This window comes from Drosophila pseudoobscura, chromosome X, assembly GCF_009870125.1.
Source record: "Drosophila pseudoobscura strain MV-25-SWS-2005 chromosome X, UCI_Dpse_MV25, whole genome shotgun sequence".
Taxonomy (NCBI): domain Eukaryota; kingdom Metazoa; phylum Arthropoda; class Insecta; order Diptera; family Drosophilidae; genus Drosophila; species Drosophila pseudoobscura.
The window spans coordinates 54,970,411-55,229,045 of NC_046683.1; the positions used below are offsets into that span (position 1 = coordinate 54,970,411).

At 46.6% G+C, this 258,635-nt stretch overlaps 15 protein-coding genes across 28 annotated transcripts in view; 8 read left to right on the top strand and 7 right to left on the bottom strand.

Annotated features, from left to right (window-relative positions):
• MsR2 (Myosuppressin receptor 2) overlaps positions 1-3,256 on the top strand; it is a 22,141-nt gene extending 18,885 nt beyond the window's left edge. The window contains 3 exon segments of the mRNA XM_001354010.4: positions 1-391; positions 834-1,936; positions 2,010-3,256. The exon segment at positions 1-391 is cut by the window's left edge and continues 26 nt beyond it. Of these exon segments, the coding sequence (XP_001354046.2) occupies positions 330-391; positions 834-1,936; positions 2,010-2,758 (1,914 nt within the window). The 5' untranslated portion in view covers positions 1-329 and the 3' untranslated portion in view covers positions 2,759-3,256.
• A 49,094-nt stretch (positions 3,257-52,350) lies between these two features.
• On the top strand, positions 52,351-64,435 carry MsR1 (Myosuppressin receptor 1). Its single transcript, XM_033384222.1, has 3 exons — positions 52,351-52,707; positions 61,387-62,534; positions 62,611-64,435. The coding sequence occupies exons 1-3, from the start codon at positions 52,640-52,642 to the stop codon at positions 62,874-62,876; spliced, it is 1,482 nt and encodes a 493-aa protein (XP_033240113.1). The 5' UTR covers positions 52,351-52,639; the 3' UTR covers positions 62,877-64,435.
• Positions 57,624-58,499, top strand: LOC6900862 (rab-like protein 3). Its single transcript, XM_002135183.3, has 2 exons — positions 57,624-57,758; positions 57,817-58,499. The coding sequence occupies exons 1-2, from the start codon at positions 57,683-57,685 to the stop codon at positions 58,410-58,412; spliced, it is 672 nt and encodes a 223-aa protein (XP_002135219.2). The 5' UTR covers positions 57,624-57,682; the 3' UTR covers positions 58,413-58,499.
• A 7,980-nt stretch (positions 64,436-72,415) lies between the features above and the next one.
• On the bottom strand, positions 72,416-73,839 carry LOC6900864 (choline-phosphate cytidylyltransferase A-like). Its single transcript, XM_002135185.3, has 3 exons — positions 73,548-73,839; positions 73,156-73,479; positions 72,416-73,094 (listed from the first exon to the last, which is right to left on the bottom strand). The coding sequence occupies exons 1-3, from the start codon at positions 73,725-73,727 to the stop codon at positions 72,429-72,431; spliced, it is 1,170 nt and encodes a 389-aa protein (XP_002135221.2). The 5' UTR covers positions 73,728-73,839; the 3' UTR covers positions 72,416-72,428.
• Positions 73,840-93,430: 19,591 nt separating this feature from the next.
• LOC4813545 (E3 ubiquitin-protein ligase MARCH6) lies at positions 93,431-97,459 on the bottom strand. The gene is made up of 2 exons (XM_001354012.4): positions 95,441-97,459; positions 93,431-95,381 (listed from the first exon to the last, which is right to left on the bottom strand). Exons 1-2 carry the CDS (start codon positions 97,091-97,093, stop codon positions 93,888-93,890), a joined length of 3,147 nt encoding a protein of 1,048 aa, XP_001354048.3. The 5' UTR covers positions 97,094-97,459; the 3' UTR covers positions 93,431-93,887.
• A 163-nt stretch (positions 97,460-97,622) lies between these two features.
• On the top strand, positions 97,623-98,491 carry LOC4812770 (thioredoxin, mitochondrial). The gene is made up of 2 exons (XM_001354013.4): positions 97,623-98,057; positions 98,129-98,491. The coding sequence occupies exons 1-2, from the start codon at positions 97,876-97,878 to the stop codon at positions 98,376-98,378; spliced, it is 432 nt and encodes a 143-aa protein (XP_001354049.2). The 5' UTR covers positions 97,623-97,875; the 3' UTR covers positions 98,379-98,491.
• mRpL23 (mitochondrial ribosomal protein L23) lies at positions 98,437-99,076 on the bottom strand. The gene is made up of 2 exons (XM_001354014.4): positions 98,746-99,076; positions 98,437-98,677 (listed from the first exon to the last, which is right to left on the bottom strand). Exons 1-2 carry the CDS (start codon positions 99,037-99,039, stop codon positions 98,519-98,521), a joined length of 453 nt encoding a protein of 150 aa, XP_001354050.1. The 5' UTR covers positions 99,040-99,076; the 3' UTR covers positions 98,437-98,518.
• A 51-nt stretch (positions 99,077-99,127) lies between these two features.
• Positions 99,128-101,902, top strand: LOC4813826 (nucleolar MIF4G domain-containing protein 1 homolog). The gene is made up of 2 exons (XM_001354015.4): positions 99,128-100,106; positions 100,163-101,902. The coding sequence occupies exons 1-2, from the start codon at positions 99,233-99,235 to the stop codon at positions 101,848-101,850; spliced, it is 2,562 nt and encodes an 853-aa protein (XP_001354051.3). The 5' UTR covers positions 99,128-99,232; the 3' UTR covers positions 101,851-101,902.
• On the bottom strand, positions 101,845-102,922 carry LOC6900866 (uncharacterized protein C7orf50). Its single transcript, XM_002135187.3, has 2 exons — positions 102,636-102,922; positions 101,845-102,579 (listed from the first exon to the last, which is right to left on the bottom strand). The coding sequence occupies exons 1-2, from the start codon at positions 102,790-102,792 to the stop codon at positions 101,918-101,920; spliced, it is 819 nt and encodes a 272-aa protein (XP_002135223.3). The 5' UTR covers positions 102,793-102,922; the 3' UTR covers positions 101,845-101,917.
• A 1,701-nt stretch (positions 102,923-104,623) lies between these two features.
• On the top strand, positions 104,624-241,066 carry Svil (Supervillin). 11 transcript variants are annotated; one of them, XM_033385219.1, is made up of 19 exons: positions 104,624-104,719; positions 137,097-141,231; positions 176,530-178,342; positions 182,077-182,555; positions 186,628-187,149; positions 187,405-187,862; positions 187,932-188,031; positions 188,571-190,254; positions 196,010-196,668; positions 197,685-197,792; positions 202,290-202,788; positions 225,105-225,459; positions 225,527-225,676; positions 236,736-236,877; positions 236,938-237,469; positions 237,544-237,701; positions 237,779-239,800; positions 239,861-240,108; positions 240,169-241,066. In XM_033385219.1, exons 2-19 carry the CDS (start codon positions 137,286-137,288, stop codon positions 240,406-240,408), a joined length of 14,115 nt encoding a protein of 4,704 aa, XP_033241110.1. In that variant the 5' UTR covers positions 104,624-104,719; positions 137,097-137,285; the 3' UTR covers positions 240,409-241,066. The 11 variants fall into 11 exon arrangements, with proteins under 11 accessions (XP_033241110.1, XP_033241113.1, XP_033241112.1 ...); XM_033385217.1 differs by lacking the exon at positions 104,624-104,719 and adding an exon at positions 117,022-117,999; XM_033385218.1 differs by lacking the exon at positions 104,624-104,719 and adding an exon at positions 134,253-134,385.
• On the top strand, positions 119,168-119,956 carry Mzt1 (Mitotic spindle organizing protein 1). Its single transcript, XM_002135188.3, has one exon. The coding sequence runs from the start codon at positions 119,248-119,250 to the stop codon at positions 119,938-119,940; it is 693 nt and encodes a 230-aa protein (XP_002135224.2). The 5' UTR covers positions 119,168-119,247; the 3' UTR covers positions 119,941-119,956.
• Positions 119,932-121,642, bottom strand: LOC4813633 (uncharacterized). Of its 3 annotated transcripts, XM_001354017.3 has the most exons (4): positions 121,063-121,204; positions 120,586-120,744; positions 120,235-120,532; positions 119,932-120,164 (listed from the first exon to the last, which is right to left on the bottom strand). In XM_001354017.3, exons 2-4 carry the CDS (start codon positions 120,642-120,644, stop codon positions 120,078-120,080), a joined length of 444 nt encoding a protein of 147 aa, XP_001354053.2. In that variant the 5' UTR covers positions 120,645-120,744; positions 121,063-121,204; the 3' UTR covers positions 119,932-120,077. The 3 variants fall into 3 exon arrangements, with proteins under 3 accessions (XP_001354053.2, XP_033241120.1, XP_033241119.1); XM_033385229.1 differs by lacking the exon at positions 121,063-121,204 and having other exon boundaries at positions 119,937-120,164; positions 120,235-120,507; positions 120,586-120,724; XM_033385228.1 differs by lacking the exons at positions 119,932-120,164; positions 120,235-120,532 and having other exon boundaries at positions 121,063-121,642.
• LOC4812900 (uncharacterized) lies at positions 214,258-215,230 on the bottom strand. Its single transcript, XM_001354020.4, has 2 exons — positions 214,757-215,230; positions 214,258-214,692 (listed from the first exon to the last, which is right to left on the bottom strand). Exons 1-2 carry the CDS (start codon positions 215,171-215,173, stop codon positions 214,333-214,335), a joined length of 777 nt encoding a protein of 258 aa, XP_001354056.2. The 5' UTR covers positions 215,174-215,230; the 3' UTR covers positions 214,258-214,332.
• Positions 215,854-217,949, bottom strand: Cyp4d20 (Cytochrome P450 4d20). The gene is made up of 5 exons (XM_001354021.4): positions 217,683-217,949; positions 217,241-217,627; positions 217,090-217,159; positions 216,827-217,023; positions 215,854-216,750 (listed from the first exon to the last, which is right to left on the bottom strand). Exons 1-5 carry the CDS (start codon positions 217,846-217,848, stop codon positions 216,035-216,037), a joined length of 1,536 nt encoding a protein of 511 aa, XP_001354057.3. The 5' UTR covers positions 217,849-217,949; the 3' UTR covers positions 215,854-216,034.
• Positions 230,069-234,169, top strand: LOC4813909 (uncharacterized). 2 transcript variants are annotated; one of them, XM_015187948.2, is made up of 2 exons: positions 230,069-230,161; positions 232,387-234,169. In XM_015187948.2, exon 2 carries the CDS (start codon positions 232,562-232,564, stop codon positions 233,555-233,557), a length of 996 nt encoding a protein of 331 aa, XP_015043434.2. In that variant the 5' UTR covers positions 230,069-230,161; positions 232,387-232,561; the 3' UTR covers positions 233,558-234,169. The 2 variants fall into 2 exon arrangements, with proteins under 2 accessions (XP_015043434.2, XP_001354058.3); XM_001354022.4 differs by lacking the exon at positions 230,069-230,161 and adding an exon at positions 231,855-232,200.
• Positions 241,067-258,635: the final 17,569 nt, after the last annotated feature.

The window sequence follows — 258,635 nt, forward strand, 5'->3', positions numbered from 1 at the left end:
CTGCTTGAATATTAAATATCAGAAATATTGGGAATATTGAGAGTTTCCAAAAAATACAAAAACAGTAATTTTAATGAGACGCCAAAGCCGCTGGCTGCCGCCTGTCAACAGCTGAACGGCGAGGGAGCGAACAGCAGGGGGGGGTAGGAGGCGCCGCCTCTCTGGCCCAAAAAAAGAGGCGCACGCAGCACTCGACCCTCGGTTGGCGGTCGAGTCAATCAACAGAGGACCGCTCCAGCCACCAGCCACCAGCCACCAGCTCCTGGTCTCATCATTCACTGGACAACAACATCATCATCGACATCGCCATCGCCTTCATCGCCCTCATCATGGTCACGAACATGTCGCAGCCGCATTATTGCGGCACTGCCATCGATGATTTCCACACAAAGTAAGTGCGAAGTCAGTGCGCTTTTGCTTTTCCAGGGGCAAAAGGGCAGGCGGAAGCACCAGGGATGGGGCCAAGGCCACGAGTGATATAGGGGCGATGCTGCTGATGTCTGGCTCTGGGGATGTCTGCATATTAATTACTCTTTGATGCCCTGTACTCTGGGCAGCAGAGAGGAAGCTTCTTTCCGTCAGGAGAAACTCGGCTTATGTGGGGAAATGTTCGTGTCGCCAGACATGGGATTCGCCCTCCCATTAGAGGGTATCTTCCAGCCCATATGTAGGCCCTTGCAATCGCAAATGCAATTTGCATAATGATTTGACGTGGCCACGGGAATCGCCTGTAATACAATCACGTGTGTAATGGCCCCTGGAAAAAGGTGTGGGAATCGCTTCTCTAATCCGAATGTGCCCTCTCCTCTCCTCCCCCGCTCTGCTCGTTTCAGCTACAAGTATTTCCATGGCTACTTCTCGCTGATTGTCTGCCTGCTGGGAACGATAGCCAACACGCTGAACATCATTGTTTTGACCCGCCGCGAGATGCGCTCCCCGACGAACGCCATACTCACGGGCCTGGCGGTGGCCGATCTGGCGGTGATGCTCGAGTACATACCCTACACGATCCACGACTACATCCTGAGCGCCCGCCTGCCGCGGGAGCGGCAGCTCAGCTACGAGTGGGCCTGCTTCATCAAGTTCCACTCGGTGTTCCCCCAGGTGCTGCACACGATCTCCATTTGGCTGACGGTCACCCTCGCGGTGTGGCGCTACATAGCCGTCAGCTATCCGCAGAGGAATCGCATCTGGTGCGGCATGCGGACGACGCTGATAACCATTGCCACGGCCTATGTGGTGTGCGTGCTGGTGGTGTCGCCGTGGCTGTACCTCGTCACGGCCATTGCGAAGTTCCTGGAGACGCTCGACGCGAGCGGCAAGACGGTCCACTCGGTGCCACTGAGCCAGTACATTCTGGACTACAATCGCGAGGAGGACACCGTCACGATGCAGGTGATGTCCAGCACGACGCCGGAGATCTCTTGGATGCAGCACAGGGGCTACAGCAACGCCTCGCTCACCACAGTGGTGCCGCTGACGACGACCACAACGGCAGCGGGGGACCTGCCCGGGGTGCGCAACGTCACCGTGTTCAAGCTCTACCACAGCGCCCTCGCGCTGCACGACCGCCAGCTGAGGAACGCCACGTTCCTCATCTACAGCGTGCTCATCAAGCTGATACCCTGCTTCGCCCTGACGGTGCTCTCCGTGCGGCTCATTGGCGCCCTGCTGGAGGCCAAGCGGCGGCGCAAGGTGCTCGCCTGCCACGCGGCCAGCGACATGCAGCCGATCGTCAACGGCAAGGTCGTCACGCCCACGCCCACGCCCAAGAGCTGCAAGCTGCTCGAGAAGGAGAAGCAGACGGATCGCACCACGCGCATGCTGCTGGCGGTGCTGCTGCTCTTCCTGATCACGGAATTCCCCCAGGGTATCATGGGTCTGCTGAACGCCCTCCTGGGGGACGCCTTCTTTCTGCAGTGCTACCTGAAGTTGAGTGAGTGTTTGGTCCCTTGTCCCTTGGGGTTCCCTTGGGGCTCCCTTGGCTCTTCTAATCCCTGCCTTTCCAGGTGACCTGATGGACATTCTGGCCCTGATCAACTCCAGCATCAACTTCATTCTGTACTGCTCGATGAGCCGGCAGTTCCGCACCACCTTCACCCTGCTGTTCCGGCCCCGCTGGCTGGAGCGATGGCTGCCCCTGTCGCAGCACGACGCCGATGGCCGCCACGGCGGGCAGCGGGAGGGGGGCGGCAGGCAGCGACTGCTCCACACGGACGCCGTGAGCAAGAGCATGGCCATCGATCTGGTGGGTCTCACGACGCAGGTGACAAATGTGTAGCACGAGAGCAGCGGCCGCGCCAACACTGCATCGGCCACAGCACCAGGGGGTGGGGGTGCGGGTGGGGGTGGGGGATGTGGTGTGGCTGCAGCCAATGACATCAGTATGGTGGAGATGTTGAACAGGGAACAGCCCCAGCCCCAGGCCCCGCCTCCGCCCAAGGGGACTGCCGCCCGCCGGAGACAACGCCGTGGCAGTGGCAAGTGCATTTGGCCCTCGACCGAGTGGCTGCGCAAGCTGAGAGCCAACCGCACGCTCTCGGCGGCCGCGGGGAGCAGCGAGGAGCAGCTGGATCCGCAGCCGCAGCCGCAGCGGCGCAGCAGTGTCCTGTTGATGGTCCTGCTGCACAGCTCGTCCACCGACGAAATGAAGGCCAAGGCGGTGCTCGTCAACGAGGAGCAGCCGCCGCGCGACGACCAGCCACAAATCCATCCGCAGGACGACGTCGAGGATGCCATCGATGCTCTGTGGCTGTAAGCCACCCCCTCCCCCCCACCACCCCTTCCCTTAGATTAAGTAATACCTAATTAATAACTAATATTTAGATAAAGACCAACAAAAATACAAAAAAATGGTTTTCTATTGCTGCTTTCAAGCCCCACCGCCACCCGCCCCTCCCCCCCCGGCAGTGCAGTTGCGGATCGAGAGCCCCTTTCCGCATCGGCCTGGCCTTTCGGGGGGGTGGGAGGGTGGGTTTTGGGGAGCCGAGCAGCATACCAAACGCATTTTGTGGCGCCACTTGATGAGGTGATACTTACGATTAAGAGTGACCTTTAACACCATACCCCCCCTACCCCTCCCCCCACCCCCCTCTAAATACAGTTGTCTAAGTGCAAAGCGCATCATTTAGTTGTAGTTTAACTATGGAAGGATTGGAATGATTTCTAGGCATCTAAGATCTAACAAATTCAACAAAAAATACATACATCTTTTCTTGTGGAAAATAAAGTCTAAGAAGAGGAAAACTCCCTCAAAGTTCTGTTTATTTTGGCCTTGGAGGATTCCGGCTGCCAAATTCTGCCCTCAATTTAATTTCATTTCCCCTTTAAGCTGTTCCTCTCCTGTGATTGACACTCGAACATCAGGCAGACACTCGTTCGCCGTTCGCGCATCTTTTGGCCCGCATTCCGCTGCCATTCTGTAGCCATTCTGTTGCCATTCTGTTGCCATTCTGCTGGCACTCTGCTGGCATTAAGGCCAAAATGAAATAAACGAGTAACAAACGACAAATGACAGTAAAAAGTGAATGAAAAACAAATGGCAGCAGTGTTTGGAGACCGTTGATTAATTGTAAGTTTAATCAAATGGTGGGGGCGGACAGGGCAGGGCAATGTGTATTTGTCAAAGTGAAGTGGACTGATCGATAAACGAATAAAAGATACCCAGCAGAAGGCCAGCACAAGGACAGCACAAAAAGGAAGGGATCGAGCATTAGATACCGCATAAAAGATACTATCCCTAAGAGCAATTGGGAATGCATCCATCGGGGAAACCTCTATTCTTCGTTTTATTTCATATTTCCCACAGAAAAGGCAGAAAAAGGTCCTGCTCTTAGACTCCATTATAGAGGAACTTTTGCTAGAATCCTTTCAGATATATTGCTGGGAATTAAAAGGTAAGGAATCTTCCTTTTCTTTCCCGACTCAAAGCGTAGTTCTATGTCCTTAGCCCCAGATGCGAAATAGGGAGATCTTTCAGGGTTCAGGATTAAACTAAGGTATGCCACAGGTACAGGAATGCGATGCCTATTACACGGGGAGTATGCCAGGCATCCAGCATGCCTAGTAGTACCATGGCATCCATAACTCCTTCGACAAAAGGTTAGACTATATCGAGTCAAAGTGGTGTCAAAGTTCTCGCCTGAATCTTTGCTTTTCTACAGACAAGCACAGAGGAACCTGGCCATAAGGAGCGTCTTTCAAATACAAGTTTTCCATTTCTATCCATCTCCCCATAATCCATTTTTCCTTAGCGCATATAGGGTACTCGAAAAGCACAAACAGATGACCCAATTTGTAGCCTGCTAATGGCCAGCACTTCAGCATTCGTTCAATGGCCGACAGATACTTAAAATATGATGTATCTTCATGGCTTCTAATGCAAAAACAAAAGATACTTGCCCCAAAAAAGATGCCTCAATCGATTAACAAAGAAGGAGGGACGTGGCAGGAGGACGTGGAAGGAGGCGCCGTCTGCTCTTCGGAAATTAGAAAATTCAAAGTGTTTCATCACTCACTGCGGAGGGAGGGAGGGAGTGTCACTCGCCCCCCAAAACGCGGGGGGTGGGGGGGTACTGTCATAAATTTTTGATAAAGGACCTCCACCAGGCCGTGGGCGTGGACGAGGGCGTGGACGAGGGCGTGCGCGTGGGCGTGGACGCGGGCGCAGATGGGCATTAAATTTCCCCTCCAAGACATTGCCTTGCATAATTATCACTTTCTTTTTGGCGGAAATTACAATTTGAGGCCAGCATTAATTTATAGATTTTCCAAAAATGCACATTTTCCGATTCATTTAATGCCAAATAAATTTCTCTTAAATTAATTTGCTAAAAAAAAGGGGGAAAAGGAAAACAAAAAAGAAAAGCCAAAGAAGAAAATGTGTAAAAAAAGGCCCCCCTCCCACACCCCATTTACCCAAATGCGAAAATTAATAGAGTGTTTAAGGGGTGAAAATTAAGACTAAATTAGTGGAAATTATGGATTTATCAGCTCTTAAAAATAAATCAAATGCAGTTTGAAATGGGATTGAAATATTTGCTAATTACGTATTCATTTTATAATGACTCAATGCCAAAGCCAATTATGCTAGCCAAATGGCAATTATGGGGCTTTAATGGAGCTAATATATTTAATGTGTATTTTTTTGTAAATTTTAAATGGATTTTAATGAAGGAAAGCACTGACGGGACACCCTTTTTTCCAATGAAAATTACAGATGTTCAATGAATACATGATTATTGCTTGAATTTATGAATGAACTTCCAGCAAATTCCAGCAAATTTTTGGGTTGAAAATTCGTAAAAAAAGAATAAACTTTCAGCTTTTCAAAGTTGAAAATCTCTTTAAAAAGGCTTCAAGCAGACACCCTACTGAAGAGGTGGAAATGTCGCTGATGTCCTATGAGTGGCAATACAAGCGAAAAGCTAATGCTAAAAGCTAAAAGCAGCTAAAGAAAAGTCCGATTAAAGTCCAGCAAACGGGGGGAAACCCGAGGAATGGAAAATGCGGGGAAAACCCTTCCAAAAGCAGAGTAAAAACCCCACAGGAAATGGCAGTTGTATTTCGCGAGCCAAACCCAATCAAGAATGAATCAATTGCCAATGAAACTATCTGTTTCCCAGCTTCCCTAAAACCCCAACTAATTATTCAAGAGGGGGAAAACAACTCAAGTGAAAAACCCCCCCAATCGTTGATTCGTTTGCCCTTTTTTTTGCAGTTAAAATATGGAAAATATTACCCTCACTGCAGAGCATATTTTGTGTTTCCTTCTGTTTCCGCTAAATCATCATCAGTTAATTATAAAATCCACCAACGCCGGGGGCCCGGAGCATTTTCCCCCAAAATGCAATTGTTACAAATTTCATTGAGTTAAGCGCCACATCAAGGCCGCCGCCGAGCACGAGACCTAGAACTTGGTGGCGGCAAAGGGGGGGCCATGGAGAGTGGCTGGACCTTGGCTCTGAAAATTTTCGACTGTTTAACGAGTGGCGCCACAGCTGGCCGGGCACTGGCAGCAAAGGCCAAAATAGAAATTAGCATAATTGCTGGGTCCGAGCGGGAGGAGAAAATTCAAATGAAGGGGAGGCACCACGCCCCCCTCTAATTACCCTGTAATTTATGCCTGCCCCCCTCGCGTCGCTCGATGTGTGAACATTTTTGCAGAGCAATTTCATGTCAAAACTTTTGATTGATTTACGCCACGCTCTGGCACTCCTCCCCCCGCCTCCACACTCTCCAATCAGGCGGAGAATAGCCTGTCAATCAATGAATTTTCCACTGGCTCTCGCATGGAATTTCCCATTGTCTCATTGATGGTTCATTAATAAGGGGGAAAAAACTTGAATTTGATTACGAAAATTCGTCCGAAGGCATAAAAGTTTCTTTTCTTCAAACAGAAATCTCATCCCAGGTCTTTTTCTCCACATTTCCATCGTTTATTCCCGCCGTCATGTGGGAATTTTCCAAAGCGTTTGTCATCTAGGAAATTTCCTTGACGATCCGTAGATTTTTCCCCCCCTCCCCTTCGAATATTTATGTGTTATCGTTAGCCAAAATCCATTGACAGCTGCGGCTCTTGACGACCTCACACGCCACATGCTCGCCTTGTTTATAGGCCAATGTCTTTCCTGGGGGGGAAAACATATTTCAAAAGGAGTTTGGCGCATATTCTGGGCCATAAATTGCAGAGCTTTCAATGAAAACTAACGGAAATCCATGGAAATCCGGGACTATGATTGATAGACGGCATGCCCTTCGATGGAGCAGATTCCCAGAATGTTGGAACATTCAAAGTGTCTGCAAAGGTCTCTAATTAGGGGGGAAAATTCTCACTTTTGCAATGAAATTGGAACCAAAAAAGTCCCTAGTTTCGATGGAAATTTGCTACTGAAAACTGTCCTGCTTTGGGTGGATAATTTCCACTGAAAGCTGTCCTGCTTTGGCTGGATAATTTCCCCTGAAAACTGTCCTGCTTTGGGTGGATATTTTCCACTGAAAACTGGCCTGCTTTGGCTGGATAATTTCCACTGAAAAGTGTCCTCCTTTGGCTGGATAATTTCCACTGAAAACTGGCCTGCTTTGGCTGGATAATTTCCACTGAAAACTGGCCTGCTTTGGCTCGACTTTGGACAATTTTGACGCCACCTGAACAGAGGCAAACTTCAGAGAAATCTTTGCCTGTGAAAGCAGAACCTCGTCCGCTTTCATCTTGATTCGCACGAAGATTCCCTCAAGACTTGTCCCTGGACGTGGCGCATATTCAGGGCAGTAATGCGAAACCTGAATCCACCTGAAGGAAACCCTAAGCCTCCCCCTCCACCTCCTCCTCCTGCCAAATCCACCAACAATTTACCAATTTATCAAATGCGCAACAAAAATACAAAACCCAAATCGCAATAGATTGTCGCCTGCCCCACGTTCGTGCCACACAATGAAAAACAGAAACAAAAACAATGTCAAGTCATTTGTCAACAGAACAGAAAAGTGATAAATGTTTTAATTATGGGCCGCCTTGCCCCCCCCGCCCCCTGCCAGCCAAGAAAATATTAAATTGCGCGACATTTCTCGTTGTCAAGGTGCTGGCTTCCACCAAAGCCAAAGGTTGCCCGAAGGTCTGAAGGTCTAAAGGTCTGCAGGTCTGAGGGTCCAAAGGGCTTGAGCTTGAGCTTTCTACGTGGCCATCAAAATCTAGGGATAATTTGCCCCTTAAATCCCTTTTTTCAAAGTGGTTTCTCTTCAGATGATTGCCGGGGCCAAAGATCTGCCACTTCTTGGGATTCCCTTTGGCGGCGCCTCTGCCTTCCGCAACACGTGGCGTATACGCAATGGCGGAGGTTTAAATTATTCACCAAAGACAGATCCATCGACGCCCATGCTGATTTATGCTCTGATGCTTTCTGCATTTTACTTTTCGGTGGGTGGGGAGGGGGAGCGGGGTGGGGGCCTATGGAAATTGTGAAATATTTATTTGTGCAAAAATTAGGGCCAACAAAATCAGGGTCAAAGGCGAAAAGGCAGGGCGCCCGAGATGCACGTGCCATCATTCGTAATTGATTGATTGATTGATTGATTGGCAAGCAAACGGAAGGCAACAGCTGACAAGAAGAGCAAACAGCAAGTACGAGTGGCAAGTGGCAAGCATTGGGGAAATCTTTCGTTTGTTTCCAGTTCGTTGGCCTGCAATGTTCTCGAAGCCAATAATCCCTGTTTAAGCCCTGAATGCCATTGTGGCTTAAAGCCTTCTCTCTGTCCAGTGACCCCAAAAAAACCGTCGGCCAGCGAAAACTTTCGAGTTTTGCCCGAAAGTTTCAGCCGCCGCTTAATTGCTTTTCAATAGCAAAAAAGAATAGTAGGAACCGATGGTTGGGGCATGCGGCATGGGGCATGGGGCATGGTATATCCTTTGCCAGCACGCAATGTGCCCCAAAACCTCATTAAAGGTCTATGCTGCCGTGTTGCAACAACTCTTTTTGCCCCTCTTTTTGGCCGTTGCGTGTTGTGTTGTCATTTCGGATGTGGGGCGGTGCGGGGCGGGGCGGGGCGTGACCACCAGCCGTCGTTCAACAATTGTGAAGGAGTAAGCGACCCTTCGACTACGACTACGACTACAAATATTGCGAAAATGGTTACAACTTTTCGCCCCCCCGCCCCACCCCCCCTTTTGCCCCCTTTGCCCGCTTTGTGTGCTTGTGTTGTTGCTGCAGCAATTGGCTCAAAGGTGTCTACAGGTAGGAAAAGCAAAGGGAAAACTACCAACCAAAACCAGGAAAAAGAGCTACTTCTGTGCCCTGGAAAGCGAAGGGTACGACTAGATGTGTACCCTATAAACATACATATACGAAAATGAAGAGTGTTTGTAAGAAGGGAGACAAAGGCGTCTATCAGTCGATCAATGGGTGCATATCTAGGGTATCTAATGCTTCGGTTGCACCCACAGACGGAACCCTTTTCCTTGTTCTCCTTTTGTTCCATGTTTTGTTTTAGCAATTTCCGAAACTCATTAAAAAATCGCTTCGACTGGAATTGTTGTCACTCATACGCCCCGTGCCCCCGTGCCTCCGTGCCCCATGCACCCATGAAACTATGAACAGTGCATGTACTTTTCCGAGTAACTGTGTGTGGGGGAAGGTATGATGTTAACAGAGTTGTGGCTCTGTTATTTTGTACGACATTTATGCGGTGGCGCTGCGGGTCGCGGTGCCGTTCGTTGCAATTGTTTGTCTCCTTGAACCAATTCTTTTTTCCCCCCACAACAAACAACAAACAACAACGGGCAGCAGGCAGCAGGCAGCAGGTGGCAGGTGGCAGGTGGCAGGCGGAAAGGCTCACCAAAGCCACCAAACGAGCCGCATTGAAACGCAGCTCCACGGCTCCACAACGGCCCATCGACCCCATTGTGTCAAACAGTTTGTGAGGCTCCAATGCTCCACTAACCCCACGCACACTCGCACTCCGAAAATTGAGTCTCCCCCCCCCCTCCCCCTCTCTCACTCTCTCTTTTTGAACAGAAATCCCTGTTAACTCGATTGAGTAGCCCCCCCCCACTCGGTCTCTCTTCAGCAGCAGCTGTTTATGGGAGGAAGGGGCTCCACGTGCCACTCCCACTACCGCCCCTCTCGGCGTGTCGCTCTCTGTTTCTGGCAAGCGAAATGACAGGCCCAAATAAATTTACATGTTTTAACTACAATTTTGTGTATAATTTTCAACTTGTTTCGAATACACACACAGAAAACTGTTGCAGAATTTCAAATAACCAAAAACGGAACGACAGAAACCTTCCCAGAAATGGGTACAGTCCTTCCCATAGCCACCACACGGCCATATTCCCAGTCCCACTCCCATTCCCACTCCCATATTGACTCTCATTCCCCCCGATGTATTTTGCATGCAAATTAAGACAACAGAACGACAGCGACAGTTCGAGTGAAAGGAGAGCAGCATCTGTGGCACCAGGCAGGCAGGCAGGCATTCTGCCTGTCGTCGACTGACATTTTAATAGAATTAACTGCTCCACAAACGAAGTGAGTCGAGTCCTGGCCTCGGGACAGCAGCTCGCCTTATTGCTTTAGATGGGCGTGTCATTCGATTTGATGGCTACAACTCCTGTGTGTTGGCTTTTAAGGCCTAAAGGATTCACAGGACTAGCTGCAAAAAGTGTGACATTTAATTGTGTTTTGTGTGAAATGCAGCGCGTGTCCAGGCAGGTGCCGGGCCCCAACAATGGCCACACGTTGACAGGCGAAGCGGAAAAAGGATAAAGGACCATTAGAGCTGCCGCCTGGCATTGACTCTCGGCATTATGGACTGTGTAATGGAATGGACTGTCGGGCGACAGACCACAGACAAGCGGGGGCATTGCTCTGCCTCTGCCTCTGCCCCCATATCATTTATAACAAATAATTTATATTTCTTTTGGCAATTTTTCGCTTGCTCGAGCCATAAAATTCGTGTATTTTTTATGTAAATATTTTGCAGCCGCAGTCCGTTGCCCGTAAACTGGTGCCACAGATGCCGACAAAAGACATTCAAAAATTAGAAATGATATACATATACAAGCCCGGCAATAAATATTTGAATAACATGCATTGATTCTCAAGGAAAATAAAAGAATCTTGTGGGCCCCACAGGCAACGACTTGGCGATGCTCTAAGAGAAAGATGATCGAAGGGAACAAAGAAAGACCTGAAAATATGCTCTTGGTGGAAAGACTATGCATGGTAGATGATTTTGTGTGAAAAACCCAAGGAATATAATTACATTTATAGAAATTGCATTGTTTTATTCATTTGTTTTGCATTCAATTTTAAAGATTCCTAAATCTCCCTCCCAAAATTTCACTTGGTTTTAATCAATAAACAACGAATAAACCAATAATCTTCAATTGTGTTTTAGGGAAAACACACACGCACACACATAGGACATTGTGTGCCCCCCCCTTCCTTAGCAAATCCAATTCTGAGATTATCGCGCTTGGAAATCGGCGCAATGTTGCATAAACAGCTTATAGCCGCACTGCCACCAGTGTTGGGGCAACACCAAAAAAAGCACTTGGGAAATCTACATACAACGCACATATAGAGGTGGAGGAGGAGGAGGAGGAGGATGAGAAGGTTCTGTAACCACAAGATATCTCCTACCCCCCCTTCCGTTGCCACCCCCCCGCCCAAAAGTACCATCCATTCCATTCATTCGCGACATGTGAGGCACACAAAATGCGAATGTTTATATGCGGCTCGTGTTTTGGTTTCTCGCTCTCTACCCGCTCCCCCGCTCCACCGCTCCCCCCGCTCCACCGCTCCACCCCTTTTCCCTCGTGTGTTTTTGGGGAAAATCGCCTTAAAACCCGCAGAAAATGGGCGGGGCCTGAGGCGGCGGGGGTGTGGGGGGGTTTGGATGTGTGTTGAGTGTGTAAATATTATTTTAAATTGATAGCAATTGAATGAGCAATAACGTAATAGGGAGTAAATGTTGATAACAGAAACAAGGGACCAACGAGGAGGATGCCGGGGTGGCAGGGTTCCAGGCTGCCAGCCTTTGTTTTTTCTAAAGTGAGAGAAAAAGGTGGGAGATAACCTACAGGAAGAAAGGTAAAACAAACAGGAAGAAGAGGAAACCCTTCAGGAAAGAAAGAAAATTAAATGATAAATTGGAATAAATCGATGGAAAAGGGTTTAAAAGGTATTAGAAACACGTTTCTGGTCAAGCTTGAGAAGAGTTTAAAACTGATTTCGAGGAGGATGGGATTCGAAAAGTGTTCAGAAAGTTATAGTCGAAAGATATGAAGGCTAGCCGTTACTCTTCCCTAAGAAACATTCATTCCATTTCCATTGGGTGTTAATTTTATATGCCATAAATGCCACCCATGACTCCTTCTGCACTCCACCTACACTCCATCATCTGCCTACATCAATATTTTCTCTCAAATATTGGCAAAATACTCATCTGTAGAGTTCATTCGTACTCATAGGAGAGATGTCAGGGGATGGTCTTCAGGGGACACTCTTCAGGGTATAGTCTTCATAGGACGCTCTTCATAGCACGCCCTTCAGGGGACGCTCTTCAGGGTACAGTCTTCAGGGGACCGTCTCCAGGGGTGAGGCAATTGATCAAATTGAGTCTTAAGTTAATTCTCCCCAAAGATATGGCCGTTTTCTTCTCAAAAGATCCCCTTTGGTTGAACAAAGAATTCTCCCACCCAAAAAGAAAAAAGAGTTCCAACAATCGTCCTCGTGGCCGTCCGTCGTGCCATCGGAATATATGACCCGTACTTTTCATCCATTTTCCTTCGACTGCGGACAATCGTCCACTTAATGACCCTGAAATTGATGCGAATTAGTTTTTTCTCTCTTAAGAGTAGAATTTATACATTTTTTTTTTCTCTCTTTTTTTCTGGACTTTTTCTTCTCAGCTTGTTGTTGTTGGTTTTTGTTGATCTGTGCCGCAGTTTGAATGCTCCGTTGCCTTTGTGACAAATGACGCAAAAGGTTTTTGGGGATTTTCCCTGCCTGCCTCTCCCTCCCCCCCAAGGAGGGAGGCAGTGGCCAAGAGCCCTTCTCTCATTTGACTTTGGGATTTAATTAAATTAAAAACTCAATCTGTCTGGGTTCCGCGATTCGTGGGACCAGTTGTCAGGTTATTAGTTGCTATGCGCTACCCCCATCGGGGCTTGGGGATTGGGGACTGGAGACTGGAGAGATGGCTGCTTCTAATTATCCTTCGTAATGAAAAACACATTGAACTTCTACAAGTGTTTTCCCCTGTTTGTATCTCCCTCTCTCTGCCCCTCTGGGTGCTGATGAACTTTGAGGAAAAAGTGTTTTCGATCCTAAATATATTCCCCAATTAGCCGACTCCTTCTTTGGGCATAAATCAAGTGTTTGAATGTATTCACACGCTCGTTTCGGGCATTAATCACACGTGTGTTTGAATGCATATTCGTGGCATCTTTAAGAGGTATTCATGGGGGCTCTTGAGGTGACAAATGTGCAAGCTTGGCGCTGCTTAAGTGCCTTGGACAGGCCCTAAACCTGTTACCAATCTTCATATCCCTTCGCTCGTTAAGAAACTCAGGGACTATGGGTTTTTCACCGATGCTTTTTGGTTTTCTTTGGTTTCTTTTGTTCCCATAAGCAAACGAATGGAAACTCCTTGGAATAGCAGGCAGTGTACCTCCATATCTCCCTCAGAGAAAACTCTAACCCGCCATCGCCTTGAGTCGCCTTCCAGCTAAGATCTGTTTGGGGGCACGAAAAGGTATCGTGCAACAGCCTGGCTAATATCTAGCCCCTGGGTGGGTGCAGCAGGGCGGGGAGACCCGTTCCGCTTTGTTCGCTTAAGTGCAGATTAATCAGTGTTAATGGCGCTCTCTCCCTCTCCCCCTCTGCTCCCCTCTGGCATATTAAATCCAAAGAACAAACAACAAAAGAACAACAATTAATGCAAACAATGCGAATGCGTAGAAGAAAAGCGAGAAAAGCGAACGAGAAACGAAAATTGCTTCAGAGAGCATCAGCACAAAAGGCAAGTTTTATTCATAAGCAGGCATTAATATTCATACGCACACACATGCTCCACGATTCACGATTCACGATTCACGAGTATATGAATGCACACTCATGGATACGCATACGAAATCGCCGGCATTGATGCGGAAAATTACAATTTTCATCTGCAGAAAAACGTTGCTTCATTGTTTTTGCACTAAAAAGCATTTGGGGAGCGTGCGGTCAGTGGAAAGTCGAGGAAAGAAAGGCTTGGGATACCCGTGTGCATCTCTCCAAGGTTCAGTGAATATTTCTTGGGACTAGTGCTGGAACCACTCCCCTCCACTCCCCTCCACTCTCGGTATTCCTGGCATCTTTCTCAGTGCTTTCGCCGAAATTGAATTCAAATTAATTGCGAGTACACTCGCAGGCAGCCCGTGAATACAGCCCGTGTTTACCCACAGCCGCCGTGGCAACGGCTCATCATCGACGCCGCAGCGGTGGTCGGTCATAATCCGCGGAAGCTGCAAGGGTTATGCAAATGTTGCAACCGCTGAACCGTCGCTCGGGTGCGTGGCCCGTAATTAATGTTGCAACCGCCGCAACAAATTGATTTAAAAGTTGGTTGCCCACTGGCAACCGTTGTGCCCGGATTTTCAGCATATTTTTTGTCCATTTTCCGCGCGCACACAAGCTCCAGTCTATGTGTTTTTTTTTTTCTTTATGCGAAAACAAACCCCCAACTAGAGAGGATTTTCGAATAAAAGATTACGTGTATTGGGGAAATGTGTACGCGGGATTCGGCCGGAATGTGCCCCACAGCAGATCGAGCATACCCCTTGGGGGCGCGTGGAGCATTCGCATGGTATTCGTCCGCTCCGCTAATGGTCGATGCACATGCGGCATGGTCACGGCATTCGCTGGAAAACAGATCTATGGTTGCAAAAAAGTTGTTGCACGCGCCACGCCGCTTACGGCGCTGCGGCCTGGCCACCCTGTCTAAAATAATGCCACCGCCACAGGCGCACGCATCGCGGCACTGATTGCGGGAGGAGCGGAGCAGATGTGGAAATAGTTGCAGCATTCGCACACCATCACCGTAGATGGCCCAGAGGCGGGCGGACACCTGCCATCCAGTGGTGGGGCGGGGGGGTGTCCCCGCAGGCGGAAATGAAAGTTTTTCGCTTCTGCGGTCAGGTGCCAGGACAAAGGTCGTTGCGGGACCCAAAAACTTTCCTTGGGCTGCCCCCCGCGCCGCTACAAATCGACGGCAATCGGAAGCCCAGGACCAGAATCAAATCTGAATACGCGTAGAGATGGAATAGATGCAGCAGATGGGCCCTGGGCCCGAGTTAAAGCCTTTATCCTTGGCTTAGATTTGGTTAAGCCCTAACCAGAGATGATGGCATCCAGGAATGGGGTAGTTTATGAAATACGATGACAACAGAGCCCCAAGGACATAATGTTATGGCATTTTCCGACAAGATTGCGTACCATTTACACTCTTCACGTTGTTTGGAGCAATCTTTTTTAATGGGTTTTTCCGGAACAAGTACCCGGTACTTGTGCTGCCACTACATTGGGACGCTGGGGACGCTGGGGACGCTGGGGACGCTGGGCCTACGCTAACATCGCAAAACGGGGCCGTAAAAACTGGCAACTGCCACGCCCTCGCTAGCGCCATAAACTTGCGTGTAAACAAAACGATTATAAAAAGCCACGACGCCCGGCTTTAAGGAGGAGCATAAGCCTAAAAATATAAAATTCAATACCGGGAGATCTCTTCGCGGGCAACAAATGAAAATTTAATGAGAAGTGAAGCCGGATGAAAACTCCATGCAATTCGGCATCCAATCAGCCATCACGGAGGGCCGAAAAAGCAGGCTGGCAAAATATTTACACGAGCATCATCCAGAACTTTTTTCAATCAACAGAATAAAAGTCAGTGGACCTCTCTCCCCCCCACCCCCTCCACGAAAGGGATCCAGTCCGGCAAAAACGGTCTCCGTTGAGTGGCAAGTATTTAACCGAGCTTTTGGTTTAATGGATTTCCTGCTTTTTCCCATAAAAACTATAACTATTTACTCTCTCGCTCTCTCTCTTTCTCTCTCTCTCTCTCTGTCTCTGTCGTGTGAGCAGCACCAAGGACAAAACAATATGCGGAGCAATCAACTGCCATGCAAAAAGCTTAGCTTTTTATTGTTTATTGTGTCAGTGTGTTTGTATACCCTTTGCAGAGGGTAGCAAGGCTTTGAGGGGAGCTTATGGTTCGGACTGCGAAGAAGGAAGGATCTGCGATCCTTTCAAGTATTTATTGAAGAGTCGATCTATTTTATTTCATTATTCTTAGTGCAACTTTGCATAGTTTTTACAGCAAGGAGTACAAAAGTCGAAGTATAAGAGTGGGAGTATAAGAGTGGAAGTATAAGAGTGAAAGTAAAAGAGTGGGAGTATAAGAGTGAAAGTAAAAGAGTGGGAGTATAAGAGTGGCAGAGTATAGCAATGGGAGTATACGAGTGGGATCATAAGAGTGGGAGTATAAGAGTGGAAGTAAAAGAGTGGGAGTATAGGAGTTTGCGTATAAGACTATAAATATTTACAGGGAGTATACGAGTACAAATATAAGACTAGCAGTACAAAATCGGAGCATAAATGTATAGGCATAAGATAAGGAGAATAAGAGTAGGATTATAAGAGTCAGAGTATAAGAGTCGGAGCATAATAGTATAAGTATACGAGGAGTATAAGACCATAACTATACAACTAGCAGTACAAGAACGGAGTATAAAAGTAGTATAAAAGAGTATAAGAGTAATGGTATAAAAGTAGGCGTACAAGAGTAGGAGTATACGAGTAGCAGTACATGAGTCCAAGTATAAGAGTGGGAGTTTGCGAATCGAGTTGTAAGTTAAGGATGCACTTGTCGGAGTATAAGTCAGACTATAATTGGGAGTATTCGACGGGAACTTATACGAATTATACGATATACGTCGTATATTTATTAATTCGGCGTTAAAGTGTAAGTAGGCATAGGCCGTGGTATAAGTGAAAGCACATTTGTATAAGAAGAAGACGGTATAAGAGGGCAGTACATGTCGGAGTATAGGTAAGGGTATATCTAAGGGTATAAGTCCTCGAATAAACGTGAGTATAGGATGGATTATAAGACGGAGTATACTTGACATTACAGGTTGAAGTATGAGTCGATTAGTTTATGTACAAGTTGAAGTATAAGTACTAGTTCTAAGAAAGCCTTCAGGTCTTAAGGTATTTCCAAGAAAGTTAAAAGTGTGCAACAGTGCGTATTAATAATAATACAAATAAGGGTATCCCAGTCTTCGAAATGCCCGTTCCACTCCCGTTCTATGATAGCCCTTTGTTTACCGTTCGGCTCTTGTTCCACTGCCACATGTGGCACTCTCTCCTCTCACTTTATCAATCATAACTTTCCCGATGAGAATGCTTGAAATTTCGGACAACAATATGCACAACTTTCCGACGGTTAATTAAAGTTTTTCCATCAATCTGGCTGATTGTTTCCAAGAGGTTCTTCTCGTACACTTTTCCAGAGTTTTCTCTGTATTCTCGCTTCTCAGTATTGTATTTTTAAATGTCAGAAAACATCAGAGTTCGGTTCATTGTCTTGTGCCTTTTGAAGCAGGTTTTTGGGGATTTTTCAAGCGAATGATGGTGACCTTTCGACATGCTTCACTCTGATGGGCGGGGAGGGATCTCCTTTTTGGCAATGTCTGTATCCTGAGGCACCACAAATTTCATTTGCTTTAATTGACGAGAGTTTCCCCACAATTAATAAAGGACTAACACTGTTCATTGGCTTTTTGGGATGGAATTTAAGGCCGAGAGGACCCCTTGGAGAGGTCAAATTATCTGCCATTTAAGCGTAAATTATTCCGCATTACGACGTATCATATGTCCATACAAGTGATGTGTAGGAGGCAGGAGGGCAGGAGGGCAGCAGGCAGCAGGCAAATCGAGACACTAATTGGCCAGAATAATGTCCACATTCGTTCGCCTGAAGCTGGGCAAAATGTCGAAGGATTATGGCAGTGTGGGCGGGGTCGGTTGCCTCATTATGCAAATTGCAGGCGAATGAATGCAACAAATACGAGTGTGCCCTCTGTAATGCTCGCTCGTACTCTGATTAAAGATATTACGATGTTATTTATAGCAAATTGCATGTGGAATGTTGTTTCAGTTTCTCCGTAAAGTGATTCTCTAGAAATGATTATAATTAGCACAGCTGGTGGGGGCTGCTGGGACTCTTGTGTGCCACAAGGGGGTATTTTATTCCCTCAAAACCAGTATAATTAGTCATTTTTCTGTGCTTGCTCTAGTCTATGATTTAAGTGAAAATATTTCATGCTTGCGATAGTGGAAAATGTGAAAAATGATTTATGGAAGGACAAAAAAAAACAGGAGGAAAGGCTCCCTGCTGAATGAAAGGTCAGTTTTGCGGAAACTACGGCCAGGGTTTTCCGAAACTACAGGAAAGGCAAGGGTTTCCTTTCCTCTAAATGAGCCCCAAAAAATATACATTTATCTTAATTTAGAGACCAAAAAAAAGGTTCATTCGTTGAATGCTTTGATGATTTTTGTTATTTTTCCAGCCTGTTTTCCCAAAGATAAAACATATAATACTCACAAAGGAATGCACGAGTATTCCCTCGAACGAGACAGACCAGAGACGGACGGATGGATGGACGAAAGGATGGATGGATGGATGGATGGACGGATGGACATTCCATAAATTTGACAGTTGGCCATTAATTTTGTGGTTATTTTTTTTGTATATTTATTTTTGTGTGGGGGTCTTATACTGTGATTACCTTTTGGGGAGGTTTTAATGAGAAAGCTGGCCCAGCTTTTGTCAAATATTACAATCATTCGCTGAAAAAATGACATTTTAATGCAAATATTTGGTCGAAACATTCAAGTGAAGGATTTTTGCTGGCTTTTCTTGGCCTCTTTCGTGCTTTGTCATGACTTTTCCGGCATTTTTAGGCATCATTTTTGGGGGATTTATGAGAGCGTAAAGCGATGCTGTGAAAGAAAAAAAGAAAAAGCTTGTCATTTGTCATTTCTGTTCAATGGCTTGCATGATGTTTATCCTTTATCCCTTCTGCAGCAGTCTCCCCTGCATTACCGGGGATTTACGGGCAGCATTTGCATATATATTTACTTTCTCTTTGTGTTCTCCGAAGTCCTTGAACTGCACTCTGGAGTGCGGAGTGTGCTAAGTCCTGCTTTTAGCTTCGCTTCGGATTGCATTTCAATTTAAATCTCAAAACCAGAACGAAACCAGACAGAAAGACAGGGACTTTGACTTGACTAAAGCATAGATTTTTTCCAACAATTGGATCTCCATTTCCTGTTCTATGATTGGTTGAAGCTCTCTCTCTGCGGCTGAGTTCTTTCCTTGAGGCCGGGGGGGGGAAAAAAAAAGGCTGAAAGAATCTCAAAAGAAGTGCCACTCTCGCATCGAACTTTGATGCTTCGTTGCCTTCAGATTCGGTTTGAAGAGTGCTTTCTGCTGCTTTCATTGAATGATGTACCGCCTGTCAGTCTGTCTTCCATTTTCCATCTTCCATCTTCCATCTACCATCTACAGGTGGAAATTTATCAATTTTCCGGCCCCAGACCAGACATGTGTTTACGGTGTCGGTCCCCCCCCGTCCACCGTCCCCTTAAAACCCCCTTCGTTGCTCCAAAAAGCTGTGGAAAACTTTTAAATCACTTAATGGCCTTGGGAAAACTTTCCACAAAACCCACACACCAGCACGCTTGCTTGGCTGTTGATTCCATTGCGGGGGAAAACTTTCGTTCATTTTTGTTGCGTTTTTTTTGGGTCCTGTAATTAGTTGAGAGTTATGGGGGTTTTCAACGATTGACGACAGATTAAGGACCATTCGACTCTTTCATTTTTCCATTGAGGAGGATTTCTATTCACGTTCCATCAATCGATTGAAGCGGACACATGGGAGGGTCCCAATCCCTGGGAAAACCAGGGAAAACTTGCATCAATTATTGCAAATCTCTTCCCAAAGAAGTTACTGTCCAAAAAAGCTTCTTCCTAAAAGAAAATCCTTTATAATTCGTTAAAGTTTTTCCAAGCAAAGAAAACACAAGGGTTTCCCTTCCGCATTCACTTCAAAAGGAGTCGAAAAGGTCTTCTCTCGGGGAAGCTGGTTAACCCATCAAATCCTCGAAACTATGTAGGGTTTCTCCTGCAGACGAGGGGCCAACGAAAGGAGGGAAGGCCACAGGCAACAGGCAGCAGGAGGCAGGAGGCAGGAGGCAGGAGGCAGAACGCCGACATGTTAGCACGCACTCAAGATGCGGCCATAAATATGAGCTATCCGCCTCTTTGGAATGTATTGATGTGCATATTAAATATTTACAACAGCTCGGGAAAAGTGCGGGGGAAACTGCTGCGGAAAGCAAGGAAATCGTACAGCTGCCATATGGCTCCTCCAACAATCACAATCAAATCAGGAGCCGGCAGAAGGACCCCAAGAAGCAGAAGCAGAAGCAGAGGAGAAATTCAACGGGCCACTGAATGGAATGACAAATGTTATGAGCCTCTCAATTACGAGTACGAGGACGATACCTTCTACACATTAATAAGTTAACGCGCGGACGAATGACGGGGGCGACAGTAAATATATCTGTATATACTTATAGAACCCATATAGGAGTGCGTGTGTATCCGCAGGATAAGGAAGAAGGAGCGGACTTAATGCCAAATTAAAATGTTTACGTGACTTCATTACATATTTGCCTCAGTTTTGCCCCCAGCGCCCAACGAAATTCCTTGAAGCGAAGAGGAGGTGTCTGCTCCAGCCCAATATCCACAGAAATTGGCCAAAGGGATGTCTGGCTGCATCCCAACTCCCACAAACAATTGGCCTGTGAAGAGAGGGCTTCTACAGGGCCTCTGATACCCTGTACTCCGAAAGGACAGCCAGACAGGCGTTTCCCCTATTGAAGGGTATCTTCGAGTCGACTATGGGAGCTGTGGGACTCTCGTTGGGGGATTTACCACTCGACTGAGTCCTTGACTTGCTGCCGACTTTCTGGGTTAATTACTTCGCTGGAACTGCCTTCCCACGAATCCAAGACAGGATTATGGACGAGTTCTAATAAGAGATGGCTAAAATGGGGCCCAAATAAGACACTTCTGGATGCGAGAGCAAAGTTCATTAGCAGCAAAGCGCAGGAGCATCTGGTGCTGCTCAAGCGAGTTAATGCACTCGAAAATGCTGAACAGAGCCAGAAGCACACTCAAGGCCAGCTGCAATGCCAAGACCCTTGATTCGGCATAAATATCATTATAAATTGCCACAGAATTTGCCTGTTCGATTCGGCATTTGTGGCCTAGTATTTCGATTAAAATCTTAGGCGGGCAGAGAGAGAGAGAGAGAGAGGGGCAGCCGCACGTGGGTGCCGTTTCTCAAACATTAATCATACGCCATGTGTGCCATTGACAGAGCAACATAAACAAGAGAAACCACAGAGAGAAAAGGTAGACTTTCAAGGAAAGGCAATCCCCTCCTTCCCCCTTTTCAATCGCTTCCTTGAGGGCGTGTACACGCCCAGAAATCAAAGACAAGAGGCTTCACTCATTAATAAACATTAGAGGAAAGGCAAGCCAAGGCACGTCACGGCACGGATGTTTCCCAGAGGGAAAACTCAATGAGAAAAGCTCATTAATTTATGGCCACAAATCCTGTCAAACTGTGTGTCGCTGTCGCTGCTGCAAGCCTTTCCCTTCATCAGTAGATTTTTGTTTATAAAATATTTAAACCAAAAAGAACGCCGCACAAATCCCCATATATTGTTGCTTTCGGAAGTGTCGCATCCGCATCCGCATTCCGAATGAGCCTGGAAATGCCATAAAAAGGGATCATCATCAGCCATTCAAGGAGTCAAGGCAGCTTTCGGGGCCGGAGCCAGTCAATTGGCTTATGATTTATGTTAACCATTAGAGCGGTCGAGGAGCGGTTCATTCGAGCCCAAAGCCGAGGCTGCAGGCGCTCTTCCCGCCTCCTCCTCTCTGGTGACCCGTGTCGCAGCTGTCGAGGTGAGTGCTTCAATTTGTGGCAAGAAAATTTCAAGTACAAAACGCGGAATGGGTGTGAAGATGGAGAAGATTTTTCAGGGCAGGGAAAGCACTCGCAGGGGGTCAGGAGTCTCCACATTAAATGGGGAAAGTCCTGGCCAAGTTCAACACTTTTCCTGGCCAAAGGTGAAGGTTTTCCCGCACTTGAAACGGTATTGGGGCTACAAATAATTGCACTTTATTTGCGGCCATCTGGAAAAATCTGGAAAATCGCCTTAAGAGCGGCAGCCCTTTTCCGGCCGTATCAGTTTCCTCAATTATATTCCTTGCAATTCCACGAAAAAACCCTGCTGCCTGGCAGCAACTTTTCCGCCATTCCCTGGCAATTTTCTTAGTTTTCCTTGCGTATCCGCTGCCACTTTTTGTTTGCGCCTTAAGCTTGTCATTATTTGCGTGTGCCATAAGATTTGATTGCAACGGAGAAAAATGGGTAACAGATAAAGAGAGAGAGAGAGACCCCTCCCCGCCCCCTCTCCCGCAAAGAAAACCCCCAAGGCAGAAATATATGCAAATTAAGAGGGAGAGAAAGAATTTTCTTTCAGCTGAAAAGTTTCTTTCGTGGGAAAAAGTATGCAATCGAAAAGTTGAGTATTATACAAATTGCGGCAGAAAGTATGCCTTGGAGGAAAGTATTTCCCCCCAAGGGGGGGGTACTGGTGAGGGGGGTGGGGAGACAAGTAGACGCTGATGCGTATGATTAATGTTTCCACTGGATGCAAAGGAGATACACATGTCACGCTCCAGGACACTCCAAGGCAAGAGCTGGGAAAATTAACCCTTTTCCATATCGTATAATTAACTTTTTGCTTGAACCGCAAGCCGCAGTTTCCCGGAGTTTCCGGCCAGCAGCAGCAGGTGTCAAATTTCACGCCGGAAGATACGCGATACGGCGCCACCTGTAGATCGAAAACAAAGGAATCCATCGCTGGAAACTGAGACGGCCTTAAAGTGAAGTTCAAGCTGAAATCTAGGGCCCGCCAATCGATCGAAAATGAATTCGAAATTAATTTCCATTTATGGCGCATTTTTCCCATCGCCGGATGTCGTTCTCTCTCCCTCTCTCTCTCCCTCTCTTCGCACTTGACGCGCACTTCCGAGTGTGCCTCCGGCGTTGCTATCATCAAAGAGATACAAAGATATTGCTAGCTTATTGTTTACAGCACACACACACACCCACCCAGAGAGAGAGAGAGAGAGGGAGAGAGAGAGAGGAGGTCTTTCCTCCCAGCAAAATGTTTGTAAGAAATAGAAATTTAATTTCGATTGTTTGACCCACGGGAAAACCCCTGAAAAGCGCCAGTTCTGTGGAACTCTTCGAAGAAAGAAGTAGAAGTAGAAACTAATGGTTCTCAACGCTTCTGACGGGTTTGGGGCGCGTGACTTTGGGGAAAAGTTGCCGTAACTAACTTTCGTTTGGCTTTCCAGGAAGATTCTTTCATTTAATAAAAGATATGTATGAAAAAAGCATTGTGTGAAATTCCATTTAAATTCCAGTTGAAATCCTATTAGATCTTCATTTTCTTTCAAATGAAAATGAATGACATTTCCCCAGTTGCAACGGTTCCGAGGATGGGGCGGATGGATTGTTACAATCAGACTTTATTTAAGGCTTATTTATGCGATTTATTTATAATTCAGTGACAGAGAATGGAGCACTGCTGCTGCTTGTGGCACATCATACACGTCGTATGCGTATTGTGTGCTGACATTTTCAGAAGCTTAAATATTGGTTAGTGGCGGGGCGGGGCGTGACGGGGCGCGGTGTGGTGGGGCGTGGCGTGTGGAACTGATTTGAAATGCATACGAATATAATTCAAGGACTTGTGGCCTTGAAGTGACAGAAATTGCATTCATTTTGATTATGGCATTATGATAAATCTTTCTCTGAGGAATAGATGGACTTTTGCACTCTCAGAGGACTCTCAGGTAACCAATGAGACCTGCTAAATCATTTTTCGAACATTAAAAGCCTCCTTCTGTGCATTTGCTTGTAGTTTTTGGGGGCGAATGTCCCACGGAATTACGCATACGCCCCAGTGGCCGCCCCATGATTAAATTACGAGCCATTTAAATTATTCATCAGCTGCTGCTGGTGTTTTTAATTAATACGCGCAACGCCTAGACGTCGTCCGACTCTAGGCGACTAAAAGACAAATTACTGGCCCAAACCCAGCCGCACAGCAGGTGGAAAAGCAGCTGGAAAAGCAGCTGGATAAAGGTGGAAAATTGAAGAAAAACACTCGGGCTCTAAGGCCATGGCTCTATGGGTTTTTCAGCTCTTGAAAAATGGGACAGCGCGGCTGTGGCTGTGGCTGTGACTGTGGCTGTGGCTGCGGCTGTGGCTTTGCCAACCATTACGCAGATTTCTCCAAGGAAAAAATAACTGACCCCGCAACCAAATTGCTGCGAATGCGAATGCGAGTGCGGATGCGGATGTGGGTCACCGCGTGAGAGGAGCGACAATCATCGGGGTGAAAGTCACTTTGCCTGAAGCACCAGGAGATTGCTTTTTGAAAAGGATCCCATTCGATTCATTTGCAAAGCTCGAATAGAACTGGATATTTATTCACCTTTTAGCCCCCTTGAAAGTCCTTAAAGTCGGCCACCTTATTGATTCGATTACCACGTGAGACATTTGTGCCGCCGCTCTGCCGCTCTGCCCCCATCCCCCGCGCCTCCACGGCCACAGATTGATTTCGATGGACAAACGACCCCTCGGGGTCATCGACACGTAAAGGACTTCATCCTCTTTCCTGTGGGGCAGCCCCCCCCCCTCCCCATCTGCGGACAGGCCGCAAAACTATAGTCGTATCTACGTTTCTCCATTGAAATTAATCAACTGAACAATTCCGTTTTATTGTTACCATGTTCCGTGACCCCATTTACACATCCGCCGCAGTGCCACACACAAAAAATAAAAATAAACAAAAAAAAAAAACCACACAAGTAGGAAACTTGCAAATGACACAAAATTTCACTTAGTGGAGGGGAAAGCGCAGGCAAAACGCAAGGAAACATGACAAACAAAGCAGCAGCTGTTGTGGGGCGGGGAGGGGGTAGAGGGGGGCGTAAAATGAGGTCTAGTTAATGAGCTTTTGTTTGAGGGTCCACTCGGTAGGTAGCTGGGAAGGGGGGCGGGGGGGAGGGGGGTTCCAAAAGACACTCAAGTTTGGGTTGCTGGAGAGAACTCTCGTCTTTAAGGCGAAGTATGTTGATTTTTTTTTGAGAAAAACAACAGCCCAGAGACCTGGAGATGAAAAGGGTACTCTTAGGGATATTCGGTATTGCTTTCCCAAGAGAAAAGCTGAGGAAAAGCTGAGCTGTGAGCGAAAGCCAAGGAGTGTCCAAGCTGGAAAACTGAAAGCTGGAAATACATTTATAAACATAATAAATAAATAAATAAAGGATTGTCTATTGCCATCCAAATTTCCTCCTTTTCGTAGCATCTTCTCTCCTCTGCAGTTCATTTTTTCTTTACGGATAAAAGACACTTTTTCTAGGGGTAAAAGATCATATTTGAAGCCTCCATTTTACTGATATTTTAGTGGATTTTCTGGGTAGATTGCTTGGTTACAAAGAAAGATAGAGAAACGTTTTGGGGGCCTGCAGTAAGGGGCCATTTTCGGCAAAGTCTCTGTAGAAAGTCCCTAAGGCAGAACCTACACTTTTCTCAGCAATCAGAGACATCTTTGTCTTGCCCCAAAATACAGACTCCACGCTCACTAATACCAGGGCAGTGGCACTCCTTCTGCAGAACGCATGAGAGATCTCTTCTCTCGCTCTCTGATAAATATGGGATTGCTCTGTGGCCAATAAATCGAGTAAACCTTCCCTTTCCTACAGATATATTCCTTATAGAGAATATCCCATTTGTAGTGGTGTTCAGTTTGTATGTTTTAGGGTAGCAAACAAGTCGTGTCCGCCTCCACTTTCCCTCTTACTTCACGCACTCGAGGCGCCTTCTTCTTTTTGGTGCCGCCTCCACCAAACTTGTTGACATTGCGGAGGGTCTTAGTTTTCACACAACTGGCCAAAAACTGGCCCCAACTGGCATGGCACTGGCGCTCAGTCGTCTCCCTCTCCCGCTCCCTCTCCCACTCCTTTGTGGTGGGCACCACTTCCGTTTCCTGTTTGCTGCCGCCGCCGCTGCTGCTGTCCATCTTGCGGCACTCGTGCATAAATTAGTTGCCTCTGCCGCGACTGCCACGGCGACTGCTGCTCATCTAATAAATTTAAATCCTTAAAATCCTCCTCCGCAGCGCGGAAAATCGGGGAAAAGCGGGAAAAGCGGCAAATGGCGGGTCAGCAGCACGTTGCGGCCATCAACTGTAAAAATATGTACCTTCCTTTTCCCTGCGTTACTCGTATTCTTTTTTATCATTTTTAATTTTCGTAAAATGAGTGTGTGAGTGCGGTGTCCCCCCCCCCCCCCTCCCTAGGCTCCCAGTGTGACAACATCCTGGGTCCTGCCTTCCGCCTCCTGGCTTTTCTGTTTGTTTTACTTTGGAAGATTTTCCATAATTTTATGGCCCTGCCGGGAGCACACACACACACACGCACAAGAGTTTTTCCGGGGAAAACGCCAACGCCAACGCTTTCGCATACAAATGCAAATCGAAATGTAACGAAATGGCCAATGGACTTATTGCCGCCACTGTCTTACTGTTGTTTGTAAATTATTTGTGGCTTCGCCTGTCGGATATTGCCACACAAACGAGATCCGATCGAGGGGAGGGGGCATGCCCCATGCCCATGCCCGACAATTCCATTTCATACGATTTATATGGCATTTGTTTACAGGAAACGCCGACTGTGGGGCCACCCCCCAGGAGCGGTTGAGCAGCCGAAGAGGTGTTAAGGTCATGGAATATCCGAAAAAATACTTACATTTTTTTTTGCATTTACTTACGAATAAATCACACGAAATGGGGGGAGAATCGGGGAATAAAGGCAAATCAAAGTTGTGCGAGGAGTACACCTTTTTGCCCTGCTCAAACCACTGTCAAAATCCCTCTCGAGTACGCTCCTGGGACCCCGGGACCCTGGAGCCCTGCGACCCTGCGGCCCTGGGACCACGGGGACCCTGGCCCCTCCCTTCGTTCGTTAGATTTCATTCTGTGGAACATCATTTGTGCTGACACATTTTCTCTCGATTTCTTTTTACAGAAATCGCTGCTCCCAAGCGGAAAAAGCGGAAATGTTTTGGCATTCAATTGACGTTCTGTTTGTATACAAAATAATGCACTTCTCTGCCATCCCCCTCCCCCCCCCTCTTCCACTCCGCGCTCTGCAAATCTCTGTATCTTTGCCCGCAAATCGTGGGCCTAATGACAGCTTGAAAACACACACAAAAATTCGTATAAATGGACCACAAAAACGAAGGAGGGAAAGGACTATTATGGCAGGGTGGCTCTCTCATTTTTCATTTCTCAATCGTTTCTTTTAATGTGCACTTGCCACGGTCCAAGAAAGTGCATGCCACGGCATCATTAGACAGACACTGTTCCCTTTTTGGGCGGTATATAGGGGGCAATATATATGGAAGAAAAGTTCCTTAAGAATCGGGTCATTCGATGCTCCTGTTTGTGGCCGTATATTCGTATATTGATTGGCGTTTTGGGGGTGTGTATGCGGCGAGGCTGTCAGCACAATGCCCACACATTCGGCGGGGTAAGGGGTAGGGGGGTAGCCAATGAAATGAAACAGCCTAATAAATATTTATTCGAGAAATTGCACAGGGAATGAGCTAAACTTCAAACGTACCCTGTACTTGAAGATGGGAAATCAATGCAAGAGAGGGGGAAATACCCTAAATAAACGATGAAAATACATGTGTAAATCCTTTCAAGCGATAGTACATCTATGTATACTCACGTACCACTGCCAAAGCAAGCAAAAGGTTGCAATTCTCAAGAATATAACTTGTTCAATAATTTCCAGATTTTATTTACTAGGAAGTAAGTCCCCCAGTCCCCACCACGCCTCACTTGCTTAATCCCGATGGACCGCAATTTATTAGGAATTTACGTCGATCCAAAACAAACTTGAATCTCAATAAAGCCAAATGCAACGATTCCTAAATTCCCCTAGATATATTCCAATAAGTCCCAGCAAGTATTCGGTGTTTGAAAAGCCCCTAGAAGTGTTTAGCTGATGTAGGCCCCATAAAGTGCATAGATCTCCACCCAGTGTACCCTTTAATGCCTTCACATATATTCCGACAATAGCCTTTTGTTTAGCCCAATCGAGTATTGAGATGTCCATGTGCCCTGTACTATATACATAGGCATTACCCTTATGCGTTATATATAGGTGTGTGTATAGATCCTACACGCCCACATGCGCCTACCGTAGGCCCCATCAAGTCCTGAGCAAATGCTCGTTTGGTATTTGGCATTTATTTTCGTTTCGTGCATTTTGCTCCTAAATTCTAGACGACCCATAAAGTATTGCAAATTCCATAGCCCCCCTCCTCACCCCCCCAGCCATATAGCATTTTGATTTCTCAGATAGTAAAACCGTCCGTACCGTAGCCCTCAATGCATTTTCATTCTTGCATATCCCTTCCCTCTTTCTCTCTCTCTCTCTCTCTCTCTCTCCCTCTCTCCACTTCGCTGACTTTCAATATTTTCGCATACGCTTTGGTTTGGTTTTTGCTTTGCCAACAAAATTCTGGTTTTTCAATTTTTTTCTTTGTTCTCTTTTTATTTGTTTTTATTATTTATTACTGCAGATATTTCCACCAAAAAATATGCGCTGATAAATTGTTTCATTTAATTGAAAAACGAGGGGCCACGCTGTGAGTCGCTGCTAGGGCCGCGACGCTACATTTATAGCCGATAGTCAGTCGGTATGGCTTCCCTCCGCCAGAGGGCGAACACATTGCACGACGATGAGAGTGTGAGAGAGAGAGAGAAAGAATTTAACCAATGCAATTTCATTTGTTCTTTCTGGCTTTAAAAATAATAATCAGATCTGATCCAGATTCGGCAATCTCAATACGGATTTTTTTATATCTTCAACATTTTGTAGGCCACAGATTTTCCTTCTATATGGGGGCGGTTCGATTGGAAATTATAGGTTTTGATTGGTTTTGATAGGAAATCCGTTTGCTCTAGCTCTCATAGTCCCTGAGACATGGCTCTATCGACTCGGCTAATGCTGCGGTTCAAAAATATATACACCTTATGGAGTCGGAAACGCTTCGTTCTGGGTGTTGCACACATCATCCATTGTATGCCACCAATAAAATAGTATTTTTTGGAGCAACGGGCATAAAAATGCCGACCATTGTAATGGATTTCGTTGTTTAACAACTTTTTATGGCAAAACTCGCAAATTGGCGGGAGCTTTCAGCTGATTTTTAATTAGTTAGAACTAGTTGTATCGTGGAAGGGGTATTTTACTGTGCTTTCACAGCAGTTTCATTTGAATTTAAATGTTTCGTTGCAATTCGTTTTGGATTTCATTGTATTGTATTTGCCACGATTTTAGCATAAAGAATGGACAGAATATCTAATCGGAAAATGCATATTTCACAGTAATGTATTACTTTTCCAACTTGATTCACCCCCCCACCCCTCCCATTTGACTTCATTTTGGATAACAGAATTTTCAACCGATTTTCCTCCTTTTCCACTAATTATGCAGTTTTCTGCAGTCTCGCTCGCCCTCAACTTTTCCGACTGTCACTTTGCCTCTAGCCGGAATAGCCGGAAAAACGTAGCCACATTATGAAATATTTTCTGCATATTTTCAGTGGCCATTGCTTCGTCTCGTTGCGGGCTTTCCGCAAGGCGGAAACACTAACGAGAAAAGTCTGGTGGTTGAATTTTTGGCAGCTATGCCAACACTTGCCTGCTTCCGTGCACATCCTTGGGCCGGGCCGAGCCGTCCGGGTCCTTGGACTGGATCCAGCACTACTGCAGCATCATCATCAGAATCATTTAAGGCTGATTAATCGTAATTGTTGTGGCCTTGCAGTGTGGCAGGCGTTGCCTAATTGCTGGAGGCGCAAGCTCCTTGGTAGGCACTGTACGAACATTCTAAATTCAATTTACGAAAAGAAGGCTGACCTTGAGCCAGCACCAGTGGGGAGGACCGCCTGTGGGGGCCGACAGACAACGTCTTAAAGGATTAAACGCAAGTGGAAAAGGCGCCAAGGGAAGCGAGGCAAAACTGATTTCTATTCGCCCAATGGAACATGGCAGGCGACACTTTCGCCGCCCGTCTCTCGCCTCCCCAGCACCCGCACTGTGGCACTCTGTGACATTTTTTGTTCGCCTCATTTGCATAAAGGGAACACAGGCCATAAATTCATGCCGCAGACGGTTCGTTCGGACGCGTCTGAGACGACGACGACGACGCCGCCACCGCCGCCGCTTCTTCTTCTTTGGCGCCTTAAAAACATCTTAGTTCGGTGTTTCGCTTGGGCCTGACAAATGGCCAGCGATTTGAGGGCTAGGTGTGCGAGTAAGTGGCATTAAAGGTTCGAAATTGGTCTCCAGAGATGGTCTGCCCGCAGATTCACTATAGATTAAAGGCTATAGCTCTGTATACTGTCACGATTTGAGGCATGGAAGGTTGGAGTATTTTGTCAGCTTTAGTTTTTGCACATTTTAAACTACTAATTAGAAGATGAGCCACGTATGTGAGGCCACAACTAGCCAAGGGATTCCTCGAGAAAATACCAGACCAATACTTGGAAAAATTCCAGAAAAATACTAGAATACTACCAGGAACACACTAGAAAAACCACAGAAAATACTAGAATGAATACCACATAATAAAATAAAAAGATCAGAATATAATAATACCAGAATAAACTTGAAATACCAGAAAAATACCAGAATATTTTAGAAAATACCAGACAAATAATAGAAAACTACCAGCAACACACTACAAAAATACCAGAAAATACTATAATGATAAAAGAATAATACGAGAAAAATAGATACCAGAAGATACTAAACAAAGATTAAAAAAGAATACTACCAGAATAAACGTGAAAATACCAGAAAAATACGAAAAAATACTGCAGAAAATACCAGAAAAAGAATAATACAAGAAAAATACCAAAAATACTGTAAAAAGATCAGAAGGGAATAATGACAGAATGAACTTGAAAATACCACAAAGCTACCAGAAAATTGTAGAAAATACCAGAAAAGTACTAGAAAAACATCCGAAAAATACTACTACTGCTAGACGTGCGTTCTATATGTACAGGAGTAATACCATCATCCCCACATCCAAGAGTAGAATAAGATTCAAAAAAGGTTCTTCGCCCACCCACATTTCCTTCGCTTTTAACCCTCAAGACTCGCTTTTCTTGAGCAAAAACTATTGTACGAGTATGTCTAATCCGCGAAGTACGGCTCTCCCTGGTAATATTCCACTGATTTGTAGTTTGGTTCAAGGTTTTGCCCACAGCGAAACCCTTCCACTATTCATTAGCTTAATCGTGTTTTAATCCCTGAATTACAGCTCTTAAAGAAATGATTTATTTGTTGTCTAACCTTCGGCGAGAGTACAGTAACAGTTCCACATAAGCTGCCACGTGTTCTTTGGTGCATAAATTAGCTTAAGCCATTACCCTTGCCACCAGTTCGGGTTTCAGCTGGTTGTTCAGGGACCAGAGACCAGAGACCAGGGACCTCTTTGCCAAGCGTGTGTTTTTCTACGACTCCTCCTCTCATTGAATCATTCATTACCATTCATTCATGCATTCACAGGCGACTGACTGCCTAAAAGCGCCATCTGTTGTCGCCACTCGCAGTGACCTTAACCTCGGGGAAAAAGAACAGAAAACAGAAGCGAAAGCAGGCTAAAACGAAGAAGAAATACCGTAGCAAAACATCAAACACAACAAAACGGAGCAACAGCTGGATGGACTGTGCGAACAGCTGATGGTCTGCACAAACAGCTGATTGGCTGTACAAACAGCTGTTCCACCGCCTGACGCCTGCGCATAGCAGGGGGCGCCTTAAGAGAGCCCGAATGCCCTTTTAAGAGAACTCCTTTGCAGACTCCTATTGTATTTGTTTGTCTTTCATTGCGTTTGCCTGTGGATTGCGTTGGTAAATACGTTCCACAGCTGGCCAGCAGTAGGCAGCGGCGGCAGTAACGGCTCCAAAAGTCCAAGCGACGACCAATGGCGCTTGCCTCCACAGTCCTTGTTTGTCTTTACTTGCGTTTGCTTGTGGAACGTGTTGGCAGATGCGTTCCACACGCAGTCCAGGCGGCAGCGGCAGCGGCAGCGGCAGTAACGGTTCCAAAAGTTACGCGCCTAAAAAGAACCGACAGCGTCGTCGCGACGACTATTGGCGCCCGCTGCCGTTCGCATTCACAGTCTTCTATGCCCCTCGGTGGCGTTCGCATCGGTGTCGCTCGCTTCGCTCTTGGACCAATCTGAAACCGATCCGAAAGGGACTGCAACCGACGACTGTGTGGTGGTATTTTTTTGTTCAATCCGTCGGTCAGTTGTGTTTTGCATTCCAAACGCTGCGGCTGTCGATCGGTGTCGGAATTTTTTTTCCCCCAGCATCCGAATCAAAAGTGCAGTGAAACCCAACAAACAAATAGGTTTTTGAAACCACAAATTGAACACCAAATTAGAACCATAAATCAATTGAAAACTAAATACTTTGAACCGATGTTTGCAATAAATTTTGAATAATTCCAACGATAAATAGAAGCGCCGCATTCCGCCGCATTCTTCCAAATTTTTGCGGAATTCGGTGTGTTGCAGTAAGTGTCCAAATCTTTTGAATTATTTGTGGGGGGCAATAAATAACACTCTTAACCTTTGACCGCATATCCGTATCTCCACTGCAGTGCCACAGCCACAGCCAGGGCCAGGGCCAGAGGGCATTCGTTTGAAGAAGGCTTACGGCCAGTCATCTGCCATCATCCTTAAAGTGAATAAAATGTCATAGATCTCACAAGTAAATCCGCTTTTCGTATTTCCTTCCAAATCTCATCGGATTTTAAGCGCCAAATCGCCGCTTTTCCAGGAAAATTTATCTAGATAAATTCCTGCATCAGTAGATTGCTTTTCTGTATTTTCTGTATTTTCGGTATTTTCTTGGGCACAAATTAATGGAGTGCTGAAAGTGTTTGAAAATGTTCCACTTTAGGTGCATGAAAACGGAAGAAAAGTCACCGAACAAAGCCCTCTTGTAAAGGGTCATCTATTTTTAAGGATTTCATGCCCACGCGTCCACGCTCTCTGTCACGGACAGGCAGCCCTTCAAGTGCTCTTTTGGCCGTCCTTTTGGCCGTCCCCATTGTCCCTCAAAACGCAAGTGATTTCTCTATCGAAAGATAAAGAAAGCGCCACCCACCAAAAGTTGAGTTTCCTTTTGGACATGAAACAATGCAAACAATCGCACAAAAATGGCACTAGGAAAATACTACCACAAGACTTCAGGAGAGGGCCATAGGCTATGGGCTATGGGCTATGGGCTTTTGGGCTTTGGGCAATGGGCACTTGGCACGTGAAAAGAGACAAAATTAAAAGAAAACAAAAAAGGAAAAGCCAACAAGCTTAACAAGTCGAAAGATACATTTCTATAGATGTGTAAGGCTGTTATTTTCAAGGATCTTTTATGGGAATATAATTTAAGTACATTAAAAGAAGGGATGTACCCTGGTGCCTGTTGCCAAAGGATACACCTATGAAAGTGATTCCAAAATATGAGTGGGTACATTTCCAATCAATCTCGATGCTGAATGTAACACGAGAACGTGGAAAAACACCGCTTTCGAATGTGGGCGAAAGAAAAATTGTATTTTCCTGGGGATTAAAATGCGGGACGTCAGAGAACGGATCCATGTATCCGTGCAACCAGCCGCACGCCAAAAACTGAGTCATCTATCAATTTATTAGTGAGGGGAAAACGTGAAAAACTTAATTAAAAAGAGTAGGAAATCCCTTATCACTTCCCTTTCAATATGGGTTTTTCGGGGGGCCCATCTACTCCGTGAGATTGTGGATTTCGGTAGAAAGTTTTGGAGGAACTTTAATGACGTTCCATCGACATCAAAGTTTCATTTTTCAATTTTTGTCTTGACTTTCGAGCTTTGGCTTTTGCCGTTGGCTTGCCGGAGCCGGCGGTTCCCTTAATGGCACAAAGATTTTAATCAAAAATCAGTTAAAACTTTTCCCCGAAAACTTCGATGTGGAAACTGTTTCTTGGGCAGCGGAAAACTTGCTGTCATCTGCCAGGAATTTTGCCATCTATAAATTATAAATTACGACGGGTTGGAAAATGGGCGATGAAAACTGATTTGCATAGCGTGTGTGTGTGTGGGGAGGATGCCTATGAGGATGCCTGGATGCCTATGCGTATGCGTAATAATGATCGAAATCAACTCTCGACGATTCGCCTTATTGACTTGGATATTACTTTATTTGTGTTGTTTGGCACAGGCAAATTTCCCGACTACGATTTCCACTTTCACTTCGATTTTCCTTCCATTTTCATTCAATTTCCTGCCAATTGGCGGGGGGGGGGGGGGGAGGGGGCGCGTGTGTGGGAAATACTGTTTTTGCTTTGTTTTATGCACGCACAAAATATTTCCTCTGTTTTTTTTTGGTGGTGGTGTTTCTCGTGTTTGCTTTTCGTAATTTGAGTTGATTTGTGATAAGCGTGTGGGCTGCTGCTCCTCCATTCGATTGTTTTTTTTCCCCCGATCCCCGATCCCCATCCCCAGCCCCATCCCTGCCCAGCCTGTCCCCTACTTGTGGGTGTGTGTGCCCTTCAGGCGCCTAGTTCTAGGCAATGGCTTTCGTTTTTTATGCTCCCTTTCGTCGAGATTGCGGCAAGGGTCGTCTGCGGCGGGTACTTGTGCCTCTGATTTGTATGAAAATGATATCCCAACAATATTCCCCCTGCACGTGATGCCAATTATGTAAAAATTACTTTATGCTTTTCCTTTTCCTTTTTTTCTGCGTTTGCAGAGCGGGTGGTGGGGGGTGGGGGGGAGAAAGCATTTATGAATGCGAGAGCAATTGAGGCATTCAACGGGGAGCACATGAATCGAATTCAAGACTCAAATTCTGGCAGCTTTAATTTAAGGTTTAAGCTTATGTTCCACCAAAGGTTTTCCACCAATTTTTTTTGTACTGGATAGAGGGAAAAATACCAAAATAATACTGATAAAGTATGAATAAAATAATAAAAATTACATCAACAAAAATACAATAAATACAAAAAAAAAATATACAAAATTAATTAATGAAAATATTTTTTTAAATACAAAATATACTTAAAAAAATAATTCAAATCTCTTTTTAAGCACTTAAAAATTCGAGTAAAATATAATATAAATATATAATTTTTTTCCTGGTGGAAAGAAGCAATAATTACTTCACCGCACCGATCCATCAGAGAAGGGCTTTCCTAAACATTCCTGCATGTATCTGACGATTCCTTCGCTGGAAACCCCGACGCCCTATCAGAGCTGACCCTTCAAAAAACATATTCAATATTTAATATTGTGAAAAACATCTAAGCCGCACAAAAAATTGCGCTTCTCACTTTCGCATTCAGCGTTTCTGTTTTTTTTTTTTTGTTGCCCCATGGAAAAACTGTGCAACTGCAACTGCGATTGCGACTGCGACTGCGACTGGCACCGCCACTGCCACTTTCCCTCTTTGCCACTGCTCTGTCGCCCGCACAATTGCCGCAAGCGATGGACCAACGACCACTGGAAAAAAGCATAGAAAAGTTGACTCTTGTTTCCCGTCCCCCCCCCCCCCCCCCTCGGAAAAAAACCAGCAGAAAACGAGGGAAAAGTTTGCGGAAATCGCAAACAAAACGCGAAGCACAAAAAAATTGTCACACAAAAATGCCAACACTTGAGGCGCTTTACAGGGGCATCAAAAGCTGAAAGAAGTAGATACCAAAGAGCGGTGGATGCGCGATAATAAATTCGGAGAGAAAAGAAGCAGCGGAAGAATCTGAATCTGAATCAGGGGAGACGACTCTTGCATAATTTATGAGGGGAAGAACTCAAAAGTCCCCAAAAGAGAAATGCAAATAAACGATGGCAAAACTGTGATTATGATTTGCAACATTTGGCTGGCTGCCACTGCCACTGCCACTGCCACTGCCACTGCGACGCTTGTGGGATGCCACGTTCCACGCTCGACGTCCCAGTGCCACAGCGATGCCGTTTGCCACGTTCTTTCGGCTGCCACTAATTGTTAAATGCTGTAAAAAGCAGAGCCAAAAAAGAGCGTTGACGGCAAAGACGAATGACGGCAAGGACATGGCCATGGCACCTTAATGAAGGCATCGCCCGGCGAGGAGCTATGAATGCATAGCGGCGACTGCGGGTGCGACTGCGGCGGAGGCTGCCGCAACATTTGGCAACAGCAAATGGCCATTAAGTGCCCTTTGGAATGTGTCCAATGAATTTAACAGTAGATCCGCAACTATTTTTGTCAGCCTCATCACAGTTTTATGAGTCCTTCTCTGTCGCTGTCTCTCGGGGGGAATGGCATCACCAGGTGCTTCTTTAGATGGATAAAACGCCCAGCTCATGCCAGAGGCATTCCAGGGATAATTGCGGCTCCACCTTGAAGGGCATTCCGTTCAACCACATGGGGCATTCCGTTTATTTTTAAAGCCCTCTCTCGCTCTCTCTTGGAGGCATCCTTGAGTACCATCTACTCCTCCGATGGCGGATGGCGGATGGTGGATGGGAATGGTGTCAAGTGTCGCTGTAATAGTGGAACATTATGACAGGGTTAAAGGGTTGGTCCCGTCCCTCCGCCCTCAAGTTTCGCAACAACTGCCGACATCTGTCGCATGGCAACCACTTCCTAAACGAGGCTTAAACTGCTTTTGGATAACCATAAATGTCACTCCAGCAACAGCACCAGCAGCAGCACCAGCATCGGCGTTGGTGACCACAACCTGGCGACCGGGCACGTCTTCAGAGAGACAGATAGAGAGATATAGAGAGAGGGGGATGATACGGGGAGTGTGGTGGAAGGGAAAAGACATGAAAAGGGAATCCATTTAAAATTACATTTCAATGTGTTATCCTTCGGCTGCTCGCAAACGAGAGGAGGCCATGACGGAGGCACGTAATAGACAACATTCTGAGTGCACACAGGCGGATCCTGCCCCCACTGTCCGCCTGTCCGCCCGCCTCTGTCATTTATTTATTGCCTCCGCCAATTGCAGCAATCAAAATCGAAAGCAACTGTAAAGGAAAAGTTCTCGCTTTTCCGGCACACACACACACACACACATGGGTACGTATGCGGGTGCGTGTCTTTGGGGGCCCAAGAAGTTGAGGCAAGCAAATCATTGGGGGCCCATAGACATCCATGGCTCATTGAATGGGCTTTCAAGTGGCAGCGGCAGCGGCAGGGCAGACATTTTTTAATAGCACGAATAACGCGTTCGTATCAGAGCAACTGCCAGACACTTTGGCATAATTGGGTCATAAACTTATAGAAACTAGTTCAAGGATCGATCCGACGATGGCTGATGACCTTTTCCCCCACCCCCAGCACTCCTCCCCCCCACCCCTCCTCCGCTGCGATAAAGTGCATTCAGAATTGCTTGACGCATAATTTCAGATATCTTTGCAGGCGAAAAAGATATCCCTAGATTTATGGGTCTTTCGTCAGCAAATTTGTCGATAAAATAAAGATAGTTTTCCCAAGTGTCTTGTGGGCAAAGGAGAAGTCGAAGGAGTCTGAGGATATTCGAAGAAGAAGTGTTCAACATTCAGGAATCCATTAGACGAGGGTCGCTGCAGAAAGGAGCCAAGCCTTTAGAGGCCTCTCATGTAAGGCTCTACGCTTAAATGTCCTGCACAGAAACTGAGATAGTTTTCATATTATATTCCCCATAAATTCCGTAATACTTTCATTACTCCACTTCCCCCTTCCCCTTCTCAAGTTCTCTCAGGTACGACTTTGACCTTCTTTTCATTACGTTTCCCCAAATAACAATAAACCACTTTAACGATTGCTTTGCCATTAATTTTACTGCCAGAAGGAACAAACTTTGGCTCTAATTGGGGGAGACCCAAACCACTCGTCCACTAAAGGTAATTGGAGCCCCCCTCTCCTCCTCCTCCTCCTCCCCTCCGCCCCCCCTTCGGCTAATTGTGTTTTAATGGGCATATCGTTGCGATATCGTCGGATATATAATTAGCAAACAAAATTATCCAATTTATGAGCACTCATACTCTCAGTTTCACTTTCACTTTCACTTTGGCAAACAGTTTTCTTGTTTCATGTTATTCTGCTGCTGCTGTTGTTTGTTTGTTTGTTTGTTTGTCTTTCGGGCGGCAAAGAATTATGAAAGTTTGTCACGTTTATCGGGCGAATGGGCTGTAAATACTATTAGAGAAATTATGTATGTCCTTCCATAGATAACGAAACGATACAGGGTGTCTGGCGGCCTATGGCAGGGCAAAGGCAGCGCCTAATCACCAGAGGGTTTTCCTCCAAACGTTTTTCACTCGCGAAAAAACTCAATGGGAGTCCTAAACAATCGGTTTCAGTTCTGTCAACATATTCTCATGTGCTACAAAGACAAAATAAAAGATAAAAGAAGCTGTTTGTAGTATTTTTTTTTATTGGTATTTTTGTAGTATTTTCATGCAATGCTCTTTTCTATTTGTTTTTCTTTTTTGTTCATTTTGTTTAGTATTTTTTGGTATTTTTCAGTATTTTTAAGGTATTTTTCAGTATTTTTTTGGTATATTTATATATTTTAATATTTTTCTATTTTCTTGTTGTAAGTTTTTCTTATAGTATTTTAAGTATTTTCCTTCAGTAAGTTTTTTTGTGATAAAATAAAGTATTTAATGATCGGTGAGTTCCGTGTGAATACCAAAGCGTATTAGTGACATTCTCGAACATAAAAAACTGATGTAAGTGAAGGGTTACCCGGCGCTCTCCTTCATCTGGTTTTCCATAGAGTTCGCCCAAGTTTTTCCTGAACCGACTGCACGGACAATTTCCGCCCTGAGCTCTGTGACAATTGGTGAGAAAATTCCTATTCGAATTCTGGGAACTTCCTTGCACGTCTCTCGCACAAACTAACAGGCAAATGTCTCCGCTTCTGTCAAGAAATCTCCCTTCCTGCCGTAAGTGCGAAAACATGTTTCAATCTGTCTCCGGCGTGGCCAAGAGCCAAGAGCCAAGAGCACAACTTTAAGCCTTTTGCTGCATAACAATTTGTACAGGCTAATGGACACCCTGTGCGTGGAGCGAGGGTGGGGCTACACTATACGCACATAAAATAGGTATTCCCTCACTCACCCACCCACTCCCTTCCTCCCTTCCTCCTCACTCACTCACTCACATAATTCAATTAGCCTTCTTCTTCGTTCTTAATTACAACGAGAAAAACAGGGGGCAGGGGGGCAGGGGGGAAAGCACTGGGGGGTGGGCGTGGGAGGTGTAGCGACTGTGGTCACACGCCCCAACATTGCAGTTCATTGTAATTTTCTGTGGCTGTAGCTAAAATGCGTAAAATAATTAAAACAACATAAATAATGTCATTACACACACACCCGCACACACACACACACACCCGCACACACACACACACACACACACACACACACACACACACACACACACACACATGAAATGAGGAGAAGAAGAACGAGATTTAGGGCGGGTAGAGGGTGGTGCCAAAATTGACCACCCATTGTCCTTGTCTTTCGTTGGGGGGCGGCGGTCTAAGTAGATTTCAAATTATTCCATTAGTGTTGATGACATTTGTCGAGAGAGGCACAGAGCTGTTGACTCGGCCGAGTCCGTGTCCGAGCCCCCGCAAGAGCCGCCCCCATCTTCCAGCCCGCATTGCTCTGCCCCTGCCCCTACCCCTGCCCCAGCCCCTGCCACAGCCCCTGCCCCTTCGCCCTGATGATGATATGTGATGTGCTAATGCCTTCGTCTGTCTGCCTGTCTGTCCGTCTAGGAAAATTAGCCAAAAGAACTTAATTAACCAGAGGGTCCCTGTCCCCTGTCCCTTGCCCCTGTCCCCTGTCTCCTGTCCCCTGTCCCTTTCTCTGGCCCTCTGCTGTCGCCGGACTATGTCCGATTCTGGCTGGGAAATATCATTCAATTTGTCAACACTTTATCGCCCCAACGACCGGCGACATTCGATCCGATTCCCTCAGTCATCATCTCATCATCATCATCATCGTCGTCATCAAGGACCTACAACTGGGATTCCATCTCTTGCCTAACTAAAAATTAAATGCAAATTGCATGCACGAGGGCGTCAGACTATGTGATTTATGCGGGCCGTTTCTACTATCCTAGGAATACATAATACATATACATAAGCAAACAGAACAGAGCAGAACAGAACAGAACTCCCCCCAAATGATGTCCCATCAATCAGAGAGAGAAGCGACCGACCAACCGAATCGACCATCGGTGTGTGAGGAAAAAACAAAGACCTGCTGCCGTAACGGAGATGAAGTGTGAGGTGGCGCAGGGGTACCTATGACGAGGAGAAGGTGCCATAAGATGCCATGAGAGTAGCTGGCGCCAATCTTTAATGCTGGGGAGGTGGGATGGAGCTGGAGATGGGGATGGGGATGGGGATGGTAGATTAATGACAGAAGATTCTGTTAGTGACACTGTCATAATGACGAGCATTACGGTACCCTGTTTGAAAAGAGCACAATAAATATGATACTTGATGGTAGAGGGGGGGGAGCAGCAATGCATTGCGGAAGGAATAGAAAACCAATTATGGGGTGCAAATGGGGGGCACATAGAAAACAAAGCACATTCAGGTAACATGCGAATGAAAGTGCTTCAAAAAGACAGGACTTGACGACAGAGGCTCGAAGCACACAATACTGGGTGGTGCATCTCGGTGCGGAGATATATGTGCGGTATTTAGTCCGAGAAATGGAATACTTGTTGGGAAGTCTCTGCTGCAGACCTACATAACCCTGTTTGGGAGGTATTCTTTGCCTTTAAATGAAAATTAAACGCATATGGGAGTTACCATGATGGACGGAAGAATCGTATCCATTGCAAGTGGTAAAGAGGCCAAAAGAAGACGAATTCCCAAAACGATTTTTTGACCTGCAATTGGTGATAAGTGGCCCGATTTTGGGCCACTATTTGTTTTCCAGATTTTTGCTTAAAATCAAGGCAGTCACACGGCACAAAAATAAAAGTAGTTTGCGCGGTGATCAATTCAAAATCCCATTTCAACGAAAGTTAAGGCAATATGTTGATGAGAATATCTGATCTGTAAATGTTGTGCATTGATGGTTAGAATTTAAGGCGAATAAGGTTGGTGGTTTTCTTTTTCGTTTAAATTAAACCTCTGGTGATAATAGTTCATAAATATACCGTTAACGAATCGATATGGTGCAATATTTCTAGGACTCTTGTAGGAATATGTGGGAGAAGCTTTTTGGAAGAACTTTTATAATGAATAATAAGATGATAATAAATGACTAAAAAATACCAAAAAATACCAAAGAAAATACAAAAAATAGCAAAGAAAATACCAAAAAAAATACCAAAGAAAATACCAAATAAAATACCAAAAATACCAAAGAAAATAAAAAAATAACAAAGAAAATACCAAAAAATACCGAAAAAACTAATTATTTATTAATTTATAATTAACTAACTGTTAAAGGTAAATAGAATCATCTGTAAATTTTGTAAAAATTTAAGTTTTCATCAGTTTGGAAAATTATATCGGGACAAAAGAATTTAGAAATTTGTTTTCATTATTTATTTAAATATTTATTTTTTATTATATTTATTTTATATTCTTTTTTATTATACTTATATTTATTTATTTACTGGGTCTCGCTGGACATTTCGGTGCCACAAAATTCGTTCGCTGCAATTCGTTAAAGAGTTTTTTTATGCCACAAAAAAGGTGGACGTACATTTCCAGGGTATCACCACTTCAGCATCAATCTACGGACTCTTTTGGCTATCCATTTTATGGGGATTTATACTGGCATATTTTATACATTTTGTCACAATTTGTTTCTCTCTTTTCGCGCATGAAAAGTCACAAAAAGATAAGCAGCTTTCCCCTCAATTGATTAAAGCTGACGAACGCCGCCGCTCGGTAATGTTTTAAAGCGCTTAGCGATACCGATGCCCTGATACTCCCCCCACGGTCCCCCACGGTCCCCTGCTCCCCTGGCTGCCTTCCTGCCTTGCTGAATAAATAGAGCTCTCCCTTCACGGGCCCCTCTGTTGCCAGCTCTGGGATAAAGATAATAAATTAACTATGGCCAACACGTAGGGACATAAACTTCCAACTGCTTTTCACGTCTGCACAGGGGTCCGGGTGCGGGTCCGGTGGCGGTCCCTCCCCCGCACTTTGTGCGATGAAAATTTTGTCAAGTGGTCAGCAGAAAGTGTCCTTCCCGAAACAACGGCAACGACAACGACCAACGACAAGAAACCCAACCGAGTGAGTGCTCATACAAAATTAACATTCTAAAACAGCATGGCCCCCCCGCACCACCCACCCCACCCCACCCCTGGGAAATAGCAACGAAGTGGGGGCCCCGGCCTCATACACTCGCTTGACCTTCGTTTCTGGCATTCATTCAAGACTGAAACTGAAACTGAAACCGAAACCGAGGCTTGAGACCGCCTTCTGCTTGAGCTATTTACAGCTGACTTGGCAGTATGCCTTCCCCCCCCCCTCGCAACCCCCCAACCCCCCCACCCTCCGACTTCCACCCTTCCTTCATTCTTCTCGCTTTTATTCCCAGCAAGTAGCCGCAGGCTTTTAATTTTTTTACAGCTGCCTCAAAACGAGGAGCAAAAAAGTGCCTATAAAATGGCTATAAGGGGGGATGGGGGATGGGGGGATGGGGGCACTGTCTGGGCTCTTGCCATTATTCATATTTTGACAGTCCGGAAGGGGGGTGGGGAGTGCCCACGCGGCGGCGTATGCGTTTTATTTGCTTTCATGATGAACTTTCCTGCATATTTTACGTGGGATGCCGGGATGCTGGGATCCCGCTTGCTCTCCGCTTGGAAAACGAGCAGCTAATGCGCGTGAAAATACTCTCGACAGGCTGTTCGACTCGGTTCTGTTTGTTCGAGTTGTTTGCTTGATCTTTTTCTGTTTGCCTGGAAAGAGTTGGCCCTGGAGCCGGCAGTGGAGTCGCAGGGGCCCTCTGTTGACGCTGGCCGCCTGGGGACAGAGCCCGCCCTTCTCTTCCCTCCTCCCGGGGCCACGCAAATACGAGTACTGCCACAATTAAAAGATGGACTGGGAAAAGTCGTCGCTTATCATAATCCTTGAGCGATAATAATGTCGTGCCAAATGGAAACATTCCATGCATAAAAGGCAGAAATCAGATTTTTCAATGACAAACCTTTTTCGTGGGTTGCGGAAAATCTGAAAAAAATTAAAGAAAATATTTGATTTAGTTTTTGTTTGTTGTTTTGTGGTTAGAAATAATTAAGAAATTTATACTTAAAAAAAAAGTTGGCAAAATAAAAAATAAAAGGGAACGCACTCATATTTAAATAAAATATTCGGGTTTTAAATACAAAAATATTAAAATTAAATGGAATTCACTTTGATTTAAACATAATATGTATTTAAAAGTATTTTTAAACGAAACAGAAAACAATTTAAAATAAATAAAAAAAAATTAAATTCCGGGAAATGTATTTGATGTAAATCTAGGTATTTTTTAAACATGAAATAAATTTATTTTATACCTGAAAAATATATCAATTCAAATATTTTCACTTTTTTTTAAATTTCCACCCAAATTCAAGACCCTACGATTATCAGTGCTTTTTTTCTGGGTGTACCACATTTTTTTACATTTTAAAGTCAAAGAAACTGATTCTTTAGTTGAAGGCTGGAAATCATATTTAAAATGAATTTCTCGCTGGAATTTCATGGCCCAAAATCATCATCGTATCGTGGAGGCCATCAAGAGGTGACAGAGTTGAGTGGCAGAAACGATTTCCATACAGAAATTCAATTCAGAATTCAATCGGCAAACTTTTATTTGAGATTTGTGTTTCTGTTTTCTGTTTCTGTTTCTGTTGACCCTTTTTCGGCTTGAACTCTGCGATACCTAGGCCGCAGCCTCTGGCGTCTGTCTGCTGTGTGTGACACTCGAATGTCGCCTGTGGGCCCCCCCCCCCCCCCTCGGGGACGAAAGTAGGCGCCACCCTTGTGGCAAGCAGGGAGCCCCTGCCACCTGCGGCAGAGTGTAGTTCGAGGCAAAAACACAAACAGAAAACGAGCCGCAAGAAACATCTGGGCAAAAGTTACAGAAGACACAAATTTGCATCTCACAAATGGGAAGGGGGGACATGTGTTTGTGTCCTGAAATTCGATAAGGCCACGCCCACACAGGCAGGCCCACACAGGCAGGCGTTGCATAATTCAGGGGGCATGCCACATCCACATCAACATCGTTTTGGACAGTGGCACAATGAAATGAACCCGGAGTCTAAGGCCAAGCATTGATTTATGCAGAAAGTGTCATAAATTTGAATATAAATAAACAAAAGGGTGTCCCCATAAATAAATATGCGAGCCGTAGGCCTCTTCCTTTGAGGCCTACACCTGATAGATGGCCAAAACACCCCTCTCTCCCGCTCCTGGCCCACCTGTAGGACACATCTCTGAGGTGTAGACCTCTCTTTGGGGCCCCTACCCTTCTCTCCCACTTCTCTGTGGGGGGGCCGTTTAAAATGTTTATTTAATGGCGACATTTTCTGGTTAATTTTCGTGAAATTTATGTACGCATCCCGCCCGAAAGGGTTGCCACGTGTTGCAAATGTTGCACATAAATTAAGTCTCGAGAGCGCGGCATTAAGTTCGTGTCTTCTTTCTTTTGGGGAGGAGGTGGGGAGTAGGTGGGTCCGAGACGGTCTGTAATCTTCCCTTTTCTAGTTCTGATTTCCTCCCGAGTAATGTGTGCCCCTCACGCAGGGTCCAAGGCCAGGGGCTGCCATTGAATTATGATTGCAGTCAGCCTTGGGACATGGCCGGGGCTTTAAGATTGGCCTTCACGAGAGCCTGCCTCCGCTCCGCTCCTCCGAGGATAATCTTATTTGCCTTTTGGTCGGAGGCCAATTACTGGCTAGAACAGTCGGACATGTCATTGGACATGTTTTCCATTTCGTGTTTGTCCATTTTTGCGTGCTCTTTGCCGAATGAAATTAACACAGCATCAAACTTAGAGGCAGTGCCTCCCCCTCCACCTCCAGAGGGAGTACACACACGAGGATATGCGAATGGATGGTATCCATGACCACAGAGGAGGCAGCCACAGCGGGCGGTTACCCATGGGCATATCCATGGCAAAAACATGAACAGCGGGACATCTGCTGTCTGTCCCTGCCTCTGCCCCTGCCCCTGCCTCTGCCCCTGCCCCTGCCCCTGCCTCTGCCTATGCCGCAGTGATCTCCCTGCAAATATTGAGATACACAGTAAATACGTACATTCCTGCCTCAAGGGGGGGGGGGGGGGGGGGGGGGGGGGAGGAGGATGGTGTGTCAGGAAAATGCAATCAAATTACTTTGATGTTTCCATTAATGTCGTTTACTTTAACGCTGAACGAAGGAATCACTGAATAAATGAAGGAATCAAGAGACGTATGAAGGGGGGCATGAGGGGGGGGGCCTGAGGCGGGGGGAGGATAAAGGGAAGAACGAAGAAACGAATGAAGCGAATGATAATGGAAGCGAATCATCAAGGAATCATCTGTTTGTGCAGTTCTCTTGGCTGCTTGGCGGCGACCACCCTCCCCCCCCCCCCCCCCCCCCCCCTCCTCACTCTCTCCTCCTCAGCCATTTGTTGTTGCAAATCAGGGACGCACACAATGTCCTGCCTGGCATTTTTATTGGTAGAGAGAGAGAGAGAGAGAGCGGCCCACGGCCCACGGCCCCAAAGGCAATTCATTTGAGTTATTATCCTGGATATATCGATGGCCAGCCGCATCCGCACAGCACGCCTCCAAGGACCTCGCTCTCTCTCTCTCTCTCTCTCTGGCTTTCCGTCTGTCTTTTAATGTGCCTCCCCCCACCCAGTAAGGGAGGAGCAACCCCCTCCCCATCCCCTGTGTAAAGTGTCATTTCCGTTTTCGGTTTTATGACATTTCCTGTCATGTCCTGCCATTATTTTTGCGTTATATTTCGTTACAATTTTCCATTGTTTTCCTCTGTGCAGCTGCAAGAAAAACGCATTTCCTCAAGCTTTTTCCGCTCGAAGCACGAAAAAGATTTTCTCACCCGAAAATTATCTCTCGAAAAAGGGTTTTTCACGAAAAATGGCAAACATTTGCTAAACGTTGCTTGAATTTTCTCCCGTTATAATAACCATTTTCACCATTTTCCTTGGAAGAGCATGTGCTAATGGTATATGCAAAAACAAAAAAAAAACACAAAAAGAAAAACGAGAGACATTTTGCTGTTTGCCTTAGGATTTCCATTTTCCCATTTTCCCCATTTCCCCCCCACCCCCACTGCCAGCGAAAAATTTACTTAACTTTCGAGAATTGGGATAAAATTCTTATAATTACTCTTCTTCCTCCTCCTCCTCCTCCTCCTCTTCTTCTTCGTGATATTTACACGAATTTCCATTGGATTTTTTCCCAACTGTTTTTTTCACAGTTTTCCACGCGACCCTGAACCTCTTTACGCCTCGCTGGGGGGCTGTGGGGGGGCCTGTGGGGCCTGCTGCTTTTGCCCCAGTGATTATGTTTAATGACAGACGATGACGAGACTCTTGGAGGCTTCTGGGGCTTCTACTGCTTCGGCCTCTTGCCCTTCTGGGCGTTCGGCTTCCCACCCTCTACAGGCTATTAATCCATTCAATAATCACCTCTACTCGTTTTGCTCCATTCAAAGACCCCCTGGCACCCGCTCAGCGGCACTTAAATGAGGGCGGAAACAAGATGTTCTGAATAGGAGGCCAAAAAACAGGTATAGAGCCCCCCCTCCCCTCTTCTAGAGGGCTGTACCCTATCTATGGAGGATTGCTGGCCAGGAAGACGGCCAACAGTGGCTTCTCTTGGCCTTCGTGGGACGGGGGCTGGAAAGCCGCGTCAACGACTTCATTTCTGGGGCCCAATTTCCCTGGGTGCGCCGAAAGGTGTCTATTTTGTGGGGATAAGCATATCGCAGGGATATACATGTATCCTGCCCCCAAATTAGGAATCGAGCTGTGGATATCATCAATTACCGAAAAACCAGTAGCAGCACAAATTGCTGGGACAATCAAAATGTCTATTCGTTCGGTTTTCTGGCTTTTTGCCACTCAATTAACAGAAGCATTGTTTTGTGTGCCACAACAACTTGCTGCAGCACTTGCCACAACGTGAGAGGGGTGTCTGGGGCAGCCACAAAGTTTTGGGCGGCCGGTGGGGAGCGGGCAGCGAGGAGTGGCCCCAAAATATGCATCACAATCTGCATTCATGGGCTATCTGGTAGTTTGTATCTTTGAGGTTCGTTTTTGGTTGCACATCCTGGGTCCTTCGGCCCGTGCAGCGCCGAGCATGAACTCATGTGTAATTGCATTGATAAGTGACAACTTTTGTGTGGGTCTGTGGTCTGGCCGGAGCCACGTCGAACAATGGAATTAATTGCAGGCGAAACGAAGGATATTCCAGGGATACATTTAATTCGACTGGAAATTTTCCCACATTCCCCTCCACATATATGTCCTGCCTTAAAACTCGACTCTTTTGTGCCTTAAATTAGAGTCTGTTTTGCCTACGAATCTCTCGCATCTCTCGCATCTCTCGTGTCTCCCTTGTGTATCCTCCCTTTGTGTGTTTCCATTTCCATTTGCGGCGTGGGCCTTGCCTTGCTTTTCCTGGCAAATACTTGTAGGAATACAACATGATATATTTAAATTCCAACCAGACAGAAAGACAGACAGCGCAGACAGACAGCGCAGACATTAGGCGACAGACTAGAAGTCGAGAGGAGAAGGAGAGGAGGGCCTTGGCAGAGTCGACTAAGAGGTACCCCCCAGGCACTTGTCCCTGAGAGAATCAATGGAGAGTGGAGTGCCAGACCGATCCGATTATGGCTCCCCAAAGGGGGCACGCTCCATTGAAGATCAGTGCAGCGGGGAAGGAGCTACCAAAAGGTTTCATTTTGGATCCATTTCTGGGCTTTCTTCCTGCTTTTTGTGCACACAATTCAAAGATATCGCAGGCATTAATGGCCCATCGGGGCATACCCTTCTGCCCACCATAAATACCTCTTAAAAAAGAGATATTTCAGCATATTTTTGTGCGAATTTCGAAACACAAAAATGTATTTTGTTCTTAGAAATGGGTTTTCTTTTTTGTTTTGTTTGGGGAAAAGGGGGATGGGGGTACAAGGGGGGACGGAGGGCGGTACAGGCGAAAGCAATTTGCCAAAAGCAACAATGACAACTGGCTGACATTTGAATTATGCTTACACATCGGATGGGCGGATGGGCGGAAGGGCGGATGGGCGTACGCGTCGCGAATGCGTATCCCAAGGTCGCCGGGGGGGGAGGAGGCCGCACCGGTGCGTATGAGTAATGTATTGTCACACAACAGGTAGGAGAGAGACACATTTCGTAGCGATGAGCGATATTCTCCGTGACAAGGCAAGTCCTAGCCCCCCCACCCCCTCTGCCCCCCCTCTGTCTTGCCGTCTAATTACAGCGAACAAAACTGATTTCCCCCCAAAGCCCCCACCCAAAAAAAAGGAAACAAAGAGCGGAAGAAGGAGTAGTAGAAAAAAAAGAAAAAGCAAACTTTCGACAGGAAATTTGCTGGGAAGTCAAAGAAGGACTTCTGCTCTCTGCTGACATCCTGGCACAAATATTTGTGCAAGATTCATGTACGAGCATGTATTCACGTGTCTACATGTGTGTTGTTTGCAGGGGGCGCCCCCTGGCCAGCCCCCCACCCCCCCACCAGCCCGCTCGCTTGCCCTTCATTACGGTCATGACTGGCAGGTTTTCGCTCCCTCTCTCTCTCGTGTGTGCGTCTACTCGTTGTATGTTTAAGTGGCATCAGCATCAAGTCATCGTCGTGACAAAATGTGACCCATTCAAAGATTCGGTGGAGGGTCTGGCCTAATGCATTTTCTTGGCCTTGGCCTTGGCCCCTGCCCGATGATGCCCCACACACACCGCACGTTGCAAGCACTGATAATGAGGCTGCCCGCTGCCTGCTGCCTGGTAATCTTTTTGTTATTCCTGCCGAAGGGTTGCCACCCTTTAAATTGCACTGCTTTAAGCCACTCTCGCAGATTGATGGCAACGCAGAAGCAAACGCTTTCCACTTGGCTAACGAAAACACTTTATTTTGCAAAAATTTGATCAACATTTGGTCTTGCCACAGCCGGAGTCCCAGCCCCAGCCCCATGGACCACAACGCCACATCTTGCCAGCTGTCCGTCTTCGCAGTGCGGGAGAGAGGGAAGAGATACTTTCCCACAGCTTTCAGGGCAGTGGGGTTCGAGGGAGGCCATGCACTGAGAGAAACGGCGGCAAAGGGCAGCATCTGGCAGGCCGCGATGGCTAAAGAAGGCATCGACAGGGCATAAAACAAACAGAAATTGTGAATAAATAAACAGGGTAGAGGGGGGGGCAGGGTAAGGGCAGGGAAGGGTAACAAACCGAAGACCATTCAATCAATAATCAATATAGTAAATAAATATTGTTTTGAAAGACCTGCAAATAGAAGGAAGAAACGGGAAACGGGAGAAGCGCCCTTCGTGCCTGGAGGCGACACACACACACACACACACATATATAAATCTCTCTTTGAGGAATCAGAGGCAGTGCCTCGTTTTTCATTTGCTCCGCCCAGTGTCCCAGTGTCCCAGGTCCCTGGGGGTTGGGGGGGGTGGAGGGGGGGCGGGATGCTGCCCCACGTTCCACGCAGTAACCGCCGATGGCTGGCCGTTGGCTGGCCATTGGTTCCCTTCGTTCCTTTGTCGCATCTGCCTTCGCGCTGAGTGGTCGCCACCTCGTTCCCCCCGTTTATCGGTGGCGCCGTGTGCCCTGCCCCTGCCCCCCGGCCTGCTCATACAATATGGCCGTGACATCAACAGCGAGAGGGATGTGGCCCCCAGCCCCTTGCTTTATGCGGAAATCAGTTTTGATTTCACTCTCTCTTTGGCCGCTTTTCCACCTGTGTTGGGCATCGCCTGGCGCGGCCCCTGGTGGGGGCCGGAAAATGTTATTCAAGTCTGTGCCTTTCGATTAGAAGGCTTTTCATGCGCAAAATTAAGTTCTTGGGTCGCAGGACCCGCCTGTTCGATTGCTGTTACTAAGGGCCTGCCCCTCTGTCGCTCTCTGCCCCTCCCCCTCCCTTGCTTGAGCTGTCATCAGAGATTGAAGCCACAAACTGTGGCACTGGGATAATATTTCGTTTGGTGGCATTGTTGTGCGAAAATTGTATAGCATACATTTGCGGGCGAAACGTCAAGCTGTCACTCAATTCATTTCATTCATTCATTCATTGATTCATTAATCATTGCATTTGTCATCTGTTCTCTGGGGAGAAAGAAAGGGCGAGAGTAAGGGAGAAAGAGAGAGAGAGAGAGAGAGAGAGATAGATAGATATTAAACAATTAAAACGTAAATGATATCCGATTTCCCGTTGATTTCCCCAAACGAGTGGCAATCGCATTCGCATTCGTATCCGCATCCGCATTCGGTGTATCTTTGTATCTGTATCTTTGTGTGCGTGTGTGTGTGTGCGTGTGAATTGTTCTTTTATGAAATATGACAGCGATATGTATGGCGGCAATTAATGGATATAATCGAATTATGGTTGAACGGGCCCCGACAGCAGCAGGATTTTAATTAATATTTTGCCATTGCTTCTAGTATTTCTCGCTCAGCGAGAGGGAGAGGGGGGAGGGGGAGGGGGGGGAGAGTCCCTTCCATCCATTAGAAAAAACCCTGCTCCATCAATCAATTAATTTCGGTATTTTCTTGGCAACAAAATGCATTTGAAATAATCATAAATTTCCCCTCAATTGAGGCCTGCATTCGAGCATATCCTGTATATCCCTGCGGATTTCTCAACTAATTTCCATATTAAATGTAAATTGAATTTTCCCCCGTTTAGTCCCCCCCCCCCTCGCTGGCTTTGCGAAATTTCATTTAATTTGGCAAAAAACGGCCCCAGAAGCCGCACCGCCCCGCACCGCCAGAAGATACTAATTTTAAACGTTTGCCTCATTTACATCCCAAAAAACGGAGCAAGAAACGAAGGCGAAAACGAAAACGAAGGCAAATTTGCAAATCAAATTACGTTCAAGGGTATCCGCGCGACACTTCCTTCGACAGGCACACACACACACATTAGCTGGAGGCGCCTCTCGCTCTCTATAGCCATCTCTGTCTATCGCTTGGGTGGAAGTGTCTTGCCACATCGTATGCATATTTAAGCAGTGTGTTGGCTTTGCGGTCTTTGCGCCTCACGGAACGTGTTAATTGCAGCCACATTCAGTGTCTCCAGCGGCTGCTGCTCTCGACTCCCGCCTCGTGCCCCCTGCCCCCTGCCCCCTGCCTTCCGTGCCATCTGCCACTTGCAGCCTCTCTAACAAATGCAATTAAAATCTTCGAGCAAAGAAGAAATTGTTGCAGCCACAGCGGGACGGACAGAGAGGCCAGCGCGAAACGGGTGTGGAATGCCAGTTAGAGAATTAGAGAAAGAGGCAAAGAGGCAAAGAGGCAACACATGACAGATAACATATTGCAACACGCGGGCGAGCAGAGCTCCTGCGACCACAAGAGCGAGAGAAATATGGGATGGACAAAGCGAAAGATACAACAAAGCCCAGAGAAGAGAACAAAAAAAAACACAGAGGAAAGAAAAGCGGAGAGCATTTATCTACGTTCTGTGCTTGGGTCACGCTTCCCGGCATCCCGGCATCCCAGCTCCAGAGCCACAAAAACGAATCTAATTTGCAGCAAAGGCCACAAAGGCACTAAAAATACCCCGCAGATACATTTCAGAAACCATTCTGCATCCAGGGCTGCGAGTCCTGCGGCTCCTGCGACTCCTGCGAGTGATGTCCGTCTGCCCCCCCCCCCCCTTGGCCACCGCCAGATAATTCAGTTTATCCATCAGCGTCATGTTCGGGTGGCGTGTGGCGTGTGGCAGGATGCGGTATCTCGGACTCCCACGATGGTCTTTGTTTTTCGGTGAATTATTCAAGAAAATCTCCAATTTGCAGCAAATTTTCTTCGTCTGCGATGGGCAAGCGAAGGGCTTGTGCCATAATTCTATTGTTATTTCGCGGCTCTTCGACTCTTAATCCGTTTTGCAGGGCACCAAAGCAGCCCAAAACTCCCCATTAGTACGAGTGCCCGCCACTCCCCCCCACCACGTTGCAGCTAATTAAGTTGCAACAGCGGCAGCAGCAGCAGGCGCTAAAATTCGAGTGGAGCGCAAGGAAAGATGGAAAAAAGGGATGCCCTGTGGCAGGATGCGGATGCGGATGTGAATGAGTGGGCTCCGCTAATCGGCTTAGGGGCATCCAGCTGCTGCTGCTGCCGGCGGCGGCGGCACGCCCCATCACGTTGCATCGTTGGGGCGCAGCACATTTAATCATTTTTAAGTGGAATGCGAGGCGGGGGCCCTCCACTTGGCAACAAATTACAACTCGCATTAATTATACGACGTGTTGCACGGAATATCTAATTGTATAATTGTCTCTCTCCCCCTCTCTCTCCCTCTCTCTCTCACTCTCTTTGCAGGACACTCGCTGTGAATAGTTTTCGCCATTAATTAATGATTAATGCAACATTTTCTATGCATCGTCCACGTTTGGTGCTCCTGCTGCCGCTGTCCTTGGCAGCCAACCCAAGGCCCAGCATGCCACATGCCACAGCCACGAATGCATTGAGTGACAGCCAGAAATCATCACAATAGACATACAACAAAAGCAACAACAACAGCAGCAGCAGCAACAGCAACAACAGCAACAGCAATTCCAGCTAAATCTGAGGCAACAACAACTGCAACGGGCACCATGGCGAGTGGCAACAATGAAACAGCGCCGCTCTACTGCGGCAGCGGCATGGATAATTTTCACACAAGGTAAGCGACGACAGCGACGACAGCGACGACAGCGACGACAACGAGGTCCTGCATGGCAGCCACTGTTGCCCCCGGGGGCAATGTCAAAGTCACTGCCAGAAGGGGCATGCACCCCAGCAGCACACACACACCCCCACAAGGGGGCAGTATGGGACGGCAATGGAAAGGCTGCGGAATACCCTTTCGTAACCATTTCCCGTGAAATTTGTACCCACTCGTGTGTTGAGCGCAACTTTAATTCCGTTTCGGCTTCAAGGTCCTTGGACTGCGCTCAGAAATTAAAGCTGAGAATTTTGAATGAAAAGAAGGGGAAATGTTGAAGTTTTGGCCGAGGGCTGGAGTGGAAATTCATTGAAATTCATAGAAACTCGAAGACTATCTGCAGGGCAGAGCTGTTTCATAGCAAAAGAAGAGCCAGGGCATGGCAAAGGGAGACGCAAGAGCTTCCAGAAGACTCTGAAGAAGGTGGACCCCAAGAAGGGGGAGATCTTAGAAGAAGGAGATCCTAGAAGGAGGAGATCCTAGAAGAGGGAGATCATAGAGGAAGGAGACCCTAGAAGAAGAAGATCCTAGAAGAGAGAGATCGTAGAAGAAGGAGGTCTTAGAAGAAGGAGATCCTAGAGGAAGGAGATCCTAGAAAAACGAGATAGTAGAAGAAGGAGATCCTAGAAGGGGGAGATCTTAGCAGAAGGAGATACCAGAATGGTTAGATCCTAGAAGGAGGAGATCATAGATGAAGGAGATCCTGGAAGAAGGAGATCCTAGAAGAAAGAGATTCTAGAAGGAGCTCTTAGAAGAAGGAGATCCAGGAGGAAGGAGAGTGAGGGTGAAATTAAGAGCCCAGAAGGATATCATAGAAGATGAATATCCTAGAAGAAGGAGACTGAGATAAAGGAGATCATAGAGGAAGGAGATCTTAGAAAAAGGCGATCCTAAAGGAAGGAGATCCCAGAAAACGGAGATCCCAGAAGTAGGAGATCCCAGAAGGGGTAGATCATAGTGGAAGGAGACCCTAGAAGAAGAATAACCTAGAAGAAGAATAACCTAGAGGAAGGAGATCCAGGAGGAAGGAGAGTGAGGCTGAGATAAAGGAGATCCCAGAAAACGGAGATCCCAGAAGTAGGAGATCTCCGAAGAGTGAGATCCTAGTAGAAAGAGCGTCAGAAGAGGAAAAAGCAGCCTCTTATCAGATAGATTCGAAAGCAAAAGAGTCAAACGAAGAAGTTGCTCCGAGAGGAATGAGGAAAACCATCTCAAAGACACTAAGTAGAACCCAAGAAAGTCCCTCTCGGTCGCTCTTGGTTGTTGCTGCCACGCAAATCTCGTCGCCGAAGTCCCCTTTCCAGAACCCTCCGGCGCGACCATCAATCATCTTCTCCCAAGGGTGCAGGCGCCACCCACCACCGCCGCCGCCGCCCACTTTGGCGGCACGATGACAACAATGTGGAACAAATCGTTCAGAAATCGATTAGCAATCGAGAGGGGTAGGGAGGGGGGAGGTGGCACGGAGGAAGCGCTTCAATTTTGATTTGGACATGTAATTTTGTTTTTGTTGTTGTTGTTGTTGTTGGACGATTAACCGAAAAGGCAACAAAACACAAAGCAGATTTGTCAAGGGGCAAGGTCAAGGGCAACAACAACAGGAATTTAATGAACGAGAAATCAATTTAATTGACAAGCAATTTCCTTCAAGTAATTTCGAAATGTCCAAAATGTCCAAAATGTCCACTCGAATGTCTGTTGCATCCATAAAAAAAGGAAATTTGGCAATGGAATTTATGGCACTGCCGCAGAAGGTCGTAAAAGGGAGGGGCGGGGAGGGGCGAGGGGGCAACAGAGGCAAAAAACTTCATTAAGGATTCGGCGGGTGGCAAAGCTGGCCTGGATAACTCTACAAATCCATGAATCCCGTGAATCCTTGGAGCTAATAAATCCCCCCCCCCTCCCCCCTCTGGTCATTTATTCATTCATTCACTTTTTCGGGGGGCGGGGTGGGAATGTTGCACCGTTGTGCCTGCCGCCTCCTGCAATGCCTTTAGTTTTAATTAGAGATCCAATGTCTGTGCCCCGCAATGTTAATGGCCACAAAGTGGCTTGCCACAGCATTCCCCCGCCCCCCATTGAATGGGGTTTCTATATAATTAAGGGATGCCAGCAAAGGGGGGGTGGTGGGGGGGGTTGATGTCGTATTTCTCTCTGCGGTTCTGGCAGCAACAATTAGATGTGTATCCAACACTTGGTCGACGACGAGAACGAGAACGAGGACGTGGGATTTACTCTGTTCGTGTCAAAGACGTGCCAAATTGCCAGCGACAGATCCCCTGGTGGACGGGGGGGTGCCACTTGACGCTGTCACGCCGCCCCAGACCCAGACCCAGACAGACCTGCCACACAGCCTCCTGCGAGTCAAGCGCCACTCAAACGGCACAAACGGCACGAAGTCAAAGTCAAAGTCAAAGGAGTCCCGAATGTCAGAGGGGTCAGGTGCAACCCGTTCTCCATCGAATCGATGGCTGACGTGATGTGATGGCTTGCGGAGGAGCCATCAAAGGCCATGAAGGCCTCTCTGCCGCACAACAAACGAGAGCAGAAAAAACCGCAAGAAAACACGCACAAAACGAGCAATTAACATAAATAATAAAGAACAGTCGATGGCGGCAGACGAGACGACCCTTTGTTGCAGAAAAGAAAGAAACCCCAAAAAAAAAAACCCCCGAAAAATGTGAAAAATGTGAAATTTGTTTCATTTTCCAAATGCTTCTCGCTGGCTTTCGCCCACCCCCAGACGCACTCCCATGGATACACACCACTACACACGCGTGTGTGCACACATACTGGCTTATGGAACACATCCCACGCGCCTCCAGAAGCGCCTCCTCGCGCTGTGCCGGGATCCACTGGATCCACTGGAACAGGGCCTGCCAAACACACACATTTCCATGGGCTTTTGTCCAGAAGATATTCTCGAAATGGCAAAATTGATTGAAGGCTCAGTAATTCCATCGAATGGCATAGAAATGCATTAACTTTGCTGTGAAAACCAATTAAAATGAGCAAACATTAAGAAGCCCTGCAGGGATTCGAGGACGGGGCACTGCTGGGAGGTCCTGCAGTGGCATAGCACCCACATGTGCAAATAGTTGGGTGTCGCACTGGATACAGGGCCCTTCTTCAAAGCCCCCTGCAGCCCCCGTGGTCCAGCGCTCGGCTGTGGCTAAAAAGCTGGCAAGATGGCGCTGAAAAGTGCTCAGCAGCAAGTCCACATTTGGTGGAAATATATGGAAATATGCACTCCATAAAATGGGAGCCCAGTCAACAATTTACAAGGTTAATTCCCTTCCCAATGGCACCGCATTGGGATCATTCCCTGCCTGCAATGCGAGTCCCAACCGAGATGAAACTTTCTCCGAAATGTCGGTTGGAAAGGCAGAGCCCAAATAGGGCTACACTACTTCTGCTTTGAGCTGGACAGTGGCAGAACTATTTACAAACAAACAACTATTACTTTCAGTTCGTTTCACTAGAGAGCTTTTCCCAGAACACTATTTACATAATCCTCCTCCAACCACAGATACTTTTCTATATCTAATCGTATCTCATCAACCAGATGCTTATCTGTTTTCATTCCCCATCTTAGAGTCGGTCTATACTTACATATAAAGGGCTCTTAAGTCTGCGATTCGGTTTAAAGGTTTAGGCCAAAGTCATCGGGCATAGGGCAAGCCATCAAAATCTTTGGGAAGTGCATACTCGTACAGCTAGCAGCTCTATTTTTCGATACTTCGGTATATTCAATCCGCAAACTAATCTAATCTCCGCCTAATCCACGGAGCCAACTATTTTTGATCGGGTTTACGACCAGAGCCCGCCAGTTCCAGTTCTTTCGAGGCATCAAACCATAGGTACATATATTCCAACTTCCAAATTAACATCCTAGAGGCAGCTGTTTCATTCGCGAATCTAAGCATTTATGCACTGCTATATCGGAAAAGTCTATGGCATCCATCACAATTCAAGTGCAGTGTTGGTAAACGCGTTTGAAGCATGATGCTGGCTATCGCAACGCTTCAAATATAATCGGTTCACAACCTATCGATAATGGCCTCAACAGCTGTTTGAAAAATCCAAACGTTAAGAGCGGAATATAACCACAAAACTTTTCCCAGTTCTCTATTTGGAGTATAAAGAAAAACTCCAGAATCCTACCCGAGGCAGAAAAAAAAGCTCGCATGGAGAACTACCATTTAGGCTGGTAATGGAGATGACTGGAAGGGGCAGTGCCTGGGGGAGTGGACGGGTTAGACGTCGATAAACTGCACAGAAAGTACAGTACACTCGTAGTCACATCGAATGGGAGCGAATAGCTTCCCTAAAACCGTTTTATTCGCTCTTTTTCTTCTGCTTCGATATGTGGGCTATCGATAGAGGCCAGAAGCAATGTATAAAATGGAGCGTGAAGCATGAATCTATGCTTAAACGGCACTACCCCATCAAATCCATCACTGAGCAGGTTGTGCCATGTTTGGGTTCATTATTATTACCATCAAACATCAAATAATGCCGACAGAACTCGGAACTTTCGCCCATCGGTTCAGGCTTTGGTTCATAATTTCTTTGGTCTGTGATTCCACTTTTTTGTACTCCTTTTTCATTATGAGCCTGGTTTTTGTGTTCATGAGATCGTCTATGCTGGTAATGCCGTTCAGTCTTTGTGTGCCAGTGTGCCCATATGTTCCCCGATTAACAATACTTAAATATATCGAATAGTAATAGTCGTGCCTGTCACAGGGCTCTTTTTTTCCATCGAATTGGAATTAAATCGGGAAAATTGTGCAATTAAAGTAGGCCCATAATATACGTTTAGTTTGTTGGCAGTACAGATCCCCAGTTTACTGCAAAACTCTCGACAGTTCGGAGCTAAAAAAAAATTTAAAAAAAAAATAATTTTAAAAAACAAAACTAAAACTCGAGAAAAATGAAATATTTTCAACAGGACTTGCAACGGCCGAAGAACTTGGCCACATTTCGCATTCTGATACTGGGCGATCCAGGTGAGACTCTATGGGCGGTTACCGACTCCTTAATACACGTGGAAAAACGTCCCTGCAGGTGTGGGAAAGACTTGCTTGAGCAACTTGCTGGCCAACAGCCCGATGACGCCCACACGCTCCTCCCGGACCGTGTCCGACAGCGAGTGGACCGTGCAGGTGCGTCTGCACGACTACAACCCCATCTGGGGCACGGAGGGGCCAGAGGAGCTCGAGGAGCCGCCAGACGCCTCTGGTGCGGTGCACTTCGTCGAGTTCTACGATATGAACAGAGCGGCGAACGAGTGTCGCGGCGCCAGAAAGCACTTGTACAGGAAGATGGACGGCATCGTGTTGGTCTACAACTTGCAGGACATGGAGACGCAGGACAACCTGCACGACTGGATGTACGGGCCCCTGGTGGAGATAAGCCAGCAGCGCAAGCACAAGCGATTGCTGAGCAGCCACCATGTGCCCATTCTGGTCGTGGGCACCATGCTCGATCGGCTGGCCGAGGGCCCGCCCAATCGCCGCGGCGGCATCGCCCACCAACTGGGGGCCGAGGAGGTACTGATCAATTGCCTGGACCCACACGCCTTGGCCAAAGGCACCCGCAATCTCGCCAAAGTGTCGCACTTCCTGAACAGCTCCGTCGACTGGATGCGCGAGCCCGAATGAATATTTTACACATCGCATATCCTACATCCTACATCCTACATCCTATATCTGTGTTCATTGGCCATAATATAGATGTTTAGTTGATTATATATGGGGGATATTTCTGGTTGTGGGCTCAGGACCTTCATCGATGGGCCCGCGACTCGGTAAATGTGGAAAATGTTTAATTTTCCAAATGGGTCTCACGCTTTCACTCCTTTTGCTCTGTGCGTACGAGGGGGAGCGGGGGGTATTCCCTGAGCAATAAAACAATAAAATACATTTTCCACCATCCTCGTCGCCGTTTGACGTGTGTGTCCGCCGTTGGGAGGCTGTTGCAAGTGTCAGAGGAGCCGGCCCGAAGGTTGCAAGGTGACACAAAAGGCCTACGTGAGTCATGGGCGACATTGAAACAACTTTTGACAGCCACCAAAATGCACGGCATACGGGTTACGGGGCACGGGGCACGTGGGGCACAAACCCTCGTCTCGTTTCGTTTTGTGTCGTGTTGGGTTTTTTTTATGGCGGGGGGGGGGGGGGGGGGGGGGGGGGGGCGGGGGGGGGCACACAACTCTTTGGGAATTTACAACTCCATTCATCAAATTCACAAGAAAACTTCTGACGTTGCAAGAAGCACAAAACATTCCCGTGTTTTTGCCAATAGCTTCTGCTTCTCCTCCTGCCAGGACTCTCCCTCTCTCCCCCCCTCTCTGTACCTCTAAGAATGTGTCTTGGCCTCGTCTAATTTATTGCCTTTGATAATCCATGTTGATGAATGGCGGGCGAGGGCAACGACAATGGCGACAACAGCAAATGAAGTCCTGGAATCCTGCCTGGGGGTTGGGGATGGCCAGGACTAAAAGTTATTGGCCCAAGGAATCAAGCAAAGTCAGGGCAAGGCCTTAGAGGGCTGGTCGAGGCTTTGGATACACTTTTTCGAGCAGAAAATACTCGAAAAAATAGATCTAAAATGGGAAAAATGGGAAAAGAGAGTGTCGTAGGCATTGAAGCCACGAATGGAATGGAAATTCCCAACAAGCAGCAAACATAAACATAGATTCTCATAGTTTGGGGCCCTGTCGCTGCCCAAACAATGGAGGAGGCCGCTTCTGTTCTCCCCTCTTTAGTTTATTGAGTCCCCCACCCCACCCAGAGCTGGCGGGGCACCTGGCCATGGGACCTGCAGTTTGGGTAGTTTTTCGATTTTACAATGGAATGGAAGTTTTTCTGGTTTGAATTTCTCCATAAACCTGTCTGTCACTCGTTTTGGGGGGACTTGGAGACTTGGGGACTTTCGTTTAGCTTTTCTGGTTTTCTCTGGAATTAAGAGTGAAAGGAGGGGAAAGCAATAAACAATTTTACCAATGTCCTGACAGGAGACACGGAGAGCACAGGAGACCCAAGACACACAAGAGACACGGGACAGGGGACACGGGGCACGGGACGCACCTGCAGCAGCCAGGACACACCTGTCACTCACTCACTCAGTCTCGGAGAGTGTGACTGCCGCCACATTGGGGGGGGGGCGGTGGCAAGTTTATTAAACATTTTTGCGGCTCATGCCCCAAAGTTAAATGCAGAATCGCAGGAGGCTGCCGCTGCCGCTGCCCTGCGCTCTGCTGTAACATGTGGCAGGGCTTTGGCCTTGGATTTTCATAATAAATTTGATGCTAAGTCTAATTTGTGCATGCAACAGAGGCGGCAGCAGCAGAAGTCGTGCTGGAAGATGCAACACAGCCAGCCATACGGCCACGGGGCTGCGGGGGCGGGAGCGGGGGCGGGCTTGTGGCAACAGCAGCCGGAAAGCACACAAAAAACAAAGGAAAACGTACGAGCTTGGATTTGGCTGTGGCTCTGCAGGGCCAAAGGGCAAAGGCCCAAAATTAAAGCGTCGACAGCACCTGCATTTAAGCATTCAAATATTTTTAGCAAGAAATATCAATATTTTGTGAAGCAATTTTCGGTATTATTAGAGTTTATCAGTATTTTTTGGCAGTGGTATTTTTTTTTAATTTGCTTTTTTTTATTTAAATATTTTCTATATTATTATTTGGAATTTTCTGAGTATTTTCCATAAATTTTTCCATTGTTCTTTAATTTGTGGTATTTTTCTGTAATTTTTTTTGCTAGCTCTAAGTCTGGGATTTTCTTAAATTTTGCCTAGAATTTGTAGTAGTATTTTAAAGTATTTTTGAGTATTTTTTTAAGTTTTTTCCATTTTTACAATTTTATTTGTAGTATTTTTTAGCAGTAGTATTTAAAACAAAATTTTGTATAATTAAATTATTTCAATATAATTATTTGGAATTTTTTTGGGTATTTTAAAAAAAAATTTCCATTATTTTTTAATTTGCGGCATTTTTTTAGCTCTCGGTATGGTATTTTCTTATATTTTGCCTAGAATTTATAGTAGTATTTTTGAGTATATTTTTTAGTATTAATACTTAAATGGGTGCTTCAGTATTTTTTGTTTTGCCTAACGTCTATTAGGGCCATTTCTGTGCACTTTTTGACGCTCACACATTCTTTGGGTAGCCCGAAAAACTTTTGAGCCGCAGCTTGGGGCTGCCTGGTGTTTGTCCCCCTCTGCCGGTATGCCACTTGCTCCCCCACTGTTTTCTCGCCGGGTTTTTTGTGGCCTCAGAGAGGACGAGAGACGACAAACTAAACAAAGGCTGGCAGGCAGGCAGGCAGGCTGGCAGGCAGCAAAGCCAGTAAAATGTTTATCCCCAACGTAGGCGGATAGCCGCCTACAGCCGTCTCCATTGTGGGAGTACGAATAAGCCAGAGCCTTGGGGTTCAGCCACTTTATTGCCTGTCCACTGCCGGGCCTCCTCCTGACGCTCTCCCATGGCTGCCTTCTGCTACGGAAATGAGGGATTTTTTGGATGGTTTTATTGCTGGGATCTGAGGCCAAAAGTTGGGGCTAACTGGAGCATAATAACTCGAATATAATTTGGATTACACGTTCCCCCTACTTTCCCTTTCTTTGCAGCTACAAGAACATGCACGGCTATGTCTCCCTGGTGGTCTGCATCCTGGGAACGATAGCGAACACTCTCAACATCATTGTGCTCACCCGCAAGGAGATGCGCTCCCCGACGAACGCCATACTCACGGGCCTGGCGGTGGCCGATCTGGCGGTGATGCTCGAGTACATACCCTACACGATCCACGACTACATCCTGACCGACAGCCTGCCGCGGGAGCAGAAGCTGAGCTACGGCTGGGCCTGCTTCATCAACTTCCACTCGATCTTTGCCCAGGTGCTGCACACGATCTCCATTTGGCTGACGGTCACGCTGGCGGTGTGGCGCTACATAGCCGTGGGCTATCCGCAGAAGAATCGCGTGTGGTGCGGCATGCGGACGACCATCATCACGATCTTCACGGCGTACGTGGTGTGTGTTCTGGTCGTCTCCCCGTCGCTGTACCTCATCACGGCCATAACCGAGTGGATGGACCAGTTGGACGCGATGGGAAAGGTCATCAACTCGATACCCATGACGCAGTACGTAATCGACTATCGGAACGAGATCGGAATGAGCGTCAAGGTGGCAGCACTGAATGCCACTCCGCAGAGCCTGAATCTGAACGAAACCTTGTGGATGAATGTCACGGGCACCACCGAGACACCTGCCCCCCCTGTGGCACCTCCTGCGCCTGCCCCTGCCCCTGCCCCCGCTCCTTTGGTGGCACGAAACGTCACCGTCTACCGGCTCTACCACAGCGATCTGGCCCTGCACAATGCCTCCCTGCAGAACGCCACCTTCCTGATCTACAGCGTGGTCATCAAGCTGATACCCTGCATTGCCCTGACGATTCTCTCAGTGCGCTTGATCCTGGCCCTCTTGGAGGCCAAGCAGCGCCGGAAGAAGCTCACCAGCAAGCCCCCCACCCCCGCCGTGGCGGCGGCCAGCAATGGAAACGGCACCGGCAAGCCGCTGGTGAACGGAAAGCCCTCGGAGCGGCCGCGCAAGAACAGCAAGCTCCTCGAGAAGGAGAAGCAGACGGATCGCACCACCCGCATGCTGCTGGCGGTGCTGCTGCTCTTTCTGATCACGGAATTTCCCCAGGGTATCATGGGTCTGCTGAACGCCCTCCTGGGGGACGCCTTCTTTCTGCAGTGCTACCTGAGATTGAGTGAGTTCTTCGCCCCGACGACGGGGGCTCCTTCGCTAATAAATATTTCCGTTTGATTTGCCCACCTTTTTTCCAGGCGACTTGATGGACATTTTGGCCCTAATAAACTCCAGCATCAACTTCATTCTCTACTGCTCGATGAGCAAGCAATTTCGTACGACATTTACCCTGCTTTTCCGCCCGAAATTCCTCGACAATTGGCTGCCAGTGGCCCAGGACGAGGTGGCCGCCACACGGGCGGAGCGTTCGGCTGTGGCTCCGGCGCTGCAGCAGCGGCAGATTGTGACTGCTGGCGGTGCCACCACCACCACCACGAGCACCACTCAAGTGACGAATCTGTAGCATAGAAATCCCAGCAGAATGTTGGGGCGTCTCTTGAGCCTGCTGAAGCGGAGGCGGGACGCGGCCGAGGGGGGTTCGCGCGCAGACAGGGAAGCGCCAGCCGGCAGAGGATCCCTGGGCGGCTCCGAGGCAGAGGCCATGGCCCTGCAGTTCCACGCAATTGTCGTGGTGGTGGACAAGGCCAGCGGCGCCACGGATCATCACTTGTGCCCCGCTGACGAGGCGCCAGCCATGGCGTAGTGGATCGCTGGATAAAATTGAAAATTGAGGCCCGCAAACTAGATCAAATCTAGAGGATGGTTTTTCCTAGCTACATATTTCTGTAAAATATATAAGATTTCTCTCTAGTTTTCCTCTAAAAAGAAAAAATCCCCCATTTGTTAGGCAATAAGTGAGAGAAAAAAAAAGCTAAACACAAGGCATTTGCATACTTTTTTTTGCAGGAGGAACCCTTGAAGTCCTTGAAGTCCTTCAGACCCATGACAGAACTCGAATAAAATGCAGAACAAATCAATCATACGCACACGCATCGCTGGCGACTCAAGTGTTTTGGCCCATAAATCACATTAGGAATCGCAGGGCTTTGCTGCAATTTTCATCAACAACAACAACAACAACAGAAAAAAACCCCAGGAAAAAGAGTATGCAAAATGCAATATGTGTGTGCGTGTGCTCTACAGAACTACGAATTTTACGAATTTGTTTGGCAACGATTTCGTTCGGAATGAAAACGGAATAAATGTCTGATATATTTCATAGATACGCATACGGATATAGGGCATAAATCTGCACGAGTGTGTGCGTGTGTGTGTGTGTGTGTGTGTTGGTGTGTGTTGGTGTGAGGCAATTTTCGTGGGGAAAACCATTGGATGGCAGAGTCACTAATTTTAAGAGAAAGAATCCCTTATTTTGGAAGCAGAGGCTGTGAAACGTTTAACAAAAATAGGTTTCCTTTTATCCTGGAGGACAAACAGGGTTTCCTTTAATGGGTACATTTTTTTTCGTCACATTTTTGTAGGATATTTTGTGGATTTAATGTAATTTTTTTTTGTTTTTTTTGTGTCCGCCGCTGCAGCACTTTTTGCCCCAAATTAAAGGCATTAAAGGGGAGTCCCGTCGCCCATCAAATGACACGCATAATATGATGATTGATGATTGAAGTATTTGTGCAGCAAACTGAGCCCCTGACAAATATTTCGAATCATTGAATACATAAATAAATCAAAGAACCACAAAAGAGAATTACATTACAAAAAATATAAAGAACGAAATAAAATAAAAATAAATAAAATATAGACATTTAATGATGGGAAAAAGAGAGAGGCAGAGGGAGAGACAGAAGAGAGAGGGAGAGGGAGAGGGAGAGCGCGTGCCATATAATTAGCACTAAAATTCGTATAAATATAGAAAAAAATTAAATTACATTTATAATGTTGCCACAGTGTTTGCTAAAAGTAAGCATACATATTGAATAAATATTGATATTAATTTGTTGTTTGTTAAATGTATATTTAAGTGTGATTTAACCTACTCAAAAAACACACAAACCAAAAAAAAAAACAACAAAAAAAATACCCCCAAAATAAATTAAGTTTTTTTTTTACATATAAGAAAAATAGCAGCAGCAGAAGCAGAAAAAGCTACCAGTCATAAATGAAATGCGGAAAGGTTTTAGTGTTTAGACAGGCGAACAAAAACCAAATATTAAATATAATTAAATTAAACAGCAACGGCAAAAATGTGTGTTTTATTTCTGGGGAGAAGCCAAGGGAAGGGCTGCTCTGATCTGCTCTGCTCTGCTCGGCGAATAATTTGGGCAAAGTTTTTCCAATTATTTTTCATTTAAGCAGCAGAATGTAAAGACCAATAGAGAGCACAACTTTATGGCAGAGCGAACGTATCTCAACAAAAAAGTTTAATTTGCATTAGCCCTACAAAAAAAAAAAAAACAACAAAATATGGAAGGAAAAACCGCAGCAGGGAAAAGTTTAGAGTGAGAGAGCAGGAGAGGGGGAGAGGGGGAGGGGGAGGGAGAGCGGTATGTAATGGAATTCAAAACAATAAGCATGAGAAATGGGCCACAAACAAAGTTACGGCTCAAACAACAAACTCCTTCTCGAAACATGAAGGAGGCGTCTCGCAAAAGTCAGGGGGCACTGGCCAGTGGGCAGTGGGCAGCAGGACGGGGAGCAGCAGTGGGGAGAGACGGAGAGCCGCAAAGGGAAAGTTCTCTCTGTGTGTGCCGCAACTTTTCCTGCAGTTCTTCTTCGAGGAATCGTAGTTTCGGGGAAAATAGAAACGATTACCCCGTTCTCTCGACGGCACTGTGACAGGAGAACTCGAGGACTCTATCCCTGATAAGCCATGGGGGGGGGGGTCTCAAAAGGGCACTTGGGAACACTCCATTTGGCAGCTGGGATTTGGAACAACACTTTTCCTGGTACCTGGTGCCCCTGCCTGGGCACAGATTCCTCTTTTCGAGTCTCCAGCGAGCAATATTCACTCCATCGAATTTTAATCCCAATCATTTCTTATACCTCGTTTCCCCCTTTTCCCGCTTGATAATCATCTGGCTCTCTCGCTCATTGGCTTTCTCTTCTCACGATTTTCGAGGGTCTCATTGAATTATTAACCCGTGCAAAGGGAAGGTTACTTGCCCCCTTTTAATCTCCTAATTAACTCAATTGACGCCTGCCTTTGGGTTTACCTTCAAGTGGAGTTCGAGGGCCATTGTCCTCCCCCCCCCCCTTTCCACCTCCCCTCCACCCCCCCACAAGGATATTTGTAATTAATGCTCTCGCGTTTTGACAGCTACAATTGCATTCTTCCACTGCCCCTGCCCCCGCCCCTGCCCCCTGCCCCCTGCCCCTGCCACGTCCATTCGACTGTTAATTTTATCCGTTGCTCAATTAAATATGAGTTCCCCCCGGCAAAACTTTTGGCCTTTGAATAACCAAAAATCTCTGGCTCTTTCTCTTTCGAAAGGCCATAAAAAGCAGCAGCGGGGAGCCACGGAGGCAGGAGGCGGGAGGTGGGAGGCCTGTAGACAGAAGGCTCGCTCTCATAAACACATTTTATCGAAAGCAGTTAAGGCGCACAAAAAAAAAAGAGGCTAAAACTTTGGCAATTATTGGAACGTGCTGCGACTTCGGAACGGAACGGCATGGAACGAAGGATTCCGGCGAGATGCGGAGGCCCAAAAGTAGAAGCCATATGGTCTTTGGACTGTGAGATGTCCTTTACCCTAGAACTGGCTCCAAAAATAACTGAACTAGAAGTCTATAGCTTTCAAATTGTGGATTCCATACCTTTTACAAAAATTTTGGTTAGATCTTTGCTTCAAGAACATTTAATGGTAATGTGAGGACAACCCTGGCCCTTACAGGGTATCAAAGTCAGCCAATATGCCAGGATTCATGGAGAAAACGAAAGTGCCAGCTGCTGTCTCTCGCAAAATGTCTTTTATTCCACTTTCTTCACAGATCAACAGAGGTTTCTATGAGGTATGCGGCTAGGCCTTTCCTTTGGGCCTATAGTGCCTTTTTCCATAGAGTATTTTCCATCAACTGCAGTCCAGATGGGATTCCCCTTTTCATTCTCTTTCAACAGACAATCCCCCGATATCTGCATCTAAATTAGCCCCAAAACACACTATAAATCATTCATTAAAGTCAATATACTCGACTCGTAATTATGATTCGCTTTTCGCTCTACGCCTTCTTGGAATGTGGGCGAGGGGCGCCTCCTTGGCTCTCCTTGGCTTCTGCTTCCTGGTGGCCGCTTCAAAACTTTTCATTTGAAATTGATTGAAAAACTTTACACACACAGATACAGAGAGAGAGAGAGAGAGAAGGAGAGAGAGAGAGAGAAACTGCTGTTCTGATGTGCTCTTCAAAGGGTTGATGATGGCGAGGAGACCTTCAACGCGCTGGAAAAACTCTCCACTGATGCGAGGCATGCGGGAGGGAGACAGGAGGCGCCTCTGCCTCTGCCTCTGCCACTGCCTCTACCTCTGGCTCCCCGTGAAACGAGATTAATCTTCCTACGAACTCGAAGCCTGTGCCTAGCTCCTGGCAGGACCAGAGGCTCGTGCGTTGGCAACCGAATGCCATGGCAATGCGTGCGGGACCCTCTCGCTTTTCCCCCTTTTTTCGTTCCCTTTTTTCCGTTTTTTTTTACCAGAACGCGGTGCAAGCAGAGGCGCTTAAATGTCGGGGATTCTAGGGGAGCTCTTGTCCTGCCATTTGCATAATGGATTTGTCTACAATTAGCCACGGCAGCTGTGCCACTGCCACACTGACATGACTTCCACAGCTCGGTGTCCAGAGCTCTGTAACCGGACCCTGGAGGATGCCTGCAGCAGCAGCCGTATTTCATTCCGTGCCACATATCTCATATGCGTCCAGGGAAAAGCCCTTCAGCACTAATACCTGCTGCTGCCGTTGCTGCTTTTTCCCATGCAAACTAATTGCAGGACAAGGGATGGCAGGGGACGGCAGGGGATGGCAGGGGACGGCAGGGGATGGCAGGGGATGGCAGGTGAGGGCTTTAAAATGCTGTTCGCTACAAAAGTCAACCACTTAACCGGCGAACAAATCCCATTCCTCATCGCGGAGCAGCATCAGAGCATCAGGGCATCTAATGAGCCTCTCATTAACGTAATTACGTGATTTTGCTGGCTCTGGCAGTGGCAGCGGCAGCGGCAATAACTGTGGCAAGAATCCATCCGCTCTGCCAGTGGCACTGTGCGTGTGCGCTTCATTTGCTTCACTTGCCTCATTGCCACATCAAAAGGATAATCGCTCTGTGTGCGCGAGAAGCGCTAAGCAGATTGTTTGCTTCGTTTGCCTGTTTGCTGAGTGGGAAACTAATACTCAAAATGTTCAAATACTCAAACTTACATCCGCGTCACTTCAAAAGTTCAATTTCAGGAGGAAAAGACACACAAGTGCCACGAAGATACACCTTTGCATGGAGATACATCTCCACTCTCTACACTCTTTGAATTTTGATAAGGCAAATGGTTGCCGATACTCTTTGAAAAAGGATTTTTCACACGTTCACACACTTCTGGTGACATCTAGGAGGTTTGTAGCCAGATTCAACCTACATATATTGCTTCTTATTTTCGAGGAATAATCATTCTGGGATTCTGGGACTGTCAATTGCTGGAAAATGGCCTAAACATTATTCGTTTTTCAAGGGTGAATGTTGCTAATTCGCTATAAAAGCTTTCGTAAAGTGAACGCAAACAAGTAAACGGATGATAGGCTTAAAAAACTGCAAAAATACTAGAAAATACTAAGAAAAATACCAAAAGGCTTTAAATACTGCAGAGCACTAGAAAATACTACGAAAAATACTAGATCATACCAGGAAAATACCAGAAAAATACTAGAATGTTTATTACCAGGCTTAAAATACTACATATGCATGTATATTCTAGAAAATACCAAGACATATACTAGAAAATACTGCGAATATACTAACAAAAATACCAGAAGGCTTAATACCAGAATTAAAATACTAGAAAAATACTAGAACATACTAAGAAAAATACCACGGGGTTTAATTTCAGGCTTAAAATACTACAAAAAGAATAGAAAATACTAAGAAAAATACTGGAAAATACCATGAAAAGTACTAGAAAATACCACGAAAATTGTTAGAACTTACTATGAAAATATTAGAAAAATACCAGAAAATAAAATTACAAAATTTAACCATCAGAACATATTAGAAAGTACCAGAACATTTCCGGTAAAAGTCTGTAAAATCTATAAAATACTAAAAACTAGTGGAATAAAACAAGCAAAATCTAAAAATACTAGAACAAAGCTCTACTATAATTACAATTAATAATTAATTAAACAAAATTACGAAAACAAGAAATGGTTAAAGCACAAAAATAACAGAAAATACTAGAAAAAATCAATTACTGGACAAGTATCAGAAAACGACTATAATAACATTTTACGACACACTGGAACTTTTGGAATCTATTCTGCACGAGAAAGAAACTACCTTGTAGACCGAGACGAGTATTTTCCTTCCTCATTCTTTGATTTTGGAATTTAGCCCCCAAAAATTCAATTTAAAACTTAAAAAACTGCGACTTTGGGCACTTTCACTCCACATCTGAAGCACTGATATCCACAAAAATGTAAGATTTAGATAGAAAATGGTACGACCTTTCGCTTGGACTTCGATTTTGGATTCGTATCGCTAGAGTGGAAGCACCAGAAGATTTAACCACCGAAAGTTAAAGCTTTATGCAATTTTAAACGCCTTTCAAAAAATCTATTTTGTACAGTTTATTCCCACTTTTGGGCATTAGTTCTTCAGTGGCTTTAATTCCCATTTTAGAGTACATTAAAACGAGCTCGTTTTGACATTTTGTGATTATAAATGTTGCAAGATTGTACGTAATCCTGGGCACTAAACACCAACTAACTTACTAATCATCTTCATGGATTGTGTGTATATTTGAGGGCCAGATTAATCGGCACTCAAGTAGACTCGTATTTAGGTGCCGCACAAACTGCTTTCTGCCTCTACCTCTGCCTCTGCCACTGCCGCTGCTGCTGCCACACGTGGCTGTGGTGGCTCCGATTCAGTTGCAATTAAAGTTAATGGCAGGACATTCGAGCAGGGACTGAGAAACCTGAGGACCAGCCTAATGTCCTGTCTAAATAATTCAGGAATAAACCAGCTTAATGTTTCGGTCTGACGTTCTGGTCAGTCGCACGTTCGGCTCGAACGTTCTGTTCCAAATTGAAAATTACATACATTGGGATATTCAATCTTTGTCAAATTACGGCCAGAGTGGCAGTGGCAACAGTCTGTGGCAGTGGCAACATCTGTCCTAAAAGCCAGGCTTACATATAATTGGTTTTTACCACCATCAGCAGCAGCGGCAGAACGATTTTTCACTGTAAATGTTGCTCCTGCTACTGCTCCTGGTCCTGCTCCTTCTCCTGGTCCTGCTGCTCCTCCTGTTCCTCCCGCTCCTCGTCCCACTGCTGCTGCGCTTTTCATGTTACTGTCAATTGTCGGGCAACTGAGATTTCCTTTCGGTCAACAGATTTGTGCTCCTCTCTCTCTGTCTCTGGCTCCTCTCTCTGTCTCTGGCTCCCCCTCTGTCTCTGTCTCTGGCTTTAATGTCGCGCTCCAATGGCTTAAACGGAGTGAGTCCTGGCCCTGTCGCTGTCCCTGCTCCCCAATGCATTAGTTTTGGCCACGAAATGTTCTCCGCCGCTTTGAAGTACATCTTTTGGGGGGTTTTTTTTTCCTGCCTTTTTGCTCGCTGGAATTATGAATGTTTTTTTGTTTTTGTTTTTGGTGATTTGGGATTTGGGATTTGGTATTGCGATTGGGATTTTTTGGCGTAGAAAATAACTTGAAAGTGATGTCAAGTGTGGGCCACCAGAGGGGCTCTTGGGGGGCTTGCATTAGCCAATACTTGTCCTTTTTTCTTCCGGGAAGGGTATTTCATACATTCTTGATGATTTTGTGCAGCTTTAAGGCACCGTTATGCCCCACTAATCCTCCCCCGACGCGAATGGGGGGTGCGAACCCGGGGGGGGAGGGGAAATTGTGTTTGATGTAAATAATTAACAAGCCGTAAGTCGGGGGGCCACGAGCCAAAATTGTTTCCGGCAGTAGAAATGGCACAAAAAAAAACCAAAAATGGCCATTAACTTTCGGTAATTGACTGAAGGTTAACGTTGTTGTGCCCCTGCCAAAAAAAAAGCACATAAATTAGTCAACAAATTCACTGCAAGCGGCATTTCTCATGGAATTTCCTCCTCGAAGGGGCAAAAACTATGGAAACACTTTGGCCCCAAGCTCTCAGCCCCCAAGCATTTGCTTTTGGCCAAGTTAAACCTTTGCCTGAGTTTTCTGATGAAGCAGCAGCTTTTTGAATAATACATTTTCATGCTTGAAATTTGTTCGCAGCGGCGGAGGCAGAAGAGTCTGGGCTTTAAATAATAAATTAATGCAATTTTCCAACAATTAGCAGATGCCATGAATTTTGTGCGAGTTAATATTTGATTCAGAGCATTGGGGGGTGGAGGGGGGGGGGGGGGGCAGTTCTGCAATTAAATTTCAATAAATTCACTTTTTCAATGGAAAATATATTCGAGTTTTGCCGAAATAATTCCCGCAGGCCAAGCCACAAACGTAAGCCGATATATATCGGTCTTCAGTTGTGGCCTGATATTCGATAGGCCACAAAAAGGAGCAAAGGAGTAAAGGAGTAAAGCGAGCGCAATCAAGCGAAAGATACAATTGATTAAGTCGCACAAAAACAAAAGAACCAAAAAAAAACCCCGAAAGAAAATGTCAAAGGTACAAGGAAAATTGAAAGAAAAGCCACTGGCCACTGGCCACTGGCCACTGGCCGCCACAAAAGGAGACGATTTTCAAGTGGATTCTCAAGTTGATTGCATTATGGTTATGGCCATTCTCTTGGCCATTGAAGCTGCTTTATGGCCAAAGAACATAAATAGTTTTCTTTTCGTTGATTCCTACATTTTGTGGCACAATGAAAGCTGGTTTTTGTGCTCCACTTTGCTGCCTCTGGGGTGGGGGCGCTTCAAAGTCTGTTTCTGGCAGTAGAGGATGTTGTCCCTTCTCCCCCCGAGAGTCCTGCAACACGGCGTATGTGTAACAATTAATTAGCGGACATCCTTGTGTCCCCTGGGCATCCCTTAGCCCATCCTTGCCAGTCCTTTGTTCTGGTAAAAACCCGAAACCCGAGACCAGAAGAGCTTCCGAATTTTCACTTAACTCTAAAGTGCCATTAGAGTGGATTTTCCAGCACCCAGAAGGACTCTTTTCGGTGGCAACATCTTGGTGGTATTGCATGTATCGCGTGCCGCTTGCCGCGCGAGGAAGCAGGCAATTTGCCAAAATATGAATGAAATTTTCATAAAACAAAAGAGAGGAAGCATTTTTTTGGGCGCAAAGGCAACATGCAAATTTCGTAGCTGCTGGCAAGATGACAATTTGTTGGGTTCCGTCGCAGAGAAAGGAACAGGGCGGAGCAGTGGCAAGGATTGATAGGTGACGGATCTTTCCGCCCATCTCAATCACTATGGAGAAAGGAAGAAGCCGGCGAATTGATGGCCTAATCATCGTCTTGCATTCAAGAAAAAAAGAGTCCTTAAAGGCGGAACATCCCAGGGTAGATTCCCCAGATAGTATTTGATGGGCTCCCGGGTGGAGGTTCCATTTCGTTGTCGCACAATTTCCACAGGGCACTCGCCGTTCGACTTTCCTTGGAGCCAATTTTCGTTCAATTTCTTTTATATTTTGCCTTTGCGGCAGCGCCAACGTCAACGATGGCCTTGGGATTGCGACCAACCGCTGTTCGCCTTAAAGTGTCCTGGGATTTGGCGGAAAGAACCAGCCGATTGCTGCGATCCTTGGACAAACCTTTAATAATTCCATGTGGCGTCTGTTTGTGTGTGTCTTTTGGGTGGCATCCAGAGGAAAATTCAACAATTAACACAAACAAAAACAAAACACCATCGCGGCCTGAGATCCTCAGCAGACGCCAGTCCCCACATCGGGGGAGCTGCTGGAACGGCTCAGATTGGGGGCCACGGTGTCGTGCCAGCGTGCTGTCTCCAGGCCGCTGTCGCTCTCGGCCACAACGTGGGCGACCTCTCCCAGGGCGTCCTCGTACTCGTCTTCGGAATCGGAAATGTCGATGGCGCCGGCCTCGAGCGATGCCGCCGAGCCCCAGATACTCATTAGCTTGCCCTTGGACTCGCGCCAGATCGAGCAGAGGCGCTCGCGGCCGAAGGCCTGCAGGAAGGCTTCGATGAGGTCGCGCGACTTGGCCTCCCAGCGGGCGAGGAGGCCGCACCGGACCATGTTGCCGCGATCCTTCAGCTCGTCCATCTTGTTCTGGAAGCGGAACTTCTTCTCGGACAGAAAGGACACGTTCAGCTCCTTGGCGGTGTAGCCGCGCGCCAGGTTGCGGCGCACAAACAGGTCGTAGTCCTTGACGATGCGTGCCACAATGTCCGAGGTGGAGACACCCGGCGTGCGTTCGGTGGCCACAAACATGCCGCGCGCCTTCAGATGGGCGTAGATGTCGTCGACGCCCCCTGCCCCGCCATAGGGTATGTCGTCGTGGGCCACAAAGTCGATCTTGTGCTCATTCAGGAACTCATCGGTGAGGGTCCAGGGGGCATTGGCCACAATCTGTGGTCGAACGGTGGTCGCAATGAATCCCTTTCGGGGGGAGGGGGGCATGGCCACTCACCTCGTCCACGTAGCGGCAATGGCGCACCGCCTCGTAGCGCTCGAAGCCGTTCATCACGGTGCGGCCCTTCATCTTGAGCGTCAGTTCGTTGTTGCAGACGCCCACAATCAGATAGACGTTCGGAAAGATGTTCTTCGCCTGCAGGAGCTGCCGGGCATGGCCCTGGTGGAACAGATCGTAGATCCCGTCCGCATAGACGCGCACGCGACGCGTCGCCTGCCCCGAGCGGGCCATCTCGTAGCTGATGCGCTGCGTGTAGTCGCAGGCCACCAGCTCCTCCAGGGCCTTCGCATCGGTGGCGAAGGGGCAGGGCTGGCAAAAGGGCTGCGGGCGGCGGGCGGCGTCAGGGGTCATGGCAAAAGGTTACCTCGGTGTCTGGTCTCCACGCTTACGTATTTATCCAGGTTCACGTCGTACAGCGACATGGCCGGGTATTGGGTCTCAAAGGCCACCGCCGGCTCCGGGTCCTTAGTGTCCGGATCATCCATTTGGAATCCCTCAAAGGAGGGCGTTGAGCGCCCCGATCCCGATCCCGAGAGCAGCGAAGCGTTCGGTTCGATTATTTGATCCATTTTACTTTAGAATATTGAAAATAAATTTTTAGAAAATATATATATATAAATTTCAGAGAGCTACAGCTAAAACTGAACTGCTCGTCACGCTATCCAGTCGGTGACTGAATAATAGGCACTAGATACACACGCACACACGCACACACACGCGCACAAAATTCTAGGCACACTGGGACCGATCCAGGGGGGCCCCAAGGATCTGCCATTTCTCAAGATACTCTCCCGCCCCAGCCCTCTCTCTGGCTCGTTTCGAGTGGGGGGGGGGGGGGGGGGGGGGCAGCACCTGAAAACAGCTAATGGCCTGTAAGCGATTCTCGCAAATACTGCCAGATGGGAAATCACATCGAAGGCAAGCCCTAGCCAAAAGGCTCTGCTGTACGACACCTTTTTTGGAGCAGCAGCAAGGCAGGCGACTCCCCAGTGAATCTTTAGCCGGGGGGGAAAGTATTTCAAAAGGCTAAGAAAACAACAACAACAACAGAGTCCTTTCATGTGGTGTCCAATGCGAATGGCAAATATTTAGATACCGCCAGCAGCCGCCTAATGGAACACTCCACAGTCGAAGGGGGGAGGCAGGAAGGGGGACGGGGCTTGGAACGGAACTCCCTCCCTCCCCCCTTGGGTCCGTCTCGCACAAAAACAACAACACAGGAGAACATTTAATGGAACATTTGCATAACAACTTCCGCTTTCCTCCCGTTGTGCCCCCCTTTGCCCCCTTTTTGCCTACCCCTTTTGCCTCCCCCTTTTGTCCTCCCCTTTGCCTCCCCCTTTTATCCCCCCTTTTTCGACTATTTCTAGCTTTTTCTGCCGTTTTATCATTGTTCCCCTGGATTCCCCCATTCCCTCTGCTCGCCGCCCATTATTCTTCCTGTTTTTCTTTACCGTTACCTGTTAGAGCCTCCCCCCTTCCCACCCTCGTGCCTGTGTGTGTGTGTGTGTGTTGTTTCCGCCTGCTGTCTGCGGATGCACACACATTCGAAATGTAATTTGCACTAGAAAACTGAATCAATGATGAGCGGCGGGGCAGTAGCCACCAGGAGGGGGGGGGGGTCTGTTTTCGCTCTCCGAAAAACATCCTCAAATTTGTAAAACGTACACAGGTTGCTATTTATATTTCTCATGATTGAAAATGCGTTTCTTTTTTGTTTTTGTTGTTTTTTATTCTCCACGAAGTTTTTGGGGCACTTTCGGCCTTAAAGCAGCCGTCGCATCGTATCTGGCAGACAAAATGAAAGTTTAAGGGGGCTAAAAAAAGCGCAGCAGCAGAGCACTTTACAAACAAGGCTTTTGTGGCATTTGGGGCACGCATTTCATTGGTGGGGCTCAAAATCAAAAGCATATACATATCCATGATTCGTAGCGACTCGGGCCACACTTTTTGTGTGATGGCCACATTTTTGATCATGGAAAATCCACCCAGGGATGCCCCAAATTCCGCCAATATTTCCCTCTCACATCGATTGATATTTTGGGGCATCACAGCTGATTTTTTACCTGTTTTCCATACGCTTTAGTTCTAAAATTTCAACAAATCTGATCTTAAAAATCCACAATCAAATATGGTAGAAATATCAATGTTTTCTTTTTATAAATATTAAAATTAAATTAAATTAAAATTAAAAAAATTAAGTGCAGCGGCATATCACAGAAAATCAATGTTTTCTTTTAATAAATATTAAAATTAAATTAAAATTAAATGCATAGACATATCACAGAAAATACGAAACATTTAATTGGGCTCCGAATAAAGCCAGGAATACATGGAGCACCCCTCGTGGCAATGCGGAATACACACACCCCCAATGGTGTGGGGGGAGGGGGAGCGGGAGGGTGGATGTTTTTGGGTGTACATTTCTGCACTTAATTTGTTAGCTTTGGCGCTAAGTCGGTTAATTTATTTGTACATTTTTTGGTAGTACTCTCCAATTTCCATTTCCATTTCCAGTGGGGGGAAAATGCCAGCCAATGTTTGCTGTTGGCTTTAAATTCGAATTCAGTCTACCATTTGCAGCAGGTGCGGGGGGAACCAAGGGAATTTAATGAGTTTTAGGGGGTTTTTTCTTCGGGGGGATAGAATAAAGAATGATTTTGGATCATAGGAAATCCCTAGAAAGGTTCCCAGGAAGGTTTTACTTTGCCAAAGACAAGTCCTGCGAGGAAAACGACTCTAAGAGACTCCAGGAAGCACAAAGCCCTACTCTATCCACCTTCTCGAATAACAAGCATAAGATTTCCATCTTAAGCTCATTTTGGGCTCCCGAATACGCTCAAATTACCCCAAAAGCAGATACGCCCCAACGGGGGGGGAGGGCGGTGGGCGAGGGGGCATAATTCTGCATAAATTCGCATCGATTGGATGCGATTTGTAGTCGTGTCCGAAATTGGACTGCGGGGCGCCATAAACAATGATTGCATTCTCGGATTTAAACAATCTGCGGAGGGCAGGGCAGGGCAGGGCAGGGCAGGGCAGGGCGGGGCGGGGCAGGGCTTGGCGCCAACTTATTAACATAAACCACTCCGGCACTCTGTGGCGCCGCCACTCGGCAGATAATCGCAGGACACGGGCGAGGAGTACACAAAACAAATCGAGAAACATCGAAGAAGGAAAACAAATAAATGCCGCTGTGCCCCAGTGCCACCGGCAGGTGCCACACGAACAAGCAAGGAAGGAAGGAAGGAAGTGGTGGAGGCAGCCATAAGAATGGCAAAAAGCTTACTGCCGGCAGTTGGTCACGAGATTTACGGCTGGACATGCAAAGACCCAAGCTGCTCTCCCCCCCCCCCCCCCCCCTCCTCCTGCGTGTCGACGGATGCAACGATTTGTTGCCTGCCTTGCAATTTGCTCCTCGAATGTCGTTCTGCCACTTTCTCCACTTTCTTCACGGCAGCACTTTCCACCGAAAGTTGAGAACAAAAGGAAAAGTAAATTAAAATCGTTGCAACGCGCCGGCAATCCGGCCAGTACTTGCCCTTTGGTTGGGTGTCGCTTTTCCCCCCCTCCCGCACTCTTCTACGGCCCGTAGAATGTGACGGAGCAGTCGTCCGGCTCTTCGGGGCCAACTCAATTGTCAAGACGTCAAGGGGTCTCATCGCACTGGGCCTTAATTAAATCTGTCGCGTGGCATTCACCTTTTCTCCTCTTTCACCTCTTTTTCGGAATGGGGGGGGGGGGGGAAACTATCTTTAGACAGAAGTTGTGTTAATATCAATTAACTTTTACCGGCAGGACATCGCTCTCTCTCTCTCTCTCTCTCTGTCTCTCTCTCCGGAGTGATTATAATTACAATTTAATCCGCTAATTGGCCAAAACATTGCGTCCGCCAACTGCAAGCTGCGGAAGATGCGGAAAACTCTGCGTAAATCCGGCTAAAGCGCCAAAACTTTGGCTTCCAAGTTGTGGATGCCAAGAACTTGGCTTAAAGCTGCTTAGATGGCGGTGTCCTTAAAATCAATTGAAAATTAATTATCCAGCTATGGAGAAAAATCTGAAGCCTGGCGGCATATTTTCCATCAATTATGTGGGAAAATCAAAGGAAAATGCTTTAGTGGAAAGTCAATATAATAATCTTGGGGGCATTTCAATCGTTCAATCACGAGCACAATCTTAAGTGTCATCTTACTTACTGGCACGCTTACAAATTAATTACGACCATCTGTCAGATTGTATTACGCTTTCATCCCCCCCTGATCCACGCCCCCTTTGGCCACGCCCAGGGCCAGGCTTTGTTGTATTTAAAGTGCCATTAATTTACATAAAATTCACATAAAGTGCATTTGCAGGGAGCTGTCCGAGAGAGAGGGAGGGACAGAGAGAGAGAGGGGATTAACATTCGGAGACATTCGAAGACTCTTCATTGAATCATTCATTAAGTATTCAAAATTAAGCCAAAAAATTCCATTTCGGACAGGCATGGATGGGGAAAATGGGGAAAACTATGCACAGGGGAAAATCCGAATATTTGCTCAACTAAAACCAGAGACAGAGAGGGAGAGACAGAGAGAGAGAGAGGGCGACATTTGTTGTCTCTTACTTTCTCGTGCGGCCATCAAATGCGAATCAAAAGTGTAAATAGCCTCAACGTTTTTCCCCCAATTAATTTACCATTTTCCAATTTCCATTTGCCATTAGCCATTTGGCAAGGAAATGGGACCCAAATCGATCGCCATCTAGGGGTTATCCTTGGGGATCCTTCCACTGGCAAATGAGCGACGATAATCACTCGAGTCGAGTCGACTCCTTTCGTTGTTTACCAATTAATTGTAGAATATGCTAATTGCTAATAAAAGTCCGGCTCTCTAGGCGCTGTTTTTCCATTCATTTTCCATGCTATTTGCACAGGACCAAGGACCAAGGGCCAAACAGGGATTTGCTGGCCATTAAAATCCAAATTAAATGCTTTGATTTTCATCGGTCAGTGGCCATAAATTTAATGACTTGCCTTCTGGCCTCAGATTTACGTTATTTATGAGCCTTGGCTGGGCTCTAAATCCGATTCTGATTTCTAGGGGGGGGCTGTGGGGGCAGGGGGTTTCTCTTAATTAGATTATTTGCTGAGGGGGGAGTGCTAGCATTTTATGACACATTTAATGAACAGCCAGCAGGCCAGCAAGCCAGCAGTCCATCTGATCGATGGACATTCCTTGCCCCCACCACAATCCCCCCTCCACCCCCAAAAAACACCAATCATTGCGCACCCAAAACGAATCAATTAGAGTCCTAGAACCGCAGTGCATCCACCAGCCACGAGACTAACAAAATTATGGCCGCCTGTTGGTGGTCTCCGATGATGAAGAAAATCATGCGGCATGTTGTCGGGCTGCATGTGGCAAGACCCCCCCCAAAATGTTGCCAATAATCAGATAAGCGGAGACCCCCCACCCCCCTAAATGCTGGCGGGAAATGGAGAGCCAGGCAGGAAAAACCAGAGGGAAATGTGGGACAGGCCAACGATTAGACAGAAGAAAACTAAACACAACACAAACATGAAATGGGAAATGGGAAATGGGAAATACATATTTATCGCAATTTAGCTGTAGAAATTTATGTATTTTTTATCGGAAACAATATCCAATGTTGGCCATTTATTTATAGACAAGCCCCTGCCGAGGAAAACTTTCCGTATTCCATCATCATCATAGATAAACATATTCTAGGGCAACCAATTCGTAATTTTCCTCAGTTTTTTTCCCCCTTATGGCAAACATTTTTATTAGCATGTTTGTTTGCATTTTCATTTAACAATTTTGGCTTTTGTTTTGGCTTTGTTTTCGCTGCTGTCATCGATCATTTTAAGTGGGGTTTTTGGCCAACATTTGCCATTAATTAGGCAAAAGTTTTGCCGGAATCCCTTTGCCTTTGGGCACAAAAAAATACCAAAAAAAAAATACAAAAAACTGTACTGTCGAAATAACAAATGAGACAAGCGGCTAGACAAGCGACAAGAAACGTGGGCTGTCTCTAATGATGATGATGGCCCCTCCGTCCGTCTCTCCTCTGCTCTGCTCCGCTCTGCTCTGCCCTTGAAAAAACCAACAGAACGGAGCAGAGCAGAGCAGAGCAGAGAACTAAGCCAAAACAAATGCCGCGACACAAAAAAGTGTCGCCAAATATTTATTTTGCCAAGAAAGAAAAAGAAAAGCAACTGAAAAAAGGGTCGCAGGTCCCGTCTCGTGCTTTAAGACCAAATTTTGGGGGACAGAGTACATTAGAGGATCCCCACAACAACAACAAAAACACTGCATTCGGAGTTCATTTTTGAGAAATGCAATTTTCTACATTTTAAATGCAAAAAGAAAATAAAAATGAAGAGAAAAGTTTTAAAAAAAAAGTTCATTGATTTATCCTGTTTCAGGCTACTTTTTCATCTAACCCTCTAACTTTTTACAGTGTATTTAATTCACCAATTCCTTAATTAATATTCATATAAATTGCACTGATTTTTCGTAGTATTTCCACAGATAGATTTTTCCCAACAAAACACGGATTTTAATCACTATTCATTTAATTGAAGCTGAAAATGCATTTAAAATGCACTCAAAATTCTACTTAATTTAATTTAATTTGTGGGGTAATTCTTGCATAGTTTATGTATATTTTGTATCCAAAAAATTAAAAAACAAAACGCTTCTGATCTAATTATGATTTTAATTCCCATTTCAGTCAATGCCAGAGAGCTTCTGCAACAAAAGACCTGTTTGCCATTTAATAAACTATAAATCAACATTTAATCAGGCAACACATGTCATTTAACGAGGCCTTTGTTTGGGCTACAGACGGCTTTTAATAGTTAATATTTTATGCATCCATTTATGCGATCCATTTCGGGGCAAAGTCTCGTCGTAATCTCTGAAATACTCTCATCTGAGATGGGTCCCACCTCCTTGGAGCTCCCATTGGGGGCTGGAGGAGATGATAAACGTTTAATTACATATTAAATGACGCCCCAAATAGAGCCGCGTAGCACTTCCTCTGCCGCCTTTGGTGTGTTGCAGCCACAGTTGTTGCAAATTTAATTACAAAAGTAAATGTTTGAAAGATGTGCCGTGCCGTGCCTTGCCGTGCCGTTGCCGTGCTGTGTGGCAGCATCATTAACTTTTCCACTGAGTAAATGACTATCTGCTGCCTCTCTCTCTGTCGGCCCTACTTTGGCCCACAATAGTCCTCTCGCTCTCTCACAATAGTCCCTTCTCTTTCGCTTAATTGTACTGCTCTTTCCCGCTTGGTTGTGCCGTCTCTTTGGCCATGCACTCGACTGCATTTTCCCGGAGGCAAAATCGTCAAAATGCCACAGATCCACACATGCGGTGGAGGGTGGAGGGTGGCGGCCCTGCAAAAGCAGCTCAGGCGCCACTCAACGTTTCAGGACTCCCCCCCCCCCCCTGCCACTCCCACACTCTCGGAAAGGGGCGGAGTCCAGTGGCAAACCCTTTTGGGCCATATCCTTCATTCATGTATATTATTTTTCAATTAATATATATGACCAGGAGACATATTACTCTCTCTCTCTCTCTCTCTCTCTCTCTCGAGGGGGATGGCCATCTTCTTATGCTTTTCAATTTGTATTTTAAATATCAATTATGCAAATACCGCACATTTGCCTTATTTTCCCATTTTCATAATCCATAATAAAGATACGAAAAAGATATATGCATGTATTAAAGATGTACATATCTATGTATTGTGTAGATACATGCATGTATTTGTAGTTAAATATGTAGATATAGCCACAAACTACTTGGGACAACAATTTGCATTTTTGCAAACACTTGTTGAAGCCGACTTTCCATTGTTCTCTGGCCAAAAGGGAGTATGACGTCAACGGGCAGGCATATGTTATAGGGTGGGGGGCTCAGGGGAGGGGGCTCTCCCCGGGGGATTAACATCTTCTATCCACAAAAGTTTCTCTGGCTCGCTAAACTTTTTCTCTACATCGAAAAGTGCCTTTTTTTTATCTCATAAATCAATTAGAAAGAAAAAGGAATCCTGTTTGAAAATGTATACATCGTATCGTATATCGTATATCGTCGTGTATCGTATGGGAAGGAAAATCTGTTACCATTTTGCTTGATTTTTAGGCAAATTTATTGCTGAAAAGGGACAAGTTTTTTTTGGCAATTTTCGCATCGAAGGTAAAGCCAATTTTCGGTAAATTTTCTTGGCAACTCCTTCGTGGCGCTTTTCCTGGTTACGGCAGGGACACTTTTCATTAGCTAATGTCAGAGGAAAAAGCAATTAAGCGAGTGATACGCCACCAACACCCAACCCCGAGAACTAGTAATCCCAACAATAATCATAATTCCACACAATTTGCCTTCCATTTGGTATCCATTTAGACTCCGAAGGATGGGAGGCTGGGAGGATGGGAGGCTGGGAGGATGGGGGGCTGGGAGGTTGGAGCCGCCGCCTTGGAGGCGCGTGAAATCAAGTAAATTATTGCTTTTGAACCCACGAGCCCGCGAAATACATTCAAAATAAGCCCCCACTAAACCATTTAGCTGGAGATTCAGATTCATCGACGGCGGTGGCATCTGCGAGGCTTATTTCCCCAGCAGCTGCCACACCTTTCACATTCCAGTCGTCCTGGCGAGGACTTCAAAGGCTCCATCTAAGGCGCCTCTGCCTTGGCATTTAATAATGAGGAGTTCCAGGCGCGGGTCCTAAGCATTCGAGAAGAAGTCCAACATCCTACACAATCGCATAAATATGCTCCCCGCCCCATGCCACGATTCCTAAGTACATATATTATGTACAATGGCGAAACACAGACATAATGTGGGCGTGGGATACACAAGGGCGTCATACTGTCGAAAAGTATTGCCCCCGAAGCTCGTCTCGTCTCGTCTCGTCCCGTCTCTTGTTTTCTTGGCTTTCCCCAGCTTTTCCGCAGCTGTTGACATTTGACTGCGTTTCGGGTTACAGCATCTGTGAGGCGATGGTCCCAGTGTTTTTGGGGTCAGAGTGATTTGAAACCCCTTGTGTGTCCTTTTGCCCTCTCCCTTAGGGCCTCTTCAGAGGCACCTCTTTCCCAATTCCTCTGCATCTTAGACCCTCTTTCGGCTCTGCCTCTTCAGCCCCTTTTGGTCCACTCTCTGGACGTGTTTTTGCTAATGAAGCAACAGCATGCGGCAGCAACGAGGAGCTACGACCAACAAGGGTCAAGGCAACAAGTTCTCATCCAAAAACTAGACAAACACGAACGAATGAAGCCCCAGAGAGCATTCGATAACCCATAAACCAAGATTATACACCGATGTGTAGAATGTAGCATGCAGTGTAGAGTATTGGGTAGATATGTACGACATACACTCATACACTTCATCGACTTTTGCGGAAATTGTCAGAGTTTTTTTTAGCAGGCTCCTGTTTTCACTTGCTTTTGCGTTTCGGAAGGTCTTTTGCGAAAGCGAAAACCAGAGCCCCAGACCAGAGGATTCGTATCTACATGTGAAATGCATATTTACTTACATATACATATACATGTACTCTACATGGCTACCACACCAGGCGAAAGTACGCATCTCTGGGCCATATTTCGCCCAAAATCGGTACAAATTCATTGCAAATAAATTTAGTTTTTTATTGCCAAATTGTGGCACATTTAACACGTTTTTTTGGGCATAGCCCTCGAAAGCGTAACTCCTTTTTCAAGCATCAAAATTGAGTTGAATGAAAAATTTTCCAGGAGGCACAGCGCAGAGATCGTGTGAGGCGTTTAATTGCCCTGGAGACCGACTGTTCAACCATTTTCGTGCCACATTCGGCCCCTTGCAGATACGCTGCAGTGCAGAGCGTGCTGAGCCGCGCCGGGGGCTCGCTTCTGGGGCGGCCAGCTTCTCTTCCCGGAGGTTGTGGTAGTCCTTGCTGGCTGGTTCTCCGGCTCCGGCTCTGTCAGCATAGAAATTGGAGACGGTGGCGTTGGAGTCTCCGGGCCTTATCAGGCTTGAGATGTGGATGCTGCCGGGGCACCCCGAAAGTGCCTGATCCGCCTCGCGGCACTGGGCATCGACTTGGGTCCCGTCTGGACAGCACACGAATCGCAGGCCAACACAAATGGTAGATGCGTCTCCTCTGCCTGTTCTTGGCCTCTTGGCCATCTCGGCCATTGTGGCACACAGGCCCAGCTACCGCTCCGGTTACGGCGGCTATGAGGCCCGTGCATTGGCATGCCTGGGAGCCAAGCGTTATGGTCCCCCCGACAAGCTCTATGCCGCCGCCCTGCCACAACGCTCTTTCGTGGCCGAAATCGATCCAGGTGGGATCCAACCTCTAAATAAAATGCCCTTCTCTCGATTGCAGTCTTCAAGAAGAGCCACTATGGTGGAGCCTATGGCCAGAAGGGGGTGTCGGCGCTCAACTGAGAATCCCACGATCCCAGCAGATCGAAACTCTCCATAAATAGTGATTGCTTAAACATGAAACTGTTTTACAGCTCGCTGTCCAGGTGGGGGCGGGCCTCCTCAAGCTCGCCCCCAGTTGGACTCCCATCTGTCAGGGATCCATCACGGGGATCACCTTTTCATTGCTCTGGCAATGGACCTCTGCCATGGTGCCTCTCTGTGTGCCCTTTGCTCTGTTGAGTTCATTTCCAATTAACCGCGCTGCCACTTGCGGCTGCTAGTTGCCACTTGCTGTCGTTGTTGTTGTTGTTGTTGACGTTGCCACTGGTGTCAGAGGGGTGGAGGAGGGGAGGGTTGTGTGCCCTGTGTCGTGGTAGGGACGACACTTGTGCGAATTAAAAAGAAACAGAACAGAACACAACGAAAAAAGAATGAATGAAATGTGTGGGAATTGTTTGCAGCGGGAGACACATTTCACACATTTGTGGCACGTGGCACGTGGCAAGCGGCAAGTGGCTAGACCGAAAGCTGATTTAGATTTATGTTGAATGCTGAGTGTGTGCGGCGGGCAAATCGTGGAGAAAATGGAGATAGAGTTTCCCCTGGGCTTACGCTTCGAATGAATAATGAATGCGTGATTCAGATTGAAAGGTGAATGAATACAAATTAATGAGGGGCCAGCAAAGGGAGGGATCCTCGCCTTCTTCTTGGGCCCTCATGCATGTGTATCCTCTGTATCCTCTGTATCCTTTGGAAATTCTTATAATCTGCATATTTCCACAGCATTTTATATGCATGAGAAAAGCCCCGCATAAAAATGTGGCTGTCGGGATGGCGAGATGGCAGGCTGGCAGGCTGGCAGCATCTCCATTGTATGGAGAAATCACTGTATTATCTGTCTGTAACAACAATTTTTCTACGAGCAGATTTGTCATGCATCAAATATTGTTTTGTCCATTTTCCATTTTCCATTTCCCATATGGCACGCGTCGTCCTCCTCTTTTCTCTGGCTATTCTCTGGCTATTTTGTGGCTTTATTAAAAAGTTTACAATGCAACACATTTCTTTGCTTTCCCCATGCTGCATGCCACATATCATGGCTACATTTTTGATGGCTTTCCCCTTACTTTTGGCCTACTTGCACGGCTGGGAGAGAGAGAGAGAGAGAGGGAGTACTCTTTGCATTTTGGGTAAAGTTTATCCCTAGAGAGTCCCGTCAGGGATTGCTTTTGTTCCACATATCATATGCATGGGCTGGGAAGGGGGAAGGGTCAACAGATGTTGCCAAAAGTTCTGAGCCCCAGATGGACAAATGGAATTCCAAAGATAAAGATATAATGTACATTTGTAGATACCCATAGAGCCCATAGAGAACATAGAGAACAAATCATCAAAAACTCTCCAATCCAACTGATTTATTAAATCGCATGCAAATGATTAAACGACCAAAATCTCTCCCTTGGAGCCCGAGTGTAGGAGGGAGACAAAGTTCTCGAATTGTACACATGTGTCACGTGGCAAGCAGTTCGTCAATTCAAAGTGTTGCGACTTGTCGAAACTTCAGTTTGTGGTTCTGTCATTAGTTGCAAAATGTTGCCATGGCTCTGACTTTCCCTTCGCTGTCTCCCACCAAAGACCACCCACCACCCACCTCCTTATTGTGGCCTAGTTGTAAGCCTAAGTGTTTCCCCATAAATGACATTCACAAACCGAGCCAAAGAACTTTTCGTGCTAGATGAAAAGTTTTCCTCCAACTGGAAAGCAATTTTCCTTCTGTTAAAGCAGAACTTAATTAGCAGAACATTTCCAATAAAACAAACGAAAATTAATACAGCTATAACGGAATAAATGCTAAAAATACCTTACATTCCTTTCCTGGCAAATCCAGAGAGGCCGCTGCTGCTGATATTCTCTCTCTTGCTCCTATTTACGCTCTTTATACAGTTCTAGCGGTAGATTTTTTCTCGAATTCGATCTCACTTTAACACTTTCACTCACTTTTGGCACTGCACACTCACTTTCACAGCAGAAAAAAGCAAAAAACTCAACAAAAAAATACTCAAGCGTAGCGACTCGCCCTGATGCCGTTATTTTGCATCGTCTTCTTTCCGCTCAAATTCCCATAGCTGGAAACGTGCGCTGGAAGCAGCGCTAAAACTGCGACGCAATTGCCTTTTTTCTGGCCTTTTTTCAAGTGGAAAGAAACATTGAAATTAATTGTTTTCACACTTGCAGTGATCTTTTCTAATTGTTCCTAATTCCTTGGCTCTCCACACACATGGAACAGGGATTTTTCCATTAGATTTAATCACTTTTGCGGCTTTTCACAACATTTTTCACCACTTTTCCAGCAGATTTTCTTTGTAAACCTTTTCTACACTTATCACACGGGTTTTTACATATTTTTCCGCACTTTTTCCACTATTTTTCCGCAATTTTAGCTTCACGTTGCAAAAAAAAATGCGTCTGCGACGAGCGCTCTTCCCGCAGCATTCGGTCAATTCAAGGTGAACGCACTCTCTGAGAAAATTCGAGAGCGGCTTTGATTTTATGTGTGGTGTTTGCTGTTGCTTTGAAGGGCAGAGGGAGAGAGCGCATAGATGACCTCATCAGCATAGAAGAGTTGTGTAGATTATTCTTATTGCTGATCCTCTCTTCCTCTTGCATGTGGTGTGAGTGCAGGGGCAATGCCCTAAAAGGGAGACGAAAACTTAAGAGCGCAACACCTTCACTGAGAGCGGCTATGCTTTTGCAATGTGTGTGCTGTGGTGTGTGTGCTGTTGCTTTGCCTTATGCTCTAGGAGCGTAGAGGGAGTGAGCGCGTAGATGACATCATCAGCAGAGAAGAGGTAGATTTGCAGAGTTCTTATCTTTGATCCTCTCTTCCTACTGCATTGCGAGTGCAATGACCTAAAGCGTAGGCGAAAACTTAAGAGCGCAGGTAAGCATGCATGTAAGAGCGGCTTGCTTTTTGTTGCTGCTGCCTTGGAATATGGATAGCCTGCCCTCCCTGCTCTGTTGGGGAGGGGGGCGAGTTAAGAAGTGTGTGGGAGAGGATCCGCATAGGTGAGAGATTCCCGTTTTGCCCTGCCACACCATTCTCTTGGGCAATCGCTTCCCTGCCCCCTTTTGCACATTACACAAATGTCTGTACACGTATCCTTCCTAATCTGTTGTGGGCGTTGCTTAATTTTCTAAGTCTCTTCATGTGATAGATATATGTATGTATGTATGCATGTACAATGTACGCGCTCTTAGTCACCGTGCCATTTGTAATTAATCTAATCCTATTATCCTTTTGATTTCACGGGCACCCAGCTGTGCACATTAACCCCAGCCTTAGCCCCAGCCCCAGCCCCAGCCCCACCTCCAGCCCCAACCCCTGCCCCCAGCAGCAGCCCCTGCTGTAATGATGATGATTATGATCAAATTTGAATCTAATGAAATGTAAACGAAAGCAAATCAACGGGAAACGGGCACACCGGAGCACGCCGAAGCGGGGAATACCCTGCCCGAAAATCAGTTCCAGCGAGAAGGAAGCACTGAACGAACGACTCGACTGACAATTAATCAATGTCCAAACATATTAAACGAAGTAGTACTCCTTCCACGAGTGTCCTCTTAGTGGCAATGGGGGACGGAGGACTCACTCAAGTGGAGATCTAATGACAGGAGGATGTTGAAGGATGTGAGGGGAATGTCAATCATACGCCATGTGTGCCACATCAACAACAGGGTCTGCCCGAAGGCTTTACTTGCTCTCTCTGCCTCTCCCTCTCTCTCCCTATCTTCTCGCTCTTCTAAAGAGAAAGTCAGTATGTTGCTAGAAAAGCCTAATCACAAAGAAAGAACTCAAAAGTTTTCCACCCCACCACCCACACACCCACACACAGACAGACAGGGAGAGATTTTCCTTTCAAAGTCAAAGCCTGTCTGGTGTCTGTTGTCGCTGCAATTGTCGCTGGCGACAAATAGCAAAAGTTCCCCGAAGGTTTGTTAACTTAAATTGTTTTGTGGTTTTTTGACAAGGCCAAGACTTACACTCACACACCCACCCACCCACACACACAAGACTATGGAAATGTTAGCCAAATTAAACACTTAGGGGAAGTGCTGTACAAATAATGAAATGAAAATCATATAATTTGCATTATGTCAAAGCTGAAAGTGGCCCAAAACGTTTCGACCCGCCAGAGCGCGTGCTCAAGTAGTACCAAGAAATGGAAAACTTTTGGCCGCGTGTTGGAGTGACCAGCCCCATGGTCGAGCGGTGGTGGGGTGGCACGGGGATAGTGCAGAAATTTCAACCATTTATATACTTTGTTGAAAGTTCATTGAACGAAAATGTTAAATGAAAATCATTCGAAACGGAAGATCGAATGCCCAGAATGCCCAAAGGGAATGCCCGATGATGTTGAATGCAGAAATTCCGATGGAAAAGCAGACTTCATTAAGCTGCCTGGGGAAAATAGTTTTAATTGGATTTCCAACTATGTGAATATGCATTTTGCAATCGGTCAGTCGGTCATAACAGCCTCTCTTTGGGTCCTGCTGGCCCCTCTCCTGCTCTGTCCTGTCCTGTCCTGCCCTGTTGCTCAGCACCCGACAAGGCACCACAGAATGCAATTTGATGGCTCCATTAGACATCTGTAGAACCACCTTATGTTACAGCAAAAATTGATGACTTTTTCTTGAGGGACCTAAGCGGATTTCCAGCTGAAACTTGGTCCTCCCATCAGGTTTCCTTTTGCCCCAAACAGGACATCGATTTCTTTGGGGAAACTCATTCGAAATTCCACTCTGTTTTCCCACAATATTTAATTCAATTTGGGAAATATATTTGTTGTTGATTTATGTTTTAAATTTCAATTAGAAATTCTCTTGGCGACATGTGCCCGACTTTAATTAGGATTCGCATTATAATAAATGTTAACAAATCCTTGGGGACCCTGGGGGTAACATTAAACAATCCTGCGGACTGGATACTGGAGACTGGAGTTGTTTTTGCGCATTAAGCAAAGGATAAACAGAGCCGGGAGGGGGCTTCTGTCCTTCCTCCATGACGTCGCCGAACTCCTGTCAACATCCAAAAGCATTCTTTATGCTTCTCATTGCAAACATTTTCCCGTCCCACTTTGTTGTTGTGAAAATTAACAACTTCATATGTCAGCAGTGATATCTTCATGCCCCATGCCACACACACACGCACCCACACCCACCCACACACCTCGCATAAAAAGTGTATCCCCGTTGTCGCAGCTTTATCATTCGTGCCACACACGAGCATGGGGGGAGGGGACTGGGCGGGGGGGGACTGGGGGACACGGCTTTAAGCGAAGCTCATTTGCATGAATTGCCTTCGCTGGTGCTGAAGCTCTTATCAAGCGGCAACCAACACTCCATAAATTGTCTAAAATTAGCCATAAACAAAAGCAAACTGAAAAACAGCTTTGTTGCAACAATCTCTCAAGTGTGTGGCAACCTGCCGGCAGCCCTTGACACCCTCTCTTAAGCTCGTTATGCTCTATTATAGTGATACACCAGGGGGGGCTCCATGGTAACCGCCATCATCCGCATCCGCATCCCCTGCTTCGGTGGTGGGACTGGGGGAGGTGGCAGGGGGGGCAGGGGAAACAGCTAGAGCAACATAGAAAATATGTCTGTTGTTGTTCCTGTGGAGTGGAATGGAATGGAATGGAGTGGAGTGGCCTTTTGATTTCCGTTGCCATAATTTATTATTATCCCAACGCAAAATAAAATAATTTGTATAAAAGCCATTGCCCAGGGAGATGGGAAGAAAGGAAACCAAAACTGGGCGAGTCCTAAAAACAAAAACCTCAGAAAAATAAGGGGGAAAATATACAACAAATAGGTGCAAAACGGATCTGAGCTGGGGTCCCACGGCGATCTGTGGATGCTCTTTGGCAGTAGAAGAATTCGAGGATCAGGCCAAGGGACTCAAGAGCTGGTCGAGGCTTTCCTTTTGGGCCCTATTTGCAAGTGCTTTCCCCCCCTTTACCACCCTTTTACCCGCACTAATGTACCCCTCATTTGTGCAGGGAATTCCTTTTACAAACCCCAGCGTAAAAACAAAAAAACTTCCGCAGCCCCAAAGAGGATCCCCATTGTATTTATTTCTCTTTTGGGGGGTTTTTTTTTTTGTTAACCTCTTGGGCGAGTTTCCTGTGCTGGGGGTTTGTTTTTCCCGTCAGCCACAAGAACAACAACAATGGACAGTGTTCGCACACTTTAAAGACCGGCAGTGGGCGCGCTTCCGTGCCAGCCCGTGCCAGCCCGTGCCCTCCCCGGCTGGGGTTAAAGTTGGAAGTTCGAGGAGCTGTTACTTTTTTTATGGCCCACTGTGCCGCTGACGGGGCGCCTGATTGAGCGTAAAGTTGTTAAACTTGAGGAGTGCTAAGTGCCCTCGGCCCACCGTCTGGGCCCTGTCCACCCCCCCACGATTATGGCCAATAAAGCACGCATGTCGGCGCCAGAGCTCCTCCGGCAGGAGCGACTGTGCTTAAAAAATTAAATACGCCTCGGCCGGGCTCTCGGGCCGGGCCCTCCTCTCGACTTCATATCCTTTTCAGAGGTGTGTTCCCCGGACAATGTCCGGCTGGGATGGTCACAGTGGGGCACGGTGGGGCACGGTGGGTGGCTGCTCTGCTGCACAGTGGGTGGTATAAATTTATTAGTTTCTGGCTTCTGGCTGCTGGCTGCTGGCTGCCTGGAAAAGGGACCAACAAGATGCGAGAGATTAACCTCAACTTACGAGCCACTTGTTCCGGGCTCTTGGGAAATGCTCCCCATAATCGGTGTCCGGAGAGGCTGAGGCGCAGGAGGGGGAGATCAGTGGGCTCTTTAAAAACAGAGAAATTGGTTTATTGACCTGACAGAAAGTTGGTTGGTTTCTATGGAATTTCCTTGTGACTGGACAATTAACTCTTTCTCGTGACTTTAGCGGAATCTTATAGTTTGAGGAGTCTAGGATAAGGTGACGTCGTGCGCTGTGTGGAGGACCATCCACTCTCTCTCTCTCGGCGCTCACAGAGAGACAAGCGCTAGAAAGGGATAGCACACGCTTGACGCTATTCACGTTTGACAGACGCACAGGATGGTCCTCGAAAGAGAGCAGTTGTGGTGACGCCTAAACTCATCCTGAGCGAGCCCAATTAGTTGCTGCGTCTCCTGCGTGGACTGTGCCACATATATAATGCATTTGTTTTATGGACCAACAAAATATAATTGCTGCCCCGTCTGCCCGTACCCAGGGCTGTTTTCCAATCAAAAGAAGCGGCATATGCGTATGTGCAATATGTAAATTGGTTTGCAAAATCGTGGTTTGTTTTGTGCAATAAACACCGCCACAGCCACCGCCACTCCACTAATACACTACCAACAAAACGGAGCAAATGGACATAAAGAGGGGAAATGATGGCGATTTTGGAAGCCGCGGCTGAGATACCCTTTCGAACCCTTCCGAGGACTTTTCCCACCGATTAATGGAGAATTATGTGTCACACCTCTCGCACAAGTAATACTACCCTTTCGAGAGGGTATAATTAATGTAAAATGCAGTCAAATTATATTCAAATGCGAAAATGCGACGAGAAGCAGCGCCGCAACACAATTGCGGCGGCAAATAAGTGTCATTGGTGTTGCTGTGGCAATTTCTTTCTTTTTTTTTCGGCTGGCGACTGGAGAGTCAGGGACCCAGTGGCGCCTCTGGAAGCCGCACAACACGCACACACACACACACACACATAGCGAATAGTCAGGCTGGCGTCTGGAATATAAGCACACTTTTTATGCAAAACGAATCAAAATCCAATTATAAACCAAAAGCATGCGTTTGTCCGGGCGTGGGCTTCAAAAAAAGGGGATAGAGAGTGTGGCATTAGCAAAGGGGGACGGACTGCAGTAGCCTCTCCAAACCAGACACACACACACACACACACACACACACAGAAGCCCACAAAAACCGCAGCAGAGACGATGCGACGAGCAGCGCAGCAGCAGAGACAGCGGGCACCAGCAGACGAAAAGAGATAGCAACAGCGACGACGCTTGCAAAGATGGAGGCAGCGAGCAGCCCCCAAAATATAATTATGTAGAAGGCCAGCAGGCAAGCGAATTACTAATTTTATGGCAATATTGTCTTTAGAAAATATATTTTATCTTAATTTATACTTATAGCTGATCTCCTGGCGATCGTCCTTCCCAACACCAACGTCACAGTGGCCAAGAAAGGCCATATCCCCCTTGTTGTTGGGCAGAGATCCGCCTTCCAGCCCCACGCACAGCATCGCAATTTATCCAAAGCCGGACACAGCGCGGTCCTGGTCATATTACAGTGCCCATGATAGTCGGAAGCTCGCCCTCTTCGATAGCTTCATCTAAACTGGTCCTCGCCAAAGCAGGCAATGTCTGGCTTCACAATTTTCCCTCAATCCTTCGGCAAAGATCGCCGTCTTCATCCAGGCCATTTCGTACTCCTTTTTGCATTTAATGCAATGGTTGGTAGGGAAACTGCCGTGCGACCAACAAGATAACGAAAATGTGCGTGTGAGCATGTCCCGATGGCGAGGCACGAGATGAACGAAATCAACATCTGGAACGGAGACAGGCGCGCCTGAACGGACAACACTAACTACATCCTCTTCGTTCCTTCGTCTTACAATCGAGTAAGAGAAAGTAAGAGTAATAGAAAGAGATATGGAATACGAGCCATTCGTCCGCAAGTGCTAATTGGTGCCCTCAAATTCAAACTTGAGTCATATGGTATGGCATTAGTATTGGTAGTATTATTTATAGATCAGATAATGCAAGTAACTAATATTAAATTACTTAAAGCGGCCCGCAAGTCTTACAATACAGATCCATGACAGACCTCGCATTTAGAGCTCGAATGTAATGTTCATTTTTCAGCTAGGAGAAAACTATTCCTTTAAGTTGGAGTAAATGTGATAATCCTACAACCACTTATAGTAGTCTATTAAAAATTGCTATATTTAATTAGCTACATGAATCCGTGGCCGCAAAAATCCGACATGCTTATTCGTAGCCCCTTTGAAATATCAATCCATATGTATGCACCTCCTTCCACTAGAGGAAATTCTCCCGATGATCATGACCAAATTCTTATTGGTGGACCATTAACAAAGATTTGGCCATGGCCCGCGAGTTAGAGCCCAAACTGGAACCCCAAAGGCCAACCAGGGGAATAAATATAAAATAATAGCTAATATATAATTAAATATTACCTAACAGAAAATAAGGAATAAGAAAGAACACCAATTAACATTTAGTTGCTTTTTTTTTGGCTGGTACTAATTTGGTGCTCTAATTGGAATCCTTTTCCTGAAGGAGTGAATTTTGTCAGACAATTTCAGTGGCGTTTGGAAACGCCTTTGTGGCAATAAAAGAAAGAGATCATTAAAATGCCAGAATGGAAATCAAATTAATTATACTCGTTTTTTTCCTTTGTTGAGGCTTATGAAGATTATGTGGGTCCTGTTTCAGCCATGGCTTGGGTCTTCCTTTGTTTCCCCTTTTCGCAATTGCTCCTCTAAGACTTTTTCGCTTTCTCTTTGGTCTTTTCAAGTGGGGCTCCCTTTTTGGCTCCCTATTTTTCTGCTAATTTTCTTTAATTGTTAAACCCTTTTTTTTGGGGGGATTGTAGACGTTTTTTGTGAAGTTTAAAGTTAAATTTATTAATTAATTTTAAATCATTTATATTTATTATGTATACATATATAATTTTTACAAGTTCGTAAAGCTAGCTCGAAAAGGTTTTTAAATGTTTTAAATGTATGTTTCGTTAATCGTTTCCTAATTTGCATCTATTTTGAATTTGGTTTTGGTTTCGATTCTCGAAAGGGGAAATTTCGCATGTCCTTTAGACGATTCTCAAGAGGGATTCTCAAGAGGGCCTTCGATCTAATATATGGGCCATTACTCTACATTATGTTTTGGGGGTTATCTACTTATTTTGAAGTGCAGTAGATGCATAGGTGTTGTTTGTTTTCTCTTATATTCCTAGGTACAACTTAAACTCTAGAATCTAGACACGGTCAGTGGGGGGAGCGGGGGTCATCTCGAGTTCAACAATTGTAGCTAAAACATAAAAACTAACCACAACAGAAGCTTAACTTAACCAAGAACATATGTATGCGTGTGGGGGCGGGGGGGGGGCCGTAGAGCAAGGGGCGCTAAGCAGGAAGAAACAAAAAAATTGTATATTTCACTTGAAGATTTGTCCGTCAGCTTCCGTCTTCGACAAAGATATACACGACGATAGGCACAGGCAGAGGAGCAGCATTAGAGGAGCTCTTCGTTGGCGTCTGGCCGCAGGGGGGGCCGTGGCGGTAGCTCTCGGCGTCGCCTCACACGTGCAAGGAGGTCCGCATGATCCGGCTCCTCGTCGATGGCGCCGTAAAGATCGGCATACTCCTCGGGCACCATTGCCATATCGACGCCCAGCTCCTTCTCCTTGTCCCTGCGCTCCTTCAGCTCGCGTGCCTTCTGCTCCTCCTCCTGCTGCTGCTGTTGCTGCTTCTTGCGGTTCTCATAGTTGACCAGACGCTGCCCCACCAAGTACTTGTCCACCTTGATCGAGAGATAGAGCTTCTTCAGCTGCTTGATCTGGAAGAGAACGAAACAGATGGTGCCCACCGCGGCGAAGCTGACGGGATACACCAGCCGATAGATGCACTGCCGCGTGTAGCGATCCACAAAGAAGACGGGCAGCACCATCCTGGCCATCACATAGGGTATGGCCAGGGCCAGGCCAAAGGTCGTCACCACCGGCCCGGCCAAGTCCCGCATCACGAACTTCAGGTCGAAATCTCGCAGTCCATCCGTGTAGGCACGCTCCAGGGCACGCCGCAGATGCCACTCGGGCCCCATGAGGGTCAAGGCAATGGCTATCTTTGTGTAGAGCATGCCCAGCGCCCAGTCCTGCCACAAGAAGTGTATGGGTGTCTTGCGTAGGGGCACGCGCAGCGGTATCACCACCACCAGCTCCAGGAGCAGGCCGAAAAGCAGCGGCACAAGCACAAAGATGCCCACCAGCGTGATCACGGGCAGGGCGTACTGCAGGGTGACGGTGGCCCAGTGCTTCAGCTTGTTGACAATCGCCGTGCGACCTTGGGGCAGGAGGGTCGCGACCACAGCCACTCCGCGGAGCACAATCCAGCAAAGATAGCCCCCAATCTCGGCGGTGTACAGCTCGTGGGCACGCAACAGTCGCTCATTCTTCCTTGCCGCCTCGGGATCTACGGCTGGCAGGGGTCCTCCTTCCGCCGCGGCAGCAGCAGCAACTCCTTTCTCGGCCTGCTGTCCCGTCCAGAGCACCATCAGGCGGCGACCAATGTACACGGGCACCGTCAGCGTCAGTATGGCGGCACCCACAATCGACAGGCACATCAGGGTCATAAGCGCGCACAGGCGGAAGGCGAAGAGAGTGGGCTTCTCGTACGGCTGGAAGCCCATGGGCGCATCCCGCTGCATGATCGCCTGATGGGCGGCGGCCAGATTTCGCGGTAGATGTATGGGAAACGGATCCACAGGGGGCGGCGGCGGCGGTGGCGGTGGAGCCTGCGGCGCCACATCTGGATTGGGATTTTCAACGGCTCCGTCCACGCCCACGCCCTCGCCCTCGCCTTCGGCGGCGGCTGCCGGCTCGGGCTCTGGAGCGGGCAATAGGTAGCTGCGTATTCCCAGAAGCCAGGACACGGCCGTGCACCAGATGCGGAGCACACCCTTCAGCCAGATGCGAGTTTGGGTTTGCTCAAAGAACCCAGGCAAGACAATCTATGGGAAGGATCGCAGAGGATTAACGGGCATTCCAGGAAGGCTGAGCAGCGACTCACCTGCAGGAGCAACAGCTGCAGACTCAAATCGTTCACCTCCGCATCTCCGCTCAGGGCATAGGGCAAGAAATTGGGCCAGGCCACCTGCAGTATGCGTATGGGCAGCCACAGCATCAGGAGCACCGCGAAGCCAAAGATCATGGCCGAGGCCACCAGTCGCCGGATGTGCCGCACAATAGGCACATGGATCATCTCCTGAATGGGACTGAAGTCGGGGTCGTTGACGTTGCGAAAGATCCATAGCACGCCCGGACGCAGCACCTCTCGCAGCAGAGAGATGAACGCGGCAAAGTAGTAGACATAGACCATGCCAAACATCCAGTGAATGAAGAGGGAGGTGCCCGGGGCCGCCTTGAAGCTCGCCTTGCGATCCTTCAGACTGGCATCGAGCAGGGGCAGCGAGCAGATGTCCAGCCACCAGCCGCAGACGAGCGGCAGCACGCCAATCTCCACCACAGAGAGGAGCGAGACCTTCACCACAATGTAGCAGAGGCCGATGAACCAGCAGACGCGACGCATTTGGAAGGTGTGGGCGAGAAATTGCAGCACAACGAGCGTCAGTCCGATGCAGCAGTAGCCAAAGAGAGTCGTTATCAGGCCGTGGAAGTGCAGCAGAGGCTTCTCCGGCTGCAGCAGGTCCATGGAGCTCAGGATGAAGTTGCCCACGCAATACGGGCAGAAGGCAAACGTAAAGATGAACATCGTGTTGAGGGAAGTGATCCAGAAGACATGCTCCAGAAAGACCAGCGAACCGTCCAGTCCCAGGAGCCGCTCCCAGGTCAGCTCCTCGGCGGCGCGATCCCACTCCATGGGGTTCCAGTTCTGTTCATCGGCCTCTGCTTCTGCTGGGTTCCCAGCGGCAACTGGAGCTGGATTTCTCGGATCTCCGCCTGCTCCCTGGACATCGCCTTCGTTGTCGGCCGGGGCCGGTGCTGCATTGTCCATGGGGGGCACATCCTGTGGGGCCTCGCCATTGTTGTTGTCATCTTGGGCGGCAGCCTCAACGGCAGCCACAGCGGCAGCGAAAGCATCTGCCTCATCGGCCGGAGGGGCGGCCGCAGGCCCTGGAGCGGCAGCAGCCGCAGCTGGCTGGGCGGCCGCAGGGGCATCGTCGCGCTCCAGCCAATCGGGTCCGCCGCCATGAAGGATCTGCTCCCTCAGCCAGACGAGGCCAATGAAGGAGAGCAGCGTACAGGTGACCACAAAGCATCCGCGAAAGGCATCCGAAGGCAGATTATCCATGGAGAAGATGTCGAACGGCAGCGAGAGGATCATGTCAAAGGAGTTGGCCCGAAAGAGATAGCGATAGGTGCGGTAGGCGGAGAGTGGGACCAGTCCGAACCAGGCGAGGCCCACCAGCGAGTAGTGGAGCCAGCAGCGGGCGGCCTCCAGCACCGCGGACATGAGACCCACGAGCACGTCCTTCACGGGCAGCACGCGCGGCATATCCGGGGCGTAGATGGGCTGAAAGCTGAAGCGGTGGCCGCACAGCTCGCAGTACTCCTTGTGCGAATAGCGCATCCACTGCATCAGGCAGTCCTGGTGGATGTACTTGATGCTGCCCGTGCAGATGCACGGATAGAAGAGCGGGCGGTCCTGCTGCGCCTCGCAGCGGCACACGCGACAAATGTCGCCCTGCGACAGATCGTCCATCGCGTATCCTAGTTGTCTAGTCTACTATTCCCGCCGACAAGTGCCAACGGCCATTTGCGCAGCGCAGTTTAGCGAGGGGGTCGCTCGCTAATTGGGGTTTCCACTCGACGACGACTGCAACGACGACGACGACGACGACGGCGACGGCGACTACGTGTGCGTTGTCGCAGATAATTGTTGTAGCTACTAGCTATAGTTTCTCCTGATATTGGCGGTGGTCACCTGACCCACGAGAGTTTTTAGAGCTGAAGTAATTTCTGAATTTGGTCGAAAACGCAGTGGTTGTCTGATATTACGACAAACAAAAATATTTCACTAAAAAATATAGCTGCCACTGAACGGGTGTGTGCACACTTTCGAATTTGAGGAAAATCACAAAACTAGAGATGTTCGAAAAGTCACGTCAAACGGTGTCACGAAAAAAGCCAACTCTGACCCTGCAATAACCCAAGAATTGGAAAATATTTTAGAAGCAAAACAGGCTGGGAATCTCTGGCATAGATAGAAATAGTAAACAAAAACTCAATACTCCTTCAGTTCAAATTTAGTGAAATTAAATTCAAATTTGTTCGCATAACATGATTACACCGTGACCTTGAAGTAACAACTTGGCTCACCTCTAGTGCTGCAGTGTTCACACACCCGCCGAAAACGAACGCGACTCTGTGGCAACGCCACACAAATCAGCTGGCAGCACCTTCGACATTTGTTTTTGTCATTTGTCAGGCCACAATTTTGCAATCAATTCTCGTAACATAACATTTCTTTCGCTCAAATACAAAATGCAGCGCCAATTGCTAAACACCCTGGGACGCGGCACGCGTCAACTCATCCGTGGACAGCAGATGCGTCCGCTGTCAGTGTCGGCGCAGCGTCGGGAGATCTTCAAAGTGCAGAGCGCCGAGGATTTCGACAAAAAGGTGAAGAACAGCCAGACACCCGTGATTGTGGACTTTTTCGCAACGTGAGTGTGGTATTCCATTCCGTACAAGGAAAACTCATACTAAATCTCTTTACCTCCCCGCCCTCCACCAGTTGGTGCAATCCCTGCAAGCTGCTGACGCCGCGCATTGAGAATATTGTGGGCGAAAATGCAGGCTCGATTAAATTGGCCAAAGTTGACATCGATGAGCATAGCGAGCTGGCCCTCGACTACGACGTGGGGGCCGTGCCCGTTCTTGTGGTCTTGCAGAATGGCAAGGAGATCAAGCGCATGGTTGGACTCCAGGACGAGGACAAGATCCGCGCCTGGGTCGCTGCCGCTGTCAAGGAATCCAAGAACTAGTCGAAGCATAGAAGATGTCGACATAATGGAGCTAAGCTTTAAGTTACTTCAAAACTTCTTTGGACTTTCGAAATAAATGTTTAATAGGCCGTTGCAACAACAAATATCTTAAATCCTATGCCTTAAACGTATGTTATGTTCTAAATGGAGTACCAGCCGGGCGTGCCGGGACGCTTCTTATTGCGATCCAGGAACTTGCGGAAGCCATTCTTGGACTCGTCCATGGACTTCTCCTCCTTCTCTTTAATCTCGGCCTTCTTTTCGAACAGCTCGGGAAAGTTGAATTCCTCCGTTTTGGGCTGCAAGGAGGGAAAACATTAGCTAGCACCCCCCATTGAGATGCGATGATGCCGCATGTTGCACTTACCAGCGTTACATAAGCGTATTTCACATCGTCTTTCTTTGTGACATAGCCATAGGTCTGGTCCCGCCTCGTCTCGCCCAGGGCGATGCGTGTGCGCACATCTATCACTGGGAGCTTGTAGATCTTCTCCAGGTAGCTGCGCACATCGTGGATCGTCATTTCCGTGGACACCGAAAACGTGACCACATTGGGCGGCTGCGCCTCCTCCGGCCGCACCAGTTTCATCCAGAAGTTGGGCAGGAATACCCGCAGCTGGGGATTGCCGCGTTGATAGATGGGATACCAGCGCGATGACATGGCTTGAATGTTGATGTTTGTTTTTATTCAATAAAATGCAAATTAAAATAAAATTGAATTCCCCTTAAATGCACTAAATAATGCCAAAAAGCGTGCAGGTGAATACACGTGCTACACAACACTGATTCGTCAAAACAGCTGATTGTTTAAATGTGATTCTGAGGGAGTCCCATCAGGCCATCATCTCCATAAAATGGTTAAAATCAGGAAAAAGGAGCCCATGAAGAAGCGTCTCACCCGCAAGGAGCAGCGCAAACAGAAACAGGAGGTGAAGAAAACCCACAAGAGGCTCTACCATGCGGGGAAAACAAACGGTACACAGCGCGTGGTCGCTGCGGAAGCGGCCGCGCAGTCGTCAAAGGGTGGCCGAGATAAGAAGAAGAAGAAGAGAAGAAGCGCGAAAGTGAATCCCGAGGAGATTCCAGTGGAACAGCTGCTGTCTGGGGAAGTGGACGCGGATGATGACGAATCCATTGCCTCGGACTTCAGCGATGCCGAAGTAGATGCCCTCCTTCCCGCCAGCAGAAAGGTGGAGACCTATGAACCGCTGGGAAAGAAGCCGAAGGTGCAGCGCGGCGCCATCCAGCGCCAGGATGAGATGGAGGTGCGCAGACGTGAGCTGCGACAGCAGAAGGAGCTGCAGGGCAAGGCCCGCAAGCAGCGGGTGAAGCAGCTAAAGGTCGACAACGAGGAGGAGGACCGGGAGATCGCCAAGTTGGAGAAGAAGCTGAAGCTCAACAAAAGCAAGGACAAGAATCGTTTGGTCCGCAAGATGTTCAACGATGGCTTGGATTACCTGCTGGACTTTTGCCTGGACGATGATGAGGAGAAGCAAAAGTGGGAGGAAAAGCAGGAGAGGAAGCGCCAGATGAAAGAGCAGCAGGAGAGGGAAGAGGCGGGCATGTGGAGTGACGAGGATGAAGGCGAAGATGAGGAAACGAAGCTGCCAGAAGGCGACGGCGACAGTGAATCGGAAGGAGCAGAGGAGAGCGAAACGGAGGATTCCGAAGAGGAGTACAGCGAAGAAGACGATGAAGACCAGCAGGAGGATGAGCAGCCGTCCAAATGTGAGTATCTCCAAGTGGGTCCCACCTCCATTAATCTCACATCTCCCTCCCTACAGTCAAGGAAGACATCTATGGCCGAAAACGCGACGCCGAGGGCAACATACTGCCCGATCCCATCGAACAGGAGGCCACAGCCGCCGGCCAGAAGTACATACCGCCGCATCAGCGTGCCCTAATGGCAGCAGCCAGTGCCGGCACAAACGAAAAGCAGGCCGAGATCCTGGCACGCCTCCTCAAACAATGCAAGGGTCTGCTAAATCGTTTGTCCGAGGCCAATCTCCACAAGATTGCCGTCGGCATTGAGGCCCTCTACATGAAGAACTCCCGCTACAACATGAACGAGACGCTCACAAGGCTGCTGCAAGAGGCGTTGCTGGGACCGACACGCACCCAGGAGCGCATGGTCCAAGAGCATATGGTGCTGCTGGCGTATCTGCACGCGCAAATCGGCAGCGAGATTGGCGCACACTTTCTGCAGACCTTTGTGGAGCTCTTTGACGGCCATCTGAAGGATGGGCATCTCGCCAGCCTGGCAGTGGAGGACAAGCAGCTGAACAACGTTGTGCTGCTCCTCTGTTACATGTACATCTTCAAGATCTACGAACTGAGTCTCCTGATGGAGCTGATCGGTCGCCTGGCCGACAACCTCTGCGAGAAGACAGTCGAATGTCTGCTGCTGATCTTCCAGTCGATAGGGTTCCGCCTGCGCAAGGACGATCCGTTGGCCTTCAAGACCATGATGCAGAATGTTCAGTCAAAGATTGCCGCCGCACCGCTCGAACTCAAGGAGAATCCCCGCCTGCGCTTCATGGTGGACATACTGAATGCCGTGAAGAACAACAACATGAACAAGCTGCCCCAATACGATCCCGAGCTGGCGGAGAATCTGCGCAAGCGGCTCAAGGCCATGCTGAAGAACGATCGCTATGTTGTGACCCTCAACATCGCGCTGGCGGATCTGCTGCGCGCCGACAAGGTGGGCAAATGGTGGATTGTGGGCTCTGCCTGGACGGGGAACCTCAACGAAATGGGCACGGCATCCAAACAGAAGGCGAACCAGTCGGGATCCTCTGCGGGATTTGCCGATCAACTGCTGGAGCTGGCCAAAAAGCAGCAAATGAACACAGCCGAGCGAAGGAATATCTTCTGCATCATCATGAGTGCCGCCGACTACGTGGATGCCTTCGAGAAGATCCTCCACTTGTCGCTAAAGGATCAGCGCGCGGTGGCCTATGTGATCATACATTGCGCCCTCAACGAGCGCCGGGCGAATCCCTACTATGCGCATTTGGCCCTCAAATTCTGTCAGTACAATCGAAAGTACCAGCTGGCCTTTCAATTTGCCACCTGGGATCGCATCAACGACATTGAATCGCTGTCGAAGGCGCAGATCCGCAATCTTGCCAGCTTTCTGCAGCAGTTGATACTCTCCGCGGGGCTGCAGCTGTCTGTGCTCAAAGTGGTTGACTTTATGCAGCTGGAGAGGCTTAGTTTCTTCTTCATGCGCGAGATCATGGTGAAGCTGCTGCTCGCCAGCGACGAGCGAGAGCTGCAGCAGTCGTTCGAGCGCATTGCCAAGAACTCCAAGCTGCAGCAGTTCAAGCAGAGCATTCGTCTGTTCATGCAGCACTTTCTGCTGCAGGAGGAGCAGCTGTCGAAGCTCAAGCTGAAGGAGGAGCAGCAGGAGCTGCTGCAGCAGCGCGTGGATCAGATGGACAAGCTCTTGGCCTACGTGGACTTGTAATTTACAAAATAGAAAGAGTTTTATTTATTAAATTCTAGAGAAAAAACACTAACAATAGTCGTAACACTCAATCGAAGCTCTGGAGTAGGTCACGGGCTCGCTGATAGCGTGTAGATTCTATCAGTTTCTGGCGCTCCGCCTCATCCTCAAGCTTCTCTCCCTCTTTGTCCAGCTTTTCGATGACCTCATCAGCCAGTTTGCTGATTTTTGCGCGAGCTGCCCCTTGGGAACTGGCCAGATACTCCAGGGCTATGTCCCAGATCTCTGCAGCAAGCTTCTCCTCATCGAAGGCCGTCTGCTGTATGGATATCTGGCGTAGCTTCACGAACTTCCACTCCGCCCGGGAGTTCTTCCACTGCAGCAGGTACTCCTCATTGCGCTTGGCCTCTTTGTTGGAGTTCTGATCCTTTTGGGCCTCGAGACGCTGCTGATGCTTCTGTTTCTTCTTCTGGCGCACGGTGACAATGGCTTTGGTGTTCTCCGGCTTGGAGGCCTCCTGCAGTTGTGCATCTGTGGGCAGGCTCTCCTCGTTTTCCTCATCATCGTCCCCATCGTCCTTGCTGCGTTTCGCTTTGAGGGCAGCCGCCTCCTCACGCTGCTTGCGTTTGGCTACCTTCCGGGGACTAATCTCTGGGTTATCCTCCACCTCTTCGGGGGCCACGGCTACTGGGGTCTGTTTAATGCGCTTTTGCTTGGCCAAGGCGTCATTTTCCTTTTGCCTACGCTTGCCTGAATGGATTTGTAAGATAAATGGATATTCTTTAGCACAGCAAGCTCCCACTTACCTGCTCTCTGCGCTTGCTCCTCCATTTCGGGCTCCACAATCAAACTTTTGGTGGCCACCTCGTCGTCGCTGCTGTTATTCGAGGCAGCAGCTGCTTTCTCGTGCTTGCGCTTTTTGCCCTTGGGCTTCGGTTTGGTCTCCACCTCAGAACGGGCCATTTTTGGCTGGTATTTGATGCGTTCTTGGCTGAGAAATTCAAATTAATTCTCACGTTTTAACCAAAATGCGTTCGTTCTAGGGCTGCAAGACCATCGACATTTTGCAACTCTGCCAACCGCAGCGTTTTCCCACTCTAGAGTCTAGACATGCCAGTCATATGTTTGCCCTGCAAATTTCACAACACTAACGCTGTCCAAACAAAATATTCCAAAATAATATCCGGTTTTCCTAAGTTTTATTGGTTTAATTAAATAAATACTGATCCGAAATCGATTCAATATACTATCCTCTGTACTGTTGTGCCTATGCAGAGCCACCGTTGCTGATTTTACGCGGTGTGCGGCAAAATTGAACCCGAAACCAAACGAAATTCCCATTGGAACAATTTGCGGCGCGAAAATTTATTAACCCGCGTGCCATAAGTGTGTGTGTGTGTGTGATAGTTGTTAATAATTAAAATGATGTGATTAAGTGCTTAGTTTAGCGTTTAATAGGTGCTCAGGTACAGGGCTCAATCAATCAGCCATTTATAGGTAAGTTTTTGCTTTAAGTTTTGCTGGCGGCACAAATGTACGACTTTTGCGGCAACAACAAAACGTGGTTTTAGGGCCCCCTGCGCCTTCTGTCAACCGGTAAATGCAGTGTTTGTGTGTGTGTAAAGTGCGTGTGTAAAAAGTGCATTTGTGTGGGGATGGAAGGAAGCTTTGGAAATGGAAGGCAATTTTGGAGTTGGATAACTTTGGACAAGGAAATGGAAGGATATTTGAATGGAAAGTATTCTATCCAAACAGCTGTTGATGCCCGACACAGATTTCCCAGCTGTCGAATGTCAAGGTGAGTGGAGTGTGCGCCGCACCGTTATAAGTTAATTTTCAATGCTTTTTCCCGCCCTCACGCACACAATATTCACTTTCATTCCGAGGGACGCCGGCGCGCCATGCACCCACTACTGCCGCTCACTCTTTCGATTCTATAAACATTTTCATCTGCTTTGAGTCGGTTTTTTCTGTTGGCAAAAATAGCATTTTCCCTCACGCCTTTCCCCCCCACCGCCCGAGTGTTTTTGTCTCTGTTCTGAGTGGAAAAGCTCTCTTATTCTTTGGCTATTTGGTTGTGATTCCGTTACGGATTGGTCTTCTGTTCAGTTTTGCTTTAGTTGTCTTCCCGTGCGCCTCGCAATCTACCGTCTACCGTACACCGTCCTCCCGCCGTCATCCGGGGCGTTCTCGGCATTCCCGTTTTCCTACGCGCCCGTGGTCTTTTTTGGTGGATTTTTCAAATATTTTGTGGCGTTTTTTTTGTTGTTTTTTTTTGTTGGGAAAATTGCATTTAAAGAAGGCGATTTTGAAACGGATTCAAAAGGTTTTATCTCGAGGAAACCGTCGGTGTGTCTGTCTGGTGTGCGCATTTCGTATCGCTAATTGGATTTGTCTACGGAAACGCGCCAACAGCGGGCGGGACCTGTCACAACACAACAAAAATCGACTCCCAACTCTGCGATAACTTCAGCCGGCGACGGCTTGTGAGAGGAGGACTCCCCCCTCCCCCGCCGCCCAGTACTCCGCGAGTGCCCCCGTTGTTTGTCGTGGGACGGAGTGCTGTGTTGTGTTTTGTGCCGCAGTAATCAATAGTTGCTGTTGTTTCGCGCGTTTTACTTTCTAACATACTTTGGGCCCTATCCCAACCCTCCCCCTGTCAACCGTCCGCACCTTAACCTCGCCGCCCCCCCTGTCCCGCTGTCCCCCTGTAACCCCCTCCTTGCGCGTCGTCGTGTGTGTTTCTGTGACAACGTGAGCGGCCTAAACAAAAGCCACAAAGAAAGGTAGAAATCGCAACAGAAGAGCGACTAACTTTCAGTTCTGGAATGATAAAAGCAGCTCCACATCCACATCTACATATAAATGCCCAACAGTACGCGCCATAAGTGTAAGTACAGTACAGCAGCTGTCTATGTAAACATCCGTTTATGTTACATCAGTATAGGAGAAGATCCACCGAGGAGAGGTGTGGCTGAATCATTCAGTTTTCGTATTCCAATTTGTATCTGTATCTATTCCATTTGCTTAGAATCTTTTACGTATTTTTGTATCTATTTGGCAGCCGGATCTATCTATCCATGTGCGTGCGTATGTGTGTGTCTGTGTACTTTTCCAATAGTTTTCCTCTCTATCTCTAAAATTGGATCATCTTGTCGGCAATTAAGGCCTCCCACCAAAAATAAGTCCAACTAAAATCATTTGTTGGCTTCAAATCTGACTGAAGGAATGCCTTAAATCATTTCGGTTGAAAGTTTTTATGCTACCGATGAAAACGTGCAAACGTAGGGGGGTGGTATATCATTTTGAGAACTCTGAAAGTGTCAAAAAAGAGTTATTTTTGATGGAATTCTGTCATAAATGTCGTTTTCTAGGTGAAACTAGGAGAGACCAGAGATTTCTTGGTTTCTATCTCCGATATTCCTCCGCGATAATCCTCCAACTTCTACCAGATATTTTTCCACTCAATATCCACCAGATCCACGCACATCTCCAACCAATTCCTGCCTTATATTCTGACCTATAGACCATTTCTCATACCTTTTCTTTCTGGTTTTTTGTCTCTCTTTTTGCCGCACTCATAAAATGTATCTTTTGAGCACAAATGTCAAATATTGCTTTTTAAGGGTCACCGGCTAAATATTCTTGGGCTCTCTGCCTATTTATTTTTCAATGTTGCATGCCACATAAAAACTTGGCCAAAAGCTTTTTGCTTTTGTTTGCCAAAAGCCGCCCTTTGGCACTGCATTTCTTTTGAGTGTTTTTTGCCACCCCCCCCCCTGGGTTTCCATTGAGTGTAGACTCAATCTGCAAGGAAGGCATAGCCCTAACCCACACTTTAAATATAGCAATCCATTCAGTAAAACGCATTTTTCTTCTCCGTATCTTTTCCAGACAATTTCTAATGGCTTTTTGATTTATACCCAAGAGAAAAACAAATAAAAAACATTGGGTTTATTTTGATTTTTGGCCGGTTCTAGAGGCAGATCTTTATTTCCATTCGAATTGACGTCAAATTGTTTATGCAGGCCACAGGGCCGACATTTAGTTGATGGCCGACTGGTTTATATATTCCCTATAGACGCACAGATACACGGATACACAGATACACCGATACACAGGCCATGTATCTGTGGCTACTGTTCGAAAGATATTGTAATTTCTATATAGGGAAATCAAGTGCCGCCGATATCATTCGGCATTCAAGTCAGGTTTCAACATCGAACTTTGCCAAATACCGCGACTCGAGGGCGTCACAGATTTGCGCGTTCCAAACGCCATTGAAATATTAATGCATTCGTACGTTTTTTGTTTCTCTCTCCGTACACATTATATAGCCATATTCCATATATTTTTTAGCTTAAATGGCGTCGCGCCGACACGCGCACTTCCGTCAACCCGAAAATATGTATTTATTCTCAGCGAAAATCCCCAAAAATAACAATCGAAAGAATACAATTTGTTCTTTTGGCGACATGGGAGAGCAAGTGTTAAAAAGTGACAGATTGGGAGGGCCGGGAGGAAAACACGTACGAGTACACTCGATAGCTACTATATACAGACATATGTATATATGCATAATATCAGGGTCTTTTTACGATATGTCTCGTAATTTTTGTCTCATTAAAATATGAAAAATTGTTTGGTCAAGATGGGGAAACAATTCAGACTGCTATAACGACACTTTCACAGAGATTAATGGCCCATTGCATTATTTCTGTTAAAATTCTTATAAACATTTGGGGTATATCAACGTTGAGAGGGTTAATGATCTTTGGGACACATTATTGGGTAGGGTTTTTCTTTTAAAACAAAGAAAGGATGCAAAAATTCACTATTCTAGGCTTACAAATTATTCCCAAATCATAATGTTCTTAGGACTAATATTTGTTCAAGCTTTTTGGAGGATATTTCATATCTTAAGGCCTTAAAATGATCCAGAAACCACTATAGTTATTTGTCCAAAGTTTTAATGGGAAAATTCTTTGATTTTGTTTATGAAATTACCTAGAATCGTAATAACCATAACAGCTCATAAAACCGTATCTTTTCCATATATTTCTAGACGATATATTCCCTTTTTTTAGGCCTTAAAGTTATCGATAAATAAAATTGTTCTTTTAAATAATTTTGGCTCTTTTTTTAGCCCTTCAAACCCTCTCGCGAAACCCTTTAAAAAAGTTCCCAATAATTCATCGTTTTTTGAATCTTTAATCCTTTCAGATTCCCCAAATCCCCAAGTTCTTCTCTGAAATTTTCAACAATTTCTTAAGTCATTTTTCCAAACAGTTTTATATTTTCTTTAACTCAAAATAATGATTATATATATTTCAAAAAATGTGAGTCTCTAAATAAATTTTTGCGTGGAACGTAACGTAGAGTCCCAGCTAGACATTAATTAATATTAAGCAGACATATGTGCGGATGCATATACATAGAAAAAAAGATACAACAAATATTTAAATACACTTGAAAAACAACTAAAGGAAAAACATATTTTAAACGAAAGAAAAGCAGAAATAGTTCAAATATCTGACGACATCAGAAGAGGGACAGTGCAAAATATTGCAAAAAATCAAATGAAAATACTTTTTCGGGGTTGACCCTGAAATGCGTGTGGGATTCGGTTCGAAAATGTTTGGAACTAGGTCAATACGAAAAGGGGGGCATGTGCGTTGACTCCGTTTCGGTTTCTGTTTCTGTTTCTTGCCGACAATGAGGTCAATATTCAAGACAGGCTAACCAACAATCCAATCCAATCCAATCCAACCCACCCGCCAGGCCGCCGCTGTCATGGCAACGAACTTGAGCGGGGCGTGGGGCGGGGTGCGGGGGGTGGAGCCTCCTTCATTTCTGATACACAATTCAATTAAAAAAAACAATTGCCAGGGACAACGATAAGCAGGCGGCCGCGTGTCAATGCGTTTTCCATTGCGTACGCACGCGTTTATCCCAGAGTTTTCCCTTAGAGAAACGCTTTTCTTGCGCTGCGGCTTCGCTGCGTGAAAGTGAAAGTCCGTGTGTGTGTGTGTGTGTGTGTGCGTCCAATTTAATGTACAATTTTCCTACATTTTCTGTGTTCATTAATCTTTTTCTTTCTTTGCATTTCTTTTTTTTTCGCATTTCTTTGCGATAATGTTTTGATTGTCTTTTGCCTGCATGTCCGGCGATCAATCGTTGATTGATTCGATTTGCCTGCCCGGCCAACAGAAATGTGTTTCTGCGGTTGCCACAAATTGAAATTACGCTAATTATCGTTTCACGTATGAAATTTGATTAAAAAAATTTTAATTTTTAGTCGCTGGAAACACGAAAATGTTTTTTGAAATACAAATCACTTTTTCCATGCTTCCATTTCGATGATCTGTGTCTTTTGGAGAAAAGCCTAATGATCTTGCCTTTCCGCGGCTGCTGGCCGAAGTTCATTGTGGGTTTTTGTTGGTTTTTACGATGATTATGATAAATGATCTTTTCTTGATGGTTTGTTGGCTTTTGCTGATTGATTTTTCGGGAGATAGTTTGCTCAATGATTGAGTTTTGAGATCTGGTTTAGTTTTATGTTTTGGGATCTATTTTGGGATAGCTATCTTTTAAGAGCAGAAATCTAGTCGGAGAACTGTTTATTTTCTGTTTTAAGTTCTATAATTGCCATATTTATGCGCTTACTATATTTTCCAATTTCTTATATTTGCTTTTCACGGAACTATTCCTCTTCCGCTATGAATTCTATAATTTCCACCAATTTCGTGCCTCTTCTATTTATGGAATTTCGTTTCTTCCGCTATAATTTCTACAATCTATACAAACTTCAATCTCTTTTCTGCCATCTTTAAAGAACTATTTCTTTGAAACTTAAAAATTCTATTATTTTTTAGATGTTTCTTGCAGAGTTTCTTATACATTTTTATAGATTTCTTTTTTATTTGTTCTTCACTTTAAGGTTTCATAATTCCTATAGTTTTATCCTACAACTATTGATATTTCCCATAATTCCTTTAGGTTTCTCCCTCGATTTCTCACATATCTTCAAGGAACCCACATCTCTTCCATTATGGCCACCGTAATTCCCATAGATTTCTCCCTCAATCTGCCCTTATTATTCCTCTTTTCTGTTTTGTTTTAGGAACCATAATTCCCATTGGTTTCTCCTACAATTTGCCTTCTTATAGGCATGTCTCCTCCTGCACTGCGTGGATCGAGCAATCAATCTGTCGTCTGTCGTTCAATGATACGATACGTAGATGTGGAGACAAGTTCGGTTTGCGGGTTTTTGCTGTGATTTCAGTGCGGTTTCTTTTTCTTTGTTTTTGGTATAATTACGGGATTGTCCAACCGATTGTCTGTAACCCAATTCTTGAGCAATTCCCTGGCATTTCATTCAAGTTCACATGCAAAAACACGTTTCTCCGTTGGCTGGTGGTGCTTGCTGGTCGCGTGGGTTGGAAAATTGTTTCGCGCCTTGTTTTTTGGTCACAAATCGAATTTGCATACCGCTTCAAGAGCTCTGAGCACTGGGCTCTGGGCTCTGGAGTATGAGTCTGTGTCTGTGTCTCATGTAATTTGATTGAAGGAATGAAGGAATGGTTATTATGATATTTGCATACAAGCTTTGCAATTAATTTGTAGCGAATGGCACACCTCTGGCTTAAGGATTGGCCAGGCATTCCTTCTCTGCTACTCCTCCTGAGGGTCCGTCCGTCATAGAAAATTACCATAAAGCAAAACAAACAAATAGCCAGACGGATTTGAGATTTCTTTAACCTGAAACGTGCCTTTTGGTGGCAAACAAGAAAACCCATCGGACCCAACCGATGATGGCACGTGAGCATTTTACAAATGAATCAACAAACTACACAACTACAACTACAACTGCAAAAAAAAAAACAATACAAAAAAAAACGCACCTAGAAAAAGAGCCGCAGAAAGATTTCATAAAAAAACACATCAGAAAAATTAAAATAAAGACCAAAAAAAAAAACACGACAGAGAAAACTTCAACTGTTGGAATTTTCACGTTGTTTTTGTTTTGTTTTTAACTTATTTTTCTTAAATATCAAAACGTACTTTTGTATCCGATGCGTGCGTTTGGGCCTGCGAATTATATGTGGGGGTATGGGCATTCCTTTTGAAGGGAGTAGATGACCAGCGGCTGCTCTACAAAATACGTTTTGTAAAAAAAATCACAAAATAATTAGTTACAATTCCACAACAAAACGATTAAAAAATACTTGGAAGTAAAACAAGAAAATACTAGAAAAAACAATAATGAAAATACCAGAAATTCCAAAAATATACCAGATAGAATACAAGAAAACTACTAATAAAACAAAAAAATACTTGGAAACAAAACAAGAAAATACTAACAACGGTTGCTGAACTAACGGTTCATACCGCCCCCCTATCCGGACAACTAAGGGCCATACTGGCCTATGTGGTGCCCCCTCCGAGGGCCGTCCGGGTCAACCTAACCTAACTAACAAAATACCCAAGAATATAATATTAAGAAATACAAGCCACAAGCCACAAGTAGAGAAAATACTATAAAGTACCAGAAATAATGGAAAATACCAAACAAAATACCAGAAAATCCTATAAAGCTAATAGAAAATATTAGAAATGAGAATACGAAAAATACCAGAAAATACTAAACAAAAATATAAGCAAATACAAGAAAATATATCAGAATATACTACATATAAGTACATATGTCTTCAAATCTTCATTGAATAAGGGTATTACCAGCTATAACCAAGAGTATCTCAAGGGTTTCCTACCCATAAACCATCAAAACTTGAGATCTGAACGTGTGCCCCCACAGTTGGGAGTCGGAACAGGGGGGAGGGGGCTTTTTGTTTCTGTTTAGATGGAATCTACTATCCATGACGAAACCACAGCTCTGGATCTGGATCTGGCTCTGGCTCTGTCTGTGGCTGTAGCTGTGGCTGTGAGCTATATTTAGTAGGTGGATTGCACATTGATTGTCTTCTAGTTTCCGAGAGGGAGAGAGAGAGAGAGAGACCGCGTCCGAGTCCGAGACCGATGCCTGATTAAATTTATGCACACACCATCGCCCATCGAATGAGGGCTGGCACTTTTCCACTACTCGTGTGTGATTTATGCCGACCGACACACTTGCTGGGCGTGGCTCCAAGAATTTCTTAATGGTCAAAACCAAAGCGCATTACGTGACCAACTGGAAAAAAGCAAGCAACAAAGTGCTGCTCGCGTACTGCATTGCGAAAGCGAAAAACGAAAGTGCCAAAGACCAGGCCCAGGCCCCAGAGCCCAGAGCCAGAGCCAGTCCAAGAGCCAGAGCCAGAGCCACAGCTTGTTTTCTTGTATCTGCTCCTGGCAATGGGCCTCCCGTCTTTTCTCCATCGATTGTCGCATTGCATCATCTTTCACATCTCTCATATTTCCCCGGCCAGTCGTAAATACCAAATATAATTGTTTAACTGTCCATAAAAAATGAAGAAATGTAGTAAAAAGGAGACCCTTTTTGTCTCTCTGCACAGATGTCGCGGTCCATTGAACTGTGGACTCAAGCAGATATTTTTGACCAAATGAATTTCACACCAATGTGTTGGCTGGCGCAAGTATCTCTCGGATTGTCCATCCATCAATGGAGTGGAGAGAGAGGAGAAAGATGGTGCGCCACCACAGCCGCCAGCAACAGGTCGTCCGTCAGGCAGGTGTCGAAGATGTCTCTCTTTTCGGGGGTGGATCGCCTAGGTGATGGATGGTATTTTCCCAGAGAATCGTGTGTGAAGACATCCACCAGCGCAGCCTGGGAAAACAAGGAAGTTGCATGGCCATATCGTAGTTCGGTGGATAATTGGGATCGGGATTAGATCGGGATGAATGAACAAAAAGGGAAACCTATGGGAACAGGAAAGGGATCACAGAGGGTCCTTAAAGGAGAAAAGGGATTAAAAAGCATTTGATGATCTTTTAAACCAATTATAGTTGATGTTTAGAGCTCTAAGGAGACCATAAAGTATCTCAAATTATATATTTCCCTAAGTTTAAGATCCAGGACTTTAAACAAGTTTATTTTCAGGTTATCCTGATCAATAATGGAGGGTTAAACCCGAGCAGTGATTTTCCAATTAAAAGTAGAAAACACTTTTGCTATCCTTAATCACAAACTGCCCATAAAGAAGGGAATAGATAGAAGAGTAGATATCTTCAAGAGCTTAAAAAATATCCCAAGAACTCTTCGAAGATATCCCCATATTTGGAGTATCTGCAAGCATAGTCCCGATGAATGTATGTCTCCACCACAAATGATCTTCAAACTCAGGGAACACCACAGTTCAAGTATCTCCAAAGACAAACGCAATGCATCTGTATCTGCATCTCTGTCTGTGCAGTATCTTTTACCCGCACATTCCGTGAGCATTAATTGTCTTTTGGTTAGCCACAAATCTGTCGCAAAACCTCAATTGGGAAAACTTGATTTATGACTTGGAATTGCAGATAGTTTTTCCCCCTATCGTTTTCCCTGGCTTTGCTCTATTTGGGGAAAATTGCATGTCAACGGAAATTGCTTAATCATTTTCCACGCATATCTCTCGGCTTTTTACTCCACTTTGTCTCTGTCCCACTCTCTATCTCTCCCTGTTCCACTCCTCTGGTATCTGTCTTTTTCTCTCTGTGTAATCTATCGCCTTGTGAAATGTTTTTCATTTTTTTTCTTTCTTGCCAAATGACTAATCCACAAAACTCTCTGTGTTTTCTTCTCTTCTGCAGGTAAGTTTTCCGTTGCCCTTAATAAAAAGGAAATCATTGCGTAAGTCAATAAAACTGTGGAAAATTGTTTACTTAGGACTTCCCCTGGGGCGGAGCGTTACGGTTTTTATGAGGAAGTTCCTGTAGGATGCAGCCATTAGCATGTGCAAGCGCATCCCGAATGACAAATGATTCATATAATGGATTTTCCCAATCAATTTTCGAATGATTACGAAATGGCGAGACCATGGAAATTATTGGCTCATTTGAGGTAGGGCGAAAGAGAGAGAGAGGGAGAGGGAGAGGGAGAGAGGAGACCACAAAACACTTGTGAACCCGTGAGATATTCCGCTGCAGAGGTAGGATGCTTCAGTCTCAGTTGCAGCCACAGTTTGAGCCTCATTCCCTGCCCGTATGCCTGCACATCTCTTGGGTCTTGTCTCCTTCTCATTAACGTGGGCATCTCTCCTTTACCTGATGACCTCTTGTCGCGCCTAACGATCTTTAACCCAAACTGAAAACAACAAACCATTCAAAAACCCCAGTCTCCAGACAGTCGTCTGCTGGCTCTTGCCTCATGCCTCATGCCTCGTACCTCGGACCTCGTACCTCATGCCACTTTTCTGTTGTATCTCTATCTTGTGTTGTTTCGTTGTTATTGATAGTTGTACAACATTCAGAGACGTGTGTGCGTCGAGTATCTTTGTTGCTGCTGCTGCTGCTGCTGCTCATATTCAATGTATCTCAAACATGTCTGTGTGCGGTGTGTGGTGCCTTTTGCTCATTTGCAAATATACTATCTGTTGGGTTAATGTCTCCTCTCTCCAGAGGGATGTCAATTAGCTGACGGCCTGACTGAAGACCTGCCTGATGTTTAAACAGAAGTGCGTGATGATCAATGAACCTCCCTGTTTTCCAGCTGAACGTTTTCCTCTGGCAAAATGAAAGTGAAAATATTACACGAAATGGCAGAAAAAAGGCCCCGAAATACAGGGAATTCTTTGAGGGAGGTTTGGTTGGAAGAACTATAGAGAGAAGTGGGCTAAAGGCTAAGGATAAATATTGCTGGAATTTTCGAGATTTTTCGAAGAACTTTGAGGAGGAAAAAACAGAAGAGTTTGGAGTATTTTTTGAAGACTTGAAGCGAGAAGTTTTAGACCTTTTTTGGGAATAAATATGGAGAGAATAATGGAGAACTGTTCGAAATGTTTTTGGTGAAACTAAAGGCCACTCAAAAAGGTGTTTTAGAGAACTAATGAAACCCCCGGCAGTTCTAAAGATATATAAGGGAACAAAAGAACACTCCGTGAAGGAGTTTCCTTCTCCTCAAGTTTTCACACACAAAACTTTAATTCAGGAATATCGTAAACAACCTAAAGATAACTTCTCCCAGAGAAGTATTTTTTCTTTTGGCATTTTCCTTCTCGTGCAATGATGCCACCCACTCGAAACTAATTGAAGATTTCATATCTCTGGATCTGTGGCTTTTATGGCCTTCGAAACTCATCTGCAATCTGGTATCTGCTATCTGCAATCTGCAATCTGCAGTTCCAGGCCGTTCCGTTGAGTCGTCGTTTACTAGATTCTAAAAGCCAGAAAGCAGACAATTTATGATACAAATTAAATGCATGAAAATTATGATGAATGCGAAATGAAATTTATGTTGATGACATACCCCCGTGCGCCACAGCAGACAGCAGACTCCAAAGACTCGAAAAGACTCCACAGACTACAGATTTCTACTTCATGGATGGTCTCCTCCTGCTTTCAGGGCTCTTTTCTCTTCCCTCTGGTGTCTCCTCCTGCTTTCAGGGATCTCCTCCCATTCCCCCTGCTCTTGGGGGCAGCTCTTTATGCTTTGGGGCAGCCTCCAATCAAGAGCCAGACGATCCACAGACAACAAACAGTCGAGTCGACTGCCAGTCGCGTTGAGGAGAGTCTGTAAGCCAAGTCTTTTGGGTTGTTTATGTCTGGCTCTATCACTGGGTCCCTGGCTCTGGCTCTGGCTCTGGCCTGGGCCTGGTCCTACCTCCGCCTCTGCCCCTCTCCCTGTAGGATATGGAGGAAGGCCTGTCTCTAGCCGAAAGTTGTTGCGTATTTAAAATGGAAATTGCAAGTTTTTTTCTCTGCGCTCTTTCGTTCCTCTCTCGCAATCTCTGGTTTGTGCGGCGCTTTTGTTTCACTTTCGTTTGCTTGATTGCAGGTTGTTTTTTTTTGCTTCTTTGTTGTTGTTGTTGTTTCATTTTCTGATTCGATGCATTTATCACGGGGTGCCACACATTTATGCCACAAGATGCCAGAAGATCAGGCAGGCATGGCCAAAAGCCAGCCGCGCCACAACAAATTGGCCAAATCGAAGCGCCAGAGTTTCAATTTCATTTTCATTTACAGAAAGAGAAAGAGCGAGAGAGAGAGAGAGAGGGAGCAGGAGATGTGATTTGGGTTTCAGGCTTTTCTCTGACTAGGTTTTCAGGTGGGATATTTTTGGGTGTAAATTATCTCCTTTTCCCTCGTATTTTTTGAGATTTCCCCACTAATTTTTAGGAGAAAATTTGTGCCCTTTTTCCGCAATCATATTTAAATGAAATTTAGAAGAAATTTCGTCAATTTTTCTATCATTTTTGTTTGAAATTTTCATCTCTTTTCTTCTAGTTTTTGGCTGAAATTTTCATCTCTTTTCTTCTAGTTTTTGGCTGAAATTTTCATCTCTTTTCTTCTAATTTTTGGTTGTAAATTTTCCCCTATATTCCCCCCCATATTTGACTGAGATCTTCTCCTCTTTTCCACCACTTTGATCCATCCGCAGTTTTGTCATTTCTCTCGCTCTCGCTCCCTCTCTCTCGCACTCGCACTCTCGTTGACAGGTTATGAAATATCTTGCATCTTACATCTTGCAACAGTCTTTTGCCGCACAACAAAATTTCCTGTTTTTCTTTATTTTATTTACGCACTTCTCCCCCTGCTACCCCTACCGCCACCCCTTCCCCTACTCCTACTCCTACTCCTCCTTCTTTTTCGCATTTCGCATGGGTTTCGGTGGGTCTGTCGGCCGATCGGCGGATCGGTATTAATTATTATGGGGGCCCCCTCTTGTTTTTTTCCCTTTTGCGGACTTTTTTTTTTTTTTGTATGCCGCCGCGAACCTGTTGCAATGCGTTCCACAAGCCACAGAGAGCGAGAGATAGAGAGAGATATGCGGATGAGTGTGGGGTTTGGGGCTTTGAAGTTCGGATTAGGTTGGGCCTTGGATTGGGGCGGTGGCTGCCTGTGCCACCGATGGAGGTAAAAGTTTGGAGATTGTAAAGGGGAATCCGCTTTTTGGCGAGCTCTGGCGCTGGCGTTGCAGAAGAAAGTGTAATTTTTAGATGGTTTCCTTGCTCTACTTTTTGTCACAAAAAGGAATTTGATTGGCATTCTTCTATAAATTAGACCTTAAGCTCTCTCAAATCCATAAGTAGCTTCTATCTTTCGGGTTAAGCCTCCCCAGCATATGCCATAAATTCCGGCTTCTAATCCAAAAAAGTATCTCTTTAAGTAGAACCCCAAACGATGTCGGAGGCCTGGGGCCTCTCCCCTGGGGTCCCATCACCTATTTAATTCATTTAGCTTCCATTAAGACCAATTTCTGTTCCACTTTCCTTTCGTATTCCGGAATAATCAACAAATTAAGTAGATTCCAAGTGGGCGCCGGCTTCCCACAGTAGCTCTCGCACCCCCATCGCCCCTGGTATTCTCCACTACCCCCTGGCACCCCTCTATGGCACGTAAATAGTCCAAATTCCGAATGTCAAAGCCAATTTCAGGCCCCGAAAGAATCTTGCGAGCATATCTCTCAAGCATGTTGCGCGGCTATCAGAAATATTTCCATGCCATGCAACATGTTCGAGTATGAGTTGGTTGCAGTCCCCAGCACACGCGAATCCAATCCACACGAAAGAGAAAGAGAGAGCGACTTAACATGGCTGGAAGCCGCTTAACATTTTACATCCTAACAGAATTAGGTAACTGTTAGCTAACAGAAGGCAATGTTAACAGGATTTGGGTGGCTGAAATTTATATATATTCTTGTATTTCTTTAAGGTCTTCTTCACTCATATTTTCTTAGCCGTTTGGGACAATATTTAATTAAATATTTCAGCAGCTACTAAATAATTGAAAAGAGTATAAAATGATATTTTAAAACCCAAATTAATAAGTAAATTTGTTGTTGTAAGATTGAATTACGTTTTATTTTCTAAATTTCTGCTACGATTAGCATTGAAATTATTTCTGCTGGTCTAAATAATTTCAAATTTGGGCTTTTATCGTAGAGGATAAATCACACCCCTCCATAATAGCCTCTGCGCTGAACGGTCCCTACCTAGTGTAAATATACCATGTGTATGGAATTCCAGCAGCATGCCATGTTATTTAACATGCTGCTGGAAACAACATGTTAAACGCAAACAGATTCCTCAACTGATATTTTGAAAATTCATTTCGCGCCCTCCACTCCAACGAAATGGTCGAAATCCAAAACAATAAAATCCAAAACTAAAATGCACTGAAGCACCCGACAACCGTTAACAAACCGACGAACTGTAAATAATTGTACAAATAAATGTAACAAATGCAACAAATAATATAAAAATAAATAATCAAGAAGGCGTCTGTATGCCGCCAAGTTGAAAGTTGATTGTGCCTCCGATATACCATAGAATGGGCCTCAATTATCCATAGATTGCGCCTTACGTTCCAATGGATTGTTGTGCCGCGCCATTTGTTTGATCGATTTTGTGTGTGCGAAGAAGGCACCTTGTGAAGGAATTTTTTCATGTGAAATATAAGTGAACAAATACGAGTATAGTTCCCATAGTGCGAGGGTCAGCAACGACAACAAATACAAAAAAAGTGTGCTACCAATCAACCCTCTCTCTGGAAGCCAACCCCCCAAGGAAAACCGACAAGCACTTCCTTCATTTTTTTAACCAACTTTTGTTACGTTTTTCTTACGTGCCGATGACTAATTGCGTTTATATAGCCCGACTATATAAAGACTGTACAATAAGACAAGGCCGAAACCGCAGAGCAACCCCTTAGCCAACGACAAGAACAAACAATTTTCATTTCAAAGTGCTGGAAATTGCTTCGCTTTCAAGTGAAGTTTGTGAGATTTTCATAGCAGAAAGAACATTTGAGTTTTCGTTACGTTTTTTACTTTGTTTGTTTGGTATTGCACGATAAACTCGATAGGAATTCGAGCAATCAAAAGTGAACTGCATTCGAAGTAGAGCAAAACGATAAAAACAGCATCATTCAGATGCAGTTGCTGCATCAGGTGCTGCAGCTGCCACAGGAGTTTGCTGCATAATTAGCATTCGAAACGGAACACAGATACACAGTGCCAGACGCAAGACACAAGATACAAGATACAGCCGCTGCAAAATGTATCTCATACAGGTGAGAGAATACACGGGAATGGAAATGGGAATGGGAACCGCTAGCCCATAGATCACACAACAATCAACGCTGCTACCCTCTAGAGTAGGGCAGAAAGAAGTGTTTGCTCGCACTTATCACATGCTTGAGGCTGGAGGCTGGAGACTGCACCCCGAGTGGAAAAACAATGAAAGATCTTCATTTATAAGCGTTTTTTAATTGTTTTGCCAGCGGAGATTTTTCTTTCCTTCTCCTTCTTTCTTTCTGTGGAGAGTATCTTTCCTTCTTTCGGAAGAGAGTGTGAAGCATGTCTTTCTTTCTCTAAAAAGATTGGAGCGTGCCGCCTCTCCGTGGCGTATATAATTGTGTTTAATTTGTAGCTAATTTATCTTTCCACTTGCTGGCCCCCGGCCACACAATCATCACAGACACAAAGATACAAAGATACAAAGATACTTGCAGAATGAGGGGCTTACTGGAGCAGACCAGCATCAGGTGGCAGCTCATTACTGAACTTTGAACTTGAAAACGGAGCCACGCTGCTGCCGAGAAGATTAAAACTGGTAATGGGATTATGTGGCAGGGTTTTTGATTGGGGGGAGGGGGCTTACAACAAAAGGGGCCTGAAAAGTGGCACAAAAGTTGAGTAGAACGATGCTTGGAGAAGCGAATGGCAGAAGAGATTAAAGTGGATGCTTCTGTGGATATTCGGGGGGATACAAAAAAACGCCTAAAGACGCCTAAAGACGCCTAAAGACGTCTGGTGCGAGACAATAATATATCATTACTCGAGTGGGGTTTCTTAGAGATTTCGGTTTTCAAACAAAGTATTAAAAGATCCTTTCAGTGTAGCTCTATAGTTGAGTTCTTTGAGTTCCTATATATCAATCGATTAGAGTTATTTTCGTTACGACCATTAAACTATTTGTAGTTTCTGGATTAACATAAATTATTTCGTTTTTGATCGCTTACAATCTTTCCATCATAAATTAAAGACTTTTGAGGGATTCGAAGAAAGTTTTTGCTTTCTTTTTACTATGAACCAAAAAGATCTTCTAGATAGATCTGAGAAATCTACAGAATATTTCGAAACATTTTATATAGTTTCCACCTCTCTTTGTGGGTGAAGAAGATCTATCTGTGCAGGATCCTTTAGCCAAACATATTTCGGAATTTTTTAAGGAAAAAGGAGGCCCTGCGTTTACATACAGGTTACTCCACCGAATTGATTCATGTGTGAAATTTGTCAAACAAATTTGCCCAAGAAACATGACGGATATCTGCGAGAAGGATACTGAAAAAGACCGTCGAATTTGGGATGTACTCTGCGGCATGCTCGATTGCGTGCATTCTGGACTGGCTCCCGAAGCGGTCCGCATTTGCATGCAGTTGATGGGGAATGGGGTCCAGCCGAAGCAATTGGCGGAAATCATCAGGACACTGAAGGAGGAAGCATCACTGCCGGTGATGGAAGTCGAATCGGGGACTGTGACACCGGAAGATACCGAAACGGAGAGTGATTCTTTAACAATTGCCAGCAACGAATTGAGCTCTGACTTGATTGGCAATCAAGGACTGGACGCAGACTCGAGCTCCAACACTGTTCTGGAGATAGACGAAATGGCCAGCAACGAATTGAGCTCTGACTTGATTGGCAATCAAGGATTGGACGCAGCCTCGAGCTCCAACACTGGACTGGAGATAGACGAAATTCCCAGCGAAGGTTTGGCCGAAACTTCATTAAATGTCACGGAATTGAACCCAACATCGACTGAAGACTCGATCACCATTGAAGAATCTTCCAAAAGCTCAATCATCAGTGAAGAAATTAACCAGGAATCGAACTCAGATTTGGGCGCAAAGAACGCAAAGAACGAAAAGAACGAAAGAATCTTAAAGAGAATTAAAAACCCAAAATTGAAAAGCGCAATAGAAGATATTATCTATGATTTGTCTGATTAAATTCACTTAAAATTTATTTATTTTCTGTCAGATTTCTTATTGGATTGTGTTTTTATGGAAGTTCTATGCCAAAGCCTCTCTAGCCGTTCTGGGGCTTCTGTGGTATCCCTTGGGAGCTGCCATGCTTGCCCCATCTTCTAGCGAGCTCTACGCTGGTTGGTGATCACAGTAAAGGTGCCAGCCAGAATGATGACGAATTGCAGTATCTTGGCCTGATAAAAGGTCTAAAAAGTGCAGGAGGAAACATTGAGTTCGCAAGAGTATATTTCAATCGCAGTTATCTCATAGCCTTACCTGGTTTATGTAGATGCGTAGGGGAATGTGCGCCCTGTGCGTGTGATAGTCGAGTCCCCTGTAGAGCCAATAGCCCGGCCAGGAGCCCAGACTGGCCATCACAAAGGGGGCAGCCGAATCGTATGCATTCTCGAAGGCCTTGTCATTCACCACCTCTCGTATTTTCTCGCCCAAATTGGGTGTAGCCTCTGGGGTTTCAGGTGCTGGGGGCGCCACGGGCCGCCAGATTTGGTTCACTCTCCCAAGATAGCTCCAGAGCCCCATGATTTTTATCTTTGGGTTGTACAATTTTTGGATGCTAAATAAATATCTGATGGAACAGTCACTAGGGAGTGCTAATGCCAGGCTTACTTTGCGGATCTAGTCCGATTTTGCGGTATCCTGGTTTTGTTTGTTCTTATAGTCGACATCGTGGACCTTCAGTATGTTCCCGGAATGGTGCCCAGTGAAGGACATCATGAGACCTGTGGCCAGGATGGCCACCTGGAGGAGTTTCGCCTGTTGATAGGTCTTTAAAAAGAAGGAATAGATTAGTATTTAGTCATTCTAGACTTCAATGGAGTGCTATACCAGGAAAAATACTTGAAAAATAACAGAAATTCCTAGAAAAATACAATACCACGAAAATACCATTAACTTCTAGAAAGTAACCGCAACTACTCAATGAATTAAAAGACTAAAAGCCCATAAAATACCAGCATTTGGTATTTTATGATACTTCATAGTATTTTCCATAATTTTCTGTTATTTTTCCCCTTTCGCTGAATTTTTTCGACTTCCCACCAATGGAACCGCCTCTTAAGATACTTTTTTATGGATCTCACTCACCCTTTGTATATAGAAAACGATCCGTTCCGTATTCCTTTTCTGCTGCCACTGGTAGCCGCGCCACATCCAAAAGGATGGCCAGGCCACGAAGCCAGTGCCCAAGTATGGGAGCATATCGTTGAGCTTCTGGGGGAAACCCCGGGGGGAATTGCGCTCCACAAAGTTGACAAACTCCAGCTGATAGTCGATGGGTTTCGAGTTGGATGCCTTGGGCTGTCGCTGCCACAAGAAGCTCCGCAAATGAAAACCCTCCTCCGGGGACTGCTCCTCGGAAGCGGTTTTATCCAGGGAATCTGTTGCGGCCTCACGATTAGACACAGACCGGATCTGGTCCAAGGATTTCTCGTGTTCCTCTCGCCGTTGCTTCTCCACGAAATCTAGTATTTCCTGGGGATTCGGCTCCTCGAGATTCGATGGCTGTGCCTTGAAGAAAAAGCCCGAGATCCTTTTGCGCAATGCCTCCATAATTTTGCAGAAAAATAAAATTCAAAAAAAAAAAAAAATTATTACAAAAAAATGTCCATTTGGGGGAAGGATAAAGAGAAGGGGGTTTACGAAATTTTGTGTGACTGAAAAATTCAAATGGTGTAGATTTTTGATGGAAAAGTAGGGCTTACTTTGTGGAAAATATGTTTTAAAGTTCATCAGAGTTTAAAATGTTCTCCGATGCGGGTTCGCCACTAATTTAAACAAACAAAGTCAATGACTGTCTTGTGCTGCGGGTGCAGAACGGCAGAACTCTGGGCTTTTCCACATACAAAGAGTTTGGTTTTTGGTGAATTAAGTGGGTCAGGCGCCGAGCCTGCTGCAGCCGAGCGAGCGGTTCATGCAATTATAAAGCGGCATATCTACAGGTTGCATACCACACAGTCAACCCAGAGGCACAGGCAGAGACTAAGACTTGGACTCTGGGGTCCATTGTGTTTGGCGGCAGCTAACGGCTTGGACTTGGACCAGCAGCAGGTGTCTCCTCTAGTTCATTGTGTGTTTTGTTCGAAAATGTGGCTTACCTTCAGCGAACGATTTTTGTTCGGTTTCGGCTTTGACGGCAGGAAGCTGCCGCTATCTTTCGGGGTCTGTGGGTCTGTCCGTTCTAGAAACTAGTTTTCGTTTGGGCAGAACGAACCACCGAACCAACGAAAAGAACGCTTAATGATCAATGCATTTAATCAAAGTAAATTACAGAAAATACCAAAATGAAAAGAATGCACAGCCGCAGCCGCAGCCACAGCCACAGAAGAAACTATTTAACGGTGGTCCATTCTCTACACAAAAGTTAAACTAATGAAGTGAAAATCGTAGTGGGTTTGGTTCTTCTTTATTTTTTAATCTTCGATGAAAGCTGGGCATAGAAAGATGATTCTTGGATGGATTTCTGACGGATTCATGTTCTCTATCTACCATTTTAACGTTTTCCTGTATTATTATAATTTCTATTATTTTATTCGTTTTGTAAATCTCAATTTTTGTATAATTTCTGCTGTTGTTTACTTTTCTGATCTTCTAATCGATTTCGAAACTCTTAAAACCTGATCCATTTGCCCACTTACCCACCTGAGCGTATCTGTTAGCTCTCTTCTGTATTCTAATCGGCATTCTATAGCATCTCTCCTCTCTCCGCGGATCTACTCAACCATTCAGCCAATGGATGACTTTCATTCGGTCTCGCGGGCCTAAAAACCGCAAACCCAAATGCACTTTCAAGGCTTCGCATATCGGTTTACGCCTCTCTCTCTCTCTTTCCCCCGTTTTGAATACTTTCCTGCCACAAATACATATTCTTTGGCCACCAAAAGGGTCCCGCTCGAAGTCTACGAGCTTTACAATTAACCCAATTTTCGAATTTGGTAAATGATTTGCACAAAACGTCGCTCGATTGATGATTTTTTGGCAGTCTCTTTTTTGGGCCTGTTGTCAAAATAATACTTGAACATAAATCAAAACCACAATGAGAGCAGAAAAAACGCCAACGCCAACGCCAGGGCCCACCTGCAATTAGTCTTTTGGGGGAAAAAAAGGTGGGTGTCCCATCCCCCATCTCCCACCTCTCCTCCTCTCTTTCTCCAGCTCTTTGGGCTGTCTTTTCCTCTCTTTCTGCGCGGCTCTGGCCGTCTCTCTTCGGCGGATCGTGTGAAATTATCCATGGTTCAATGTTAAGTCTCCTTTTCGGTACAGCCGTTTACTATTAAATGTTGAATTGTATAACCAATTGGTATGGTGGGGGTATGGGGGGGGGGGGGAATGGGGCACCATTGTGAAAGGTTTCTCTCGCTGTTTCTGTTGGCTGCTTCGGTGCGACAGGTGACGACACTCTTCAGGTGTCAAGAGCACAGAAATTCGTTAACCAAAAATGGTTTAATTTCATTACATTAATGAGACATTACTCAATTACTGTTGCTATTCATTCAATGACACTTTAATGTTCAACTTAAATAACAAGCTAAACGGTGAAAAACTGTAGAAATAGCTGTAAGATCTATTAAATTTAAAGAGAATAATGTTTAAAGTAGTGTAACTATAAATTTTAATCACTTTTGAAGAAGAAATATCTATCTAAATGAAGATTTCAGCTTGGAAACGATCTTAAAAAACATTTTATGCATGAATATCTGTGGAAATACATCTGCTGAGGGATTAAATATCAATTAACTTAAGGAAAATAATATTTAAAGAGGAAGAAATACGTTTCTAAAAGGCTGATTAAGGTTTAAAAAATTGATTCAAATTGAAGTCTATTGATCACCTTTAAACCTCTGAAGATTTTGCTTTTTTCGGCAGATTTCAAAGCTCGAAGCCTTAATTAAAGCTTCTAAGATCTGGGTTTTCTTTGACCTTTCCATTCTAACAGCAAATCTTGATCTGCATTCCCTCTTAGCTACCGGCCTTGTCAAAAGATACATTCCACAGTTTGTATGAATGTATCTTTCCATCGCATGAACCTGCCCCTGCGCCTCTCCCGTTTTCAAAGGCAAAAAGCCAATCCCCTTAACATGCCCCATCATTCTTATTCTTTCCATTATAAAACGCCGCATCACTCGGCCCGCTAATCTCGGCTAACCAATCTACCCCTGCCCCTGCCCCTGGCCGCTCGGTCGTGAGGGTATTACTCAATTTTCATTGCTCAGATTTCAAATATGCGACGAGACGATGCGGAAGATGCCACACGAGGGGAGGGGCAGGAGAGAACAGCAGACACCAGAAACAATAGCAACAGTTGACACATTGACAAATGATCTGTGGGGCAAGCAGGCCGGCAGGCTGGCCGGCAGGCAGGCACCTCCACTTTCGATAAGGCTCCCAGAGTCATACATCAACGGCAGACGACAGCGGATGATTCCCTTCCCCCAAAAAATGCGACATATTTTCCAGAATTATTCGAAAGATTATGTGCCGTACTATCGCTAAAACTTTGATTTCTGTTCCGTAAACGAGACTGAAACGAGATCTACGCGTATGTCTGATATTGATATGGATTTTGCTCCAGATTTTCCGCCATGAAATGTGATTAGAGCGATGCTCGAATGTCGTCTGGGTATTGGTATGGGTTTTGGTATCTGGTATTTGGGTTCGTTGCCATTCGATCTTTTCCTGCTGACCAGCGTCTAAGCCTTAAGGAATTTGCTTGATTATTTTCGAGGCACGGCTCGGATCGGCTCTGTCTCGACTTTTATTTACGGTTTAGGATTCCGCTTGGCCTTTTATTTACAGTGAAGCCTACACTCCCCTTTTTTCCAGTGTACGATTCCGCTGCCTCTTCTTTGCGGTGTACGATTCCGCTCCTTTTTATTTATGTTATAGGATCTCCCTCTCTCTCTTCATTTAGGGTGTAGTTCTTTTTTCGTGTATTGTTTATTGAGGCGTTGACCATATAATTCCTTATTATTCCGCATTCCTTTTCGACATTCCTTGGACATGAAATATGTATCAATTTAATTACCTTTAAGTCCCGAAACGAAACACGCAATTAAACGGCACGAAAACCCTTCGAGCCGATTGAAACAGATCACATTTGTACGGGGGTTTATGAGGTTGAACCGAGACAAAGGGCGCACCCTCGTAGGGAAAATAACTACCTGAAGGAATCCCCAGGCGGAGAAATGGGAAGAGCAATCTGTAGTAATTCCTTGAAAAGAAAGAATAAAAAGTGATGGCACTTTTTGATGGCACTCCTCCACTTGATGTCCCTCTGTTCCAGAGTCCTACCTGTTTTCCCTACTGTTTTTCCTTCATTTCTTTCTTTTATTCGTTTATTCTCTAAAGATTTTAAGAGAAAATACTCATCTAGGCATTATTCTTTGGGGAAACTTCAGGTACGGGCATTTTCTTTGTGGGGAAACTACTCGCAACTCCTTGGGGCAGGCCTTTTCTGGGGACTGCCTCTGCTTTTGAGTGAATCTTCTGGTAAATGCATTTCATAGATGATTTATCTTTTGACGGGGGCCCCATTTCAGGGCCTATCAATTGTTTGTGGAGCGGCAAAACCTTTGCCGCTTTTCGTTTTATCTACAATTTGAATATTTTAAGAGGTTGAAGTTCAATGCCGGCAAAGGGCGTGGCTCCCTCGGCCATAACGAGGAGTCGTGTCGGATCTATTTAGGTGTTTTATCGGAGGCGTTATTCCCATAAACACAGTCAAACCCCGCTTTTCGAGGGTTGAGGAACCCCAAGAGTTTTGGTTTCCAATCGGAACCAATCAGCCGGTTAAGGCGTATAATGTTTCCAAGTTTAAATGGAAATGGAAACGTTCGAGGAAAACGTGTTTTTTTTCTGAGGCCGGGCCATGAATCGAGCGAGCGAGGCGAGCAATAAACGAATAGAGTGTGGAGTGTGTTTCTATTTCTATTTCTATTTTATCTACATTTAATTTAATCGATGCAAATGCTCGCCCCGCGAGAGAGTCATGAACAAGGCCTCCCCATTGCCATTCCCCAAGTCTCCAACTCCCCAATGGAACGACCTTCGAAAGAAACACATACGTCAGGAGAAGAAGAAGAAGAAAAAAAAACGTTAAGTTAATGGCCATAATTAAGTTCGATTAAAGCACTCGGAGTACTGTGGCTTGTGCCGCACGTGTTTGAGGTTTGGACACAAAAAGCAAAAGGCAAAAAGCAAAAAGCAAAATACCTACCATTTCATATGCTGATTTTTAGATGCCCCATGTCCATGGAGCCATGACACATGTCAGTGGTAGGTAGGAGATTGGTAGAGAGTGGAGAGTGGAAGGTAGAGGCGGAGATCGGCAGAGAGTGGCGGACAGGGGACAGGGGACAGGGGCCGCCTCTATCTACAGGGAATATCTCTTCGCCTCTCTGCATCTCTGCCTCGCTGCCTCTCTGACATTGATGAAATGGTCGTTTTTTTTTATGGACCCCATGTTTTCGTACCATAAAGCATTGTGTAATTGTTGTATATTTTGTGTACGGCGGTGGTGGGGGGTGGGGGCTGGGGCACTGTCGCTGTCTCCCATTTTGAATGGCATTTCGAATGGATTGGCATTTTTGATTTGTTTTCTTTGTTCTCATAGATAAAAAGGGAAATTATGTTTTCATATGCAATGCCTTAATGCAATGAATAATCGAGTCAATTATCAGGAAAAACTGCTAATAATTACAAAACGATAAGCTCTACAGTTCTGTTTTCTGACGAATGTATGGCCCATCTTTCAGCCATTTTGCCCAAGTGTTTTTTTTTTCACTCCATACTTTTTATTTACTCGACTTTTCCTGTGTACGCTGTTTGAGTCAATTTTGTGGTCGTACTAAAATTTATTACGTGATCCGTATGGCCAAAAAACGAGTAAATCTTTTACGTTTAAGTGGAAAAATACTAGAAAATGAAAAAGAAAATGTTGTGTGTGGTCTGGCGTGTGTTGCGAGAAATGGGAAGCCAACAAACCGATTGATATCTCAAGATGGGACATGATCTAGATCTAGATCTCCAGAAGAAGTTTCCTTCAGATTGAGAACTCTCTTTTTGTACTTTATACCCCGTTTTCACTGTCTATATATCGTTGTGGTTTCGATGTTCTATATACCAAAAATATGATACCCCGTCTTCCTTCTTTTTCTTTGGATTGTAGGGATACTTAACCCTTTTCTCCACCACAAATATGGCTCGCCGTCTGCCTTCTTCTGTTTCTCTGAACTTATAGCTTATCTGCTTTTGTAGCATGTTTTCACTGTACTTGTGGCCTGGCTTTTCTTGGGGATTGTTCCTCCACCGAGACCACACCAGACCCGTGCTGCTGCTGCTACTTTTATTGCATTTTTCGCTGCCTCACCGCGAATTGTTCGTAAACATTTTCTGTTATGATACCATTTCGAATCTTTCGATAGAAAAATGAGCCACAAAACAAAACAACAAAAAAAACACCTCCAATGAAGCAATGGTCGATGCATTACAATTACATAAAGAAAACAATTTATGTATTTTGATTTCTTTATTTTCTTGGGGCTTTTCTTTGCGTCTTATTTACGTTTTCTTGGTACTGTTTGGGTTACCTTAGACCTCCCCATACGATGGACATTGAACGTATCCCTCGTAACCCCCCCTCAGATGACTGCTGCACCCTTAAACCCCTCCCTCAAGCGACGGCTGTGGCTCGTTTATAGACCTCTGGACCTCCGATATGTTTGTTGTTTCAAGTAATTCCAAAATCCAATTAAGTTCAATAACAATTAAGTGAAAAAAAGGTTTCAAAACCCTAACAAAAAAAAATCAAATATCTATCTGCGTGTCTCTGTCTCTGTCTCTGTCTTTTAATTAGTTGAAGTTTATTTTGGCTTTGTTCTCCGTTCGCTTTAGCCCTTAGTTTATTGCTCTTTACTCGCACATCGGCTGTCTGTGGCTCACTTTAATTGGAAGCCCTTTAAGGGCAAGTTCGATGATGTATCTTTGCGGCTCTCGATGACAAATCGATGTCGGAAAGGGGGAAACCCACACAATCCACAAAATCAATAAGTGCGTGCCGGGGTGTTGCTGGTTAGCTGTTTGGACTGTTGGCTTTCTGTCGCTGTTGCTGCCGCTTTCATAAAGAAGAATGTCAAGAGGCCACAATAATTGCAACTAATCCAGAATGAAGGCTTGAACCGAGAACCTTGGGCCATAAAATCTAGACCACCTGTCAGAGCCTGTCTGTCGTCCGATCCAATTTGTATCTGTTTCGGTTTCTGCTTGTATCTGTATCTGTTGCTGTTGCTGGTTTGTGGATCTGTTCACAGTTTGTTTGGCATCCATTGACTGTGAAGATTGCTAGAGTGTACCCAGTAATCATCTCTTTCCATTCAATTATGGTTTGAAGCGGTGGCTTTTTGTTGTTGTCCAGCGGATATGTAAAATGCCTACTTCCGCAAGGATGTTGACCACAAAAAGACCACTCTCTCGCTCTCCCTCTCTCTCTCACATGAAATTACTTGTAATTTTTATGAGTTTTTATGGCTTTATGGTGATGCGAGAGAGCATGCCAATCTTTGGCTTCCTCTCGTCTGTCTGCTGTAAACTTGGCCTTGCCCTCAGATCGCACAGAAATCAGGTTCCCACCAGCGAAAACCTCAACAAGTGATTCATTCATTAGACATGCCAGAGATTCTGCCGGCATTATCTTATATATAATTCCCATATATTTTCTATAATTTTTGGCACATTTTCCTGCGGCCTGCCAAAAGTTGATTCTCTCTAGCATTTGGCCACATACTCATTTGGTTCTTTAGTCTTGCAGTAAAGAAAATGTTCTGTCTGTCTGAAAAAAAAAGTAAAGAAAGCTGAATAGGAAATGTGCTGCAAAGAAAGAATTTTTAAAATAAACATTCACAAAAGCCGAAAATATAGGAAGAACTTGTAGTAGAACGTAGAGAAAGAGGAAAGATACGTAGGAAGGTAGAAATAGAAAGATGTTGAGAGATGTGAAGATCTGAAGAATAACGTGCTAAAACAGTGATTGAAACAGTGATTGAAACAGTGACTGAAACAGTGATAAAGTAAAAGTGGTTGATAAATGATAACTTGGCAAACCGAAAGAGTAAAAGTAAAGTCAGGAAGAGGCTTCGATTGGATCTACATATGAACGTTTTTGTCGAGCCACAATCTGAGTATATTCTCCCTGAGAAATCACTTATAATTCGTAAAAAACTTGGGGACTCCAACCAAAAATCTCCGCTGAAAGCGCACCCAAGTACGCTGAAACATCTCCACATCCAGCATTTGTCTGCCGCTCAATTTGTGTACTCTTTTTGGTACATACATATACTCGTCTTCATTATAAACAATCTGATGATGTGAATCTTTTTCTCGTTTCTGTTGCTGTTGCTGTTTCTGGTTTTTTGTTTTTTGGGCCATGGCAAAATCCATTTCGTGTAGAGAAGATATTACGGAAATAGCAGAGGTACAGATCACGAAGATGCACACGTTTTCTGGCGTTCCAACAGAATTCACGAATTGTTGTATAATTTTAAAACAATTGCCCTAAACAAATCCATAATTAATTCCGCCCCGAATGACATTGGGAAGCCGCCGCTTTATAACTCTTTTGTGTCTCTTACCCACACCCTGAATCGTTGGATGGGGCGGGTGGCGTGGGTCAAGGTCTCGGGTCTGGGAGTATTCAGGTCTTTCTTTCGACTGAGACTGCGACAGCGACTGCGACGTGTTAATGGCTTGTTAATCTGACTTCAGCAACAAGGCAAAACAAACAGCAAACAGTGCACAAACAAGTTAAAACGACTTCAAAGCGTGCAAAAAATAAAAAAAAGCACAAATAAAATGCATTCTCTTACAGTAAAAATGTTCCGCTCTGTTGGAACTGTAACAAAAATCGCTTTGTATGAGGGATCCGTACGATACGTTCGAGTGTTTATCTTTAATGGAGTTTTCTTCGTCTCTGTAGGGCCTCACGGATCATAAAAATTATACGACTTGACGTCAAAGTAAAATAAACTTTTGCTTCAAGATTTCTCAAAGACTTTGACTATAAGGAAATTTTCTTCAGCGAAATGAGACAGATGCTTCAGAGGAATTTACACTACCACGGACACAACCACACACACACACACGCACACAAATATGTCAGGGTGTTAATTGAAGAACAAAATTGAGGCAGAAAATCAATTCATTTCACTGTAACTGAACTTTCAGTTCAATCTTGGGCGTAAAAGTGTTAATTGGAGGAGGAAATCACCGATCCCATCCGATCCAATCCCCTACAAAATCCAACAAGAAATAGAATTCATTTAAGGTTTTTTTCGAACAAATAGAATGGTTTATAGTTGAATGAATGGTATGTCAGTGTTTTTTCTTTAGTTTTAAAGTATTTTATCTAGTATTTTTATATATTTGATGTCGGTTGCAGAATTTTTCGGTATTTTTAAAATTATTTTTGATTTTATGTTTTCTAATATCTGTGGTATTTTTTTCTATATTCTGGTATATTTTATAGTATTTTCCGTAATATTTTCTAATTTTGTGCGGTATATTCTCTAGTATTTTCCGTTATATTTTCTAGTATTTTTGCGGTATATTTTCTAGTATTTTTCGGTATATTTTCTAGTATTTTGAGGTATACTTTCTTGTAATCATTTCTGTATGCTGGATTTTGAAAACCGAGTTGTTCAAAGTGTTCGTGGCACTTCCCCTTTGAAATTCAGCTATCATTCAATCGTTTTTTATCGCTTAAGCCCCAATCGATTGAGCCATCATTCATTAAATGAACCTGTTTCCGTTTACCCTTCTTTCATTCAAACAAAAAAAGAAATCCAAAAATCCCACGACACCATATCGAATAACATAATGCTTACGCAAATCCCTTCAACAGTTTCGCGTAATTATGCAAATCTCTCTCTCTCTCCCTATTATCTCTCCTTTATCAAGCCCCAACTAAATGCTACAAATTAGTTGCTTTTCCATGTCAATCCATGCGAGCACACAAAAGGTCTTATAATATGACAAATAATTTTCATAAATTCAAATGGCTATCTTTACCACCTGCTTGTTAGGGATCGGGCAGCGGCCCAAAACTGGAGAATGGAGCCGGGCAGAATGGGCTTTCGGAGCAATTAAAAATCGATTTACATGCGAGAGCATCAAATGCTGATTTCTTGGCGTCTCAGCATCGCCCTCTGGTGTCTCGATTTTGGGTGAAAATTAATGACTTCCAGTGAAAGTTGTTTTTGTATAACAAACACCGCACCGCACCGCATGAAAAGTGTAAACCAATATACGCGCGTACCAGACTGGGCCGAAGATCTTTTTGGTCAAAAAGTGTGTTTCTCGAGAAAAGGTCATTGGCCGGCGGCAGCATTTGAAAACGAAAGCAATGGGGCTTCGTTTTTTGTTGGTTTTTCGGTTGGGCTTATGCGTGCGGGATATGCAAAATATGGCAGGCACGCAGAATTTCTATATTTTATATAAAGAAATTACACGAAAGAGTGAACAAAATTCATAAGTGCTTTTTATGCCGCCGGTGGGGGCTTTCCAAAAAAAAAGGTGTTTTCATGGTCTGTTAATGTTTGTTTTTTTGTTTGTGGAGAGTGGCAGAAAATCATAAAATGTTTGCCAAAATTATGGAGTAACGAAATGTTGGTATCACTTTGAAGTGAAAATTGTGGGGAAAAGAACCCCCCCCCCCCCCCCCCCCCCCTCAACGACTATTTTCCAACCCTTTTCTGAAAGCCGCATTAACATAACAAATTTTCGGCTGCTTTTAATGTGGAAAATTCAAGAAAAACGAACAACCCGAAAAAATATATGCATAATTATGCGATGCAAACTGAATTTACTTCCTGGTTCGAATATGTGACTCTCTTACCCTGTGGTGTTTTGTGCTGTTCACTCACGCAAGGCATTGCATTACAGCACAACAGCCGCAACAATAGGAACAGCAGAGGCAGACAAGCAGCAACAATATCACGCACTCGTCATTGGGCCGTTGCAAGTGGCAGCAGCAGTTAGAAGGGAGCTGCCACAAGTTCCAGCTGCAGTTTAAAGAGCTGCCACAACAGTAGACACCCTCCACCGTTCAGACGGCAATGCAACACGTGCTGTGCATAAATAATAATGAAAAACGATACGAAAAGAACTCTTTGTGGAGGAGGGGGCGGTTGGGTTTTTCCCAAAGTTTTCCAGGGAATGGGGGGAGCGGGGGAAACGGGGAAGGCGTTCTGTCATTGACCCTTCCTACTGACAAGAGAAATTAGTAAAGATTATGCATGCTTCGGTGGAGCTGATGGCGAAGAAGTTCCACCAGAAGACAGAGACATTCGTTTGTTGTCGTCGGGAGATTAGAAGTGAAAGAACCCACAGTGGAGCCCCCGAACCGAGCGAAACCACTTGTTGCCGCCGCTGTCAGAAATGTTTCAGTATTTCCGCCTCTTTTGCATAATATGTGCGATAATCTGTGCCTCTGACACAGATATTTCGCTGGAATTTCAGCTTCTTCTCGACTGTGGAGTGTGGATTGTGGATTGTTGGAGATGGAGATGGACTTTCGCAAGCGGATGTGGCGCGCAGCAACAAAATTTGCCACAATTTATAAGTTTATAAATAAATTAGCAGACAAACCAGAGATCGTCGAGATTTGTATGTTTCGCTTTGAAGTTTGTTTCAAAATTAAACAGAATTAAGAGTCATTAAACTTGCAATTAAATTCCCTGATATATATTTTGCAAAATCGAGCCACAGTTCATTAACTTTTTCAATTGCTCGTGCAGCTGCCAAAAAAAGTAAAAAAAAAACCATGAATAAGCCAAAATCCAATTAAAATTAATTTTTATTTGAAATATATAGAGAAAACGGGTTTTTCTCGAGAATTTTGTCAGCCAAGGTTGCGGCTGGCTTTCAGGTGAGGAAAGACCCCATCAAAACTCCTGAGAAACTCTGACCCATATCGGCCCGCTTCATTCGGAATCAGCTCTAAATATATAGTATCTACAAAATGTCTATCTAAAATTAGAATTCACCCACTTACGAGGTGGCCTGCACTTTAGTTTTTTGCCTTCGGGGCACAGGCATCTTCCGCATAGCACTCGAATGGCTCTGATGCTCTTTCCTTCGCTTTTTGTTTTCCAAGCTGTCTAAATATTTTCTTTTTATTTTCTTCTTTTCCACCTCAAGTTAATTGCATTAGTAAATGTCGGTGAAATGATTCATTCTGGCATATTTATTTGACAAAAGTAGAGCAATCTTCGATCAGCATTATAGAGAGCACTGCGGCGGCTATTTTTGGGTATAACATTCATAACCCCAGAAGTTGCTTTTCGAGGCGCAACCGAAATGAATCTTGACATTAATGATGTTGTTAATCGAGCAGCGGACAGACACAGGCCCACATAATCGTACTCCTACTCGTCCCACAAAAAGGTGACACATTTCTCCTGCAAGGGAGAAGACGAATGATTTTCCATTACTTTTTTCCAATATTTTCTGGATTTGATCTAGAGTTTTTGGCATTGTTGGTTTTTTCTAGCATTTTTGGTATTTTTTAGCTTTTTCCTGGTATTTTTCTCGATTTTTGGTATAGTATTTTCTGGTATATTTTCGGTATTTAGTCTAGTATTTTTGGTATTTTCCTTAGTATTTTCTTTTATTTTTTCAAGTATTCTCTGGTAGCTTTTTTTTGTATTTGAGCAGTATTTTCTTATATTTTTCCAGTATTTTTTCAGTATTTTCTTGTGCTTTTACATAGTACGTTAACATAGTATTTTACAAAGTAGTATTTTCTAGTCTGAAGAGTTTCTCTTCTCGTTCACCTGCAAATCGTTTCCCTATGGAACCGCCTTCACCCAAACGGACTCATCCATTTAATTGCTATAGTATTTCTCGGCCTTAATTAAAGTGCCTAAAAGTTCATCGACTTTTCCCCCGGTCACCCATTCGTAATACAGTTTTAATGACGTTAAATCCCAACAAAAACCAAAGGGAAAAAATCAATTTAAATTCAATTTTCTGTTTACTTAATTGAGATCTGTGCCTCAGGGAATCCTACACGCCGCCCTACATCATATCACGCCTTGCTTCCTCTATCTGTAAACCGTGTAAAGTTCTTCCCTCTCGCTCTCTTAGACCCACCCCACCACTCGCCGGACGCTCTCTTAAGTTCTGGCGGCCGCTCTCTTGCGCCCCAGAGGGAGGGAGCTTCTTGTGTGGAGCTTTTGGGGGATCGCATCGCATCGGATCGATCTGTGCTGTGCTGTGCGCACACAGTTTTTCCTTTACTTTCAGTCAAGAAAAAGCCCGTGCTCGTGTCGGATTGAATCGGTTCGAAAGCGGAATCGGAACGGATCGCAGAACGGATTGTATCTGAGTTATAGCTATAGGATCGCACACATAATTCCCGTACTGTTTCGCAGACCCGTTTTATTTATAAGTTGTCGCTCCTTTTTTTTGTGTGTGTGTGCCTTTTTGTTGTCTTTTTTTGGGGATTCGCCATTTGAGTTTGGGGAATCCAAATGCCTTTTGTGTGGATCTTTTTTTTCGCGCAGCCTGGAGTTGCGTGCGATTATTTATAGATAGTTTGCCCCGGCATACGTTTGATATATGCTTCTATTGTGTTTTTTGTCGGCTTACGCCATAGATTTTTGGACGTGGTTGCGGTCCGTGCGTATGAGTGATTTTCAGCCTCTATATAGGTTTTTTTCTCGTTTCCCTCAAACTTTTTTACTGGCAAAATGCCCGACATTACGCAGCTGTTTAGGCGACCCATAAATTCCCATTGCCCTAGCGAAATATTTCTCATGTAATTTACATAAATATAGTCCATAAACGTAAGCTATAATTTGACTTTAAGCAGATTCTGAATCACGTTTCAAAATGTATTTAGGGGTAAATTTCCAAACGTAAATCAGGGGCTGACAAGACCGCCAGACATGACATGTGTTTGATGGGAAGTATTTGTTGAGACACTCGCACGACGAAAGCGAACAAGTTCTTGGAATGTGTTCTTTTTTATGAGAGTTTAAAAGGCCCCCAGAGGGGGAGATCTTCTTGGGGGAAGCTACAATCCATAGAATCGATCTTTGGCATCGGATATTGATCAATAGATATTCAAGTGATGTTCTTGATCTGGATCTTTCGAAAGAGTGATCTTTGAATTTTGCAACAGAAAGGAAAAGATCATTCAATGATCTTTCAATTAGCCATAACTTCCATCTGTCAGTGGTATTTCAATCATCCATAACTTCCACATGGAGTGGATTATAATCAGCCATTATTTCGATGACAAATTGAAGTGTGGATCGTTCTCGCCTGGAGATCTTTCCCTTTGCAGATGCCAACCATATCGAATGTCCGGCCACACACCAGATGAAAACCATATCGAATGTCACTCAACAACAAACAATAAGCTCTTCTTCTGCCTATGCTTATGCTTCCCACTCCTCTCCACTCCTCTCCACTCCACTCCCCTTTTGTGTTTTGTTTATATTCCACTCCAGGCCGCAGACAAGTGTTGCCGTTGTTGCCCTTAACGTTGTTCGATTTTCGATTTCTTCAGCGGTCGCCTGATCTTCTGCTCTTCGGATGATATTTTCAATGGCGTCAGCAACGGAAATGATGCATCCAGAGATCCACAGATCGCACAGCCATCCCATCGCATCCCATCCCCCACGCATCCCCGAATTTTAGAGAGAGCTTTTCAGTATAAACAAATATCATAATGATATTTACCCCTCCCCCCCACACCACCACCCTTTAAACAGAAACACACCCAAATTCGACATTTCACACGCAGTTTGGTTTATTTCTGTTTAATATCCGGCAAAAAAAGAAAAACAAAACCAAAAACTACAAAATTTTTTGGCATGAAATGGAAATTGAAATTAAATTGTGGGCTGCTCTGCGAGAGGGCTGTAAAATTAATTAAATTAATTAGCAAAAAGAGACTGAATTGCAGATAAGATAAAAGGGGGGAATGCGCCACATTCGACTGCTAGAAAGAGCCGCAATCGATTGATGGCAAAAGCTCGAATAGCTTATAAAATAGAGCCAGCCAATGGATTCCAAGAACACCCTAAACATCCAACAATTACTCGTAGATAAGGCCCTTCTTTAGTCATACCTCCAAGAGCTTTGCTTAGTATCTAAATTGTGTTGATAATTATCATCATAACGAGCCTCTTCCGCTCTGATTTCAAATCAGCGTGGGAGCTGTATGCAAATTTCATGACGGGCAAAAGCAGTCGATAAAAGGCCTTAAAAATACTTTACCCAACAAGCGGATCCACACAGGTAGAAGATTGTTAGAGAGTGAAAAATCTATCTCAGACTATGTGCAGAGATATTCGACAAAGATCCGAGAGACTGGCCTTCGGTGAGGCCTTAGATCTTCCTGGGATCCCCGTTTATAGATCCCCAGTTAAAAGGTCCTTGGATACCAAACAAAAATGCCCTTCAAGATGAATTTTCCTCCTCTTGGAGACCAGTAAGATCCCAGGCGAAGAACGCCTAAAGACTCCAAAAGATCATCAGTGAAAAAACCTTTGAGAACTTTGAAATATCACACATTAAAAGCCTTTGCAAAAAAACGTGGAAAAATCTTCGATTTGCTGGCTTTTAACGTAGAGAAAAGATCCCCATTTAGATGTCACTCCGAGATCATCTTCTTAAAGACTTTAAGGCCTCTTCATAAAAGACCAACGACCCTGCGGCTTAAGCTTCAGTTAAGATCATATATTTCTAGTATTTCTAGTTGTCATGTAAATGTGTGTAAGGGGCGACGGGAGGTCGTTAAAAGCACACACAGACACGAACACACACAACTATCTTTCAGATACATTCAGCCACAAAAGATCGTTAAAGTCTCGCGGACTATTTGTTCGGGGTCTTATCTCGCAAACGGCCTTTGAGACACAATCTTATCTTAAGTTTCCAATGAAACTCCCCTACCTTCCTCCCTCCCTCACCGCCTCACTCGTCGCCTCCCTGCCTACCTGCCTTTAAGTGCAAATAAAACATAATGTTGACACATAAATTATCTACGATTCCGTTGAAAGTTTGCAACAAAAAAAAAACTAATCTTTGGATTGCTTTTTTCGTATCTTTTTTTGCAGACTGTTCAGACCACTTGGCGGCCACAATTGCCGCTGCCCAAGGAGCTGCAGCTAACGGATGAACGGCACAGCGACACGAAAGTGATATCCACCAAAGCGGACATCCACTATCCCCAGAACTACGACGAGAACTATCATCAGGCAGTAGCAGCAGCAGCCGCAGCCGAGGAGGAGGAGGAGCAGGAGCAGATGGATCGATTGAGGGGCCATCAGGGGGGGAGTATAGGAGGCTCCTCCCAGCAGTTGTCCCACAAACAGAAATGGTCCTTCGGCCGTCTGTTTCGAGGCAAGAAAAAGGATGCCGCGGAGTGTAGTCCATCGTCCAGTGAGGAGGATCGCAAGGCCGGCTTTGTGCCCTCGCAACGACAGGCGCCAGGCAGTGGAAAGCCCAAGGGAAAGCCAGGGAAATCCTCTTCCTCGAGGGGCAGCAGCAGGTACGAGGAGCAGGCGCCGCCGCCACCACCCCCACATCGCCCCCAGTCCATAGACCATGAGTTTTTCCTGCCTGTGGAAACGATACAGCAACAGCCGGAGCCGTACTACCAAAATCAACCGGGGCCCGGATATTACCATCGATCGATGAGTAACTCCTTGGACAGACGCGGGCTCATGCAACAGCAGCACCCCCACCCACACGGCCACACCCAAATGGGGGGCAAGTCCCGCTCTGCCCAAAGGAAGCCCCCGGGGGCCCATCACTCCAGTGCGGAGGAGGAGCTGATCTCATTGAACTCTTCGACCTTCTCCAAGTACCGCAGCGACGAGAGCATCCACAGTGGGGGGCAGGCCCTGATGCAGGGCTCCTCGCTGCAGTCCCAGTCCCAGTCGCAGGCGCAGGCGCAGAACAGTCGCCGCAGTCGAGCGGCGCGCAACGAACGCTACTACAAACGCCTCTCACGCGACGGAGAGCAGAGCCATGGCGGCGTGCCGCCGCTGCCCAATCCCCAACGCTACAAGACGCAGCCCCTGCCGCTGTCCATCTACCAGCCGAATGCCGCCTATGTCCAGTGGCAGCCGCAGCAGAAGCCACTGCAGAATACCATCCAGAACGATGGCAAGCGCAGCATCAGCTACGACAGTCACATCCATTTGCAGAATGTGAATGGCAGGATGCAGAGCAAGCCCCTGCCGCCGCCTCCGCCACCCAGAGATCCACTGAGGCGTGTGCATGCCGTGGGCTCCAGCTCGGGGGATCTGCGACCCGTTTCCTACGCCTTCGACCACAGCGGCCGGTGCGTCTCCGACGATAGGATATGGCAGCCGGCGCCGCACTATCAATCCGTGCATTCACTGAACTCCCAGCCCAGCTCCTCGATAGCCAGTGCTCCGCCGAGCCAGCAGCCGCAGCAGTCGCAGCAGCAGCCGCAGCACCATCGGCGGTTCATCACCCGTTCGGAGAGGAATGCGCATCCTGGCAAGCAGTCCCTGCCAAATGGCATTGATTTTCACTATGTGGCAGACGCCACTCCGCGCTCTCGCAAGCCCATACACATGATGGAGGCGGAGAAGCAGGAGACACCGCCCTCCAGTGGGATACTGAGGACCTCGAAGAGTGGTCTGCCCACAGCAGCGGCGGCACCGCAGCCCATCATGAAGCCCCGCTCCATTTCCAGCTCCCGATTGAGCGAACTGCGTGGAGGATATCCCATGCCCATGTATTCGGAGGTGCTGAAACCGAAGAGAACGCCGCCTACGGCACCCGCAAGCAATGCCCTGCACGATCAGGACAATGTGGTGTGTGGCAGTCTTCAGATCAAACCAAACTATGTGGAAATCCGGCATCGGGATGTCCAAAAGACCAACTCCATGCCGCATCATTATCAGCGCAGGTCTGGCGAGGATTTGCCCAACAAATACGAGGAATATGTGGCCGAGAAGCGGGAGCAGCACCAGCAGGCGCCACCGCCCGTCTACCCCGAACGAAAGCAGAGCCTGCCCGCGGTGCCGCCACTGTATTTCCCACGGAAGAAGCCAGCCAATTTGGAGGAGGCCATCAATGAGCTGGAGGCCATTTACAAGAGTCTGGGACTCACGGAGCCCCAGGAACCCAAGGCAGAGGTGACCCCGACGATGCCAGAGATGATGCCGGAGACTGCTGCCCCGCCAAAGATGCGGGTACCGACGCCCAGTGACTTCGAGAAGTTCGCCCTGGCCCATGCGGATGAGTACGACGATGAGGACTCGCCGACGGGAGAGCCAGATCTTGTGAGGGATGATGTGGCGTACAGGAATCTGCAGTTGGCGAATCTTCAGCATCGTTCGTCCGAGAGGCAGCCGCCATTTGGCATACCCGTGGGTCCCATTGTGCCGGCCCCCCAATCGGATTATCTGCACGTGGAGCCCATACGAGTGATCAAGAAGAAGAAGAGCACCTCCCCGGACATCGTGAAGGACGATCTGGCAGTGCGGGCCCTGCGCAAGGATCCCCCAGGACCCAAATCGAGCTTCCACTATCCCATGCAAAAGAAACAGCGGGCCACAAGGACACAGTCTGCAAATATCTACAATCTGATCCATCGAGATGCAGCGAAACCGTCTGGCGGGGATCTCAGGAGCTACATGGAGCTCACGAAGAGCATTGAACGGGCGGGCAGCATGTCGAACCTTCAGGCCGAGGCCACCAATGACATACCAGCCACACTGGACCTCCTGCGGAAGCTCAAGGCCCAGGACGAGGAGATGGAAGCGGTTCAGAAGAAGGCGCACGCCATACCCTTTCGTCATCCCAGTCAGGGCGGAGCCATTGCCCATCTGCCAGAGCGCTTGAATACCAAGGAAGAACCCCCCAAGGCACCGCCTGTGGCGGCGCCCAGGAAGAGCCTGACGCCCGAACCCCTTCTAGAGGATGCCCTGAACAAGATCGCGCAGGATGCCCAGGCGAGCAGCATCAAATTGAGCCAGGAACTCCATGAGCTGCGCCGAGAGGCACTGATTACAGCCGCCCGACCCAAACTCAATGCCGAGCAACAGAAACTCGAAGACGAACTGCAAGAGATCGACGCCGTGTCCAAGGCGGCCAAGAGATGCGGCCAGATGCTGCTGGACAACCTGCCCGATGCGGGACAAGAGGAGGAGTATCAGATGCAGCCCCAAAGGAAACTCCACAAAGAGGGAAAACTCATACGCGCCATCGATGAGGTCTCCGAGGCGGCCAATGCCGTCTGCGAGAAGATCTTGAAGGATATTGTCACGACAGAGCCGCCCGTGATAGTCCACGAGGCACGGCAGGTGAAGCAGCCCACGGGCGGAGCCACAGGAGGAGCCCAGGCGGAGCACCTGGTGATGCCCACTCTCATCAAGAAACTGGATCCCATTCAATCGGAGAAGATGGAGCACATCGCCCGCCGTTGCATGCGACAACTGAGCGAGCTGGCCGAGGCCCAACCGGACTACGATAATCTGCCGGCTGCCTGTAATATAAACGCTGCACCGGCTACCGACGCTGCTGCGGCTGATGCCACTCTCATTTCTACCGTTCCAGAGACGCTCGAGGAGATTGACAAAATAATGCAGGAGTGCGAGCGTCAGGCGAAGGGGAGCACGGCCACAGCCACAGGATCAGGATCAACCACCGATGACCAGCGCACCACTGCCCCCAGCATCACGAGTGGCAGCCACAGCCACAGTGGAGGAGGCAGCAGCTGTCCACCAAATGTGAGCACCACAGCGAGCTCCTTCAGCAGCAGCAGCGACTGCCTGGCCAAATCATCGAGTCCCTCGAACGCCAGCCGCCTGCTGTCCTCGAGCATTACCTCCTTCAATCCGTACTCCTCGAGCGACTACATCAAGTCGCAGAGCAGCGACTACCATGCACCCAGCACCGATCCCATCAAGACATTCAGCACCACATCGTACGATGTGCAGTCCACCACAGCGAATAACACCACCAATAGCACCATGAGCACCACCAGTAACACGAATACGATCAGCAGTTGCACCACAAACCCACGGGAGACAAATCCAGAGACGACCGCCTCGTGCTCTGTGTCGCCACAGCCGCTGCAGCTGACGCCCGTGCGAGGCACCTCCTCATCGCCATCGCAGTACAACTCCAGCGAAGAGCTGGCTGCCATTTTTGGCATCGAAGAGCAGCCCAAGCAACGGAAGCAGCGACAGCATCAGCAGCATCACACAGGTAAAGGAGATGCCCAAGGATCGCCCGCCGCCAGAGCCTCCACAGCATCCGCCTCAGCCTCCGCCTCCGCCACTACTAATGCTCCCGCTATGCCCCCAGCAACAGCTACTACCTCCTCCGCTACTAATCGAGTTTTGAATGTTGCAAGTGATGTTACTACTAGCCCCACATCCTCAAACACATCCTCTAATGATAGTGCTAGCAGTTGTAGTAGTATTTGTAATTATAAGCTAGAAACGATACCAGAACAGGACCAGGACCACGACCAGGAGGAGGACACCGCTTTGAAGCTATCGCCCAACTTCAATCGCATCTACGCAAGCAAAATCCGCATTGTGATGGAGGAAGAGGAGCCCCTGGTCTTGGACGAGGAGGCCACTGTTCAACAGCAAGAAGTGACGGAAGAGCAGACCAAGATTCTACCAGCTGTTGGAGGGGAAACCCACTTTGATTCATTGAGTTCCCTGGAAGAAGAGGTCTCTTCCAATCCTGATTCGGGGAATGTAAGTCTCACCGACTATCCATTGGGGGGGAACCACAACCACCATGCCAATGCCTCGCTGGAACTGCAGACGACCTACAACAGTCGCTTTGAGGTGCGCGAACACTATGTTTCGGAGGTGTCCATCAGTGCCTCAGAAGAGTCCTCCACCGACGAAGAGGAGCAAACGGATACGGAGAGAACGGAGAGGGGTGGGGATCTGGAGGGTAGGGAGGATGGTTTTCCACCTTTGCCCACAGAAGAAGAGCTTCTAGAGAGCCTCAGAGAGGAACGAGAACATAACGAGAGAGGAGCGGAAAGTGTAGAACTTTCTAAAGAAATAAGTAGGGAAACAGAGCTAAGAATTGAGGAGGATGCTCTGTCAGACGATAGTCTTGAGGAAGATATTGAAGTTGAGGTAGAAATTAGCTCAAGCGAAGTAACGGATAATGAAGAATCGGAAAGTAGTCTGGATAGCGATGCCAAACTTGACGAAACAGTTAGTCTCAGCGAAGAGGTATATAAACTGGCGAGTGAGACTTTAAAGATACAGGAAAATCCACTTGACGAAGAACCAATTGACGAAAGAAATCTTAGCGCAGGTAAACCTGATCAAATAAAACATAACGAAGAAAAACTTGACGAACGAAAACTTAACGAACACAAACTTGACGAAACTTTAGAAAACGAATGTAGATTTGAGTTAGAAGAGGTGGCATTTAGCTTGAAACAAACTGAAGAAAGTGACCTAAAACCTAACGAAACCGAATTTAACGAAACTCTGGACGAATGCGACTCTGCAATGCAGTTCCCACGCCGCAAGAGCATCGTTTACGAGACCCCTGCACTCAACCTAAGCATTTCCGAGGTGAAACTCAATTATGAAACCAAAGTGGGAGAAGAAATGGAAGCAGAACCGACGACACCAGTAACCGATGAAGCCAACCAATCGATCGACAACGACAACGACAACGATGATGATATACCAATTAACGATACTTCAGCACGTAATGAGGAGGAACCGCAGGAGAAGCAGGGCAAGAGCAGTGGCGATGTAAGTGAGACGCGCAAAGGACTTCCGGCGGCGGCGGTGGTGGATGCGGAGGAGGAGGAGGAGCAGCCAACCACCAGCTCCAAGGCGCTCTCTGTCTTTGGCGAAGTACGCACTGTGGCACCAGCAGCAAATGCAGCAGTTGGTGGCGCCGTGGCACGAGGCGGTCTGACAACACTCGAGCACGTATTTGTCGCCTGCACCGTGGGCCTGATTACACCCAACGATTTGCTCACTTTGTGCCTCATTGTAATTGGTGTGATTATCATTATTGCAATTGCTCTCGCTGCCTGAAAGATGTGATCATCACATACACAGTCACACACACACACATCGACTGGCTGTGTGGATGCCACACGTTACTGTTGTTTGTTGTTGTTGCAATTATGGAGAAATTATGGAAATAATCTTTGAATTTTTTGTATTAATTTTTATATGCCACAAAGTGCACTTAAAAAATTTCCATTTATTATAAATATCTAAAGAATTATGTTTAATTTTAGTTGAACCAAAAGTATTCTCAATTTCTAAGATAAGTTGTACAATTTATTTCGTTTCGAACCACTGTGCAAAATGTATCTTTTCCATTCATCAAACAGCTCCTCCTTAACAGTGGCAAAAAAAAAATAATGTTTATATTTTTTAACCGCAATTTCCTTTGTTTTCTTACTTAATTAATTGTTAATTTTGACTGCAACTTGTGCCAATGATTTTTTTTATATGTTTACCATTAATTATGCTCTTAATTAATTAATTAATTTAACCACATTATGTACACTCTCCATTCTTAAATGTTTAAGCATCTGAAACGCAAAAGAAATGCGATATAAATACTAATCATGAAATCTATTCTCTCTATAAATCTCTTTGTATATTTTCAGCTCAAAATTTAATAGTTTAAGTTTTTTTTTTTTGTCAAACGAAACATTTACGTAGAATTCATTTTTCGCTATAATTTTTAATGTTTATAAATATATATGATTTAACCAGATAAACAAACGGATGCGCAGAAGCCATGAAGCAAATATACATATATTATTATTAATAAAAATGTTACAAAAACCAAAAACAAATATTTACTCCAAATTTTTTATTCGTGATTTTTCTGTTGTTTTTTTATGGTTTTTTTTTCGTAGCCTAACCCCTTTTTTCAGGCTAACAAACTTTTTCATTGACTAACATTTTTCTGGTAATAAAAATACAAAAAGAAAGCTCAAAAAACGTTTTACTGTTGTTGTTTGCTAAAGTTTTGTGCCGCTAGCCATACACAAATATTGAATGCTATTATTTATGTGCTATTTATATTTAACAATTTATTGAAATATTTATTTTATGTTCGCTTTTATATAGCTTTTATTGCATTTTAAATATAATTTAACTGCTTTAACTTTCGCTGATCTCCGGCTGGGGGAGCCAGTGTAAAATTGATATGCAAGCTGCGGGTGCTTTGGGTTTGTGTCTTGGCTATAGATTCATAAGGTGGTTGCATTGTATAGATGCCGTCTGCAAAGCTTTGAAGTTTAATTTTGGAGGTGGAAAAATTGGGTTTGCATACGATGGGGATGGTTTTGTTAAACGTCTGCATATTAGGCTTTGGATCCAATTTGTAGCTGAATTTATCAGCTTTTCAGAATTGCAAAGTTCAATACAACCAGATTTAAGATTTTAAAGTTATGTGAAAAAAGGTGCACTACTTCTAAAAAAAACATTTGATATTAGATGAGGGACGCCCAAAGTCCCGTTATCCAATCCCCACAAAAAACTTTTTCCATTTTTTCTATGATTTAATCATATTTTTCGTAATTTTCAAATTTAGTCTCCAGTAATGATATCTGTGAACTCTTGAAAACTGAAAATTAGTTTTCAACGAGAGGGTCGCTTTTTTTTGTCTCGATCCTGGTCAAACATTTTTCTTCTCTAGCCATCTACGAGTATGAGGTTTTCCAAACAATTCCATACCTAATTTGAGGGTCTTTAAGTATTTAATATTTGGAAAAACCATCACATCTGCACATACCTTTCAGATATCATAAATAAAACAAAATACATCAATAATCTATGATATTTATACAAACTTTTACCTATCAAAATATCACATTCCATCAACAAAAACTTCGTCTAGACATGGAGAAATGTTTATTTTGTTGTTGTAGGAAAAAACTTTCTGGAAAAACCCACAGCCCAATGGAAAAGTTGAACTTATTGAGAGCTCCATCAAAACAAATACAGAACCATATTGATGGATTGAAGGATGGATGGATGTGCCATGTATTTACCCTCGAATGGGATTCTGTTTACAGTTTGTCTGCCCGCCCGAGGACGAAACCCTACCAAAACGACAGACAAAGAACATTCGTACATTCATTCAGTTCTTGCGAAAAAAACCTGAAAAAAGGTGCAAAAAGAAAAAAGCTTAAAGCCAAAAATCGTCTTATGGCAACAACAACAACAACAAAAAAAAAACAAAAAGGGAAAGTCTTGGCCTCATAATGGAACCTCCTGAAAGTTTACTTCGTGCTGTGGCACTGGCTCTTGGAGTCTGTCCTGTGCTCGTGTTGTGGCATAAAAAGGACATTCAACTGCAGGTCGCTTGCCCTTATTAAGGAGCCTCTTGGAGGAGTAGTGAGAGGCTTATTGTTATACACTTCTTGATGCTTTTTTACACGCTTCTTCTATAATTATGTTGCGCCTTTCTTGCCTAATGAGGCGTACGGTTTCCGAAGGGGAAATTTTTAAGATGCTTGTAGGGGAAACTCTTGGGAAAAATCCAAGCTAGAATCCTGTTTTCATTCCCTCTTTGGGATTGTCCTCCTTTTGTATCTTTCTTCGAGGATTGAACTCCCATTTACCCCCATCCCCTCCCCCTCTCCCTTTCAAATTTAATTTTCCACCAAGTTTTCTTTTCTTTTGAATGTTTTTCTTGTAAAATCTTCGACGCTTCGTTGGGACTTTTGCCAAGAGGCTTATGCCCGTCAATCTCTGTGGAATGCCGCAATCTAATTGAAAATTGGCCCTAGCGGAAGTGACTCTTTAATGGGAAATCCGTTTAAGGCCAAGCAAATTTCTTGCCACACACAAAGAAGAGTTCATTTACCTCCGGAAGTCGGGGAGCATTGCTCTCGGAGGGACCTCACACACACTCCACACTCCACTCTTTTGGAGGCTAACTAGCAATAAAAATGTCACCCGGCTTTAATTTGTTTTCTGTCTGCGAAGGCACGAAGGCACACCAAGGACCTCAAAATGTGTGGGGAACAGTTACAGTCGAGTCAGAGACTGAGACTGAGACTGAGAGAGGCGTCTGTGCCATAAATAAACCAAACGAAACCACATGTGTGGCAGCAACTTTTTGCTGCATGTTCTAGTCCGCCTGTTCCTCCCCTATATCTCCTGAAATAATCATAACTCACTTAACCCCATTAAATGTGGAAGGAACCCAACCCCCCCCTGAAATGTGGCAGGACAAAAAGAGGGAACCTCCCGGGCAAGGCAGGAACCCCTTCGAAAGGAGAGGCTCCAACCCAGGCAACCCTTCTGCTTGTGCCAGAAGGAACGGCGCCTCCCCCTAGCACTTGACTCCACTTCATGCTCCTAGAGGATGCTCCTAGGCGGCTGCCGCTCCATTGACAATCTTCTAATATCCTCCACCCACCCGCTGACTTCGTTACGCGTTCATTCGATGGATAATTACTATCACAAAAGGGTGCCCCTTTTTTTGGGGCAGCAGCTACGCACAGCAGCTGTGTGCGAACATTCTGTGGTCTCTCGATTGGGGGGCGGTCGGTCGGTCAAGTGTAGGCTGGGCTCGGCGTTTGTTTTGTCGCGCAGCTTGTTGTGGTTGCACTTTCCGGAGACCTCCCTGCATGCGTGGCATGTGCATTGTACAATGTGCCTACCCCACTCATCTATGGAGTTGCACTAATCAAATGGGGGCAGGGCAGGGCAGGGCTGCCCAGGCCACATAAATTTTACAGTCGAGAACTTTGACAAACATAATTTTAAAGCAAACAGAGGGACAAAGGGACAGGGGGGCGTTGGTGGCTGCTGTTTTTGGAGGGTTTCAGGCGGCAACTTGTTCAATTCTGCTGAGGGCCGTTCCGTAGTAGTTGCTTTATTGACTGCGTGAAGAGGGGAAGCTGGGTGGGAGAGGTGGAGGGCAGGGGAGTGGGAGAGGCCAGAGAAGGTCCTTTCTAGTGCGCAGATACAAACAAATTAATGTTCATGGGAGAGGATTCTTTTTTTTTGTGGAGAGCCCAAAAGGCGAATTACAGCGACTTTTCAGAGAGAGTGAGTGAGAGAGTAAGCTGGAGAGAGCATTGCCAGGCAGGAATACAAGCTTGGAAATTTTCGAAAATATTAATGAAAAGTTTTGGCGTTGGTAAAATCCTAAACAACGGTAAAAATTACTGAAATCCTAAGACTCTAAAAATGCATTGAAGAAGAGTATTAAAAAGTCGAACAAAAGTTGAGAGAGAGATTTATGGCATTGCCAGGTGTGAAAAAGGTTTTCAACGTTATCTGGAAATATGTTACAAATTTTACCAGAATTAAAGCTGAAAAACTCTATAAAAACTATACATTAATACCCCAAAAAATAATCTTAAAGATGTCCTTGAAACATGCAAAATATAATCTCACAATCCGGAAAGAAAACTGGGGAAAAGACTACCAAAAATTTTATTTAAAATATATCAATAAAAAGTTACAAAATTACTTAAAGAAAGGTATAAAATGTGCCCCAAAAAATGTCCTAAAATATATGGAAAACCCAACGAATATTCCAATATGGATCCTTAAACATAAATTCAAAAACTAATATACAACTGTTTCTGTCAGTGTTTCTCTGAGTGCATGGCATTGCTGCCTTCTCGCTGGCTCTCTTTCGGCGTATTTTACGCTCTTTTACTCTCTTGGCCGCTTGGTCAATTCGCCGTTTGTAAAAACCGGCTAAAACATCAGCTGTTTCTTGAATGCTCAGGACTTTTCGGTGCCGTTGTGGCCGCTTTTGTTTCTGCCAAATGGTGGCGAAAACACACACACGAAACCTGTCTCTGTCTCGGCCTCTGCCTCGGCCTCTGCCATGGCCCAAGCCTGTTCTGGCCCGGTCTGCTGGTCGTCTCTGGCTGCGACTGTGCTGGCCCGAACCCCAAGGCTCCATCACACATCTCAGTGTGCGCTGAGTTCTCCAACGAATCGGAAGTCGTGTGGCGGCAGTACGCGTCCCGTGTCCGTGTCCGTGTCGTATCCTTCAACTCTGAAATTTACGTAAAATGTACGCGTACGCGTACGCATAAGGGAAAAGCCCCCGCAAGGAAAAACCTCAACAAAAACAAAAAGTTATTAGTGAAAAAAAAGAGATATTAAAACAAACAGCACAGCACGGAAAAACAAAGGAAAACCCTAACGAATATATACGCATACGAATACGAACGAAACGGAAGAATCCAATGTGCAAAACAAGGTGCGTTTTCTTTTAGAGTGTTTTTTTTTTGGTTTCCAGAGGGCTTTTCCCTGAGACGAGTGTATGGTGGGGTGGGGGGATTGTTTAATGCACGTGTCCACGCTTCAGGGGCCTCTGGAAAATATATTTACTTATTTTTTGGTCAGCAACAGTTAAGCGGAAAACTTTTGAAGTTCTTATGGGTTTTCGGCAGGGCATGGGGATGGGGATGGGGGTCTATAGCCCCCAATATCTGGTTTGTGTTCTGCGTGTTGACAGGCTCTTGTTAGGGGGCCTCCTTCCAGTCCGAGCCCCCCCTCTAACTGTCTTTCCCCCTGCACTACCTACCCATCTTTCACGTTCCGCTTAGTTCCTCCTTGTCTCACTTGGGCAGCATCTCCCTCGCCTTGGATTATCCTCCAGTGCTGCCACAGTGTTGCTTTCATTGGTCCTTTTGTTATGCCCTTTTGCAGAGAGGGTATCTTGGGCAATACAGAAACGGTAGGCAGACCCCCTGAACCCTCGCCTGCGCCGCCCCCGTCTTACTTAGCTTAGCTTTCTCGCCCCGATATATGTCTGAAAACTTTTGTATATATTAAAGAGATATGTCCTGATTAGCATCCACAGCTGATTCGATTTCCAAGTTCATATTTTTTCCACCTTTTATTCCATATTTCTGGCAATTTCTAGGGAATTTTGTGCTCTCACTTGTAGGATATCAGGTGTATCTTTTATATATAAATTGGATCCGCAAAGATCATTAAGTAGCTGCCATAGAAACGAGAATCAATCATTCGTTGGAAATACCAATCCAATTGAACTTTTCCCTATAAAATTCAGCCAAAATTCCTATCGATACCATATATCATTATGCGTGTATTTGCCTCCGAAATGATCGAGTTTTAAAGGATATTAAAGCCATAATTTGAGCACTTGTTTAGCTTCTCAAGATAATTCCTTCAATAGTTTTGGAAACGGGGATTTTCTCCCCAAAAAACGATCCAATTTATCGGTTCCTCCCTTTAAGGGGTACCAAAAGCCTCGTATCCCTGTAGGCATAATTTCATACGCAATTGAGGATTATTTTGTGCAATTCATTTCACTTAATGCGTAATTCATGTCGCTTATATGACCATGACCACGCCTCCTACAAAACCGCCCCAACACCCCACTTTTAGCCCGTCTGTACCCTGCGGACAGCCCCCCTCTGGCCCAGTCTTGCCCTCCTTTCCCATTGCCCCTCTTTGGGCACCGCCTTTGTCCTGTTCTTTTCTGTCTGTCTGACATTTGTTTGCCAATTTTTATTGTTGCTGCTGCCCCTGCTGCCCCTGCTTCGCCTGCCTTTGTTAGTGCGTTGAACCCGCTTGACTTTTCCCCCTCTTGGCCCTGCCCCGCGGCAGCAGCAGCTGCTGCCACGCATTTTGGTGGCTCAAGTTCATTCTTATGGCTGCCGCAACTGCCTTTTTGCTTGTTTTTATACCCGATACTCAAAATGAGTATTGGGGTATATTAGATTTGTGGTAAAAGTGGATGTGTGTAACGTCCAGAAGGAATCGTTTACGACCCCATAAAGTATATATATTCTTGATCAGCATCAATAGCCGAGTCGATTGAGCCATGTCTGTCTGTCCGTCTGTCCGTCCGTCCCCTTCAGCGCCTAATGCTCAAAGACTATAAGAGCTAGAGCAACGATGTTTCGGATCCAGACTTCTGTGATATGTCACTGCTACAAAAATATTTTAAAACTTCGCCCCACCCCCTTCCGCCCCCACAAAGGACGAAAATCTGTTGCATCCACAATATTGCAGATTTGAGAGAACTAAAAACGCAGAATCATAGATAATGACCATATCTATCAGATTGCTGAATCTGGATCAGATCAGATCATTTTTATAGCCAAAAGGAACAAATCAATTTGCAGTGGCTACGCAGCGCCCGATGTCACGCTCAGACTGATTTTCCGTCTCTCTCGCACGCACTCTTTGTCGTGTCGTTTAATATTAGCGGCGTCTGCCGGAGGAGAGCCATACTGACTTAGTATCGGGTATAACTGTAGAGTTGCGGTGTCCGCAGCAACTCACAACGTTCACCCTAGTTTTTTTTGTTTTTTTTGGAGTGCAGCACCTCCTCCAGACTTGGATGCCATCAGCATCTTGATGCAACATTTACATGGAGCGCAGGAATTTTCACTAGTTTTCCGCCGAGTCATTGTATGGCTAAGGACTTTTCTCTGCTTTTCCCATGTACTTTTGCCTCGAAGTTTTTCCAACTCTCTCGCTTGGATGAGCTCTGCTGAAGGAGCAAAAGCGGGCTAAGGGCTTTTCCCCATGACAAAGGAAATGTTTTCCTTCGAGCAAATTTTGAAGGGAAATTGCACGAGAGGACCGCCATTCCAGAGGTTTCTATGGGTGAAATTTAGAAGAACTTTAAGCGGATTTTTCATGTGCGGGAAAGAGAAAAAGTAATCCCTTAAGGGCTAAGACCCATATACGATAATTTTTGTGGCATGGCATTTCCGTTCGCTTTCATTCAACCTCTTTTTGAATCGCATTTCGGTGCCTCCACTTCTTTGTCCTTCTTTTCTGCCCCTTTCCCGCGCTTTTAGACTTTTTCCTCCTCTCTTTTCCGCCTTTGTCTGGGCGACACCTACAAAGCCCTCACGCAAAGATACACAATAACACACACACACACATATGCAGATACAGATACGGATACGGATACAGATAGGCCGCCGTCAGCTCTGTTACCTTTAACATTTACAGATACTCCTCTCTTGGGTATCCTTCGGATACGTGAGTGATTCAACATAATTATGTTTCATCATCGAAGCAGAGCAGAAGATGAGGCATCAACGAAGCCAAGAAGAGGGGGGCCGGCACCACAATCCCTTCCTGCCGTGGCCCCCTTGTCTTCTGGCTCTCCTTTTAACCCACATTATAACGGTTATTTGTGCACGTATCCACGAAATAACAGTTAAAGCATTTCAACATTTCATGCGGCAAGTAAATTGCATCCACTCCACGGATTGTTTCAGCGGTTTCCAGCAATTCGCTGTGGATCGATCCGATCATTAGGCCCAGAAATTGGTGGAAAAAAACACACACACAGAGAGAGAGAGTGAGTGAGTGAGACAGCCTCAGTCAGTATTTCAACATAGTATTCCGATTCATTTTGGAGCCGCATAGCAGGCTTCTTATTTATTGTTCCAAAACAAAAATAATACAATATTTTTTTTAATACAAAACGTTTCGTAATACACTCCAGTGCCTGAAAAAGTCGTACAATTTATTTCTTAAATATTAAATCTGGGATTCAAGAAAAGTTTTATTAAAGCAAGTAACAAAAGGAAATCAAGGGAGTCTCTAACTGGAGGTAAGCCCACGCCCAAATGGGTCCTCTGCATCGAGTGGTGACTGCTCGTGTGGTTGTACCCCCCACCCAAAAAGGGTATCAAAATCTGCATAATTCTGCTAGCTTATTTGTTGGTGCAGGCGCTTAGAAAACTTTTCCGCTTTCGACACTAAAAAGTTGCCCCAAAACTCTCGACTAATTTGCATTCCTCCCTGGGAGGAAGACGAAGACGAAGTGTGTTTCACTTAAGAACGATTGATGTGATCATATAATGCCGTAACCCGTAATGCCGGCACGGAGAGGGGACTGTTTGAGAAGTGGGTGGCGGGTGAGAAGTGGGAACCTGCCCCCTCGACAGGGTTAAGTGGCATAGTCATTTGCTTAAAATTAAGTTATAACTTTTGACTTTTAGCGGGTGGCGCGGGGGGAGTTAAGGGGGTTTAGAGAACTGCAGCTCAGTCGGGGACAAAAAACAGCTTTAAGAATGATTTTCCATTGAAAAGATTTTCTACAAAACATAGCTTTACGCTTTGGAAAAGTTTTCTTCAAGGCACACTACGCTGTAAAATGATGTTTTAAAGTATTCCTTAATCGAATATTTAATTTTAAGGTACAGAAAAGATTGATTGCCGCGACCTCGTTTTCCTTTTTCGTAAAAATAATCGCAGCATTTCAAAGATTTCTGCCATCTTCCGTCATTATGTGGCTCCCTTCGATCACTCATCCAAAGAGTGAAATATGATATGGCCTTCCGTTTAGCATCCAGACGGACGAGGCACATTCATCAGAGGCGCCAGCAGTAATCCAAGTCCTCGCTCCATCCATTCCATCCATTCCATCCATCCTCTGGGCACTGATTTTATGGGGAGCGTCCCCGGCGATGTCACGTGACTTTTTGGGGCAATAAAAAACGTTCCTTAATTAAAAGCCCCAAAGCTCTGAAACGAGAGGGGCAGCCAGCTCAGTGGGTAAAGGGGCGTGGAGGGGAGTGGGGTGGGGTGGGGTGTGCTGTGGGTTAAAGGAAAGTCATAAAAAGTCAGCAAGCGCAAAGAGTCATAAACAATAAGGAACAAACAAAGAGCTAAAACGCTGGCAAATAGCGATTGAAATGTTGGCAAATAAAAAATAAATAAACTTTGGCCAAAGAACAGCAAAAAAAAAAATCAAGAAAAAATACTGTTAAAGAAAAGGTTTGATTTGAATGGAACGAAGCTTTGGATACACTCAAAGATCGATTGTTGTTATGGAAGATTTGGAATTAATTGCTAGATTTATTGAGAACTTTCTTTAAACTAAAATTGGTTCCGATTTGTATGGCTTATATTTAGAAAACAGATTAGTTTTTCCACTAAAGACATGTCTAGCAACAGATTTAAAATTTAAAAAGTTAAAAAAAATATATAGCACTGGTAGGACTCTGATTTAATCCGTGAATGCGGTAGAAAAAAGTTAAAAAAAAAAAACCCAGAAATAATTAACGAAAAAATCTGCTCTGAACGGAACGTTTTTGTCGAGCTCTATGGCTCCTAAAGCTTATATGTATTAAGGATCTATATATTTTATATTTAAATGCTTAACTCCCTGCTGTGCAAAGTTCTGACCAAAGACCAGATACCCTGTAAAAGTGTAGAGCAAACCTGGCGTTACAACGGAAACTGTGAAAGAAAGAAAACTGTGAGTTCCACTCAAAGGCACACGCCCACACGCCCTCACGCCCTCACCCTCCCGTCCAACCAAATATATAGTCACAGTTTTTTAGCTCTCCCACTAACTAGAGCCCCCCCCGCCCCGCCACTAACTAGCTTCCCCTTAAATGCTCCTCCTCGCGCGCTCCGCTTTGAGAAAATTTTTGCAAAAGTTTTTGTAGCTAAAGCTTGCCCCTGCCCCTGCACCTGCCCCTGCCCCTGCCACAGCCGCTGCTAGCGCTGGCTGTCTGGCAAATTAATTAGTTAATTATGCTTTGTCTCTCGATTGTTTTTTTGAGGCACGTGCCACACAAGCGCCTCTACGTGACTTCATCATTTGTTGCAACACGAAAATGTATCTGTATTCATTTGTTTCGTGGAGTCGCCTATTAACATGCAATGATTTATGATTTGTGGCATGGAAAAATAACTTAAATTTTCATTTTTCTTTGCAGGTGAGTCACGAGTATTGAAAACACCCGGCCAATTGTCTGCCAATTTTCCAACTTGTCTGCGTTTTATTTTTGGGTGAGTTTTGAAGCTCCGAATACGGGTACGGGTACGGGTACGATTTCCGTTTTTTATGAGCGGACAACAGATATGTGCATACGTTCATTGAAAATCCATTGGCATTGCCAAGTCGTATAAATGTTTATGGCGCGCTGAAAAATATAAAATGAAAAGAATTTAAAGGAAAATATTTGCCAGACAATCATGGGGCGGGGGGTGGGGGGCCATAAAATTGAGTTGCATTTTAAATAGAGGCGAAAGGTGATGTTAAAATCTATGGTGGGTTGGGTTCTTGATTGAAGAGTTTCAATAGGAGTAGACGGTCGTAAAAAGGAGGAATATTAAATGAATTTTTGAAGATTTTTAGAAGTGGCTTAGAAGTTTGTAAAAATTCTTTTAATTTAGAAATGTCGGAACGTTTTTATCGATGCACTAAGAGATCATTTATTTTAAATTTAAACTCCCATTTGTCTCCTATGTACCAATTCACTGAGATCCATACATATTGGATTTTATTTATGATTCCCTTCCTTCTTGTCCTTCATATTTCCCACTCTATTTCCTTTGGGGAAAAATACTTGATTGGAGTACTACTCGTATTCCGAATGAGATTCCTTTTTCTCCATTTCCCTCTCTATTTCCACTGCGTTTGGCTTTGCATTTGGTTTACCTGGTCATCGGCATCCAATTTGAATGCAATCTCAACTTAAACTTTTTCCTCTCCCTCCATCGAGCGTCATTGAGACGAGGACGACTCCCATTCGCCATCCTCTATTCCCAATTTGAAGTGCAACAGCAGAGCCGCCTGCGCAAAAATAAATAAAATAACATAAAAATGGTACAAAAGGAAATAGGAGTGAATTCTGTGTGCTGGTTTTTATATTCCTGTTGGTTTTCTTTTTTTTTTTTTGTATCTTCTGGCGTATTCCTACGCAATAAATATTTCTCGAAATGTGTAGTGTTTGTGTTCATACATATTTAACCACTTTTATGGAAAATCGCCAGAGAGTGAGAGAGATTCAGTATTCCAGTAGCATTGGCCATTCAATGGCTAATGGCATTGAACCTGCACTCGAAACTGGGCTTGGACTGATCTATTGGACTGGTTGTTGTTGGTCGTCCGTTGGTTGGGAGAAGAGAAGAGTAGAGTAGAGTAGAGTAGAGTAGAGAAGTAGTAGCCACATTGCCATGGCCATTGCCATTGCCATTGCTATTGCCATTTGGAGCAGATGCGAAACGGTTCATTAAGCAATTTTCTATGGCATTTCCGCGCAAGCTTTTCATCATCATCATGATGATGATTGAGATGGGAGTTGATCATGAGCGCAATTCTTGTGCATTCGCATTGGTTTCTAACGGCACCTGCATTGCTAGACTTTCCTTATTGGAATTGAGCATCGTTCCGACTCCAGATTCTTGATTTCTTCGATTCGATTCGATTCGTTTCGATTCGCATTCAGTCAGTATTCAGTCATTAAGGTCTGTGCGCCGATATGCGAAATTATAGGAAATTAGTGTTAAGAGGGAGGGGCGCTACCTACCTACATATTTTGATGGATAGGTGTGTACGAGTACTCGTTGCACCTTTACAACTAGCTTTTTTGTGCTGTTTTTTGCAATCTTTTTGATCACTCGAAAGATATCTTGAACATGCACCATTAATGGGTTAATTAGTGCAAATGAACAAAGGAGCCTGAGGAAAAAAACAAGAACAAATGGTATGGAGACTATTGCGACAGGAGGGATACCCAGTATTCCTCTTTTACTATCCCCTTTTAGTGTTTGAATGCCGTAAGCCTTGAGTTACCTGTAAAAAATAGAAAAACTCCATGGCTTACTCTAATTTTTAAGCACTTGTAGCCTTGGAAATCATACACGAGTACGTATCACATAACGGTTCTGTTACATACAGCTGAATGAAACACATATACCCTTGAACTCCACGGGTACCGTAGGTATCAGCAACATTTGGCATTGAGTTGTTCCCTTATCTCCACTCCACATCTCTCGCTCACTCTCTCTCTCCCTCTCTCTCTCCCTCTCTCTCTCCCTCTCTTGTACTCTTGCACTCTGGTTCACTGTCCCTCTCGCGTACTCGTCTGCAGCATTGACAAACTTTTGCGCCCTTTCCCTTTTCAGCAATTGTCGTAACTGTTGTTGCTGGCTGGCTGTTCTGTTTGCTGCATTGCTGCCAACACCCACACACACACACAGACACAGACGCACAGACACGCTGGAGCTATCGGTGCGCACGATCAGCCCCGATCGTTGTCGTCGTGTCTCTGTGGCGCTCGTCGGGCCGCCGGGCCGCCACTTTTGGCGCTTGCCAACTTCCTCCAACTCTGGCTCGAGTCAGTCTTTTGTTTGGGGCTGCTCGCGTCGGTTCGAGCTTTTTTATTCGATAGTGTTCTTGTTGTGTTTCCCTTTGGAGAGTGGAGTGGAGTTCGTTCTGTTCCGACTATAGTTTCCGATCCGACCCGCACCCCCCGCCCCCCCTGCGATTGTGTGTTCCGTCCGCAGTGCCAGTATGTTTCTCTTTATTGTTGGTTGTTTTTTTTTAATGTTTTTTTTTTGAAAACAAGTTTAGCAATGCGTTTCCAATCTCCGACTGCGATTATTTCGTTTATTGTCATGCTCGATTTAGCCGCAGAATTCAACAAAGAATTGGATATCAAAACGGCGAAAACCATTGGAGTGGAGTTGCTGCCAGCACTTTGTGAGTATTCGTACGCGTCGCAAAAAGTTAGTGACAATTATCAAACTGTTAATCAGAGACAAGACGGTCTTTGTATGTGCAAGTGTTAATTTCTGTGTGAAAAGCTAACAGAGAGAAGATCAGACGAAGTCCAACTTTGCAGACTTCTCCCTCCCTCCCACTCTGGTAAGCTGCAGCTATAGGAACGGTAAATTGAAAGCTCTAATTCGGGAACACTTGACCGACAAAGAGAGACAGAGGGAGACAGCGAGACAGCGAGAGAGATCAAAAGCAAGAGAACTAAGCCTCTGACCTGCTCTGTTTGTCACACATCACACACACTCGATCTCACTCTCCTCTCCCACTCTCTCAGTCTGTTTATCTGTACGACTCTCTTTGGGTCTGTCTGCGTTGTGTTTCGCAGTTATATTTATAGCCCGTCTGGTCTGTCGGCTTATCACAAGTTGCGGCTATTTTTAGTCCCCAGAAGCTACTTTAAATATAAATGGACACATTCTTCATGTGCGCTTTATTTGCAGTTTTATTGCACAAATTTCTTTTAATTTAATTGAATTCAATGCTCCGACAAAAGTCTAGCCATTCAGGCATTCCACGCACAGCACACGGCCCGAAAGAGAGGAAAAGAGATATGCGAAGAGATAGAGCAAGCGAGAGTGTATGCGAGCAAGAGAGATGAAAGCAGCAGGTGCTTTGCTTTCAAAGCTTCTATTTTTGTGGACTGTGGTTGTTCTGTGGACTGTGTGTTGTTGCAATACCCTTTTCACAGGAGGGTATTATGATTTTGTGTAGAGCTTTGCCATGCAATCAAGGGGTATCAAGGGGCTCATACAGTGACTTCCTTTCTGGTTCATTTTGTTGTTGTTTCGTTCTTGTGTGGTACTTTTGTTGTTGTTGTTGTTGGTGAAGCATTGAGCCGTGCGTTTTGTTAGGCTCCGCCCTTTTGTTGGTTAGTTTTATTGTTGTTTTGACATGGCTTTTGTTGCTGTTTCTGCTGTTTTTGTGTTGTTTCTATTGTTGCTGCTGCTGTTGCTGCTGTTGTTGGGGTCGTCATGGCAATGCCAACTTTCGAACTTTCAACTGCATTTAGTCGTAGTCGATTGCAATTTCATTTTCGAAAGTTTCCCATCGATTTCCACGGCTTCTTCTGATTAGAAAATGTTTTGGTTTCTAAACCACTCTTCCACGGGGGTCTCGCCTTTTGATTGGAAAATCTTTGTGCTTGAACTAGTTTTTCTCCACAATGTGTTCTTTTGATTGGAAAACAAAAGTTTTTCCACCAACAAAAATGCCCCTTAAATTCTTCATTTATTTATCTTTTCAATTTGCATTCATTCACATTTTCCAGCAGATAGCAAAAAAACCTTTGCATGCAATTTTCATGGCTACATTATTTTCCATTTGCCTGAACTGCAAATCAAATTTTCCACAGCAATTTTGGCCCCAAAAATGCGCCTTCAGCTCATTATGTGGGGGTTCATTAGAATTTATGCGCTCCATTACAACAATTGCCGTTTTGTTGTTGCTTTTTTGTGGTTGAGTGATGTTGTTGCTGGGTGACTTTTGTGTGGCCCCCAAGCGCGTTAATTGTTCAACATCTGCCACTCGCAGAGGCAGCGGCAGCGGCAGAGAGGCAGAGGCGCCGCAGAGTTTTGTGCAGCCATCAGCAAAATGCCATTAAATTGTACTAACTATTTTTCTATCGTATCTGTATCTGTATCTCTATCTGTTTTTGTTTCTGTATCTGTATCTGCGTGTAATTGCATCTGTTGGTATATTTTTCTATCAACTGTGTTTGTATCTGTATCTGTGTCTGTGGCAGCTTTGATGAAACGCAGTGCTGCTCTGCTTAATTATTCGCCACAACCAATCCCATAATTAACCGAAATACATTTAATTTCCCTTTTTATTTAATGCCTGTAATTAGAAAATCTTCCTGTAAAAGCTTTCCCCTAGAAAGTATAGCCACCATCCATTTGTACGACTATATTGTACGTATTTATATGTGACCTTTTTGGCCATGGCCACAACTGAAAGTTTCATGGAGCAAATGCAGACACAAAAGGTCAACTGTCGCTCTTGACTTTCCCGAGTGGAGGAGAGGAGAGTAGAGTAGAGTAGAGTAGAGTTCTTCTGCATATAATCTCCATCTCCCACAAGAACAAGAACCACAAGAAAGACCTTCAAGGCAACTCCCACTCCCACTGCCACTGGCACTCCCTCCCCCCACAGCGGCATAATCTGTATCCCATTGCCATGACGATGTTGTAGCCTTGCCGCCACCCACTGCCTCCCCACCCCCCCACCATCTCTCGACTGCTTTTGGTTTTATGACAAACAAAAATTTATTCATTTTTATTACTTTCTTTGTGCTTACGCTTAATAAATCTCTGTTTCTATCTCGTTCTCTCTCTCTCTCTCCCCACTTAATTGTGGCATTTTCCTCAAGTAAAAGTTGAGCATTTTCCTCGTGTCTAAAAGTTGCCAGAGAATGAATCATATCATGGAAATTTGTGTATGACAACGTTACGTATGAGTAATGCCCCCCAAAGGATCTAACAGGAGTAGCAGTGGGGGGTGGGGGGTGGGGGGACACACACACAGATTGACAGGCAGTTAACGTAGGACTGCTGCTCGTAATTTCACTTTCATTGATTAATTTTCGAACTGGCGTTAATGTTTAAAGAGGCTCCTCTTATCCCCCCCTTTAAATTCGATCGATATATCCGTAAATAGCATTTTCCAACAAAGCCCGCGACTTTTGAACGTCATTGGGGACAATGGAGAAGGGGCGTGCCTCTAGGGGAGGCCTCTACTGTCGCTTCTTGTGAGTGGAGTGTCTCTTCCTTCCGCTCTGGCTTCCATCCATCCATCCTTCCTTCCTTCCTTCCTTTATTTGCCGTCGAGCAGGGGCTGGCCTGTCGCTCGCTGATGATTGTAACAAATGTCAGGCAGAGGCGACCTGCGTCAATGGTAGGGATCTCTCTCTCCCTCTCTCTTTCTCGCCTCTGTCGCCTCTGTGTCTCCTGTTGTTTGAATGTTGCATGAGGGAGGGGCATGCCACAGATAAATGTGCCATAAGCACTTAAGGCCTATTGAGGATTGATGGAGCAGAGAGGCAGAAGGGATCCATCCCACTGCCAGGTGATGGAACTCCAAACCCAAACCCAAAAAACCAACACAAAACCCATTTCGTTGACAGTTTTTCCACGGCCGGGAGGCAGGGGGCGGCCACTGGTGGGTGCACTCATCCATGGCTTTTGTTGTCATTCGATAGACACAAAACATAGATACTTTCCCGCATGGCTTGCTTTTGGGTAGCGGCCTCCATAGATACAATATTTTTGACACTGATTGCCAGAGAAACGAGCCGCAGAGAAGGGATGGATGGACGGCTGAATGGCCGAATGGCTGAAGGGACATCCGTCCAAGGGTTGTTAATGAGCTTTGGGGCTTGACAGCTGAATGACTGAATGAATGGCAATGGGATTACAAATTGATGGAATGATGATTGCTCGATGAACTTCCATGATGATGGATCCAGCGAAAGGCCACCAAAAATGGGTTAAAAATTAAGTACGAATCAGCATTTAATGGGTCTCTGGGATTATCCAACTTTTCGCCACCTTTGGGTGGACTGCCCCCAAGAATCCCTCGATATTTTATCCTTTCTTTTGGCCCAAAACGAGAGCTGGGGCTCTTGGGCTCTCCGGGCACTTAGCAGTAATTGAATTCCATAGCTAGTGCGCTTCTTCCTAGCACCAAAACTATTTGGCACAGTGACTTCCGTCGCACCACCAGCAGCGGGTTTTCCCTGCCACCCTCTTAAGTGCATTGCAAGCATAACTTTCATATTGCATTCTCTGCCCCCCCCCCCCCCCCCCTCTTTTGCCGCCCTTCTGTTTTTGTTTTTTTGTGGCACAGTTGGCAAACTTTCAACTTAATAGACGCGACATTGGACACATCAAAAATAGAACGCCACCCGCCCCTTCCCTCCCCCCCGATGTACACAGAAGGTGCAATGATGATGATGATGATGATGATGATGATATCCTCTCTGCCGGCAGGAGGGAGCTCTACTCCCATTTCGAGGGTCCAAACTGTCGCCACAAATAACTAGGAAAAGCCGAGGAAAACCCATCTAACATCAATAACCACAAAATGTAGGAAAAACGTGCACAAATGGAGGCGCCGCCGCCATTTCCGTTTGCTCTCTCCCCCTTTCTCCCCCTTTCTCGCTTTTTCCTTGGGGTGGAAGTGGCACACCTATTTGCCTAAATTTTCCCCCGATTGGAGCTAGTTTTTTCCAGCATAAACGCTGCTAAAGAGGGGGGCAAATTATGGCCACAGCTAAGCTCTCTATTTTTCTGATTAGCGCTCATTAGCTTTCTCTCACTGGGTGATTTGTTCTTTTGATTTATCGTGAAAACAGCTGGAAAAACCAACCATTTCGAAGTGTATCTGTGGATTCGTTTAGCGTATCCGTGACTCTTGCCTTCTGTTTGATTATTATGTCACAGGGCTTGTTAATTAATTTATGAACAACCTCTGTCTGTGTTTGCATTTCATATATCCATATCCATAGACGTCTTCATGCCTTCCATCATCTTACAGCGACGAACGAATATCATTATGCATTTTCCATTCCATTCAAATTTCCACTCACAATTATTCAAGCATATTCGTAATGAAATGAGCGTTGCATTCGAATATTTGCATATCACTGTGGACGGGCAGACAGCAGACAGCAGACAGACAGACAGCTTGGCAGATGGCAGCTACCCGGCAGCAAGCTAGTGATGAAAGCACCACCCACCAACCAGGCCCCCCACCACCCTTTCTTTGGTGTCCAATATACAATATTGCACAGATTGTAGCCGCATAAAATCGATCACCCATCGCACCGAAACTTCATTGTGTTTACCCAATGTTTATGTTCCATTTCTGGTTTGGGTTTCCCGATATTCCACCGTTTCAATGTTTAATTTCGAATCCATTTATGTGTTTGATATTTTATATATTTCGGTTAAACTTTGTCATTGATATAAACGCATTTTTATTCTATGAGGCTTCTGTATATATTTTATTTACAATATTTTCCTTATTATTTGTTCTGTATACCTTACGGATACGTTTCTTTGTTTAATGTTTATTTTTTATTTTATTTATTTATTAACTTTTACTTTTGTGTACATTTCTGTGGGCGATAGTTTTCCATTTCTGTTGGTTATTTGTCCGATGGATGACTTTTTTTCAGCCATATTCCAATAGTTTTGGCATAGTTTTTTTTTATTTAAATCTTCACTTTCAATTGATTTTTTCTAATATCCTAGCGGGACAAAAAATATCTTATAAATTAATGCACTAGTCACAGCACAAAATCCATAAAAATATAACTATTTTTTTTTGTATAAACTGATTTAATTGTGATTTTCTATATAAATTAAATCCTTGTCCAAAAAGTTAGTTGGATCGAAAGTTACTGTGTGTGGGGCTTTCGTCACTATGCTAATGTATTATTAAACCCTCGTTGGGAGATTTTTAAAATTGATTTGCGGTTCACTTCGTCGCCTCATTTTTTGCCACGTCTCTCTATCTCTCCATCTCTCCATCTCTCCATCTCTCGCTCTTTTGTTTTCCCAGTGGCCCTTGTCTCTGTCTCTGTCTTTGTTTGTCGTTTGTCTTTGTCTGGCGCTTGGTGTGGGGCGGTAGGAGGAGGGGTCTGCGGTCTGTTGCATAGACTATATGATTTCCGAGATTTGTTTGTGTTTGTGCGTTGTGTGTTGTTTTTTTTTAACGCTTCTCGTAATTGGAACAATTTGCATATAAATTTTTGATTATTGATCAATCAATTATGCGGCGGGGGGGCTTCGGGCCGGGCATCGGGGTGTGGCATGCGACAGAAGAGTGTTTTCCCAATTGAGGAAATTATGGATTGGGTTTCGCATCGCGTGGGAAAACTGTTCGAACGAAGAAAGCATTTCCCCTGGCGAGGAGCGAGAGTGATGTCAGTGAGTCAATAATCATGTGCCTCAACTGCCATTTAAATGCAATTCTCGAACAATTAAATTTGATTTTCAATTAAATTTGAATTTTCATTCATTTTTCGCCATAGGCAGTGTGCCTGAAAATGGCATCATTCATGAATCACAGTGACAGACAGAGAGAGAGAGTGAGAGAGAGAGAGTCGTTTCCCTTTGCGTTTCAATTGAAATTTCCAGCAGATTTTGCAGTTGTTTGTTTCAGCAGTTAATTCCCTCCGCTCTTTCCCTCTTTGCCCCTTTTGGATCCCTAATGAAGCCTCCCATGGCTTCAATTTCATCATAAAGCACACACACACACCCCCCTGCCCTCCCCTGGCGCTGGACTCCACCTGCACTCAAGGGCCCCCGCCACGTAATTTGTGCAACGTGCATTGACGCCTGAAATTTCAATTGAAAAGCAGCAACAAAACGCAAGAAAAGCAGAAAAATAAGAAAGAAAAATCACAAACAAATGTCAGAGACTATTGGCACACATACATACGTGGTGTATATGGCATAATAATCGTGGAATATGGCAATGTGTGAAGGCAAACTTGACCCTAATACTTACGTTGCAAAAAAAACAATAAATAAATACAAAAACTCAAAGGGAACAAAAGAAAAGTGAGGCGGCATCAAAAAGCAGCGCCTGAAAAACCTTCGTTAGATAAGCACTTGAAGTGTTTTTCCACCCGACGGCAATTTCTTGGATAAACAAAGACCCCCCCGTCGAACCCGAAACCGATCGAAAAATGACATCATTAGTTATTTGGGCCTGAATCATATTTTCCCAGAGGGTGGAGGGAAGTCCTTTTCGGAGAGAAGATCCAGAGCTAGGCGACCTCCAGGAGGAGGGATTTTCATCTCAAAATGAACCACAAATGAGATAATTTTACGGGTAGATCTTGCGCCAGAAGAACCTCTAAATTCAACCTGTCCTTGGATTATGATTCTCTTTCCAATCTGCATAGATCTTTCAATCTATAATTATTACTTTTGCTTTTGAAAACGGGCTTGTGCCTTTTTTGGTCATCCTCGTTCGAGGGAAATCCCCAATCATTTCCTATATGCGATACGTATTGCTTATTCCGCACTTTGGGGCTTATGCAAAATACGATACGTTAAAATACATATACCAACGCCTACAAAATGGCTTAATCCCTCGACCGAGCGCAAAAAAATTAAAAATTAAAATCCGACAATTGATTTCCGGCGGCGCCCACCACAGAAATTACACAGAAAATATACATATATAAAAATTGTTTATTCATTGAACAAAACGCTGGAAACTTTGGCTTTTCTTCATTTCTTGCTTTTGTTTTTGTTTCTGTTTCGTGTGTTGGTTTTTTTCTTACGGTTAAATGTCAGCTGCTGCTGGCTGCTGGCGTCAACCGATGGCCTCATCAACGTCACTCGCAGAACAGCATCCGCATCATTCGCACTATCGCATCGCATCGCATCGCATCTCATTCCATCAGTGGAGCAATGGAGCAGTGGACGACGGCGACGGCGACGACGACAATGAAGTTATCAGTAAAAGTGATTTTTTTTGTTTCTGTTATCTGTTGAACAATTCCCAGTACGAGTGCGAGTACAGTAGAGCCTTTTTGTGGGGGAAAGAATTAAACTTCTATGGGAATGAAATGTGTAGCAAATTTCTGGGGAAATTTGTTGATAATTTCAAGGTAAAGGTTGGTCTCTAGATCATTTGGCAGCTATTTCTATTGGGATTCCAAATGAAATACTAGGGCATTGCTAGCTAATCCAAGATTTCCCCCGCTGGTGCTCCTTTTTTGTACCCAAAATTCAGTTTAAACCCACTTCAGAGGCATTTCTTAGGGCTACACACTCGTAGTACTCCGATTGGAAGCCTGTCCAGGAAATTCCCCAGCACTCGTGACGTTCCTGCAATTATTCAGGAATTTCTTGTGGCAGAGTTTTCCCCTCGATATCCTGCTGACCGCCCCGCACCACCCAGCCTGTTGGTCTAGAAAATTTCTTCTGCTTTTTCGCTGTCTCTCTCTATCTCTCTCTCTCTGTTTCTCGCTGTGTGCCATGCCTTGCCATGTGCCACAAATTAAATATAATTTAATTGTGATTAAATGGCGCTCTCTGGGCAATTAAATTATGCTTTAACATTATTGTTGATCAAGTTATTTCTTTACTCAAGTGACTCTCTGGCTCTGTGGCTCTGAGGCTCTGTGGGGCTTTGGGGCTTCTCCACTGACTGCTCCAGTGGCTTTTCTGTCTCTGTCTCTGTCTCTAATTTACTTTTCCAATTGTCTGTCATGGCATGCGTTTGTGTCTCTGTTGCACGTTCTCGCGTTTTCTAGTGTTTTCTTAGTGGCTCCTCCTGCTCTCTTTCCCCTCCCTCCTCTATAATCGTTCCCCCTTCCCTAATCTCTTCGCATTTCGTTCTTGTAATCCCATTTCTCATTTCATTTCTCGGTAATTGTCAACACGCTAATTGCAGCGATGCCAAAGTGCGAACAATGCATAGAGCATGACAGCTCCAAGCGGATGATGGAGCATCCAATGATTCCCCGACAACTGCCGTCATTTGATGGATGGAAGCCACGGCCAAGTGCTGCCTCTGGCCATCCCATCTGTCTTTCTGTTGCTGCTGCTCGTGCAGCCCCAGGCGCATTGCACCAAGATTGTGGTGCCACCGCGACCTTGCCGATGGCTCCATCCACTTTTCCGGCCACCACTTTCTCCTCCCACTCGCCTTTCGGTGGTGCATCCTGCTATATCCCTCTCGGCTGTGGCTCTTGGCTCGTGGCTCGTGGCTCTCTTTCGTAAACTGGTTAAAATGGGGCGTAGCTAATAGATTGACATGGTTATACTACAGGTTCTTCCACCTCTCTTTTATCGCTTTTCGATGGTGTGGTGCCACCCGCTGGCCTGCCGCCTCCTCCCCCCCTCCTACCGCTTCTATTGGTGGTAAAAGTAGGTTGCATTTAATCCACTTTCATTGCTAAATAATGCGTGGCGTGGCCTGGCATGCACCATCCTCCATTTCCCCCTCCTCCTCGCTCTGTGTGACTGTCAAACTTTTGAGTCTTGTGGCATGGCTTTTGGCACTTTTTGCATGGCCAACACTTTCATGGTTTATTTTGGTTCCACAATCCACTGGGGGGGAGGGGTGGGCAGAACTAAGAACTAAGTGGCGGATAGCTGGAGCCACAAAATGTGACTGGATTTTGAGATATTCCAAGAAGAGAGCGAAGTTCCTTCCATCCTCGTGTCTTTCGGGGCAGGCCGTAACTGAATTATAGAGCAACGGACTGTCTGATGCATTATTCAGTGGCCTTCTTCCCCCCACCACAAAGGTTTCCCATGGACATCAATCATACGCCCCGTATGGCACGTATCCTGCATATTAATAAACACAATTATTGGCATTAAATCAGGCAGCAATGAAACATCAGCTGTCGCATCGCATCACCACAGAATGACAGATGCCCGACAGCCACAAACAAAAGAGAGGAAGTTCCACACAGTGGAATATATTCTGTAGAATTATTAATTAATTAATTGGCCGGCAATGGCTGGACACTGCTGGCTGGCTGGGCAGGCTCTTGAATAGCAACAAGATTTTCCCGTGTAGAATAAACCACTTTTCATGCTCTACAGGGTAGCCAAGGGTATGCTCTAGCAAGAATCGAGAAAGTAAAGCTTAAAGGCCGCCGCAAAAATATACTCCCTCTCTTCAAGGAGTACCGTCCACATTTTCAAGAGATATTCCCCCTGTTAAGGGTATCTTCTAGTCGTAATCTCCCACCATAAACAATTGGCTTCCACCTTCTACAACTCTATCTCTCTCCCCCCTCTCCCCCCTCTCTCTCTCCCGCTGTGTGGTATTCTGCTGTGGCTTTTGCATCATAAATGTTCAGCCAACAGCAAGCGACAGATAACGAGAGACAACAAAACGAAACAAGTTGCCGCATTTGGCCATGACTCTGCCACCCCACCCCTCTGTTCGAGCGGGGCGGGGGTGTGCCCTCCCCCGAGTTCAATAAATGTGTATATATTGTGTACGTATACTGTTTGTAGGGGGTGTAATAATGGGAACGACAGAGCAGAGCAGCGCGGAGCAGGAGGAGAGTGCAACAACACTCATTACGGAAATGAGCGGGCGTCCAAGAACCTGAATCGCAATCAGCGATACGGGGAGAGAAGGAGGAGAGCGGGGGAGAGAGAACGATCTAACGAGCTGTTGTGGCACGAGGCACAAAGTGCGATACAAAAAACATAATAATTTTAGCTAATAAATCAAGATGCAACACGGAGAAAGAGACAGGGCCAGAGGCAGGGACAGGGACAGAGAAGCCTAGACGATGTCTGTCGTTGCTTGTCGCTGATTCTGCTTTCAATTTGTCGCCCGGCCGGCCCGCTCTCTCAAGTGGCAGGAAGTTTTTCTCCCTCTCTCTCTCTCGCTCTATCTCTTTTGTTCCATTCCATCTACACGGCGGAGCGGAAGTGCTTTCCTTCCCTTTGGAACTGCGAGAAATGAGAACTCAATTAGATTATAAGATACTTTCCAATGGCTGGCAGATGGCAGATGTATCTGAGAGATGGGTGAGATATTGAATAGAAGCCAAGGAAAAAGGCAGTAGGAGAGGCCTAAGGGGGGGCACGTGCCTTCTGCTTTGCTACAAGATTGCGCATACGCCTCGATGGCCGGCGTTCAGTAGTTTTTCCCTTGACATTGCCAACAAAATTGATGGGAGGGGGCCGGGTGGGGCCGGGTGGGGGGGGATAATCGCCCATGAGAAACACCTCGCTGCTGTGCATGCAAATGCCAGTCAAAAGGCAGGTCAAAGTTCAAGCCCCACAAATGCTTGACATTTGACATACTCGCATGTATGCCGCATTCCCCCTGCCCCCCTCCCCCTCCCCGCATCCCACACACACGTCAGAACGAATTGCAGGTCAACTGCGGCTGTGGCAGGCTGTGGAAATTCGATGCTTTTATGTTTTGTTTTCACGCCGTTTTCCCCATTTTCTGTGGGGGCTCCAAATAAAGATGTATCTTTCGGGATGGATTTGCCGGAATGTATCTTTATGCTAGTGCCATTCGATGGCTGGCAAACAGGTTGCCCCAGCCCGAGCACATCCTCCGAAACAGCAGAAGAGTAGCTGTCCGCCAATTATGGCACGCACTCATTAGTGTGTGTCTCGCTCTGTGCCCCAACCCCCCAGCCCCCCAGCCCCCCGTCCCACCTGGCGGTATCATTTACCGTTGCCCAACCTCATAAACCAGATAATGCCACTGCAGCCACTGCTGCCGCAATTCTGTTCTCGTTGCTGTCTCTCTGGTTCTGGGGATGCACCTCTGCTTCAGCTTTTCCTGCCCGCCCCCCTGCCCGCCCCCCTGCCTGCCTGCCCGCCTGCCGTTTAATGAGCTTTGTGTTTCGTATCGTTGTTGCTGCCTATTTTTACCCCCATGATGCCCCTGCTGCCTGCTGCCGCTGCCTGCTGCTGCATGATCCAATTGGATTGCAACTCGGATTGAATGGGATTGCTTTTTTTGCTGCTGCTGGCTTGGTGACATGCTCTACCATCTGCAGGCGTTGTCGTTGCTTCACGGTGCAATGCTACTGCCGCCGTGAACAGTGGAATAGATGGAAAGATAGATAGATCCATGGAATCTGTCATCGTTCAAAAGATAACTACCAAATATTCCAATTTCAATGAATATTCCTAATAGGATGCATGCAGATACGTTTCCTTCGAGCTCCTTAAGGACCCCCCTTAATCGTTTTCACTGTGCCACACACACAATACCCAATGCTGCCACGGCAACTGCAACAGACACATCTATCGATCTCGTGTAGCTGCTGATTGCTGCCTCGGCTGGCTGCCACTCAGCACCGGTGCCTTTGCCACCAGCAGCTGAGAGAGAAGTATCTTCCTTTGGCCCCCCTCCATCCACCTCCATCCACCTCTCCCCTCTCTTCCTTCGCTTCGGAGTCTGCTTGGGTTTTCTTCGTCTCAGTTTTTCACGCCTTGTGGCATGCGGTACCGTTGCAGCAGCAGCAGCAGCAGCATCAGCACGTTTTCCCGCTTTGTTTTGGCTATTTTGTTTTGGTTTTTAGCTTCTTCTACACACACACACACACACATGCACAGAGCTCACACAGATACGTAGACTCGGCGAGAGAGCGCACACAGATACGCACTCAGACACTCGAAGAAATAACAACCGCTAGGGCAGGGTATGTTGAACGGAAGGGTAAGGCAGGGAGATGCAAAGAGGAAGCGGATTCTATGGCCAAATGTTGGAAAACACTCTATATTCACACTTATTCACAATTATTCATACTTATTTACATACATATTTCACAATATTTTCAAAAATCTCATGTATTCACAGCATATTCACATTTATTCACAAATATTCACATGTATTCAGATACATATATCACAATATTCTCAAATACTCCCATGTATTTACAAATACTCACATATATTCGCAAATATTCACATGTATGCACATGGCATACATCCCTCATTCGAATGTTTTGAACCATCCCATGTATTCACAATATATTCACAAATATTTACATGCAATCGCTAATATTCACATGGATTAACAAGCCCCTTCCCTCATTCGAATGGTTTGAAGATCTCTAGGGGGAGAGAGAGAGAGGGCTTCCCCAAAGCGAATCACATGTTCCATGCCTTGTCTCCGCAGCCCCACCTTCCCTTGTAATGTACCCTGCGCTGTCTCGGTTTTTGTTTTAATTCTTTTGCTTCGCAACCCACAAGATAAAAGAATGAGTAGCCCCGCCGTCGCACACACACACACAGACACACAGTCCCCGTCCCCATCCCCATCCCCGTCTCCGTCCCCGTCCGCGGGCATGGCCTGAGTTCTAGATACATTTCGTATCTCGTCTAGGCGCTTGGGCCGCTCGCTCAGTCGCAAAAACGTTTAACGCCGAGACGGAGCGACAACAGCAACGGCAAACCAGGCGGCAGTGGCGACAAAAGCAACAACAGCACAGAACGGACCAGAACGACGCAAAATTACACAAAAAATAAAATAAAATAAAATAAAAGATATATTATTTCTTTTTTTTTGTTTTGTACGAGTGAAAAACTGAAGCAGCAGCAGACGACACGTCGTCGAGTGTGCGGTGTGCGGTGTCCGTGTGTCCGTGTGTCGCGTGAAAAGCGCTTTTCTATTTCAAGCCTCAAGTGCAGGCCCCCAAGAAGTGCCTGACTGCCTGACTGCCTGCCTCCCCAGAGCCGTCTCTCTGGGGTTTTTGGTTGCAGCTAAAAATCCTACGACAAGAAACCACAAACACTTGACGCGTGTGCTGGACAGTGTCTTACTTTCACGAAGAAACAAGAAAATACACAAGAAAATACGAAAATTCGCACCGAAATTAAACAGAAAACGATCAGAAAAACAACAGGGGAGATACGAAATGCTGGCCATCAAGGAGTGCCTGATACGGGAAGGTGTCTTGAATCTAGACAGCCACAGCCACAGCCATAGCCACAGCCCCGTCGGTGGCGGGTACCACCAGCGGTGCCACCAGCCGCAGCAAATGCAGTACCAGCTGAATGGCAGCAAAAGCAGCAGCAATATGGATATGCCCCGATATCGCAGTTAGTATCTCCAATCGTATCCATGCATCACAAAAGCCAACAGGCCAGAGTGTAGGCCAAAATAAATAGTGTCGGACATGAGTGTACACGCCGTAGATAGCGCCAGCTGTGGCTATATCTAGAGATAGCTATTTTCACAAAGAGAATGAAACCTACTTGATACCCTAGATACCCCATGCCCCATGCCTCACACCCCATGCCCCACACACAGGTACACTGGTTCATGTGGCATATCAGCGCTAGGGGCCACTGTGTAATCTGTGGCTCCTATCTGTAATCTTTAATACGATTTGGGTCGCAAAAGATACAATTTCCCCATTTAAAAATTGTGCCTATTTTTAGACGGTGGCGTCGCTATCTTTGGTATTTATTTATTTGTTGCTGTTGCGGTTGCTGTTTCTGGATTATTGTTTAATAACTTTTGACGACTGTATTGTATTGGTCTTTTGCTGATCAAGGGTCATTCTATAGCCAAAAGATACAGCTTCGTACCTCTGCGTATCTGTATCCAAGCCTTTGTGGTTGTATCTCCATCTCATCATCTCTTTGATGACTGTTTTGTATTGGTCTTTTGCCGATCAGGAATCATTCTATAGCCAAAAGATACAGCTTCGTACCTCTGCGTATCTGTATCCAAGACTTTGTGGTTGTATCTTCATCTCTAGGGCCTGCGGCATGCCTCTTCCTTTTGTCTTTTCGGTGTAGGTTCTTTTATTTCCATTTGATTGTTTTCAGATACAAATGTGTGTTCTTCTTTGGCCCCAAAACGAATCTCCTTCCCCCCCAGCCCCCTAGCCCCTAAGGTAATTTTTCTTGATCTATTGTCCCCGCATTTCGTTCCCATTGTAAAGGGCTTAAGTGCTAAATAGAGGCACGGGACGGACAAATGACCCACGAATCGAATGGACAGCCTGCCTGCCTATAAAGTTGTCCCCTCAAATCGGGGCTCACATTTGTGTATGCAAAGAAGAGGCGACGGGCAGGGGCTTAGTGCTGATGACAATCAATAAAATACTTTAAATTAAGACTTACGACTGATTTGTGCCCCAAATGATTTATGGTGGGGCGGGCCACTAAATCTAGTTGGGAAATTACTAAGAAATTGGTCACCAAACTCCAGCTTGGAGGAAGGAAATGACCTGTGACACTGCCTCAAAGATACTTGCAGCATCCTCGTTTTGTGGGCCATTTTTTGGGGGAATATCAGAAGGTTTTTGAACTAGAATGAATCCCAGATCTCCCTCTCTCTCTCTGCTAAATGGACATGGGATAGGACAGGATTTCCTTGAGGTTCCTTAAGGATTAAAACAACATTTTAGTGCAATTTTGTTTGAAGCCAACGAAATACTTTGATGAAAGCTGGCCAAAGTTCAACCAGCCGTAAGATTCGTATTGTATCAGAAGAGCGATTATTATCCTCTTAGTTTGTTAGCCTCCTTCTTGAGTTTCAAGCGCATTTTCCGCATTTCCTTCGCCTAGCAGCAGTCTATCAGAGCCCACAAAACGCTCTAGAGAACCGGCAGCGGCATCAGGCATCAGCCATCAGGCATCGGATGAACTCCACTTGACCCAATTTCCTTAGCCTCTCTGCTGCTGCAGTAATCACACCACACATACACACATCCCCCCCTCACACACACACACACACACACACACACACACATCCATCAACCATCAAGCGTCCAGCCAGGCAGCCAGGCAGCCATCATCAACAGCCACCCAGACTTGGTTTCCCGAAATTACACAATTTTTGATGCTTCTGTTTGTGGAAATTGCACAAGAATTTCTCCCCCTCTCCCTCTCGCCCCCTCTCCCCCACTCCCCCTCTCTCTCTCGTTGAAGAGTTTTTGCCATTTTATGGATGAATGTCGTCGATAAGCGGCTTTTCTGCTGCCAGACGATAATTAAGTGCGTGTTTATTGCATGTGAAACGCAGAAAAAGTGAACTTAACGAAAATCAAGTAAATGTTGCTCCCCAAATAGCGAAAAAAAAACAACGATCAGACTGTGTGCCACACGGTTTCGCGTCTGCCATGAGACGTAGACGTGGCGTAGGCAGCGTGCCCTTGCATTTAAAAATAATACTTACAGAACGACGTTGCCACATTGCTACCTACCTCGTCCACCTACTCCTCCCCATCTGGTGGTGCTGCCGCTGCTGCTACCCCCCTCCCTGCCACTTCTGTGGCTGTTGCAAGCTGTAAACAACGAAACGGCAGGCACTTTTGTAAAATGCAGTGTGTTTTTCCCCCAATATTGATTTAACTTCTGGCAGTTTTTTATGCGAGTGCGAGTATACCCTTGAAGAGGTTGATACAGGTTGAAGGGGCCATAATGCCAGGCGATTGGAAGGCGGAGAAGAGCGTGTTTATCTCGTCTCAGAAAGTGTGGGCTGTACGACTGAGATTAGCTGTATTCTCTGAGGGAAGGACAGACGATAGGATCTCCTTTAGTTTGGGACCTCAGTACCATGGGGCTCTCTTTTGGGCTTCAGCTTCGATCTATATGGTGGGAAGAAGTACTGCCATCGAAAGGGAAAACCTATGCGAGAGGAGCCCACAAAATAGTATGTAATTCCTTGGGATATCTGTAAGGGAAGGCCTTCTTTCTAGCCCCTCAAATGTACCTCAGATCGAGAAATCATATATCCTACAGCGAGAGGGTATCCTCAGAGCTTAAGCCTGGGTTTGGTTTTGGTTGCCTTCCTTGTCTTTCTGCTGCTGCAGCCACTCATTGGCTTTTCCGCGTCGCGTCTCGTCTCGTGTTTTCGCCTTAACAATATGATATTTCAGGCAGCAAGTTTAAGCCTTGCCCTGGAGGAGGGGAGGTAAGGCGAGCCGTGGCGTGGCGTCCCGCTCTCTTGTGTGTCTTATTAATTATGCAACCTGTGGGGACTGCGGCCACAGCCAGAGCCAGAGACCAATCGATCAATCAGCCGCCTCTGGTTCGGGGCTGGGGCTCGGGCTGGGGCGGGGGCACGGGCTCGGGCTGTTGTGGCACAGAGAAACAGACAAACAGAAGCGGCTTCAGCGGCGGCAAGCGAAGCGAAGCCGCAGAAATGCCGTAGTTTCTGTGTTGCAGTTGCAATTGTTATTGCTGCACTTTAGTTACAACTCCTGCCACCCCCCCCCCCTTGCACTCAATAATTATGTAGTTAGAGCTCCTGCCCCCCCCACATACCATTTGCCGCCCCCCGCCCGCCCCATTTCCCTGCTAAGAAAAGGAAATCTTTTGGCAAAAAAATCTTCTTACAAATCGGTTTTTATTTTGTCGTAAGGCAAATTGCCAGCAGTTTCGGCGGTTTATTTAGTTTGGATTTGTGCCATCTAATACGTAGATACATAGATACGTAGATACGTAGATACTCGTGCATGTGCAGATACAGATACGGCTCCCACGCTGCTGCCCGGCCAGATTATTTTCCATTTCAGTTTATGAACAAAATATTACATGAAATTCATTTTCCGACTGCCAGAATTTGCGTGAATTTTCCGCATTTTCTGTTTTTTTGGCTCATTTTTCTTGGTAAAGAGTTTTCATCATGAAATGCACTTTTCCAGGTGCCCCACCCACCACCCCCCACCCCCCCGAAACGGAAAACAAAAGAACCTTTATTTGTTTTCAATTATTTTCATGCGTGTGTTTTTTCCGGCTGAAAAGTGTTTTTGTTTTGACGAAAATTCATTTTGTTTTGAGTTCAACGAAACGGGAAGTTTCCTCCCCTCCCCCCCCTCAAACAGTTCATGCAATTTTCCCAAATCAATTCACCAACTATTTTGTTTAGAATGAATTTATTTGCATCTTTGTGAGACATTTTGCGTCTCTGATTGAATGAATTATTTATACAATTTATGCCTCAGGGCAGAGCAGGTTCTGTTTCTGTTTCTGTTTTGCGCCGAATTTCTATTGAATTTTGGCCAATTATTTTGTCGTGGACATTCTCGGTGAATTCTCTCTCCTCGTGCAATTCCATTGAACAGCAATTTCCAATTTCGAATCATTTGAGAACCATTAGAGAACCGAAAACAGCAACCCATTCAATCAATTAAGAGAAACTCCCCGTAACAGAAAATAACAGAAAAGAACCCCAAAGAACAAATATGTTAAGGGGCTCCGCTGGCGCTTGATCTTTTTTTGTTGAATTTTAATTGCTTTAAAGTCTGTCTATCAGTCGGTTCTTTCGAAAGCCCGTGGGTTGATGATGGTATGACCCCGAAGGCAGACGCAGACGCAGAGCCAGAGACAAGCCCTTTAACTGATGATTGGAATTAGTGGGGGGAGATATTCTGTATAGAGAGGGGGGAGGAGCAGAGTGTGCGTGTTGGCTGTTTATAAAATTAAAACAATGACAAATACTCGCTCGCCCCCACAGCCCCCACGGCCCTGCTCGACTCGAACCCCTCCCCTGGGTTCGCTTTTTGCTTCTCTAATTGAATAAAAAAATGCTTTTGTCTGCACTTTTTTGGAAGATGTTGCAAGGTTTTGTTTTGGTCTTCAGTCTTCGATGTGGCGAGTTTTTACCACTAAGCCTTTAATGTTTTTGTTTGTTTTTTTTTGTCCACTGAAAACCGCATCAACGTTTCCAGCACCCCTCGTTAATTGCATTACTTTTCCATAAGTTTTTGCTGATCCACAAATTGACTTTTGCTTTGTTTGTGTTTGTGTTTGCTCTTCAATCCATCGGATACACATACTCCTCCTCCGTATATTATATATGATAAGATATCGAACTTGGCAGCTGCACTCTGGAATGGAACCTACTATTTGCCGTTCTCGATGATGTGCTAACTGTCTAAATATTTGATATTTCACTGGTCATTCGTAATTGCTGGACAAATATTGGATGTGTATCCTAGAGATTGAGAAAGATAGGTAGAGAGATCTTGTTCTCTCTTCCCGATTCCCGCTCCCGCTCCCGCTTCCCCTTCTCTCTTCCCTCTTCCCTCTTCTCTTATTTATCTGTTAATTGCATTTACAGACTTATTTTTTCTTTACCGCCGTCTGTCATCATAAATTAGATACAATAAATTCATTTCGATTTTGCACATTTGTTGAACATTTGGCCAACAGCAATACAACAACAACAACAACAACAAAATATAGAAAAAATAGATAGAAATTCACGTATTTTCATGAAATTCCATTTCGTCTTTTGGCATATGAAATTGTTGCGCAGCAGCCTGTCAAAAACAAGAATTGTTTATGATTATATTTCGGAATTACTTTTGGGCATTTTTGTAACCAGAAAACAAAATGAAACGATACGAAGAAAGGGTAAAGCTTTCCGTATCAAAAGATCTTTGAGGCACTCAGAGATACATACATTCATACATCAGAGGTCTAACGATCGTATGTCTGATCCATGTATGGTTCTCATAGAAGCTATGGGTGGGTATACGGTAAAGTGTTCCGATTCGGATCAACTTTTGCTGATTTGTGTGGAGACGTATTATAATGAAATGTATGATTTTCTGTTGGATTATCCTTAGCAATGCCAAAGTTACGGGAGTTCTTTATGAGAATATCGTGCCTTATGGCATAAGTATCGAAGAGAAAGGCTTAAAAAGCCAAAAACTTTATTAATATCTCGTCTTTATCGTTATAGCAATCTGCTATTGATTCTGATCCAAGATCTATCTGCATTTTATGATATATTCTCAATCAGTATCAATATCAGAGACCCGGAACCAATATCAGAGTAGTAAAAATGTATATTCGAGATCAATAATATATCCTAAATGATTGGAAAGGGTATTTCTCTGAGAGAGAACGAAAAAATGCAAGAAAATGCAGTGGAAAATGCTGTGAAAATCTGCTTTTGGGACTCGTTCTGGTATGATTAATTGGGTTTCTCGGGGGTGGGGCTGGTGGGGCTGGGGGGGCTTCTGCTCCTTCCCTAGAGAGCATAACTAATCGCTGCGATGGTGCCTTGGTGGCACTGTCAAATGAGATTTGCATTTGCTTTACAGTCAGCGCCAAAAGTGTATGGAAGAAGGGAAAAACTAAGAGAAAAGTCAAGCACTCGTTGCCACAGCAGATGCCTCGCTTCGGCGTCGCTTGTACGGGTACTCGTAGGATGGCTATAAAAAGCGGGCAACCCTCACCTCACCTTGACATCATTGAGTGGGTGGCTTGTCGGGGGCGTGGTGTACATACGGGGTAGGGGTAGGGGGTGCGGTGGGGGGGGGATAGGTGTACAAAACGGGTGCACAGGTGCAAGATTTAATTGCTGCCAAGATTTTTTCTTTTTCATGCAGCAACGAAGAAGAAAAAAAGTGAATTAGAAAAGCAAAGAAGAACGTTCCCATCTCTTCATGTATGAAACAGAGGGGAAGGGAAGGAGAAACCTCGCATTAATTTTCATTTACTTGCAGTTTGTTCATAGTTTTAATTTTGATTTTGTTTCGTTTTTCATTTGCAGAAACCATTGCGGCCTCAAGTGACTTATCCACAGCCTCAGCCACTGCCAAAACTAGCTGCCACAGGCCACAAGAAGAGTCGCAGACCTCGCCAACTGCGGCGACCAAAGAAAGAACCTCTGAGGACTCCAGTGGCGCCTCCAAGTCGGGTGGATACCGGGGACAGCACCCGCACTTTCATCATCACACAACGCCCGCATACTACACGGATCTGCAGCTCAAGATCCACACGCCACAGGCCACGGATGTGGGTGCCTTGAACGAGAACTATCAGAGTGTGTATGCCACGCCCAGCTGCAACACCCAGCTGGTGGAGCAGCGTAGATCCTTCCCCAAGAGCGCAACAGCCACGGCAACGGCAACGGCCACACGTGCCACGTTTTTTCGTGGCGACGCTGCATCGACACAAGACGCCACAAGACGCCGTCAGCGGCCGGGCAGCGAGGGCAGTCGCTACTTCAAATTCTCTGCAGGATCTGTGAGCCCTACAAAAGGTGAAGAAACGAGCAGCCATCCACCCTTGACCTCGAGTCAGTCCCCATCAATCATCAGCAAGCCCACACGCACCACCAATAGAAATAGTTGTAGTACCGCCGCCAATAGCCATCCTCCCGTAGAGACAGCTAGTCCTGGTAGTCCCGGTAGCCCCGGTAGCCCCGGTAGCCCCGCTCCTGGTCCTGCCCCAGCCGTAGTGAATGCCGCAAGTGGAGGTCGCAACAGTCGCCACAAGCAGCGGTTCCATCAGCGTTCGAAGCGGGCGGTGCGCGTGCGCAGCGAGTCCCGTCCCATCAGCGCCCTATACGATATAATATGCAAGGAGAAGAATCAGGACGAAGGGGACAGCACCACCAGCAGCAGCAGCAGCAGCAGCAGCGGCCACAGCAGCAGCAACGAGAAGGAGAAGGGGAAAGAGAAGGAAAAGGAAAAGGAGAAAGAGAAGGTGAAGGTGAAGAAGGAGCCACAGGAGGACCGGGACCCAACAACCGACAAGCTGGCGACCTTTTGGCCTCTGCATCATCGCGTCCATACTCCCCCAGCACCAATGCAGAAGGAGCTGCCTCCGGGCGGTGCCGCCCCTGCCCCTGGCACTAGTCTCATGCCCAGGCGTGGCGGCGGCATGCAGCCGGACAGCAGCAGCAGCGCGGACTCGTTCCACGCCCTGCACTCTAGTCACAAGTTCACGAATCTGGTAGCCGACCCTGCCGCCGCCGCCGTCGCCGCCAAGGCCGCCTCGCTGCCGCCTCAGGGGATGGAGGCGCCGGCACAGCCACATACCGCCCGATGCGTGGCACCGCCGCATCACTACCATCGTTCGGCCAAGAGCCTGGAGCCCTCGGCCAAGACGACAGCACCACCCCCATCGGCGGATGTCAGGAACTACGATGCGGGCAGACCCGTCAGCACTGACCGCCTGTTCGTGGCGCCCCCAAAGGTCCCAGTGCAGGCAGTGAAGGACTTCAAGCGCCGCTTGATCAATCAGGGAGATGGACGTGAGGATGGCGACGCCTCCGAGGCGCAGCAATTCGACCAGGGCGAGGTCTTTGATACCCTCGCACGCTGGCAGAAGGAGCTGACGTCTGCCAGCGACAAGATTCAGCTGGTGAATGGTGCCGCAGCCACAGCCACGGCCACAGCCACAGCCACGGCCACGGCCAATGGCCATCACCACGAGCTCGATCATCCACTCCATCTAGATCACGATCACCAGTCGAACGTCCATCACCAATCATTGCCATCAGTAGAACCGCCAGTGACCCCCAAGCATCAGCATCAGTTGTCTCCTCAACACCAGCACCAGGCCACCAATGCACGAAGGTAAGCCAGCCAGCCCAATATCCCCCATAGAGTGTCCTATACCTGTCCCCAAATGTATTTGTAAACGGCACGCAAGGGAACCGAAATCCTAGCTAATGATTCCATCTTTGAGATCTCCAAAACTCATTAAGATTGGATAATTATTATAGCCAGAATGGGGGGAACATGTGTTCCCTCCAGACTGCGCTCTGTCTCTCTTTTTCCCAGTGTGTCTTAGCAGGCCCGTGTGCCTCGACAAAAACGTTCAACCAGGCTTTCAGGTGTGGCATTCATTGCTAATTAGAGTGTGTCTGTAGTACCAATGATTGGAGCTATATACTATATGGTATTCTCCCACTCTTACGCTCTCTTCGCCCGGAAAATAATCTGGTTAATAATCTCTGTTGACGCTGTTTCGGCCCTACATAATCCTTGGCTTACAATCAAAAACAAATTGCATTCATTTGTTGGCCACCTTTTTCTTGTAAGAGGAGTTTTCATATGATATCTTCAGTGGCTTCGGGGGTTATACAATCGACAGCAGCGAATCGCTACTTCGGCGGCGTCTCTCTTTAAGCCAGGCCCCTAAACAAATCGAAACCGGGAATGGAGCGAGTGGGGCGAATGGTTCGAATGGGTCGAATGGGGAGAGCTTGTTAACAAACAAAATCCATGTATTGTTTCACCTTTTTTCACTCTTTGGCTTTGGCTTTGGCTTTGCCTTTGGCTCTGACTCTGACTCGGGCTCTGACTCTGTCTCCGGCTTTAATGCCTGTGTGTTACGTCGTCGTTGGTCCATTGTTTTCGGGGATGGGATTGCTGAGGGATCGTATCGGACCGAGACTCGACCCCGGGGTGACATCTTCCCTCTCTCTGCGACAAAACAATCGCATCAATGCGTGGAAGTGCAATTCGCGGCGGCAGACGGCCAGCCAGTCGACTGTTCCATCAATTATAATGTGATATATCAAAAGTTGTGTCTCTGCTGTGACCCCCAGACCCCCAGACCCCAAAGACGAACCCAAGCGACCCCCCAACTCCGACTCCAGCTGCAAGTCGTAGAAAGCACCTGTTTTACAGCCGAAAAATGAAAACCGAAAACCGAAACGGGAGACCATCGATCCGCAGACCAGAGACAGAGAAGCGACAAGTTTGTCCCCCTCCCATCCCCCCCACCTCAGCCCAATGGATACTTTCAGGCTTTCGCTACAAAAATGCTTCATAAAAGCGACAAAAATACATAAAAGAAATGAAAAGTAGAAGAAACGGAGAGCCTCTGCAGCAGCAGTAAAAAGAAAACTGCATTCAATGTAGAATTCTGTTCACCGAACGAAGAGACAAATTTGAATATGCCACAAATTAAGTCTTGGAATTTATCAAACGATACACCACCGATGGTGCCACAGCGTTGGCTCGACGGTGGTGGTGTGGTGTGGTGTGGTGTCAACACCGTCATCCGATGATCACCTGCTGTGCAGAGTGCTGCCTCCTCGATGGCCATTTATTTTACGAGGCAGCCAGTCGGTGGGCCCCGTCTGTCTGTTGCCTCCTGGCCCAGATTGTCCCTCTCTCTCTCCCTCTCTCTCTCTCTTTCTATCTAGTTTCTAGTCCTGATTTCGCTTTCTTTCAGCAGCAGCAGCAGCTGTGGCGTCTGCAGACTCCCAAAACCCAAAAAAAAAAAAAAAAAACCATAAAAAAGTATCTACAAAACTGGTTAAACGGCGACCGCGACTCTCATGTCGCATCATCACTTTTCCTTTTTCTGTGTGCAAGTTTTTCCTTGCGACAACGGGTTGGAAAGTTCTCGGCGATCATCATCATCATCATCGTTTAGCGGCTGCAGCGTAGTTCCTCTCAATTTATATAAATTTATGGAAATTTCCATGTGCCAGAATAAAGAGAATCTCGGAAGCTTCGCTCAAGCAAAATGATTAACGCCCAGAACTAAAGACGCGGGGCATACCCAAAAAATGCTCTACCCTGAGAGTTAATTGGAAAAGATCTCTTAGATCGGGCTAACATTTGTGCCAATTATCGCGACAAGCTCCCAGACGGCTACGTCTTTAATTGGCCGGGATTTTGTTGGCCCAGAGGTGATGTCAGAAATTCCAGACAGCCTCCTTTTGGTTTCGTTTGGGATAATCCCTTGACCCACTTCCTTCGGGTTCGGATCTGTCACTCCTTCGGGAGGCATTTCCTTATATTTACTTCGGCCATAATCATGCCCTACCTCTACAAGGGCATATGCATGCCAAAAAGATATTGTATCTTTGTGTCTGTCGCACTGTGGCTGTGGCTGTGACTGTGGCTGTGACTGTCGCCTGTGTCTACGTCTCGTGCCATCATAAAGTACACAAAGCAAAAAGTGACATTGATGCGTCGCGACATTTAAATGTTGCCGCTGCCGCTGCCACTGCCGCTGCTGTCTACCTGACAAACGGACAGCAGAACGAATGGACAGATGAATGTGCATACGTACGGACAGATAGATAGACACAACGGACAGCTAAACGTACGGAAAGATGGATGGATGGATGGCTGGATAGCTGGATAGGTGGACAGACGGCGGAGTCGGCCGTGTATTGCGCGCTTGATTGAATGTCGCTGCGCCAGCGACAGACAAGCTGCAAAATATTTCACTCTCTCGCTAAGCAGAGTGCAATGTCAGATGCGATGCCAGATGAGGAAGCGGACAGAGCGGCGGCCCAGAGTCTGCTCTGCTGAATGGATATCTTTTACATGGCAAAAGTGTCTTTGAGATACATTAGGCCTACACTGGGAGAAAATATAGTAAAAGATACATTATTTCTAGGATACTATCCATAGAGTATCTTTGAGCTACATGGCCTAAAAATGTATCTTTGAGCTAGAAAACACAAGCAAAGGATTTAGATATATTTTCTTTATACAAAAATTGTATCTTTTAGCTGAAAAATCAACCAAGCGATGCATTTTTCCTGCAGATACTTTTCTTTTTTAATGGAAAATGGCACATATTTTGTGCGCAGTGTAGAATCTGCTGCCTTTTGCGCATGCGTGCAATCTATAACAATAAAAAACTTGTTACGCTTTGTTCTTTGAGAAAGATACAACAAGCAAAGTATCTGTCAGATACAGAGATACTCCACAGTACTCTCACAGATGCGACGGCGGCGACTACCTGGTGCCGCCACGGTGCCACGGTGCCACCAACCCAACAGATGTGCGAATTTCGAGATACTTTTTTTCGCCTCGTCTCGTTTTCGGGTTTCGTTTTCGGTTTTTGAGTGATTTCTGTGTTTCTGTGTGTTTCGCTTGCGAGTGACTTTGTTGCTGGAATTTACCTTTGCCTTTGCCTTAACGCTTACGCTTACCTTTCCGTTTGGTCTCTTTGTATCTCAAAGATACCCAAAACGAAAAACAACAACAACAGCGAACGAAGCAGCGCTCAAAGTCGTGTATCTCTGTATCTGTATCCGTATCTGTATCTGTCTGTGTCTGCTGGGTTTCTACTGTGTTTGCTGGAGTGCCCCTCGGCAGTTGTTGAGCGTGTCTGCTGAGTGCCGCATCTAGCGGATCCACCAAAAGTATCTCGCGCTAACGAAAAGATACAGAATATTTACATTTACCGCCTGCCGCGTGTGTGCCGCTCTCTTCCGTGTAACTAATTTTTTTTTTTCTTTTCTGATTAACTGAAATGGATACAAACGCTTCTTGTTTCTTGCCACTGAACGAACTAATGTGCCTCCCTCTCGCCCTCCTCCGCCCTTCTGCAGATTCATAACGCGCACCACACGCTCCCACAGTCGCCAGGGATCCACTGGTGGCCATCACTCATCGCCACCGCCACCGTTGCCGCTGCTATCCTCCGCCTCCGCGGGCGCCATCGGAACCACCGCCGCCGCTGGCTACCACAGCGACTCCTCCTACAGTTCGCCCTCTCCCACCAGGCGTCGGAACAAACCCTCGATCGGAGCCCTGTCCACGGACCCGCAGTCCTCGGCGAATGGCAATAGTTCTGCTTATGAAACGGCAGCCACCACTGTGATGACACACGGACCAGCAGTGAAGGCGCCTCCTCCTCAGCATCGTGATCAGCAGCAGCAGCCGCCGCCGCCGCTTGCCCCCGTTGAAGTTCCTAAGGTGGAGCCCAAGCCTCAACCTACAACCGAGACGTCCATCATCGCCGCCACAGCCACAGCCCCAGCCCCAGCCACAGCCCCAGCAGTCGCAGTCGCATCTGTCGGCAACTCAGGTGAGTCGACAACTCCTTCAGTGGCATGCAACGACATGTCCCTGTCTGTCTCGCTCTCTCTCTCTCTCTCTCTCTCTCGTCATCTCTATCTCTCTGTTTGTGTTGTTTGTGTGTCGTGTTGCCTGTTTCACGTTTCAAGTTTCCATTGTCCTTGTGTTGTGTCCTTGATGTCCTTCCGTTCATTGTGAGCGTTCGTCCTTGCTGCTCTCTGATCTGCGCTTCCTCCTCAGATGCGAATGATGCTTCTGCCTAACACTCTTCATCGAGATACAACTCTTTTTCGCTTCTGACTAACACTCGCGCCTTGAGATACATCTCTTCCAAAAACTATATGGCTTATACTCACATGCTACCCGTAGACTCCGCTGCTCTCTTGCTGCTTCTAGTGCTTTATTCATTCATCTTTTAGGTTCATTCAATCGATACTCTTGAAGAACTACCTCTCCTTTAGGCGTTTAGGCGTTTGCCATTCATCTTTTTGAATCTTTGAGAGCTTTGAGGATCGTTTTGTGGATATTTTGATCAGTTTAGGATACCTCTTTTAGTGCTTTACTTTGAGCTCTATCGCGACGATCCGCCTTCTATGGCTCGCTTAGGAGCTCCTAAGGAGATCATACAGAGATCTCTCGAAGATCGCCCTTGATCTGCTATTCCTTCTCCTTCTCCTTCCTTCCTTATTTTGAGGATTCCTGCTTCAATTGTTACCCGAGTAGGTCCTCCATCGATCTACGCAATTCCCTGAACCCTTTTAGTAGATCATTTAATGATGATTCTCCTCGCAGATTCCATTTCTTTTGTACATGAGAAGGGTATTCCATGCCCCTGCTTGTGCAATTACCTCTTTCTATTGTTTTTCATTAGATCATCAAGTGATCTGCAGCGTAGGAGTATTCCCTTCAAGAAAGGTCTTACCCCTTCATTCTTTCGATTCCCAAACTCTTGGAAGATCTTCGTTTTGCAGTTACCCTTTCAGTTGATCTTTCTGGCTGTCTTTCTGCTGATCTTCCCATCAGGCGAGGGATCCTCTCAGGAATCCACATCCTGTTGCCTTGATCCCTTGATCACTTCGCGGTCTCTCACTTTCCCCCTCTACCTTCTACCCTTCTACGATTGTGAAGCCAATTACAATATCATTAATGGATTCTTGTTGTGGCCGCTAAAACTTTCCCACTAAAATGTGTTTGGTAATTAGCCCGCCCCATGCCACAGCGCGGCAGCCCTGAGCAGCACTCATTTCTGCACAGAAAATTAGTTGAACGAAAATACCGAAAAACTTCCATCATCAGAAGAGGGCCGAGAGACCCCAGAGTTTGTCTCGTTTTTACTTTTGCTTTTATTTTTGTTGTTGATGTTGTTGTTTCTTCTTATTTAGCGCTACACTTAAAAGCAATTTAAACGAAATTAGATTTTTGTCGGCTTGCCAATCAAGCGTCGAGTCGAGTCGAGTCGAAAACGTTTTCTAGACACAAAATGTTAATTTGTATCTGTATCTATGCTCTATGTCTATCGCTCGAAGAGACCTTCGGACATTTACTCGTAAATCCAATTGCAATTGAGACTCAAATCAATTTCAGACTCGAATCAATTTCCAAATCGCCTTTGGACTGTCAGAAAAACGTCTAAAAACTCAAAACACAAAAATTATATAAAATTTGCACAATTTTTAACGATATTATGACTTCGAATTTCTCAAGAGTTTTTGCTCCTTTTTTCTCTGTGTCTGTGTATAAATGAATAAAATTGTTTGTCATTAAATAAGATTGAGACCCCCAAACCCCAAACCCCAAACCGCCAAACGCCAAACCCAAGCAGAGACTTCACGCAACTTTTAGGCAAACGAAAGATGCCATAAAATTGCTAATAGACGAAGACTCCACAAATATCTACCCAAAAAAAAAGCAAAGCAAAGCAAAGCCCAAAACCCAAACAACAAACCCCATCGGATCCGGCGAGCGGTGTGTGCCCAATTTTTTGTTATTTTTTATTGCTTATCAATTCGGGATTTCATTCATTCATCGATCGTTGGATTCGTTTGAAATCAGGTTTATTATCAAGAAAAAGGTTTTCATAGATATTTTTGACAGACCCCAGACCCGGAGACTCTTCCTCTCCCTCTCCCTGTCTTTCTCTTTCTGCCTCCCTCGTAACGGGTGTTTGCATGGGTTGAGAAAGTCTTTCCATCCGAAACAGAGCTGCCCAAAAGATTGTGGGAATCGATCTACCAAGAAGCTGTCGAAGATCACTGACATAGATTCACCCATGGATTCCATGGATGATATGGTTATGGGAATGCCGTTGATCACAGAAAAACTGCGCAAAAAATATTTTAGGAATCTGAGGATCGAATGAGCTCTCGTTCATGCCTATTCGATCGCATTCAAAAGACAGGAATTAGCATTTTAATTATCGCATATTCGCTTCTAAATGCATTCGCTCTTCTATGACTGCCTCGGATCGTGGTTGAGGAGCTGCAGAGATCAATGGAGGATCGACTGGAGGGTGGAGTAGGGCGTTAGGGTTTAATCTCTTTCCAATTGAAATTCCACACACAGAACGAGCGATCTGTCCCATAAGTAAACACACAGCTTCTCTCCGATCGATGTTGGATGATCGATCTCTTGTTGAGATCTTTCATTTCCCTATCAATTGTTGTTTTCCAGGCCTTTTGTGTTCGTTGTTTCTTTTGTTTGTGGCTTGCGGTATTGATTTCAATATTTACCAATTTGGCAATTTCTGTTCATGGAATTAATTTGATTTTTGTTCGTGGAGGGGCAGCCCTCCCGGATGGCGGATCTAAAAGGCGAATGCTCTCGCCGAGTGCCCTGGAAAGTTTAGAGAGCGTTCAGTGATCTTTGACAGGCGGACAGGCAGACAGACGGACGGAATGGATGACAGACAGATGGCGACTGACAGACAGTCAGAAGGCAATGAACGGAGGACGGACGGGATGATCATTATTTGCTGGCCTGCTGCTGCTGCTGGTAAAAGATGATTCGCTTAAATTTCGCGGCGCCCTCTCTTCTGTCTCTCTGTCTTTCGGTCTTTGGAGATTACGAAAGCGTTTTCGTTCGTTGGATTACATAAGCCCCAAAAAACACAACGAAACGATGGGATGGGATGGGGATGGGCGGTTCAACTGAGGTTGCTTTCACATGAGTGTAGATTCTTGTTATTCTTGCGATTCTTGGGATCGAGATGTGCGAAATTCCATAGAAAATATTTCCATTGCCCTCTGGGTACGGCGGGGACATTCCCATGTGATTCTTGTTTGTTTTTGCTGAATGAAATTCAATCTTTCAGCAATATTTTTGGCATTAAATCTAATAGGTTTTGCTCCAGCATTTCATGATCATTTGTATGGCTTTATTTTTGAGAAATTATTCGTAATCATTGTCAGAGTTCCTCTCATATATCATCATCAAATGTTTTGCTAATGAAGCTTTGATCACCTCTCCGTCTCACGAGGCCCTCAGGCCCCAAACCTATCGACCAGAAATGATAGATTTCTTTTGGTTTTAATGCTTTTCTTTTGTCACACAAAACTTTCGCAAGTATGTATTTCCCATCACTTTTTCCACTTTTTCTCTCGTCGATCATCGATTAATTTCCGAAACTCGAACACAGGCCTTTGATGAGGGTTTTACGATGTCTTTTTCCATAGCTAGACACAAATTCGATTTAAATCGAATAGCCATAAGAGAAAATATCGATTTTGTGTTGTGTTTTCCCGCATTTAAGTTCCTGCTTTTTCTTCGTTTAAATCAAAGTTTTTCATGCTTGAAACTCGGGGATAGGATACCCTTTCAAAGGGTATCTTCCATTGAAGCGATCTTCAGGCTTGTACGAACTTTTTGGCCCCTAAAAGACAGCTTTTCTTTCGGTTTTTTTCCCCCTGTAATTTCTTGTCATCGATCAATCTTTTTGGATATCAAGCATTATGCAATCGAAAATACAACAGCAACAGCAACAACAACAACAACAACAACAACAAGAAATCCCACATGCTTTAATGTCTCCACGCATTTACCCCCTCAAAAAAACACATGCAACATGCAACATGCAGCAGCAGCAGCAGCAGCAGCAACAGCAACAACAAGCAGCAGCCGCAACAGCAGGGGAAAAGCTCCCACCAAATGCAGCCTTAATTGCGCCTACATACACAACAACAACTGTAACTGCAACTGCAACTGCAACTGCCACTGCAGCAAAGGCCAGTGCCACAGCAACAGCAACAGCAACAACAACACTAATCTGCAACTGCCACAGAAACGAGGCAACAACACCACGCCCATGCCGCCCCTAGCTAATGCCAACAAAGCGCCGTTAATTGTGCTGAAAGCAGCGGCAGCGACAACAACGACAGGAGGAGGTGCCACAGCTGTTGCCCCCGCCTCCGCCTCCGCCTCTGCCACGAGTTCTCCGATTAAACGTCGCAAGAATCCCCCCACGATTTCCCCTTTGAGCTTGGGCTTGGGCTTGGAGGCGGCCGGCGGCGGTGGCGGCAGCTGCTGCTCTTCGTCCACATCCACATCGCCCCAATCCTCGCCAGCGGTGCGTCAAACCAAAGCCAGTCGCCTGCGTGCCGCAGCGCTCGGTGAGTGTCTCTCCCTCCATCTCTCTCTTTCTCTCTCTCTTTGGTTATCTCTATGCCACACACCTGACATCAGATTGGTTCAAGGGTTTATATTTCTTCAAAAATGTATCTAACACCCTTCTGCTATCCATCGTTCCGTGTTCTTTGTGTGTGTGTGTGTGTGTACAACGAATGTAAGCCAAAGCTCCTTTTCATCACATTTCCAATTGTCTCCCCTTCCGCACACAAATCTCCCCCTGGCCGCCCCCCCCGCAGACAAAAAGAAGGAAGAGGAGCACCAGCGCCAGCGCTATAGTTCGCCCTGTTCCCCAAGGAACACGGGCGGTGCAGCAGCCGGTGGTCGCTCGCCAAGTCGTCGCCTCAGCAGCTCCGAGATTTCACCAAAGTCTACCGTCATCTGTGGCTTCAACTCGGAGCCAGCAGCGACTGGAGTGGCTGGAGCAGCAGGACAGTCCAAGCAGCGATCCTCGTCCCAACCGGCGGACACGCCACCCACACAGCGAAAACAGAACCTGGTGGCCGTCGGCAGTGGCCTCTCCATGAAGCAGAACCTCAGCGAACTGCACTTTACGGCCTCGTCCGATTGCACCCTCAAGATGCGGCCACGCAGCAGCACACTGTGCACCGAGCAGACGGACACGCAGAACGGGGCACGCGATCATCTGAATCTGGCCAACTTGCAGCTGAGTCCCGTGCAAAAGCACAAGCGAACGGTGAGTGCTCGGCGAAGAGATCTATGTGGCATGCCCCAGAAACTAATCTTTCGTTTCCCCCTCCTTCAGCCGGAGAGCTCCCCCCGTCGTCTGGGAGATCGCGATAAGTCGGCGAAACGTAAATCAAATTTGAACCGTTCATTGACAGAGGAAGCCACCAAGGATGGCGGTAAGTGGAGTGGCACACACAAACGGATGGATGGATGCAGCCACAGATGAGGCAGCAGCAGCGGCAGCGGATGGGAGGCAGCATCATTGAGCAGGGCATCCAAATTTGGGTTTTGTTTTGCCTTCAAGCTTGAATGCATCGAATGGAACTGCAGAAAGGTTTCCAGTTTCCACGCGATAGACACGACCTCTTGGCAGCCGTCAGTCAATCTTCGAACGTCATGGGGCATCAACCACACCGCGGTTGCTCCTTGCAACACTTCCATTTCCATCATTTCGTACTCCGCGAGGAGAGCTTTTCCTTAGCCTCCGCCTCCGCCACCGCCACCGCGTCCGCCTCCACCATTTCCATTCGAAAAACCTGTGTAAAATATGTCCAAGTCCGCCACCAAATGCTGTTGCCCCACCACCGTCCACCAATGCTGTTGTTGCCCCGCCACCGCTCACTGTTATGCACGTGTCCGCCCAAGTGTCCTGTGAAATTTGAGCCCCTTCGATGCCTTTCGAACCTGCCACTAATCCGCTGATCTTCTTTTGCAGATGAGGCAGACGCCTCGAATCGCCGCCGACGTCGTCGTGAACTGGGAATGGCACGTCCTTTGGTCCCTGGAGAGGATGACACCCTCAGGGATCTGCTCTCCCAGTCGCCGGTGAAGAGCTCCTGCAGCGAATCGACTGTGGCCTCGAGGTCGGAATCCTTGCGTCCACCGCCGTGCCCCTACCCTGGACTGCGCCATCCCGAGGTGGCTGTGCGCACGATGACGGCTGTGTTGCCTGCGCCACGACCACTGCATGCCCTGCAGCCGGCCGCGAAGACTGTTTCGCAGAAATTCAATGAGCGAACCCGTGCGGATCTCGCGGAGATTAAGAAGATTGTGGATCAATCGGAGGAGGTGCAGCAGCCGCAGCAGCCACAGCAGCAGCCAGAGGAGATGGCAAGCCAGAAAATGTCTGCTGCAGCGATTCTGCGACGCAAGAGCTCGGATGAGGCAGGAGTCACAGGAGGAGCAGCGGCCACCGGTGCACAGAGCTCTCCGCCGGCACCAAACCAGATTGTTTCCATTCTCAAGAAAAAGGAACAGGCCTTTGGGGACTGCAACTCGAGTGCGTCGAGCAACGCCTCCCCAGTGACGTTCTCCTCGAGCGTGATGGATCCACCGCTGGCGGGGACCGCCCGCAGCAAGCGTCAGGGGATCCTGAAGAAGCGCTCCAGCCTAGACGAGTCGCGCTACTACTCCCGGTCGCATTCCCCGGATGAGCGGAGCATACTGATCAAATCCGCGAGGCGGAACTCCCTCGAGGAAGCAGGCACGGGACTGAGTCCCGCCCAGAGCCATGGGATCCTGAAGCAGAGCAGCTACGACAGCAGCAAGAGCGACGGCTGCCCCTCGGCTACGGAGAGTCAGCCCCATAGCATCCTGAAGAAGAAGGACTCGCTGTCGACGCCCTCGGACGGGGGCTGCCACAAGCATGTGTCCATCTCGCAGGCCGTGACACTGGCAGCCGCTGAACTGGCGGCCCATCACGACGGCAGCTTCGGACTGGAGGATGCAGTAGGGGAGGGCGAGTGGCATGAAATCAGACCCATTCTGAAGCAGGAGAGCACCTCCAGCGAGGAGGCAGTTCGTCCCCCGAAGCCCATACTGAAGAAGAAGTCGTTTGGGGAGGCGGATGAGCACGAGGCGATTCGACCCATACTAAAGTCATCCCGCAAGAGCAGTCGCGAGGAGTTCGATCTGAGCGGCTTGGATCACGACGGAGGCACCGATTCGCCCATTCATCCCATACTGAAAACCGATTCGCCCTCCAAGCGGCGCTCCCTGGGCTCCTCCCACGACCAGGACTCCCCGAGCCTCCTAAAGCGTCGCACCCGCTCTCTGGAGCGCCAGGATGCCCCGCCCGTCATGGATTTGGCTGCAGCACTCGATGCCATCTCCACATCGCAGGCGGCAGCTGCTCCCGCCAGCAGCACCCCCGTCGACTTTGTCACCACTCCGGCGAGTATATCCGTGGCGGAGAGGATTAAGCGCATGGAGATGCTCGCGACACCGACCTCCCGCCTGGCGGGTGGCATCAACAGCAGCTGGGAGTCGCCGCTACAGCAAACACCAGAAGCTGAAGAGGGATGCCCTGTCCCGCGCCTGCTGAAGCCCAGTGTCCTGCGAAGGGATCTGCAGAGGGAGCGATACAAAACGCAGCCGGTTACGAGCGAGGAGAAGAGCTTGTAAGTCCAACAGATAGAATATTTCCGTGTGCGAATCTCTCCCTGTTTCTATATGTGTATCCGTAATCCCACATTGCGTATACGCATCGTGCGGCTGGCTGGCAGGCTGTCAAGCTGTCACACGATGTCACCGCTTCACGCTTCGATGGCCCAAAGAATTCCAGCAGCGGCATGGAATCATGGCTATTTTTGGTCCGAATGTGCGACATTCCTCCCTCTCTCTCTCGCTTTTCCCCGTGGCATGGAAATACTTTGAAAGTTGTGGAGTTATTGCCCCCTGATTCAGGGTCACACCGATACTCCCCTCTCTAGTCATTGCTTCTGTATAATTATATCTATATTTTGTTCTGCTCAATTGTGTTTTTGTGGCCACACATCGCTGACCCCTTAGATGATGATATGTTTTCCATATTTCCAGCGAAATGGCCAGCAAATTGCCACGAACTCTGTTTCTGTTTCCCCAAAACAAAACACAGCGAAGTCCCGCCAGGGCCTGGCCTCAATTCGTATTTGCCATCATATATTCATTTGCCGTAAATTCACTTTTCTTTGCTTATTCTGTTATTTTTTTATTACCTCTTACCTATTTTTTGTCACTTAAGCAGCTTATTGCTTGCCTAATTACCTGTGCAGGTACCCCCATCTCTCTCCCTCCCCCGCCCTCTGTGCAACAATTGAGGCCAACAAGAACACGCGAGTGCCCGCAAAAAATACAAATAAAAATCAAAATAAAGGTTAGTAATGGTTTGGTGATTAGAGAAGGTCGATTGGCTTACGAGGCAGGGCTAGGGGTAGGGGTATACGAGAGGGCGTTAGGAAAGGGGTACACGAGAGAGCAGTTCAGAGAGAATGCTGCAGAATACCAGAGGGCTCTGGAGAGTAAGAAAATAACCCAGGTTCCTCTATTTCCATTGATAGAATACTTTTCCACCTTGGATGTTCCTTTTGGTATTACATTGTGACATTCATACAGTTTTTAGACGATCAAGAAAGATGATTTCTCAGGCCTCGCTGCTATACAGGTTCTTTGAATGTGAAGATTGCCATTTTAAGATCATTCTTTAACGGAGAAACGACTTACTACCTTTTTATGTTAGATCTTTTTGAGTTCTGCTTCACTAGCACATAAACCATTTGAAGATTCATATTTTAATACACTTTAAGATTATCAAATCATAGGATTTTAGTCGATAGATCCTACCATTTCGATAATACATATGTATACTAAGTCCCGCGTTATGCAGCAGTGACCCTCTTGGATCTCTGGATCCATAAAAGATCTACCTCTCTTTCAGCCTAAGGTCTCAATTTAAGATAAGTTCCTTCCTGCCTATCATTCGCCACCTTTTAGTGGCTCTTCCTGCCCATCAGTCTCCAGCTATTAGCCCGACTGTCATTCAACAAATTCTCACCTCCGACGACTGTCAATTTCTGCGAATTTTGCAAAGGTTTGGCCGGCCAATGTCAAGCGTCGTAAACCTAGTTTTTAGCCACTAAAAGCATTTTAGAATCAGTCAAAAAAATACTAGAATAGACACCCCACCCGTCCGCCCTCCCCTTCCCCCCCTTAACTCTACAAAGTTCGCGTTTTAACTGTGTTTTTATGTCAGCATTTTATGTGCGCTGCTGTGCTCCACGAGTGAGTGTTCCATAGAGTTCTTCTTGTTGTTGTTTTTTGTTTTTTTTTCGGGGCTTTTGTTCCGCCTGGCACGGCACTCCCTTTCCTAAAAAAAAAAAGACCCACCGACAAGAACAGAACAATAAGTTCTTGTGGAATCCCTACCGCCCCCCCTGCCCTGCCCCTCCTATCCGTACCCTTCCGCAGTGCCTTTGTTTTTCACACTCTTCGCCGCCTGTCACATTTGCATTCAGCGAACGGTATTGTCAATATCTTTTCGCACACATTCGAGGCTTTGTGGCGTGTAATTTATGCTGCCCATATAGCCATACAGCCATACAGCCATATGCCCCATAGAACGAACAGAACCCCCCGCACAACAAAACACGGCACAAGCGTTGCTTGCATTTCAGTTGGTTGCAGCGCTCGAACGCGTTCAGAAGATACTCGTATCTGGGGGTTTGTGCCGTACTGTTCCGTTCCGTACTGTTCCGTTCTGTTCTGTTCTGTTGGGGGGTGTGCGTCATAACCATATATCTGTCCACACGAGCACCAGCGAGGGGCGGGGAGTACGAGCACTCTGTCGGGAAGCAATCACCGCCAATCACCTAGATTGAAGAGGACTCTAACCAAAACGAAAACATAAAAGGGTTTGTCCTTGGTCCTTGTGTTCCATGTTGTTGTTGCAGCGACGTCAGAGTAAAAAAATGTTTGAGGCGTATATCAGAAAACGGTAAATGGAAAAGCCCTCCTCCCCTTTACCACTCCACCAAATCGAAGGAAAAACTATCAAAAACTGTCAAAAATCAAACGAAAAACCTGTCAATAATTGCCGCCACTCGGACATTTTTTTGTGGTGTGCCAGAGAGAGAGAGAGATAGAGAGAGCGAATATTTGTGGTCCGATTAAATCGATATACTTGTCGTAGTGGCTGCCATGTTATGTCCAATTCAATGTTATGTATCTGTATCTTTCGTAATCTTTTGATAAGATAACCCGAACAATCGACAAAACTTAGTCAGCGGGGAAGACTTTAGCCCCGAACCCTATCACTATGTAGAATCTATCTAGAATACATTTTATGATTGCTTAAAATTGGCTAAGAATGCACGCTTCCAATAAATAGCCAAAGAAATGATTAGGCTGAAGGTTTTTAGGAGTTTTCAGTCTTATCTGTTCTTCGATCAAGTGAGGATTCACTCGTATAATTGTTGTACCGCTGAAGTATCTCAAAACCCATCGATACATCGAAACGAAGAAATTACTAATTTTTCCCAAATTTTCCAAAAGAATGTGCAATGGGATTTCTAATAACAATTCAAGTATCAGGGATCATCAGAAGTACTTCTTGATAGATAGCGGAAAGGCCCAAAGAGCCGCCTCAGTACAGATATAGCCATATTTTCCATAAGTGTTCTCGATTGAGAGTACAAAACCCCACAGTAGGATCATCAGAAGTGCCGTTGGACAGATAACTCTTCAAGGTTCTGAGAGTCAACGAGTAGACCTCCAATAGTTACCCTTTCTTCGAGGATCATTAACCCCAATGGCAGCACCCTTTGACATCATCTATCTATAGACATTACAGGCTCCATATATCTGCCAAAAATCGTACCATATTTTTCCATAAATAACTCTTCCATGTAGCACTTTTTCAACGTCAGTCGGTGGCCCATTCACAGAGCGAAATGTTCCTAAAAATAATATTCAAAAAAAGAGCAACAATGTTCTCCACACGAAGCGGCTTCTCCTCTCTTTTCTTGTTGAGAAAATAGCCAGAGCAAAAGAAAAATCAGAGAAAATCCACTAAAGAAAAGGAACGAAAATACCAGACCAAAATAAATATAAAGCGCAGCAATAAAAAGAAAACGAGGAAAACCTAAAGAAAAGGAAAAACAAAAGCTGAAAATAATTTAAATTTGCTAGCAGCGACGTCGACAGCGCCGTCGACTCTGCACCACTGTGCAGCACCACCCAACCAATCGCCGCACCACTCAACCGCTGGCCGGATCCGCCGGTCGCCTCTGCTCTGCCGCTCTGCTCTTCCGCTGCTGCGATCGTCAGCGGCAGCAGCGGCGTTGGCGGCGTCTCCCATTTGTTTTTACAATTTTTTCGCTCAGTCGCTCGCGATCGCTTTTTCAATTTTCACGTACGCCGCCGTCGAACACAGCGCCAAAATAAAAAAATATATATATTCTTTTTTTTTCTAACGGAAGAGAGAGAAAGAGTGAAGGAAATTGAGAATACAAAATAGTGATTGAAACAGGGAGAAAATTGTGAAAAAAAACATAATAAGTGATCCAATCACTAGCCAAAGAGTGTGCCAAACCCGTCTCAAATAAAGCTCCAATTCCTTGAAAACGCATCACAAAAGAGTGATTCTGGATAACTATAAAAAAAGATTAAAACTGATTGAATCCCTTCAAAAAAAAATCAGATTGTAAAGAGTGCTCCAAACGTATGTCACAAAAGAGCATAGATAGTGATTGAAGTTCTCCACCAAAGAGAGCATAAATAGTGATCAAATTTATCATCAAAAGAGAGTACTACTATTAAAGTAATCAAAGTGCTCATCAAAAAGAGAATAAATAGTGGAATGAATAGGTGGAAAAGAAATCGAAACTACCACTCATAACTGATAAAACAAAATCGCCGCGCGGTTCGGTTCGGTTCGGTTCGGTCTGGTCGGTTTCCTTATCAGGTGGAAGGTGGAAAGTGGAAGGTACGAGCAGAAGGAGAAGTAGAAGTAAGACCAAGAATGCAGAATGAAATGGTATATGTGCAGTCGTAGATTTGTGTGTAGGTCTGTGCAAAGAAAAACCACGTTCTCATACCATCAAAATGTCTTTGCCAGTTGCCGGTTGACGGTCAGAACCCATTCGAGCGACATTCCTCGCGACACTTACCGCGTGTTTTGTAAACTGGAAAGAGGTTCGGGGGAATATCTTTGAATATCAATGGAAATCACTGGATGAAATTGTATGGAAATGTTTAGCATGAAAATCACTGAATAAATTATGGAGTGGATATGTGTGCCATGAGAGTGGAAAATGGATGTGGAAATGGGAGATTTTTCGAGCATCTCTCTTTCGTAATGTGCTATTAATAAATTCCATGGAAATGTGCAGCCATTTTCAAGTGCCAAAATGTGAAAACCCGCTGTCAAGTGTGCAAAAATCTTTGTCATCATAAAAAGAAATAATTTGTGGAAAATATTATACAGATACAGATACAGATACGTGTTGGCGGCTAAAAGATACATAGATGTATTTTGTGGCTTACGTTTTTCCCTCATTTTCGTGATTAGATCATTCGCACAATCATCATTTGGTTTTTTGTTAGAATATCTGCAACTGTTGCCCCTAATCACGGGCCATAAATATTATTTTGAAATTATATTTCTCTTCCTTCCCTGTATTTGCTCTTTCGCCCATGAATCCTCTCTTCTGGGCACTCTTTTTGGTTGGTTTCTCTCTGGCCCCTCTCTTCTGTCTCTGCTCTCTTTTTCATTTGAAAATCCAATTAGCTTGGTTTTTCTATTTATTTTAGTTGTTTATTTATAGTTTTCCCTCTGCCTTCCTTCATTCGCATCGCCTGGAAAATGCAAACAAATATTGGAATTGGGAAAAACTTGAACAAGTTGTAGGTGAAACGACTAAAAATAGCAGGGAATGCGGTAGGAAAAATGCAGAATATATGTGGCATCGGTGGCATCTGTGGCAATGTGGAGTGTGGCAAGACACTGGAGATTATCTTGTGAAATTTTTTAATTTCTTTAGCGGCTCTTCTGGTTTGTGTGCGTCTTTGCACCTTATCATCAATTCAATTACCTTTCACTGCTGGCTTTTCCCTGGCTAATTCTTGGGGCCATCGCTGAGCGCATAAACTTTTACCTTCACTTCACTTCACTTCGGTTCGGTTAGGTTGATGGGAAGAGAGCCCCCTCGAGGGGCTGAGAGGTTTCACCGCCATCCCACCGCTATGGCCGTAATTAACTTGACCAAAATTGCCCATAATTATGGCCAAAATGCTGTTCGCGAGCATTGTTCGCAGTCGGAGAGATTCACACAATACTTATGCCGTTTGCTATTTGTTATTTGTTATGTAAATGTTTTCAACGATTCCACTCTTTTGCAGCTTTAAAGCCAACTCCACGTCCTTTGACATCTCGTCGTCGGGCACGTCGGCCTTCAAGCCCACCAAGCCGCTGGACATTCGCTTGGGCCACGCCCAACAGCAGCAGCCACTGATATCCCCGATAACCGGACAACCACTGAGCCACGTGCCAGCACCACTGCTGCTCTCCTCATCGACTAATTCGGGGGCAGGAGCCTCGTTCCGTTTGGCCCGCAGCTCCACGCAGCCCCTGCAATCTCCACGCGTCGTCCACTTGGCCGCACAGGGTGGTGCCACTGCGTCAGCCTCGTCACCAGTTCTGCTGGCACGCCAGCATTCCATCAACGACAGCGTCAATCTCAGCGAACAGCTGACCCTCTCCGTGGGCACGGACAGTGAGCACATCTTCGAGATGTCCGGACTGGAGGAGGACTCGGCCATACAGTCGCTGAGCGACGAAGTATCCGCCTCCGCCTCTGCATCCGCCTCTGCATCTGCATCTGCCACCGCAACCGCAACGCCAGCCAGTGGCTTGGCACGCAGCAACAGTGTTCGGGCCAGGGCCAATATGTTCCAGCAATTGCAGCAGGAACAGTCGCGCAACCGTCGGAGTGAAGTAACAGCAGCAGCATCATCATCCTCATTGTCATCAGGAGATCAGTCAACGCCACGTGCAACGGGTGAGTACTCCAACCCCTCGTAGACGAGAGGAGCAGAGGGCTGTATCATCATCAAGTGGGCTGCCAGAAATTAGCATGAAGCAATAAAACAAATGAGGAGACCGCTACGTTGGCCAGCCCGGGCCAGGCCAGGCCAGGCCACTGTGCGAACTTTGTTGTGGCCCATGAGGCAACGGCAACGGCAACGAACCATAGCAAGAAGGCCAAGACCACAGAAACCAGAAGCCAAAAGCCAGAATGGGATAACAGTAGAGTAGATAAAACTAGAGTAGAGTAGAGTAGAGTCTTTCGGACTGACCAGGGGCTTAACAGAGGTGGGTTTCAAGGGACCTCCCCACTACATAGAACTCTGTTATATTCCTTATTTAAAGACCACGATGGCAAGTGCTGGGGGGGTGTCGCTTTCAATAGCTCTGGATAGCAGAAAAAACAGAGCTCCATTAGCCATATACTTATTGGGGAGAGTGCCCCTCTAATGTCCACCTCTGGGCTCTATCGGTCTATGACACCTTTATTTTGTGAGTGTTTTTTGCCAGATGTGTGTTGCCATTTGTTGTTGTTTTTGTTCCGTTTTGTTGGCAAGCCTCTCATGGTTGTTGGCCAAGTTAATAAGCTGTAAAATGTGTGTCACTTGCCTTGCCACACACACCGCACACCACCACCACAGCACCACACTCACCTGTCGCTTGTCGCGGCGCCTCTCTGGCAATCCAGCGGCTAATTGGAGCTCGCGTGGCTAGCTGATTGTGCAACAACAGGCCCAGACGGGATGGGGGGATGGGGGTGCCACACTCGAGATTAGCAGTAGGCCTGGGCCTGCTGCCCCGATCGAAAAGTAGCCATTGAATGTTATGTCAATCATAGCACAGCAGTTATAGTATAGTCAGATCTACAGCCCGGAATATATATAGCAAAAATATAACAAACAATGGAAATAAATTTCAAGATAAAGCTGAAAATCCTTGCAAATCCAATCTGGGAAAAGAATGTTTTAGATTATGTTTCAAATATTTCAGGGGCCAACCAGCGACAGCCATCGCCTGGAAACACCACCAATCCTGTGGACATATCGCAGCCAAACGATGATCCAATGTCGCCAAACAATACACAAGATGCAGAATTTGGTAAGTTCCCCCTGGGGATTGGATTGGTCCGATCTGGAGGAGGAGATGGGGAACCCCAAAGCATAGTTCTGCGGGTATCCGAAGACTCGGGTTCTCAGGTTCTCTGTCTCCTCTTTTCATTTGTGCAACACCTTGTACCTTGCCCCTCATTTGTTTGCCTCCGAAATCTTATCGTTTTTGATTGCACGAAAAAGCTCATGTTTTTTGGAATGAAAAATCACATATACATATATATATATATATTTATTGTTCTTGTTGTTGTTGTTGCTTAATGTTGTCTTGTGTTGTTGTTGTTGTTTTTTTTTTTAATACCATAATTTGATTGGCGCGCCCGCGAGACTAATTTTAATGATTGACTGGAAACAAATTTTGAGCGAACCGCAGAAATTGCGAAAATTGCGCAATTGCCACACAAGAGGAAAGAAAGAAGAGAAACGGCAGCCGAAAGGAGAATCGCAAAAAAGCAATTTTCCATGGTTTTCCATGCATGTGCATCCATCATACATACAATTTTCCATTGCATTTTCCTTCAATTTTCTTTCATTTTCATTTATATTTACATTTTCATTATTTCTGCCCGTTTTTTGTTTTTGTTTTTTTTTTTTTTAACAAATGAATTAACTTCTTGTTATAATTGTTGCTGTTGCCGGTTGCCGTTGCCGTTTGCTCTGGTTTTTTTTTTGTTGTTGCTGCCGCATGAGAAAATTATTAACAAGTGTTTTAATTTAATTTGTTTTTTTTATATAATTTATGATTCGCGTTTTTCTTTGCCACATTTCCACATATTTTCCCGATGCGATACCTGCCACCGTTTGCGGCGCGGTGCGGCACGGTTCGGGGGGAGGGGGGGGAGTCTTTAGTGAACTTAATTAAGCGTTCATAATTTGTACGGCATTTTACTTACAACATTTTTGTGGACTCCTCCTTTTCGGAGTCGGAATCCAAGGGGGAAGTCTTCCTTCCCCTCCTCCTTGGCGTTACACTGACACACTTGTGGAATGCTGTTAACCTCCTTTTTGCTCCATCCACCGATCGGTTATCGGTTATCGGCTATCAGCTATCGGCTAACGGCCATCGGTTGGGTGGGGTTTGTTTTACGACCGCAGATTGGGGCGCCTCTCCCCTGATGACAATGGGAGTGGGCGACGACCTAGCGCTCCTTCTTTGTCGGCTCGTGTCGTAAAATTTCATGATTGATAAGGTGGGAGTAACGTTGACCTTGGTGGCATAGACAAAAGTACACAAGAAAAAGAAAGAATTTACTGGATGTTTTTTTTATAATATTTGTGGCAATATTTCATCCCATTGGATCAGATACTAAAGGCCACTTTCTATACTTTAAGAGCTCTTTGGGAGCTACCGTAGGTTTGGAAATATTCCAGATTCAATGGAAATTTATTTCCAAGAATATTCTGAAATACAGAAAAATGATTGATGATTCTTTAGTTGATTATTTTTAGTTATTTTCCACATCCATAGGCTTTTTATCTATTTTCGCAATTACCATTTCTCGGTAATTAAAAGCAGGTTTTTCCATATAATGCTCTCGATATTTTGCATGTTTCGCATTGCTTTCATTCTTTGAGAGCATTGCAGTCCCTAGAGAGACTCCCCAGCATCCAATCTGGATCAACACAATTTCGCTCAACAGCTTGTTGTTGTATCAATCATGCCACACATTCCGCAAAGAAAGTTCATATCAATTGAAGAACAACTATCGAAAGTTTGCAAATGAAAATGAAAACTATCAAAGAGATACTCGTACGTATTTATAGGTGCTGTACTCTATGGTGGCTAGACAGTGGACAAAAGAGCAAAGTAAATTATAGAAATTGCCATATAAATGCCACAGACAGACGCAACTTTCTATGGGGGTGGCAGAAATCTTTTGTGATTGCTGGGTCTTTAGTCTAGTGGTTGATAAAGATACGACCAGCGGCAGCCACAAATGTGTGCGATATCCGTATAAAAAAGAGAGGAAAAATACACACATGTTATCGGCAAAAGCAACAGCAACGGCAACGGGCAGCAGAAGCAGCAACATTTTGTGTCGAGACTTGAGTGGGCGCCGCTTGCCCCAAAGTTGGATAAAAACTCAATGCGCACATCGTCTTTGACTTTTGTAAGTCGCCGCGAGTTGAGGCGCAACCACGAAGCGGCAGTCAGCAGTCAGCAGCCAGCAACAACAACTACAACTACAATAAATATATCCATACATTAAAGATTAAAGAGCAAATGAGATGCGTAAGATCCATCATCACAGACTAGAAAAACTAACATCTAATCCCCAAAAAAAAACCCTATATGTGTCTTCGATCGCAGAACCCTCGTCGTTGTCGCTGGCCGAACGCCTGGCCTTCTTCAGCAGCCTGTGCGATGGCAGTGCGGGCAGCGCCAGCGGTGGCGGCCGGTACCGCAGTCGCACCAGCAGCTACTCGCGCAGTCCGCCCACTGATCGCACGCCGCGGAACAGCAGCTCCAGCTTGACGCCCACGCGCATGGAGTGCTCGCCCATACCGTACGACCAGGATCAGCAGCAGCAGCAGCAACAGCCGTCTAGTCTAACGCTGGAGATCATCATGGAGCCGGAGCCGGAGCCAGACCCAGAGACATCGTCGTCGTCGTCGCAGCAACACAATGGCTTCCACGTGCTGACCCGCTCGGCCACGGAGCCGTGCACCAACAACGCCAGCACCGCCGCCACCACACCGACGTCCTTGAGGAGCGTGCGCATGCGCACGGTGGGCAAACTGGTCCTGCCAGACACATTCCGGGGCGGAGATCGCAACAACAACAACAAGAGTGGGACCGCCAGCGTCAACAGGAACAGCTATGCGGCAGCGGAGCATCTGAAGATCGTGGAGGCAGTGCAAATACCAGTGACCGTCCGCGCCATTGGCAAGATCAAGTCGCCCTTCATCGAACAGCAGCATCACTCCACACCCACGGTGGCGGCCACAGTGAAGCCTGTGAAGTACGACTACAAGCAGGCAAATGGAGCAGGCGGCGACAGTGGCTCAGACTCCGGGAAGGAGAACTGCGCCTCCAATCAGCAGCAGCAGCAGCAGCCGCCTCAGGTCGAGGATGTGCCCCTCCAGAAGATGGTGGAGATGCGAAAAAAGATATCGCTACTGGTCCAGGGCCAGTCCCAGGAGAAGCAGTCGTCAGCACAGCCCGTTAATCGGCGTCACACCACCGAAATCACCAGCTCCTCGATGGGTGCTATGCGAGCCCCCAGCGTGGATGACCGTTATGCCAAGTACTTTGGCGTCGAGGAGACTTTCAAGTCCATAACGACCGTGATCAAGACGCCGTCGATGCCGACACGGATTGTGACCAAGGTGGAGGCCACCAACGAGCATGTGCGTCAGCCGGGGACGACACTGCTTACGCAGAAGCGTCGCGAGATGCTGAAGCGCACGCGTCCCATATCCCTGGAAGCCTACTCGAGCGGCACCATCAGTCCCACAGCGATGCCCAGTCCGAAGAGAGCCCATTCGCCCAGCAATCGGGCAAAGGCCATTATCTCCAACTTCGAGGACATTGAGGTCACATCCCAAGAGCTAAATGCCGCCGGCAAGGACTTCAAACGTCTGTGCGTGGAGATATTGGACTGAAAAATTGTTACATTTTGGCCAAGAATTCAAAATTATTCCAATTTTTCTCCGATCCCCATTTTCCTTTTTTTTTTTGGCTTTCTTCATGTGTGTGTGCGTGTATGCGTGTGTGCGTGTGTGGATTGTAGCGCCTCAGTGTGATAGATGCGCTAGGTCCCCCGCCCCCCCAGCCCCCCTTCCCCACAAAAAAAAATCCAACTATTTGCTGTGTAGAAATTTTGTTTTTAATGTAAGAAACTCACACCAACCCTTTGGATAAACGAAACGAAACTTAAACAAATGTCAAACGAAAACGAAATATATTATCAATAAAAAAAAAAATGTTAACGATAGGAAAATGTATTTAGTCCCCCCTCCCCCGGAGGCAGTACCGTTTTATTTGCAGCAGCCCATAAATACCATAAATATCTACCATCTACCAGTTAAAGGTTATTATCGATCGATGAAAGCTGCAAACAATTTTTTTTTTTTTTTATAATAAATTTAAAAGCGAATTGTACCTTAAATGGCATTATATTATATTATATTATATTCGATTATATGGTTATGAATTACATTTACTATTATGATTATTATTATTATTATTATTATTATTGTATGTAATATTTAATTGATTGAAGTTGTTAAACCAAGAAAATAAATCCAAGAATTGTGCTAAAGAAAAGAATAACCAGAGAGAGAGAGAACATACTAAATCCTGACGGAGTAAGTACTAAGAAAACCTGCGCTTGTGGAATGTGCATGACTTAACTTTTGCCTGCCTTTCTTTTAAATGGAATGATTTGCTAAAATTATCCTTTTTTCAATGGGCACATACATCCTTTTCCAATATTTCGAAAGCCAAATCCGAAACTGATTTCCGACTCCTTTCGTTTCGCAGGCAAACAACCCTCCGAACCATTAAAGGGCATCCTCAAGAGCAAGCCCCTGCCTGGGCCCATGGGTCGTGGCCTCATGCCCGTGGATCTCAATGCAGAGCTGAAGAATCGCCTGAAACGCTCCACCCATGCCACCGTCTCGAATCTGCGCAAGTCGGCGACCACAGCAGATGCCACACGTGGCGATGAAGTGGACAATCCGCAGAGGAATCTCGCCCAGATACTGCGGAATGTGTCCAAGGAGAACGCCGCCACCACCACCGGTGCCCCAAAGCACGATGATGCCGTGAATCTGGTGAGGAATCTCGCCACACTGGGGCAGCCTCGGGCGGCCTCGGCTGGCGAGGATGTGGCGGCCGGGAATTGTGCCTCGGCATCGGAGGGCGAGAGCTCTGGGGGTCGCGAAATCGAGGCGATTATCAAGAACAGTGCTGTGGCACGTCGTCGTCGCCAGCAGCAGCAGCAGCAACAGCAGCAGCAGCAGCCACAGCCGCCAGATGGGTGAGTCCATGTCCATCATCATCATCACCCGCTACAATTGCCCCGTGCTGTGCGCTGTGTGTTCGTGCATTAACCAATTACTAAACCCCTCTCCCCAACAAAATAAAAAAACCCTCCCCCACCCCCCCCCCCCCAAAGAGCCCAAGAGATTTGTAAGTGGGATTGAGCCCGACCCGTTTTTGTGGATCATGGTTTATATATGAATATATTTGTATACACATAACGTTTAGACAGACAGCGTCTCATACATGCATCAAATGTGTGTGCTTCTCAAGACTGGTTCCAATACGAAACTAAAAACATTTACAATTAATTGATAATGCAAATAAAACAACAACAACAAAAAACGGATAAAACTTTTACATTTTAAAGAATAGTTAGAGACAACGTTCATTTTTGTAAATGTTCTGGCATTTTCCACACATACAACCACACCCACACACACACACACACACACTTTTGTGTTCGTTTTGTGCGAAACTTTTGGCTTTTGATTAAACAGAATTTTCCACCATAAATTTCCCCATGCACTCGAAAATGAAAACGAAATCGAAATCGAAATCCAAAACAGTTTCCTAGTCAAAGTGAAGCCGATAGCCAGGAGCTATTATTGGCCACTTAGGCAGCTGCCACACCAACAGCAACAGCAAAAGCAACAACAACAACAACTACTACGAGTACGAGTACAACCCCAACAACAACAACAACAACAACAACTCCAACAGCAACAACCAGAACAGCTACAGCAACCGAAATTGCTGCAACCGAAACATTTTTACAACAACTTTGTTCAACAGAAACACTTTGTATAAAATAACTATATCTATCGAATAGAAATTAAGTTCAAATCTGCATTGCTTACAGCCGTTTTTTGAGCAAACACTAATATACTACCTATATATTACAAATATATACTATATATTTTATTGAAAATTTGTTCAAAACCGAATATTATATATGCCACACCATATATTTTTACGAGATGCCAAAAAAAAGAGCACAGAAAAAAACCACAGAACAACCAACAAAAATTACAAATAAAACGAATAATTAATAAAGTTGAGAGAAATCCTATTTAACTGTAGTTTTGCTTGGCCACTAACTGTCGTTTGTCGCTAATTTAATAACAAATACTAAACGCATGTGCACATGTTTCATTCAAATTTGAATTTGAGTTCAAATTCAAGCGGTGTCCGTGCTCCATTTCGTATTCCCATGCTCAGTGGCGCCAATATCGTTGGGGTGTGTGTATTTTAGTACTACATATTTGACATTACATTTACATGTAACCCGCGTGGTTCTCAGTGGCGCCGTGCATGTGCGGTGGGGTGCTGTCGTACTACTACCAAATGTTGGGGAAACGGTGGGAAATAATGAATCACCGACACTTCAAGGTATTACTCTAGAAGGGTGTGGATTGAGTATCCAAAGCTAATGGAATTCATATAGGCCAGCATCTGCATACCATATCCAAGCTGGTATGGAAATTTCCATGTCCAGAATTTGGACAATATGCTAGTAACATTAGAGAGAATATCAAAATCGAGGAGTATGAATAATTCGTCGTTATATTTTCGGTATTATCTTTGGGATATTTTGTGATGGGATATCCTCTCTTCTTGGAGGGATTTTTCCTCGCCACAATGTCCCTTTTCAGCTCAACAATGTCCCTGCATTCCACACTCACATTCGTTTTCTTTCGTCTTATATTGCTGGCAACATTCACTTTGTATGGGCGAGACTCATGTGCCGTGAAATCTAGCAGCACTGCTCCTCAACATTTCACGGACTGAGCAACATTTTGCATACCCTGGGGAAATGGATGTTATAGGACTGAGAGAATGTTTGTCATCGAGTACACCAATAAAGGCCAAAACTAGTCAGTTTCTGTTTTAAAGGTATTTCAACGATATTTTGAATGTTGTGGTCTACTTAGAGAAACTAAGAATGGGTATCGGGATCGAGATATGTATATTTACAAGACTCTAATCATATGCATGAATATGTCTAAAACATAACAACTTGAGATAATTTCTATATAAATTACGTTTTAAAACAACTTAGAAAAACAGTCTTCATATATGTATTTTAGTTAGTCAGCATTATTCATCAGAATATGAAAATTTAGCAATAGAAACGATTACTCTCCTTCGTTTGTTGTGTTTAACCTTTTTCGGTAAAACCTGTTTTTTAGACAAAATCCAATAAAAGCAAGTATTTAAAATAAGCCAGTCAAGTAGAAAATTGATTAATTAATCGGATAAAACTATGGGGACATGGCTAAGGGTCCTGCCCAGCTAGTTGTATCAAACCGAATATCAAAATTGAGGAATATGGTTTCCAATCCCTGGCGGAAAATGATTAACCCATTGTAGACCAAAGGGGTATCTTAATATTCCACCGAAAATAATGAAATTTGTTTAATTTTAGCATAGTTCAGGTGAAAGATATCGTGGAAAGTTTGGTTGTCGGGAAAGAGGAAGGAGGAATCTACAAAACGAATACAAAAATAGTATTATTTTCGGCGGCTTAATTCAAGCGGTTGAGCTGTTTAAATAATTGAGGCTTCAGTGGGCTAAGTTCTTTTTTGTCATCGATCTATCGGAGCCTCCGATGCAACATCAAGCAAATCCAACAACAACAATCGGCAAACATTTTTCGACGGGCGCGCGCGTGTAGCGGACGCTTTCAAAGTTTTGTTTCGTATTTTCCATATGTGCTTGTGTTTGTGGTGTGTTTTGTTTACGCTGTAATATCGCGCGAATTTTTGTGCCGGTCGCAAAAATACTCGACAGCAGATTGTAAACTGAATTATGCAAATTGAGGAGGAGGCATGTCTTATTGATAAATTCGCCATTGCCTGAAGCTGCAGCTGCAGTCTCACAGCCTTCGCTTCCAATTATTCGAACAATTGCCGCCAATTGAAAGTGCAAGTGCAAATACAGAACACAGTGGCGAGATCAGCGGGGACTCTTGAGAAGCAGCTTGTAATATTGCAGCCATAAAAGGTTCGTAGAGATTATACATATTTATGACCATTGTCCACGGAAAGGTGTGTGGTAAAGAGGAGAAGAGAGGAGAGGAGAAGGGAAGTTCTCAAAGCAGTTTCATCTGCCTCTCTCTGTCTCCCTCCAGCGCGCACGCTTACCTGCTCTACTGCATTGCTGCGGAATTGCAAAGAGCAACAACAAAAAGCAAGCAGAATGAGCCGAAAAAAAACTGTAAATTGCTGTTTCGCTTCCATTGAAAGATTTTGCCGATTCTCCCTTCGTCTCTCATTTGTGCTCCCTCTGCGTTGTAGTTTTTGGTACAATTTTAATACCCTTAAGAGCGAGAGAGCGAGTACCGTGATTTTGGGTAGATATTTGCAACGCAGAGAAGTCCGACCGAATATTATTGATCAGCCTCAACAGGCGAGACGATCGTCGAAATCCACTTACTATCAAGAAGGGTATGCCAAAAGGTGTGCGGCCTCCGCATCTAGTTTTGTTCCCTCTCCTTTTTTGTTTTTTTTCGTGGTGTTGCTGGTTACTTGCACTTGCAGGGTCGCATAATACACGCTGTAGTCCGTCTCCCTCTGTCTGCCTGTCTGTCTCTAACAACTTTTATTTTCGTGTCCGACTCGCTTGAAGAGCAATTTCAAGCAGACTTTTGTTTGTTTAGCTGATTTTAATTATGAAGTATTTAAAAGTTTAAAAGTTGATTGTCTGTCCGAGTTCAAGGTCCCAGCATTCGAATCCACGGATTTAGGCCAGCATTTGCATAAGTTTTTAACAAATTCGAATCAAACACGTAAATCAATCAAATCCCAGACAACAATTCGAAGTAAGCTCCAGCCCTCCAGCAATTGCTTTGCAATTTTGTACAATAATTTGCTTATTATTTATATTATCAATCGTTTGTGGGCAGATTGCATAATAGCCCTGTAGCCAGGCCCGAGATATCTCGGGTACACTGCCTCGCCGAAATCCGCAATAAAATCCATAAAAACCAATGAATAAACAAAAGAAAATCAAAGCAAAGCAATGCCAATCCAATCCAACATTTTGCGGAGAATGCCTTTCGTTTTCAATGAATTTGCATAATATATTGCTCTCCTATTTGTTTCTTTTCTTTTCTTTCTTCTTCTTCTTCTCTATTGCCTTTTGGCTAATTTCCCGTGGCAGGGGCAAATAAAATTAGCTGGAAATTTGATTAACGAGCGAATGAGGAGCCAATTAAATGCAAACGAGTTAATCAGCATGCAAAATGGTACTCCACCCCCTCTGAGAGATCTTCATTTGGCATTCGCATTTCTTTCGGTGGAAATTAGCGTAATTAAATATTATTTTGAGGGGTATCAATTGCTTAATTAACCGGGAACTCCAGTAATGGATCAATGTAACTTGAGTCTCAATTACAATCCGCTTTCTTGGCAATGGAGATCCTCTGGCGCATTTACTCCGATGGGAAGTTGCAGATAAGGCAACCAAGAACTCTCCTTATTTACACTTCAATTTGGGGTCTATAAATTATATTCTTTGCTCTAAAATAGAGCCTGAAGTGCAAGCAGATAACGCATGCTGATTCCCCGATTTTAATGGTAAACAAAAACCCAAACCAGAAGAGATTGTCCATAAATAGTAGACAGACGCTCGAAGTGGCTGCTTATCGCTTTTGATTTTTATGATACTCGCAGTCGGAGTGGCACTCTCTCGGGGGTTAATTTCACTGCATAGGAAAGTGTTAACTCTCTGCCGGAAAGGGGGAGGGGGATATAGACACAGACACAGCCACAGCCACAGAAAGAGGCACAGATATGATAGGAAAAACGTGAGTCCCTCAATGCTAATGAGCCAAAGCAAACAAAACACTGGAAAAAAAAAACAATGGAGGAGGAAAAACTGAAACAAAGTTCTGCGGAATCAGAGCTCAGAGGGGAGCGGGGATTCGGTGGAGAGGCCTCGCCCCATTATAGCCATAGCCCGCTGCCAGATGAGAGTTGGGTTTCCGTTTCGATTTCTGTTCGGGGGTTCGTTCGGGACTGCTGAACGGCTGCTGCCATTAATTGAAATATGCCGCCAGAGTCGAGAGTCGCCAGACCGCTGCTGCTGTTGCTGCTTCGTGATCGAATGATGCATTATCAAACGGAAAGCTTTGCGGCTGATCTACTCCTCCCCCGCACACTCTGGTGTCCCGCCCCACCCCCACCCCCCCTATTCTACTCGAACATTTCCATTTAAAGGCATGTTATTCGATGCTGCTGCACGACGTGATACAACCCCCCACCCATCCGTCCGTCCATCCATCCATCCATCCATCTATTCCGAATGCATTTCCCAGATTACACAACCCATTAAAACTCACATATGTATTTCCAAAGGCACTGATCCATTAATTATGTTTTCGCTTTGCTGCCACAAAAAGTTCTGGGCTATAAATATGATTTTATTGGGAAGTCTTCTTCTGTGGATGCATCCCATCCCAGGTCATCCCAGCTCATTCCACTTCATGCCATAAATGAGGTTGTGGGCCTCATTATTCTCCTTTTACATCATACCAGAGCTGTGTACATACATCTCTCAGATATTACACAATCTCTATCTCTGGGATCTGCTCTGTCTGTCTCTCTCTCTCTCTCTGTAGTACATTGACTTCTCCCTCTCGCTCTGCCTTTCTTTTGGTTTTCTTCTACCTTTTTTGGTTACGGGTTTGCACAGCTGTTTCTGTTTCTGTGTCTGTTTCTGGGTTTCGTTTTCTGCGAGTCTCCATTTCCTCAAAGTGGGAATTGGGGGGAAATTTGTCTGAGACACCCGCTGGATATACACAGCTTTTACTCTCGTTCGTACATCATTTAATTGGACCCACAACCGAGAGATAAACCCTTTGATTGAGCCCGGTATTATGAAACGCAAACACATCTCCCACACACACCACACACCAATCGAGGCTCATTAAACATCTTCTCTGGGCGGCTCTTTGCTCTCTTTCTGGCCGTAACGCAATCAACGGGCTAATTTATGGCTCATATGTAGAGGGGGGGCCCCTCTCTGAAACCAAAACGAATTCCAAAGCTCCCCGAAAGGTCTCAAGATCTTTTCGCAATTGGAATAAAATTAGAGAAACCGAAAGAAAACAGCAAAAACAACAAAAACACTTGCAGGAAATGATGAAATCTTTCAAATTGGCTTAGTGGATATCTAACATTTAATTAGTTTTTAATGAGAAATAATTACCAGAACAGTTGGTGCTCCAATGCGTAAAAAAAGAGCTCTCTTCAAATGGAGAAACTTCAGGAATTAGAAGGGGAATGGGCTGGGGCTGGGGATGGGGCTGGGGCTGGGGATGGGGCTGTTTTTTTTTGGAGAGCGAGACTCATGCGAGTTCTATGTCACATCACAAGAGCCATTGGAATCAAACATTATAGTTCTATTTAGTTCACACATTCTGCCCTAAATTACAGTCCGAACCGCAGCGTGGCCCAATGGGAGTTGCCTTCTATATTCTATATCTATTATATTCTATTCCACATATCGTACAGAGTACGGAGTACAGAGTATATACGTTTTGATGGTGAGTCATAGTTTTGGCCATTCGCTTCTTTTTACTGCCTGGAACACAGTCAAATAGCCATCAATTTAGCAGCCATTTTTTATGGCCAGAAGCGAGAACGTGATTCGCCGTTTGACTCATCCCCAAAGGGGGCAGCAGGGGGGGGGGGGGGCATGGCTCTAGGATCAGCATAAAGTTGTAACGAGATGCACTTAAACTGTCACCGCGACTAGTCTGACGCCTGGACTCAGTCGCGAGTCCATTCGCCTTTTAGTCAGAGGCGGACGCCCTGCCCCCCTGCCCCCCCTGCCGTTCTCCTCGCAGTCCTCGGGGTGCACTCGCGACATTGACTTTGACACTCGGCGAGAGAGTCAACAAACCCCACAGGATAATGCAAATCCTCGCGTCGGAGGCTGAGGCTGTGCTGTGGCTGCATTTGTGGAGTATTTGCACTTTTGTCTGGGGAGCAATGCTGCTGCTCATCTGGCATCTGACAACTCATTAGCTGTGCGGCACGGACTGCTGCCAGCGGGGATGGGGCACAGACTCCTCTGAAAAAAGAAGACGCGGATGAAGAGGTGGACAGTCGCTGGCTCCTCTCCTGTGGCTATCGCCCATCCCGTACAATGAACTCATTTCGGACAAAGTTCTCTGACTGGTGGCTGCTGCTGCTGCATCCTTGTATTTGCTACTTTTGTTGTCTGACAAGCGCTCATAAATCTGCAGCTGCAACTGCCCCATGCCGCCACATGCCTCAGTGCCTCAGTGCCTCATGCAAAGTGGAGAGCAGTCCTGCCTTCCTCCCCCCCTACCTCCCTCCATCTGTGCAGTGCGGAGCTCTTTGTGCCGTGCTTCCCGGCCAGCCTGGTCGCTTTGGCTTCCTTTGTCTGTCTGTCTGTCTGTCGTCTGTCTGCCCCGCGTCATAGATATCATCATTGGGCATTTATTATTTCAGTTTTCCAGTCTTCGGGGTTTATGCATCTTCGGTGTGCCTCCCCAGCTCCATCTTGCAGTGCCTCCCCCCATCTTGCAGCTCCATCCCAGCCCACCCATCTCCGTCTTCGACTCCGTCTTCGTCTTCGTCTCCTGTGTGTGCGGTGTCTGTGGTTATTCAATTTCCTTTGTCTTGTCTGTGGAGCTTCCTTGATATATTCAGGGCATGCCTGCTGACATTTCCTGCCATTCGTCCATTCGTTTTCCTCCGACTATCGATTTCCCCAGCGACAAACAATAAAATGTTTGCCTTTTGATATATGGAATGGCATTGTTTGGGCCATGGAGTTGTATCTCCACCCCCCCCACCACCCACAACAATCATCCCATCTTTGCCAGCGACGTCTACTGTCGACTGTCGACTGTCGCCTGTCGTCTGTCAGTCAATCAATTAGACACCTGTTGCACTGTGCTGCAAGTGTGCGCTCAGCGCTAGACACCTGACATTTAGCCACAGAATAGGTTGACAGATCCGATGGCGGATGACAGATGTCTAAGGAATGTCCGGCCTCCAACCCAAATTCCATCAGAGGTGCACCCACAGGAAGGAAGTTCTCCACTGCCCCTGCTTCTGCCACAGCCACTGCCTCTGCCACTTCCTGTATTACTCTTTCGAAGAGGTGTTGCCCCTCCGTCCTCTGCTCTGGTGATGCCCCCATCTCTTGGCCATCTCTTGGCCTCGGCCTGCCTCTGTCGCATATTGTTAATCGATTATTAATGACTTTGGCGCAATTAAGTAACAAACAAAGCAAAAATCGCTTCATCAAAGCAGCGAGCAACATGCCATTACCCATTAACAGGCCAGGCCTGGCCTACCCTGGCTCCTACCCTCAAACATGGCCAACAAGAGAGCGGCCAGGGGGCAGGCTCCGGCTCCGGCTTCGGCTTCGGCTCCTGCCGTCAAACATGGCCAAAACGACAGCCACAGGGAGATCGAGAGAGAGAGAGAGACTGGCGGTGACTGGGCGACTGGGAGGCTGGGGCACAATCAACCGGCTCCTCCATCGGAGTAAAAGTTTCCAGAAAAAAGGCAGCAAGTGCAGGCAGACACACGACACACGGCACTCCACGGCATAGTCGCAGTCGCAGTCGCAGTCTCGCAGGCGTCCTCCGATGGCAAAGATCTTAAGAAAAATCAACATGCAAAAAACCGAAAACCGCCTTAAAATGTGAAAATGCGAATGACCTGAATACACAGATACACACACACACACACACACTTACAGATACAGAGAGACACTGAAATTGATAGCACGAACAGTCGGGCCACAAGGGGGGTACAGGGGGGCCACGAGGGGGGCAACAAGGGGGCGCATGCGCAACACACACGCAACGCCAAAAAGCCTTAAAAGGCAGGCAACGACAACAACAACAACAACAACATCGATCGACGATCGACCGACAGACCGACGACCAGCGACGATTTCCTTTTCTGCGCTTTTTAGTGTTTTTTGTTGTTGTTTTTTTTAAGCTGCAGGCAAACTAGTTTCACGTACAGTTTGCTTAAATACCCTGTAAATAGGGGAGGGCACGAACTGTTGGAAAGAAGTGTGGAGTGCACCTCGTGGAAGATGAAAGAACACAAACAAATAGTAAAAACCCCTTCTGTGGTGCTCTTTCTGTGCTATAAACCAGTGAAATACCCTGTAAACCGTTGAAGAGTTGCAGCAGAGGGAAAGACAGAAGTTCTGGGAAGCCAAATCTTAGCTAGAGAAATATTTGATGGGAGGATTTAGGCCCTAAAACCTATTCTTGTGCAGAATCTGAAGCGAAATTTGAAACAATTCCTGTTGGGGAACCCTTTGGAGCACCCTTTGGAGCACCCTTGGGAGTACCAACCAATTCGATCACTCAATATGGAAATCTGGAAATTTGTGTGCACATTTTTTTCTTTGTTTCTGTTTTCGGGCGACACTCGACGCCACATCGCACTTGCAACTTTTGCCTTAATTGGCCGCACTGTCAGACCGCTTCTGCGCCTCTGCTGTGTCCTCCCCTCTCTTCGCCACACTGTCAGCGCAGAGGTAGAGCCTCCTCCTCCTCCTTCTCCTCCTCCTCTTCCTTTTGGCCACACTGTCAGCCGTAGCCTCCTTTTGGTTTTCCATTTAATTTATGCACAAAACATTTGCAAATATTTATTGACCATTTTTCTAGACTCTTTCCCGCTCTCTCTCTCTCTGTCTCTCTCTCGGGGCCTGCTCTCTCGACACTCTCTCACGTTTTATTAACACATTTCCCCAATTTGCTGTCTGTCGTCCCCTCAAAATGAAAATGAAAAGTTCACGAGGGGGAAAACTCGTTTGGTTATGCATAATATTCCGCGGAGGAGGTGCCTGCCTGACGATCATCTGTTTTGCTGGCCCGCCCGTTGACAAGCCTCAGATTTCAGAGTTTCTTCTCTTATTTTTTTTTCCTCCATGCCATGCCATGCATGGACGGGTGTTAGACCCAGAAACAGCCTCTGCCTCTCGGAGGCACAACCAAAGCCAAAGCTCAATGAAGCGCGTAAATTGTGGCGTCGAACCCAGAGAGGAGGAGGAGGGTTCTCCCTATGGGTCATACGGCTGTACGTGCCAGAGCCAAGGTATTCCAAAGATCGGACCTGACGATGCATGGGGCATTCTGCCCCCCTACCGGCTGACAAATGAATAATGTTTTATCCCTGACTTTTGGTCAAATCAATTAGGTTTTTAATGTGGAAATTGTGGAGAAAAGAGACAGAGAGAGAGTACTTGTAAATGAATCAACGTTTATCACCTTTTTCTGTAGGAACTCTGCCGCATGGCACTCCCTCTGCACTCTGCCACAAGCCCATTCCACATGGGGATCTCTCCAGCAATTAAACAGCCAGAAGAAGAGAGCCCACATCGTAAACTCCTTGCCACAAGTTGCATTTTAATTAGTTTTCGCAGGCGGGCGGGCGGACGGGCAGGCGGCAGCAGAAAAATAAATTAGAAATCTAGAAGGCCGGCGGCCACTCCCTCCCTATCGTCTTGTCGGCCGACACAACAATTTTAACAGCATTTTCTACTCCACCAATAAAACGCATTCGAGTCGAGATTGGATGCAATAGCATTCCAGGAATTACAAATAAGTAGAATGCCAATGCCCCAAGCCCCCAAGTCCCCCCCCCCGTGCCACCCGTGCCCCGCCCTATGCCAATCCCCTGCATGTTGAATGCCACCGCCAATTGCTGTGATAAATGAGGCACTTGCTGCAAAGCAACAAACAGGTGTTTTCCATGTATGGTCTCTCTCAGGCATCAGGTCTCGGGTCTCGGGTCTTTGTCTTTGTCTTGGTCTTTCAGGCCCTACAATCCACACAGCGAAGGAAAGAGACATACATTTCATGGCTAGAAGCAGAACAGAGCCCGCCTTAAAAGGTAGACCACACAATCCATAAAAGCCAAAACGTGTTTGCCAGACCAGAAAAGAAGGTTGTGGCACCTCAGAGAGTGCTACGGCGGCAGTGGCAGCGGCATAGCTTCAATGGTTCTGGCTCCACTTTGATTTTCATTGCCCATAAATGGTGGATTATTTGCGCTGCACTTCTCCGCGATCTTTGCTAAACCACGGCTTGTATGGCGGCCTCAAATGGCCCCAACTCCGCCAGCCTCTCGGACATTAATCAAGAGTACTTCCGTGTGTGAAGGCGAAGGTGCTGAAAACGGAAGACCAAGACCTTTCTTCTGCACGATCCAATCCATCAATCACCCATCGCCCGAGTGGCAGCAGACGGCGAGAGCTGCCCGAACTATGGGTTAACAAAGATTAACTGCCTGTTGGCGCTGGCCAGAAGGGAAATGGCCAAGTCTTTCGCGAAACTCGAAACCCTCCTGGCTTCCTTTGGGGTAGCTCTGGGGGTTAATTCGTTTGCCCAGAAAGGGGTGCAAATACACGTGTCCTGTTTCGAATGTTCATGTGTTTACCCAAGGATTGGCCTTCCTTTTCCTTTCTATGTTCTCTCTGTTGCTTTAATGAGGACGACTTCGCCGTATCCTGCTCAAACCGGAGCGTAACATTAGTTTAACAAGTTTAAAAGCTGCTTAAACTGATCCTCCACGTTGAAGGGCGGCCCCTCGGTGGGTGGCTCCGTGGTGGGCGCCTCCGTGGTCGTGGTGGTGGTGGTGGTCGTGGTCGTGGAGGTGCTCGTGGTGGACTCGGGCACGGGCACGGGCATGGGCTTGGGCTTCACGCGGCCATCCAGACAGGCCTGCAGATAGTTGTAGTTGGTGGCGGTGGACTCCACGTAGCGCCGCTCGGCCTTGTGGATGCACTGCTCGTGGGAGAGCTCCACGACACGGTAGCGCTCCTGCAGCAGGCTGGCGGACTCCGAGGCGTTCCCCGAGATGCTGTACGTGGCCACGGTGTTGTTGGAGCCCTGCGGAGCGAAAGGGAGTTCCGATTAGAGGCGGAAATGGAAAGGGGAGGGTGTGAGCACTCACCACGGTGGCATGACAGTTGAAGGAGTCGAGGGTGCCATTGATGCTGTTGCACTTCCTCAGGTCCTCGCACACCCTGCCCGCCGAGCGCTCGATGGTCCGGCGAGTGGGTATGAAGTCGCTGTCGATGCCCTTGCGCGAGTTCTGCGCCTCCTTGGCACAGGTGCTGTAGTTCGCGCTGTAGATCTCTGCGATCTGGTTGGACTCGCCGATGTAGCCGCCGAAGCAGGCCACCGAGGCCATGGGGTCGCGCCGCGTCACCCGGGAGTTGAGGAACAGATGCGTGAGGCCGTCCTGCGTGGGCAGACCCACGTACGGCGGCAGGGGCCGGCTGATGGCCTCCGCGGCAGGAGCCACAGTCAGGAGGGCGGCTGCACAGAGCAGCAGCATCCGCAGGGAGACGGCGCCGGCAGCAGTCATATTTTCAGCAGGTGGCAGGTGGCAGGAGGATGGAGAAGAGAAGACTACTGATCCAGTTTTGGCGCATTGGCTCTTTTTATATGCCAGCCCCGATCTGGCCACCGGATGACAGGCGATGATAAGGCCCCCTTACCCCCTTACCCCTTACCCCTGCTCCGTGTGATTATGTGATTTCCTTTTCGCGATGCTAATGTCTTATCTGCAATCTGCTTTGTTTTGCTGTGCAATAATTGCCTTCCTTTGCCGCATTATCTTTTGGACTACTCCCCCGAAAGATAAACCGCAGATAAACATTGAACAAATCTTCTATGCTCTAAGCACTCTTTTCTGCACTCTCTTCTGCACTCTCTTCATGGGTGGATTTCCACCTCGAGTGCATCCACCCTGCCTGCAGAGGGTGTGAATGGGGGGTAGCCACCAAGTATTGTCCTAAGGTAAACCCACCCCCAACCCCCAACCCCATCCCCATCGCCATCTACAATGGCCAGCCGACCGTCGAGAGTTAAGGGGGAGCACAGATAGCGGGCTGCCGTTTGTTTGAGGGTCTAATTTTATAATATTTCTGTAAATATTGGTTGAATCTTTCCGCTGGGGCGCCGCCTCCGGGTCCGCCGGGGAACGAGTCGCATTGCGCCCCGCCCTGGGGCGGCGGGGGAGGGATGTAATAAAACTTTGGGGGATGACTGGTCTAAGCAAATAGGACTTTATTGCCGTCGTTAAACATCGTTCAACGAGATCCTAAATGGTGTTAAATGTTAGGTATATTGTACTAGATATCACAAACCCCCACCAAAAACCCGGCACCTCTCGGATCCCCCCTGTGGTTAGGGGGGGACCCCCACCTGCAGTCCCCTGCAATTCCTATGAGCTTCTTCGGGGCCTCAGGCCCACGTTCATGCCAGAGGACGAGCGCAGGATGAAGTTCATCATGGGCTTGACCTCCGGTCCCCTGGGGAGCAGCTCGTAGTACCGCAGAACCTTGCTGACCAGCGCCTTCATCTCGAGCATCGCAAACTTCTGGCCGATGCAGTTCTTGGGCCCCGCACTGAACGGCAGATAGGCAAACGTCTCCCGGTCCTCGGAGTCCGCCCGATCGAGAAACCTCTCCGGCTTGAAGGCCAGCGGATCGGGGAAGAACTCCGCCTCGCGATGGGCAAAGTAGAGCACCAGGTAGATGCTCGTATGGGCGGGTATCGTCTGTCCGCCGATCTGTATCTCCTTCGAGGTGTATCTGCCGACGGCCGGCACGGCCGGGTACAGTCTCAAGGTCTCCCTGATCACGCAGTCGAGATACTTGAGCTCCTGGAGCTTCGCTTGGGTGACGGGAGTCGACGGATCCCTGCCCAGCACTTGCAGAAGTTCTCGGTAGATCCTCGCCTGCACTTGCGGATGCCTCGCGATGGCGTACAGGGCGAAGGAGACGCCGCTGCTGGTGGTGTCGTCGCCCTCGAACATGAAAGTGTCCACCTCCTCGCGTATATCGGCGTCGCTCAAGGGCTGCCCCTCGATGGTGGCCTGCAGGAGGATGTCCAGCAGCGCCATTTGGGACTTGCGACCCACCTCGGGGTCCCCCAGACCTGGGCGAGGAGTCGAGAGCCATGGATTAGTGACCGATTGTTGATCCGATAGTGATCCGATGGATCTGGCACTTACTCAGCGGCCTGTAGCTGCCGTCGGCCTTTGCCTGCTCCACGGCGGCGCGCCGCTCGCGTATGACCTTGTCGGTGAAGTCGTGCATGACGCGGACATCCTTCAGCAGCTTGCTGCGCAGCACGGGGCAGGTGAGACGGAAGAGCCAGTCGTAGCGCTGCAGGAACCTGAACATGCGATCGCTCTGGATGTACACGACACTGCGGCGGGGGAGAAGGGAATGGACTTAGCGGGGAAACCTCCAGAGGGGGCTCTGCGGCACTTACCTCTTGAGTGCCTGAACGTAGGGGAACTCGGAGTCGCTCTGGGCATTCACTTGCACCCCCATGGCGGCCTCTAAATGAAGGATACAACCAGCAAACCCACCATAAGTCTCCCAGGATTGCGAGGATCGGTAGATAGAGGGACTCTACCCACCTGTTATGACATCTAGGGCTGCCAGCGAGACGTAAGGCAGCATGTCCACCGTCGTCTCGCCATCGGCCACCCCCCGGAGCTTCTCCACCATCACGGCAGCCTGCCTGTCCATGATATCCACGTAATGGCCGAGGACATTGAAGTGGAAGGCGTTCGTGAAGACCTTGCGCCGCGCGTGCCACTTTTTGCCCACACTCAGGAGCAGGCCATCGTTGAGGAAGGGGCGCAGGAACTTGTAGAGCTGCCCCTTCTGCAGGAGCGTGGTGCTGCCCAGAATGGCCTCAAAGTACTTCAGGTCCTTGGTGTAGATCAGCGACTCGCCGAGGATCCACATGCGGAATGTTTTGCCATACAAACGAAAGGATTCCTCCACCCAATCGACGATGTCTGCAAAGGATTCGCGTTTACTTTCCCGGAGCGGTGGATGTCTCTTTGCACTTACTCTCTGCGCCCAGGTCCAGGGCCTGCAGGCCATTCCCCAGGACAGGCAGCGACAGGGGCCCAGAGATCTTCGACCGCTCGAGGGTCGCAGCACGTTGGCGCTTGCGCACAAAGTCCCAGGTGAGGAGCACTGCCAGAGCTCCAAAGGCGAGGGTCAGCAGCAGCATTACAATCGGAGAATCCGAGAATCAGAGCTTAAGCTAGAGATCAGAGCTAGTGCCAGTGCCAGTGCCTCTCGCGCTGTGTGTTGTGTTTGCCGTCGAGTTTCGCGATCAACTGCCTCCGCCCGTCCGCTGTAGTTTGATGATAACAGAACTCGGATCGGCCGCTTGACCAGTCAAGCGCCACTTTCGGTTTTTGTTTCGAAACCAACGAACATACTTCTATATGTAGAATCAGAGTCTCTCTCCTTCTCCCTCTCTCTCTCTCTCTCTGATGTCCGATCGGATTTGGTATATGTACATATATGTCTCTCCGGAGAACTGGTTTGTTTGTCAACGAAAAACATTCGTAAGGCGTTTTTCAATGCTTCAAAGTTCGCCTTTTGCATAAAAAATTGAGCGGGAATGTTGCGGGCAAGTGGCAAGGGCCGCGGCTCTACCTTAAGCCCGGTACTTGTTCAGTTTATATGTGAGCTTGTGACTTATGTAATTGTGATGTGATCTGTCCCTTTTTCCTATACTCACACCAACAGCAGTCGTCTAATCTCGCTCCCCTCCGCCAGATTACGTGCACTGCACGAGGACTGTGTGTGTGAGAGAGAGAGAGTGAGTAGGGGGAAGGGCTAGTGACTATATTCTGGCTATAATAATGATCCGATCCAATCCAGATTGGTCAATCTCCTAGCTATGATCATTCTCTATGATTCTGCGCTTTTGGGGGCGAAAGAGGGCAGGGCTGCTCTAGATCTTATAGTTTCCGACAACTAGTCGTCAAACAAGACAGACAGATGCTGATCAATATGCATATACCTGAGTATATGGGGTGAGTGTTGCACACGTGCGCCTTCAGCTCGAATCGAATGCATAACCCGTATACCCTTCGAGCTCTAATCGGAGAACCAGTACCAGTGCCAGTACCAGTACTCGTCGCTTATGTAGTTACAGTCGTCTTTGCGATAATTAAAATGCAACAAAGTTTCGGCTTGTTTGTATTTTCAATGTCGCAAAGCGATTACGATTGCAATTGCGATTGTGATTGCAAAGAAATATTTTCAATCGGGTTGCAATTTTAATTTACATTTAAATTGTTTAATGATTCTTTCTGGAAACTATTGCTTAGTGAATCAGTGAACCCAATTAACAAGTGAATTTATGCACCAGACTGGAGGCCTCGAGGCGGGCAGTGGGGTGCTGCTGCGGCAACGCCAACGCCAACGCACCTTCCCCAAGACACAATCACTTGACTCTCCAGATTCAGCTGCCTCAGATCCAGCAGAAGCTCCAGAATAAACAGCTGCGACAATCGGAGCGACTCGAGGCGACACGACATGCGGCAGGCGGCAGTTGAATGGACTAGCGATACAGCGATTGTCGGTAGTAGTTCTTGTCGCTGCTGCTGCTGCTGGTGTTGCCGGTTACCTCGTTGAACTTCACGGCAGAGTTCATTGGAGTTGAAGCAAGGTTCCGCCCCGCCCCGCCATTCCATTCGCCCCCCCTCTGGGGCGTGGAGCAGCAGACAAGGCAGACAGACAGACAAGAAGTACATTCACTTTGGCGGTCAATTAGGGCGCACTCGAATGACATCCGCACATGCTTTCCATTGTTACGGCGGGGCTCTGTTTCTGGCTAAGACAACAAACCAGGCAAGAGCCCGCCTAAGAGAACCGAAACAAGTTATCAAAATGTCAAAATCCACAGAGGGACAGACAGACGGACGGACAGACAGACAGCCAGAAAAGAGGCGACTTCTATGACGCTCGACAGAACGGAAAACAGAAAACTGAAAACAGAAAACGTGAAACGTGAAACGGTAAACGGGAGCGTCATCATATCTATAAGAAGGAAAAAGAGAGAGAGAGAGAGAGAGAGACAGAGAAATGATAGAAAACGTTGACTCATGCTGTTCCCAGGGAAAGAATCAAACCCCAAAAGAAAGATTTCTATGGTATTATTTCGAACTGCAGGTAATTATGCGGGACCCCCAAAATGGAAGAACCAGCACCATTACCCACCGTCGGATATCAATCAATAAACACCACGCCCCAGACCCCGAGAACCCGAGGAAATCCAGTGACAGGCACGCAGTAGCCGAAACGCAACCCCATTCAAGAGAGCTTTGCCCCTCCTCCTCGTGTGCAGCCAAGGCTGAACAGCAGATCCCCACCGGGCCATCGAGCCACAGACGTGGCCTGAGGTTGGGGGTCTGGCTGGAGTGGGTTTTGTTTCTTGGTTTCCTTTGTTTGTTTTGCCGAAAAATACGCATGTTTCCTGCTTCCGCTGCACTCTCTCTCTCTCGAGTCGCCGTACGATATCTGTCGTCTAGCCGGGGAGTCCGTCAACTTTTTAAGGGGGATTCCCGCCCCCCCCTGAAACCATCTGCCATGTGCCTTCATCCCATACCGAACTCCTCCTCATCGACAGGGAATCCTCTGCCCCCTGCCGCTCATCGGAACAACGGAACAAAGAAGAGAGTTTTGTTTTGACGCTTATTTCCATTCCGCTTTTTCGGGTTGTCCCGGCAACCGGCGAAAATGTTAAGAAAAACATGTCTGGCATGCACCGAATGGGCAGAGGGGAGCAGTGGGCGGAGGGTGGAGGGCACTTCAACAGAGGGGTTGCAGACAGCACGTGTCTGGAGCACTGCGCCTGCCCGTAAAATAACAAAAATCAGCTGACTGATTGAGGGAGCAAAGTGGCCAGCCCAACGCTCGAATGTGCCCCAACATTACTCACAGTAGGGGATGTACATTCATACGAGTCGTGGATGTGGCTAAATTTGAACACTTTAGAGATCTCTCAACAGACGCAACACAGGCCGATACCTTGAACTTCAGGTGAAACACCACGACTTTTAACCCAGAGCCAACACTCGCCGAAAGCCGAGCAAAACTGCTAAAAACTTTTTGCTGGGGGGACAATGGGAGAAGGTCAGTGACTAATGAAATCTCGGGGGGGTCACAGAAAAACAAAATCAACGGTTAGAGTGGACCGAAGCGACAATTATAATATCCCTCGAATGGTTTGAAGTCGCTTTAACACTTTGCTGTTGGTATCTTTCCGATCTTAGGCGATGGTCCCAGGTCCAGGCATTGAGGAAGGGCAGCAATTCAGTTGGACATCTTTTGCGCACCTGAATTTTATGGAGTTCCATCTGAGAAACAGCATTTTTACTGAACAAAAGTATTTCTGGTATTTTTTGGTATTAAATGTAGTATTTTTTGGTATTATATTAAGAATTTTGGGTATTTTCATGCGCTTGTTAAAGAACACAGCAAGTGTTCTATTTTATGAGATTGTTTGCATTAACTTTAAGTATTTCTGGTATTTATTTTGACTGAATACAAATATGCCCGTCCCACTCTTGGAATACCGTGCAAAACAATTCAAAACCAGAGTGAATCCCAGCCGAGTTGTAAGCCCATGTTGACGTTGTAATTTTGCATCATTACCACCGCCGGCCCCCGTCGTCCCCCCGGAGCCCGCTTCCTCGCCCCTCGGTGGAAGTGCGGCGTGGGAAAGTCAAGAGTTGGAGCGCGATCTTCAGTCGAGTCGCCGTTGGCCCCCAAAACTTGAATCTCCACTGCGATCTGAGGCATCTCTGACATTTCTATCTCCCTCTCTCCCTCTCTTTCTCTCTCTCTCTCTGTCTTGTGCTCCATTGTTTGAAATCTTCATTAGACTCATTGCTCACTCATTAAATTGTTTGGCGCCTTTGTGAGTAATTGTCACTTGAGTAATTTCTCTCTTCCTCTCCCTCTCTCTCTTTTAGCCGAAAATTGCAGGCACTTGAGAGGTTTGCCAAAGCAAATCTCTTGTCTGTGGGGCATAAAGGGGTTGCATAAGTCGATTTATTGCTTACTTGAGGAATCATTGTGACGCGTCACATTTCCTCTGCCCCTTTGCCTCTTCCCCCTGGCTGGTATTCCTGTTTCCCTGAGATTCACCTGAAAGATCCGAGTGCCTGCTGGCTACTGCCATACGATCCGATCCGATCCGACCCGATCCGCTCGACTTTTATTTGCGGTTTGTCCATCAACCTGGGGCGCTTCTGTTGGGGCATATATCATGTTTAAATATTATTAGCTGTGAGATGTGTGCATTTATATATGATTTATTTTGCTTGACTTGCGGCTTTAACCTTCCTCGACGCGAACACCGCTCGAACCTTGATTTATTATTATTTCCACCCAGTACTTGACACAGAGTAAGAGAGAGGGGGAGAGAGAGGGAGAATGAGAGGGCAATGCCAATGACAGCCAACGACCCTCCAGAAGCAAAGATTTTGCATTCGCTGAAGATGCAGCAAATCGGACTGTTTTGGTTGTTTGGTTTTTTTTGCATACATTTTCAACACCTCAAATGAATCTGTGGATTTACGAGTGCTACAACTCCATTAGGCTGGGAGGTGGATGCCGTGCGAGGTGCTCATAAAGCCATCTCCGGAGACCCATCCACGACCCATCGCGGTGGCGTGCAATCATTTATGCCGCGCCAAATAGTTTATAAAACAATTCATTTTGTTATATCATTAAGCGGCTTCTACTCTGCCGCATTGCGCCGCACACACACACACACACACACACACACACAGCCGCACAGGTGATCGCGTGATCACTCTCAGTCTCTGCCTCTGCCACTGCCTCTGGCTCTGCATCGGTCTCCGTTTCGCATTCACTTTTTTTGTTGGCCGAAAGAAATTTTAATTACGGCATCGCATCAGAGAAAGATTCAATTACAAAACATGGGAGAGCTCGAGGTCTCCGATCAACGATACTTGGGATGGACACGGACGCCCGCACGGAAAGGAAGCTACGGAAACATCCGTCCAGTTGCGCCACTCCGCCGGGCAAACACTTCCCAAAGACGTGGGCACGGGTGCGCTCCTTGGGCTGCCACACCTCGGAATGGGGCAGCACTCAAATTAATTGCTTGCTAAACGGTTTCCAAAGGGCAATTACTGCATGAAAACTATCAAACAAGCGGCCAAAGACGTAGCCCGGCAGGAGCAGCAATTCGCGTGTCTGCACTTTGACCTATGGACATTGTATCTTTGTATCTGGGGGGCCATAGATAGTCCCCAGACACAGTCCAGTCCAGTCCAGCCCCCGCACAGTCCATTTCCATTATCCCATTATTCCATTAGCCAGGCTTTTACTTTGATTTCTTTGGCTTCAACTTTGAACTTTGGCCTCAGGTACATGCATATGTGTGATTTTCCTTCGAGATCAAACGCCAAAGATGTGACACGGCTGCCTGTGTTGAGATTTCCAGGTAGAGGTTTCTGGCCTAAACACCTGGCCATCCACTTTGCGCGCTGCTGCCTGTCCGCGGGTCTACGGCTCTGTCTTTCTGTCAAAATTTTCCCCAATTAATGAGCAATTTAGCTGTCAGCGGGTCTCGCCTCGTTTGTTTTACATACCTGCCAAAAACTATGGAAAGAAACACCAACGAAAATGCAAACCCAAACGAAGCCTCTGTTTCTGCCTCTGCCGCCGTCTCTGCCTCTGCCGCGGCCAAGCTTCGTCTGAAATCGGATTTGGATTCAGACTCAGATTCAGTTTCGGATCTGCACTGTGGAGTGGACCTATGCTTGGACCTGCAGCAGCAACAAAAAAAAAATCTGCGCTCATTCGTCTTTCTTTGGTCGTCGCGTGCAGTCGGTGCTCTTCCCTTCTCGGCCAGTGCTTGCCAAACCTCGTGCGCAGTGACTGAAAAACAACGTGCAGGGCAAGTCCTGTCCTCCCTCGCAAGGGTCCATCCAAAACACAAGCTCTGTTCTTGAAAACCACTTGCAGTGGCTGCCAAACCACGCGTAGGCAGCTCCTGTCAAACCCCACGTGCTCGGTGCTTGTCAAAGTGTAAGTGCGCTTCGTTTTTCTTTTCCTCCTCCTTTTTTTTTGCATTGCCAAACATCGAAAACAGTGGAACTTGTTTCTTAGCGGTTCTTAAATGTTGGCCGTCGCTCAAAAAAAGTCAGACAACCCGTAACATACACTCGTATTCGTATTCGTATTCGTATTCTCGTATAAATGCCAAAGCCAGGCCCATTTCTGCGCTTGAAAGAACCCCCACTTCTTGACTCACGCTGTGAGATAACTTCGCCTTTTGGGGAGGAGGGAGGGGGAGGGAAAGATACAAAGATACAACATCCAGAATCCAGAATATACCGATACATGTCGCCATGGATGGTGTTGTTGTTGTTGGCTGTTGGCTGTTGGCTGTTGCCTGGTGACTAATGCGAGATTCATTTGGCGCGACTTTTGTGAAAAATCTCATAACGGGGCCGCTTACAAGAGGGGCGGCAGCAGAAGCAGTTTCGAAATAGATTGAATCTGTGGCGAGACAAAGAAGCAGCTCTCATCATGAGGAGCGCCAGAGATGATCAATGGACGTGCTGAAAGAATTTGGAATAGATTAAAGATCAGTAGCATCGTTTGAAATGATTGATTCACTGCGAGAATGGCATGGAACGGGTGGCCTCCTACTCTGGAACTCCCACTCCTCCTCCTCCAAGCCGAACATATTTCAAATGTCAGAGGATTATCCTCCCCCTTCTGTCACCCGCTGGAAGCGATCCTCAGTCCCGAACCCAACCAAACGACTTGCCTCATTAACCGCCTGTGGGGCTGGCAATAAAAATGAGACCTAGCCATAACAATAACCCATCCAGCACAGCAGCCGCCATTTGGAGAAGGAAATTCCATTGCCATCTATAGGAAAAACTGTACTGTTGCCCAGCGCTGGCCTGTTAATAAATGGCCATCCAATGGATGGGTATGGGCAGGGGCTGGGGCAGGGGCAGGGGCAGGGGTATGGGTCCCCTATTAAAGGAGAAAGTTTTCTTTGGCTAAGGCTTTGGCTTTGGCTTTGGTCCAGGCGCAAAAACTAAAATCTCAGCAGAAATAAAAGGCTGCTCTGCCTGTCGATCGGATGTGCATTCTACAGGAGGGGAAGGGGGAGGAAGGGGTTGGGGGACGCCACCATAGATCCAATAAGGCAGCAGACCTCTCTCTCTATCCTCTCATTAGTGGCTTCGAAAATGTCATGTCACGAGTTTCCTTCTAGTGGAGGGAGGAAGGGGAATGGGAATGGGAATGGGAGAACCCATTGAGGAAAACGCACGTTTTCAATGCAGTGCAATCTGTGCAGCAGCAGTGTATCTGCATCTTGTAGATACGCGCCTCTTAATTGCCACGCTTTATGCGGCACACTCCTCTAACGGTTTATCATCTCTCTTACCCTCTGTTTGTCGTCTCTTGCAGCAATCCCCTCATTGCAAAAAGTAAAAGTCACTCGGGCATATCAGCAGCACCAGCAGCACCTCTGCCACCCAGCATTGGTGGCGGCATTGTTGGCCCCCAGTTGCCCCCAATTGGCAGCGGTTTCGTCAAGTTGCGTCATGTAGCAAAGGAGAACGAGGAGAGCCAGCAACAGCCCAGCACATCGTCAGCGTCAGCGAAGGAATCACCAGTGCAATCGCACTCATCGCTGCAATCAGCGGCAGATAAGCAACAGACGCCAGCGACAGCAGCGACAGAGAAGGAGCAAACAGAAGACCCATCGAATCCCACTGCGTTGCCCCAGTTTCTCCAAGGCGTGCGTCGCTCATCGACCCAGGTGAGACCCCCACTCCGTCCTTGCCATATCTTCCAGTCCTGATCAGTCCCCTCCTCCCTGCGTCCAGGTCATGGGCCCCGATCAGCGCACACTCACCAAGACCACCTCCATTAAGGAGCGTCTGGCTTCGCTGCAGAAGAGCGGCGAGGATGACTGGAGGAAGCGCATCTCGAAGCGCGACGAAGTCGACGATATACGCCGCGAAAACTTTGTAAACGTGAGTTCATTTCCATTTCCATTTGCACTTCCATTTTCGTTCCTTTTTCTCTGGGTTAAGCTGTCGCCGGCGCTGCCACTGCGCTGCCACTGCGCCTGCGCATGCGTGCCTCTGTGGACCGCAACGGATCCGATCTCTCGATCTCACGATCTCACGATCTGGATCCCCATTTCAGTTGCGTGAAAAGTGTTTCCTTATTGTTAATCGTTTTGTTTATTAACGTTTTGCTGCACATTTGACTCGACTCCTCTGTTCCGCTCATTTCTGCAATGCACCCGTTGTCCGTGGCATGCCAGCAGAGCGTTAAAGCTGACGGCAATGACATAATAATGCGAAAAGTGCAAGTGATATTGAAAGAGTGGAGCGGCGGGCGGTGCCACCGGGGGCTGTGCATGGGGGTGACTATTTTACGAGTGCGGGTACGAGTGCGTTTGCAGTGGCCTGACTCACAATCAGATTTATGATTTCAAAGATAAGGTGCGCTCCGTCGTTCATTCGTACTGCGCTGATGCTTTTCGTAAACAATCTAAGACGACTCACGTAGTTCATTGTCAGTCAAAGAGCCACCTCTAGAGGGGACTGAATCAAAACAGAAATCTTTGGTCAGCGGAAAACATCATGTGTCATTTGTCATGTGCAGTATTTTAGTATTTGAACAAGCGGGAACGTTGTGAGACGCGGCAAGGGCCGCAGCTCTGCTTGCATACCCGGTACTCATTCAGTATACACGGGTATGTCTCTCGCAGTCTTTTGGTATCGCTGTTCGCTTGTGTAACAGTGTGATATCACACAGAGGTCTGGATGAAAAGTTTGGTAGCTCTAGCTCTCATAATCCCTAAGAGCCAGGCGCTAATCGGGACGAAAGATATATACTTTATAGGGTCGGAAACGCTTTCTTCTGGGTGTTGCACACATTCACAATATACACAACACTACTTAGTATATTCCAAAACTCTTCGAATACTGGGTATTAAAGGAACCCTCTAGTATCTAAAAACGGAAACTTAAACCATGAAAACCAAAAGTCCCGAGAGTACCTCCGTTCGGTGGTAATCCGCCGTTGATCCAAATCCCGATGGTCGTCCCAATTTGGCAGCCAATTTGTTCCTGTAAGTTCCAACAATGAAGTCCTGGCCACACACACATTTATTTGAATTTCGCGCCTACGTTTCTACTTGATTTACATTTACGCCCAAAAATATGCAACGAATATTGTGCGAAAGCCGATTGTCGGGTTCCATTTATTGCCGCCTCATGGCGCCAACAAAAAGACGCCAGGTGGCGGTGTCTACCAGACAGTTCCACAAATATCCGCCACAAGCGTCTGTGTGCCGTTTGGGGGCCTGTTCCGCCCATTGAAACCCTTTGTTGGGGATCTTTATCTTTATTGATAATTAGAGGTAGAATATGTTGTGGCCAAGCGCAGTAATGCAGAGGGGACCGTCTTTTCGCTTGGGGAATTGGAATTGTTAATCAAATGTTACTTTCATTCGAATGAAAACGAAACGAAACGTGCAGTTGTGATGTCACTACCGGCAAAACCCATGCAGTAGTTGTTCCGCCGCTAAATTTCACTGCCATGCCATGTCCAAAAATATCTCCTGTCTATTCTCTTTTATGGGCATGGCCACATATCAGAGCGGCACTTGCACCGCTGGCGAAAATGCCCGAGACATGGATCCATCGTCGGATGCCGTTTGGGCTGTCAATTAGCCGCCGCTAGCTTTGGGCCATAAATGAAGTTTAGTGAACTTTTCCCTCCCTTACCCCTCTCTCCCTCTCTCTCTCTCTTGGTTTGTGCCTGATTAAACGGTTACTTGTGGCCCATAATTATGCGGGTCTTCTGCCTGCCCTGCCACAGACTCCCCCCCACCCGAATTGCACAAAGTAATCACATTTAATTACGTTTGGAAACCCCCCGCCTCCTGCCACATGTGGGGCTTACTCATCATCGTCCTCCGCCGGGGCGGCAGCTGTGGGTTGCCACTGTTGGAGAGAGCGAGAGCGAGAGAGAGAGAGGGAAATGTTGTGAGGAAATCATGTCAAAGCGATCTTCTGACCCACACACCATTCCAAAATACTCTCTGGCGGGGGCAAATGAGTTTTGAAGTGTTGTTGGCAGCGAATTACATGCCACTTGGAGTGGATTGGTTTGGAGTGGAGTGGAGTCTTGCTTCCCCATTTTGTTGTTGGTTCGTTACGTTTTCGGAGGGGCGGCGCACACGCTCTTCAAGCGCGCCCCTCAAGCGGAGCCGTACAGTGGGACAAGGTCAATGGTACGGTAAATGGGAGAGCACGGGCTATACCCATCGCAGAAGGCGCACTTTCCATCCCATTCCCCACTGTTCTACCCTCATTTTCTACGCTGCGGCAAGACATCATTTTGACGTCCATTAGAATACAATTTATTAATAATTAAGATGACTTTCTGCTTCTGTATTCCTCTTTGGCGTCTCTTTTGGTCTCTGCTTTGCTGTGCTCTGATGGTCGGAAAAGTCTGCGATTTTCATGCGCTGTTTGGCAGAGATCCCAAATGGCAGAATCAAGGTGGCCTCTGAGCAATTAGTCGGGCCATCCCATCCCATCCCTGATGCTCTGACGCTGTGTCCCCAGACGCGTGTGTGTGTCAAAACATTCGGGCAAAAAGAGGTCTCTTATAATTTAGAACAATTTATCAAGCCACGATCGGCTGCATCATGAAAATGCGCATAATAATGAAGGGCAGAGAGAGAGGGAGAGGGACATCCAAGGAGGAGCAGCAGCAGCAGCAGCAGGAGGAGTCGTAGCATCCCAGTTAAATATAGACACGGGACTCCTCTTCGTGGAGCTGCAGCCCACTCCCTGGTGCTCCTCCGCTTCCTTCTGTCCTGCTGCTGCTGCCAACTTCCATTTTGCCATAATTTTCCCTCAAAACTTGCCTTGTGGGCTGTGTGGCAGCACCACAGACAGACCACAGAGCACCGGGCGTAGTCGTTGCTGCAACAATTACAAACTGAGCAAAGAGAAGGAGCATGGCATGAAGGTTGTCTTTGGGTTTGTGTTTGGGATTGGGCCTGGGCTTGGGCTGGGGCTCTGTTTCTAACTAGCAGATGTTGTTGCTGCTGTTGTTGTTGTTGTTGTTACTGGAGCCACGAGCAGAGCTCTCTCTGGCTGGCTCTAGGTCCAGCATTTGATCTCTGTCTTGATCTTGAACGTGCTCATCTTCTGGGCCCCGACCCAACCCAACAAGCTTCCAGCTGCCGCCCAGCCTCCTCGCCTCATGCCCCATGCCTCATGCCTCATGCCTCAGACTGTTGTAAATTGTTTTGTAAATTTGATATACTTGCTATTTTTTTGTTTGGCTTTTTGCTCTGCCTGTCCTCTGGTTACTTCATTATTCTTATTGTTGCTGCTGCTGCTGCTGCCTGGCCTGACTGCTGCTGTACTTGTTCATTAGTCCATGCCACATGCCCCGGCAGGCGGCAAGCGGCAGGCGGCAGGCGGCAGCCAGTGACAACAACAGTAGCCCCAAGTTGTTCCATAAACTTCTAAATCAACTGCTGCCATATCGCTGTCTCCCCCCAATCCTCCATCCCCCATCGCCCAGTCCCCAACCCATTCTCCTTCTCCGTTTCCTTCGCGTGTATCTGTATCTGTATCTTTGTGCTGCTTGTATCTACAAGCTGCAAGTATGCGGCTGCTGCCTGCCGCTGCCTGCTGCTGCCTGCTTATTGCTGATTATTTTTATTGCCTTCTGTGTGATTCATTTATTTTCCTTTTTCTGCCCTCCGATAAGGTGGCCATGTCGTCTAGTAAAAACTCTTTCATTTCATTTCGCCTTTTTCTTTTTACGAGTATCTTTGTATCTCTTTTTGTCAGCTGCCTGTCAGCACTTGTACTTCTGGCTTATTGAATTTTTAGACAATTACCTCATTGTGCGGCTTGTCCTCTCCTCAGGAACCTCTGGCATTGATTTATTTTTAGTTGGGATTTAATTAAATTCGCGTTAGGCCTGCGTTCGGATTCGGATTCGGATGCTGTGATTCATCTGAGGCATTTCTGGGGCCTGGCCACAGGGATATGTATTTTGTGTTGTACCCTTTTTTCGCCACCAAAACTTCCCTCCTCTCACTTGCAGCTCTCTCTCTCTCTCTCCGCTCTCCGCTCTCTTCTTCCTTTGTTCTCCTCTGCAAGGCCCTGTCCCCACAATGATCTTGTTTATTACGCTTAGTTTAATTTCAAAAGGCCTTTTCTGCCTCCTACCTCCTGCTGCCTCCTCTTTTCCCTGGCACTTGGGAGAGCAGCAGTCGCAGCCTCCACTTCGTCATGGGATCGGTCTCCCCCTCTCTCTCTCTCTCTCGTGGGCTCTCCCTGGGCCGGCTTTGAGCAAGCTTTCCGAGCGCCTCGTACTGTAACTTACGATCCATTCCCAGTCGCGGTTTCGTGCCGATCGGTTCGGCGTTCGCATTACTTTCCTTTCCACTTGATCTTTTTTTTATTGTTATTGTTAGTGCTCTATGCATTTACGAGTATTGCACTGCTCTGATGATGCTGCTGCTGCTGCTGCCTGCCGTTGCAGCAATTGACATTAAAATTGATAAGCGGCAAAACTAAAAATAGTGTCCCGGTCCCGTACTGCCCACCTCTGGTTTCGAAAACCAAACCCGCTCTTTCTACCGATGCGATCTCTCAGTTTCTCAGTTGCCTCTCAGTTCGGATTGCATAAAAAGTAATGTGAAGTGAATTTCCTGAATTGCATAAACATCAACTGTCAAATGCAGCAACAGCAGCGGCAGCGGCAGCGGCAACAGCAGGAAGCGAATGGCAATATTTATTCATAGTTTCTCTAGCATTCGCCTCGTACTGAAAAAAGTGTGCAAAAATTATTATTACGAAATGTGACAAATCCAAAAATATTTGAATACAGAAAGTGTTACAAGGCTGGCTATTCCACTTGTCCAACACTCGCACTCACCACCGAACCACCCACCCGATTATAGCAGCACCTCCAAGAAAGCAAAAAGCTACTTTCTCAAAAGTGCGATTGCCAAAAAAAAAATCATCAAATGTGACCGCAATCCGCTTGGCCATTACAAATCGTCAAAACAGAACGACGGCCAGAACCGAGACCGAGACGGAGACCGAGACCCACGCAAATCGTTCAAAAATAACTCAATTTCATTTTACTTGGGTCGAAAAGTGCTTCGGAAGGCGCATCTGTTTTGCCCCACCAATATACACGGGATTTAGATGGGAAAACTCGTAGATACACACATATACTAGATGTAAAGCTTACAAATCCATAGATACTTGTGTGCTTCAGATGGAAAATCTTACAGAAAGATGACACATATTTCTACGGTGGCGGCAAAGTCAACAATTAGCAACAATACCCATTCCCATAAATCACAAAGGAGCCTGCCAGTCATTTGTTGCTATTTCTATTGCTATTGCCATTGCTATTGTTGTAATTGCTATGATTGCCAGTGCTGTTTCTCGTGTTCTATATTTGGTTTATTTACATACGTGAGCTGTTTGCATATGTCGCAGTCGCAATCGTCTGTCTGTCTGTCTGTCGGTGGAGCAACACAGCTGATAAACCCAGCAAATAAACGAAGATGAGGAATCGTATATTATGTGGAAAGCCATGCAAATATTTAGTAAATATAAATATATGTACATACGTATTAAATGGGGGAAATGTACTCGGCTTGTAGGACAGCCGCCACCTTTCCCTTCTCCTTGAGGATTCAACGAATTGGGGAACCGTTTCCCTCTGGGATACTTCAAAGTAATTTCCATCCATCAAAAGACAGAGTTCCTTTCCATTCCTTTTGCGATCATCAAAGAACTTCATTGAAATGAAAGTTGCACATCTTCTGGCTCTCTCTCGGGCCCGCATCTGCTGGCTCCCTCCCACCCGCAAGTTCTTATCAGCAGAGGAGAGCCCACGACAGAAGGAACGGTCAAACGGACAAGCGAAGCAAAGCGAAGCAAAGCGAAGCAAAGAAGAGAATTATGCGCAAGTGCAGCCCGTAGAGGCCGCTAAGGTTTAGAGCGAGAGGCCAAACCGAAGCCGAAGCAAAGCACAGCATCACGAGCCGCAGAGAGAACCAAAAGAGAGAGCTAGGCACAGTGCGGGAGAGAGGGAGAGAGAGAGGCGTTAAGCAGACGCGCGACGCGCCACGCTCGCTGCTTTCGTAAAGTTTCGGGCAGCGGAGCCGTTGGGGCCATCGCAGAGCCGAGCCGCCACAGCGTCACCGCATAGTTCATGACGGGGATCCAAAGAGAACGAACGACCGCGAAGGCGCAACGGAATACAAAAACGCGTCCACTTGCGAAAATACAACAGAAACACGCCGCACTAAAAATTGCAAAATTTATTAATGCTCGCAGAGCTCTCGGGTCTGCGTGGAGCGAAGGGGATACGATACTCATCGTATCGGATGTCAGCAGGCGATAAAGAAACACGAAAGCCCCAAACATAAATACCCGTGATAATGCAAATCGAATGGCAAAGTGCAGCGGGCAGCACTTGACGAAAGGTGTGATGAGCGAATGAGTGGGGGCGTGTGGGAGGGGGGTTGCGAGTAGAGCCAGGATTTGTATGTCCAGGGGAAAACATTGCAAAATTGAACAAATCTTGCACTGTTTTCCTTTGTATCTGAAGCAAACGAATGCCAGAAAGATCTCTAATGAATACGTTGTATATTGAACCGATCCCCGTGTAGTGTGATGTGATGTCATAAAATATAACTTTTGCCGCTTATCGAATCAAACCAAAAAAAAAAAACGAAAAACTGCACCACAAAAGAACTATATCAAAAGCACGAAACAAGCGAAAAAGTGAACCAATAAACAGTCGAAAGCGATACTAATTTGTGATAACAACATCCGACGGATACGATGGCTACGACGGCTACGACGGATACGATGGCTACGATGGACGTGACTACATTCTCCGACTACATGGTCTACCTGGAGACGGCCTGGGAGTGGGCGGGATGCCTGCCCTACCTGCTGGTCGTCTACGTATTCCTCACGCTGCTGCCCAAGTCCCTGCAGCGGATGAAGCGCTTCGCGGACGCGGACTACGAGGCGAATCGTCACAAGTACCATCGCTGCTACGGGCCCGAGCTGTGCTGCCACGTGCAGGCCCAGGAGGCGGCTGCCTCCAAGCAGAAGCAGAAGGCGCGGAAGCCCGTCACACGCGTCTACCACAAGCGGCAGACGTCCACCACAGCAGCGAAGGAGCCGCTGCCCCCCGTGCCGGCGCCAGTGAAGCGGAGCAATGTCACCAAAATCGCACGCATGTTCGAGACGGGTGCCACGCGGCAGGTGAGCAGGGTCTCGCCTGTCCTGCCCGAGATCCGGATGTTTGGGGCCAGCGATGATTCGCACGACTCGACGCCCTGCGCCTCCCGCAAGACGAGCATCGCCACACAGCTCTCGGCGCAGCTGCAGCACATCGAGCAGGCGATGCAGCTGTGGCAGGAACTGGAGGAGGAGCCCTCTAAGAAGTCCTCCCCCTCCCACAGCGACTGGGAGCCGATGACCGTGCCCGTGGTTCGACGCACCCGTGGCACCTCGGCCACGCCCTCGACTGCCTCTCCGCTGGGCAGCTCCCCGGAGCCCGCGTCCCCGGTGCTGCTGCGTCAGCCGCCGTCGCTGTGCCTCCAGTCCAGCATGGAGGACATCTTCCAGGTGATTGCCAGGAGCGCAGAGGAGCCGCACTCCTTCTATGCGGACTGCAACAGCCTGTCGCCCGTCACCAGCATCGACGACATCCTCTCGGAGCGCAGATTCTCGCGGCCATTGTCTGCCTACTCCATCACGGATCTGCTGAACGAGGAGCAGGCCTCCTGCGTGGAGGAGGCCACCTATGTGAACGACACCAGATGAGGGAGGAGGGGAGCTTCCAGTATCAAAGATTGTTGGATGAATGATCAGTTTTTAGTGCCATCTCCTCGCCCCAAGGCCCATGAGTCAGAATCGGATTCGGATTCGCAATCGGGTCACCCGGAAGACTTTTACCCCGTCCTAATCGTACCCTCGATCGCACCACATCGCCCCTCATCGCCTTTGTCCCGCCACAGCGCTGTGACTCACGAATGCGGGAGGGGGGGGGCCTTGCCACGCCTTCCTATAGTAGTTTCCTATAGATTATATAGCCCCCCCTTGGCCGTTCCTCCTTCCATATGCATTTTATTTGTTTAATCGATGAAAGCTTAAGCAAATCAAAGTAAACAGTCGATTCCTTGTACTTATTAACCGTCTCATTTTGTCTCTGGGGTAAACCGTAGCATAGCATAGCGATGCATCTCATATATATATACATACATACATATGTATGTATAACTAAATCGATCCTATCGCAGATAAAATATTGTATGAATATGAATATGAAATGAATTTGTAGTATTATTTATATGATTAAACAAACGTGTATCTTAAACAAAAGACTCTGTATCAAATGCAAGAAAAATACACAACGAAGCAATAATTCTACGTAAACGAGTGTCTGTTTCTGCTAAAAGCACACATATACTTAGTAAACCAACAGGCGATTCTCTTTCGTATAAACAGCTGCATTAGCAGAAGGGTTCTGGCGAAATGTATATACATATGAATGTCTGTATTCTGGCCGTGCCGGCACGGCCCCCCAGCTGCTCGACAATTTATTTTGCTGGCATCAAAAGGTGGCATGGCATGGCCTCATCGAAGCGTGTCTTCGAGCGGAGAGCCGTCTAATCTATGCCCACAATTTGTCAAATAAATTGACGCAAATCAAAATGTTGGATGAACGTTCCATTAATTATAAATCGCCGAAATGCCGAAACGGCGAGAGGCTGGGGGGACACCGAAAATGAAATGATTGGGGATGTGAGGTAATTCCTTTGCTGTGGCTTTTTTGATTGATTTGATGGCAAACCAAAGGCAGCGGAGCGCAGATAAATAATAAAGAGAGGCAGAAGCAGAGGCTGGGGCTGGGGCTGTGGCTGGGGCATAGCCATACCTTACGGTGAAAGGTGTGGGGTATTTCAGCTGGGGCCAATGAACTGTGGAACATTGCAACACTTGTTGCAATCATCTGTGGCATGGCATGGCATGGCACAGAAATAACGACAATGGAAAACCACAACTGACAGCGGCAGGGCTTATCAATCCAGACTCTGTCTGTGGCACTCGAGAGTGGAATAAGCCACTCCCCGCCAATCAAATGGAATAAAGAACTGCTCTGAACGGATGGGCACGGGGATGGAGACGGGGTTCCATATTTCCAGTTTAAGATTGAGGCTACCCTTGAACTTGACCAAAAGCCACCTTAACTTGGCCCAATTGATTCGCATTCGATATGGTATGGGGTGTTTGCAAGACAACAAATGAATATACATATATTGATATGCTAATTTTAACATTTTCAGTAGTTTCAAAAGATACTATTTCCACCGAAAGCAACGCCAACAAAATCCAAATGTCACGCAAATACGCAAATGACAAAAACAGCGAAAAGCGACAGTCAATAAAATATAATAAATTGGCATTTATTTGATGATATTTATGCCTTTTGGATGAGGTGTTTTTTTGGCTTTGTTGTTTTGTTTTTGGCTAAGGTAGGTCCCTCTTTTGGGGCGCTCCTCCGCAGAAGAATCTCTTGCCTTTTCGGAGGAACTACCACTCGGATTGGGTACGGTACCCACTCCATCGATCCACCCCACTCCACTCCACTCCATTCCATTCCATTCCATCGGATATTCGCGCTTTGTTTTCCCTGTTCATTAGCCGCTTGGCCTTTGCCTGCTTTTGCCCATATTTCGTGTATGTGCTTTATCAATTTATATTGGATGATTCATGATTGATTCACGGTGGTTTTGTGGCGAAGAGAGGGACCGAGAGAGAGAGAGAGAGAGAGAGAGAGAGATTGATGGCATGACACACGCTGAAATTCAAGAGAAGAGGCTGCCCAAGGCTGTCTCTTTGGCACAGATAGTAAATAATAAATGTAGTGCACAATTATTTGATGATAAAATTGCATTCTGGGGAAAGAGAAGCCAGGGGCGTAGGTGATACAGGAAAAGGGTCGGAGTTGGATAAACATCAACATTCCTAAATATTGCATAATTGAAGATAAAACGAAAGATATTTACTGCCTTTGGGCACGATAAGAAGTGACTGAACTTCACCCAAATACCCAGATACAGATACATGCATTTCAGATAAGATACGGGGGATATTTCGAAGGGAAGGTACTATCATGCATCTAACTTATGCTCAAGCACAGCGCCAAGCGACCCGAAGTGTAAACACTAAACAATTCCATTTAGTTCCCTTCCGTATTGACAGCTTATGAATTACTTACTGCTAAACGAATGCAAACCAAACAAAGCAAACGCCAAGCCCTGGGAGGGGTCTGGTCTTCAAAAGCCCCTTATCTAATCGTACGCTCTCTCACGTACTCTAGCTCTCTCTCTCTCTCTCTCTCTCTCTCTCTCTGTCTGTCTCCCTCCGTTTGGGGGCTCCAGCCAGGTGCGCAATTAGCCTAGCACCAAGCGTTTAGCAGTCGCCAAATTGGCATTGTGTTGGGTGCAAGCCCCCAGATACATTTGCGCATCCATTCGATTGATCTGTCGCCAGTTTGCTTTGTCATTACGGGCTCCGGTCTCTAATGGAGCGTACTTGACGTTAAAGCGTTCGAGGTTTGAGGTGTGTGCCCATCCCCATCCCCATCCCCATTCAGCAGCTGGGTTGATTAGCAAAATTTGAATAAACAAATACACTGGAAATAGCTGGAAATGGAAAAAGTTAAACTGGTAAGAGCTTTTCCCTAAAACAGAAGCAGCCGATGATTGTGAGACTCCAACATCGTGAGTCATCGGGTAGTGTGGGGTAACCCGCTTCCCCCGATAAGGCCACCTGCGACGCGACTGTTGACCATATTTGTGGGCCCATTATACGAATTTCTGTTGGTTAATTTTTTTATAAATGCGCATGTTCGCCGCTCGAAATTTGGGGCTTAGAGCGTGGGTGAATGTTTTGAAAGTGAATGTAATCACGAATAAATGTTTGAATCTCGTTGCAGGAGTCGCTCTCTCTGGCCCACTCGCTGTCGGACAAGCCGCTGCCACCCTCGCCTCTGATCCCCACCAGCCTCGAGGGCGGCAAGGTCTCCGATCGCTTGGGCAAGCTCAAGTCCAACTCGGAGAACTGGAAGCAGCGCATAGGTAAGGCGGAATGAGTCCCTCGCCAAGTGTTCTCCATCTCACTTTCCCATCTTTTGGCAGAGCAAACCGATGCCAAGAAGTTCACAGTCGCTGGTCGACTGCAGAAGAAGGCCCAGTCGCCCGTGGAGCTGCAGTTCGAGCGTTCGACCAACGATGCGGCCAAGAAGTGCCCCATGCTGGAGGTGCGCAGCGCCAATCAGCCGCAGCTCGGCCTGGCCAAGAGCCCCTCCATGATGGTGCCCGGCAGTGCCACCGCCACCGGCACCGCCGCGAGCAATGCGAAGACCACGCTGCGCAGCCTCAGCGTCAATCCCGAGGAGGAGATCTCCACTTTGAGCCGCTCGAACAGCAGCAGCTCCGACTCGGATGGGGAGCGCAGCTCCCCGCAGAATGCCAAGCAGAACAAGGAGCTGGCCAACAACAAGAGCGCGGCGGCGCCCACTAATGTGGGATCGAGGATTCAGGTGCCCCGGCTGGACGACAAGGAGACCTTCGAGAACTTCTTTGCCACGCAGCCCACAGCCGCACAACAGAAGGAGAGCGCGACGGAGGTGGAGATCAGTGCCTTCGACGACATAAAGCCCACAGAGCGGTAAGTCCTTTCGAGGAGCATCAGCACCCCCACCCCTTCCATCGTCCTAATTCCAATTTATGTATTCTCCTTAGTTTGGTGAGCAAACGACACGTGCAGGGACCCAAGGGTCGTCGTGCCGCGCGCAATCCAATCAAGAGTCTGGCGTCGCGCAGCGACATCACGTCGGAGTACACGGAACTGCGCACAGGAGTGGCAGAGCGGGAGTTGCGGCGCCTCAAGCTGGAGTCATGTAAGTGGTGCCACTTGCAGCACAATCACGGGAGTTCCCTGCTAATCCTGCTAATCCTTTCCCCTGACTATCCCCAGTTGGACAGCATGGAAACCTGGCTGCCGAAGCCATTGCCGGACTGGCCTCCATAGAGGACTTCAAGGCGGTGGCCTTGCGGTCATCCTCGCTGCCACTGCAGCAGATGTGGCTGCCCCACAAGCCGGTGATGCTGCTACATGTCAAGGGGCGCACCCATGTGCAGACCCGCCTGGTGGCGCCCCTTCACACGTCGCTGAATCGCGGCGATTGCTTCATTCTAGTCTCGGGCTCCCAGCTCTACCGCTATGTGGGCTCCTTCGCGAACGTCATTGAGATCTCGCGCAGCAAGAAGATCTGCGCTGCCATCGTGGAGAACAAGGACCTGGGATGTACGGCCAGCCAGGAGGTGATCCTCACGGATGGCAAGTACATGAACGAGCGCCAGTGGCGCCAGTTCTGGACGCTGCTCGGCAAGCCGGAGGAGGAGCAGTACGAGATTCCCGAGTGCGGCCATGCGGACGAGGATGATGTGTTCGAGAGCAGTCTGATCGAGACGAACAAGATCTACGAGTTCCAGGACGATGCCCTCATCCCCCTGGACAAGTACTGGGGCTGCATCCCGAAGGTGGACATGCTGGACACCCGCAAGGTGCTCGTCTTTGACTTTGGCAGCGAGCTGTACGTGTGGAACGGCAAGAATGCCTCGTCGGATGCCAAGCGGGCAGCCATGCGACTGGCCCAGGAGCACTTTGTGGCCAAGGATTCGGCAGACTATGCCCAGTGCTACCTGAATCCCCTCAACTACGTCTCGATTGTGGGTCGCCGGGAAAACACCACGTACGCCAAGCGTTGCGCCGAACGACCCGACTGGTGCGTACTCGGGAAGATTACCCAGAACATGGAGACGGCGCTGTTCAAGGAGAAGTTCAGCGACTGGCCGGAGCTGGAGCGGGAGGATCTGGAGAAGGACTACCTGGCGAACGGCGTCCATGTGGTGCATGCCCTCAACGGAGCAGCCCTGCACAAGGGCGAGCCTTACCAGGAGCCCAATCTGGTGCTGGAACAGTCGAACCTTGGCCGTGGCAACTTCTACTACGACAACGACACGATGCGGCACTTCGATGTCATCACCAAGTCCACCGACAAGTGGCAGATAAACGAGTTCAACTTCGATGCGGCCAATGCTCGCGAGGATTACGGCCACTTCTACTCCGCCGAGAGCTACATTGTCCGCTGGATCTACCAGATCTCGGTCACCGTGCGAGAGCTGAGCGGAAAGGTCTCCAACAGGAGCACCGTAGGTCGCGATCGTTGCGTCTACTTCACATGGCAGGGACAGGACTCGAGTGCCAATGAGAAGGGTGCCGCCGCTCTCTTGACTGTGGAACTGGACAAGGAGAAGGGCTCCCAACTGCTGGTGGCCCAGGGAGACGAGGGCACGGCCTTCGTGCGTCTGTTCCGCCAGCTATGGCAGCACCGCGGGCGCAAGGAACAGTGCCTGGAGAAACGCAACCAGTGGCGACTCTACCAACTGCAGGGCAATGTCTCCGAGGAGACGCTGCTGAAGGAAGTGGACTGCCAGTCGCGACAGCTGCGATCCCGCAGCTCCATGCTTATGATCCACGGCAGCCAGGGACTCGTACTCGTCTGGCATGGCGCGAAGAGCGCCCCACACTCGCGGAGTGTCGCTCTGGAGGCTGCCCACGAGGTAATCAAGCAAATGCCCAAGGATCTGTTCAGTTGCGACAGTGCGGCCACCCTCGCAGAGCTGGAGGAAGGAGCCGAGAGCGAGGACTGCAAGAAGGCCTTGGGATTAGGAGAGCAGCGCGCGGACTATGGCAGCCTACTGGAGGCCACTAAATCCTACGACTACCAGCTGAGGATTTTTAACTTCTCCAGTACCCAGGGAGTGTTCAAAGCCTTGGAGCTGAGCGATCCGTTGCGTTGCCAGGACATGCACAGTCCGTATCCGTTTAGCCAGGCCCAACTCTACAACGCCCGTCAGCCGACCATCTTCCTGCTGGATGATGGCGATGCGCTATGGCTCTGGATGGGATGGTGGCCCCTTGAGGATGTGAAGAGTAGGTTCTCGATCTTTTTAATACTCTGAGTAAGGAATTAATTGTTTATCCTCTTTCCAGTAAACACGGATGAGAGGAGCAGCCCCACCAATGACAATCGGGCTGGTGTTAATCGCTGGATCTCAGAGAGACGCGCTGCCCTCGAGACGGCCGTCGACTATTGGCGTGCAAAGCACGGCGAAAATGTGAAGGAAGCTTTCCACGGCGTCAAGGGCCAGGTGGTGTGGGCCGGCTTGGAACCATTGGCCTTCAGAGCCCTCTTTCCGGAATGGAATGAGCGTGCCGATGTCAGGGAAATCAATGTAGAGGTTAGTCGGCTGAAGAATTATTCATAAAACAATTGCTAACTCAAATTTGTGATCCCTTAGGATGGCCGTTCAGATGATACCATCGAAATCAGCACAATGCTGGCACAAATGACACAGACAGAGTATCCTTTGGAGGTGCTCAAGGGGCGACCACTGCCCGAGGGAGTGGAGCCCACGCGGCTGGAGGTATACTTGAATGCCGAGGACTTCCAGGTGGCACTGGGCTGCAGCCGGGCGGAGTTCGAGCAGCTGCCCATCTGGAAGCAGACCAAGCTGAAGAAGGAGCGGGGCCTGTTCTAGGAGAGAGGCACAATGCAACCATATAGACTTGAACACAATCACAAACCACACCCACACACACACTTTTCTAAGCACACTTTTGTATGCGGCGATGCTTTTGCAACGGGCACTGACATAACTTACTATATACCATAGTATATACATACTATATCTATACAAGTATCATATACACACGTGCGCATATCCCTATGTACTCTCTACTTTACACACACACTATATACGATATATACTCGTACGATTTATAACCTTTTATATGTATATGCAAGCAGGCGACACTGCACGATTATTATGCAAGTGCACGATGCCAGGCAATAAACTCCAAATCGCTTCATTCGACTACCAACCGTTCAGAGTCCATCGATTTTACCTGTACATAATATTAAGTTGATTTTTTTACAATTATGTATTTTATTTTACTGTACCTATTATTGTTTGAACGATTTAACGAAATTGCATTTGTTCAATCTCCGCAAAACACCAAAAAGAAAAAAGCAACGAGCTCTCGTTACTTCATTGTTTAAATTTCGAAATCATTTTAATGCTAGCTTTATTCTCCTAATTTAATATCTATGGCCTATGTATTTGTGTTTTTATTATGTTTAAAGCGATTGCGTACGCTTAATTATTTTTTTTTATTAAATAACACTTAAATATTTAAGATTCCTGTATTTTTTGTATTGATTTATTTGTTGCGACACAAGAAACGATTTTATCATTGGTCCTTGAGAAGGACTACATCAAGGATATTTTTCCGATCACAGGAAGCCATCGCGTGCCGACTAAACACGTATGGCTGGGGATATCAAAGTCCTTATGTAAGGATCAATGATATTTTTCTGATCACAGGAAGCCGTGGCACGCTCTGGTCGGCCCACAATATATGTAAAAAAGATAAAATACTGGGTAAAAGTCCATGATAAGGACTCCATCAAGGATAAGTATATTTTTGCGATTACAGGAAGGCATGGCATGCCCTGATCGGCCCACAAGGAGCAGCAAAAAATAGATATACATGTATAAGACTAGGGAAAATATCCTTGATCCTTTGTCATTGATAAGGACTCCATCAAATCATGGATATTTTACCGATCGCAGGTGACCTAGGCCCGCCCCGATCGGACAAGAAATGGCGGAGTTATGCCATACTTACCAAATTACCCTCAATCTTCTTTTTTTTCATGTGTAAAATTTGTATTTTGTTTTAAACAAGTTTACTGCTACCTTTCGTGGCAACTTAATCTAGTTTTACATTTAAGGGGAAAAACAATTCATGCAAATACTGGTTTGTTCTGCAGGCTATATCTCGGCTACACAGCGGCCGATCTGGGCGTGGCATGTCTCTTCGTGATCGGGAGAGTCCTGCCAACCGATTGGCATCAGAAAAAAGGACATCGAGCTCATCACGATTTTCGCAAATAATCATGATGGTTAGTTACATCATTGAATTTGTCAAAAATCGGCCTCATTTTCGTAGCCGAGATTTTGATGCCGACCGATAGGCTGGATCCTCGCGATCCTGAGAGAGTGGGTCCTTCGCCGATCTGGCCCTATTTACCTGAGATATAGCCTTCCGAAGAAGTGGATTTGCATTTCATTTCATGCAAATACTGGTTTGTTCTGCAGGCTATATCTCGGCTACACAGCGGCCGATCTGGGCGTGGCATGTCTCTTCGTGATCGGGAGAGTCCTGCCAACCGATTGGCATCAGAAAAAAGGACATCGAGCTCATCACGATTTTCGCAAAAAATCATGATGGTTACATCATTGAATTTGTCAAAAATCGGCCTCATTTTCGTAGCCGAGATTTTGATGCCATGCGATAGGCCGGATCCCTAGGATCCTGGGAGAGTAGGTCCTTCGCCGATCTGGCCCTATTTGCCTGAGATATAGCCTTCCGAAGAAGTGGATTTGCATTTCATTTCATGCAAATACTGGTTTGTTCTGCAGGCTATATCTCGGCTACACAGCGGCCGATCTGGGCGTGGCATGTCTCTTCGTGATCGGGAGAGTCCTGCGAACCGATTGGCATCAGAAAAAAGGACATCGAGCTCATCACGATTTTCGCAAAAAATCATGATGGTTACATCATTGAATTTGTCAAAAATCGGCCTCATTTTCGTAGCCGAGATTTTGATGCCATGCGATAGGCCGGATCCCTAGGATCCTGGGAGAGTAGGTCCTTCGCCGATCTGGCCCTATTTGCCTGAGATATAGCCTTCCGAAGAAGTGGATTTGCATTTCATTTCATGCAAATACTGGTTTGTTCTGCAGGCTATATCTCGGCTACACAGCGGCCGATCTGGGCGTGGCATGTCTCTTCGTGATCGGGAGAGTCCTGCGAACCGATTGGCATCAGAAAAAAGGACATCGAGCTCATCACGATTTTCGCAAAAAATCATGATGGTTACATCATTGAATTTGTCAAAAATCGGCCTCATTTTCGTAGCCGAGATTTTGATGCCGACCGATAGGCTGGATCCTCGCGATCCTGAGAGAGTGGGTCCTTCGCCGATCTGGCCCTATTTGCCTGAGATATAGCCTTCCGAAGAAGTGGATTTGCATTTCATTTCATGCAAATACTGGTTTGTTCTGCAGGCTATATCTCGGCTACACAGCGGCCGATCTGGGCGTGGCATGTCTCTTCGTGATCGGGGGAGTCCTGCGAACCGATTGGCATCAGAAAAAAGGACATCGAGCTCATCACGATTTTCGCAAAAAATCATGATGGTTACATCATTGAATTTGTCAAAAATCGGCCTCATTTTCGTAGGCGAGATTTTGATGCCGACGGACAGGCTGGATCCCTAGGATCCTGGGAGAGTAGGTCCTTCGCCGATCTGGCCCTATTTGCCTGAGATATAGCCTTCCGAAGAAGTGGATTTGCATTTCATTTCATGCAAATACTGGTTTGTTCTGCAGGCTATATCTCGGCTACACAGCGGCCGATCTGGGCGTGGCATGTCTCTTCGTGATCGGGAGAGTCCTGCGAACCGATTGGCATCAGAAAAAAGGACATCGAGCTCATCACGATTTTCGCAAAAAATCATGATGGTTACATCATTGAATTTGTCAAAAATCGGCCTCATTTTCGTAGCCGAGATTTTGATGCCGACCGATAGGCTGGATCCTCGCGATCCTGAGAGAGTGGGTCCTTCGCCGATCTGGCCCTATTTGCCTGAGATATAGCCTTCCGAAGAAGTGGATTTGCATTTCATTTCATGCAAATACTGGTTTGTTCTGCAGGCTATATCTCGGCTACACAGCGGCCGATCTGGGCGTGGCATGTCTCTTCGTGATCGGGGGAGTCCTGCGAACCGATTGGCATCAGAAAAAAGGACATCGAGCTCATCACGATTTTCGCAAAAAATCATGATGGTTACATCATTGAATTTGTCAAAAATCGGCCTCATTTTCGTAGGCGAGATTTTGATGCCGACGGACAGGCTGGATCCCTAGGATCCTGGGAGAGTAGGTCCTTCGCCGATCTGGCCCTATTTGCCTGAGATATAGCCTTCCGAAGAAGTGGATTTGCATTTCATTTCATGCAAATACTGGTTTGTTCTGCAGGCTATATCTCGGCTACACAGCGGCCGATCTGGGCGTGGCATGTCTCTTCGTGATCGGGAGAGTCCTGCGAACCGATTGGCATCAGAAAAAAGGACATCGAGCTCATCACGATTTTCGCAAAAAATCATGATGGTTACATCATTGAATTTGTCAAAAATCGGCCTCATTTTCGTAGCCGAGATTTTGATGCCATGCGATAGGCCGGATCCCTAGGATCCTGGGAGAGTAGGTCCTTCGCCGATCTGGCCCTATTTGCCTGAGATATAGCCTTCCGAAGAAGTGGATTTGCATTTCATTTCATGCAAATACTGGTTTGTTCTGCAGGCTATATCTCGGCTACACAGCGGCCGATCTGGGCGTGGCATGTCTCTTCGTGATCGGGAGAGTCCTGCGAACCGATTGGCATCAGAAAAAAGGACATCGAGCTCATCACGATTTTCGCAAAAAATCATGATGGTTACATCATTGAATTTGTCAAAAATCGGCCTCATTTTCGTAGCCGAGATTTTGATGCCGACCGATAGGCTGGATCCTCGCGATCCTGAGAGAGTGGGTCCTTCGCCGATCTGGCCCTATTTGCCTGAGATATAGCCTTCCGAAGAAGTGGATTTGCATTTCATTTCATGCAAATACTGGTTTGTTCTGCAGGCTATATCTCGGCTACACAGCGGCCGATCTGGGCGTGGCATGTCTCTTCGTGATCGGGGGAGTCCTGCGAACCGATTGGCATCAGAAAAAAGGACATCGAGCTCATCACGATTTTCGCAAAAAATCATGATGGTTACATCATTGAATTTGTCAAAAATCGGCCTCATTTTCGTAGGCGAGATTTTGATGCCGACGGACAGGCTGGATCCCTAGGATCCTGGGAGAGTAGGTCCTTCGCCGATCTGGCCCTATTTGCCTGAGATATAGCCTTCCGAAGAAGTGGATTTGCATTTCATTTCATGCAAATACTGGTTTGTTCTGCAGGCTATATCTCGGCTACACAGCGGCCGATCTGGGCGTGGCATGTCTCTTCGTGATCGGGAGAGTCCTGCGAACCGATTGGCATCAGAAAAAAGGACATCGAGCTCATCACGATTTTCGCAAAAAATCATGATGGTTACATCATTGAATTTGTCAAAAATCGGCCTCATTTTCGTAGCCGAGATTTTGATGCCATTCGATAGGCCGGATCCCTAGGATCCTGGGAGAGTAGGTCCTTCGCCGATCTGGCCCTATTTGCCTGAGATATAGCCTTCCGAAGAAGTGGATTTGCATTTCATTTCATGCAAATACTGGTTTGTTCTGCAGGCTATATCTCGGCTACACAGCGGCCGATCTGGGCCTGGCATGTCTCTTCGTGATCGGGAGAGTCCTGCCAACCGATTGGCATCAGAAAAAAGGACATCGAGCTCATCACGATTTTCGCAAAAAATCATGATGGTTAGTTACATCATTGAATTTGTCAAAAATCGGCCTCATTTTCGTAGCCGAGATTTTGATGCCGACCGATAGGCTGGATCCTCGCGATCCTGAGAGAGTGGGTCCTTCGCCGATCTGGCCCTATTTGCCTGAGATATAGCCTTCCGAAGAAGTGGATTTGCATTTCATTTCATGCAAATACTGGTTTGTTCTGCAGGCTATATCTCGGCTACACAGCGGCCGATCTGGGCGTGGCATGTCTCTTCGTGATCGGGAGAGTCCTGCGAACCGATTGGCATCAGAAAAAAGGACATCGAGCTCATCACGATTTTCGCAAAAAATCATGATGGTTACATCATTGAATTTGTCAAAAATCGGCCTCATTTTCGTAGCCGAGATTTTGATGCCATGCGATAGGCCGGATCCCTAGGATCCTGGGAGAGTAGGTCCTTCGCCGATCTGGCCCTATTTGCCTGAGATATAGCCTTCCGAAGAAGTGGATTTGCATTTCATTTCATGCAAATACTGGTTTGTTCTGCAGGCTATATCTCGGCTACACAGCGGCCGATCTGGGCGTGGCATGTCTCTTCGTGATCGGGAGAGTCCTGCGAACCGATTGGCATCAGAAAAAAGGACATCGAGCTCATCACGATTTTCGCAAAAAATCATGATGGTTACATCATTGAATTTGTCAAAAATCGGCCTCATTTTCGTAGCCGAGATTTTGATGCCGACCGATAGGCTGGATCCTCGCGATCCTGAGAGAGTGGGTCCTTCGCCGATCTGGCCCTATTTGCCTGAGATATAGCCTTCCGAAGAAGTGGATTTGCATTTCATTTCATGCAAATACTGGTTTGTTCTGCAGGCTATATCTCGGCTACACAGCGGCCGATCTGGGCGTGGCATGTCTCTTCGTGATCGGGGGAGTCCTGCGAACCGATTGGCATCAGAAAAAAGGACATCGAGCTCATCACGATTTTCGCAAAAAATCATGATGGTTACATCATTGAATTTGTCAAAAATCGGCCTCATTTTCGTAGGCGAGATTTTGATGCCGACGGACAGGCTGGATCCCTAGGATCCTGGGAGAGTAGGTCCTTCGCCGATCTGGCCCTATTTGCCTGAGATATAGCCTTCCGAAGAAGTGGATTTGCATTTCATTTCATGCAAATACTGGTTTGTTCTGCAGGCTATATCTCGGCTACACAGCGGCCGATCTGGGCGTGGCATGTCTCTTCGTGATCGGGAGAGTCCTGCGAACCGATTGGCATCAGAAAAAAGGACATCGAGCTCATCACGATTTTCGCAAAAAATCATGATGGTTACATCATTGAATTTGTCAAAAATCGGCCTCATTTTCGTAGCCGAGATTTTGATGCCATTCGATAGGCCGGATCCCTAGGATCCTGGGAGAGTAGGTCCTTCGCCGATCTGGCCCTATTTGCCTGAGATATAGCCTTCCGAAGAAGTGGATTTGCATTTCATTTCATGCAAATACTGGTTTGTTCTGCAGGCTATATCTCGGCTACACAGCGGCCGATCTGGGCCTGGCATGTCTCTTCGTGATCGGGAGAGTCCTGCCAACCGATTGGCATCAGAAAAAAGGACATCGAGCTCATCACGATTTTCGCAAAAAATCATGATGGTTAGTTACATCATTGAATTTGTCAAAAATCGGCCTCATTTTCGTAGCCGAGATTTTGATGCCGACCGATAGGCTGGATCCTCGCGATCCTGAGAGAGTGGGTCCTTCGCCGATCTGGCCCTATTTGCCTGAGATATAGCCTTCCGAAGAAGTGGATTTGCATTTCATTTCATGCAAATACTGGTTTGTTCTGCAGGCTATATCTCGGCTACACAGCGGCCGATCTGGGCGTGGCATGTCTCTTCGTGATCGGGAGAGTCCTGCCAACCGATTGGCATCAGAAAAAAGGACATCGAGCTCATCACGATTTTCGCAATAAATCATGATGGCTACATCATTGAATTTGTCAAAAATCGGCCTCATTTTCGTAGCCGAGATTTTGATGCCATTCGACAGGCGGGATCCCTAGGATCCTGGGAGAGTAGGTCCCTCGCCGATCTGGCCCTATTTGCCTGAGATAAAGCCTTCCGAAGAAGTGGATTTGCATTTCATTTCATGCAAATACTGGTTTGTTCTGCAGGCTATATCTCGGCTACACAGCGGCCGATCTGGGCGTGGCATGTCTCTTCGTGATCGGGAGAGTCCTGCGAACCGATTGGCATCAGAAAAAAGGACATCGAGCTCATCACGATTTTCGCAAAAAATCATGATGGTTACATCATTGAATTTGTCAAAAATCGGCCTCATTTTCGTAGCCGAGATTTTGATGCCGACCGATAGGCTGGATCCCTAGGATCCTGAGTGAGTGGGTCCTTCGCCGATCTGGCCCTATTTGCCTGAGATATAGCCTTCCGAAGAAGTGGATTTGCATTTCATTTCATGCAAATACTGGTTTGTTCTGCAGGCTATATCTCGGCTACACAGCGGCCGATCTGGGCGTGGCATGTCTCTTCGTGATCGGGGGAGTCCTGCGAACCGATTGGCATCAGAAAAAAGGACATCGAGCTCATCACGATTTTCGCAAAAAATCATGATGGTTACATCATTGAATTTGTCAAAAATCGGCCTCATTTTCGTAGCCGAGATTTTGATGCCATGCGATAGGCCGGATCCCTAGGATCCTGGGAGAGTAGGTCCTTCGCCGATCTGGCCCTATTTGCCTGAGATATAGCCTTCCGAAGAAGTGGATTTGCATTTCATTTCATGCAAATACTGGTTTGTTCTGCAGGCTATATCTCGGCTACACAGCGGCCGATCTGGGCGTGGCATGTCTCTTCGTGATCGGGGGAGTCCTGCAAACCGATTGGCATCAGAAAAAAGGACATCGAGCTCATCACGATTTTCGCAAAAAATCATGATGGTTACATCATTGAATTTGTCAAAAATCGGCCTCATTTTCGTAGCCGAGATTTTGATGCCATGCGATAGGCCGGATCCCTAGGATCCTGGGAGAGTAGGTCCTTCGCCGATCTGGCCCTATTTGCCTGAGATATAGCCTTCCGAAGAAGTGGATTTGCATTTCATTTCATGCAAATACTGGTTTGTTCTGCAGGCTATATCTCGGCTACACAGCGGCCGATCTGGGCGTGGCATGTCTCTTCGTGATCGGGGGAGTCCTGCGAACCGATTGGCATCAGAAAAAAGGACATCGAGCTCATCACGATTTTCGCAAAAAATCATGATGGTTACATCATTGAATTTGTCAAAAATCGGCCTCATTTTCGTAGCCGAGATTTTGATGCCATTCGACAGGCGGGATCCCTAGGATCCTGGGAGAGTAGGTCCTTCGCCGATCTGGCCCTATTTGCCTGAGATATAGCCTTCCGAAGAAGTGGATTTGCATTTCATTTCATGCAAATACTGGTTTGTTCTGCAGGCTATATCTCGGCTACACAGCGGCCGATCTGGGCGTGGCATGTCTCTTCGTGATCGGGAGAGTCCTGCGAACCGATTGGCATCAGAAAAAAGGACATCGAGCTCATCACGATTTTCGCAAAAAATCATGATGGTTACATCATTGAATTTGTCAAAAATCGGCCTCATTTTCGTAGCCGAGATTTTGATGCCATGCGATAGGCCGGATCCCTAGGATCCTGGGAGAGTAGGTCCTTCGCCGATCTGGCCCTATTTGCCTGAGATATAGCCTTCCGAAGAAGTGGATTTGCATTTCATTTCATGCAAATACTGGTTTGTTCTGCAGGCTATATCTCGGCTACACAGCGGCCGATCTGGGCGTGGCATGTCTCTTCGTGATCGGGAGAGTCCTGCGAACCGATTGGCATCAGAAAAAAGGACATCGAGCTCATCACGATTTTCGCAAAAAATCATGATGGTTACATCATTGAATTTGTCAAAAATCGGCCTCATTTTCGTAGCCGAGATTTTGATGCCGACCGATAGGCTGGATCCTCGCGATCCTGAGAGAGTGGGTCCTTCGCCGATCTGGCCCTATTTGCCTGAGATATAGCCTTCCGAAGAAGTGGATTTGCATTTCATTTCATGCAAATACTGGTTTGTTCTGCAGGCTATATCTCGGCTACACAGCGGCCGATCTGGGCGTGGCATGTCTCTTCGTGATCGGGGGAGTCCTGCGAACCGATTGGCATCAGAAAAAAGGACATCGAGCTCATCACGATTTTCGCAAAAAATCATGATGGTTACATCATTGAATTTGTCAAAAATCGGCCTCATTTTCGTAGCCGAGATTTTGATGCCATTCGACAGGCGGGATCCCTAGGATCCTGAGAGAGTAGGTCCTTCGCCGATCTGGCCCTATTTGCCTGAGATATAGCCTTCCGAAGAAGTGGATTTGCATTTCATTTCATGCAAATACTGGTTTGTTCTGCAGGCTATATCTCGGCTACACAGCGGCCGATCTGGGCGTGGCATGTCTCTTCGTGATCGGGGGAGTCCTGCGAACCGATTGGCATCAGAAAAAAGGACATCGAGCTCATCACGATTTTCGCAAAAAATCATGATGGTTACATCATTGAATTTGTCAAAAATCGGCCTCATTTTCGTAGCCGAGATTTTGATGCCATGCGATAGGCCGGATCCCTAGGATCCTGGGAGAGTAGGTCCTTCGCCGATCTGGCCCTATTTGCCTGAGATATAGCCTTCCGAAGAAGTGGATTTGCATTTCATTTCATGCAAATACTGGTTTGTTCTGCAGGCTATATCTCGGCTACACAGCGGCCGATCTGGGCGTGGCATGTCTCTTCGTGATCGGGAGAGTCCTGCGAACCGATTGGCATCAGAAAAAAGGACATCGAGCTCATCACGATTTTCGCAAAAAATCATGATGGTTACATCATTGAATTTGTCAAAAATCGGCCTCATTTTCGTAGCCGAGATTTTGATGCCATGCGATAGGCCGGATCCCTAGGATCCTGGGAGAGTAGGTCCTTCGCCGATCTGGCCCTATTTGCCTGAGATATAGCCTTCCGAAGAAGTGGATTTGCATTTCATTTCATGCAAATACTGGTTTGTTCTGCAGGCTATATCTCGGCTACACAGCGGCCGATCTGGGCGTGGCATGTCTCTTCGTGATCGGGGGAGTCCTGCGAACCGATTGGCATCAGAAAAAAGGACATCGAGCTCATCACGATTTTCGCAAAAAATCATGATGGTTACATCATTGAATTTGTCAAAAATCGGCCTCATTTTCGTAGCCGAGATTTTGATGCCATTCGACAGGCGGGATCCCTAGGATCCTGGGAGAGTAGGTCCTTCGCCGATCTGGCCCTATTTGCCTGAGATATAGCCTTCCGAAGAAGTGGATTTGCATTTCATTTCATGCAAATACTGGTTTGTTCTGCAGGCTATATCTCGGCTACACAGCGGCCGATCTGGGCGTGGCATGTCTCTTCGTGATCGGGGGAGTCCTGCGAACCGATTGGCATCAGAAAAAAGGACATCGAGCTCATCACGATTTTCGCAAAAAATCATGATGGTTACATCATTGAATTTGTCAAAAATCGGCCTCATTTTCGTAGCCGAGATTTTGATGCCGACCGATAGGCTGGATCCTCGCGATCCTGAGAGAGTGGGTCCTTCGCCGATCTGGCCCTATTTGCCTGAGATATAGCCTTCCGAAGAAGTGGATTTGCATTTCATTTCATGCAAATACTGGTTTGTTCTGCAGGCTATATCTCGGCTACACAGCGGCCGATCTGGGCGTGGCATGTCTCTTCGTGATCGGGGGAGTCCTGCGAACCGATTGGCATCAGAAAAAAGGACATCGAGCTCATCACGATTTTCGCAAAAAATCATGATGGTTACATCATTGAATTTGTCAAAAATCGGCCTCATTTTCGTAGCCGAGATTTTGATGCCGACCGATAGGCTGGATCCTCGCGATCCTGAGAGAGTGGGTCCTTCGCCGATCTGGCCCTATTTGCCTGAGATATAGCCTTCCGAAGAAGTGGATTTGCATTTCATTTCATGCAAATACTGGTTTGTTCTGCAGGCTATATCTCGGCTACACAGCGGCCGATCTGGGCGTGGCATGTCTCTTCGTGATCGGGAGAGTCCTGCGAACCGATTGGCATCAGAAAAAAGGACATCGAGCTCATCACGATTTTCGCAAAAAATCATGATGGTTACATCATTGAATTTGTCAAAAATCGGCCTCATTTTCGTAGCCGAGATTTTGATGCCGACCGATAGGCTGGATCCTCGCGATCCTGAGAGAGTGGGTCCTTCGCCGATCTGGCCCTATTTGCCTGAGATATAGCCTTCCGAAGAAGTGGATTTGCATTTCATTTCATGCAAATACTGGTTTGTTCTGCAGGCTATATCTCGGCTACACAGCGGCCGATCTGGGCGTGGCATGTCTCTTCGTGATCGGGGGAGTCCTGCGAACCGATTGGCATCAGAAAAAAGGACATCGAGCTCATCACGATTTTCGCAAAAAATCATGATGGTTACATCATTGAATTTGTCAAAAATCGGCCTCATTTTCGTAGCCGAGATTTTGATGCCATTCGACAGGCGGGATCCCTAGGATCCTGAGAGAGTAGGTCCTTCGCCGATCTGGCCCTATTTGCCTGAGATATAGCCTTCCGAAGAAGTGGATTTGCATTTCATTTCATGCAAATACTGGTTTGTTCTGCAGGCTATATCTCGGCTACACAGCGGCCGATCTGGGCGTGGCATGTCTCTTCGTGATCGGGAGAGTCCTGCCAACCGATTGGCATCAGAAAAAAGGACATCGAGCTCATCACGATTTTCGCAAAAAATCATGATGGTTACATCATTGAATTTGTCAAAAATCGGCCTCATTTTCGTAGCCGAGATTTTGATGCCATGCGATAGGCCGGATCCCTAGGATCCTGGGAGAGTAGGTCCTTCGCCGATCTGGCCCTATTTGCCTGAGATATAGCCTTCCGAAGAAGTGGATTTGCATTTCATTTCATGCAAATACTGGTTTGTTCTGCAGGCTATATCTCGGCTACACAGCGGCCGATCTGGGCGTGGCATGTCTCTTCGTGATCGGGAGAGTCCTGCGAACCGATTGGCATCAGAAAAAAGGACATCGAGCTCATCACGATTTTCGCAAAAAATCATGATGGTTACATCATTGAATTTGTCAAAAATCGGCCTCATTTTCGTAGCCGAGATTTTGATGCCATGCGATAGGCCGGATCCCTAGGATCCTGGGAGAGTAGGTCCTTCGCCGATCTGGCCCTATTTGCCTGAGATATAGCCTTCCGAAGAAGTGGATTTGCATTTCATTTCATGCAAATACTGGTTTGTTCTGCAGGCTATATCTCGGCTACACAGCGGCCGATCTGGGCGTGGCATGTCTCTTCGTGATCGGGGGAGTCCTGCGAACCGATTGGCATCAGAAAAAAGGACATCGAGCTCATCACGATTTTCGCAAAAAATCATGATGGTTACATCATTGAATTTGTCAAAAATCGGCCTCATTTTCGTAGCCGAGATTTTGATGCCATTCGACAGGCGGGATCCCTAGGATCCTGGGAGAGTAGGTCCTTCGCCGATCTGGCCCTATTTGCCTGAGATATAGCCTTCCGAAGAAGTGGATTTGCATTTCATTTCATGCAAATACTGGTTTGTTCTGCAGGCTATATCTCGGCTACACAGCGGCCGATCTGGGCGTGGCATGTCTCTTCGTGATCGGGGGAGTCCTGCGAACCGATTGGCATCAGAAAAAAGGACATCGAGCTCATCACGATTTTCGCAAAAAATCATGATGGTTACATCATTGAATTTGTCAAAAATCGGCCTCATTTTCGTAGCCGAGATTTTGATGCCGACCGATAGGCTGGATCCTCGCGATCCTGAGAGAGTGGGTCCTTCGCCGATCTGGCCCTATTTGCCTGAGATATAGCCTTCCGAAGAAGTGGATTTGCATTTCATTTCATGCAAATACTGGTTTGTTCTGCAGGCTATATCTCGGCTACACAGCGGCCGATCTGGGCGTGGCATGTCTCTTCGTGATCGGGGGAGTCCTGCGAACCGATTGGCATCAGAAAAAAGGACATCGAGCTCATCACGATTTTCGCAAAAAATCATGATGGTTACATCATTGAATTTGTCAAAAATCGGCCTCATTTTCGTAGCCGAGATTTTGATGCCATTCGACAGGCGGGATCCCTAGGATCCTGGGAGAGTAGGTCCTTCGCCGATCTGGCCCTATTTGCCTGAGATATAGCCTTCCGAAGAAGTGGATTTGCATTTCATTTCATGCAAATACTGGTTTGTTCTGCAGGCTATATCTCGGCTACACAGCGGCCGATCTGGGCGTGGCATGTCTCTTCGTGATCGGGGGAGTCCTGCAAACCGATTGGCATCAGAAAAAAGGACATCGAGCTCATCACGATTTTCGCAAAAAATCATGATGGTTACATCATTGAATTTGTCAAAAATCGGCCTCATTTTCGTAGCCGAGATTTTGATGCCATTCGATAGGCCGGATCCCTAGGATCCTGTTAGAGTAGGTCCTTCGCCGATCTGGCCCTATTTGCCTGAGATATAGCCTTCCGAAGAAGTGGATTTGCATTTCATTTCATGCAAATACTGGTTTGTTCTGCAGGCTATATCTCGGCTACACAGCGGCCGATCTGGGCGTGGCATGTCTCTTCGTGATCGGGAGAGTCCTGCGAACCGATTGGCATCAGAAAAAAGGACATCGAGCTCATCACGATTTTCGCAAAAAATCATGATGGTTACATCATTGAATTTGTCAAAAATCGGCCTCATTTTCGTAGCCGAGATTTTGATGCCATGCGATAGGCCGGATCCCTAGGATCCTGGGAGAGTAGGTCCTTCGCCGATCTGGCCCTATTTACCTGAGATATAGCCTTCCGAAGAAGTGGATTTGCATTTCATTTCATGCAAATACTGGTTTGTTCTGCAGGCTATATCTCGGCTACACAGCGGCCGATCTGGGCGTGGCATGTCTCTTCGTGATCGGGAGAGTCCTGCAAACCGATTGGCATCAGAAAAAAGGACATCGAGCTCATCACGATTTTCGCAAAAAATCATGATGGTTACATCATTGAATTTGTCAAAAATCGGCCTCATTTTCGTAGCCGAGATTTTGATGCCGACCGATAGGCTGGATCCTCGCGATCCTGAGAGAGTGGGTCCTTCGCCGATCTGGCCCTATTTGCCTGAGATATAGCCTTCCGAAGAAGTGGATTTGCATTTCATTTCATGCAAATACTGGTTTGTTCTGCAGGCTATATCTCGGCTACACAGCGGCCGATCTGGGCGTGGCATGTCTCTTCGTGATCGGGAGAGTCCTGCAAACCGATTGGCATCAGAAAAAAGGACATCGAGCTCATCACGATTTTCGCAAAAAATCATGATGGTTACATCATTGAATTTGTCAAAAATCGGCCTCATTTTCGTAGCCGAGATTTTGATGCCATGCGATAGGCCGGATCCCTAGGATCCTGGGAGAGTAGGTCCTTCGCCGATCTGGCCCTATTTGCCTGAGATATAGCCTTCCGAAGAAGTGGATTTGCATTTCATTTCATGCAAATACTGGTTTGTTCTGCAGGCTATATCTCGGCTACACAGCGGCCGATCTGGGCGTGGCATGTCTCTTCGTGATCGGGGGAGTCCTGCGAACCGATTGGCATCAGAAAAAAGGACATCGAGCTCATCACGATTTTCGCAAAAAATCATGATGGTTACATCATTGAATTTGTCAAAAATCGGCCTCATTTTCGTAGCCGAGATTTTGATGCCGACCGATAGGCTGGATCCTCGCGATCCTGAGAGAGTGGGTCCTTCGCCGATCTGGCCCTATTTGCCTGAGATATAGCCTTCCGAAGAAGTGGATTTGCATTTCATTTCATGCAAATACTGGTTTGTTCTGCAGGCTATATCTCGGCTACACAGCGGCCGATCTGGGCGTGGCATGTCTCTTCGTGATCGGGAGAGTCCTGCGAACCGATTGGCATCAGAAAAAAGGACATCGAGCTCATCACGATTTTCGCAAAAAATCATGATGGTTACATCATTGAATTTGTCAAAAATCGGCCTCATTTTCGTAGCCGAGATTTTGATGCCATTCGATAGGCCGGATCCCTAGGATCCTGTTAGAGTAGGTCCTTCGCCGATCTGGCCCTATTTACCTGAGATATAGCCTTCCGAAGAAGTGGATTTGCATTTCATTTCATGCAAATACTGGTTTGTTCTGCAGGCTATATCTCGGCTACACAGCGGCCGATCTGGGCGTGGCATGTCTCTTCGTGATCGGGGGAGTCCTGCGAACCGATTGGCATCAGAAAAAAGGACATCGAGCTCATCACGATTTTCGCAAAAAATCATGATGGTTACATCATTGAATTTGTCAAAAATCGGCCTCATTTTCGTAGCCGAGATTTTGATGCCATTCGATAGGCCGGATCCCTAGGATCCTGTTAGAGTAGGTCCTTCGCCGATCTGGCCCTATTTGCCTGAGATATAGCCTTCCGAAGAAGTGGATTTGCATTTCATTTCATGCAAATACTGGTTTGTTCTGCAGGCTATATCTCGGCTACACAGCGGCCGATCTGGGCGTGGCATGTCTCTTCGTGATCGGGAGAGTCCTGCCAACCGATTGGCATCAGAAAAAAGGACATCGAGCTCATCACGATTTTCGCAAAAAATCATGATGGTTACATCATTGAATTTGTCAAAAATCGGCCTCATTTTCGTAGCCGAGATTTTGATGCCATGCGATAGGCCGGATCCCTAGGATCCTGGGAGAGTAGGTCCTTCGCCGATCTGGCCCTATTTGCCTGAGATATAGCCTTCCGAAGAAGTGGATTTGCATTTCATTTCATGCAAATACTGGTTTGTTCTGCAGGCTATATCTCGGCTACACAGCGGCCGATCTGGGCGTGGCATGTCTCTTCGTGATCGGGAGAGTCCTGCGAACCGATTGGCATCAGAAAAAAGGACATCGAGCTCATCACGATTTTCGCAAAAAATCATGATGGTTACATCATTGAATTTGTCAAAAATCGGCCTCATTTTCGTAGCCGAGATTTTGATGCCATGCGATAGGCCGGATCCCTAGGATCCTGGGAGAGTAGGTCCTTCGCCGATCTGGCCCTATTTGCCTGAGATATAGCCTTCCGAAGAAGTGGATTTGCATTTCATTTCATGCAAATACTGGTTTGTTCTGCAGGCTATATCTCGGCTACACAGCGGCCGATCTGGGCGTGGCATGTCTCTTCGTGATCGGGGGAGTCCTGCGAACCGATTGGCATCAGAAAAAAGGACATCGAGCTCATCACGATTTTCGCAAAAAATCATGATGGTTACATCATTGAATTTGTCAAAAATCGGCCTCATTTTCGTAGCCGAGATTTTGATGCCATTCGACAGGCGGGATCCCTAGGATCCTGGGAGAGTAGGTCCTTCGCCGATCTGGCCCTATTTGCCTGAGATATAGCCTTCCGAAGAAGTGGATTTGCATTTCATTTCATGCAAATACTGGTTTGTTCTGCAGGCTATATCTCGGCTACACAGCGGCCGATCTGGGCGTGGCATGTCTCTTCGTGATCGGGGGAGTCCTGCGAACCGATTGGCATCAGAAAAAAGGACATCGAGCTCATCACGATTTTCGCAAAAAATCATGATGGTTACATCATTGAATTTGTCAAAAATCGGCCTCATTTTCGTAGCCGAGATTTTGATGCCGACCGATAGGCTGGATCCTCGCGATCCTGAGAGAGTGGGTCCTTCGCCGATCTGGCCCTATTTGCCTGAGATATAGCCTTCCGAAGAAGTGGATTTGCATTTCATTTCATGCAAATACTGGTTTGTTCTGCAGGCTATATCTCGGCTACACAGCGGCCGATCTGGGCGTGGCATGTCTCTTCGTGATCGGGGGAGTCCTGCGAACCGATTGGCATCAGAAAAAAGGACATCGAGCTCATCACGATTTTCGCAAAAAATCATGATGGTTACATCATTGAATTTGTCAAAAATCGGCCTCATTTTCGTAGCCGAGATTTTGATGCCATTCGACAGGCGGGATCCCTAGGATCCTGGGAGAGTAGGTCCTTCGCCGATCTGGCCCTATTTGCCTGAGATATAGCCTTCCGAAGAAGTGGATTTGCATTTCATTTCATGCAAATACTGGTTTGTTCTGCAGGCTATATCTCGGCTACACAGCGGCCGATCTGGGCGTGGCATGTCTCTTCGTGATCGGGGGAGTCCTGCAAACCGATTGGCATCAGAAAAAAGGACATCGAGCTCATCACGATTTTCGCAAAAAATCATGATGGTTACATCATTGAATTTGTCAAAAATCGGCCTCATTTTCGTAGCCGAGATTTTGATGCCATGCGATAGGCCGGATCCCTAGGATCCTGGGAGAGTAGGTCCTTCGCCGATCTGGCCCTATTTGCCTGAGATATAGCCTTCCGAAGAAGTGGATTTGCATTTCATTTCATGCAAATACTGGTTTGTTCTGCAGGCTATATCTCGGCTACACAGCGGCCGATCTGGGCGTGGCATGTCTCTTCGTGATCGGGAGAGTCCTGCGAACCGATTGGCATCAGAAAAAAGGACATCGAGCTCATCACGATTTTCGCAAAAAATCATGATGGTTACATCATTGAATTTGTCAAAAATCGGCCTCATTTTCGTAGCCGAGATTTTGATGCCATGCGATAGGCCGGATCCCTAGGATCCTGGGAGAGTAGGTCCTTCGCCGATCTGGCCCTATTTGCCTGAGATATAGCCTTCCGAAGAAGTGGATTTGCATTTCATTTCATGCAAATACTGGTTTGTTCTGCAGGCTATATCTCGGCTACACAGCGGCCGATCTGGGCGTGGCATGTCTCTTCGTGATCGGGAGAGTCCTGCAAACCGATTGGCATCAGAAAAAAGGACATCGAGCTCATCACGATTTTCGCAAAAAATCATGATGGTTACATCATTGAATTTGTCAAAAATCGGCCTCATTTTCGTAGCCGAGATTTTGATGCCGACCGATAGGCTGGATCCTCGCGATCCTGAGAGAGTGGGTCCTTCGCCGATCTGGCCCTATTTGCCTGAGATATAGCCTTCCGAAGAAGTGGATTTGCATTTCATTTCATGCAAATACTGGTTTGTTCTGCAGGCTATATCTCGGCTACACAGCGGCCGATCTGGGCGTGGCATGTCTCTTCGTGATCGGGGGAGTCCTGCGAAC

Coding starts and splice junctions, on each gene's coding strand:
- LOC4813633 (XM_033385228.1), bottom strand. CDS start 121,527: ATGGAGGCATTGCGCAAAAGGATCTCGGGCTTTTTCTTCAAGGCACAG. Junction 120,745..121,062: donor TCGTTTTCTATATACAAAGG/GTGAGTGAGATC, acceptor TTCTTTTTAAAG/ACCTATCAACAGGCGAAACT.
- Mzt1 (XM_002135188.3), top strand. CDS start 119,248: ATGACGGATATCTGCGAGAAGGATACTGAAAAAGACCGTCGAATTTGG.
- LOC6900864 (XM_002135185.3), bottom strand. CDS start 73,727: ATGGATCAAATAATCGAACCGAACGCTTCGCTGCTCTCGGGATCGGGA. Junction 73,480..73,547: donor ACGTGAACCTGGATAAATAC/GTAAGCGTGGAG, acceptor CGCCGCCCGCAG/CCCTTTTGCCAGCCCTGCCC. Junction 73,095..73,155: donor ATTGCCGCTACGTGGACGAG/GTGAGTGGCCAT, acceptor GTTCGACCACAG/ATTGTGGCCAATGCCCCCTG.
- LOC6900862 (XM_002135183.3), top strand. CDS start 57,683: ATGAAATATTTTCAACAGGACTTGCAACGGCCGAAGAACTTGGCCACA. Junction 57,759..57,816: donor TCTGATACTGGGCGATCCAG/GTGAGACTCTAT, acceptor ACGTCCCTGCAG/GTGTGGGAAAGACTTGCTTG.
- LOC4813545 (XM_001354012.4), bottom strand. CDS start 97,093: ATGGACGATCTGTCGCAGGGCGACATTTGTCGCGTGTGCCGCTGCGAG. Junction 95,382..95,440: donor TGCAGCTGTTGCTCCTGCAG/GTGAGTCGCTGC, acceptor TCCTTCCCATAG/ATTGTCTTGCCTGGGTTCTT.
- Cyp4d20 (XM_001354021.4), bottom strand. CDS start 217,848: ATGCTGCTGCTGACCCTCGCCTTTGGAGCTCTGGCAGTGCTCCTCACC. Junction 217,024..217,089: donor TACGTTCAGGCACTCAAGAG/GTAAGTGCCGCA, acceptor CCCCCGCCGCAG/TGTCGTGTACATCCAGAGCG. Junction 216,751..216,826: donor CGGCAGCTACAGGCCGCTGA/GTAAGTGCCAGA, acceptor CTCCTCGCCCAG/GTCTGGGGGACCCCGAGGTG.
- LOC4813909 (XM_015187948.2), top strand. CDS start 232,562: ATGGCTACGACGGCTACGACGGATACGATGGCTACGATGGACGTGACT.
- mRpL23 (XM_001354014.4), bottom strand. CDS start 99,039: ATGTCATCGCGCTGGTATCCCATCTATCAACGCGGCAATCCCCAGCTG. Junction 98,678..98,745: donor AATACGCTTATGTAACGCTG/GTAAGTGCAACA, acceptor CCCTCCTTGCAG/CCCAAAACGGAGGAATTCAA.
- LOC6900866 (XM_002135187.3), bottom strand. CDS start 102,792: ATGGCCCGTTCTGAGGTGGAGACCAAACCGAAGCCCAAGGGCAAAAAG. Junction 102,580..102,635: donor GGAGCAAGCGCAGAGAGCAG/GTAAGTGGGAGC, acceptor AAATCCATTCAG/GCAAGCGTAGGCAAAAGGAA.
- LOC4812770 (XM_001354013.4), top strand. CDS start 97,876: ATGCAGCGCCAATTGCTAAACACCCTGGGACGCGGCACGCGTCAACTC. Junction 98,058..98,128: donor ATTGTGGACTTTTTCGCAAC/GTGAGTGTGGTA, acceptor GCCCTCCACCAG/TTGGTGCAATCCCTGCAAGC.
- Svil (XM_033385217.1), top strand. Junction 182,556..186,627: donor CGCATCTGTCGGCAACTCAG/GTGAGTCGACAA, acceptor CAGCAGCAGCAG/CAGCAGCAGCAACAGCAACA. Junction 239,801..239,860: donor GCCCCTTGAGGATGTGAAGA/GTAGGTTCTCGA, acceptor TCCTCTTTCCAG/TAAACACGGATGAGAGGAGC.
- LOC4813826 (XM_001354015.4), top strand. CDS start 99,233: ATGGTTAAAATCAGGAAAAAGGAGCCCATGAAGAAGCGTCTCACCCGC. Junction 100,107..100,162: donor GGATGAGCAGCCGTCCAAAT/GTGAGTATCTCC, acceptor CCCTCCCTACAG/TCAAGGAAGACATCTATGGC.
- MsR1 (XM_033384222.1), top strand. CDS start 52,640: ATGGCGAGTGGCAACAATGAAACAGCGCCGCTCTACTGCGGCAGCGGC. Junction 52,708..61,386: donor ATGGATAATTTTCACACAAG/GTAAGCGACGAC, acceptor CTTTCTTTGCAG/CTACAAGAACATGCACGGCT. Junction 62,535..62,610: donor GCAGTGCTACCTGAGATTGA/GTGAGTTCTTCG, acceptor CCTTTTTTCCAG/GCGACTTGATGGACATTTTG.
- LOC4812900 (XM_001354020.4), bottom strand. CDS start 215,173: ATGACTGCTGCCGGCGCCGTCTCCCTGCGGATGCTGCTGCTCTGTGCA. Junction 214,693..214,756: donor TCAACTGTCATGCCACCGTG/GTGAGTGCTCAC, acceptor TTCGCTCCGCAG/GGCTCCAACAACACCGTGGC.